Source organism: Megascapheus bottae, chromosome 7 (genome assembly GCF_031878675.1).
Source record: "Megascapheus bottae isolate mThoBot1 chromosome 7, mThoBot2.hap1, whole genome shotgun sequence".
NCBI lineage: Eukaryota > Metazoa > Chordata > Mammalia > Rodentia > Geomyidae > Megascapheus > Megascapheus bottae.
The window spans coordinates 35,758,807-35,999,239 of NC_143515.1; the positions used below are offsets into that span (position 1 = coordinate 35,758,807).

Sequence of the window (240,433 nt, forward strand, 5' to 3'; positions counted from 1 at the left end):
TTATTTGCAACTATGAAAACAGAAAAAAGAAACTTGGGATGGCTTGGAGGAGAGGAGCAGGAAATAAGGTAGCTGTAATGAAATTGTTTAAAATGCAATGTAAGCATGTGTGAAAATAAATTGATGAAATTCCTCATATAACTAATACAAGCCAATATGATAAGTAAGTTTAGCCAGGCGAGGTGGCTCATGTCTGTGATCCTAGGTACTCATGAGGCTGAGATCTGAGGATTAAGGTTCAAAGTCAGCCCTGGCACAAAAGGACCTGAGATTCTTAGCTCCAATTAACCTCCAGAAAAAACAAAAACAGAAAGTGGAGCTTGGCTTGAGCTGAAGAGCTCAGGGACAGTGCCCAGGCCTTGTACAAGCTCCATGACCCCCCCCCACACACAAAAAGTAAGTTTATAAAATATATGATGTTGAAAGAAAAGTCTAGACCCACTATTCTGTTGAATTTCCTGCTATCTTTGGGTAATTTAAGTGATCCAAGAATCATTTTTCTAACTGGGTGCCAGTGGCTCATGCCTGTAAACCTAGCTGCTCAGGAAAGTGAGATCTGAGGACTTCGGTCTAAAGCCAGCCTGGGCAGAAGTCCACGAGACTCTTATTTCCAATAAACTACTCAGAAAAGCCAGAAATGGTGCTGTAGCTCAAGTGGTAGAGCACTAGCTTTGAGCACAAAAAAGGCTCAGGGACAGTGTCCAGGCCCTGAGATCAAGCTCTAGGACTGGCTAAAATAAAATAATTGTTTTTCATCATTGGATGGATCTTATTTTTTGATCCAATATGCTATTCTTCTTCCACTTCTTCCTCTTCCTCTTCTTCTTCTTCTCCAGTCCTAGGGCTTGAACTCAGGACCTGAGCACTGTCCTTGGGATTTTTCCTCAAGTCTAGCACTCTACCACTTAAGCCACAGCACTACTTCTGGCTTTTCTATATATGTAGTAAGTACCGAGGTATCAAACTCTGGTCTTTGTGCCTGCCAGGCAAGCACTCTACCACTAAGCCAAACTCTCAGTTTATTCTTCTTTTGATTGGAGAATTAAGTTCATTAATGTTTAGTGTTATTATGGAGAGCTGTATCATGTTTTCTGACATTTTCTTGATTTCTTATGTTTTGTTTTTTTCCCTCTTCTTGTGTTTACTAAATTGATCTTTTAGTGATTTTTTGTCTGATGTTTCCAAGTTTCCAGGTGGAGGCATAGATTTGAAGAGGAATGATAAAGCAACCTGTGATTTCAGGAGAGAGTAAGGACAGGGCATTTTGGCCCAGCTCAAAGTCAGATCCTTGCAATCACAGTGACACAGGCTGTTGTCCTGTACACCCAGGCCTTTGTTGCATTCATTTATGATGCAGGATCATCGTCAGATGCTGGCTGCTTGTTTCTGTGTGCTAGCCTTGATGGTCACATGGGAGATACGAGTGTGGGTGCCAGCAAAGGTTCTGGAATCACAGGATGAAAGGCAGTGAGACAACAGGAGCCTTCTAGGAGTCTCCAGTCACCAATTACAGTTTTCTGCACTGAAGCCTCCTGTGGCCTCCTGGGCATCTTGAAGGCAGAGCCAGGCAGGAGGGCAAAGAGGCCACCTCTATAGACTGGACAGCTGTTCCTCCGTGATCACACTCATATTCCCAGAGACAGAATATCCATGCTCAGGGCTTTCAGCTACCTAATTAATAGAGCCAGGGCCTTGTGCCTTTGCAGCATATAAGCCTGCTTTATTGTCTCCCAAGCACTTATCTTGGCTTCTTGGTTCAATTGTTTAATATCTGCCTTGTCTTTATTAGAGCACATTCCCACAGCAGCACGGGTTAGATTGTATTCATACTCATGTGATGTGTGGTCAGCAGTGGACATCATGTATTAAATATCTGTGTGTGTGTGTGTGTGTGTGTGTGTGCATGTTTGATTTGTCCCTTAGCTTTTTCACTCAATGCTGGCTCTCCGTCACTTGAGGCATAATTTTACTTCTGGTTATTTCAGGGGTTTGTTGGCAATAAGAGTCTCACAGACTTTCCTGTCTGGGGTAGCTTCATATCCTGATCCTCAGCTCTCAGTCTCCCGAGTAGCTAGGATTCCAGGCATGAGCCACCAGTTCCACATTTATATTCTTTTCTAAACTATGAGCCACTTAGGGCAGGTCCTTTATTTGGGTGAAATTAAATAGTGTTCTTTTTTTTTAAGCTTTCCAAAGCCTATGGGCATCTGTTACTTGATTTCACTGTCATGCTGGAAAGACGATCCTGTAAAAAGTAGGCAGCAGGGGGCGCTGTGGACAGTCCATAAGCAATCCAAGGGGGACAGGAGGGGGGCTAGGAGAAAGGAATCTAGCTACTGTTCTCGTTTAGACTTAGGGAAGGCCTAGCATTCTACTAAATGACTGAGGCACCTCAGGAATTAGGAACCTGGCTGTGGGCTGGGCTCAGGCTGAGGCATGGCCTGCCTCCAGGGCACTTCACCTTAGGCCCCAGTATAAGCATTCTTCATGATAAACAACACTGGAAGCTTCAGGAGAGCCAAGCCAGTCCCTCCATATCTGCCTGGGCCCCAGGAAGTAAAATGCTGGTGTCAGATAAAGCCCGGGTATACAGCGTGGCAGGGATGAGAACACTGCTTAGCAGGCTGGCTGGACTGGGTTTGCATTCTGTTGCTAGCACTGAGGAAGGCCTCTGGCACATCCCTCATGAAATCCTTGCATCTGATCTCATTAGGCTTCCGGGTGCCTTAGTGATCAGGACCACACGCTTGTGTCCTGAAGTCCTGTAGTGGGTCCCTCTGGTCCCACAGCATCCTTCCTGCTTTCTGGAGACAGTACACCCCCATCTTTCGGATATGGTCAGTTCTCTGGTGCATTAGATTCTGGTGGGGATGCCACCCATCATAATCTCACATGGCCACCCTGACCTTAAGCCCAGGCCTAGCTCACCATTGAGGCAGGAAAAAGCCAGGAAGATACATCTCGAGAAAAGCTTCCAAACCTAGGAGACCAAGACTGTACTCAGAATCTGGGCTTAGCAGTCTTCAAATTCTTGTAGAGCTGTCACCCACCAGACACTGTGGTCCTTGGGGACTCATTTGGAGTAAAGCTGGACTGTCCCCAACCCTACTTCGGTGGAGGACACAGCAATGTAATGTAAAGTTCTTTTGGTATGAGCATTTCTCTTTCTCCTGTTCAAATCAGGCAGGCAGGCTTCATCAGGTGCCTTCATCAGGTGTCTCAAAAGGGGACAGAAATCCGGAGTCTATGATGAGCATGGAGCTTGACCCACGCAATCATGCTATGTGGGCGTTGGTGTTGCTGGAGGCAGCACAAAACAGATGGCGAGAGCAGAATGTTAAACTTTCAGGAATTTTGCAAACTGGATGACTCTTTGAGGAGCTTGAAAGCTGGTCTAATGAGAGTGCTTATACCCAGAGGAAGTGGTGCATAGCACCGGACAAGGCTCCTTCCTGGTTCCACAGCAGGTTGCAAAACACTGGCCGGCATACCACTGAACACAGCATGATCTTTTACTTAATTTTGTGTCAGTACTGGGAATTGAATTCAAGGCTGGTGCTTTATTGCTTGAGCCACATCTCCACATCTGACTTTTTTGCTACTTAATTAAAGGTCTGTGGAGGTTTTTGAGAGTAAAGCTTGAGGTAGGGTTCTACCCACTCTGCTACTTTCTAGCAATGAGGTGTGTAACATGGGGCAGAAGCCAGGCCGCTCTGTCCTGTGGCCTGTCCAGGATCTTGATCAGCTTCCAGGAGTCTTTACCTCATCTTTGAGTCTAACAATGAATGTTAATTTGTCTTCCACAAACCAGGTGCACTGAAGGCAAGTGGGATTTAGGGACTATCTTGAATACTCACAGGAACCCAAGCTTCAGTAGTCCAAGAAGCTGTCATACATAATCACATGTTAAAAAACAAAACAGGGCCAGGAGTTTGGCCTCGTGGTAGAGTGCTGGCCTAGCATGCACGAAGACCAGGGTTCGATTCCTTGGTACCACATACATGGAAAAAGCCAGAAGTGGTGCTGTGGCTCAAGTGGTAGAGCTCTAGCCTTAAGAAAGTCCAAGGACAGTGCTCAGGCCCTGAGCTCAAGCCCAAGACTGCTAAAAATAAAACAAACAAACAAAAAAAAAACTACCAAAGTGAAGATCCTATTCCTATCGTTCTGCCTTTGAGTCTTAGGAGACAATGGACAGATCCTGTGGGTTTCCAGTATTTCGGTTTCCTCCTCTGTTGCTGAGAAATGACAATAGCCAAGTTACCTTTTGTGGGTATCTGTTAAAAGGCTTAGAAACTATCTAGGTGCTGATGGTTCACAACTGTAATCCTACCTACTTGGGATAGTGAGATTCTGAGGATCATGGTTCAAAGCCATCTGGAGCAGACAAATAGGAGAGACTTAGTCAGCCATGAGTGATGAGAGAATGCAACCCTGAGTTCAAGTCACAGTACTGGCACACCTGGGTGTGTTCACACACACATACACACAGGCTCAGAGCCAGTGCAAATTTGTTACAGAAAGTTTCCAGAGTTTTCCAGTTAGATCTAACTAGGATCATGATTGGTGTAGTTGCTCCCTTAGACTAAACCATTCACCTTTACCCTTAACAAACCCAGAGGGAAAGGTCTTATCCCAGGCCCTCATAGAGCTCCTGAAGTTATCTTCCTATCTAGCTGTTTAAAGTCAGGGTGAATAACCTGCTGATTTTCTGATGCCTCTCTCCACACACAGTAGGTGCCAAGCGTGTATGTGTGCTCTGAAAAATGTACTTGAGGGCAGGAGCCTCTACCTTCTTTCTTGGTTTGATTTTCACTGGATTTTTTTCTGTTTTGAGGTGTGTGTGAACATGCCTGCACACACATGTGTATGTGTGGTCTGTTTAGTGGAATACTGTGGAAGCCTAGATAGTCGCAAAGTGTTGTGTAAGATCCTCCAGAAAAATATAAAAGAGAAGAGAATGAAAGAATATTTTAAAAATAAAAGAAAATAGAACACACACACACACCTTTTTCTGTTCCCTGTGTCACTGCTTAGAGCTCTTCTGCTTACCTCTATGAGTCTTTTTACTCTGTGTGCCCTCATTATTTGAGCCTCATTAATAATTCCAAAATCAGAAGCCATTTTTTTGACATAGTCCCCCATATTCCTCAGGTTCTTTTTATTTCTCTGGATCCCCCAATTTGTTCTCAAATTCTGCTTTAGTTTAGCTGCTCCAATCAAGGAAGGTAAATAACAACAAACACTCTTGTAATCATTTCCTATTTTTAAAATCAGTTTTATTGACGTATAACATTCACTTATTCATTTTATGTATCCAGTTTCTTTTTCTTCCGTATAGTCATATGATCTCCACCATAATCAGATATAGAACATTTCTTCTAAAAAGCTTCCTCTTGGCTGTGTGTGTGTGTGTGTGTGTGTGTGTGTGTGTGTGTGTATGTACCATTTCTGACATTTTGCTCAAGGCTAAGGCTTGAACCACAGCTTCATTTCTAGATTTTTGGTGGTTAACTGAAAAAGAGTCTTATGGACTTTTCTTCCAGGGCTGGCTTATGATCCTCAGATCTTAGCCTCCTGAATAACTAGGATTATAGTCATGAGCCACCAGCACCTAGTTGAAAAGTTACTCTTGATATAACTTCAAACAGAAAATAAAAATATACATATAATAGCAACAATGCTGGGCCAGGAGTTTGGCCTAGTGGTAAAGTGCTTGCCTAGCATGCACGAAGACCCGGGTTCGATTCCTCGGTACCCCACATACATAGCAAAAAGCCACAACTGGTGCTGAGGCTCAAGTGGTAGAGTGCTAGAGTGCTAGCCTTGAGAAAGTCCAAGGACAATGCTCAAGCCCTGAGCTCAAGCCCAGGACTGGCGGAAAAAAAACAAAAAACCAATACCAACAATGCATTTTAAAAGCCTAAAAGTATAAGCCAAAATGATAAGAAGGATACTCTTGAAGTGGTAAGATTATGATTAGTGTTTAAATAAGCTGTATTTTTTCAAAATTTATACAGGAAACTCATTTTAGTTCAAAAGTGGGAAAAATATTATGAAGAAGTAAAATAGGTGAAGTGATTCTAGGGCACTCTCCTATGAGCTCATCTGGACTATGTCATGATTTTCAACATTATTAAAAATAAAGTGGGGGACAGGAGCATAGCCTAGTGGTAGAGTGCTTACCTAGCATGCATGAAGCCCTGGGTTCGATTCTTTGGTACCACATACATCGAAAAAGCTGAATGTAGTGCTGTGGCTCAAATGGTAGAGTAGTAGCCTTGAGAAAGCCCAGGCCCTGAGTTCAAGCCCCAGGACCAGCAAAAATAAATAAGTAAGTAAATAAATAAATAAATAAAAATAAAGGGTTGGGATGCACCTTAGTGGCAAAGTGCTTGCCCAGCAAGTGCAATGTCCTGGGTTCAATTCTTAGTACCAAAAATGAAAAAAGGAAAGATACAGTTAAAAAGTAAAATAAAATAATTCAGGCACCTGTGGCTCGGGTGCCTAGCTATTCAGGAGGCTGAGATCTGAGTATCACTATTTGCAACCAGCCCAGGGAAGGAAAGTCTGTGAGGCTTTTATCTCTAATAAACAACTCAAAAACCCACAAGTGGTGCTGTGGCACTCATAGTAGAGGGCTTGCCTTGAGCAAAAGAAGCTCAGAGACAGAACCTAGGCCCAGAATTCAAGACCCAGGACTGAAAACAAACAAATTAAATTAAAAGGCTGGGTATTTGTGGTTCATGCCTGTAATCCTAGGTATTCAAGAGGCTGACATTTAAGGACCTCGGTTCTAGGCCACCCAAGGAAGAAAGTCCAGGAGACTCTTATCTCTCTACCAAATAGCTGAAGTAGAGTTATTGCTGAAGAGGTAGAACACTAGCCTTGAGCAAGAAAGCTCAGGGATAAGTGCCCAGGCCCTGATGGTCAAGTTGTATAATACGCGCACACACACACACACACACACACACACACACACACACACACACACACCAAGAAAGTTAATATATTATATAACAGATCACCCACAAACTTCAACCTATAATTCCAGTTCCGCCCTTGTACTCCAGGCAGATTTTCTGAAATGGAACTCCAAGCTGCAAGGCTGCCAGGCAGTTTTCTGGGTATCTGCTTCCAGGTGTGTGCTCTAAAACACCCCATATGCTCTTCAGCTTCTGCGTGAGGATTTGGTAAAACCATCTAACAAGTCCAGCATGCCTTTCTTACTCAGCAGAGGGAGTCTCTGCAGTTTCTGTGGATGGAAAATGGGATCAGAGAGAACACAGATTTGAAGGACTGAGTGAAAGAAGTGAGGGAATAAAAGGAACAGCCTCAGATTGAAGTAAATACTGGAAGAAGAAAAATGGCAATGGAAAGAGGAAATGGAAGAAAGAAAGAATAGATAGTTTAAGAAAACAGACCAGACCAGGTTACAGATGCATTTTGCATATGGGAAATCTTATTCTGCCGGCAATTTGCATATTTTTATTTATTTTCATTTTTTATTCTGAAATAATTTGTAACCCCCTGAAGACTTGCAAGTGAGTGCACTTGCCATGGGGCTCGTTGAGAGGAAAGAACTGCAGACACCTAAGATGTCCATGTAGAGATTCCTCTTGTTAGAAGGTGATTTCCCATCAGGTGTTGGCAGCTCATGTCTATAATTCTAGCTTCTCAGGAGGCTGAGATCTGAAGATCATGGTTCAAAGCCAGCCTGGGCAGGAAAGCCCGTTAACCTCATCACCAAAAAAGCTGGAAGTGGAGCTATGGCTTGAGCAAAAGAAGCTCAGAGTGAATTCTGAGGCCCAGGACTGGTGCATCCTCACGTGTGGCACGCACTCACACACACATGGCAATTCCCCGTACAGTGAGCTTTGTGTGGATCAGTGCACATCAAGGTGTCGGCCTGCTCAGTTCTTTCAATTACTCACTTATGGCAGATAGGCTTTGTATTTTTGCTAGAAACTGCTCATGAAAACAAAAAAATATTCAAAATCTTGTTTAATATCTAGTAAAGTTGTTGTTCAAAATTTCAAAGAAGTTTGAGACAGTCAAAAACCCAACTAAAATTTGTTCTTTGAAACTTGATAAGATGGAAATGCAAAAGGCCAAGAATAACCAGCACAATCTGGAAGAAGAACAAAGTGCGAAGACTTTCTCCACTATATATTTAGATGTATCATAAATAATTCTGGCTCCAGTATAGACAAGCTGATCAATGGTGTAAAATAGAAAGTCTAGAGAGAGCCAGGCTCTCATGGCTCGCACCTGGAATCCTAGCTACTTGAGAGTCTGAATTTGGGAGGATTGCAGTTTGAGGTCAACCTGGGTAGAAAAGCTTGTGAGACTACCCCCCACCCCTTCTCAACAGTTAGCAGCCGTACCTGGTGGTATAGGGCTGCTATCTTAGTTATGGCAAGCAGCTTAACTTACACAGATTGTCCCCAGGCATGTGACTGAGCAGGAAGCAAGACCTGAATTTTAAAAAATAGCCATTAAGGGGGGTGGGAGGGTGGGGGGAGGGTAATGGGTACCAAGACATGTGAAAGGGTATCAATGTATGTGAATTAATGCACCTTCTATCTGGCAAATATCATGTAACCCTTTTATTAATTACAATAAAAAATATATTAAAAAATTAAAAAAAAATAAAAAATAGCCATTAAAACACAGTTGGAAGTGTGGCTCAGCAGTAAGGGTGTCTGCCTAGCAGGGGTAAAATTCAGAGTTGAAACCCAAGTACTGCCAAAACAAAAAGAAGATGGTCTACAGGGAGAGAGATCCAGTTCTTGTAGATATTTTGTTTATCACAAAGGAGGCACTATTATACAAAAATGATTATCATTTCAATAAACAATTTTAAGAAAATTGTATAATTAGTAGGAGATATAATCCTGGCCCTACTTCATACTATACACAAAAATTCCTTTTACTGGGCCTGCAATCCTAGCTACTTAGGAGGGTGAGATCTGAGGATTTTGGTTCAAAGTTTAGATCAGGCAGGTAGTTCATAAGACTCTATCCCCAATTAACCAGCAAAAACCTGGGCTGGAGGCCTGATTCAAATAGCAGAGGCATTCTTCAGACAAGTATGCAGAGTGACAATGACGAGAGTCTGAGTTCAAGACCCAATATTGAAAAAAATAAATAAACACAAACATATAATACCATATACACATACAATGCTAAAAACAATAAAATGTATTTAATGATACATATAAAAATATATAATGGGCCAGGCCCTGAGTTCAAGCCCCAGTACTGGCAAAAATATATATATATATATAATGATATATATAATGTTACGTATAAAACAAATAAAAAAGATAAAAAAACATTATATGTAAATACATATTACACAGTTAAAATCCTACCTGAACAGAAAAGTCTGTGAGACTCTTTTTTTTTTTTTTTTGGTCTGTGAGACTCTTATCTCAAAGTAAAGTCAGAAGTAGAGGCATGGCTTAAGTGGTAGAGTGCCAGCCTTGTAAGGGTGTGAGGCCCTAACTTCAAGCCTTAGTACTAGCCCATACATACTAGAAATAATATAACCCATCTGTGCAAAAGTTGAATATCTGCCCTCAAAGCCCTTCCATCATTTGAGCTCTATGCTGAAGAGGCAACATTATAAAGAAAACAAGGGTAATTTCCATAGAAATTATGATAATAAGTGCCTTTGGAAAGAAGAGGCTGGAGGGAGTCACTTTGGGCTCTCTAGATTATTAGTGAGTTTGTGTTTCCTCACCTAAGTGGTGTTTTATAAAATTTCATCCAAGTATTTCACTCACATTATTACTTCTTGTCTTAGATGGACCCAAGATAAAATAGAAAAAATAGATAAATCAGTAACCACATAAGAAACTAAAATGGTAGCCAGAGTTCTCTTTCCTCAAAGATACAGAGCTTGTGACTCTATCATTAAGTGCCATTAAACTGTTTCAGACAAGAAAATTTTCTTCCTTTGTACAATGTCTCTATGTAAGCATAACTCTTATACCAGAACTAAATGAGAAAAGAAAAAAATACAAAGTTTATTGCTTAAAAGACACACCAGTGTTCTAAACAAAATAGCAAATCAAACCTAGCAATTTACTCAAAGAAAAATAATCATGACCAAGTCAGATTCACTTTAGAATGGAGGAATATTTCCATGCTACAGTATCCAGAATGCAGTCCACAAGATATAAAATATAAAGAAGACAGATTATCTCAGCATCAATTTGATAGATGCCACAAAAGCACTTGTATGTGATATAAGTATACATTGGCATATTCAAGGAATATTCAATATTCATGAAAAGGAATGTTGTACTGGTACATGATAACACATGGAAGAAACTAGAAAACATTATGCAATGCAAAAGAAGCCAGAAAAAGGCCACATATTGTATCATTTGATTTCTAGGTAATTTCCAGAATAGGCGGATTCAGAAATAGAATTGTTCTACACTAGTCATACAACAACAAATAAACAACAACAACAACAAACCAAACCAAAAATAGTCCCAGTCAGCTGAGACTGATTGTACTACAGTCATTTGAGGATCACAGTTTGAAGCTATCCTGGGCAGGTCTTGTACTGGTATGCACTAATCTAATAGATCATATAGTCATCTCAATAGAGGCTAAAAGGCCACTTAGCAAAATCAAACATTCATCACTATATTAACAACTAAGCCAAAATAAAAACAAAACCCAGGAAGTCTTTGTATCTCAGGTCTAGTTAGATTTGTGGGTTTGCCATTATAAAAAAATCCAGTGTTAGGGCCCAGAGTTTGGCCTAGTGGTAGAGTGCTCACCTAAGCATGCACAAAGCCCTGGGTTGAAGTCCTCGGAACCACATACACAGAAAAGGCTGGAAGTGCTGCTATGGCCCAAGGGGTACAATGCTAGCCTTGAAAAAGCCCAAGGACAGTACTCTGGCCCTGTGTTCAAGCTCCAGGACTGGCAAAAAAAATTTTTTTTTAAATTTTTTTTAAAAGGTATTACCTAGCTCCCCCCCCTCCCCTGCCCCCTTTCTCTTCCAGTCCTGGGCTTGAGCTCAGGGCCTGAGCACTGTCCTTGGACTTTCTCCAGGCTAGAGCTCTACCACTTGAGCTTCAGCACCACTTCTGGCTTTTTTCTATGTATGTGGTACTGAGGAATCAAATCCAGGTCTTCGTGCATGCTAGGCAAGCACTCTACCACTAGGCCAAACTCCCAGCCCTTTTTTAAATTGTTTTTTTGTTTGTTTTGTTTTGTTTTTTTGCCAGTTATGGGGAATGAATTCAGGGCCTGAGCACTGTACTTGGGCTTTCTCAAGGCTAGAACTCTACCACTTGAGCCACAGCACCACTTCCAGCTTTTTTTCCATGTATGTGGTACTGAGGAATCAAATCCAGGTCTTCGTGCATGCTAGGCAAGCACTCTACCAAATTCTGGGCCCCTGTCTAGCACCTCTCTATACTTTGTGTGTGTATGTGTGTATGTGTGTGGTTTTGTTTGTTTGGTTTTGTTGTTGTTTTTTGCCAGTCCTGGGGCTTGATCTCAGGGCCTGGGCATTGCCCTTGGACACTTTGTGTTCAAGGCTAGCACTTTGCCACTTGAGCCATAGTGCCACTTCCTTTTTGTGTGTTTTATTTACCCGTTTTCATTTGTTAGATTTTCCATAGTAAAAAGTAAATGTCCTCAAAGAAAAATCCATGTACAAATTAAAATAAGTTGAGATCAAATATATGCAAGAGTACAGTAAAGATAGCATTAAAAGTGTTAATTGTGGGGACAAAGATGAAGCTCAGTGGTAGAGTACTTGCCTAGCCTATACGAGATCATGGGTTTAATCCCAGTAGTGGAAAAGGATATGGAGAGGGTGGGAGGGTGGGGAGGGAGAACTTCATGTAATTTATAGAGTTCATATAAGTCACCAAAATATGTCACCAAAAACAAGACAACCGCAAAACAAAATGATAAGTGAGGATGTTGACATCGGATCATATAAAATAATATTTATCAAAATGAACTCCATGATCACCACCCTCAAACTTTATCTAACACTCGTAGCACTTGGTACACTCAAACATGTACTGAAAGCTCAGTGAGTATCTGAGAAGATAACTTTTTTCTGACTTTGATAGTTGTTCTTCCTTTAAAAACTCAACACTGCATCTTGGGTCCTTATTCTCACCACATTTACCCTTTATCTCTTTCTGCTCAGAGGCTCTCCATTTTAGGAGCATGAAGTCCATCCTCAGTAGATAAGTCTAGATTTGTCAGGATATATGCTCTCTTAATTTTTAAGCATATTTTGGCCAGGCTCCAGTAGCTCATACCTATAATCCTTCCTACTCCTGAGGTTGAGATCTTAAGATCTCAGTTCAGGGCTAGTCCAGGCAGTTCAAAAGGCCAGAAATGGCTCCAGTAGTAAGTAGAGTGCTAACTTTGAGCAAAAAAGCTACCTAAGAGTCAGCATTCAGGCCCTGAGTTCAAACCCTAGCACCAGCACAATAAGTACATAATAAACGAACAAGCAAGCCCGGCACAGTGGCTCATGCCTGTAATCCTAGCTATTCAAGAGCCAGCCCAGGCACTAAAGTCCATGAGACTCTTATCTCCAATTAACCTCTAGAAAATGGGAAGTGGGGCTCTGGCTCCAAGGGTAGGGACGTAGCCTTGAGCTGAAGAGCTCAAGAATGGCCCAGGCCTAGAGTTCAAGTCCCATGACTCACAAAACAAACAAAAGAGCAAGCAAACATATCTTCAATCCTTCCATATCTTGGATTCTTCTCTCTAGGCAGGGCAGAGAAAAGTGCCCTAGGGAACAAAGAGCCTTAACTTGGCCACCTGCTTCCTGAGTGACTGTAACCTCAGTGACCTCTAGAACAGGAAGATGAGCTCACCACCCTGTCCCACTGCTGTTGCTGGCACTTGGCAAGGGCATGACACTTGCATCTCCATTCAGTTTGTATCCATACTGACGTTTGCTGTAGTTTGAGTTTTAACTGTCTCCAAAGACCATGGCCACCCAAAGGATACTGACTCTTCCCACACTCATTTCTTTTCTTAGTTGCTTCCATCCAAACACATTCAAGAAACCCAAGTAGGTGTCATTTTATTTCATACTGTGGTCTGCTATTCCGTGTTATTACAACATTTTCCCCAACTTTCCTTTTTTCTTCATCTCTAAAAATAGCCACTACCATGCTAGCCCAGATTTTCCACCTGAGCTTGTTTTTCATTTTTGAGAGCAATCGGCCCAGCTGCTGAGTGCTGTCTCAGCAGCACAGAAATACGGGTGTTTAACCCCAGGACAAAGTCAAAGGTTCCACTTTCCTACAAAGCAGCTGCAAGTCTGTCTTTGTTCTCAGCATGAGAAGAGTGGAACTGATCTCATGAGAGATCTATAAATGGGAAGAGTTTGAATTTTTGCTAAATATGTTTCTGAAACTCAATGGTTTACCTGAGATTTATCTTATGACAAAGTCAAGCTTACCTAGAATGACTGGTGGCCCAAACTACCATAGCCTGGGTAATTTATAATCCTGGAAATGTATTGCTCACATTCTGGACCAAGATCAAGGGTCTATGTGCTTTGGTATTTGGTGAGGGCTGGCTTTCTGCATCCAGTGGGGTGCCTTTCCATACGGTGAAAAGGGTGGCAAAGCTGTCCGCCCCCCCCCCAAACTGTTATGTTAAAAATGATATACAGAAGGATTACAGTTACATAAGTCAGGTAATGAGTACATTTCTTTTTCTTTTTCCTTGAACTCAGGGCCTGGGCACTGCCCTTGGACACTTTTTGCTCAAGGCTAGTCCTCTGCCACTTTGGCTTTTTCTGAGAATGTAGTATTGAGGAATCGAGCCCAGGGATCCTGGCCTAGTACATTTCTTTTTTGAACAATGTCTGCCCTTCCCTCTCTATCTACCAGTTTCCCTCTCCCATCCCAGCCCACAAGTTGTATAGTTCATTTCAACATAGTGTCTAATATCACCACTGCATTTGTTCTCCCTTTGTCTCACCCTTTCTGTGCCACCTCCCTTAGCCTCCCAAAGGTAGATAAATTGTCAAACAAAAGGAAAAGGAAACAAATACAGCAACAAAATCAAAATAGTCACCCCTTTTTTCATATTTCATGGAGTTCATTTTAAAAAGTATTATTTTATATGATCATATGCACATAATTATTGAGACTTGGTGATCCTTTCCTAAGAACATCTTCCTTAGTAGGGTGGTAGCTTTGAGCTGAAGAATTCAGGGACAACGCCCAGGCCGCAAAAAGAAAAAAAAAGAAAAAAAAGAATATCCTTCTTTTGTTTTACTCTGTGTGAATGCCTGGAGACCTGCATAATTTAGCATGTCCCATTGTTCTTTTTTTTTGTCTTTTACCATCCAGTGTGTTTACCTTATAGTTTATAGGTACATTGCAATTACCACAAAGAGGGAAACCATACAAATCATGTTTTAATGGGTCTGGTTTACTTGGCTTAATATAATTTTTTCCAAGTCCTTCCATTCTCTCTCTCTCTCTCTCTCTCTCTCTCTCTCTCTCTCTCTCTCTCTCTCTCTCTCTCTCTCTCCCTCCCTCCCTTCCTCCCTCCCTCTCTCTTTCTCTCTCTCTCTCTTTCTTTCTTCCTTTCTTTCTTTTTGTCAGTTCTGGGGCCTGAACTCAGAGCCTGGGCACTGTCCTTGGAAAGGCTAGTGCTCTTCCACTTGAGCCACAGCACCACTACTGGATTTTTTTTGTTTATATGGTACCAGGGACTTGAACCCAGGGCCTTTATGTATGCTAGGCAAGCACTCTACCACTAGACCACATTCCTTGTTCCAAGTCTTTCCATTTCTCTACAAATGTTACAATAACATTCCTTCTGAAGGAATAGGATTCCGTTGTTTATATATACCATGTTCTCTTGATCCATTTGTCCACTGAGAGCCATCTGGATTGATATTTTGGCTATGGTAAACAAATGAACAAACAAAATGCTGCAATGAGCATGGCTGTGCCGGTATTTTTAGTGTGGCCTTGTTTGTGGTTTATTAGATTAAGTGCTCAGGAGTGGAATTGCTGAGTCGTAGAGAAGCTCTAAAGTTTGGTCTTTTGAGGAACTTCCATACTGCTTTCCAGAGTGGTTGAACAAGTTTGCATTCCCATCAACAGCATAGCAGAGTTCCCTTTTGGCCCATATCCTTGCTAGTGTTCTATCACTTGACCTACAGCACCACTTCCGGCTTTTCAAAACTTTTTTTTTTTTTTTGGTCAGTCATGGGGCTTGAACTGTGGGCCTGGGTGCTGTCCCTGAGCTCTTCAGCTCAAGGCTACTGCTTTTCCACTTGAGCCACAAGGCCACTTCCTTCTTATCCTTAGTTTTCTTGATAATGGCCATTCTAACTGAGGTGAGGGAGAATCTCAAAACATTGAGATTTTGATTTGCATTTCTTATGTGGCCGGAGATGTTGAACATTTCCTCATGTGTCTATTAGCCATTTCTTTTAAGTCTTTAGCCCATTTAGTAATTTGGTAATTGTTTCTTGAGGGTTTACTTGGAGGAGGGGATTAATTTTTTGAGCTCTAAGTATCTTTTAGATATCAGGCCCTTGTCTGATGCAGAGCTGGTACAAAAAAATCTCCCATTCTGTGGGCTTAAATCTATCTTGGTAGGTATGTCCTTTGCCATGCAGAAAGTCTTCTGTTTGGTGAAATCCCATTTGTCTAGTCTTTGATTTATGATACTGGATCTTTACTTAGGAAGTTTTGACCCATACCTGGTAGTCCTTTTCCCCTACCCCTACCGGTAATACTTTCACAGTTAGGATCTCCTTTTTTAAGGGCATTCAGCTCTTCCCCTCCCCCCCATTTAGTCTAGCACCTAGTCACGTCTGGAAGTGCTCATAACAGCACAACACTGGGATGGAGTTTCAATATGGATATTGCAAGAGACACCAACATTTAGAACCTGCCTACTGGTAAGCCAACTTTGCATGAGGAGTGGGATTTTGGAATAGGGAGAAGTACCTTTCATGTAGCACATGTGTAAACCTGGTTTTTCCGGGCCAGTTTTGCCAGAGGTTAAAATGGGGTTAGAGGATGAGCAATATCTGTGATCCAGCAGCTTTCTGGCCAGCACTTGGTTTAGTGCATTCTATTACAATCATAAAAACTAGTTTTGTAATAGGGGCCCACATTTCCATTTGCACTGGACCCTCCCTGTACATTTTGTTCCCACTGCTGCTGCTGCCTGTCAGATGCAACCGCAATTACCCAGGATCCCCGAAGCAGTTTTCCTAGATGTTGATGAAACCAGTCATCTATTTTGTGCTTGCTTCATTTCCTTCCTTTTCAGCCTCTTCCTCCTAACACTGTGGTCCAGATACATAGCTGCCCTAGGGGAGCTTCAGGGTGGGTGTTGTATTCCATGGAGTTCCCAGAGGGCTGAAGCCAAGAGTCTGTTCCCTCAGCTCTCCTGTCTTCAGAGATGCACTGTATTACTTCCCATGAAACTTTCACTTGTCCTCACATATCTCACAATGCTTAGCATGAAAATTACTTCTGGAACATCTGCATGTGGCCCCTCTCCTTTCTTTCACTTCCTAGACAGTGACTTATTACCTCTCCAATCTTCCCCTTCCCTAATCCCCTCCCAGACACCCTCCTGCAGTGAAAGTTCCTCCCCATGGTGGCTCCTTTTTAAGACTCCACTACACAGAATGAATCATTTTTTGTGGGGGGGGGTCAGGGTAATGTACAGAGGTGTTATAGTTACATTCATTAAGTAGTGGATGCATTACTTCTCACACATTGATATCCTTTCTCATGTTTTTGTCCCCATTTCCTTCCCCCCTCCCCCTCCCAAATGAATGATGAATGCTTTTTTTTTTATTGTCAGAGTAATGTATTACAGGATTACAGTTACATTTGCCAGATAGTAAGTCCATTACTTCTAACACAATGATACCCCTTCTCATGTTTTTGTCCCCATTTCCCTTCCCCTACCCCCTTCTAATCATCTTGTTTTCCCCCTTCCCTTTCCTGTTTCAAATAAACAAATAAACGTTTATACAATATACCAGGTAACAAAGTCAGATACAGTAACAATATGAGATTGACCCAAGGGCAACAAAAGGGAAGAGAAATAACATAGTACATTAAGAACAACAATCACACAAGGTAAAGAAAGCTCTTGTTTCCATATCCTAGAGATCCTTTCATTTAGTCTCATCTTATATGACCTTACTTCCTCTTCAGATAAGTCTCTCTTTAAGTCTTTAGCCCATCTTTTAATGGGATGGTTGTTTCTTTGAAGATTTGTTTTGGAGAGATTCATTTTTTTTTAGCTGTAGATATATTTTAGGTATGAGGCCTTTGTTGTATGGGTAGTAAAGATCTTCTTCCACTCCATGGGCTTTCTATTTAACTTGCTAGCTATGTTCTTTGCCATGCCAAAGCTCTGCAGTTTAGTGCAGTCCCACCAAATGAATGCTTTTTAAAGAACTTCATGAATTCGGCACTGGTGGCTCACACCTGTAATCCTAGCTACACAGGAGGCTGATCTCTGAGGATCATGGTTTGAAGCCAACCCAAGCAGGAAACTTATCTCCAATCAATGACCGGAAGGGAACTATGGCTCAAAGTGTTACAACACTAGCCTTGAGAAAAAAAAAAAAAAAAAAAAAAAAAAAACAACTCAGGGACAGTTTCCAAGCCCTGAGTTCAAGCCCCATGATCAACAAAACAAACAAGCAAAGAAATAAAACTTCATGGAGCAATTCTGTGCTTTTTAGATCTCCATCCCTAGAGAAGATAATTAACAAGAGAACAAAACAGGGAGGTGCTGACTAGTCAAGAGAAGTTAGGAAATACTGCATATGACATATTCTTGAAAATTTAATCATCCTTAAGTATTTAACTTAATGTAACTCAGTATTTCCTAATTTAATTCCTATTCCTACCCTAAACAGAGAGACAGACAGACAGACAGACACACAAATTACTTCAAAGACATTTGAACTAACATAGAGCCAAACACATATTAAACACTCAGTATATAGCTGTTCAATTACTAAATTTGGGGGGTTCAGTTTTGTCCATGTAGGGGGACTAGATTAGTTAGTTTCTGAACTGGAGTAGAGTATCTTGATGCTGAGCACTGGGAAAACACTGAGACAGGATCATTGAACTCTTCTCCTCAACCCACAATGGAGCAATTCTGATATAACATGATGTTGTTACCAGAGATATATACAAGTGTAAGAACAAGAGGGAGGGCCGGGAGTGGTTAAAGTGCTTGCCTAGCATGCACCAAGACCCGGGTTCGATTCCTCGGTACCACATACATAGAAAAAAGCCGGAAGTGGTGCTGAGGCTCAAGTGGTAGAGCTCTAGCCTTGAGAAAGTCCAAGGACAGTGCTCAGGCCCTGAGCTCAAGCCCAGGACTGGCAAAAAAAAAAAAGAACAAGAGGGAGTGACAGTGACTAGGTCTTACACAATGGATAGCCGTTTTCTGGGGATGAGATGGGGAAAGGCCAAAGTGCCCAGTGCATACAAATAAACAGAGGCCTATAGCACTGACATTTTCAGATGCATTTGCTTCTAGGCCTAATCCCTTGACTTCGAAAATGCTGTGGTAAATCACATAATACAAGTCATTAGGCCCACATTTTTATTTCATAATCCAGAGCTTCATATCTTCTTACAGTGGCCCCTTGGGAAGTAGTATTCTAGACTTTGCTTAAGAAAATCAGAGATGATATTGTCCAAAAAGAAATATATTCTACTCTCTACCTGACTGATATAACTGTAACACCTCTGTATATCATCTTTATAATAACAATAAACATTTTTAAGGGCTGGAAGTTTGGCCTAGTAGTAGAGTGCTTGCCTAGCATGCATGAAGATTTGGGTTTGATTCCTTGGTACCACATACATAGAAAAAGCCAGAAGTAGTGCTGTGGCTTGAGTGTTAGAGCTCTAGCCTTGAGGAAAGCCCAAGGACAGTTCAAGGCCTGAGATGGCAAAAAAAAACCCAATACAGGACATTTTCTTATGCTAGAGCTGATGGTCTGGGGTAAGGATACAGAAACTGGCCATGAAGGACACAGCCATTGGACAGGTGAGAGAGAGGAGCCCGAATTTTATGGCTGTAGTTTGATTTTGTTTAAATGTGTCTACCATCTAAATATAATAATATTGTGTTTAATCCACACAATAGAATACTAGACAGATACATAAAAATAAGAACTTTTATTCTTAGAACTCATGCTTAGTAAAACCAAAGTAAATGAGTTAAAGGCATGCAGCTAAAGTAGTAAAGAGCTTTCCAAGCAACCACAAGGCCCTAAGTTCAGAACTCATGGCTATAAACCAACCAACCACCTCCACACCATACCACCATCACCAATATCAATGTCAAAGAAAAAAAAAAGCAAAGTAGGATAGGAAAAAGTATTGTATGATACTGTTTCATCTGAAAAGGTGAAATCCCACATATAAAAATATTTGCTTATTTTTTCATATATTTATTATTGTAATTAATAGAAGGATTACATGATATTTGCCAGATAGATGGTGCATTAATTCCCATACATTGATACCCTTTCACATGTCTTGGTCCCCATTTCCCTCCCCCCACCCCCACCCCTCATCTTGTTTTCCTTTGCTTATTTTTTTTTAATGAAAATAATTAAACCAAAACACTTAGTTTAAAAAAAAAAATGGGCCGGGAGTTTGGCCTAGTGGTAGAGTGCTTTGCGTAGCATGCACTAAGACCTGGGTTTGATTCCTTGGTACCACATTCATAGAAAAAAGCCAGAAGTGGTGCTGAGGCTCAAGTGGTAGAGCTCTAGCCTTGAGACAGTCCAAGGACAGCACTCAGGCCCTGAGCTCAAGCCTAGGACTGGCCAAAAAAAAAAAAGCGAAGTTTTTTTTTAGGGATAATGAACATGGTGGAGGGACTAGAATAGAAACCACGGTCCTCTGAATAGATCTGGTATTGTAGATTTCACTGTAGAATCCTATAAATATTTTGCATAATTATCAATTTAAAAAGTAATAAAAAACAAAAATAAAAATGAAACAGACTACTTTGGGTTGATGGAAGGAACTACTTCAAGTGACTTTGATTTTCATTATTATGGTATGTCATAAAAAAGAACCACATACAAACTTAACTGGATTTCAGTAATCATATTATTGATAGAAGGTATTGTAGATATATTTTCAAAGTGTTCTTTTATAGGTAAATATCAAAGCGTTTCTAAGAAATCTGTTTTAAAGTATTTGGAACAGGCAGAGAAGGCTGTTAGGATATGGTTGGGTTTCCCCAAGTATGTTTCAAAATGTGCACAGAAAATTGGATCTCCACTGTGATGGTGTCCAGAGGAGGGACAATGGTAGGTGTGTAGGTGATAATGGCTCTGCCTCGTGAGTGGGTTAATGCCAAATGTCACAGCAGGGAGCAACAAGTTCCAGTTCTCTTCCCTTGAGCCTTTTACCATGACATGACAAAGTAAGACAGCCCTCACCAACTGCTGGTACTTTGACCTTGGGCTTCTCAGCCTCACAACTGTCTAATATAAATCTCTGTTATAGCTTCACAAAGCAGAGTAAGATACAGGGTAGGATAATTAGATATGAGTGAATAAATGATATAAAATGATATAAAAATTCTTAGAGAAATTCAATGTATACTCATATTATTCTTATTTTTTAATATCTGAATTTTCTTCAATAACAATTTTTTAATTTTTTTTTTTTTTGCCAGTCCTGGGCTTGAGCTCAGGGCCTGAGCACTGCCCTTGGACTTTCTCAAGGCTAGAGCTCTGCCACTTGAGCCTCAGCACCACTTCTGGCTTTTTTCTATGTATGTGGTACCGAGGAATCGAACCCGGGTCTTCATGCATGCTAGGAAAGCACTTTAACCACTAGGCCAAACTCCCGGCCCATAATTTTTTAATTTTTTTGAAATAGAGTTCACTATATAGCCCAAGGTGGCTTCAAACTTTCCATCCTTCTGCCTCCCAAGTGGTGGGATTACAGATGCAATACATATATACACCTGGACTGAGTAGTACAGATATATACCAGCACATCTAATTAAAAGTGTTATTGTTGGGACCGGGAGTTTGGCCTAGTGGTAGAGTGCTTGCCTAGCATGCACGAAGACACGGGTTCGATTCCTTGGTACCACATACTTAGAAAAAGCCGGATGTGGTACTAGGCTCAAGTGGTAAAGCTCTAGACTTGAGAAAAATCCAAGGACAGTGCTCAGCCCCTGAGCTTAAACCCAGGACTGGAAAAAAAAAAAGTGTTAGTTATTGTTGTGTTAATAAGTGCACTACATCAGCTTTCTGAGATGAGCCAAGCAACAGTGGGAGTAACAGTGCCACTTTTTCATGTGCCTTCAAGGACAACAGATCAAAATGATGAAGTACTATAGATTGGGGTAAGGTCTTCCAGATTATCCAACCCACCCCTTCTTCTGATGTTTGAACTGCCATTCCACTGTCCCCAGAGGTGGCAGCCTGTGTTGTGCAGGATGACCTTTAGCCCATTTCAGTTGTCATGGCTCTTCCCCTAAGAAATGTTTTCCTTAAGCAGAGCAAAAATTTGGTTCCAGTATCTTTTTTGAACCATAGACCTACCCTCTTCCACAAATGATCCCTCAAATATGTGAAAACCAGCACTCACCTGATCCTCTCACCCTTACACAAACACACCAGTCTTGAGCTCTAGCCAAATCAGCCCTTATGCCACTGTTTCCTGCTCTCCTGAATCTGGCTCCTCATCCTCCTGGCTGCTCTATTCCAATTTCAGGACAGTTTTTACTTTCAATTCTGTGTCTTGGAATAAAGTGATCTGGCTGAGACCTGACAATTGCAAGGAACCGCAGGGCTATCACTTCCCTTTTATCAGTTACTGCTTTTCTGGTTTCCATTGTGAGAGCCCAAGTACACAAACTTGCAAGAATTTCTTGATCCTGGACTGGATGGCAGGGTGGGGATGGGTGGACATTTACCTAGCATATGTATCACAAAATTAATTAACTCATTCAGAGCCAGCTGTTAAGAACAATGCTAATTGAAAATTAAGTAACCAAAACATGCAATTAAATATATTTAAAATGAAGGTAGTACTTAAAACTTACCCAATAATTTCCCTACATTTTATTCTCATGAGGTTATTTACATGTCTATCTGCATGGTAGAATTACCACAGAATGATATGCTACCACACACCTCTCCAAAATTCATTCAGTTACACCAAGTTGGTAGCATATAATTGGCTACTGGAGGGAGTATTTACACTGCAGAAACTGGCAAGTGCTATAATCAATCTCTGCCCCCTACTCCAAGGTTGCTGCACATGCCAGTTATAAAACATTTGTCACCACAAGTCTTGGGAAGTTAGTTCTGATTCAAAGGATTTTAGCTACTGACTCTAAGGCTTTAGCTACTACCAAAATAAGTACAACTGATTCTGATTCTTATTGAAATACATCAATAAGATATATATATATCTTCTTATATATGATATAAATATCTATTATTGATTTATTTCAATTCCTAGACCTCCAGTGAATCAGATCAATTAAATTTCATACTTCTAGGTTCAACCCACTGATTTTTATTCTTTCTTCCACCTTCCGGTTACCCATAAATTTGATGAGTACACCTTGTATAGATTTATCCATAAAGCATTTATGAGGGGGAACACAAAGAACAAAACCTTGAGCCTCATCCCTATATAATTCTTCATAGTTTATCAGCTTGTTGGACAGCCCTGTATATATAATCTACTGGTTACTGATTCATGCAAGGGGGCAGAATCTAGTTCCTAGTTCTCTATCTGACCTTAAAGAACATCATATAAACTGTATTAAATGTTTAACTAATGACAAAGATGTGTGGACATTCTCTGAGTTTGTAGCCATATTAAAGAGGAGAGGAGTAAATCAGGTTTGTCTGGATTTTAGTGAACTCACCTGGGTCTCAGCCTTATTCACCTAGTGCCTAAAACTATTCCTCTAGTGACCCATTCTGTGGTTCTGCCTCTGACTGAGATTGTAAGCAACTATCTACAATTTTTCTGGCTCTTCCGTTTAATTTTGAAAATAAAAATATCCCACGGTTTCTTATCTTTTGGTAACTTTCCTATTCTCAATAATATCCCAAACATCAATGACCTCAAGACAACATTGGCTCAGGACCGTCAAGTGCTTATTCCTCAAAGTGGGGGTCTTGAACTCATCTTTCTGAGTCTATTATTCCACCTTGGCTGGAAATTTGGCCTAATGGTAGAGTGCTTGCCTAGCATGCATGAAGACCGAGTTTGATTCCTTGGTACCACATACATAGAAAAAAGCTGGAAGTGGTGTTGTGGCTCAGGTGGTAGAGAACTAGCCTTTAGGAAAGCCCAAGGACAGTGTTCAGGCCCTGAGTTCAAGCCCAGGACTGGCAAAAAAAAGGGGGGGGGGCTGAGATGTAGCTCAGTGGTAAATAGCAAGTGCAGCACCCTGGGTTCGATCCCCAGTACCAAAAAAGAAAAGACAAAAAAAAAAAGGAAGGGAGGGAAGGAGGGAGGGAAAAAATTCAAAATAGTATAGAAAATTAGTTTTGAGAGTTTGTTAGCTGAACTTTTGAAGAAGAAAAATAGTACAGACTTTTGAGATCATACAATCACAATTAAGGGGAAACACAGGTATATTAGTTGCTTTTGGCTTTCATTTTACTTTGCTCATCTGTAACAGAAAAACAGCTTCTTCATATTATTCTCTCGTGTCATACAGCATTCTTCTACCTAGAGCTCTGTATATTATCTTTATGCACAGTTTAAAAAATGCTAACAACATTCATGTGTTTTAAAACCCTGAGGCTCTGAAGTAGGTGAGATAAAATCTACATTTTAGGGGGCTGCGAGTTTGGCCTAGTGCCAAAGTCTCAGGTCTCTTTGTGCCCCAGCTAGCTTTGAACCTTGATCCTCAGATCTCAGCCTCCTGAATAACTAGATTACAGACATGAGCCAGGATGCCTGGTTTCCATTACACTCTTATTTCCAATTAACAACCAAAAATAACCCCACCAAAACCTCATGTAACTCATGTTGTAGAATGCCAGACAAGAGAGCAAGGCCTAAAGTTCAAGCCCCAGTACTGACACAAAAGGAAAAGAGAGAGAAAGACTGATAGAGAAACAGACTGAAAGGAAGAGAGGAAGGAGGGAGGGGGGAGAGAAAGAGAAGACAGAGAGAGAGAGAGAGAGAGAGAGAGAGAGAGAGAGAGAGAGAGAGAGAGAGAGAGAGAGAGAGAGAGAGAGAGACAGACAGAGACAGAGACAGAGAGAGACAGAGGGGAGAGGGAGGAAAAGGGTGAGAGAGAAGAAGAGGAAGAGGGAGAGAGAGAGGGAGAGGGAGAGGGAGGGAGAGAGAAATATATCTGGAAAGATCTCACCAAAACTCTATGCTTGTGGTAAGTATGTGCACATTTATTAGAAATATACTTTCTAAGAAACAAGGGCTTGTTAAATACTGGTCAAAAATTCCAAGTAAGAAGAATCCTTAGGTGAGCTATTCTAGTCTGCCAACCTTCCTACTGCATAACTTTCTGGATGATGTCATTCTAACCTCTTCCTGCATCTGGGACTCTTTCCAGTGGCTACATGTGGGAGCTTCCCGCTTTTGTTCTGAGTGAAGTTTACTGGAAATGGAGGCCCTCTAATAAGATCTGTATTCAGATAGCTTTGTGGAGGCAGGAAGAATGATTGTGAAATGGATTTGGCCAAAAAACTTCAGTTTCTTTTTGTCATTATCTTGTTTTGGTAGGTTGACATTGTTTTGTTTTGGAATTGTTCCTATGAGCTGTCTTCTTGTTCCTTCACAGTGCAGCCCCTTGGTCCTTGCCCTGCCTTCCACTTTAATCTGCTCACTCTACCTAAAGAGTGCATGGAGACAGGTGAGAACCTGTGGACAGAGGGAAGGAGGGTATTGTACTCTTCTGCTCTCTTGGATTTGGGAGGAATTTACAACAATATTTGAACGTAAGCAGAATCACAAGGAATTCATCCAAGGTTGGTTATGGCTAAACAAAAGGTAAAATGTAGACTCTTATTTTCCAGTCCTGGGCTTAAGCTCAGGGCCTGAGCACTGTCCTTGTACTTTTTTTTTTCTCAAGGCTAGTTCTCTACCACTTGAGCCATAGCACCAGTTCCAGCTTTTTTCTATGTATGTGATACCAAGGAATCAAACCCGGGTCTTCATGCATGCTAGGCAAGCACTCTACCACTAAGCCAAACTCCCAGACCCCATAAAACCTGACTTTTAAGGACTCCATAATTTGGATCCATGTAGTTAGTTATTCCCATATGGATGGAAATACAGGCTATTGAGAAAGATTTTTTTTTTTTGTCAGTCATGGGACTGAACTCAATGTTTGGGCACTGTCCCTGACCTTTTCTCCTCTAGGCTAGACTTCTACCAATTTAAGCCACAGCACCACTTCTGACGTTCAGGTGGTCAATTGGAGATGAGAGTCTCATGGACTCTCCTGCCCTGGCTGACTTTGAGCCATGATCCCCTGATCTTAGTCTCCTGAGTAGCTAGGATTACAGGCTAAGCTACCAGCACCCAAATGAAAAAAAAGATTTTTGAGCTTCAAAAGAAATATTAGGTAAGGAATATAAACTTATGTAAAGTAACTGATTTGCAAAAGCATCTGGTTTAGTTGTTCTGACAGCAAAAGCTTGAAATACATAAACTACACAAATAGTAAAAATGCAAAGATCAAAGCTTTATACACATTTTATGCAATGTATCTTGGTTATTACTGAGTCATTATATAAACTTAAATGCTTTAAAAAGCAAGAACAGAGGTCAAAAGATTTGACAACCTGTACAAATGATGGACTAAAAGCTAAGGGTAGCACACACGCAGCAGATACTTCATTGATAGTCCTTCTGGCATCCCAGAAAGATAAAGGGTGAGAAAGATACTCACCATGTGAGAGTCCTCAAGAGAAAAGAGAAAAAGTGACATTTCTGGGTTTTATAGCTTCCTTTTGGGAGAGAAATTCTAGCGTGTATTATCCCCCCTTCCTAAAGGGAAGCCTTCTAGTTATTTTGGAGGGAAAAAAGGGAAAAGAGAGAGGAAGACAGAGATCAGAGAGAACTTCTTGCATCTAAGGCTTTTTAGCTTAGTAGTACTCAGCATGCCAGAGCCAGGTGTGGTGGCAAACAACTATCCTGGAGGCTGAGGCAGACCCAGAGTTTGAGACCAGACTAAGCACGTAGCAGTATTCTATGTGAAACAAGAAGAAACAAAATGTGGAGTGGCTATGGAGTTGGGACTGGTGGCCCTGACATGTAAGTTTTATGTGCCAGTGCTATGACTCTTGCTCATGAGTGTTAAGAAAGCCAGATGGCTCAGCTGGTCTATGGTCCTTTAAGGGACGCCTTCATATTCCCATGCTTCCTGAAATTAATACAGATATTTTTCTAGCACTAAATGCATCAAACTATACAGTATGCTTTTATAATATTTTCATTTTTGTATCTCTAGAAAATACTTTTCTATAAAATTCAAAAACAAGTTGTCACCAGATGATGAATGAGGGACATTCCTTAGTTTCCCAGTTTTTACAGAAAATCACAAGTCCTCGCGATAGATCCATGGGAAAAAGCATTCCAAGTGGTCTCAAAATAAAGAGAGTCTTGGGGCCAGGAGTTTGGCCTAGTGGTAGAGTGCTTGCCTAGCATGCATAGACCCGTATTTGATTTCTTGGTACCACATACATAGAAAAATCTGGAAGTGATGCTGAGGCTTAAGTAGTAGAGCTCTAGCCTTTAGAAAGCCCAAGGACAATGCTCAGGCCCTAAGTTCAAGCCAGGACTGGCGAAAATAAATAAATAAATAAGAATTTTACAAGATGGAAGTTTATAATGGGATAAAGTACAGAGTAGGAAAAAAAGAGAGAAAGAGTTCCTGCTCCTGCTTATTTCTCAGGAAATGAGACTCAAAATGGCAGTCTGGCTGGTGCTGATGGCTCACTCCTGTAATCCTAGCTGCTCAGGAGGCTAAAATGTGAGGATCACAGTTTGAAGGCAGCTGGGGCAAGAATGTCCATGAGGCTCTTATCTCCAGTACATTCCTCAGAAAAAGTTGGAAGTGATGCTGTGGTGCAAGCAGTAAGCACTAGCCTTGAGCACAATGAAGCTCAGGGACAGCATCCAGGCCCTGAGCTCAAGCCCCAGGAGTAGAAAAAAAATAATAAAAATATATTTTAATTATTGGTACAAAAGTGAGATCAAAGGAAGATATTCGTAGGACAAGAATACAAAGGTGCAATGCATATGTTCATCTGATCATCTAAACTAATATTTATCAGTGAGGGAGGGGGTGATATTATCAAAAAATATACTCTTTACTTGCCTTATATAACTGTAACTTCCGTACATCACCTTTATAGGAACACTTAAAAAAAAGAAAAAAAGAATATATTACTTACTAAAAGTAGTTACCACAATGAACTTTAGGAAATAGAAATAAGATTTTTTTTGTTGCTTTTTTTTCTCTTCTTTTTGTTTTGTTTATTTATCTTTGGGATGACAAGAGGGAGCATAGAAATAGAAGGACAGGGGCTGGGAGTGTGGCCTAGACTTGCCTAGCATGCACAAAGCCCTAGTTTTGATTCCTTGGTACCACATACATAGAAAAAGCCAGAATTGGTGCTCTGGCTCAAGTGGTGGAGTGCTAGACTTGAGAAAGCTCAAGAACAGTGCCCAGGTCCTGAGTTCAAGCCCCAGGACTGGCAAATAAATAAATAAATGGAGGGACGAAGGGTGAACAAATATAGCAGTGGTACTCAATGAACACTATAATGAAAATGAACTATATAACAGGGAACAGGAGGGAAAAACTGGGAGTGAGTGAGGGAAGGGATGACATTATTCAAAAGAAATGGACTCTGACTTATGCAATTGTAATCCTTCTTTATATCACCTTTATGATAACAATTTTAAAAACAATTTTTAAGAAAAAAATAGTTACTGGGTTGAACGTGGTGATAAACCTCAACCATTAGGGTGAGGGAGATGGAGACAGAGATCAAAGGATTGCAAATGAAGCCAGGTGGGCCAAATCAAAGATTCTGCCTAAAAAACTAAGGCAAAAATGGTGAAAGTGTATTTTCCTAGCAAGTCAGGTCCTGAGTTCTAATCTCTAGTTCCTGCTAACCATTGTTCCACTTTGTCTCTAGGACTTGGACTCTTCAGGTGCCGCAACTTTGTTCAGCCCAACACTCTAAATAGATCTCTACCATGACTGAGACCTCTGCTAGTTTGAAAGATTCAACCTTAAAAAGTTAGAGTGTGCTGAGAGCCGGTGGCTCATGCCTATAATGCTACTTATTCAGAAAGCTGAAGTATGAGGATCATGATCTCAAGCCAACTTGGGTAGACATGACTATGACACTCTTATATCCCATTAACCAGCAAAAGTGTGGAAAGCGTTGAAGAATGGTTTAAGTGGTAGAAACCCTGCCAGAAACCTTGAGTTTAATCCCCAGTACTGGAATAACAAAAAAAAAAAGTTTGAACTAGTTTTTAAAAACTGAGATGAGGCCGGAGGTTTGGCCTAGTGGTAGAGTCCTTGCCTAGCATTCATGAAGACCAGGGTTCAATTCCTTGGTACCACATACACAGAAAAGCTGGAAGTGGTGCTGTGGCTGAAGCGGTAGAGTGCTAGCCTTGAGGAAAGTCCAAAGACATTACTCAGGCCCTGAGTTCAAGCCCTAGGACTGGCAAAACAACAACAATAAAAACAAAACAAAGCAAAAAAGCTGAGATGTCTTGTATAGATAGTAAAATGCACAGACTCTTCAAAACATATGCTAATTTTTTGTTTATGTGATAGTGTTATCAACTTGATTGTGCAATCAAAATACTCATATGCTGTTTTATTTTGAATTTACATATACACTCAGTGAAAAAGAATACAAAAAAATATCTGGAGGAAATCCACTACAAAGAAAGAATATCTTCATTTTGGAATGGAAAAAAACAAGGAAGAACATATAAAATAAAGTTATCTAATTTATTAAATGGTACAATTTTGACATGAGATTTAAAAACTATCAAAAAATGTTTGTTAGGTTAGAGAATGAATTATTACCATCATTTCTAGCATTATAATTGTTTTTAGTTGGGTGTGTGTATGGTGTGGGGGGGGGATCTTGCTGTGTTATCTAGAATAAATACTGGAATTAAATGCTCCTCCTGCCACAGCTTCTCAAGTAGTGGGGACTAGAAGCATACTACTGAAGCTAGTAACAGATTATTTGTGGTTTTAAGAGAATAGTAGAATACAGGTATTAAAATCACAAATTAAAATTTATAGGATAGGAAGTGGTGCTGTGGCTCAAGTGGCAGAGTAGATTTGAGCTGAAGAGCTCAGGGACAGCGCACAGGCCAAGAGAGTTCAAGCTCCATGACCAATACAAACAAACAAAAAAAACAAAAAATTTTACAGGAGAAAGGGCTGATAGGCTGATAGTATCTTATATTTCAATGTTTCTAGAAAATCAGCTGTTATGTAAACTTTCCTCAAACCTAACCAAATTGATTTCTGAAAGCATATTTTTTTCCTCCCCAAACCACAGAAATCAGTATAGAAGTTGACCCATAAAATGACAACTACATCTGTATACATTACGTACATGTTCCTGTGTTTGCACAAGAACAAAAGCACATGTGAATCATTTGCTCTTATCTATTCACAATTCTCCATTTTGGTCACAGTGTGTTCCCATTGATTATACACAGGGCTAAAAATATGAAACTGAGATGGTGCTTTTGCCAGTTCCTCATGTGACTTTCTGAACAAGAAAGTTTTATGTGACTGGATGGGTAGAACACATTTGGTTGGAAATGTTTAAAAGGCAAGAAAAGCAAGCATAATCCATTTTTCATTGGGGTAGAACTATCTGAAATTAGGCCTAAATCCTAAAAATTCTGAACACCTGCTATTAGTCTATTACAAATAGGCCATGTTTGCCAGGGCTGTGAGCTGAAGTGCTGGCAGGGGTAGGGGATGTAATGCACAGTGGCAAACAACCCTCACTGGGCAATTTCATGTCCTTCCAGCAGTCCACTGAAGTGCTGTCAATGGCAAGTCTTGGGCACCTGCTCTTTGCTAGGCACAGTGTTCACTGAGGACACATAGAGGCAAGTAGCAGTGGGAAGCCAGCTGGGGAGTGTGTGAAAAATTCACACTACATTTCCCTAAATCCTTCCATATCCTCCCCTCCCCAGTTTTACTAGGGGACTATGTAGGACAAGGAAGAACGTGATGAGAGAGATCAGTCCAGCCTATGTCTGCCCCATGACTGGTCTGCAAGGAGGCAAATCCCAAAGATGTTTTCCTAGCCTAGGTTTAGGAGCTGGCTGAAGGAGATACAGTGAATTCTTGATGCCTTTGAGTGAGGAGTGTTAGATGTGGTGGCTTCTATGACTGTTGGTATATGAGAAGAGTCATGGGGCCTGGCCTTCCAGAGTCAACAGTGTCAGTGTATAACATGGGAAACTGTAGGCTAGATTATGTTCTCTGCAGGAAATAGACACTAAATCATCTCCAATAGAGTACAAAGAAAGTATACTGGACACTTGCTAGAATTAAACATTATATGGTAGAAAAACTTAACCTTGATGGATTGTTTGGTTATACTTCTATATCGTGTAATAAATTTTCTCTGGGAAAAGAAAAGATAATGTACATTTAATTAGTTACTAGGTGCCTGTGGCTCACACCTGTAATCCTACCCACCCTGAAGACTGAAATCTAAGGATTGCGATTCAAAGCCAGCCTGGGCAGGAAAGTCTATGATACTCGTATTTCCAAGTAAAAGGAAAAAGGCAGAAGTACAGATGTGGTTCAAATGGTAGAATATCAATCTTGAGCAAAAAAACTACAGGACAGGGGCCGGGAGTTTGGCCTAGTGGTAGAGTGCTTGCCTAGCATGCACGAATACCCGGGTTCGATTCCTCGGTACCACATACATAGAAAAAAGCTGGAAGTGGTGCTGAGGCTCAAGTGGTAGAGCTCTAGCCTTGAGAAAACCCAAGGACAGTGCTCAGGCCCTGAGCTCAAGCCCAAGACTGGCCAAAAAAAACAAAACAAAACAAACAAACAAACAAACAAACAAAAAACTACAGGACAGGGGCCGGGAGTTTGGCCTAGTGGTAGAGTGCTTGCCTAGCATGCATGAAGATCCAGGTTCGATTCCTCGGTATCCCACATACATATCAAAAAGCCGGAAGTGGTGCTGAGGCTCAAGTGGTAGAGTGCTAGCCTTGAGAAAGTCCAAGGGCAGTGCTCAAGCCCTGAGCCCAAGCCCAGGACTGGCAAAAAAAAAAAAAAAAAAAAAAAAAAAAACTCCAGGACAGTGCCTAGGCTCTAAGTTCAAGCCCCAGTATGGGTGCATGCGTGCATGCACGCACACATACTAAATATTCAATTCAAATTTCTCAAGACAATTTATGATGTATATTTAACAGTTGTATGTTTTTACCATTCCAATGCCCATGTGGTAATATCATTGGTCAGGTGTAAGCCAGATGACAAGCCATATGCAGAAGCAAAAACATCTCATTTAACAGGTAAATGTTATACATAGTACAAGAAGACTGTCAGGAGTCATTTAGCATGTGCAGAAAGTAAATTTTACATACAACTTGGCAGGATATGACTTGTCATTGAGGTCAAATGATGGCTTTAAATTACTTTTTGCATGACAAAGATATATATATATATATTTATATATATTGGTCAGTTATGGGGCTTGAACTCTGGGCCTGGGTGCTCTTCAGCTCAAGGCTGGTACTCTATCACTATGAGCCACAGCACCACTTCCAGCTTTCATGTGGTTAACTGGAGATGAGAGTCTCATGGACAATACTGCCCTGGCTGGCTCTGAACCATGATCCCCAGATCTCAGTCTCCTGAGTAGCCGAGATTACAGGCATGAGCTACGGGCGCCCAACCATGTGTATATATTTATTACATACATATGTACTAGCAAATGTACATGGATATATCCATACAGGTATATATAGAGATTGCTATTAGAATTTACATTGAATGGTTGTGATCGTCCCTGGATGAGGAACATTATTATATTCCTTATGTTCGTTTTGCTTGTATTTTATGACTCATTTCTTATACTTCTTGCTAGCAAATTTGAAAAGAAAAAAAATCACTTTAAGGGGGGAATGAATGAATCTACAATATGAAATACACTAGAGTTTATTATATAGATAATATGAACTTGTAAACAGATCTACATAGTGTGTTAAAGGTACCAAAGAAAGGATATCTGACTTCACATTCTTTGGATCTTAACTTTGTAGTCCTGTCTCCTCTGACTGTGAGTTCCACCATGAACAATGTTTACGTCAATGGAAGGTTACAGACATGAGACAATGAGGGAACACCTGTGCACTTTTGTCCATACACTCATGTATTGTGCCTCATGGGAGAACTTGCTCCCATGAGTCCACTGGATATGTAAAAGATTAGCAAAGAAAAGCAGAGATCATTGTAGTTGGTCAATATCCAGCCAAACCCTCAACATATGCGCTCAGCCAAGATCAACAGCTGATCACAGATACATGTGCATGTCCAGTAAGATCAGAATAATGGTCCAACTGCTACAGACCTGTGAGCCATAAACATGAGCCTTACTAGGTGCTGGGATCTCATGCCTGTCATTCTAGCTGCTCAGAATGCTGAGGTCCAGAGGATCATTGTTCAAAGTCAATTCAGGCAGAAAAGTCTGCAAGATTCTACCTCTTAAAAAAAAAAGCACACACGTGGGGCCAGGAGTTTAGCCTAGTGGTAGAGTGCTTGCCTAGCATGCGTGACGACTGGGGTTTGATTCCTCAGTACCACATACATAGAAAAAAGCCGGAAGTGGTTCTGAGGTTCAAGTGGTAGAGCTCTAACCTTGAGAAAGCCCAAGGACAATGCCCAGGCCCGGAGCTCAAGCCCAGGACTGGCAAAAAAGCAAAAACAAAAACAACAACCACACAAAAAACAACAAGCAAGGGTTGAAGATGGTAGAGTGCTAGCCAATGAGTAAAAGCATAAGGGCCTAAAAACAAAATGAGAAAAAACAAAAAACCCCACAAAAGAAAAAAGAAAAGAAAAGCACAGGGGTCAAGTGGTAGAATATCAGCCATGAACAAGAAATTTGAGTGATGAGTAAAGATTCAGACAAAACTTGGGGTGTATTCTGTGGATCAGCATCTTCATTATATCAGACATAGTGGTGCTCACCTATAATCCTAGCACTGAGGCTAAGCAGGCTGAAGCAGGAGGATTATAAGCTTCAGAGCAACCTGGGTAACATAAGGAAACATAAATGAAACAAAACTAAAGAAACAGCATTTTTTTTGTGAAGTCAGCATTCTTCTAAAATGAGAGACATAGGCACAAAATTTTAGGGAATTAATTAAAATGTTTCCATTTTCATATGACTTATTTTCCTAAAATGAATTTGCCTTTGTAAAGGTACTTTCTCTGTAGTAGTACTCACAAAAGAACAGTCTACCCATCACCCTTTTACCACACTGGGCAAAACTTCCAGAGAGTCAGACAAATATCAGAAATGTGGATTTGTAGGGAGTATCTTTTATTTGCTACTGAAGTCATCGAAAGGATACTTTTGGGCGTTGTGTCTTATATTTCTTTGTTTAAATTAAATTAATTTTTATGACAAAGGTGAGGTACAGAGGGGTTAAGTCAGGTAAGGAGTACATTTCTTTTTGAACAATGTCTTATATTTCTTTTTTATGGATGAAGATGGAGCATTAAAATGAAATACTTTAGTCGGGCATGATGGCTCATGTCTGTAATCCTAGCTACTCAGGAGGCTGAGATCTGAGTATCACGGTTCAAAGCCAGTCCGGGCACTAAAGAACGTGAGACTCTCATCTTCAATTAATTACTAGAAAATGGGAAGTGGGGCGGTGGCTCAAGGGGGAGGGCACTAGCCTTGAGGTAAAGAGCCCAGGGACAGCACCCAGGCCCAGAGTGCAAGCCTCATGACTCACACACACACAAAAAAATGTTTTGCTCAGGTTGGAATGTACTGGATTCAGATTATAGTGTGAAGCTGGGGGAGTAAAGACCATCTTTATTGAATGACTTGTCTCTTCTACCCTTAACTATGGTCAAAGAATGTATCATTTTGGAAGAAGTCTTATGAGAAAAAGCAAAGATAATATTGAGAAAGTGCTGAAGATCAAAAGCAGCTAAAGCTATTAAGAATTAATTCCTTTCAGTGACTCTTACTGTTGATTCCTAGAGCATAGTAGTTGAAAAGCACCTTTGAGCTTATTAAGCAATACAAGCTCATGACAGTGATTACCTTAAATGTAATTTTCATCATTTTCTGGGACTAATATGTTTTAATGAAAATGTTAATTTCTTTAAAGTTCACTGACTCAATAAACTAAATTTTATCTTATAATATAAGTCATATAATGAAACCTTTATATGACGGAGAGTAAATCTGCATTTATTTTATTCAATTTATTTAGTATTTTCTATTTCCTATGCTAGCTGTTAAGGCAATCAAGTTTTTGTGCTGGTCCTGGGGCTTGAACTCAGAGCCCAGGCACTATCTCTGAGCTTCTTTTGCCCAAGGCTAACCATGCTTCCATGGTGGCTCAAGTGGTGATTAATTGGAGATAAGATTCTCAGAGACTTTCCTGCCTCGGCTGACTTTGAAATGCAATCCTTAGATCTCAGCCAGCTAAGTGGCTAGTTTTTACAGCTGTGAACTGCTGGCACCAGGCCTCAGTGAGTTTTTAACAGTTAATTTTTCTCTTTTATCAAACACACAAGGATGAACACAAAAGGTTGAACACAAAAGGCAAACATAGGGCTGTTTCTAATTTTCACACAATTCTTATTTCACTATTCTGAAAACTCATATACTTGAGTTTGATACATGCCTCACATACTGAACAAAAGCATTGGATGGGTTTTCTCATGCATTCATGACTTCCTTATAAATTTACTGACTCATGTTACGGTACCATTTAAAAGTAATGAATAGAATATTCTTTTCATCTTATGACATGAAAAGAAGCCAATTATGTAAGAGCTATCTTCTTTTAATATTGTCTTTATAATATTACTAGATGCTGTCTATAAATTACTTCTTAAAGGTTTATAATCTAAACATATATAAGTATATATGAGCCACACAATTGTACTAAATATGAAGTCTAACTTACTTTCGCAAACTCAAGATATTGCTGCCTCTACCTCCCAATGGCTAGGACCACAGAAGTGAATCATCATGCTTGATTTAGAACTGAATTATTATTTTTTGCAGTAATTAATATTTTTCATTAAAGAATTTATTAAGATTGATTTTTACATCATATTTCAAATGTCATGTTTAACAAACAAGTGTTCAAGAAGGGAATCTCTTTATACAACCACTGGCACTTAGATTTTAGAACAATTAAAATTAAGCTGAGGGTTTGTATGTCATAAGTACATATTAATGTATGTAATTATTTTTATTTTTATTTTTTCCAGGCCTGGGGCTTGAACTCAGGGCCTAGGCACTGTCCTTGAGCTTTCTCAAGAGTAGCACTCTACCACTTGAGTCACAGCACCACTTCCAGCTTTTTTCTGTGTATGTGGTACCAAGGAATGGAACTCTGGGCTTCCTGCATGCTAATCAAGCACTTTACCACTAGGCCATGCTCCTGGGCCTAGAACTGAATTCTTAAAAGCATCATTCATTTTTATCAATATGCTTTCTTTCTTTCTTTTCTTTCTTTCTTTCTTTCTTTCTTTCTTTCTTTCTTTCTTTCTTTCTTTCTTTCTTTCTTTCTTTGTTTCCCCTCCCTCCCTCCCTCCCTCCCTCCCTCCCTCCCTCCCTCCCTTCTCTCTCTCTCTCTTCTCTCTCTCTCTCTCTCTCTCTCTCTCTCTCTCTCTCTCTCTCTCTCTCTCTCTCTCTCTCTCTTTCTGCCAGTCCTGGAGGTTGAATTCAGGTCCTGAGCCCTTGGACTTTCTCAAGGCTAGCACCCTACCACATGAGCCACACCACCACTTCTGGCCTTTTCTATGTATGTGGTACCAAGGAATCGAACCTGGGTCTTTGTGCATGCTAGGTAAGCACTCTACTGCTAGGCTGAACTCCTGCCCCCTATATTTCAATTTTTGAAAAAATTATATTGTTTTGTTGTAACAAAGGCAATCTTTCTTTGTTTCTTTCTTTTGTTTCTTTGTTTCTTTCTTTGTTTCCCCTCCCTCCCTCCCTCCCTCCCTCCCTCCCTCCCTCCCTCCCTCCCTCCCTCCCTCCCTCCCTCCCTCTCTCTCTCTCTCTCTCTCTCTCTCTCTTTCTTTCTGCCAGTCCTGGAGGTTGAATCAGGTCCTGAGCCCTTGGACTTTCTCAAGGCTAGTACTCTACCATATGAACCACACCACCACTTCTGGCCTTTTCTATGTATGTGGTACCAAGGAATCGAACCTGGGTCTTTGTGCATGCTAGGCAAGCACTCTACCGCTGGGCCAAACTCCCGGCCCCGTGTTGTAAGTTTAATAATGATATATATGTGATATCAGAAGTCATATAGTTTGTAATTATTTAGACAATGATGAAAATTTCTAAATGTAACTTTAATATGTATGGGAGAATGCAGTGATTATGATGACAGTAAGACATTTAATGACTACTGCTAAAACTCACCAGCTACATGATATTCTATAGGACTTTCCAGCAGAGTTCCTGCTGAAAAGACTAGATCTCTATGATGATCAAAGCTTGGCTGAGTTCTACATGTCTACTCATAAAAAGAATGGTTAGAAAAATCTTTGCAGAGAGGCATCAAGTACTGCAGTTTGTAAGAAGTGGGGTCAATACTATATTTACCAAGTCAAAGGTCACAACTTTCATAACCATTTATCATATTTGAAGTCTCCTGAGGGAGCCTAGCATTGGGTCTTCAAAATACTCTCTAGGGGAGAGGGACATACACATATTTCCACTTGGGTGAGAGAGTATTCAACCAGTCATTTTCCAAGGATAGCCTGGGAAATGATAAGCATGAGGGGTGCAATGGAGTTGCTGGACCTGGGGTTGGTGTATGTCACACTCAGGAAAAGAGAGGTGCAGGAGGTCACTTGGTCAGCATGTCCACAGAACCCCTAAACTAATGAGGTAATTGGATGAGTTGGCCATATGTTCCAGTTAGTCTGGATAGTCCAGTTAATGTTGGTTGTCATGGCCTAATCATTAAGTTTCTTTCTCACTCCCAAAAGGTCTCAATTGGGCTGTAAATTAAATATAAAATTTACATACTATAAAAGTTAATTCCCAATTTCTAGATTTACTTAATTGTGGACAAGTACTAAACACTTTAAGAACGACCACTAGTCTATAGTGTACTATGCTGAAGTAGTATGAGCTTCTAGCAGGACATCCCTCTTCGGGTATTTAATGACTGCCTAGGTCCAGCATTATGTAAGCCAGGATCCTGAGTTCGGTACGGGTGTAGAAAGGTGTAGCCTCTTGCTATTTCCTAGACACAGATCACATATCTAGGGTCAAAATGTGTTCTGTGACAATGGGGACATCTAACTAGGATGCATGCACTAACAGAAAAAAATCTCAAGAAAACATGCTTCACTAAGATGGGTTAGGGACATTCATACGACTTAAAATACCTCATAAGCTGGGTTAAAGGAAATATAAATAGGAGGACCAAGGTCCACATGTGCCCATGGGCATAAAACAAGACCCTATCTCAAAACTGATCATAGCTGAGAGTTTGTTTCTTCATTACTTTTTTTATTTCATTTTTGTCTTCTTTGTTCCTTTATATGTCTTTGGTGAGCAAGTGGGGAGGGGCACAGAAATAGAGAGAGACAGGGCAATCAAATGCAGCAGTGGTATTCACTAGACACTATGTTGAAAATAAACTATACAACTTGCAGGTGGGGATGGGATTGAAAAACTGGAAGAGAGCAAGGGAAGGGGTGACACTGTCCAAAAAGAATATACTCTTTACCTAACTTAATGTAACTGTAATACCTCTGTACATCATCTTATGACAATAAAAAATAGCAAAAAAAGATTGGACATGTAGGGCTGGGAGTTTGGCCTAGTGGTTAAAGTGCTTGCCTAGCATGCACAAAGACCTCGGTTCGATTCCTTGGTACCACATATATACAAAAAAGCCAGAAGTGGTGCTGAGGCCAGGTGGTAGAGCTCTAGCCTTGAGAAAGTTCAAGAACAGCTCTCAGGCCCTGAGCTCAAGCCCAAGACTGGCAAAAAAAAAAAAAAAAAAAGATTGGACGTGTAGCTCTGGCAGTAGAGCATTTTCCTAGCAAGCTGGAAACTCTTGAGCTCAAATGCCAGAACTATAAAAGATTAAGATTCCCAGAAGTGGCACTGTGTATTTTTTTTGCCAGTCTTGGGCTTTGAACTCAGGGCACTGTCCTTGGGCTTTCTCAAGGCTAGAGCTCTACCACTTAAGCCACAGCCCCATTTCTGGCTTTTTTTCTATGTATGTGGTACCGAGAAATCGAACCCAGGTCTTCGTGCATGCTAGGGAAGCACTCTACCACCAGGCTAAACTCCTGGCCCCAGAAGTGGCATTGTGGCTCAAAGTGGTAGAGTACTAGCCCTGAGCAGAAAGAGCTCAGGAACAGCATAACACCCAGGTCCTGAGTTCAAGCTCCATGTCTGATCAAAAAAAGAAAAAGATTCCCCATGGATGCAGGTTGAATCTAGAGCCAGGATGAATCAATATTTCATGCTCCCAATCCAGTCAATATGGTAGACTAAAAATGTGAAAGGGTTGTACCAATTTAAAAAGGCAACTGATAGATGTCGTATAGCTTCTCCAGCTACCTATTAAAAATCCCTTACATGACTCAGAAAAAAACAAGACACCTAGCAACAAGGCTCATATAGTGATGAATACACAGAAAATAAAACTAACAACTTTTTGCAAAAAGTCTTCAGCATGCAAAAGAAAAACACAGCATGTAAGATGAAGAAAAAGCTACTCTTTTGAGTAAGATTTACTGAAGGTAATTTCAGAAGATCTATCCTTATATACAAACTGAAATACAAAGAGGGAATAGCAGTATGGTAAATAGAAGCAAAGAAGCCAGATAAGGAAAGGGACATCTTTAATGAAATAAAGAATTTAAAATGACATTAGATAAATGTTTTTTGTATACATTATAGTTTTAAAAATAAATGTTAAAATTTATATTTAAAAGAATAAAATTGAGGCTGTGGTTAAGTGCTTGCCTAGCATGCACAAAGCCCTGGGTTTAATTCATCAGCACCACATACACAGAAAAAACTGGAAATGGTGGCTCAAGTGGTAGAGTGTTAGCTTTGAACGACAGTGCCCAGGCCCTGAGTTCAAGCCCCAGGACTGGGGAAGAAGAAGGAAGAAGAAGGAGGAGGAGGAGGAGGAGGAGGAGGAGGAGGAGGAGGAGGAGGAGGAAGAGGTGGTGAAGGAGGAGGAGGAGGAGGAAGGAGAAGAAGAACAGAAGAAGAAGGAGGAGGAGGAGGAGGAGGAAGAGGATGAAAAAAAGAAAAAGAAAATTGAATTGGAAGAGGTAAAAAAGTATGGAGACTTATTTTTTGTGCAAGAATTTTGGGCAGTATTTGTGCTTGAACTCAGGTCTTTGCAATTGCTAGGAAGGCTCTCTGAAGCTAGAGAGTAAATTTTTTTGAAGTCATCTCAGAAAGTAGAGAAGGGCTTGTGGGTACATAGCTCCATGGCAGAGTTTAGCATGCATGAAGCTTTGGGCTCAGGTATTAGTTTTGACTTACAAAAGGTGTTTTATTTTTTATTTATTTATTTTTTTGCCAGTCCTGGGCTTGAGCTCAGGGCCTGAGCACTGTCCTTGGACTTTCTCAAGGCTTGAGCTCTACCACTTGAGCCTCAGCACCACTTCTGGCTTTTTTCTATGTATGTGGTACCGAGAAATCGAACCCGGGTCTTCGTGCATGCTAGGCAAGCACTTAACCACTAGGCCAAACTCCCGACCCCCAAACGGTGTTTTATAAAACAACTCATGAATAGATAAATGTACATAAGTGTTCAAACTAAAATAATGAGAAGCATCATATCCAACCTAACAAAAATGAGATGCACTTCTTTTAAAACTATATAAATTCAGTGTTGGGTCAGGGTATAGACATTAGGACTTAATGCTTTCTTTTAAGGCCAAAACCTCCTTGAGGATAGAGAATATATTTATTTTGTTGATTATAATATTTTAGTATCTAAATCATGAAAGCTGCTAAATTATTGAGTGAAGAGCAAATGAGGGTCCTTTTCCTGGAGGGCACTTTGGCTTTCTAGCTTTAAAAACCACTTTTGACCCAGTTATTTCAGTTATAAAAACATAGTCTTAGAAAATAAAAAAAGCATAAAGAAGGCTATTGATTTAAATTCTAATCGCGTATATGTATACACATATATAAACAAACACTGGGCAATTAAGGGTTGATTACTAAGGAGTTATTACACACACACACACACACACACACACACACACACACACTGTATGGTTTGTCATGGGGCTTGAATTCAGAGCTTGGGTGCTGTTCCAGAGCTTCTTTTGCTCAAGACTAGTACTTTACTGCTTGAGCCATGGCACCATTTCAGGCTTTTTCTGAGTAAATTGCTAGAGTCATGGCCTTTCCTGCTGGGTCTGGTTTCAAACCATGGTCCTTAGATGTCATCCCCCTGAGAAACTAGGATTACATGTGTGAGCCACCAGTGCTCAGGTTTCATTTGTACTTTCTAAGAAAGTTCAGTGAAGCACTGGGCTCTTGAGTCAAAATATTTGGGTTTGAATCCTTGTATAGCCAGTTATGTGTGAGTTTGGCCAAGTCACTTGGGCCTTAGCCTCAATAACCACTCTACTAAGTATAATAATTATACCCTATTTCATAGGATTGTTGTTGGAATGAAATGACTTAATGTAGGTAAAGCAAACAACAACAGCAACAACAAACAAAATGAAGCTGGGCCAGGTGGCTCATGGCTATTCAGAAATGAGGATCATGTTTTGAAGTCAACCTGGGCAGAAAAGTCTTTGAGGCTCCATATCTGATTTACCAGCAAAACAAACAAAAACAGAAAAAGAAACAAAGAAAAACTGGACTGGAGGTTGATTCAAGTAGGAGAGCACTAGGCATGAGTGAAAAAAACAAGAAACACTATGATATCCTGAGTTCAGGTCCTGGAACCCACATGTGCATGTGCAAGTACACACATATCAAACCAAGGTGGATGTCATAGTTGCTATTAGTTTCTGAGAGGATGACAGGCAAAGAATCTATTTCTAGTTTTTGTTTCTTAAACCTCATTTTGATCAAAGCAAGTGTGTTTGTGTTCAGTACATAAGTTAGCTACCTTAATCCTGTTGGAAGGTGAGACTTGAGGTTTATGATAAACCTAGTCTTGTTCTGGTATCAGGAAAGTTGAGAAAAACCTGACAGAGTGTTGCTACAGGCCTAACAGATTTAGGACCTGACAGAGCTTCTTCTTCTTCTTCTTTTTTTTTTTAAATAGGTGCTGAGAAAGAGGGGGTCAATGAACTCAATTCAAATGATCTTTCTCATCTATTTTAAGATCTATTCCAAGTTTCTCTGGACAAAAACTTAGCCTTTTAAGGAAGGTGCAGAGAACATGCCTCCGAGCACTTGCTCTGAGGGAATGTTTTAGTGGGTGCAGCATTTCACCCCGGAGGTGGCTGCGTGAATTTGTGAACTGAGGTGGCAACTTCGGCTCTCTCCGGAAGAAAAGATGGTATCTTGATACAGCGAGTTTAATTACAATGGCACCACTTGAAACCAGAATCCTCTGCAGCCACAGCCACCTCTAGCACAGGTCAGCTCAATATTTAGATGAAAGAAAGCAAGATCCATCCCCTCCACATTACCCCGTGGACCCTTCTCTGTTCCCAGAGGCCTGCCTAAGAAATCTGGGACTAACTGCAATCCAACAGGGCTATCGCACCATTGGAAGTGGGGAGAGCTGGTTGAAGGTGAGAACTAACCTATATTCAGGGATTGGAAACTCGGGGATTTCTGGGACGGGGGAGGGGGCAGAGGAGGGATTTGGTATCATCTGCAGCATCACCTTCGGGCAATCTGGGAACGGATAAGGATACCAACTACCCTCCGTATGTTTCCCATCTGAGAGATGCAAACCATAGTTCACTCCCACCGTTGGCAATCAGGCGGTATGAGAGAGAGAGGGAGGGGGGGGAGACAGACAGACAGACAGACAGAGATTACTGCAAGAATCTCGAAGTACAAAACACAAGGTCTGTCTGGAGTTACGGCGGTGGGGTGGGGGAGGACCCGGAAAGCGTGTGTGTGTGTGTGTGTGTGTGTGTGTGTGTGTGTGTGTGTGTGTTAGGGGGACCAGGCCCACCCGTGGAGTCCGCAATGGTGGAAGAATTAAGCGTCACGATCAGTGACAAGCCCCAAAGTTTGGGGTGGAGCCAATGGGCTGAGTCTGCAGGTTCCCTAGGATCCGCCCAGCGCACAACCTTCGGCGGTTTGCCGTTTCGAATCTCGCCCGTGGATTTCCGGACGAGACACTCACTGTCTCGGAGGCGTTCTCGAAGCGCCGGGCCCACAGCTGCCCACGGAGCCGGCTCTCCTCGTCCCCACCAGAAGCTGCTTTCGAGGTCGGGGGCGGAAAGGCTCCCGCTCTCTTTCTATCCGAGCGGACGTTCTCGCGTGGCCCGAAGCAACTTCCAGCACCACGTCCGCGTCACCCTCTCACTCCCCACCTCCGGCTCGGTGGAACGTCGGGGTGTCCTGCAGGACCAGCTTGGGGCTCAGTGGTTAAGCCGCGTCCTTCAGGTGTCAGCCTCCTTCTGTTAGAAACTACAACCCCCAGAGTTCCTTGTGCCAGGACTCCAGGCCGCAACTAAGAGGGCCCCAGAAGAGGGAAACATGCAACGCGGGGGGCGCGGGGGAGGGGGTCTGGCGGGGAAGAGCAAGCCTCTGGCAGTTTCTTTACCGGAAGTGTTTAAATAACTGAATCTCCACATATGCACCAACCCACTACCCATCTCGGAGGCCGCGGAGGCCACGGCCGACGCCACGCCCGCTTCTCCAGGGCCATCTTGGGAGTTGTAGTCCGTCTGACAGACTGCGCCGAACTACTTTTCCCAGGATTCCCTGCGGAAAGGCGATAGAAACGTTCTTTTTCTTAAGACTCTGTCTGCACTAAAGATCCTCCCCATCCCGTTTTCCCGGTCTCCTCGCCAACTACTCCTTTTCCATTTGTCGAGAAAGGGAATGGGCCCCAGGAGCTGCCAGAGCTCCGGGCCGCGCCGCCCCGAGAGGCACTTCCGGCGGCAGTTCACTTCCTGGTTGGGTGGATGGAGCCCGGCGGGAGCGCGCGCGGGGGAGGGGCGGCGGGTCAGTCTCCGCCGGGCGCTCGGGGGATCAGCTGGCGGGCGGGCGAGCGAGCGGGCGGGCGGGCGCCGAACGCGGCCCCGGCTCAGGCTGCAGCGCCGCCTCCTCTCCGCGTCGCAGGTCGGCCCGGCGGCCGTGACAATGTTGCGGGGCTGGTGACTGGGCTCCGGCCGCCGAGCCGTCTCAAGTGGGTGCCTCGGGGATGCTCCCTCGCGGGGCGGCTGGGGGGATCGGGTCGTAGGGGGGTCCCGTACGGTCGGCGTTGCCCAGGCCGGCCCTCCTTTCTCCGGGCTCCGGCTGGGTACGGGGATCGGGAGTTCTGGGGCCGGGGATGCACGTTCAGCCTCAGGAGTCTTTTCAGCAGGAAAATGCATGAAGCGTTTCCCTCGGTGGATGGCTTTTGCTCCCCCTAGGACCCGACAGTTGAATTTTTGAGTGTGTTACTGAATCATCCTCTCTCTTCCTCTGTCATCACAGGTTTAAACTTACACGAATCGCTCTCTGGAGGAGGAGGGGACCCGCCGCGCGATTGACACGCATATTCCTATAGGCATCCTCCCTCCACCCCCACCCCCACGACCGGATTCGGGTGGCTCCTCGCGGAGCTGAAATCCGAGAAGAAATCCTTAGATCTCTCTTCTTAAAAAAAAAAGAAAGAAAGAGAAAGAAAAGAAAAATCTAGAAACCCTTGGTATTTAGCTTTGCTGTTTCCTATTTGCAAGATGAAGAAGTTTTTCGACTCTCGACGAGAACAGGGTGGCTCTGGCCTGGGCTCGGGCTCCAGCGGAGGAGGGGGCAGCACCTCGGGCCTGGGCAGTGGCTACATCGGAAGGGTCTTTGGCATCGGGCGACAGCAGGTCACTGTGGACGAGGTGTTGGCCGAAGGTACGGTGGAACTCTGTGCTCTAAATTAAAATATTGTGCTGATGTGGCAAGACTCTGGTTTCTAGTTGTTGAATGTATGAATGGGTTTTTCACCAACTGACCTCCCTCCCCCCCCCCCACTTTCCTTGTGAGTCATTGTCCTTGAGAGATTTAAAACAGAATGGCATGTGACAGGATTTAAAGGGGGTAGGGGGAAGTTGTTTATTTCAGTGGCCTTTTAGGAAAATAAAAAGTGTTAAGTAGCCACTTCTCTTTTCCTCCTGGAATTATCCGGATCAGAGGAGAAAAAATGATAGATGGGGAAGTGTAAAGCTCACCATCAAATGCAGGGTGGTGGGCTTGTCATCCTCCCAAAACTTGAAATACTGATGTGAAGAATATAGAGTGGGGATTGGGGGATCCTTAAGGAGGGAGAAGGTTTTTTTTCCCTACTAACTTTCCCATTTCTTAAGGAGATGTTGAGAGGAACGTTGAATTTTTCTGGGAATGGGAATGTGTTTTTCTCTGTGAGGCTCTTGGTGGATTTGACTAGGTTTGTTTCCAGATCCAACTGTAATCAGGTCCCCAGATGTAGCCAAGATAACAGAAATTATACGAAGTGAATGTGATTGTTTTGAACTCAATCCCCTACACCCCTCTTTCTCCCATTTTTACATTTTTTAAGAACTACTTTTGAGTAGCTCTCATTTTCTCCCCCACTTTCCATTGGACCAGATGTTATTTACATCTGTTGTGTAAATTCTTTTCTCCTCTGTGTGTTCCTTTGTATATCTATCCTAATGTAGACATTTATCTTTATTCCCCATGCTTTTGGTAGATCTTTGCCCAGTCTCTTGGTAACCTTTACCTCGACCTTCATAATCATGCTAGACTCATACTTTTCACAGCTCATTGCCTGCTTAGTGTGCTTTTATTTTTAATAAAAGCAGCAATTTCCTTGGTGTGAAGCAATTCACACTAATTGGATGGGGCCAACCTCCTGTAGGTTGTGTTTTGGACTGCTCGACATTGGAAAGGGGAGGCCTCTATTACTGCAACATGGTGGTATGGAACAGTTTATTAGCTAGGGAAGAGAGAAAGAGCACTCAGAGGCCCCTCTGAAAAGAAGCTTTTTGTAAGCTAAGGTTGAAGCAAGGATCCCTACCTGGGCCTAGGAAATGCCTGTCATCTTTAGTGTTGCAGGCTGGTGGGTGGGTTGGGAAGAGGGAGACACTGTGTTTGGCTCTCCTCTCAGCTTGTGTCAACATTGAATCAACCGGCCCAGTTTCTGGGGATGGGGTTTTAGAGCTTGTACTTGAAAAATCATGTTTTAAAAAAGGTATCTGACAGTGAATATCTTGTGAAATTATTGTTCTTTTTTCATTTTTAGTACTGTTCTAGCTGGACTTAATCCTGGTCCTGAGTCACTGTCCCTAAGGATTCTTCCATGTGGGCTTTGGTGCAGGATGGGAGATGCTTCTGTACCTGCTGCCAGATTGTACCCTTGAGTCTGATCTGTCTCCTTCATCTCTGTGCCAAAGCCTGGACTGCAGTGGGGTGGAGAAATGGAGAAGGATGTTAGAGAGAGCAGAAGAGTGCGGGGGTGCAGGACTCCTTCCTTTCCTTCTGACTGGCCTCTCCTGACCTCATAACTGTGGAGCATTTTGTTCAGCTAGGATAGGATGTTTCTTCATGGATGCTTTCCCCTAAGCAGTGCCTGTTCACCAAATCTTGCGTCTTGAAGAAGGATGGGGAAGTGAAAAGGCAAAATTGGTATTTGTTATTTATGCTACCCTCCACTTCCCCTAACTTTATTCCTGAGAACTGTGCATTATGACATTTGTAAGTGGAACATGGGGCTTTTACCTCTGCATTCAGTCATTCATGCATTCAAAAATAGTTATGGATTGCCTGTGATATGGCAGGCACTGAAGTATGCTCTGGGGACATGATGTTAAACTAGGTTCTAGAACTTAGGAACTGTTTTAAGGGATGGAAAACAGGCAGTTATAACAATAATTTAGTGTTATCATGGACATAAGCTAAGAGTATGACAACTGCCACTTTTATATTTTATTTTGGAGGAGAGGCCTGATTTTAGAGGAGGAAGTAACTGAAGAATGAGTAGGAGTTAGCTAGTATGATTGCATCTTGGGCAAAGAGCGAGCATCATGTAAAATTTGGTCTGGAAATGCGGACTTCTTTGTGTTCCTTAGGTATAATGGTGTTTGATTTTGTCGCCTGAAAAGAATATAGATAAGCAGGAGTTAGTATACAAAATATTTATGGAGCACCTACTAAATCCAAAGACTACTAAATTCTAAAAAGGATGAGACAGGTCTAAAGATTGGTGTCTGCCTTTATTTTTATTTTTAGTGCTGGAAATTGAGTCAAAGGCCTTTAACATAGTAGGCAGGTTCTCTACTACTGTGCTACATCCCTAGTTGTGGAGCCTCCAGGGAATGTAAAAAGACAAGATACACATTTACATATATAGTAGTGTGGCTATCAATATTTATTTATTTATTTTATTTTTGCTGGTCCTGGGGCTTGAACTCAGGGCATGGACACTATCCCCTTAGCTTCTTTTACTCAAAGCTAATGCTCTACCACTAGTCACAGTGCCACTTCAGGCTTTTTCTGTTTTATGTGATACTGGGGAATTGACCCCAGGGCTTCATTGCATGCTTGGCAAGCACTCTACTACTAAGCCACATTCCCAGCCTGGTTATCAATATTGACCGCGGAATCAGATTGATATAGGTTCAAATTTAGGGTTTGCTTTTTTTTTTTTTTTTTTTAAACAAGCTGTGGAACTTGGACAGTATGTCTCACTCAAACATTTTACAATTTCTTTCTTTCGTTCTTTCTTTCGTTTCTTTCATTTTTTGTGGCAGTGTTCTTCAGGAATGGGCCCTGAATCAGAAGTATCTTCATCATCTGAGAGCTTGTTAGAAATGGGACTTCTTGGGCATCACTGGTAATGGGTGTAAAACAAGTTAAGCCTGGTTTTGAGAATTTACTAAGATAGTAAACATTTAACACTTTTCAAGAGTTCAATAAATAGTAGCCTTTATCTAACAGCAACAATATAGTTAAAGGGGAGTGAAAGCTAGTTTGGCTGTAACAATCTAAAGTAATCACCTTTTCCCATTGTGTTTGGGCTGAACCAGATGTTCTCTGCAGAGGCCTTATCAGCTCCTTAAAGGGTAATTACAGGTGTTTTGGGCAAACATGTTTCTTCCTAGTCTGTCTTCTCTTGAGTCTCCAAACATAAAATTGTACTAGTCCTAGTCAGAGCTGTATACCAAATGCCCTAGGAAATTGCTAGCCAATTTTCAGACACAGACCACATCCTGTTGATTATTTCTTTTTCCCTAATGCGAATATTGGTCTGTGCAAGAGAAGTTGCAAGAGCCTCAAGAAACAGTTGCCAGGTAAGCTGGGGAATGTTGGTCTGCAGGCTCTCTATCAGCAACATCTGCCTTGTTGGACAGGTTCACTAAGTAGTCCAGGAGGAACTGGTTATCTAGGGGAAGTAAAGACTCTATTAGAGTAATGGGGCAACCTCTAGGTTGGGTGTTGGAAAGGGTACTTTATAGCTTTCTCAGGGAATATTTCGTTATGAGATGATAAATGATTTCTGAATTACTGGATATGGTATATTAAGGAAAGACTTGGTTTAAGCTTATAGAATGAACTCATTGGGAAAATTGAAGCAACGCTTTTAATGAACTTCATTAGCTATAGAAGGTCTTGTATTATAAGGTGGACCACAGCTCCTCAGAATAGTTTTCCTACTTACACCAAATGAGTCTAATAAATAAAAACTAAGGCTCCATGTTGGAAAACTTCGATAATTCCTCTATCTATAGAATGAGGTTGCGAGGCTTAAAGATGTTTGTAAAACCACCAAGAAAGGAAAAAACAAAAATCTACATGTTTGGGCCTAAAGTATGGCCTGGTGTATAGTGTTTGCCTAGCATGCACAAAGCCCTGGATTCCATTCCTTGGTACCACATATGCAGGAAAAGCCGGAAGTAGTACTGTGGCTCGAGTGGTAGAGCACTAGCCTTGAGACTTGAGAAAGTTCAAAGATAGTGCCTAGGCCCTGAGTTCAGGCCCCAGGACTGACAAAAAAAAAAAATCCACATGTGGCATACAACACAAATATTTTGTAACAATATGATATATTTATTTTTCCATCTGATGAGATAAGCCCTCTATTAGGTTCCAGAGACAGTAAGTTGGATGGGATCTAAACTCATAGGTCAGTAAATAACAACTCTAATATCCAGCACTTAGGATGTGCCTTGGGTAGATGGTAAGAGATGCTCCATGAAGATGAAAGCCCTGAGCATGAGGGTTTCCAGATCAGGAAAGGTTTGGAGAGTCATGGCAAATGTTTCAGCTATAGGTTATTGAAGATCTTCCAGCCCGGTCTGATAGCCTGTACAGAAAAAGAAAGGAATGGCCAGATAGAAGGATGAGTCAGGAATACTAACTAGTCCAGTGTTTATTCTGTTTTTTTGTTTGTTTTGTTTTTTGTCATTGATTCAAGGGCTTGACTCAGGGTATGGTACTATTACTCTGCCTTTTTTTTTTTTTTCCAGTCTTGGGGCTTGAACTTAGGGCTTGAGTGCTGTCCTTGGGCTTTCTCAAGGCTAGAGCTCTACCATTTGAGCCACAGCACCGTTTCCAGCTTTTTCTATGTATAAGGGGTACCTAGGAATCTAACCCAGGTCTTCGTACATGCTAGGCAAGCACTCTACCACTAGGCCAAACTCCTGGCCCTTTTTTTAAAAAAAATATTTTATTAACACTGATTTTTTTTAACATCATATTTCAAATGTCAAGTTTAACAAACATATTCAAGAATGGACTCTATATGCAATCATTGGCACATAAATTTAAGAACAAAATTAAAATTAAGCTGAGAGTTTGTATGTCATAAGTGTATATTGATCTATATAGCAATATGTCAATAGAAGGGCTGGGAGTTTGGCCTAGTGGTAGAGTGCTTGCGTAGCATGCACGAAGACCGAGGTTTGATTCCTTGATACCACATACATAGAAAAAAGCCAGAAGTGGTGCTGTGGCTTAAGTGGTAGGGTTCTAGCCTTGAGAAAGCCCAAGGACAGTGCTTAGGCCCTAAGCTCAAGGCCCAGGACTGGCAAAAAAAAAAAAAAAAAAAAGCATGGCCGGGAGGTTGGCCTAGTGGTTAAAGTGCTTGCCTAGCATGCATGAAGACCCGGGTTCGATTCCTCGGTACCACATACATAGAAAAAAGCTGGAAGTGGTGCTGAGGCTCAAGTGGTAGAGCTCTAGCCTTGAGAAAGTCCAAGGACAGTGCTCAGGCCCTGAGCTCAAGCCCAGGACTGGCAAAAAAAAAAAAAAAAAGCAATATATCTATAGAATATATATCCCATCATAGATTTATATGTCTATATATTTATATTTATATCTCCAAGTTCATGTCAATGACCTTGAGTACTCAAGTTTTGAGTCGTCATTCTTGTACTGTTTGCATATAGTATCCACACATCAAGGAGACCATGTGCCTTTTGTTCCTTTGGTCTTGACTTATTAACTTGCTCAACATGATTTGCTCTAGTTCCATCCACTTCCCTGCGAATGCCATTATTTATCTTGTCTGGTGGCTTTGTAGAAGTCCATTGTATATATGTACCACATTTTTTGTATCCATTCATCTGTAGTGGGATATCTGGGTTGTTTCCATTGCTTGGCTATTGTGAATAGTGCAGCGACAAACATGGCTGTGCAGGTGTCCTTATCTTATCATGGGTTATGATTTTTCTTTTAAATTTCATTTTATTATCATTATTAAGGTATTATACAGAGGAGTTGCCATTTCATAAGTCAGGTAAGGAATGTATTTCTTTCTTTCTTTTTTTCTTTTCTTTTTTTTTTTTTAATTGGCCATGGGGCTTTTGAACTCTGGGCCTTGGCACTGTTCCTGCATTCTTCAGCTCAAGCTAGCTCTCTACCATGCCATGTTGAGCCACAACACCACTTCTGGTTTTCTGGTGGTTAAATGGAGATAAGAATCTCATGGACTTCGGTGCCCAGGCTGACTTTGAACCCCGGTCTTCATTGCTCAGTCTCCTGAGTAGCTAGAATTATAGGTGTGAGACATCAGTACCTGTTTGTTTTCTTTTCTGGTCTTGAGCTTGAACTCAGGGCCTGTGTGCTGTCCCTAAGGCTAACATCTATCACTTGAGTCACAGTATCACTGCTGGTGTTTTCTGAGTACTTGATTGGAGATAAGAGTCTCAAGGACTTTTCTGCCCTGGCTGGTTTTGAGTTGCACTCCTCAGAACTCAGCCTTCTGAGTAGCTAGGATTACAGGAATGAGTCACCAGTGCCTAGCTTTTCACTGAGCTTTTCTTGATGACAGATGGTGCTCTATCATTTGAGCACTATCTATTTTGATATTTTACTGGTTAATTCAAGATGGAGTCTCGAGGACTTTTCTGCCTTGGCTTGCTTTGAATCTTGATCTTCCAATTTCAGTCTCCAGAATGTGTAGAATTGCAGGTGGGAACCAGTAGTGTTGGACTTACTGTTGACTATTTTGGTTAGTGCAAGTTTGTCTTCCACGATCAAGGAAAGGACAAGCGTGGTATGTGCTATACATATATATATATATATATGTGTGTGTGTGTATATATATATGTATATATATATATATATATATATGAAATGAGGTTCTTTTACATTTGCCTTCAAATGTACATTTGCATGTGTTTGCTGGTTATTTTCAGTGGGTCTGAGTTCCTAGGAGTCAGCTAGGTGTCTGTTACTGCTCCTCTGCTGTGATAGGGCACTGTAGATGTGGGGGAAGAGAAAGGGTGTCCCAGAAGGGTCATAGAGACAAGAAGATTGAACCAGAAGCAGGCATGTGTGTGTATATGTGTTTGAAGGCTAAGGATTGGGAGAGGCAGATGACCAATGTTATAGCAAAGAGTGAACAAGGGAAGATAATGAGCATGTTTGACTAGAGCAGAAGGAGGAAAATAAGTTTACAGAGACCCTTAAGTATCAGGCAGAGATTAGTTGTAAGCACCTGAGGCCTTCTTTGACGAAAATAACAATTTTATCCCTCCCACTTCAGATGTCTTTGCCTGCTGGGAAGTCTGGTCTTTTTAATGCAACTGCAGATTTTCAGGGGGTGGTTTGTGAATGGTGTCTTCTTGGTTTCAGGCATGATGACAGTTTAGCTTTGCTAAATATAGCCAAATCCAGAATTTAGAAATGGAGTCCAGAAAAAGCAAGTGCTGTGGTCAGTGGCTTCCTTTGGTCTTTCTAACAAAATCAAGCTCATTTAATAAGAGATGTGACAGGAGAAGACATGGATTTTGAATGGTAGTTGAGATGACATGTAGAATATACAGAAAGGCTTGGTAACTATTAATGAAGCACTTGAACACAATATCTGCATCACAGTCATCCTTTTTTTTTTTGCCAGTCCTGGGCCTTGAACTCAGGGCCTGAGCACTGTCCTTAGGTTTTCTCAAGGCTAGAGTTATATCACTTGAGCCACAGCACCACTTCTGGCTTTTTTATATGTATGTGGTATTGAGGAATCGAACCCAGGTCTTTGTGTACGCTAAGCAAGCACTCCACCATTAGGTCAAACTCCTAGCTTTAACACAGTCATCATTTTAATTAACAATATTTAAAAACTGACACTTCAGAAGGGACTAGTTCTGCTGTTTGCTTCCATTGTACACTCTTACAAGGCTGGGGGCCTTCTGAACCTACTTGAGAGATATCTAGGCCATCTATGTTTCATAGAGATGAAGAAATTTTAGCAATAGGCATGATATTACCTGTTGAAGTGGCATCTAGCCAGTTTGGTAGCAAAGACTGATTTGCAGTTTATTTTTCTGTAGTCATATTTTAGTGTGGTAGAAGAGTACTTCATTATGACCTGGGAGATGGAGGTTTGTTGTTCATTCACTGTCTTATCAGTAAATGCTGTAGAGAAACCCTACGTGGAGATGGTAGATGCAGCTTTGCCTTCAGGAACTCAAAATTAGGGACCCTGAGACATAAAAAGAAGTAGCTTTAAGTATTGTAGTGGAGGAATGTAAAAGGGTGAGGGGCAACATATTTGTGGGGAGATGTTAGGGGAAGCTAAAGAAAGGTAACATTTTAAGTGTCTTAAAAAAAAATGAGAATTTGATGGGCTCTGATAGCTTATGCCTGTAACCCTAGCTAATTAGGAAGCTGAAATCTGAGGATCACAATTGGAAGCCATCATTGACAGGTACCTCCAATTAACCACTCCCCAAAAAAGCCAGTAGAGCTGTGGCTCAAGTGGTATAGCGTTAGCCTTAAGCAAAAAAGCTTAGGAATAGTGTCCAGGTACCAAGCTTCCAGGACCAGCAAAAATATAAACATAAAAATTAAAAAATTAAGAAGTCAGTGTTAGTGTGCTGTCTAAGACCAGTTTCTAACCACAAAAAATTTATATTGGGCAGTATGGCTCAGTCTAGTGTAGTCTAAAGGAATAGCCTTACGAGTTAAAGATCATGCTGTCTCTTCATCCATGTAGGCTTGTATTTGAGTTAAAGTCATGTTCTTCTGTTTTCCCTAGTAGTTGAAGGCACAGTATATACTTAGGATAAAGTTCATCATGAGCAAAGTGGATGAAAATCCCCATTTTAAATGATCTCAAGTTTTGGTAAACTTCTTGCCATGTCTCATTAGACTGTGGTTGTTTTGACAATATAGTGTGCCTGATGAAGTGCATACCAGGAATAGAAATGGCAGTTCTGACATTTTCTTATTCATTTATGCTTGCTTTATCTTGAATCCAAGATTACTTTGCAGAAATCTCTTTCAGCCTCTAGTTTGTTTTATAAGTGTTAATTCATTTCAAACAATGTAATTAGCGAATCCACTTAACCAAGCCTACATGAAGAGTAGAATCTCTCAGTGGATTGAAAGGCTATCACCACCAGCTTCCAAGTATGAGTCATTGAACTGAATGGGAGCACTGATGCTGGGTTGTATTATTATGTATTAATAAAGATAAGTAATATTTTCCCAATGTTTTCATTGTAGTAAAATATATATAACCTAAAATTCCCCATCATAACTTACTAGTCTGGGGCTTGAACTTTGGGCCTAAGTGCTGTCCTTGAGCTTTCTCAAGGCTAACGCTCACCACTTGAGCCATGGCACCATTTCTGGCATTTTTCTATGTATGTGATACTGAGGAATCAAACCCGGGTCTTTGTGCATGCTACACAAGCACTTTACCACTAGGCCAAACTCCAGGCCCCATCATAACTCTTATTGAACCCGGGTCTTCGTGCATGCTAGGCAAGCACTTTAACCACTAGGCCAAACTCTCGGCCCCATCATAATTCTTTTTAAGTGTATAATTTGGTGGTGTTGAATTATGCACATACAACAGTATACAACAATTACCAACATCTATCACCATAACCTTTTCATCTTATAAAATTATTAACCTTTTCATCTTATAAAATTGAAAATTGAGCCATGTGCCAGTGATACCTGCCTGTAATCCTAGCTACTCAGGAGGCTGAGATTGTAGGATTGAAGTTTGGAGCCACCATGGGCAAGAACGTCCATGAGAAACATCTCTATTTAACCACTAAGAAGACAGAAGTGGAGCTATGGTTTAAATGATAGAGCACTAGCCTTAAATGCAAAAGCTCGGTGACAGCACCCAAGTCTCAGGACTGGATCACATACACACAATGGAATTTGATATTAATTAAGCTACTTTACTTTCCCTAACCCCAGTTCTGGTATCCACTACTCATAGTCTTCCTGCCTTAGCCTCTAGAGTCCAAAGTGTAGGGAATATGAATATATGCTACCATACCTGTTTTCTATTTATGATTTTGAGAACTATGTCATATTAAAGGAATAGTATGTAACCTAACTTACTTTTAACCTAGTTTATATAAGTTAGCATAATGTCTCAAAGGTACATTCATGTTGTAACATATCACATTTTTCTTTCCTTTTTAAGGCTATGTATTTACCATATTTTATTTATACATTCATTTGTTGGACATTTGTGTTGCTTCCACCTTTTAGCTCTTATTATGCTATGGACTTGGCCGTTCAGGTATTTTTTTTAAGACCCTATCTGTGTTCAATTATTTTGGGGTATATACTCACATATAAGAATCAACCGGGTGTGATGGTGGCTCATGCCTGTAATTCCAGGTCCTCAGGAGGCAGAGATCTGTGGATTGTGGTTCAAAGCCAGCCCCTGCAATAAAGACTGTGGGACTCTATCTCCATTAATCACTAGAAAGCTGGAAGTAGGGCTGTGGCTCAGGGGTAGCGTGGTAGCCTTGAGCTGAAGAGCTCAGGGACAGCTCCCAGGCCCAGAGTTCAAGTCAAATATTACCATATAATTCAGTGATTCTACTTTTTTTTTTTTTTTTTTTGCCAGTCCTGGGCTTGAGCTCAGGGCCTCAGCACCATCCTTGGACTAAAGTTCTACCACTTGAGCCTCAGCACCATTTCCGGCTTTTTTCTATGTATGTGGTACCGAAGAATTGAACCCAGGTCTTTGTGCATGCTAGGCACTCTACCACTAGGCCAAGCTCCTGGCCCCCCCCCCTTTTTTTTGTAAGTCATGGGGCTTGAACTCTGGGCCTGGGTGCTGTCCCTGAGCTCTTCAGCTTAAGGCTACCGTTCTACCCCTGGAACCACAGGGCCACTTCCAATTTTCTAGTGGTTAATTGGAGTTGAGTCTTGTGGACTTTAGTGCCTGGGCTGGCCTTGAAGCTCGAGCCTCAGATTTTAGCCTCTTGAGTAGCTAGGATTACAGGCATGAGCCACTGCGCCTGGCTATATTTAACTTCTCAAGGAACTTCCCTACTGCCTTTCCATAGAGGTTTGTACCAGGTTTACACTCACAGATATTTATTTATTTATTTTAGGGCTTGCACACTGTCCTTGAGCTTATTTTTGTTGTTCAGGGCTAATGTTTTACAGCTTGCACCATAGCTCCACTTCTTGCTTTTTGGTGATTAATTGAGATAATGGACTTTCCTGCTTGAACTGGCTTCAAACTGTGATTCTCATATCTCAGCCTCCTGAGTAAGATTATAGACATGAGCTACCAGTGCCTGGCTTTATAATTTTCTGTTTTATGATAGTAATTATCCTAGTAGGTGGTAGGTAGTCTCTTATTGCAGTTTTGATTTGTATTTCCCTAATGATTAATGATATCTAGCATTTTGTCTTGTGTTAAGCCATTTGTATATTTTCTTTGGGAAAATATATGTCTAAGTCCTTGGCTTATTTTTGGGTCAAGTTGTTTGTTTGTTATGGAGTTTTAGGATTTCTTGTGTTCTGGATGTTAGTCCTTTTTCAGATACATGGTTTACAAATATTTTCTCCCATTCTGTGAGTTGCCTTTTTACTCTGGAAGCCTTATTTTTCAGAAGTGAAACTAAATATAGAGATGCTACATTTCCTTTCTATATCATAGTGGATTGTCTTGAACATTCTTGTTTGGATAGCACTGGTCTAGAATGGAGGTTATCACATTTTGTTCCTCAAAAATGGGTAAGAGTATTTGCTTTCACTTGATCAAGAAAAGACTCGAGCATATGCAAATATGCTAACCTAGAAATGTTCATTCAAGCAAGGTTCCTCGAAAGAGGCGGTCTAGAGAAAGCACTGTATCATGAGTCTTTTGTAACATTTTGGTCTGCCCTAATCTCTTTCACCTCAACCCCTCTAGAATTCAGAGACTGTATCACATTTCCCAGCATTGCAACAAGTATTTGTTTTGTGAGGTTCCCTAGTTTCTTGTGTGTGGATCATATTATGTCACTCATATTATGTCACCTAGGACAGCAGGAGCCAAGTCTTCCATTGCCTTTCTTTTTGCTATAGCATGTCAGATATAGCTGAGAATGTGTAAGATGTTCAGAATGCCTTGTGGCGTGTATACATGATAATATTAGACCTACAGTACAATCTTTTATTTCTTATTCACTATATCTCTAAGGACTCTATTACTATGCAGTTGAATTAGCAGACAGGTTAACTACTACAATCTGTACTATCACAAATATTGAAAGAACTTGAACCCAAGACCACTAGTTACAAGTGCAGAATTCTTTCTGATAATTCTCTGTTGTACAAATACTTTTTCTTATAATGCCGCTCTGTGTGTGTGTGTGTGTGTGTGTGTGTGTGTGTGTGTCTGTCTGTCTGTCTGTCTGTCTGTCTATCTATATCTTTTGTGCTGAGGATGGATCCCAAGGACTTGCAAATACTAGGCAAATAATCTGTATTATCCATGACCTACATTCTTAGCTCCTCTCATGATACTTTGGCTTTCTTTTTTGGTGCCAGTCCTTGAGCTGGATTCAGGACTTAGGTAATGTCTGAGCTTTTTTGCTTATGGATTGTACTCTATATTTGAGCCACAGCTTCTTTTCTGGTTACCTGGTAATTAATTGGGGATCAGAATCTCATGGACTTTCCTGTCTAGGCTTTAGGACTTTCTTGCCCCAGCTAGCTTTGAACCATGATCTTTAGATCAGGTCTTCTAATAACTGAGATTTCAGATGTGAGCCAATGGCACTTGGCTACACTGACTTTTAATAATTCTTCCCAAATGGATCTCTTTATGAGCTTTCTAAGTCAGGAAAGTCATTATAGTCATAGTCTATGTATTTTGCTCCAGCAACATACTATAAACTGAGTAGTTTATAAACAACAGAAAATTTATTTCCTGCAGTTTGGAGGCAGAAAGGCTGCAGTCAGGGTTCTAGTATGATTACGTTCTAATCAAGGCCCACTGCTTTATTGAAGGTAGCCTGCTTCTGGATGTGCCTTCTTAAGAAGAAAGGGACAAGACACTTTTTATAAAGAAATTAATGCCTTTCATAAGAACTCCTCCCTCACTCAGAACCTAATCACCTCTCAAAGGCCCACTTTCTAAGATCATCATCTTGGTTATTGGAATGCAAAGTATGAATTTTGGAGAAACTAGATTGGAGACCATGAGACTTTTCTAGAGCTCAAAATCCACATTCAGTAAGTGGTGGAGTGCTGTTCTAACTGTCCTGAATGAGGACCCACTGACACATTGCTATCCTGCCTTTTTTTGTTTACTGCTCTGTTGCTCTAACTAGCCATCTTTTGTAGAAAAGCAAGGATTTTTACATTGTAATAGGTTAGGAAAAATAGCCAGTTTATTTGGCTTACGAAAGTGAATATAAGTTTAAACGATCTGCTTAGAGTCATATAGCATATTAGGTCCTTATAAACCATCGTAGTGCCTGTTACTCATCACTAGTGCCGCCTTAGCATGGTTACCATTGGGGCTGGGTAATTCTTGGTTGTGGGGGAATGGTCATGTGCACTGTAGGATGCTTACTGTATCATCAGCTTCTTCTACCTATTAGTGAGGGTCACTGCTGTTTGTTCATCCTTTGTCCTTCCATCTCTGTGCCCCTCTTACCCTCAGCTTATTAGATGACAGAGATGATGTCTCCAGACATTCTTACATGTTATCTGGGGTCAAAAAATCACCTGTTATTGGGAACATCTGTTTTAGTATGTCTACATACATTCTAGTCGTCTTCTTCTTTTTTTTTCTTCCAGTCATGGGCTTAAGCGGGCCTGAGGACTGTCCTTGGATTTTTCTCAAGGCTAGAACTCTACCACTTGAGCCTCAGCACCACTTCTGGCTTTTCTAAGTATGTGGTACCAAGGAATTGAACCCGGGTCTTCGTGCATGCTAGGCAAGCACTCTACCACTAGGCCAAACTCCCAGCCCTCTAGTCTTCTTTTAGTAAAGTTGAAGTAACTATTGTGTTTTTGACAAACAAGATTGCTTGCATAAATAATTCAGATGCTCTGTTTTTATATCCAAACCAAAAAGTCTCATTTCATGTGAATTTTAATCTCAAGTGCCTTCTTTATTATTACTATTAGTTTGTTTTATTATTGACCTATTATGTTTCTTATTATTTAATCTATTGTATATATTTTTAACAGTTTCAGCTTTCTGTTGAGCCAGGTAATTGTTATGAAAGCAAGTTCTTTTGAGTGAGATTTCTCTGGGCAGAGTACAAGCTGCAGAATTGAAGCAAAGTTGAAAGTTTTGTTTTGTTTTGTTTTGTTTTTGCCAGTCCTGGGGCTTGAACTCAGAGCCTGGGCACTGTCCTTGGACACTTTTTGCTCAAGACTAGCACTCTGCGATTTGAGCTACAGTGTCACTTCTGCCTTTTTTCTGTGTATGTGGTTCCAGGGTATCAAACTTAGGGCTTCATGCATGCTGGGTGAGCCTGCTACCTCTAGGCTATGCTCCCAGCCCCCAAAGTTGAGAGTTTTTAAACTAGAAGTTTCATTTTGGGCTATTGTTGAATTAGCTCCAAGTAGTCAGTTTTTGTGTTTGGGCTGAATTAACCTTAGTAAACAATGGATGGCAATGCCAATCACAGCTTTGTTATTTATGATTTCTGAAAAGCAAGAGATTATTGGACCAAAAAGATTATGACATCCCTATATTACTATAGTAGAAAGCTAAGTATAGCCTTCATGCCAGATTATCTTTTGTAATTACAGTGATCTTAACTAATGATGTCTTGGGGCCATGAGTTTGGTCTATTAGTAGAATGCTTGTCTAGCATGCACAAAGACCAGGGTTTGATTCCTTAGTACAACATACATAGAAAAGTTGGAAATGGTGCTGTGGCGCAAGTGCTGTGGCTCAAGTGGTAGAGCACTATCCTTGAGGAAAGCCCAGGAACAGTGCTCAAGCCCTGAGCTCAAGCCTCAAGACTGGCCAAAAAAAAAAAAATAAATAAAATAAATAATAATGTCTTGAGTTTTGTAGAAAACATTCTAATACCATGTAATTTGGTGCTTGCTTTCAAGGCCATTTACAGCTATTGCATTGGGACATTTAGGATGAAGGAATGACTACTGTCTTTTTGGTCTGAGGATAAATTGAGAACAAACTTTGTTGCCTATGTGGACAGTAAAAAGAAATGCGATCAGGTATGTCCCTTGGGCTCCTGGAGGAGGACTGGGACATTTGCAGAGGTGACTGATCTCCTGCTCCTTTGCACTGCTACTCATTGTTTTCCCTGGTCAATGAATCTAGTCTGTTTGGGAATTGCTGGTTTATCTTACAAGTTTGTTAGCCTTATTTAGTTTTCCCTGGGGGTATCCCAACCCTGTTCCTGAGGCCTTTGTCCTCTACTCTTTTTAAAGAGTTCTGAAAATTTTGTTGATGATAGTAGTGGGGCATTACAGTTGACTGCTCTGGAAAAAATGATTTCATTGGCCATTTGGACAGAGGAAAAATCTTGACTTGACCATAAGGTGTATCTCAGTAATGATTAGGGAAAACCTGATATTCAGTACTGTCTTTCTGAGAGGGAAGTGTTTTGAAATTTTCCTTAGGAGACTTTCAAGATTGTGCCATGTGTGATGATTTAAAAGAGGTTAGCAGTCCTTGGACCTATCCTTGTGATATTGGTAAGCTTATTAAGATGGAGTCTTTTTATCTATAAGAATACATGAGAGGATATATGCAAAGCACTTAGCATAAAGCCTGGCATATAATTGGGTAGCAATCTGTAAACCTTAATATTTTAGTGTATGAATTTCTTTTATCTTTTTTTTTCTTTTTTTTTTTCTTTTTTTCTTTTTGTGGGTTATGGGGCTTGAACTCTGGGCCTGAATGCTGTTCCTGAGCTCTTCAGCTCAAGACTACCCAGACTATACCGCCTTTTCCTTTGAGCCACAGCCCCACTTCCCCTTTTCTAGTGATTAATTGGAAATAAGAGTCTCTCAGTCTTTATTACCCTGGCTGGCTTTGAACCTCAATCCTCAGATCTCAGCCTCCTGAGAGCTAGGATTACAGGCATGAGCCACTGTGCCCAGCAGTATATAAATTTCTTTTTCATAAGGGAGTATTTGTTTTGCTGTGTGTATACCCTGGTAGAGCTGACTTTTGTGTACACCCCTCCTCTAATCTATAAACACTTAGATGAAGAACAGAAGAAGAAAGAAATACTATATATATGTACTATAAATAACTATACTACAGAATAGGAAGAGAGAAAAATACTGTACATATTTCTTTCCTCTTATACTGTAGTTTGATATTTTCTCCCTCCTTATCCCCTTTGTACTGTGGCTCTAGTTCTTTCCTTTACTTTAATGTTTCCCATACTTAGGATACCATACACTTCCCTTCCTCACCCATCTTTCTTAATCACATGGAACTTATCACAGCTGGATGCCTTTTATTCTTGCTGGCTCTCTTAACTGATGTGAACCCAAGATCTTTGAGTTTTATTTTGCTATTTCTCTGTTTCATTTGTATCTGCTTTTTAGTGTTAGATAAATGCTTCTTTGAGGACAGTTTATTTGTATCCAACTCAGGGCTCTTTAATCATTTGAATAGTGTAACAGTGGGCAGTACAGAATAAACTAACAATGAATATTACACTAAATCAGTAATACTTTAAACTCATAGACCAGGCAGGAGATACCTCATTGAAACAGGTAGACAACCTTCATTCCTCTTGCTGTAGTATAACAGACCTATGCTGGAGACCTTCACATAGCCTATTACAGTGAATGAGAACTATTGAATCATCTTGAATTTCAGTAAAATTGAGAAATAGCTGTTGGGAATAGCTCAGGATTATGGGGTGTCATATAAGAGTAAGAAAACCAACTTGAAAACAAAGTTTACTTCTGCAGAGGAGATTTTTGCCATCAGACATGCTGTGCAGGGCCAGCGGCTCTCTTTTATCCCTGAGGGGGCAGGCCCTGTCCCTCTGCTGACATTGACTGAGCTCAGTTTCACAATCTGCAAAAGGAAGTGGCTTAAATAACATGATGTAACTAAAATTCAAGGGGCTTCTAACAGAACATATTAAGTAAAGTGCTCTGGAAAAGGATACATAGAACTAAAATGCAATTGACAAGCCACCTAGCCAAATTTTTTTAAGAAAAAAAATGCTCTCAAGATTAACAGAAAAGAAGCACTAGTTAGATAGAAAAGGTACTTTTCTCATAGAACAAATTCAAAGCAAAGTAGAACATCTTCCAGAAAATCATCTTATTACTTCATTATTTGCACTGATTTGTGGCTTACCTACTACTATAGACCTCAGAAGAGCAGAGAGTATTTTGACTCTGCTAATTGTGAAACTATTTAAGTGCTATATTGTAAAGACAGATTTAATCAAATATCTAAACTCATCTTGCTGAGATTTAAGTAAGGCATGCATTCCTTTTCTAGTTTATGATGAATATTGACTTGCCAGTAATTAGAGCAGTGGTTCTCAATCTGTGTTTAATATGATGAACATGGGGACAGAGGGCACATAGTAAGGGACTAATAATTTGAAAATATATAGATTGGCCCTCAATGTAGGTAGGAAGGGAGCTGGGCTCATAGAAGATGAGAAAGTTGGTCAGCTACCTACCTTTTTGAATAGCATTGGAATGTGGAGAGGTGGGTGGGCTTTCATAAGAGCAACTCAGCTATAAAATGAAGCTAGAGAAGTAGTACATAAAGCTGAGCACTGAATGTAGCCTTTAGAACATAGGCAGACACTCATTTCTCCTTATTTGTTCTTGTCTCAGAGAGGAAGAGTGGGATCAACAAGCCTTTCCTGGTGCTTCACTTTGTGAGCTTTATGATGTTGTTGAAAGATCAGCTCTAGGTGGCTCTCTGACAGTAATGAGAATTCACTTGAAAAAAATTTGTTTATAGGACTGGGATGTAGCTCAGTTGCAAAGCCTTTTCCTAGCAAGTACAACATCCTGGATTCTATCACAAGTAGCAAAAAAGAAAAGACAACATTCCCCCCCCCAAAAAAACCCCTAAAACTATATAGTTAAAAAATTTGACAGTAGACACTCTTAAAAAATGAAATATTTCCCCTCCCTGCCTTTCTCTGTATCTCTGTCTGTTTCTGTCTCTCTGTCTTTGTCTCTGTCTCTCTGTTTATTGGAGATAAGAGTTTCACAGACTTTCTTCCTTGGCTGGCTTCAAACTATGATCACTAGATAATAGCCTCCTGAGTAGCAAGGATTATATGCTTGTGCCATTGCTATCCAGCTACTTTTCTTTTTAAAATGAGAAAATTTAAAATTTCAGAATAAAGTTAAAATATATTATTTTAAGTGTTCACTTACTTATAAGGTGGTTTTAGCATGATGGAATGATGTTCGAGTCTGTACACAAGTTCTGCTTCAGGGGAATATGAGCAAGTAACTATGAGGTCAGGTCTGGTCTCATTCTTAATAATCCTGGACACATCATTTCTCCCTCCGAGCTAGTCTGTTTTTGTACAATAAGGTTATCATTGGCTGATTTTGAGGGTTTTTGAATTCTACAGTTTTTGTTGAGATGTTTGGGAAGGAGAAAGAGTGGGTTCAATTGGATTGAAGTGTCAGATCCATGTAGTTAGAACTATGATAAAATCCCTGATGTGTATTGTTAACCTTGGTTTGTCTAGGTTTGAGCCCCGTTGGGAGGTATCATTCTTATCAGACATGGAAAGTTGTGTTCATTTGTTCTACCTACCTTTCTGTATCTTTTTTCCCTTCAGTTTAGAAAAAGTCACTGTTAACCATTAGATATTAAAGTTGGGGTGAATGTTGATTTTTGGGCTTATGTTGGCTAGGTGGTAAAGATGATAGAGGAAGAAAAGACTGCATTTAAAGAAAGACTGAGTTTTGTTTGGGACTTTTTAGTATGAAATGCCAAAATGTGAGCATAATTCAGGATAGTGTTTCATAGGCCTAGCCTACATTTTAGAAGAAAGCTTGGGCATGCAGGAGTTGTTAGACATGATTGGAAGGAAAATTGGAATGAAATGAAACCATGTAAAGTAGCTATAGAACATATTTTGAATACAACTCCAACGTGTAAACTCTCAGAGGAACAAGGTTTCTTCACCTCAGTCAGTGTGCTTGTGTTTTTCTTTACCTTGCCTGCCTTTCGTCTTTCCTTCCCTCTTTCCCTCCCTCCTTCCCTCCCTTTCTCCCTCCCTCCCTCCCTCCCTCGCTCCTATCCCTTTTCTTTCTTCTACCTTATTTTTGCTGTATAGTTCAAGTTACTATCTACATAGCCTGGGCTTGCTTGAAACTGTTCCTCCCTTTGCCTCCCAAGGGCTGTGATTACTGGTGTGTGCTACTCTTGGCTTAAACCAGTGTGCAGTACAGAGGTATTTCTTTATCATTTTTTTTTTAAATGACCAGACTTGGCTGGTCCTCCTGCCTGGAGTGTTCTCCCTGAACTTCCTGGCTTGCTTCTTGTCATGCAGCTGTTATTTTCATCTCAGAGCGGCCTTTCTTGACCACCCAGAGCGAGAAACTAAGCCTGTCTGATTTCTCCACATAGGACGTATCGGCTGATTCTCATGCTCATTATTTATCTCCTCTCACTAGACTTTCAGCTACATGAAGCAGGATAGTGCCTTGGCATGTCTGCAGAGTTTAGGGAAAACCAGCTGAATCAGGTGAACTGAGGAAGGATGCAGCAGAAATAATTCAGAGACATAGAGGTGAAGTCAAGAGATAATGAGAAGGAATGGAGAGTAAAGGAAGAATGGACACTTCCAGGTGTTAGAAGAGCACAAAGGCCTCAATAACGATGGATGATTATTCATCCAATTTAAAAATATGGAGATTATATTAATCTCCAGATTAAAATCTACTTAAATGTATCTGTGGAATAGAGTCCAGTTGTCAGTGAAATAAGGCAGGTCAGGTATTGAGTCAGGATGGAATTAATTACCATTGCCATTTCTTATCAATTTTTATTATTAATGATTATTTGTTAATTTTGTAATGTGAAGGGGGTTTGACTATATTAAACAGAAAGGAAGAAAGAAAACAAGGAAGGAAAGACAGAAACAGGCACTTTATAGCGAGATGGGAGATTTAGTGTTTTTAGAAGCTCTTATTTTTTAGTATAAATACACACTCAAGTATACACACACACACACATTTAAAACATGAAAGTAGCTAGCTAGCTAGCTAGCTAGATACACTTTCCATGCTCATTCTACCTCAGTATCCCAAGTGCTCAGATTACATACATTCACCCCCTTGTCTGTTTAAATATTCATATATTTTGATGGAGCAATTTTGCATTCAGAAATTCTGTGGAAGTCACAGAACAAGTACTCAAAGACTTAAAAAATATTTGTAGTAGTAGAAAGAGATCAGAAAGACATATATAAACAGGATAATTGATGGACTAAGGCTGAGGAGGCAGTGGGCTAACAGCAAAGGTCATGGACCCTCATTGTGCTGATCTTGGACGGGAGAAAGGGACCTCGTTCCCAGACCTGGAAGGAAATGGATAAAGTAAGTATACAGAGGAAGAAAAGTTGATGAGATTTGGGAAATAAAAGGAATTCTTGCTTCCCAATTTTTGTTTTTGTTGAGTGTTGTGCTTAGGAGTTAAATCAGAGTTTTAGGAAGAGTGGAGGGTTTCTTAGGTTTTATGGAGAGAGGAATGACGTGGAAAGGGCCATGTGAGGATATACACCTCTAATCCCACTCTGTAGATTGTTGAAATTGGAGGTGGATCTTGTGTTTGAGGCTAGCCTGGTCTTCAAAGGGATTTTGAGGCCAGTCTGAGCTGTATGGTGAGACTCACTAAAAAAGGGAAAGAAAAGAGATGACTTGTCATTAGGAAACAGATTTTCCTGGCTGAGGGTTTATCAGTTTTAAAATTTTTACTGTTTTGGATAGGACTTGGCCTGCAATACAAACTGGATTTCTGACTTCTAGAGTATCCATGTCTCAGAGGCAGCATTTCATGAGTGGAGAATATTCCTAATCTGAGCCTGTGTAGCAACTACTAGGCCCTGTGAGTGGAAAATTGCATCCTAGCTCTGTCAACAGATTGCTTATGTGTAAAATGAGGGCTAGATGAGTTAGTATCCATTGCTAACAGCTTTACAGTTTTGTTTTGTTTTCTCCCTGGTCCTGGGGCTTGAACTCTGGGTTTGAGCGCTAGCATTCAACCAGAGTGCCACTTCCAGCTTTTTCTATGATTAATTGGAGTCAAGAGTCTCATGGACTTTGCTGCTTTGTTGCCTGAGCTGGCTTTGAACTTTGATTCTCAGACCTCAGCCTCCTAAGTAGTTAGGATTACAGGTGTGAACCTTCAGTGCCTGCTCTACATTTCTTTTAATTCTCAAATGTACTATTACTAAATTAAAATGTTAATTGAAAAAATAGAACTAGACTATAGGATGTTTGTGTGATATAAGTAAGATGCTTTGCTCCTGGAGGCAGTGGTCCTGGGTGCTGTTCTTCTGGATTTTATCTTTGTAGAGTGTTTTCTGATTCCTTTCTTATGAGGCACTCAGTGATGTCTTCTTGCTCTTATCCCTCTGCCTTCCTGAATTAGCACCATACCTCTAATTCTTTGCCTTTAATCTGCTATGGATGTAGACACTGGCTGACTAAGCTTGTTAGAGCTGTGTGCAGCAAGAAAGAGATTCTTAGTGCGAGTTTGAGGGTCTAGACTATGATCCAAAGCACATGGGCTTGGAAAAATTGAGTATTCTTAACCTATTTCCATTTTCCTTTTCTTATTCCTTTGTTCATCCTTTCCTCTCTCCCACCCTGTCTTCATTGTGTAACTGCCTTTCTTCCCACATTTCATGTAAGGTTCACTTACAATATTGTTTTAGTATTTCAGTTCCTCCTTCCTTCTTCCTTTTCCCTCTCTTCTGTTCTCTTCTTCTCTCCTTCCTTTTTCTTTTGGTTGGGTGCTTGGGATTGAACCCAGGATATATGTGAAACTCCCCAGCCCTCTAGTTATTCAGTTTTTGTTTATTGAAACAACAGAGAAGTTTCCAGGGTTATAATTCACTGTTCAGTGCTAGATATATTTTCTTTCGACAGGGGCCCAGCTGGAGTTTTTCAAATGGTGTTTGGTGTTTGGAGCTGGGAAACTTGAAACAATGAATTTTAAAGTGAATGTTAGTTCCATATATAATTTTTGATTGAGTTTGGCATGCCTGAAATACTAGCAGTTGGCTGAATAGAAAGATCCAGAGTTTGAGACCAGTTTGTGAGACCCTCTTGTGGGGTAAGGAAAACCAATCCAAACCTAAAAACCAAAACACTTTGGCTAATATGAAAGAAAGTAACAAAAAAATTAGCTTTCTTTTTGGTATACCTGTACAGATTAATTGTTTGTGATCAAAAGAGATAGGACCGTGCAAAAAGAGAAAATATTACTTATAGTTCCTTGAGTTGCCTATGTTTTTTTTTTATTTTTTTATTTTTTGCATTTTTTATTGTAATTAGTGAAAGGGTTACATGATATTTGCCAGATAGAAGGTGCATTAATTCACATACATTGATACCCTTTCACATGTCTTGGTACCCATTCCCCCCCCCCCACACCCTGCCTATGTTTTTAATTTGCATACTTTAAGACTTTGTATGTTTTTTTTTTTTGAGACAAGGTCTCATTATGTAGCCCAGGCTGGCCTTGAACTTTTGATCTTCCAGCATTTCTAAGTGCTGAAATTATAGGGTGTGCCATCATGCCTGGTTGGAGGATATGTATTTTGATAAATAAAAACATACTTCTACATCTTTCTCTATAATCTTCTTTGATCATTTTTCTCACTCAACATTCTCTACTGATTATTAGTCTGTGTTTAAAGGTCTACATCATCATCTTTGGCCCACTGTTTGGATATAGTACAATTTATTTAACCTCTTGTTTATTTAATCTCTTGTTCTTACATATTTAGGGATTTTTTTTCTTTTTGTACCTGTCTTAGCTACAAGATAGTATTAGACATACTGAACAAGAACTAACTGGATACTGATGGCTCAGGGACAGTGCCCAGGTCACAAGCTGAAGCCTCAGGAGTGGCAACAAAATAACTAAATAAAAAAATAATAGGAAAAAAAACCCCTCTAGGCCTAGATTCTGTCCCTTAGCTTTTTATGCTCAAGACTAGAGTTATACCATTGAGTCATAGCTCCACTTCTGATTGTTTGCTCATTAATTGGATTTAAGATTCTTATCAGCTTTCCTGCCTGGGCTAGCTTCGAACTTCTTTAGGTCTTAGCCTCCTGAGTAGTTAGCATTATAGGGGTGAGCCTTTGGTACCCAGCTTAACATGTAGATGATTTTGTAGCTATTTTAGAAGAGCTTTAGAGTATATCTATATCTGAAATAAATCTTTGAGTACTTTATTACTTCCTTGGTATAAATTTCTGGATGTGGAGTGACTGGCTCTGGCTCAGAAAATATGTTTTAGTTTTCTACAAACTAGCCTGTATATACTTGCATCTGGTTTATAAGGTGAACAGATTTCCTTCCTCCCTCACTTTCTGTCTTCCTCCTTTGTTTTATCATTTACCTTTATGTCGCTTGTTGACATATGTCGCTTCCTTCCATATGTCTTCCTTCCTTCCTTCCCTCCCTCCCTTCCTCCCTCCTTCCCTCCCTCCCTTCCTTCTTTCCTTCCTTCCTTCTCCCTGCCCCTTGTGTTAGTCGTGGGTCTTGAACTCAGGGTTTGGGCACAGGGCATGGTCACTGACATGTTTTGTTCTGCCACTTGAGCCAGAGCTGTACTTTTGGCTTTTGGTGGTTAATTGGACTTTCCTGCTCAGGTTGGCAAACTGTGATTCAAGGCTAGCACTCTACCACTTTGATACATAGCATCACTTCCAGTTTTCTTGTGATTAATTAGAGATAAGAGTCTCACAGACTTTCCTGACTGGGTTGGCTTTGTACTACAATCCTCAGATCCCAATTTCCTGAGTAGCCAGGGTTATTGGTGTGAGCCACCAGCACCAGGCTATATTCTTTATGCTAATGAGCTATAGAAATTCTTTGCACATTTAAGAGACTAAGTGTTTGTTGTATTTATTTCAGGTTCTTTTTTCTGCTTTGTCATTTACCTTTTATTAATGGTGGAATTTTTGCAGGAACTTTAAATTTTTGTGTAATCAAAAGCATATATGTTATTTCCTTAATGATCTTTGTTGGGGAAAGTAACAGTGAAAAAGACCTGGGAAAAGGTTGGGTTGAGATTATAGGCAGCTATGGATCTGGAGGTTATCCCCAGCAACTGGGGCCCCTTCTGAGTTTGTTGGAGGAGTGGCATGGTCTAAAGAAGCAGGATAGTTAGATTAGTGGAGGGTGACCTGAGGGAGCTGTCTGCAGGCAGGATTATAAGGCACTGATGATATGAGTGACAGCATGGTAACAGGTATAGAGATAAGGAATATTTAGGACCATAAAGAATATTTAGGAAGTCATATATTAGGACGTGGTGCTTGATTGGATTTAGAGTGCAGGGGAGATTCTGAGTGATTTTAGGTTCCTAGTTATCTGCCTTGTTGGGGGAGAGGGAGGAGGTCATGTTGAGCTGTGCCATGGCATGGAAAAAGAGAGAGAAGATGGATGAGGTTTACCAACGGAACATGAGCCCCTTGTTGATCATAATCAGTTTGTAATATGCTTGGGGATGTGGTTTGGTTATTTCTTGCTATGTAAAAAACACTCTAGAAGTGTATAGCCTAACCCAATTTATTTCTAAAGATTCTGTATGTTAACTGAAAGCTCAGCTGTTCTTGTGCTAGGATTATTTTATTTGAGGTCTGTCAAAATTGTCTCTATCTAGAGTCCTGGTGTTTTTTTTTTTTTTTTAACACTCTGGCGGATATACTATATAGTTAGAGTTGGGCAAAGTACCTTTAAAGTTTGACTTTATTGAAGTGGGCTAAGAGCTTTGGGCAAATCATTCTTAGGAACAAAATACCTTGGGAAATTGAATGTGTTATAAAATTGATATGTTTGAAGATGTTCATACAGGGATAGTTTGAAAACTGCTAGTCAAGTGTTGGAAGAGATTGGGCAACATTTAGAAGATAGTTTAGTGGAAGAGGCATCACAAGCACCAGAAATGAAAGTCCTCATGTCAGGACTCAGGGAAAGACTCTTCACATCTCCAGAATGCCCCGTGAACGTGGTGGTCTGCTGGGCAGTTTCAATGTCCCACAAAGCACTAGAAATAAAAAAAAATAATATATGTATACAGACACATAATAACTATATCTTTATCCCAGTTACTAGAATTCTCACCCCCAAGATCAGCATTCTTCTTGAAGAAAACTTACCAAGTTGTATCTCCTGAACTTGTAACGATTTGGCTGTCATCTAAAAATTGACAGCAAGACAAGTAGCCTAAAGCATAGAGATTAGCAAATTTTAGATTATCACTGATAAAATAATAGTTACCTTATGAAATAGTAAGGGTCTTAAAAATAAAATATATGGGCAAAAAAAAAAGATAGTTTAGTAAGAAAAACTCTGAAAGAGAAAGAGATCCTATACTCACAGAGTGAGGAGAATCAGGAGACTACAGTGTTTGGGCCAATGGTTCCAAAAGATTAAATAGGATAAATCCTCTGCAGTGGCAATGCTGTGGCATTGGCCTTTACATGAGCAGTTTCAGAAAGAATGATAGAAATGGAGCAGTAAATACCATGAGTTGATGAGAGGAAGCACCAACTCTAGACTCCTCCTTTAAGAATCTTGAGTAGAGCTGGGGCCGGGAGTTTGGCCTAGTGATAGAGTGCTTGCGTAGCATGCACGAAGACCTGGGTTCGATTCCTTGGCACCACATACTTAGAAAAAGCCAGAAGTGGTGCTGAGGCTCAAGTGGTAGAGTTCTAGCCTTGAGAAAAATCCAGGGGCAGTCCTCAGGCCCTGAGCTTAAGCCCAGGACTGGCAAAAAAGAAAAAAATAACAAAAAAAAAAAAAAAGAAGTTTGAGTAGAGAAAAAAGAAAGCTATATAAGAATTGAGATTGGGGGGCCCGGGAGTTTGGCCTAGCGGTTAAAGTGCTTGCCTAGCATGCATAAAGACCCGGGTTCGATTCCTCGGTATCCCACATACACAACCAAGCCGGAAGTGGCAGAGACGAGACTGCAACAAGCAAGTGGAGCCCAACCGAGTGGAGGCCGGAGCGGGGCCGGAGCGGGGCCGGAGCGGGGCCGGAGCGAGCAGGGCCGGAGCGGGGCCAGAGCGAGCAGGGCCGGAGCGTGCGGGAGCGAGCCTGACCGGAGCGAGCGGGGCCGGAGCGAGCTGGGCCAGAAAGAGAAGGGAAAAAAAAAAAAAAGAATTGAGATTGGGAGATGCTTGAACATATAAGTGAACTGATACAGAGAAGTTGGAGAAAGAAAAAAGAGGGAGAGGATGTTGATATTGGTTAAGGCAAGGATTAGGGAAGTTCTAATGGAGTAGTTTCCAGAGTTTTCTTTCTAAATTGTAGGTCTGTTCTTTCAGATACTCAGGTCAAAAACTTCTCTCCACACTTCTGGTTAGTCTCTCTGCATTCTCAGGCCAAAAGCTGCTTACATCTGAAATTCTTGTTCAAGCCCAGGACTGGCAAAAAAAAAACAAACCCCAAAAACAACAACAACAAAGAACCCGAAAACAAAAAACCAGGAGGAGTACCAATGTTCGAGAAGAAATGTACCCACTACCTGACAATTGTAAGTGTAATCCCTCTATACATTACCCTGACAATAAAATGCAATTAAAAAAAAAAGTCAACAGATACTCTAGCAGCAGCCTCTACCTGTGCAGGAGGGAGATGAAGAGTTTTGAAGTACAGTTGGCCTTTTTTTTTTTTTTTCCCCAGTCCTGGGCTTGAGCTCAGGGCCTGAGCACTGTCCTTGGACTTTCTCAAGGCTAGAGCTCTACCACTTGAGCATCAGCACCACTTCCAGCTTTGTTCTGTGTATGTGGTACCGAGGAATCAAACCTGGGTCTTTGTGCATGCTAGGCAAGCACTCTACAACTAGGCCAAACTCCTGGCCCCTCCTTCTCATGTTTTTTTTGTCCCCCTTCTGTTGACTTTTTTGTTTGCCAGTCGTGGGACTTGAACTCAGGGCCTGAGCACTCAAACCTTGGTCTTTGTGCGTGCTGGGCAAGCACTCTATCACTAGGCCAAATTCCCAGCCCCACATACTTTAGTATTTGTTCTGTCTTTCTATAATGACCTCTTTGTCCTTTAAACTGTTCCTTGCCAGCCCTTTGTCCAACTCAGATTCCTTGAGGGTATAGTTCCCATTCAAGTTTTTATACGTTGTTAGCAAGTAGGTACTTAAGAATTAGATATTGAGTTAATGTATTAAACTTAGAATTCAAGCAGCCAAATGTCTTCCAAGGGGGAAAAACTAGGTTCAAATGGGATTAGAATCCATTTTTTCTCTCAAGCTTTTGAGATTTTCTAAGCAGCTAATGTCACCAACAACTAGGCCAGAATTGATTATGTGCCCATAGTTAGAAGTAATTAAAATCCTCAGAAATTCAATGGTATCTCCTAGGGATATGGATTTTCAACTTACTACCTGTTTCTCTGTTTAGGAGTGGGTAATGGTTTGGACTTTTCTGTTCTCTAACTGTTGAAACTGGGGAATGAGGGCTTGGGCTCTAGGAGGCTCTGTTCAGCTTGTAAAACTGGTAGGTTTGCTTTTTCCTTGACCTTTCCCTTAAAGACATATTTCTGTCTTCTGAGTGCTAAATGGAGCCATGGTACCATGCTCTGGATAGAATGAGAGCTACCAGGTTATCTGTGGCCAGCCAGGCAGAGCAAACAGAAAGCAGAATGTTCAAAGTACTGTGGGTAGTTTGGGGAGCTTAGGATTGGAAGAAAAGACATTAAAACCAGGTGCCAGAAGGTCACACAGATAGGTCATTTGTGGCTGGTAGGGTTGGCAGGAAACAGTGAGTCACATTGACAGGTTGGCAAGGGGTTGGAAAAGAACAACTTCTTGGTAATTACTAGGCGTTCTCTTTCTGTTCAGACCAGTGGGTCTCAATAGGGAGTCTTTTGTCTCCTGGGGATATTTGGTGAAGTCTGGAGACACTTATGGTGGTCACAAGTTGGGGAGGAGTGCCACTGGCATAAAAAGTCAGAGATTGGAAATGCTGTCAAAATACTCTGCAATGTACAGACCAGTTAACCCCTCCCCAGAGGGATTCTCCTGCTCAAGATCAAAGGTGGATCCTTTGAGACCCTAATTTACACTGGGCCCTACCAGCAGGCAAGATGTTGGTGATAATATAAGTTATTAAAGAAATGGCTTTGTATGTATCCTTTACTTGCTATGTGTTATCACAAAATTGGGTTTTCTTCACCTTTTTCATTTTTGATCCTAGCACTAGGGAGACTGAGGCAGAAGAACCATAAGGTTGAAGCCAGCTTGAGCTGCAGAGTCTCAATCCTCCTTCTGCCCAGAAAACAAAACAAAACAAAACTAAAACTGAAGCTAATTTCACATAACATAGTTAATCATTTTAAAGCAAATAGTTCAGCATCATTCAGTAAATTTATAATGTTGTACAGTCACTACCCTGATCTAGTTTGAAAACATTTTCATTGTCCCAAAAGGAGACCTATCTGATTAAACAAATGCTCCCCATTTTTCTTTCTCCAGCCCCAGCAACTACTAATTTGTCTTCTTACTTATTGTTTCCCTATTCTGATATTTTACATGCATAGAATCATGCAATATATGATTTAAAAAAATCAGATTTTGCTAGGTGCTGGTGCCCCATACCTGTAAACCCTGGCTACTCAGGAGGCTCAGATGTCAGTATTACAGTTTGAAGTCAGCTTGGCAAGAAAGTCTGTGAGACTCTTATTTCCCATGAACTACCAAAAAAACGTTGGAACTGGAGCTGTAGCTTAAGTGGTAGAATGCTAGCCTTTGAAGAAGCTCAGGTACATTGCCCTGAGTTCAAGCCCCAGGACCAGCACCAAAAAGAAAAAAAAAGCCTAACCTTTTCAATTTAGCAGTGTTTTTGTATTTGAAATCAGGGCCTTGTACTTTGGCTTGACTTTTTGCTTATAGCAGGTATCTACTACCACTTGAACCATGCCTCTACATCCAACTTTTTGTTGTCAAGAAGAGTCTCACAAATTTGTCTATGTGGGTGGATTTCAAATCTTGATTCTCAGGTCTTAGCCTTTCGAGTAGCAAGGATTATGGGTGTGAGTCACAGGGTGCCAGGCTAGTGTTACTGAGGTCTGTCCATGCTGTAGCATGTGTCAGTGCTTCATTCCTTTTTATGGCAAAGTGCTATTTCATTTTGAAGATAAGCTGTATTTTGGTACTTTTTTTTTTTTTTGGTTTGGATACTTGTCTTTAGCCAAGGAATATAATTTCAAGGTCATATAGTAACTAGCTTTTTGAGAAACTATCATACTATTTCTGCCTTGCATCTGAACCATTTTATATTCCCTCATCCAGGTTTGAGGGTTTTGATTTATCCATATTCTCATTAACATTTGTTTTGTAATGGCTGTGAAGTGATATCCTATTATGTTATTTTATAAATATATTTTTCTTATAGTCAAATACACACACATGTGTAGCATAAAAATCACTATAGTATTTCCTCTTTTTGAGACAAAGTCTCACTTTGTAGCTCAGAGTAGCCTCTGAAAGCTGGCATTCATTACAGGCATGCATCCCACACCATGTTTGGATTTCACCTTTGATACAGACAAATCAGTTGCCAGAGGTATCAGGAGTCTGTTGAAAGCACAATGTTTGAAAACACAGGTTCTGCTCTCTCAGGGTTTTCAGTCTTGTGAGGAGGCAGCCACTACTGCATGTCCATTAGTAAATGTTCAGATCCTGTAAGTGAATTTAGCTGAAATTATAGGAGATGTGGCCAGTGTGGTAGCATTGACCCTTACATCTTCTTGATTTTCACTTTATGTGAGAGTAGTTTCTTTCATATAACAAATTCTCAGGAGAAAATACATGAAGGGAAACCAAAGTCCCAGGAGTGACCAGAAAGCATTTATTTTTGCCCTATGCATAGTTCATTGATGAAAACATTAATTTTATTGTCAGGGTGATGTACAGAGGGGTTTCAGTTACCTACCTAAGGTAGTGAGTAATTTCTTGTTACCTCCTCACACGTTTTTCTCTCACTTTCCCTTGTCCCCTACCAAGTTGCAGAGTTCATTTGTAACATTATCTTATGAATATTGCTGCTCATGTATTGGTTCCCTTTTGACCTTTGACTCCCCTTACAGGTGATTCTTAAAACATCTTTAATTGTGGTCTATCTTTCTTCTCTTCTTCCTCCTCCCCCTCCTCCTCCTCCTCCTCCTCCTCTTTTTCTTTAAATTTTGGGCGGTATTAGAATTTGAATTCAGAGCCGCATGCTTGCTAGCAAGCCATTGTATAGCTTAAGCTATGACTTCAGCCATTTTTGTTCCAGTTTTTTTTCTTGGGGGGGGGGCGGTGGTTCATGGGGCTCCTGAGCTCTTCAGCTCAAGGCTACCACCCTACCCCTGGACCTGGGCGTTGTCCCCAAGCTCTTCAGCTCCAGGCTGCAGCCCTACCCCTTGAGCCACAACCCCACTTCCCATTTTCTAGTGATTAATTGGAGATAAGAGTCTCACAGTTCCTTAGTACCTGGACTGGCTTTGAACTGCCATCCTGAGATCTCAGTCTCCTGAGTAGCTAGGATTACAGGTATGAACCACTGTACCTGTCATTTTTGTTTGGCCGGAACTATGGTCTGGTATTTAACTTCCCCTCTGTAGCTGACAAATGTGTGCTACCACACTCAGCTGTTTTGTTTATATTGAGAGGGGGTCTTTGGAGCCTTTTTGGCTTTGATTAGTGGGGAACTTTGGCCTCTTGATCTCTGCCTTCGAGGTAACTAAGATAGCCCAGGTAGCTGAGATAGCCTAGCTGAGATAGCCGGTGTGTACCACCACACCCAAGAACTCTAGCTGAGATAGACTCTCAGGATCTTTTTCTTTTCTTCTTCTTCTTTTTTTTGGGGGGGGCGGGGAGCAGTTATGGGGGTTGAACTCTGTCTGGGCGCTGTCCCTGAACTCTTCAGCTCAAGGCTACCGCCCTACCTCTGGGTGTTGTTCCTGAGCTCTTCAACCCGAGGCGTACCACCCTACCCTGGAGCTAAGCCCCACTTCCCATTTTCTAGAGGTTAATTGGGGATAGAGCTTCAGGTCCTTTTGTGATAGGCTGGCTTTGAACAAAGATCCTCAGATCTCAGCCTCCTAAGTAGCCAAGATTATAGGCATGCCTGGCTTCTCAGGAACTTTTTTGCTAGAGCTGGCCTTCAACTTTGATATTCCCATCTCAGCCAGCCAAGTAGTTAGGATTTAGGCTTCAGATTGGACAATGGTATTTTTTTCCTATTTGGTTTAAGCAAAATTACAACCCTTGCTTTTCATTCTATGTATCTTTTAAAAGGAGCACATGTGAGTTTACCCGTGTTTACATATGTTTATACATGTGTGGGTACTCAGTAGGATTGAGGTGTTCTGGCCCTTGGACTTCTCTGAAGTCCCTGGGGGAGGGCTATGCTGAGGTTGAAGTTCACATGAAAGCATATACCAGCCAACATGACATTTCCATGGGTTATCTATAAGTGAAGAGAATTTTGATGGTGCCTATGAAGGAATACAGCATTTATTTTACCTTGTAGTTGGGGTCACATTAGTTTCCTAGGCCCACACAGAAACAGAAATTTATCTTCTTAGAAATGGAAACCAGATATGTAAAGATTGAGATGTTGATAGTGCTGAGTTCCTTCTAAGGCTCAGGTATGGTTTTGTTTGTTTGTTTCTCTTCTAGCTTCTGGGTGACCTAGGACTTCCTTGGCTTGCAAGGACATCACTCTGATCTCTGCCTCCATCTTCATATTACTTCCTCTCTTTCACTGTGTTTCTTCTGTGTCTCTTTTCAGGATGCTTGCCATTAAAGGATTGCAAAATGGAGAATCTAGGATATTCTCATTTTGAGATCCTTAATTTAATTACATTTATAAAGATTATTTGTCTAGATAAAGTCACAGTTTCAGATTTCTGGGGGCTTGACACAGTCCTTTCATTTGGGGGACTACTATTCAACCCATTGAAAAGATAGAGATCAGGCCCTATGGAGACTGGCATGACTGAATCCCTCCTACGGGCCACTGGGCATTCTGTCACACTCAAGGAGTCCAGCTCCATAGGGAGGGATTGTGGTCTCACCAAGCTGGCTTTATCAGAGATTGTTTACTAAGCCCCACATCACACTACTGAACCACCCCTGTGTCCCTGTATCACTCCACTTCAGTCTTCTCTCCATGAGCTCTTCCTCTTTGTTGTCTCCATCCTATGCTTTCCAGTGCTTTGTCATTTTTCTTTTCTTAGTATGTCCCTGTATCACTCCACTTCAATCTTCTCTCCATGAGCTCTTCCTCTTTGTTGTCTCCATCCTATGCTTTCCAGTGCTTTGTCATTTTTCTTTTCTTAGTATGTCCCTGTATCACTCCACTTCAATCTTCTCTCCATGAGCTCTTCCTCTTTGTTGTCTCCATCCTATGCTTTCCAGTGCTTTGTCATTTTTCTTTTCTTAGTATGGACCAAAAATGAAAAGAAATATGTATTTTAACAATTTTTAGGTAAACACTTGGTTGCTTGTCTTCTGAGATGATCCAGCCAATGATGGTACTTAACAGGAAGTGTTTTCTCTTCTCAAATGAGTGGCATGCTTTTCCATGCCAACAATCAAGTCTCCAACTTTCTGGGCACCATCAGCTGGATATTCTTTTCAGTGTAATTCTGACACTATATGGAGTTAACTTCAGACCCTGTATATAGGCCAATGGCTTAGTCGTAAGACTACATCCCCTTTAGATGCCCTTCGCAAATCCTGGGCCTAATGTAATTCTGACCAATTTGCCTATAAATTTTGACAATTTATTTGAATGGCTTGTAACTCACAAAAAGGGCTTATTGCATTTCCTAGTTTATAATAAAGGACACTGAGGAACAGCCAAATGAATGAGTATGAGGCATAAAGAAGTACTTGAATTTCCTGTGCCCTCTCTGGGATGCCATGTCCCCAGCACCTCCAAGTATTAATCAACCTTGGGAGCACTCTGGATCAGTCATTATTGTCCTGTTCCCCCTCCCTCCTGTTGTGGGGTTTGAACTCTGGGCCTGGTTGCTGTCCCTGAGCTCTTCAGCTCAAGGCTATTGCCTTACCACTTGAGCCACAGTGCCACTTCAGGTTTTCTGGTGGTTAATTGGAGGCAAGAGTCTATGGACGATCCATCCTCAGATCTCAGCCTCCTGAGTAGTTAGGATTACAGGCATGTGACACCACTTCCCGCTTAGTCGTTATTGTTTTAATCATTTTTTAACATTTAAAATGTATTTATTTATTTTACATAAGTATGATTGATGAAATCATTGGCTATTAGTATATGGAACAGGCATTAAGACCAAATATAATGACAAAATATGCTCCTGTCAAGGAAGGAGGAGAGAAAAGAAGAAAGGAAGGAAGGGAGGGAGAAAGAGAGGGGAGAAAGGAAGAAAGGAGGGAGGGAGGAAGTTGCTTTATTATATAAGAATTCTCCAACACTTAATTGGAAACCAGACCTTGTCTCCTAGGCTACAACAAATTTAGCTCACACACACTAGCTAAAATCAAGTTTTCTTTCTTTTTTTTTTTTTGTCAGTCCTTGGGGCTTGAACTTAGGGCCTGGGTACTATCCCTGGGATTTCCTCAAGGCTAATGTTCTACCTCTTGAGTCACAGCACCACTTCCCACTTTTTCTGTGTATGTTGTACCAAGGAATTGAACCCTGGGCTTCATGAATATTAGGCAAGCACTCTACCATTAGGCCATGCTCCTGGCCCTGAGAAGTTTTCTTTAAAAGACTATTTTTCTTTAAAGCATACAGGAAAATTTCATTTACTGGTTAGGGGTCTGTGCTAACGTGTTTTATGTGCATTAACTGTCAATTGCTCCTTTTAGTGTTAACTTCTGAAATAGATTTTCTTGAATGGAGAGACAAATAATTAGAAATAAAAGAATCTCCACTCAAAAAAAATGCTCCTGTCATCCTAATCAGTTAGACAATTGCACAGGTTTTAGATGCTGTCAGAATTAGGGGCATAGACCATATAGGTAATTCTTATGTGTCACAGTGCTGTAGCCTTGACATGACCTTCCCCTTTCTAGGTTCTTCATCCTTCTCACAACACTGGAGCTGTGATTCTGGTGTTGGTACTGTGCCAGGCAAGCATCTGTTTGCATCTCACCTTCTTTGATGAGGACCTTGAGCACCTACCTTACATTGTAACATTGGACTGGCACATGTGATGAGTTTCCTGAAATTACCATGTGTAATTTTTCCTGGTCTCCCCTCGATCTAGAGCTCTAGCTATCAAACTTATTTTGCCAAAATGCGGGTCTCCCTTTAAAGGATAATAAAATTTCTTAATTATTACTCCTCCTCTCCTCCGCCTCTGCCTCCACCTCTGCCTCTGCCTCCGCCTCCTCCTCCTCTTCTGATGATGATGGACAGAGGGGTTACTGTTTCATAAGTCAGGTAATGAGTACATTTCTTTTTAGATAATGTTTCCCCTTCCTTTGTTCCCTCTCAGTATAATAATATTTCTAATGGCTCAGAAATCTGATGACACTTCTTCAAATAGCACTTTGACGTTGATCAAAATATTGAAAATCTGTAAAGCTGAGTTGATAGTAAAGTAGGGAAAGAGCCTTTGAAGTTCATGGCTATCTCAGATCATTATTGAGTCATTTCATATAAACTAGATCATATAGTTCATTTCAGTATGAGTGTGCCAGTTCTTAATTTTTCTAAAATACAGCCTCCCTCCTTAAGCAACATTGAGACTGGGTAGGCAAAAAAAATTATATAGTACTTAGTTCTGGGCTGACTGATACAGGGGCAAGGGCCGTTGAAAGAGACAATTGAAAGGACCTGCATCAATAAAATATCAGTTAAAATGACAGTGCTTTTCTGTAGAAAATGATTCAGAAATGCACTTGTGATTATTTTCTGGCAAAACATCTGGACTGCTCATAGTTGTCATCATTAGAAGATTGATTCTTGGGGCTAATGAGCTACGTGTTCTCACTGGAATTCCCTTATCTATTCCAGCAGCTTTATGAGGTAGGTAGCAGTGTTACATCATTTTGTTCCTGAGAGAGGTTAAGTAACTTGCCCAAGGCCACAAAGTTGTATGGTTTAAAAAAATAGCATTTGAAAGAACTGACTGTTTTTAAGCATATGATTCTGTGCTGTGAACTACCCTTGTGCAGCCATCATGGAGCTTTTCATTTGATGTAGCTGAACCTCAGTACTCACAAAATGATGACTTACCATACTTCTGCCTGTTGGCTGATGTGACTGATGCTGCTGTGAAAATGGATGTACAAAAACAACAACAACAACAACAAACTCCAAAAAAATCCTGCTTTCACTTTTTTTCCCCAGCATAACACTTTGAACTGGGATTCTCAGAAAATGTTTTACTTTTTGAGACCTGGTTCTAATCCTTTTTGATCTCATTATATGTGTGCATGTATATGTATGTATGTGTGTGTGTGCATGCACACATACGTGCCAGTCTTGGGGCTTGAACTAAGGGCCTGGGTACTGTCCCTAAGCTTTTATGCTCAAGGCTAGTGCTCTGTCACTTGAGCCCCAACTCTTACCTTTTTTGGTATTTAATTTGAGTTTCATTAATTCTTTTGCCAGGGTAGCTTCGAACTAAGATTCTCAGATCTCAGCCTCCTGAATAGTTAGGAGTTACAGGTGTGAGTCACTAGCAATGCTAGTGACTTAGGTTTTCACCTTTTTTCCCCCTTGGTTGTGTTGGACTATAATCCTCCTATTTGGGCTGGGAGTTTGGCCTCCTGATAAGAATGCTTGCCAGCATGCATGAAGACTAGGGTTTGATACCTCGGTACATACATAGAAAAAAAAAAAAGCTGGAAGTGGTGCTGTGGCTCAAGGGGTAGCCTTGAGAAAAAAAGCCCAAGGACAGTGCTCAGGCCCTGAGTTCAAGGCCCAAGACTGGGGAAAAATATATATGTAATCTTCCTATTTTACGTTTCCTGCTATAGTAGATATAGATGATAGATGTGAACCACCATTTTATATTAGAGATGGATTTCTTGAGAACTTTTTTTCTCCCACCCATTTTTTTTTTTGTCATTTGTGGGGCTTGAATTCAGGGCCTGAGCACTGTCCCTGGAGACTTTTTGCTCAAGACTGGCGCTTTGCCCTTTGCTACTTCCAGCTTTTTCTATGTGTGTGGTACCGAGGAGTTGAACTCAGGGCATTGTGCATTTGAGGCAAGCAGTCTACCACTAGGCTACACTCCCAGCCTATCTTGAGAACTTTTTGTTGAGGTTGATTTCCAGCCACAATCCTGATCTTAGCATCCTGAGTAGGTAGGTTTATTGATTGGAGCCACTGGTGAAGAGCCTTACTTCTTTTGGTTATATAACAAGAAGTAGAACTACTGGATCATATAGCAATCCTATGTTCATATTTTTAAAAATCAGCATACATTTTCCATAGCAGCAGCATGGATTTATATTCCTTCTTATTAATGCATAAGAAATTTAGTTATTCTGCATTCTTGGCAACATTTGCTATTTTCCTTTTCTTTCTTTCATTTTTTTAAGATAGGGGAAAAAAGGAACTGGGTGTCAGTGGCTCATTGAGTGCCTATAGTCCTAGCTACTCAGGAGGTTGAGAGCTGAGGATTGCAGTCCAAAGCCAGCCAACGAAAGTCTGTGCGACTTTAATCTCCAGTTAGCCACCCTACTCCCCCCAAGAAAAACTGAAAGTAGAGTTGTGGTTCAAGTGGTAGAATTACTAGTCTTGAGCAAAGAAGTTCAGGGACAGTGCCTAAGCCCTGAGTACAAGCCCTAGGACTGGCATTAAAAAAAAAGGTGGGGGGGGGAAATAAAAATAAAAAATAAAAGAGCTATGAAGGCAAGGATTTTTGCCAGTTTTGTTTATAGCTTTATCCTTAATGCTTAGAAAAGTACCTGGTGAGTAGTAGTCACTTGGTTGTTGGTGCTTTTAGCTTTTTGCAGTGCTGGGGACATAGATGATCTATGCTTACTCTAGGCCATTGAGTTTTAACATACTTTCAGGAGACTTAGATTTTTAAGATTTACTCATTCATTCTCCACTATGTTTGCTTAGTGAGCAAGGCACCATTGTACCATACTATAAGTCTCTCCAGGTGGATTTATCTTTACATCTTCATGAAAGTCTGTTGAATCAAACTGCTGTGTCTGTGAAGACAGAGGACACAGACTACAGTAATTCTGTGATTTAAATGCTGTGAGAAGAATTAGAGAGCAGAAAACCCAGCTGGGGATGGTAGAAGTAAAAAAAAAAAACCCAAAAAACAAAAAACAGCACTTTGTAAGTTTGACATTTGAGCTGATCCATAGAGATGTTTTATTTGTTATTGTTTTCCTTTACACCCCCCTCACCCCATGATACTGATGATAGAATCCAGAACCTCACACATACTAGGCCAAGTGCTCTACCCTTTAGTTCTCTACACAATCCAAGCATGAAGCAGGAGACAATGTAATAGGCATAGGAGCAACATGAGTAAAAATAAAATCGGTGAGAAGTGCAGAACAAGCTCCTGGAGCAACGAGTTGTTTTGAGTAGCTGGAATTATGAGTTCATGGGATTGGAGGTGAGGGAACAGGACATCCAGACCATATTCTGAGAGGCACTGAATGCTATTCAACGAGATACGTGAATTCTTAATGTATGTATTAGAGAAGTAGAATACAGATTAGTAGTTGCCAGGCATTGGGGAGTGGGAAAAGGTCAGGAGGGGAAGCAAAAAGTACTCTGGTTACAAAGCATTTCAGGATTTTTATTGGGTGGGGTAGTTAGGTTACATTTATCTATATATGTGATAAATTTGCGTGGAGCTATACCTCACTTCTATGCAATAGCTTGTAAAAGTGAAATCTGAGCAAAGCTCTATATATTCTACCAATGCTACATGCCTGGTTTTAATACTGTACTGTAGTTATATGGGATACTATCATTGGGTAATTGGATGAACGGTATAATAAGACCTTTGCAATTTAAGTGACTATGGCTAATTCAATATAGAAAGTTAGAGAAACCTAAGAAGGAAAAGCTGGAGCAGGGAGAATTGTTTTCATTTGTGAAATGATATTGTAAAATACTGTGTTCATATAAATGTTTCGGAAATGTAAAAATCAAGGTGTCCGTTCTTGAGAAATGTGTTATGTAGTAGAAGAGATTCATATATTTTAAATAATTGTTTTAAAAATAACTGGTATGTCTTAAGTAGTAATATCATTTTGTGTGCTTTTTTTTCCCTTTAACTAGTAGAACAAGTAAAAAGAGATGTGAGAACAAGGCAGGACAAACTCTTGAGGTTGGAGAAAGTTTCTAGATGACATGATGACTGACTCTGCTGACTCTCAGGAAGGAGTGGGTATTCATGTGTAGTCCTTGAGCTTCTGTAAAAATCCAGAGGTGAGATAAAGCTGAAATTAGTGGTGGTGGAAGTTAAGGGAAGGGAGCAGATTCAAGACCATCTTGGCATAGTTGCAGGAAAAAACCCACAAAGCCAGTAAGGTCCAGTGAAGCTTGGCCATAGCATAACTGAGACACCAGAATTAGAACCAGAACAGATAACAAGCCACAATCTAACAACAAAAAAGATATTTATGCTGTGCCCAACCAAGCTACATCTGTAGGTAGAGCTGTCTGACATTGGATGGTGCCTTAATAGACTATTAATTTCTAATATTTGATTCTCTGGTGAAGTAGCAGGGCATTGAAGTGTAGCAAAGGCACCTTTTGTTTTATAAATTGATCAAAATAATACTGAGGAGTCAGGTGACTGTAACCTTGAGCTCTGCTTGTTCTGAATGATGAGATCAGACTCTCTTAATATGTCCTCTGTTTTTGTGGATCATTTGAAACTGGGAGTAGCTCCTATCGGATTCTGTGCCCTTTATTATTGAAAATGTGTTATTTTCCAGTCCCAGTCTCAGTGAGTGAGCCCCCCATTTCTATCCATGATTTGAATGATTTCTATTATCAGAGTTCTGGAACCCACTGTCAATTTCTGAAATGTCCAAGATGTTAAACACAGTCAGATGGTAAATGATGTATTTTTTACACTGTGTAGAATCCCAAAGTAGATGATGATGATAAGGAGGTGGAGGAGGGGAAGGAAGATGATGATGATGAGGAGGAGGAGGAGGAGGAGGAAGAGGAGGAGGAGGAGGAGGGTATTCATGATTATATATAGTCTCTCTAAGTTTTTTTGATTTCTTTATGATTTTTTTAATTTTAGACCTAAATATTCTCTTTTAGTCTTTTATAAAGGCTCCTACTTTTCTTTTTTTGGGGGGGGGGTGTCATAGGCTTGAACTCTGGGCTTGGGTGCTATCCCTTAGCTCTTCAGCTCAAGGCTATCATCCTATCCCTGGGCCTGGGATTGTCCCTGAGCTCTTCGGCTCAAGGCTACCACCCTACTCTTGAGCCAAGCCCCATTTCCCATTTTCTAGAGGTCAATTGGAGATAAGAGTCTCGGGTCCTTTTGGGCCTGGGCTGGCTTTGAACCTTAATCCTCAGATCTCAGCCTCTTGAGATGCTTGGATTACAGGCATGAGCCACCATGCCTGCCCAACAGGCCCTCCTATTTTTCTACCCAGGGCTCTGGATAGCTAAAGACGGGTAGTGTCTCCATGGTGATGAAGATCTGTATGTGATGGAAGTTTTTGTTGTTGTTTACTTTTTTTTAACTAATGAAAAATTTCTGTACATTAGTGGCTTGCTAGGCAGGAAGAGAGACTATACAAGATGGGAAAGCTGTGTTGTAGCCTCCATTTCTATAAGTAGGATGTAGAGTGTGGCACTCTGTGAGAGCACCCAATTCTGAGTAATTGATGAGGAAAGAGTATCTTTTCTTCTTAGATTGGACTCTTCTCTCTCAATTGTGGACTCATTCTCTATCTCTGGTTTAAATTGATTTTACTTTTTGTTGTTGGGGTTTAAACCCAGGCTCCTGTTCTTGCCAAACAAATCTCTATTACGAGTTACCACCCTAGCTTATTTAACTGTAAATATGCATACCCAAGTAGGAAAAATCCTATGTTTTTTAGGAAACTTTGTATTCTATCTAGTTTTGGATTATTTGAGAAATTTCATAACAATCATGATTACTTTAAAGTTTTGTTGTACCAATACTAGGGCGTGAACTCAAGGCCTGTGTACTGTCCCTTAGCTTTTTCACCCAAGGCCGGCCCTACCACTTGAACTACACCTGTACATTGGCTTTTTGGTGGTTAATTGGAGATAAGGATCTTATAGATTTTCCTACCCAAGCTGGTTTCCAATAGGAATCCTCAGATCTCAGCCTCCTGGGTAACTACGATTATTAGCATGAGTCATTGGTACTAAACTATGATTACTTTTACAATTAAAAATTCTAAAGATGTTCTGAATGGAAAAACAAATATTTAAAAATCAAGAATAGATATTCATATATTGAAAATGCTTCTTCATTTATGTCTCTTTTGAACTTCTGTGTTTTAACTCCTTTATTTTAATGACATATTCTCTCTCTCTCTCTCTCTCTCTCTCTCTCTCTCTCTCTCTCTCTCTCTCTCTCTCTCTCTCTCTCTCTCTCTCTCTCTCTGTGTCTGAGGCTTGAACTCAGAAATTTGTGTTCTTGCTTGGCATTTCTGCTCAAAGCTGTTGTTCTACCACTTGAGCTACATACCTCTATATCTAGCTTCTTGATGGCTAGTTGGTGGTAAGGGTCTCAGACTTATCTCTCCTGAACTGGCCTTGAACTGGAATCTTCATCTAATGGTCCTGAGTAGTGAGCTTGACTTTTTAAAAATTATGCATCCAGATGTCTATGTATCATTCATCCTTACCTTCCCAAATCAGCTTGAGTTTTCCATGCATGGTCTGTTATTACTCTTGTCATGTATTACTAGACTCAGTTTCTAATTGAGTATCTCTTAATATTTCTTTACTAGTTTTATTTAATGCCAGATTTTTGGTATTAATGTTGTACCTATTTCCCTAATAAAATAAATGGAGATGCTTTCCATACTCAAAAAAATAATCTTCTTTCTGGCATTTTGTTTGTACATGTCACAGTGGTAGAGTCTAGATCTGTGCAGGTCCAGGGTCCTTGGCTCATTAAGTTCATCATGGTAGCCTACCCCAATAAGGAAGGCCAGCTTTGAAACTTGAATGTCTGTGGTGGAGAGAGCTTCATGACTGATATTCTACTTGTCTTTTTTTTTTAATAACTTTTTTTTGTAGTAATTTCAGAATGGGTCAACATACTAATGTAAAAACAGTTCAACATGACAAATACATGGGGTTTATATGTAAATTAAAAAAACTTGTGAAAAACACAAAATATCCTTGTTTATGCACTCAGATTCACCACAGCTAGTGTTTTGCAACATTTGCCTTAGTATCAATCTATAGTATGTTTTCATTTTGAATCATTAGAAAGTTACCTAATATCTCTTTACTGAATACTGAAGCACACAGATACACACTGTAGAACTGATAAAACCAAGGGAATTAACTTTGATCTAAAACTTACTTATTCTATTTTTTTTTACCAGTTGTCTCATTAAGGCTCTTAATAGAAAACATTTTCCCCTAGTTCGAGATCTAATCTAGGATCAAACATTGATTGTATTTAGTTGTGTTGTCTTTTAAATCTCCTTTAATCTGGAACAGCACCTTAATCTTTGTCTTTCATGACCTTGACATTTTTAAGTAGAGAAGAGTTTTTTTTCTGCCTCCCAGCCTCTCCTTCTCTCTCCCTCCCTCCCTCCTTCCTTTCTTTCCTTATAGGATAGGATGTTCCTTAATTTGACAGAGTGTTGGTGATTTTTGTTTGACTTTAGAGTATATATTTTGGATAGAATACAGCAGTGATACTTTCTTCTCAGTACATCTTATCAAGAAGGGTATGATTCTATTTCTAAAGGGTATGATTACCCTTTAGAAATTACACATAGCCTACAGGTTCCTCTTGAATTCTCTCATGAGTCTTTTGTATGTCTAATTGGTAAAATGCATCGGACATAGTTGGCAGTTGAGTGGTTGTGCTGAAATGTTGCTTTGAATTTAGAAATATAGTAGTGTTGCCTGTCTCCCCAAGCTAACCTGTAGCTTAGAAGGCACAACATGCTTCTGTGATCGTTTCTTAGTCTCCCTTCCCCTTCCCTTCCCTCCCCTCTTCTTCCCTCCCCTCCCCTCCCTGTATTTGTTTTGGCTCCTGGTTTCAGTGGGTTCAGTTCACAGTTGCTTGGCCCTGTGCATTTTGGCCAAACATCATGGTGACAGAAGTATATGGCAAAGGGCCTTCTTTACCTCTTGACAGAGAGAAGGAGACAGGAAGGAATTAAAACAAGACTGAAACACAGGAAGGCAAAAATTAAATACCTTCAAGGACATAACTTCCGTGATTTATTTCCTCTAGGTAGAACCCACTTCTCAAAGTTTCTAGACCATTCCAGAACAGTTGGAGATTAGGGTACCCCAGACTTTTCTGCCCACACTGGCATTGATTCATGATCCTTAGATCTCAGCCTCCTGAGTATCTAGGATTATGGGTGTGAGCCACCAGTGCCTGATCACAAACCAGTTTTAAAGACTTCTGGACATTTAAAAACTTCTGGAAAAAGTCACAACCCCACTTCTCTTGTACCAATTTTCTGTATTTGTTACTTTTATTGTTTCTTTGATCAAGTATGTGACAGAAAATAGTTATGAAAGGAAAACTTATTTCAGCTCATGTTTGAGAGGGTTCCTGGTTTTTTGGCCCCATGTGCTTGGTCAGACATCTTGGTGGTGAGAACATATGGAGAACGTTGTTCAACTCAGATTGGACAGACAGAGTACTAGTGACTTCCGATACTTTAAGTTTACCAGTAAGCAAAAAGTAGTACATTCAATTGGAGAAAGCCAGTAGTGAAAGATAGCAAGAATGACTGAGGTAAAAAGACAGAATTATAAGAGCTGAAATAGGAGTTGAAAGCATTATAGCCTAGAGCTACTGAATGAGTGCAGGAAGTATCTGAGAGTTTCTTGGTGTTGAGTATGACCAGATAATTAATACTTGTACTTATTTTTGCAGTTAATATAAAAGGTAGAATTTGGAGCATCAAGATGTGACTAACAGCTTATCTTGAAAACCACTGTGGCTGATTCATATTAATACTCAGAAAAAAATTCAGCCTATATCTTATTCATAGATTAACTATTTTTAACATATGCTTAGCACCATGTTTAACTCACCTACATTTTATGTATAAGTTTAAATATACTATTGAATATATTTACATTTGAAGCCTTCCTTGCCTTTCTTAGATTGGTCATGGGGCTTGAACTCAGGGGCCGAACGATTGTCCCTGGGCTTGTTTTGCTCAAGGCTAGCACTCTACCACTTGAGCTACAGCACCACTTCCAGATTTATTTTGGAAATAAAGAGTCTCATGGGGACTTACTTTGCCTGGGTTGAATTAGAACTACAATCCTTAAATCTCATCTTCCTGAGTAGCTAGGATTACAGGCATGAACCACTGGCCCCTGGCCTGAAGCCTGCTTTTTTCCTTTAGACAACTTAAAGAAAAATTTCAATTATGATAAAATATATATTATTATGCTGTTTATATATTAATGTAATATGTTATTAATTTATACATTATATTCCCATTCTGAAGGCTGCATTTTTATGTAATACTATGATGATTTCATACTATTGAGTAGATATTCATTTTTAAGACTATGAATACAACAATCTTAGTTATTTTACTGTTATTGGGTATTTAAGTGTCTAACTTTGGTTAGTAATACCATATAAAGTACCTTCAAATGAGAATACTTGTTCTTTTCTCAGGATAAAGGTGCCCAGGAAGGTTGTTTTCAGTAGAGCTATGCTTCCTGAGGGCTTTTGATACGTAATGCCTATTGCACTTTGACTATCATATTTCCCTATTTTTCTCCTTCCCTCCCTCCCTCCCTCCCTCCCTCTTTCCCTCTCTTTGCCAGTCCTGGGGCTTGAACTCAGGGCCTGGGCACTGTCCTTGGGCTTTCTCAAGGCTAGCACTTTACCACTTGAGCTTCACACAAGCACCATTTCCAGCTTTTTGTATGTATATGGTATCAAGAAATTGAACCCCTGTCTTCATGCATGCTAGGCAGGCACTCTACCACTAGACCAAACTCCTGGCCCTATTTAGTATAATTCTTTTTTTTTTTTTTTGCCAGTCCTGGGCTTGAGCTCAGGGCCTGAGCACTGTCCTTGGACTTTCTCAAGGCTAGAGCTCTACCACTTGAGCCTCAGCACCACTTCTGGCTTTTATCTATGTATGTGGTACCGAGGAATCGAACCCGGGTCTTCATGCATGCTAGGCAAGCACTTTAACCACTAGGCCAAACTCCTGGCCCCTTTAGTGTAATTCTTTAGGGCTATATTTGTGTAACTCTTTTAGGTTAAAACTTTTTGTTGTTCCCTTTACCTTTGTAGTTTTTGATTGCTCATTGTATGTGGGTCTTCGTGCATGCTAGGCAAGCACTCTACCAGTAGGCCAAATTTCCAGCCCAGGTAAAGATTTTTTATTGAACAAGTGATACTATTTCTCCTGGAGAAAGGTATCTCCCCTCTTTGTCCCCCCTCCCCGCTTTCCTTGCCCATTAGTGTGTTTAGTGTGTGTGTATGTGTGTGTGTGTGTGTGGTGCTGTGAATTGAGCTCAGGACCTTGCACATGCTAGGCAAATATTCTATCATTGACCTACATCTCTAGTCTTAAAAACTGGCATTTAAAACATGTTCCAAGGGGCTGCACATGAATAAAATAAGGAAAGGTTAACAAATGCAGTCATTATATTCATTGTACATTATGTGAAAATTGAACTATGTAACTTAGGGATGGGAGGGGAAACATGGAAGGGTGACCTTAATCAAAAAGCATTGTCCTCATAACCTGACTTAGAGACCAGTTTGTTCAATTACATCATCATCATAAAAGTTTGCATTTAAATGCCTTATAGCAAAGATATTTGTTCCATGACTTTATATATTCAGACTTAAAAGTGTTTTATTTGACCAACATGATCCTGTTGGGCATTTGAGTTTGTAATCCCTAACTTAAAATGTTGGTAAATCTAGAGTTTTTGTTGTAGTTGTTTTTTGTGGGTCAGGGCTTGACTTCTCGACCTGGGTGCTTTTCCTGAGCTCTTCAGCTCAAGGCTACCACAGCACCACTTCTGGTTTTCTGGTGGTTAATTGGAGATAAGAATCTCACAGATTTTAGTGCTTGGGCTGGCTTTGAACCATGATCCTCATATCTCAGCCTCTTGAGTAGCTAGGATTATAGACCTGATTTAGAGGGTTTTTTTTTAATGTTCTTGGTTGATACAGGAATTTACTTGAATTTTTTCCAACTGATTATTTAATAGTTCTAAGCATTTCTATTGAAGAATTCAATATGTACATATGTATATATAAGCATATGTATTTATGTGTATATGTGTATATATATTATATATATGTATAGCTTTCTTTCTTGTGTTTGAAGTCTTTCCATTTTTCTGTGTTCTGATACCAATAATACTTTGCCATTTATAGTTAGTGTGTGTGTGTGTGTGTGTGTGTGTGTGTGTAAGAGAGAGAACACCAGTGAGCAAGTGAGCATGTGTGCAGGTGTGTATTCTGGTCCTGAGGCTTGAACTCAGGACCTGGCCACTGACCCTGAGCTTATTTGCTCAGGGCTAGCACTCTGTCACTTGAGCCACAGCTCTACTTTGAGCCTTGAAATCTCTATCCTCAGGTCTCAGCTTCCTGAGTAGTTAGGATTATAGATGTGAAACATTAGCACTTGCCATTATTTATAGTTTATTAATGTGTGGTAGGACATAACTCTGCACATAACCCTTATTTTCCCACCTACATTTTCATCTTGACTATTTCAATATTTCAGTGCATCTTTTTCCCCCCCACTGAAAATCTTTTTTTGTATTTTTTTCTTTTTATGATTCTTTAAGTAGTTGTACAAAGGAATTGCCATATTGATTGATTGCCTGTCCTGGGGTTTGAACTCAGGGCCTGGCAGTGTCCTTGAGCTTCTTTTGCTTAAGGCTAGCACTTTACTACTTGCGCCACAGTTCCATTTTCAGCTTTTTCTATTGAGGTGTTACTAAGTAATTAGACCCAGTGCTTGCATGTTAGGCAAGCACTCTACCACGAAGCCACATTCCCAGGCCGGGAATTACTATTTAACAGAGCAGTTTGTGAATACAGAATATCTTGATCAATGTTACCACTTTGAATAGTCTCATCTGTCACTCCCTAACCAACTCCTTCTCTTAATTTTTTAGGATATACATTGAATTCTTGGCTCATAGTCCCCCTCTTCCTCTTCATTTGTCTACCCATTTCCTCTTAAGCTTATCTCACCCCTTTCTAGTACTCATTTCTTAGTGTTTTATTTTGCTGAAGTTTGATTTTACCTTTTCAAGGAATTATACTGTTTGAGGTCTTTTGAAGTTACCATATTTCAGTTACTACATGTGTTCCTACTGAAGTTTAATGGCTTGTTAGAGTTTTATTTAAAGTCAGTTCAAAATACATTTCTTTCTCCAGGAGTGGAATTGCCTCTTTAGAAGGGTGACTTTTTGTAATTTCTACAACTTTATATCTCTGCTAGCCATGGAAATTTACTCTAAACACTTAGTATTTTTCACTTGTATTTTGTTTTCTGGCTAAATTCTAGAATGTGCTTATTAGTACATTTGAAAAAAAAATCACCAAAATAACTGAAATCAAATGTTGGCATTCTTTGAAAGCCGAAAAAACAAGAACATTCTACCTCACTCTTCAGTGTGCACTATGAATAAGCTGTTAGCAAGTTAAGAATTTATGTTCATGATTAATCAGTGTTGCAGTTTTTCTTATTGTTGCAGAGTTCACAATCTCACTCTTAAACATACTACTTTGCTTTTTCAGTAGTCTATGATTAAACACACCCCTCTTTTGATAAGTACAAACTTTTGAAGAATGAGCAGATTCTGTCAACTGTGTCTCCATAAACTGTGTCTTATCATCCATCCTTAACACTTTAAAGCATCTATTTATGTTACATGTTGTAGACAATCTAAATTATGGTTTCTTTTTTTTTTTTTTGCCAGTCCTGGGCTTATGCTCGGGGCATGAGCCCTGTCCTTGGACTTTCTCAAGGCTAGAGCTCTGCCACTTGAGCCTCAGCACCACTTCCGGCTTTTTTCTATGTATGTGGTACTGAGGAATTGAACCCAGGTCTTCGTGCATGCTAGGCAAGCACTCTACCACTAGGCCAGACTCTCAGCCCTGTTTTTTTTTTTTAAGGTTTGTGTTTAGCTTGGCAGCAGTGGCTTACACCTGTAATATTAGCTACTTAAGAGGTAGAGATTTGGTGGATTGTCATTCAGAGTCATTGCAGGCAGAAAAGTCTGTAAGACTATAGTGTGGCTAAGTAGTAGAGTGCCAGCCATGACTAAGAAAGCAAGGCACAAAACAAAAACACAAAAGGTATGTGTTCAGCTTTTGTAAATAAGTTACCACCTGCCTGTCTGAGTCATTGTCAGCAGTTCTGATTTTAGATGATCCTGGGATAAGGATTCAGTAGGTCATTGCCTAGAGCAGGGTTTTCTGCCCTCTGCTATTGACATTTAGGGCTGGATAATTCTTTGTTGTACTGAGTTGTCCTGTGTAGGATGTTACTATCCCTAGCCTCTGCAAACTTGATGCCAGAAGCACTTCTTTTTTCCCCAGTTATGACAACCCAAAATGTATGTGGATGTTACCAGAAATTCTCCCAAGGTCAAAACTGCATTATGGAGTCCCTAGTTCCCTTGGCTCATATATCTCACTTTCCTGTCTTCTCTTACTGACTGATCTGTGAACTAGCAAAATTAGGAGAGGGTAACTGGGAGTTATTAATAAAAACATTAGGAAGTTTGCCAGGACATACATTGGTGACATCTTGCCTCAACTATCTAATGCCAATTCCATTAGACTGCCTGTGGTCTTTGTGGTTTAAAGTATAGAACCAAACATAACTCGTTGATTCCAGAATATAGTCATTTATAAGTCATTTCAGAGACTTTCTCCTGAAACACAGCCTTAATTCTTCTGCCCTCGGTCATTGTGGGCTGGACCTGGGGTATATGGTAAATCTCTTAGATGGCATCAAAGATGCTGTAAAGGATCAGCAGATCTTACTGGTTTTCTATGCTTCCAGTTATTTCAGGCTCCAAATGAGCTGGTAATGTTAGGAAGCTCACCTGTGACCTTTTGCATGGAGTTCTTTATTCTTTTTTGGGGGAGGGGGAATAGGGCTTGAACTTGGCCTGGGTGCTGTCCATGAGCTCTTGAGCTCAAGGCTACTCCCATTTTCTAAAAGTTAATTGGAGATAAGAGAGTCTCAGGTCCTTTTGTGCCTGGGCTGGCTTTGAACTTTGATCCTCACATCTCAGCCTCCTGAGTAGCTAGGATTATAGATATAAGACACTGTGCCTGGCTTTTATCATTTTTTTATTAATCCTTAAATCTATATATTTTTGACAGCATCAGGGATGGCAATTGTATTATTTGTCATGTTAATTAATTCCTTTACTGTAGACATTCTAACAATGCTTCATAAAAGCCAAACATACATTTCAGACTTACTAGTTCTTCAGAATTTTTCTGAAATCTTTTCCAAAAAGGTTTTTGTTTTTCTTTTTTCTTGTTTTCTTTTTCAGGTGACATTCATAGCAGGTGTATGTATGTGTGGTTTCCCCCTCCCCTTTTCATGCTTTATTTCTTCAACAAAGTTGTGTAAGAGGGAAGTGGGAGTGAAGATTATTGGGGTAGATTAAAGTGATTTCTGCTTTGCAGCTGTGAAAATGGAGCCTCAGATGAATGGTGTTTCTAATTGGTATGGCTAAGCCCAGGATGAGTAGTGAGTTTCCAGCCAGAAAGATAGTGCAAACCTAATTTTTTTTTCCTTTTTGTGCTACCTTTGTGTCTACATTGTACAGAATCTGAATGTTGCCAGTTACATACTGAGACATCTAAGCCTGCTCTATTAAGTAGGTCAGGTACAAGTTAGTGTGTATGGCTTCTGCTGAATCATTGTTGTCCAGGGTCTGTCCTCCAGGAAGGACAGGCACTGCAGAATGGCAGTCTGGGGGTGAGAATTCAGATGCCGAACTATACTGTTGCTCTACTTAGCCTTTTTAGAAAATGTGATGTCTTTCGTTCCTAGGCTTTTTTTTTTTTTCTGCCCAAATTGCTAGTGCCCTTTGCATTAGTCCTCGGCAGTTTTGGTACCAATGATATAATAAGTGTTAATGCCAGGTAAAAACTCGGTGTTTTAGGAGCAGGTCTCTTCATTTTATAGTATGCATTGAAATGACCAAGAAGTTAATGTACCTTGTCCAGATTGGAGACTTCAGAGAATGATGAGTGTGCCTGACTGACACGAGAAGACTGTACCTTGTTCTCAGCCAGCTCAGCTCAGTTCAGTTTGTTCTCATGTCTGTCTTCCATTGTTGGTTGTCTTCACACTAAGCAATCTCATAGAGTTCTTTTGATATATTCCATTTGCCTGGAAGAGATGGTTTATTTCATAAAAACCACTATTAGGACTGGGTTTTAGCCATGTGTGTGTCTGTGTGTCTGTGTCCTGGGGTTTAAACTCAGGGTCTGGGTGCTGTCCTTGAGCTTTTGTGATCAAGACTAGCTTGCTACCATTTGCCACGGATTCACTTCCAACTTTTCTTTGGTAGTCAGGCTTTCTTGCTTGGAATCATGGTCCTCAGATCTTAGCCTCTTTAGTAGCTAGGATTATAGGCATGAACCACTGGGGCCCAGGTTGTTAGCATTTTGCTTGGTTTTCTTGTATAGAGATAATATGGAAGCTTCCTTAACAGGAATTCAAAACCCTTAATTTTTTTGTGTCTGAATGGGTCTGACAGGTTTGCCTAGATATTGCTTATTGCTCTCAGGACTTTAATCTCAACCTCTTAGACCCCAGATTTCTTTACCTTCTTTCAATTGCAGTGGTTGTATCAGTTAGGTCTCCTTTTTGTTGGCCTGTCTAGTCTTGATTATTTTTAAAATTTTTAATCAGTGATTGACTAATACCTAATTTTAGAGACCAGGAATTTTATTCTTTATCCTTTGTCCACTGCTTACTCTAGATTTTGTCTAGACTTTACCTGGTTTATTCCCTGACTTTCACACATCTTTGTTTGTTAAAACAAGTTGTTCCAAAGACTGTTGATTTCAGTTCTAATTAAGTACATGTTACCCCTGACTCTGATTAAGGCATTCACTCTTACTTTCTTACCTATATTCTGACAGATAACCCTAGCCAAAAACTAGTAATGGCCTTGTGATCAGCTGTGAAAGAAGATTGACTTCATGTGAATCATATGGACTTATTGTTTCAGAACTGATTCTTTTCTTTAAAACAAACAAACAAACAAACAAGCAATAATAAACCCTGAAACTCAACACCAAAAGGCATCTAAAACAGCAGAATTTGCTTTTGAGAATCAGAGGCCGCCTTCTGGTAGAATTTCTTTGATTTATTCTGTTGAGGGGTCCATAGCACGATTTTTTTTTTAAATAAAAAATTCTCCCTCTTCATGTACTGTGATCATTCTAGCAATATTAAACATAATCCACAGATCTGACATGCCATTTGGTAAAAAGAAATAATATAGAAGAACTCAATAAGGCCAGTTGTTTGATAGATGCATTATAAGAACCTGCATGGAAAAGAAAGCCTGTGCCTCTGGAAGCAAATCCAAAATAAGTTTAAGAACTGAAGAGTAACAACATTATACAGCTCAGCACTCAGGTGCACTCAGGCATGAAGCATCCTCGAGGAAGCCTGCTTTAACGGTTTAGAGGGGAAGATTCTGAATAGCTGGAGCACTTGAAGCCATTGATTTTTGTGGTGATGGTTTATTTTGTTTTGTTTTGGAGACTGAGTCTTTTTACTTAGCCTAGGCTGGCCTCTAACTCAAGATTTTTAAGCCATCTCGCTCCTGATTGCTAGCAATTGTATTTTATACTGTCACCTAATTTTTTGTATGTGCTGGCACCAGGGGGCTGAACTCAGGGCCTTATTCTCTTGCTTGGTCTCTTCATTAACAGCTGGTGCTATACCACTTGAGCCACATTCAGGTTTTTTTTTTTTTTGCTGGTTAATGTAAATAGAATCTCTTGCCTAGGCTGTTTTTGAATCATGACCCTTAGCCTCCTGAGTAACTAGGATTACATGTATGAGCCACTAGCACCTGGCTTACCATAGAGTAGTTTATTAAGGAGAAGATGAGTTTTTAAAAAAATTATTAGCATGCATTAGCTATAAAAGGTGGGGAATTTTGTTGTACTGTTCTGTTTACAAGTAACTATGGGGAACTCAATGCCCATAGAAGACAGTCAAAGTAGAACTTCTATATTATCATTCTCAGCAAAAATTCCTTTAACTATTTTTTGAAGGTACAGTTGACGGATGTTAAATTAGGAAGAAGCAATAGAGGGAGATGAGGTTGAGCATTTGTTGAGAGGTTGAGCATTTGTTGAGTGCTTCTGCATTTGTGTATGTGCCAGGTGCTTTATGATGTTTGCATTCTCATGCAGTCTTCACCATACCACTGTGAAGTAGGTGATGGTTGTTTGCTTCTTAAGGGAATCCACTACTATCCACTATTTGCCCTGGGATTTGAACCCTCATCTAACTACATAACCTTACTGTTGAGAAGCAAGGAAGATTGTTTTAGGAAATGAAGGCTGCTGGTTTTTGCAGAGAGGCAAACAATGGAAGAAGGAATCAGCCTAGCTGCCTTGTTACTGTTGTTTATTGCAGTTGAAAGCATGGCATATTGCTTTTCACCTCCCATTCTCTGTTTATTACACTCACTTCTAGAGAGGTTTTTAAGCTAGTTAGGCCAGGAAAGTCCAAAAAAGTCTTATCTTCAATTAACTAACAAAAAGCTGTAAGTAGAACTGTGTCTCAAAGTGGTAAAATTCTAGCCTTGAGCACAAAAGCTCAGGACAGCTTCTAGGCCTTGAGTTCAAGCCCCAGAAATGGCACAGAACCCCCCACAAACCTACTAATATAAGGATTCTGGATTTCAGGAAGTCCCTGATGGAAACTGGAAGAGTTAGCTATTTAAATTTCTAAGACAATACTGACAGGCTGTCAGGAGTAAGAAACTGTCTACAAGTTAAAAACATTGAGATAAATACAAGCCCTTAAATGGCTGTCGAGGTACAAATTTCTAAAATTTTTGTGGTACAGGAGAGGAAACTGAGGTTCAAAAGCTTAGAAGAAGCCAGGCATTCCTTCATTTAGTGCTCATTCAGAATTGACTGTACTATTCTACAGGATTCAGAAAAGGCAAAGAAAAAATACTTTCCAATTGCCTTTGAAGAGTTTTTAGTCTAAGGTCACATAGTTAAAGCCATAATTGGAACCCGAATCTCCCAATTTCTTTTGTAATGTTAAGGCTTTTGCATGTTATCATTGCCAAACCCTCTTTGAGATTTCCCAAGCTGTGTAAGTCATTCCTGTTAACACTGTGGTAAGTCTCTTCCAAAGCTCATGGCTTCCCTAAGTCAGAAGTCTCCTGCCAGCCTTTCTGCCTCATTACCAGCCTGGTATTCATCTACCCACTTTGCCTTACGTTCACAGGGCCACAGCTTTGCAGTTCACTGCTTTGTTCTCAGTTCATTTTTATTCATCTCACCTGAAAAAAGGCCTAAAAAACAGCACAACAACACAAGGATTCTTTTAGAAATACAGAACATGGACAAAATCTGCCCCTGTGATAGTCCTGGTTCTTCCTGAGGTGTTTTTGTACCCTGTGGTATGGTTTTGTTGTTGTTTTTCTCTTGAGTTTTTCCTGGTGCCTAAGGGCAATGATGGACGGGGGTAGGAGCAATTTCAACCAATCAGGCAAGATGGCTTCTCCAAGATGGTGCTTGGAATAACTTGTTTTCCTAGCCTTTTGCCCTACCCTTTTTCATAATTAATATTTTTCTTTATTGCTTCTCAGTAACATTGTGGAGAAAGTTTCCACAATGGTAAAATATGGATAGTAACTTAGGCTCTGAGAAATTAAGTAACTTTTTGAAGGTTTTGTTTCTAAAAATTAAACCCTAGAACCTTCAGATCTTAAAATCATCTTCTTTTTATTTTACCATCTACCATATCACATATTAAGCTTTTAGTATAATTCAATCATAGGTTGGGGGTAACTCTAAATTTTGGTTTCCAGTAATTTTAGTGGACTTTAGAACTTAAGGTTTGGTGTTAACAATGCAGGAGAGATGTATGATTTCAGCTAGAGAAAGTAGCATTGGATATTGTAAACTTAAGAATTTCAGTAGGGAAGACCTAAACTAGATCAGCCCATTTAAGCAAGGGGCCCACATAGCACCAACCCAGGCTGGTTTTTCCCAGAATTTGGGAAACTCAAGGTGATCAAAGCATGAACGTCAAGTCAAAGATCTTTGAGAACAAGCTGTGGCATAGAGATCTGAACCTCTTTTCCAAGGATATCCTTAATTGCTAATTGTGTAGTACCTCTAGTTGGAAATCTCTTAATACTTCTTTTTTTTTAAGTTCTTTTATTGTTATTGTAAAGGTGATTACAGAGCACTTTAAGTTACATAAGTCAGATAAAGAATACATTTCTTTTTTTTTTTTTTTTTTTTTTGTTATTCCTTCCTGGGGCTTAAACTCAGGGCCTGGGTATTTCCCCTGAGCTTTTTTGCTCAAGGCTAACACTCTACCACTTTGAACCACAGTGCCATTTCTGGTTTTCTGGTGGTTAATTGGAGATAAGCGTCTCATGGACTTTCCTGCCCAGGCTGGATTTGAACTACAATCCTCAGATCATAGCCTCCTGAGTAGCTAGGATTACAGGCATTAGTCACCAATGCCTGGCAAGAGTACATTTCCTTTCTAGACAATGTTGTCCCTTCTCGTGTTTGTTCCCTCTGATACCTTCTTTTTTTTTTTTAATTTTATTTTTGGGGTAATGTATAGAAAGGTAGTTACACTCATCAGGTAGTGTGTGCACTACTTCTTGTGCATTGATACCCTTCTCATATTTTTGTCCCTGTTTCTCCCCCCAACCCCCTTATACCTTCTTTTAATAGAATATTTTTTTAAATACCAGAACTGTTTTAATTCACACTTTACATATAAGAAAATAGAATCTTTTGTCATCCTGAATTATACCTTGACGTTGTATATATAAACATATATATGTACATACATATATATGTATATATATGTATGTATATATACTTTTTTCCCTGTCTTGGGGTTTGAACTCATGGCCTGGGCACTGTACTTGGGCTTTCTCAAGGCTAGTGCTCTACCACTTGAGCCATAGGACCACTTCCTAGTGTTTTCTGTGTATGTGGTACCAAGATATCAAACACAGGGCTTCATGCATGCTAAGCAAGCACTCTACCATGCTCTAGGCCATGCTCCCAGCCTATATCTTGACTTTTTTTTTTTTTTTTTTTTTGTGGGTCATGGGGCTTGATGGTCTGGGTGTTGTCCCTGAGCTCTTCAGATCAAGGCTACATACCTGAGCCAAGCCCCAATTCCCGTTTTCTAGATAGAGGTTAATTGGAGATAAGAGTCTCAGGTTTTGTGCCAAGGCTGTCTTTGAACCTTGATTTTCACGTCTCAGCCTCCCGAGTAGAGTAGCTAGGATTTCAGACTTGAGCCATCGCGCCCGGCTCCTACCTTGACTTTTTAGTGTAGATTTTTGTTGTAACACTGATGAGGTCATAGATTTTGAATCTACAAAATGTTAATTTAGGCTTATTGAAATGAAAAGATGAGCACATACATGTTAGATGACTTTGGTAAACTGCAGACCTATCTATACAGATACCGGAAAATGAAACCCACAGTTTCATGAAAATGAACAGATTGGTAAGAATGACAATTTTGGTATTGGGTGAAAGAACCATTTTTAAAGAGTATGGCTAGCTAGGAGAAGTAAGGTGCATTAGGGGTGGAAAGAGGAGAGCGCTTTAGATTTCTTGGGAGGTAAATGAAGTTTCAGAGTGCCTGCCTGGGGTTGGAGGTTGAGGGGCTCAAAAGACTGGGCCTGAATTGATGGTGATTGGGTCTTACTAAGAGCAGAAACGGCTCATGTGTTTGGGTTACCCCTTTGTGCAGTCTTTAGTTTGCAGTCTTTAGTTCAGTGATGAGTTAATAAGAGCCTGATGTGACACTAAATGTCCCTTAAAAGTCAAATCACATGATGCAAGACTGTTTAAATCTGAATCTTGTGATTGAATCAGAGCTACCTTGAATTGGCTTGAGTCTTTGACAAGCTGGGAAACCAAGGCACTAAAAGAAGTAGTTACTAGTACAAGTCTGATTGCTCAAGACTGATGGTAAGAACAACCTGACCCTTTCTTCTCTTATACTTTGTCAACTGGTTTCTTTCCTTCTTATCAAAACATAGTATTACTGTGTTCCTAAGAGCGAATTATAATTAAAGGAACCACTGTGTATAAAAGCTCATCAACCCTGAGTCTGAGAATGAAGTATAGAGAAGCTGGTTAGAGAAGAGTTATTGTGTAATGACCTAGTTATGAGGCCTGCCATCTGCTTAAGAGTCATGCCTGCCTGGTTAGGAACTCCTGATTGTGGTTTTCTTAAAGGAGGAAGTCAGATTGTTAGAAAGACTTAGAAACACTGGTGCCTTTCTTTTTCTTTTCTTAAAGACAAACATTTTGCTGATATTGGCTCATACCTATAATCCTAGCTATTCAAGAGGCTGATATCTGAAGATCATGGTTCAAAGCTTGCCCAGCCCAGAAAATCTGTGAGACTCATCTCCAGTTATCTACCAAAAAAGCTAGAAGTAAAGCTGTGGCTCAAATGATAGAGGGCTAGACTTGAGCCAGGAAGCTAATGGACATTGACTAGGCCCTAGCATTCAAGTCCCAGGATGAGCACTAAAAAACAAAAACCATTTTAAATAATGTAACTTTATTCCCAACTCATTAGTTCCTTTCATGAGGTTGGTATGATGCAGGGGGAAGGAGGATGAAACAACTTTTGAGGGTTCATGACCAGGCACTCTACATTAGCAATACTGGAAGGTTAGTTACATTGTGGAGGACGCATAAGTGTTACGGAATGATGGATGTGCCAATCTCTGTCATATGTTTGAGACCTCCTAGTTTCTTAGAGAACTGAGACCTTTCTATTCTATTCCTCTTATTTTTTCTCTTCTCCTTCTCTCTCTACCACTTCTTTTTTTTTTTTTAAAGGAACTAGTCCTGGTGATGCATATCTATAATTCCAGTATAACAGAGGCTAAGGCAAGTGGATCACAAATTCAGGGCCAGCTTGGGCTGCATAGTGGTATCCTGTCAGAGAGACAGAAAGAGAGAGACAGAGACAGACATATTCTGTTTTTAAATCAGGTGTTTTCATAAGACCTCCGGAAAAGGTATATCACATAAGTAAGTGAAAAACTCTGTTGCCACTTAAATGAGATTGTTACCAAATACTAGGGATTTTAGGATCCTGAAATTCTTGTGTTTTAAGCTTGGACTAAAATTTGAAAGAATTGTAGTGACGATGTTTTGTACTTGGATGAAAATTCATATTTTGAACAAATATTATGATTTTGGAGAAAAACGAAACTAAGTAAATTCAGAATTGAAATACAAACAGCCATGCGCATGGAATCTGATGAATTGCTTCTGGTTCTTAGGAGTCACAAGGTGAAACCAAAGGACATCAAGAAAGTGGGGACAAGTGTTTTTGGGCCCACTGCTGGGCTGCACTCAGGCTGATAGGGTCTTTGGGAAGGATTTGACTACTGCCTGTACAGTAAACACACACACAATGAATTTCAAATTTTTTCTTTAGACTGTTGTCTGAAAATCCATTTGCCTTTAGGATTTGAAAATGTGCCTCTGTCAGGAAAATTCAGTGATTGGTAGTGGAGTGAATCTTCCAACTCCCTCCCCACCCACCACCCCAGGAAGGAACATTCTGATGTAATGCCTCTATTGCTAGATGTCAGAGGGCTGCTGTAATTTATTTCCTTTTCCTTGCTTCTACTCCCCCCCCACCCCACCCCTGGCATGAAAGCAATATCCTTTAAAGAACTGATCCTTCCGATTTCTAAGTTGAAATTCAGGAGCTTGTGTTGTGTGTTTCATGTCCCTAAAGAATCACCCAAGTATAGCAGTTACCCAACTCCTTCAGCTCCTTTGGTTATAGTCATCCAGCACCACATTTATTTTACAGATAAGGAAATGTGGGCCCAGAAAAATGAGGTGGCTTGCTCACTAGGATAGCTTGTCCTTTGTGGAACTTGGCCCAGAACTAGGCCTCTTGACTTCCTATCCATTGTTTTCTGTCTCTGTTGCCCCTCAGTATCTCTCACATGGAGATGTTTGAAATGATGCCAGAGTTCTGGGAAGTGGCAGTCACATGTGATTAAGGTGGGTGAGTCACTGAACTATCATGACTAGAAGCCTGGAGGCTGCTGTGGGACTCTAAGCTGGTGTCTTACTTCTTCCCAGGCTGCCGGAAGTTTGGAGAGATTCCACATCAGCATTCTTTTCCTTATGTTTGCAAAGTCTTTGGGACAGCAAACTTTGTTTCCACAACTGACATTTCCTCTTCTTTTTCCATCATTTTTGAGCCCTGTTTGTGAAACAGCTTTAGCCTAACATACCTCTTTTTACCTTATCTAACATTCAAATTAGGTGGCATCTGACAAAGAGGTTTCTTTTTTATTTTAATTAATTAATTAATATTTTATTTTATTTTACTTTGGGGTTACAGACACATTCGTCAGGTAGTGGGTACATTATTTCTTAAACCTTGATACTCCTTCTTCTCATTTTCTTTTCTTTTTTTTTCTTTCTTTCTTTTTTTTTTTTTGTGGGTCATAGGGCTTGAACTCAGCCTGGGCATTGTCCTGAGCTCTTCAGCTCAAGGCTACTGCCCTACCCTTGAGCCAGGCCCCATTTCCCGTTTTCTAGGTGTTAATTGGAGATGAAAGTCTCAGGTCCTTTTGTACCTGGACTGGCCTTGAACCTCGATCCTCAGATCTCAGCCTCCTGAGTAGCTAGGATTACAGGCAAGAGCCACCAGCGCCCGGCTCCCTTCTGATGTTTTTGCCCCCGTTTCTCTCCCCCCATACCCTCCCAATCACCTTGTTTCCCCCCCCTTCCCGTCCCTATTACAAATAAACAAATATATGTATATACAATATACCAGGTAACAAAGTGAGATGCATTAACAATATGAGATTAAGGGAAAAAAAGAGAAAAGATAACATAGTACGTTAAGAACAACAATCGCAAAAGATAAACTTCTTGTTTCTGTATCCTAGAGTTCATTTCATTTAGTCTCATTTTATATGACCTTATGTGCATAGCTTTTGAGCTATTGTGATCCTTTGCTAGGAGAACCCTAGAGGTGCACTAATTACAAATGAGGGAAACCATTGAGCCTATGTTCCTTTGGATCTGGCTTACTTCACTTAATATGACTTATTCCAAGTCTTTCCATTTCCTTATGAATGGGGCGATGACATTGTTTTTCATGGCAGCATAGAATTCCATTGTGTATAAGTACCACATCTTCTGGATATCTTCATCTACTGAGGGGCATCTGGGTTGGTTCCATGTCTTAGCTATGGTAAATATGCTGCAGTGACCATTGTGCTAGTAAGTTTAATATGCCCTTGTTTTCTGGATATTTGGGTAAATGCCAAGGAGTTGGATTGCTGGGTCATAGGGGAGCTCTATGTTTAGTCTTTTTTTTTTATTAAAGAATTTATTAACATTGATTTTTACATCATATTTCAAATGACGTGTTTAATGAATAAGTATTCAAGAAGGGAATCTATATACAATCACAGGCTCTTAATTTTTAGAACATAATCAAAATTAGGCTAAGGGTTTGTATATCATAGATACGTATTAATCAATGTAATAAAGCATATCTATAGAGTTGTAAGTTTTTATGTCTATGTAGTTGTGTTTATATTTCCTGTACTATGTCGATATTATGTTTAGTCTTTTGAGGAACTGCCATATTGCTTTCCAGAGTGGTTGAATGAGTTTACACTCCCACCAATAGTGTAGTAGTGATCCCTCTTGGACATATCCCCGCCAGCATCTGTTGTTATTAGATTTCTTTTTTTTTTTTTTTTTTTTTTGCCAGTCCTGGGCTTGGGCTCAGGGCCTGAGCACTGTCCCTGGATTTTCTCAAGGCTAGGGCTCTACCACTTGAACCATAGCACCACTTCCGGCTTTTTGCTACGTATGTGGTACCGAGGAATCGAACCCGGGTCTTCGTGCATGCTAGGCAAGCACTCTACCACTAGGCCAAACTCCCGGCCCCTGTTATTAGGTTTCTTGATCATGGCCATTCTAATTGGAGTGAGGTGGAATCTCAACATTGTTTTGATTTGCATTTCTTTTATGGCCAGAGATGTAGAGCATTTCTTCCTGTATCCATAGGCCATTCTTATTTCCTCTTTAGAGAAGTCTTTAAGTCTTTAGCCCATCTTTTAATGGGATGGTTATTTTCTTGAGGATTTGTTTTTGAGAGATTCAATTTTTTGAGCTGTAGGTATATTTTAGATATGAGACCCTTGTCTGTTGTATGGCTAGTGAAGATCTTCTCCCACATTGTGGGCTTTCTATTTAACTTGCTAGCTGTGTCCTTTGGCAAAGAGGTTTCTGTTCTGTAGGATCTTGATCATTTAGAATATGGATAATATTTTCAGTAACTCCTTTCCCTCCCCACCCCTCTACCCCCAAGTCTTTTCAGGAAAAGAAGAATTTGCAAAATCATTAGTTTCCTTCCCTAGATCAGAGAGCAACAATGACTGTTTCTTACTACTCCCCCACCACACATATTGTATTTTCTCTCTAAACATACTGTTGATTCTCTTTGAAGTATTCTTCATATACTGTTCCTTTTTCTTTTTCTTTTTTTTATACTTTTTCTCTTAAAGAGACCCGACTATCATGGGATAGTGGCTTCAGATGGGCAAATGATCATTGTGTCAGCTGCTTTTTAAAAATATGGATCTCACAGCCCTAGTCAAGCCTGCTAATTATGCCCTTTATCAGCATTTAGCTAATTACCAAGTACTTTATCACAATACCATATATATTTTATAATCACATACTTAATAAATGACTTACAAATTTATGTAGGAACTGTTGAAAGGATGAAAAGTTTTTTTCCTTTTTTTTATTTTGTTGTTATTATTAAGGTATTATACAGAGAGGTTATGTTTTGGACAATGTCATCTCTTTCTATGAATTCCTCCAGTTTCCACCCCATTTTTTTGTGTGTGTGGGGTAGAGGGGGGTCATGGGGCTTGAACTTGGGCCTGGGCAATGTATCTGAGCTCTTCAGCTCAAGGCTACCACCCTACCTCTTGAGCCACAGTGCCACTTCTGGTTTTCTGGTGATTAATTGAAGATAAAAGTTTCACAGCCTTTAGTGCTGGGCTGGTTTTGACCCAAGATTCTCAGGTCTCAGCCTCCTGAGTAGCTACTGCACCTGGAAAAAATTGCTTCTTAACAACAAGAACAAGAACAAAAAAATGAGCTGGGCCCTGGTGGCTCATACCTGTAATCCTAGCTACTCTGGAGGCTGAGATCTGAGGACCACAGTTTGGAAGTTAGCATAGGGAGGAAACGGTGAGACTCTTATCTCTAATAAACTACTCAAAAAAGCCAGAAGTGGCACAGTGGCTCAAGTGGTACAGTGCTTACCTTGAGCAAAAGGCGCTCGTGATCAGACCCCAGGCCCAGAGTTCAAGCCCCAGGACCAGCCCCCACCTTCCCCCACAAAATAATGCAGTGAGCTGGGCGCCAGTGGGCTCACACCTCTAATCCTATCATCTCAGGATGAGATCTGAGGATCCTGGTTTGAAGCCAGCCCAGGGAGAAAAGTTACGACTTTTCTCTCCAATTAATCACTAAGATGCTAGAAGAGAAGCTGTGGCTCAAGTGGTAGAACACTAACCTTGAACCAAAAAAACCTGCGGGACAGTGCCCACGCCCTGAGTTCAAGCCCCAGACCACCCCCCCCCCCCCCCACACACAGTGAACTACATTGAATGTAGTGTTGTAAGGTGCATTTATTTTTATGTAATAGGAATGAGTAATTAAAATATGTCTAAAATGTGATTAAAAAAATGTTGAAAATGGACTGGCCCACCTTCATGGTACCAAATGAGACCTACTAAATTGCAGAGAAATGTTTTGATTCAGTGCTAAATAAAAACAAGTACATAAAAACCTATATTTGTGGTAAATGGTTGAAAATTAATATGAGTAAAACATTTTCTTTGGGTTTAAAGTAGATTCTATTTACTTCTAAGTTGGGTGTCTTAAAAATTGATTATTAAGGAAATGTAGCTTTAAAATATTTGGCTGTTCTTGGGGAAAAATACATTCTATGCCTGAAAAATACAGTGTTGAGACATAAAGCCTCCATACAGTTTTTCTAGTATAGTATTCTAAGTTTACTGATGTTTTTCAGTGAGAAGTGAGTAAGAAGATCCAGTGGATTAATCAAGATTCTTTGTGGGCAGATAACTTATCTATTTAATTAACGAAAGTGAAAAAAATGTGAAAAAGAAAGGGGAAAGTCCTTCATGGAATCTAGAGGGAGAAAGCTAGAGAGCTACTGACTCTTGGGAAGGGCCCCAACTCTTGGGAGATGAGTCTTGCAGCTCAGCTTTTGGTCTGTTCCTGTGTTGGTTTTCTCTTTCTGCGGATAGACTTTCTCTGTTCACCCATTAATGAGGTCAATATGGTTGCTACGCAGCTCTCACTTTCAGTTGCATGGTTCTGAGTTGCCTGTACAGATTCATATCACATTCTATTTTCTAGGAAATGACAATCTTAAATGGCCCAGGTTTAGCTGGTATCCATGATGGTATTATTGAACACAATATGATTGATGGGGGGAGAGACAGATCCAGAGTAAGATGAATCACTGAGTTAGGGAGTGCCCCCACTAAAGGTTTCTGTGCTTAGCATACACTAAGAAATTGCAGTATTCTAGGAAGAAGAATGGGAATCTGAAATAAGATAATGGTAATTTTGAGCAGAAATAAGCAAACTAAAAAGGTGGAGAGGGCAAAAGAGGTGGAGAGGGCCGGGAGTTTGGCCTAGTGGTAGAGTGCTTGTCTAGCATGCATGAGGCCCCAGTTCCATTCCTTGGTACCACACACATAGAAGAAGCTGAAAGTGGTGCTGTGGCTCAAGTGGTAGAGCCTTGAGAAAAGCCCAAGGATAGTGCTCCAGCCCTGAGTTCAAGACCGTCAACCAACAACAACAACAAAAAAAGGTGGAGAAAAGGCATCAAGATTTGGTAATCAATTAGATTCTGGAGGAAAGATGTTAGTAAAGACAGGGGATAAGATAGATGATGGTTGATGAGTTCCAGGGAGATATAAGCAGTTGGTTACCTGCAGTCACAGAAAATACAGGAAATGCAGGGGAGGAGCTAATTGTCTGGGTTTGGGGTCCATATGAAAATTACAAGTAGAAATATTCACTAAGCCAATAAGAAAGTTATGTTTCCATTCTTAAAGGTTGAGTTCACCCAGGAACAGTTAAGGAGTGTACAGAAATAACTCAAGATTGAACCCTGAGGACAGCATTTAGGAAACAGAGAGGATGAAGAGCTCACAAAGAGATGAAAAAGTGGATAGAAATGTAGGGCAAAATTGAGCATGCAGTGTCCTTTGGAAACCTAGAGGGGAGAGGGAAGAATATAGGCAATGAAAACTGCTGTTCAGCTGCCATTTCCAGGGGCATCTGGAAAGAACCACCGGGAGGCTGGAGCCTTGGAGAGGGCAGATGTTTCTGAATGACTGGGAGGTAGAGTATGCTGAGAGAAAAAGAGAGAAAATAGATTATTTTAAATATCTGCTTGAGGAGAGAGGAAAAAGATGGAAAAGTCAGAAACTTGGAATATGCTAAATAAAGACAAGAGCTAGAGGGATAATTTCTCAGGAGAAATCTCTTTAGGGAGTAATAAGCTGTAGAGACTGGACCAAGGATAGATGTGAGAACAGGACACCCAAGGGACAGAAGGTACATTCGGTTTGGGCTGGTAGATGGGAGAATTTAGTCTCTTTTGGTGTTGAGACTTAATTTTTTTTGTTATTACAATGAGGTACAGAGGGATCACAATAACATAAGTCAGGTAAAGAATACATTTCCTTTTGCACCCTTCTCTCCCTCCCCACCAACTTTTCCCTTCCCATCCATACTCATAAGTTGTATGTTTCATTTTCCACATTGTATCTAGTGAGTACCACTGCTGCATGAGACTTTTTAAAATGGCACTTTTGACCCTGAAACTAATTTTAGATCTAAAGGTAGGTGGCTGGGCTGTATAGATCTATGGGGTTGGGGAGAAGGTAGTGTACCTAGGAGCAGGATCTCATTGCATTTGAACTGTAGCCTGAGCCAGGTTGTTGATGTACTCACCTTTGGGCTCAGGTTTCCTTAGGATTGAATCACTAATTGCAATGAAGGAGGCTCCTGCTAATCAACTGCACCTTACTATATTCAGCCATCCGAGGAAAGCCTGAAGGTGTCCTTTTTTTGTTGTTTGTTTCACTGAACATACTTTCCATCCTCCTGTCCCCCATCATATATTCATACTACTATAACCCTGCAGTGTGTATGAGTGAGCATGATGTGATTTTTGTCTAATGCTAACTATTTTTCATTTGTAGCAGTTACTGCTTGAAAGCTGAGAGGTGAGGTGGCTGAGTTCCCTTTTATTGCCCTTGGGAAGGGAGTGAGGAATGTAGGAGGACCCTCCCAACTCAAACCACAGTCTCCTAGGAGTCTTAATTTCTTGAGATGCCTTAGTGAAGATTAATGGGATACTAGAATGAAGAATTTAAGAATAAGAATACCTCCTTTAACCTCTGTTATCCCTTCCCGACCTACAGAGCTGGCTTCCCTTGGAATGAAGTTCCTTCTGTGTCCTATCCTGTAGAGACAAACATTGCAGGGTTTGGGGGTGGTATTGGCAACATCTGGGCTCCTTTTTGGCACTGTGTAGATTGTGCTCTGCCTCCTGCTGTTTAGAGTGAATACAAAGGATAAGAAAATAGAATTTGGTGATGAAGGAATGTAACTCAAGCTTTGCAGCTGCAGTCTGATCTGGGAAATGAACTCCTCTGTGCTGGAAGGTAGAAGATATGCTGAAAACCAATGCACCAGTAGTTACTTAGTACTTTTCAGGCTGTCACTCAGCACTACCACCTGTCCTGGGGCAGAATGAACGTAATAGGAGGAGTTTTAGAAGACCATTTCTTCCTTACAGTGGAGAATATACAGTGGAGTAAGTTCTACCCTACTGCATAGAGTATTTATAGGACTCTATAGTAGCCACTATAAATATGTGGGGACAGAGGTCAGATATCAGAAAATTGAATGAATTCTTTGCTGTGTCTCATTTTGTGGAATTTGTAATGAATTTCGGATAGCTTGATGAGGAAATCATAATCAGGTGTGCTGGAGAATCTTTTGAAAGCATAATTTGTGAGCATGGGCCAGGAACTCTGGCTATACATCCAGATTTGGGGAAGATGATAGGTTCTTGCCACTCATAGTGATCCTGCAGTTGGTCTCCTTTGACAAGATAGATAGAATATTTGCCTCATAGGATTGCCATGAGTATGGAATTAGATAATGCATGTGAAAATGGTTAGCACAGAGCTGTATCTCCACAGGTTATTTCTAGAAACGAACAGATGTGCTATAAAGTAGATGGAAAATGTAAAGGTCTGATGGAGAACAGGAGAACAAGCCGTGTGTGCTTTCCCCTCCTATATTCAGGTAGATCTGTTGTTATTATTGCAGTGTCTAGGTGGTCATGCTTCTGTGATTATTGATTTGATCTTGTGAAAAATGAGATTTTAGATTATTTGTTTATTGCTTGCTTGCTTGTTTGTTTGTTTGTTTGCCAGTCCTGGGGCTTGAGCTCAGCCTGGGTACTGTTCCTGAGCTCCTTTTACTCAAGGCTAGTGATCTACCACTTGAGCCACCATGCCACTTCTGGCTTTTTCTGTGATTAACTGGAGATTAGAATCTCATGGCTTTTCCTGCCCGGGCTGGCTTCAAACATGGCTTCAAACTGTGATCCTCGGATCTTAGCTTCCTGAATAGCTAGGATTACAGGTGTTAGCCTTTAAAAATATTTTAAAGTATATGCATAAATGTCACCTAGGCCTTAATAAAGTTCAGAGTTTGGCTAGTTAAGCTAATCATTACAATTCATTTTTATTGACTTGATCTTTGAATGTTTATATGTATATCATGCTTATGCCTCCATGAACATTTGAACATAATTGTTAACATAACATATTTTAGGATATTGTTCTATTAGACTATTGCTCCTCTGTGGTTGGGGAGGGAGGATAAGTCACTGTATATCTTTTGAATGGAAAGGATTTTTCTATTCTAATCCCAGAAAGTTATTGGGGAGGGAGATGGGGCTAGTGGAGGTGAGGAGGGCTTTGTAGCAGTTGTGGTCTGGCAGAAGCTGAGGGGGTGTATGGGAGGCTTTCTGGACCAGACTGTTCCTATCTCCAGGCTATTCTCCTGCTTTAATTCCTGCTTAGTGCTGCCAGAAGGCAAGGCATGCACTGGTCTACCTTACTGCCTGTCCATGGTGGCTGGGTGGGAATATTTTCCAGGAGTTTAACTAGTTGGGCTTACAGTAAGCATAGAAACAAATTAGTATAAAATCTCCAGGATGAACAAAATACCTTAACATAAAGTGAGGGTCAAAACAATGCTATATCCAGCTATATTAGAGTCTTAGGCCAAAGGAAAAATCAATACCAATTTTATCTTGTTTAAAACCTTGAAATGTGTTTGTCATGGATTTTTTTTGCCTTAATTTTGGTTTAAAAAAAGGTTAAAGTAAAATATCATTTACATTGACTACTGTGTTTTTTAGGGGGACTCTTCAAAATTTTGTGCCCTGGGCAAGTATCTCATTGCTCTAATCCTTGTCCTTAACACTAGTTGACATCAGAAGCAGAGGAAGTTCTCTGGAGTAATTTAGCTCCTTAATAGACATTTTTCTGGGGCTGGGAATGTGACTTAGTAGTAGAGTGCTTGCCTAGCATGGATAAATCCCTGGGTTCAGTTCTTTAGCACCACATAAAAAAGCCAGAGGGGTGTTGTGGCTCAAGTGGTAGAGTGCTAGCCTTGAGCAAAAAGTAGTTCAGGGACAGTGTCCAGGCCCTGAGTTCAAGCCCCAGGATTGGCCAAAACAAAACAAATGACTGGTCCTATTTGGAGTTTTTAAATGTTTCTCCCCAAGATCAGAGGGCAGGTTTTTCTTTAAGAACAAAGAACTAAAATTTAAAAAATAATAGTAAAAAATATATATGGCTGGGAATGTGGCTTTGTGGTATAGTGCTTGCCTAGCATGCATGAATCCCTGGGATTTGATTCCTCAGTACCAAATAACCAACAAACAATAAAGGTAATATAAAGGCTGGGTGCAGTGGCTCAGGCCTTTTACCCCAGCTACTTAGATGGCTAAGATTGGGAGGATAGCAGTTCCAGACCAATGGGGCAAAAAGTTAACAAGACTCCCATCTTAACAAAAATGCTGGGCATGAGGCCCTGAGTTCAATCTCCACTACTGGAAAAAAAAATACTGGGCATGGTGGTAACATGCCTATTACCTCAGCTACATGGGTGATTTAAGTAAAGTAGGAGGATGGCTATTCAGGTTAGGCCTCAGGCAGAAAATAAAAAAAGAGAGACCCTACCTGAAAAATAAAGGGCTGGGGATGTGACTCAAATGGTAGAATACCTGCCTAGCTAATAAGAGGCCATGAGTTCAAATCCTGGTACTACAAAAGGATAGGAAGAGGAGGAAAGAAAAACAGATTCTGTTGAAAAGGTGGATAGTAAGAGAGGGTGTGGGTTAGAGAGCATGGATATTACCTAAAGAGACTGTTGGGCAAGTATGAAAATAGAACAGTGAACCTCCTGAAATTGAAAGGTAGCTATGCTCGCCACTATACCACCAACAATGACAACCTCTTGAAATTGTACTAAGAAAGAGGTAGGGGGTAAGGAAGAGTGATACAGAAACTGGAATACATTGTATATATTCCATTGAATGCATTTGTGGAAATGTCATGATGAAATCCTCCTTTGTATTGTTAATGTATGCCAATAAAAATGAAAATATAGGGCCCGGAGTTTGGCCTAATGGTAGAGTGCTTGCCTAGCATGCACAAACACCCGGGTTCAATTCCTCAGTACCACATACATAGAAAAAAGCTGGAAATGGTGCTGAGGCTCAAGTGGTAGAGCTCTAGCCTTGAGAAATTCCAAGGATAGTGCTCAGGCCCTGAGCTCAAGCCCAGGACTGGCAAAAAAAAAAAAAAAAGAAAATATAAAGATGATATATAGTAGCAATCAAAAGTTTGGAAAAATAGAAAGGATAAGGAAGAAAGAACCTATCCAACATTTACAGGTCAATTGGTATTAGAAATTTTTTATGTAGTCGGGTGTGGTGGCCTGCAAGTCTTGCTACTCAGGAGTCTGAGATCTGAGGATCGAGGCTCAAAGCCAGCCAGGAGACTCTTTTTTTTTTTTTTTTTTTGCCAGTCCTGGGCTTGAGCTCAGGGCCTGAGCCCTGTCCTTGGACTTTCTCAAGGCTAGCACTACACCACTTGAGCCTCAGCACCATTTCCGGCTTTTGTCTATGTATGTGGTACCAAGGAATCGAACCCGGGTCTTCGTGCATGCTAGGCAAGCACTTTAACCACTAGGCCAAACTCCCGGCCCCTCAGCCAGGAGACTCTTATCTCCAATTAACCACCAGAAAACTGGAAGTAGTGCTGTGGTTCAAGGGGTAGGAGGTAACCTTGGGCTGAAGAGCTCAGGGACAACGTTCAGGCCCAGAGTTCAAGTCGTACGACTGACAAAAAAAAAAAAATTGTGTATTTTCATCACAGCATTTTTTGTTGTTTTCTAGTCTTTTGCCTTATGTGTGTTATTATTATTGTTATTATTATTATTATTGTCAATCTTGGGGCAGACTCTAGGCATAGAAGCTGTCCCTGAACTCTTTGGTCAAGGCAACCACCCTACCCCAGGGCCTGGGCATTGTCCCAGAGCTCTTCAGCTCATGGCTACCTCCCTACCCCTTGATTCTCAGTGCCACAATTTCCAATTTTTTAGTGGTTAATTAGAGATAAGAGTCTCATGTTCTTTAGTGCCCGGGCTGGCTTTGAACCTCCATCCTCAGATCTCAGCCTCCTGAGTTGCTAGAATTACAGGTGTGAGTCACAGCGCCCAGCTGTGTGACATTTTTATATTACTTCCATAAGAGATTCTTAGAAGTGAAATTTTTAGGTTAGTAGGTCTATGGAATGTTTTATACACATTGCATGTTGTTTATGGGTACCTGTCAGCTGTTTTTCCTACCAGAAGGCTTGACTGCATAGCTTGGACTGCTTGCTGTTACAGTGTGCATTATACTGAGTACTTACCCCTTTTCCTCTTCAATTTAACAGCAATGTGAGACACTTCGATAGCATTGTCTTCCACTTCTTTCTCGGCCCAGAGGTATCTCCTGGTTTTCAGATGGTTTTCTTCCTTGTTGATCATAAGCTTCTGTAGCATCTTGGTTTCTCTTGCTGCCTGGCTTCTAAGGAGTGAACACTTTTTCACTAAGCTTCAGATTCTTTTCTCTGTAGCTTCTGGCTTTTCTTCACTGACCTTGTGTCTTCCTTCTTCAGTCCTTTGTTGAGGATCCCTGTAACTCTATGGTTATTGAAAGGATTACCTTCCTCTAAATCTATATATCACTTTCATTTTATTTTTGGTACTCATTTATTATTGTATAGTTGATGGCTTATGCCAATTTGGTTTCTAGGCTGTTCATATTGGGTCTTTGTGTCAGTAAAGCTTGGCATCTGTATGTTTAGTTTGAAGCCATAGTCTAGTCTGATCTCAGCTGGGCCCAAGAGAGCCTGGGAATAGGCTTTCTCTGGAGTTTTACTGCATGGCTGGAACTCCACTAAGAGCTAGAAACAAGCTCCACTGGACTGTTCTCTGTCTTTTGCAAGCCTTTGCTTCTTTCAGGGTCTTTCTGTAAGTTTATCTTTTTCCTGAAGGAGTATCTCAACTCCTCAGAGCTGTGGAACAGGTAGGAAAGCCTTCATGGAAGCTGGTACCTGGGCCATGTTCTCTGCTGTGCAGATTGCAGGTTTATATAGGGCCAGAGCTAAGGAGAGATACTCACCTCTAAGTAGAACTGAAGAAGTACCCCAAATGCAGTAATCAGATTTATGTACAATATTTTTTTATTTTATTTTTTATTATTGAGGTAATATAGAGGGGTTACAGTTACATTTGCCAGATAGTGGGTGCATTACTTCTCATACATTGATACCCCTTCTTATGTTTTTGTTCCCATTTCTTAAGTTTTTGTCCCCATTTCCCTTCTCCTCACTCCCCTTATGTACAATATTGTACACATAAAATTCAATGCAATAAACATGATGAACAAAATATCAGAATTTAAAATAATGACAGGATCAATAACAAAGCTGTTGCCAGCTATTTTGTAGGCTGAGATACAAGGAAAAATAAGTAATAGTGACTCTGTATTTTTGTGCCCCAGGTAAGAGACTTACTCCCCTCACCCTAGTTCCAGTCTTGGTTTTACATCAAAGGCAGACATAATTTTGTTCATCAGTTGGAGCTGATGTGCTCTTTGTCCTTTCTTTTTTAGACAACATCTTGACAGGTGTGACCCTTGCTGAGCTTTTATTTCATCTAATATTATAGATTCCAACCAGTGTGTTTCCTTCCATTGAAGGGCTAAATCCTCTTCTCTATGATTGCTTTTTGATAATCCTAGGTAAAAACTACCTTCCAACATCCCCAAGTAATGAATGTTCTCAGTACAGTTTTTTTTCTTTTGCAACTATATTTTTATCTAATTGAAATTATAGTGTACCAGTTTGATATATGTATACAGTATGTAATAATCAGTTCAGGGTAACTGCTATTTCGTCCTTTTTTTCCTTTCTTCCTGCCTGCTTGCCCGCCTTTTCTCTCTTTCTCCTTTCTTCTTTCCTCTTTCTCTCCTTTCCTCTTTCCCTCCTTCCCTCTCCCCCACTTTCTTTCCCTCCCTGTTGCTACTAGGGCTTGAACTCAGGACTTCACATGCTTACGTGGCTTTTTTACTTAATAAGGTGCTCAATTACTTGAGCCATAGCTCTACTCCCAAAATTTCTACAATTTCTAATTCATCACATGAGCAATTTGTCTCCCTTTGCTTCAAAAGTTTCAATTCTGTGTCTTATGCTTGTTAAGATATGCCACTTAAGCCACATGCCCCCAGCCCTCAAAGTAGTTTTCAATGTTCTAGTAGTCTGTTCTAGATGCTTTCTGTTAAACTCGGTAATGCTTGAAACTATCAAAACTCTAGATCATATTAGAGCTTATATATTCTACAAACCTATTGGTATCTTAGAGGCCATTGGGTACAAGTTCAGAAATTTAATTCAAATTAGATAATGAAGAAGAATTTACTAGATTAAGACAAGGAAGCCCCCTAAAATACAGCAGTGGGATGTGAAGCTAGATTGTGTGGATTCTGAAAGTTTTCAGGTGGTTCCCTTGTCTACCTCTCTTCCTTCAAGTCATCCTCATAATATCAGATTGCATCTTCCAAGCACCTACTTTATTTATTTATTTGCTGGTCCTGGGGCTTGAACTCATAGCCTGCGCTCTTTCCTTGAGCCTCTCTCTGCTCAAGGCTAGTGCTCTAACACTTGAGCCACAGGGCCACTTCTGCCTTTTCTTGTTTATGTGGCACCAAGGAATCTAACCCAGTGCTTCATGCATGCTAGGAAAGCAATCTACCACTAAGCCACATTCCCAGCCCCCAAAAGTTAGCCTTTTATAAAGGTGGTTGTATAGCAACCTGATCACAGTTCCTTGGTGTTTACTTCAGATTCTCAAGAGAGATAGATATGAGCCAGCTCTCTTTCCTTTTTTTTTTTTTTTTTTTTTTTTTTTTTTGTGCCAGTCCTGGGCTTGAGTTCAGGGCCTGCGCACTGTCCTTGGACTTTCTCAAAGCTAGAGCTCTATCACTTGAGCCTCAGCACCATTTCCGGCTTTTTTCTATGTATGTGGTACCGAGGAATCGAACCTGGGTTTTTGTTCATGCTAGGCAAGCACTTTACCACTAGACCAAACTCCCCAGCCTGAGCCAGCTCTCTTAAGTGGGCTACTTGATAGAATATATCTCAGCATGAGGCAAAGAGTGTGGTAAGTAAAATCATTGTAGGCAAGTAAAAATATCCTTATCCTATGAGAGACTATAGACCTAGTGAGAGACCTGTATGCAGACTAGTGAGATACGATTATTCTAAGAAAATCAGAGTTCTCCAAAGGAACCAATGGAACATACATTTTTTTGTAGAGGAAACTTACTAGATTGGCCCACAAGGCACAGAGATTGAAAGTTATATATGATTTTTTACAGCAGGCTGGTGAGCTTGACAAAGAACAAGAGTAGCTCAGTCCAAGAAGCTGGGAACCTCAAAACTAGAGAATGAGTGAATGATGATGCAGTTCCTACTAGGCCAGCATCCTAATAGAGTCAGACCTGCGAGAGTCACTGATGCAAGCCTGAGTTCAAAGGCTGAAGAATCTGGGATCTGACATCCAAGGACAACAGCAATAAAAAACATACTTACCGAGGAAGGGAAAGAATAAGTTTATTCCTTTCTACTTCTTTGCTCCTTCTGGTCTCTGAGTGTTTTGGCTGGTGTTGCCCGTATTCAGAATGGATCTTTCCCACTCAGTTTATTGACTACCCCCCCCACCGATATTCTCTGTAAATACTCACAAACCCAGAAATATACTTTACTAAATCTCCAGACATCCCTCAATCTAATCAACTTGATACCCAAGAGTTGGGTATATAGCTGAATGGGGCAGCCTGTACTTAGCATATGTGAGGCCTTGAATTTAATCCCCAGCATCCATGGGTGGAAAATGAAAAGCTGACATTCAGAAATGACCCTGACTACTACAAATTTGTATGCTGAAGTATTTAAGAGGAAAATGCACTATGATTCATCCAAAGGTTTGTCAAAAATAACATGAGTTGATGTTTGGATAGATAATGAAGCAATAGTAAAATGTTAATTGTAGATTACAAGTGTGGTGTGTGTGTGTGGGTGTGTCTGTCTGTCTGTATGTGTCTATGTGGTTGCAGTATGATCTTTTCAATTTTTGAAATCTTTTATGATAAGAAAAAGTATGGATGTTTTTATATACTACTGCATTAAGAAATTTGGGCCTTATCTGACTTGAAGATTCTAATGTATGCTTTGAGGAGTGACTATTAGATATGCATCTTTGAAGGGAAGAGATCTGAGACACCAAAACAGAACTTACCATTTCTTTGGCAAAAAGAAGAGGAATCAGTAACAGGAGTCCCAAGGATAGAGTAGAAGAGATAGTTTCTGGGGTCAGGAGCTCTGCTTGCTGAAATCTGCTTGGTGATAGCATGAATTGGGGTGGGTAGATTGTAAACTGGCACACAGCCCTGGGTTAAGGCGCATGACCAGGGCCTGAAGGAAGAAGGTAGTATGGTCAAGGTAACCTTAGCTTCAAAGGTACTTTAATGCCCGTGTGCATCCAAGACACAGATACTAAAAAGTGCCGATTCTGGAACAGAATTAAGACCTTATTCTAAAAGTAGTAAACAGAAAACCAAGAACGCTTTGAAGCATGGAATTAAACTGGACTACTCTAGACTTAACAGTTGGGAGCTGAGAGAATCTCAAAATTTTATCCTTATCAAGTCCCCTGTCCTTTGGAGAATGTGGACCAGAGGTAATATACATGGTGGAAATGCTTGGAGATGGAGCTTTGGGATCTGTAATATTTAGGCACTGACAGCTCCCTCAGCTCACCTCAGCTGCCTTGTGTGTGTGCCATTTACTGGAAGTTGGTGGGTGCTGCCTCAGGACAAGCTTGGCTCTGGCTTCCTACTCTCAACTTTGATTTCATTTTTCTCTTAGTATAGGAGTATTTTTGAAACAAAGATTCATCTGTAAGACAAGTGTTTGTTATTGTGATAACACAGAAATTTCTCCATAAAGCTGTACCTTGAGCATAATGGAGATGGAGATTTAATCTGAGGTGCTGGAACAAAATAGAATGTTTTGTTATTGTTATTGTTGGTTTGTTGTTTTGTTTTGCTCTCCTATAAAGTACTAGGCAAACAAGTTGGGTAACGAAACATATGAGTGCCATGGCAGAATAACACGAAAGCCACAGTAAATCATCCTGTCATCATCCCTGCCCTCAGTCCATTTACAGTCTACTTGGTCAGAAGGCACCAAACCAGTAATTACCCACACAAGAATTTAATTATACTTATGAAATATTCTGAAGGAAAAGTAGAGGGTACTCACCCTGATTTTTTTTTGGGGGGGGTGTTGGTCGTGGGGCTTGAACACTGGCCTGGACGCTGTCCCTGAGCTCTTCAGCTCAAGGCTGCTGCCCTACCTCTTGAGCCACAGCGCCACTTCTGGTTTTCTAGTGGTTAATTGGAGATAAAAAGTCTCATGGACTTTAGTGCTCAGGCTTGCTTTGAAATGAGATCCTCAGATCAGCCTCCTGAGTAGCCAGGATTATAGGTGTGAGCCACCATGCCTGGCCTCACCTGATTTTTTTTAAAATTTTTACATTTTTTTATTGTAATTAATAGAAGGGTTACATTATATTGACCAGATAGAAGGTGCATTACTTCACAAACGTTGATACCCTTTCTCATGTCTTAGTCCGCATTTCCCTCTCCCCACCCCCGCCCCTTATCTTGTTTTCACCCCTTCCCTATTCTATTTCAAATAACCAAATAAGCATATACAATATATCAGATAACAAGGTGAAATACTGTAACAATATGAGATAACCAAGGGACAGCAAAAGAGATGAGAGATAACATAATACATTAAGGACAATAATTACTCATTATATGGCTTTTGTTTGTATATTCTGGAGGTCCTTTTATTCAGCATCATGGCCTTATGTATCTAGGTTTTGTTCTATTATAAATCTCTACTAGGAGAGCCCAAGGTTTCTACTGATTATGACAAATGAGGGAGACCATTGAGCCTATGTTCCTTTGAGTCTGGCTTACTTCACTTAATATGATTTTTTCTAAGTCTTTCCATTTCCAATGTCATTCTTTCTGACAGCAGCATAGAATTCCATTCTCACCTGATTTTTGAAGCAGGTATGTGTAGGGACAATCAAGGGAGACATAGTCTGGAATGAAGTAATGTTTAGCTTGAAACCTGAAGGATGTTAGTAGAAACTGGTCAAACCAGGGGTGGAATGAAGTGGGCAAAGGGAAATACATAAAGAACTTAGGTAGAAGGCTTTTGTGAAAGTGATCAGTGGAAAGCTATGATATATAAGGATTCTGGGAGATTCCATATTTCAGGCCTTACCGGCCATCAGCAGCACAGCAAGTTTTATTCTAAAACAAATGAACAAACTTTGAGCATTTCTAAACAGGTAAGTGGCATTGATTTCTATTTTGAAAAGATGACACTGGCTGCAGTAAGGACAAAAGAAAATGGCTGAGATGGACCTGGAGAAGCTTCTCTATGGATTTTAGTGAACAAACAATATAACCTTCTGGATGTCTCAACACTCTCCCTATATACCAGATAGCTAACCCAGTGGTGACAGTGAACTATGGGGCCAGGTAGCCCAGGAAGGCTGTGTTTTAGTCAGTCCTAGCTGATGATAGGGCTGGGCTTGCTGTGCTGTGATTCTATGTGTACAGTAATTCACAAGCCTTTAGTATACATAAACCAACTTGATTTCTTAAAAATCTTTCTGTTCCACAAAGGCAATTTTGTGTGTGTGTGTGTGTGTGTGTGTGTGTGTGTGTGTGTGTGTGTGAGAGAGAGAGAGAGAGAGAGAGAGAGAGAGAGAGAGAGAGAGAGAGAGAGAGAGAGACCTTTCCCCCCTTAGTTGTAAATATTCCTCAATCATATTTCTAGAGAGGAAGAACCAGTTGATGTTCTCTGTTCAGCCTGGGCTGTAGTCTTGGTTTTTGTTGATATTTCTGTGCCACTTCCAGTGTGGACCAATCTTTGCCCACAGTTGTACTGGAAAGAAGGAGTTAAATACCTCAAGCTGTCCCCATCTGGGTGTTCTTTTTGCCTGGAGAAAGGACTGCTTTGCCATATTCCCCAGAAGGAGCTGGCACATGGTGGTTTTTAATTTGAGGCAAGTGAGGAGAGATTGACATGAAAAAACAACGCCCAAGCCCCCACTGCAATCAGTGCTGACACATGCTTCAACTTGACCTTTTTTCCTGTACAGGCTTTTCTGTGTTCTCTGCCATCTGTTCTAGAGTTGTGGAAATTGTTTCTTCTTCTGAAACTTCTGGCAAAGTTGTCTTCAGGGTGAATCAATTGAGGGTAGTGTTTCTTGGTCATCATTTTGAGAGCTCAGAAACACAGTGGATAGTACACCCAAGTTCCCACCCAGATGACTGTTACCAGAAGGCAGTACTGGAGAGGTCACTTAGGTTTTTCTCTTCTTTGATTTCCTAGTGGTTAAATGGCAGTTTTAATACATGACCTGCTTATTTTACAGGCTTTTAGAAAACGTGATCAAGACATCTAGTTCAGTCCTAGCCTAGAGTCATGTTTGCTTTAGCTGGAATAGGGAATAAGAGAATTTTTAAAAGTCTGTTGCCTGAATTTAAAAAAATCAAGAAATGTTACCTACAAAATCAAACTTCTCTTGGAAATCATATGAGATGACAATCCCTCATCCCATGTTCTTCCATAGCAACCTGACTTAAGGATGGGTGCCCCAGGAATAGGCATACACTTCCTGTCTTGTTATGGTTGTCACCCTTTGTCATGATCTCCCTGACAGTGATTTTGTCAGTAGCCTCTGTATCTAGTGAGACCTGGGCTATTTTGCTTTCTTTATATGATCTTCCTGGCCTCATTAGGCTTGGAGCCTATGTCATGATCTCAGAAAGACTTAAAACTTTATGATGCTGAGCACTAGTGGCTCACATCTGCAATCCTAGCTACTGACGACACTGAGCTGTGAGGATCAAGGTTTGAGCTAGTCCAAGCAGACAGATTTCTGTTTGTCAGCAAAATGCTAGAATTGGAGACATGTCTCAGGTGATAGAGCACCAGCCTTGAACCAAAAAAAGCCAAGCAAGAGTATAAGGCCCTGAGTTCAAACACCAAAAACAAAAATTTTATGATAGTAAGGTTTTATAAAGATAATTTTTTGGGGGGGGAGGAGGGAGAAATAGGAAACACCATTTTTTTACTTCCTGCGTGCAAGGGACTTTGCCTGTCCTTTAATCCCAAAAGCTGTGAGGAGCCTTAGACAGTTGAGAGGACAGCCTCTGGGAAATAGAGCTGCCTGTGCCATTTGAACCCCACTTTTTGTTTGAAGCTGAGAAGAGAGATGTTTGTAGAGCCCAGTCTTTAAGAGGATAGTTACAACTACTGGTGAATCATCTGTAATCCTAGAACATAGAAGAAGCCAGTTGAAAAATTGATAGCTTAGTCTTAATCTCTGTAGACAGGGAAATAGAGGCCAAGGAGATGCAGTAATGCTTTCATGGTCACCCTTCACCCACATCTCCCAAGTCAGCTCTGCTTTGACTGGATTCTCTGATTCTTTACAAAAGCTTTAGGATTTTTATTTTATGGTTATTTTTCTCTTCTTTGCACCATTTGTACCCCATGAAGTAAGCAGCATATGCTGAATTTAACATGACTTTTTAAAGGATTTGGAGGGCAGGAAAGTGGGAGAAATGGGAGAAGTATCCCGGATGAAGTGTTTCTCATTTTGGTAGCCTATGGCTTCTTTGCCTCGTGTCTTTGAATGTCAGACAAGTGGATCCATTCCCAAATTTCCTTTTACCTGCAAGAAAAATTCAGCCAGATTTTTAGTGCCTAGAATTTTGGCAGGATTTTAAAATATTCAGCAAAACCTCTTTGGTAGCAAATCCAGAAATGCTGTCTCAGCACCATGGCAGTCTTCTTTGTCTCATATTCCTAGTCTAATCATTCTCATTGTCTGCCCAGCTGTTTTCCGTCACCACTCAGATAATCAATTTGGAGTCTTTCTTTTCTGTCCCACTCACCTTACTTTCCCTCACCAAGTGGAAGTTGCTGGTTACCTACTTCATTCAGAACAGCATAAGGGCCCAATACCATCTAGTATGACTCGGTATCTGATATACAGACAGGAGCAGTGCTGTTTTCTTCTTCCAAAGCACCACTGTGGATGTAGAATATCATGATGAGACTCCTGAAGAAATTGGTTTTTTTCTTGGTCTAAAAAAAAAAAAAACAAAAAACTTTCCAGGCAGGGAGTCTTGCCTAGTGGTAGAGTGCTTGCCTATTGTGCATGAAGACCCAGGTTTGATTCACCATACATAGAAAAAAGCCAGAAGTGGTGCTGTGGTTCAAGTGGTAGAGCTCTAGCCTTGAGGAAAGCCCAAGGACAGTGCTCAGGCCCTGAGCTCAAGGCCCAGGACTGGCAAAACAAACAAACAAAACAAAACAACAAAAAAGCTTTCCACTGGTGATTGTGTTCCTTGTAGATGTCAGAACTAAAAGATATTTTAGAGGTTATGTAATTCCCCCAGTTGGTCAGGGAAGGGTTATAATTCATGATAACCCACAGGTCTAACAAAGATTGAAGCCGGGACATCTAATTCAGTTTTAGCCTGTGAAACACTTGATACTTGTATCACAAATTCCCATCTTCTTCCAGTAGAAAACCAGGCACTTCTATCCTATTTGCATATTTGAGAGGTAGAAGCCCATATTATGTCAGTACTTTCATTGGTAACTGTACAATCTTATGCTTATTAAAATACTCTCTTCAGGCAAGTGGTGGGAAACAGCTTATCCTAGGAGTTTGAATGAAGGATCTATAGGAAACTGCAAGTTACAATCACAGTGAAACATTAATACTAAAATAAATGGCTAAGGCGCAGTGTAATACTGAGGAGGTGGAACAACGGAACCTTCATATGTAACTATTGAGAGTGTAAGATGATACACTGGGAGGAACTGTAAGGCAATTTCTTATAAAACTAAATATATACTTGCCATATGGCTCAATAATTCTTCACAATTCTTTACTTATGTAAGACAAATTATTACCGATATTCTTTTTAGATGCTGTACTAGGAGGGCTTGAGGTCAGGGCTTTTTTTTTTTTTTTTTTGGCCAGTCCTAGGCTTGAGCTCAGGGCTTGAGTACTGTCCTTGGACTTTCTCAAGGCTAGAGCTCTACTACTTGAGCCTCAGCACCACTTCCGGCTTTTTTCTATGTATGTGGTACTGAGGAATCGAACCCAGGTCTTCGTGCATGCTAGGCAAGCACTCTACCACAAGTCCAAACTCCCGGCCGAGGTCAGGGCTTTTTACTCTGGCCTCACTTTCTTTCTTATGGTCAGTACTCTACCATTTGAGCTATATTCCTCTAGTCTAGCATTTTGTTGATTAATTGACAGTTGAATCCTGCAAATTTTTTCTGCCCATGATGGATTTGAACCATGATCCTTTGAGTTTCAGCCTCCTGAGTAGGATTATAAGTCTGAGCTACCATTACCCACCAATTGCCTGTTAAAAAGAAACCTTTGTGTAGATGTTTAATTCATATTGCCAGAAGCTAGAAGCAATTCACATGTCTTTCAATGGGCAAATGAGTATACTGTTTATGGAATATATAATAGAGCAGTAGCTGGCAACTCCTCAAAATACTGATAGATTAAAACGATGATGGGAACTAAAATGACGACAATGGTCTAGTGGTAGAATACTTGCTTAGCGTGCACAAAGCCCTGAGTTTGATTCTTCAGAACCACATACACAAGAGCTGGAAGTGGTGTTGTGGTTCAAGTGGTAGAGCACTAGCTTTGAGAAATTTAAGGATAGTGCCTGACTCCCAGTTCAAACCTTAGGACGGGGGTGCGCGGGGGACGATGATAGGATCTCAGGAATATGCTGATTGTAAGAAGTCAGACAAAAAAAGAGTATTTACTTTTGGTTTCATTTAGGGACAATAAAACTAGAGATAGAAATTAGAGCTGAAGCCAGGTGTGGTGGCTCATGCCTGTAATCCTAGCCACTTAGGAGGCTGAGATCTGAGGATCAAGGTTCAAAGCCAGTCCAGACAATAAAGACGGTGAGACTCTTACCTCCAATTAACCACTAGAAAATCAGAAGTGGCGCTGTGGCTCAATGTGATTGCCTTTAGCTGAAGAGCTCAGGGACAGCACCCAGGCCCAGAGTTCAAGCCCTACGACCCACCCCCAAAAAAAAAAAAATTAGAGCTGAAGTTAGAGAGGAAAAAATTTTCTAATAATAACATGAAGAACTCTTTTCAGTGACAGGTGATTGTGTTGATGGGCACAACAAATGTATAAAGTTCATGAAACTATATATAGGTACATTGTGTTGTATGTCGTTGGTTTAAAAATATAGAAAGGAGAAAGATCTTATCTGAATTCTACTCTGTTACTAATTCTGTGTGATTTTATGTAAGAAACAATGTCTCTATGTCGCTTACCTACTAGGAAATGGACAACATAGATTGTTTACTTTATTCAATTGTTGTGAAGATAGAAATACTGGGGAATATTTCATCAACTCCTCTTTGGGCAGGAAAGATGAGAACTCTGCACTCATGTGTGAATTAATGTGGACATTTTGGAATTTATTTGCAAATCATCTTAACTTTGTGAAGCATGAACTGTGTTACTTCTTATACCTGGCAATCAGTAAAATGAAGGAAATACTATCTTTTTTTGTGTGTGTGTGTGTGCCAGTACTGAGGCCTGAACTCAGGACCCTTAGCTAGCTCCCCTAGCTTTCTTGATCACAGGTTTTACCACTTGAGTCAGGCATCCAGTCTATGAATAGTTTACATTAGATCAGAGGTAGAATACTGGAAGGAGTGGCCATGTTAAATTATCCTGCCTACTTATTTACTTGCTTCACTTAATAGATCAAATCCATTTTCTTTTGTGATTAAGTTATTGATGAGATTATTTTAATGTTGCATGATGTGTTCATAGGCAGAGAGATGGGCATGGCCAGATTTTCTTACCTCTGTCCAAAAGTTTCATTGTTTAAATCCTCACCTACAGATAAGCCCTTTTATAGACATAGATGCTTACTAATGTTCTCACAGTTAGCCATGATAGCAAATCATTGCTTTTCTTTTAGATGTATTATGGTTGTAGGCTTTAAGAATCTGGGTTGGCTTCCTAATGAACCAGTTGTACTTGCTGGGTAATGTGGAAGGTGACCCATTTCTTTAGTCCTAACCGGAAAGGTCATCTTGCTGCTGGGCTGCTCCCATCTGCTACTGCACTGCTCCCATCTGGTGGCAGTTATCTCACATTGCAATAGCATCGTCCTGCTTCAAAAAGGACCTACTTGTCCTTTGGTGCTACCAGGCCCCACAAATTGAAATGCCTTTAGACTATGTCAGATGCTGGGCAGAAAAATATTTATTAGGTTTTCTTCAGGCAAGAATTGTGATAAACAGTATATGAACTAATATGCATATTTTGAAGTTTATTTGCAAGCCATCTTTTAAGTTTGTAGAATGTGAGCTCTGTTACTTCCTGTCCTTGGCTGTCAGTAAAATGAAGCAGTTACTCATTTCCAATGAAAGAAATATCCATCTCTAGTATCAGATGTCTCTAAGAGTATGACAGGATGTGTCTCTAGAAGCTTAAGTGGAAAGAACACTTTTTAGACAGAATGATTATGCTCCAGGTTGTGCCTATACCTAAGTCTCTTTTATTTTTTCTAAATATAAAGGAAAATTCTTGGACTTAATGCTCTCTAGGAGAATTATTACTGTTCAAAGTTCTGTAGTCCTTTGTTTTTTTTGGTTCGTCATGGGGCTTGAACTTTGAGCCTGGGCCCTGTCCCTGAACTCTTCAGCTCAAGGCTAGTGCTCTACCACTTGAGCCACATCACCACTTCTAGTTTTCTGGTGGTTTATTGGAGATAAGAGTCTTATGCCCAGGCTGGCTTTGAACTCTGATCCTTAGATCTCAGCCTCCTGAGTAGCTAGGCTTACAGGCGTGAGCCACTAGTGTCCGGCCTCTTATGAATTATTAAAACATCCAGAAAATCCACAAAATGAATACTCACTTGGGCCATATACAAAACAGTTATGAGTATAAATAGGAATTTTGTGTTTTATAATACCATTTTCCTCCATTCTAATTAATTTTAACATGCATTATTATTTTAATAACATTTTGAGGAAAATACCATTACATTCAGTATACTAAAACACTACAAATTTAATAATAGAGTAGTTCAGTGAATTATAAGGAAGTGGAAAATGTTATTGAAATACAGAGATTAGAGACAGTTAAAATTAGTACTGAATGGTTTTCTGCTGATCTGACTATTGAAGAACACAGTGATAGGAAATATACTAACATGTGGTCTGTGGTAAATCATTGGATATACATTTGGAACTTGCAGTCCATTGAAAGGCTTTTTATGACTTTTGTGTGCAACAGTGATTTTTGACCAAGGCTCATTCTAGCTTTATGGAAATGAATCCTAGTCTACTGAACTAGCAAGAAATAAACTAATAAGAAATGCTATGGGTGCCAACAGATAGGTTCTGATATAACAGCCCCAAAGGAGGTAGAATAGGACTGAGTCTCAAGTCTTACTTGTCGAGAAGAGTTAAGGTCTCTACAATAGCTATGAGTTTTGGTGCTCGCCCTCGTGCTATATCTTAACCTCAACTCAAATAGTTACACTAAAGACTTCCTTCTCTGTTCACTTTTACCCAGTTAGTGACCATCTCTGGTCCTAGTGACATTTTGCTTCACAAGGTTAATGCACAGATATTCAGGCTAAATGATGGAGATGTGCAAGGCAGGCTGAGTGTTCAACTCAACTGCTTATTCTAAAGCTTTGCCACACCTTTTTATTTAATCCTCTTAAGGACATTGAATACTTCACACAGTTCTTTGGGAGTGAAATTGAGGTTAGGAGTTCTAAAAATGTGTGGAACTTTAAGCTTTAACGAATTCAGTTATTTGAAAATCCTGTTAGAGTTATATAAATTTCTATTAATGATCTCTGAACTATCTTTTAGGGTAGATGTCAAGAAATCTGTCTGCCATGTAGAACAGCATTCCTGCCTATATTTTGTATCTTTTCAATAGTCTATGGGGTGGGAGAGTCTACTTTTATACTTGAATTGGAAGATGGAGCAAGAAGAAAGAAATAAGAAGAAAAGCATTATTAAAATAATTTTCTTGAAGAGAACATAAAAAATTCAAAAGGAAAATACTTTTCTAGCCTCTCTGATGAGAGAAAGAGTACTGCAGTCATATTAAAAACAGGCTTGTTTGACTGGAATCTCTTTGAGACTTCCTTCAGTTAGTGTTTGTTTTTATAGGAAAATAACACCTAGGATTATGGCAAGGTTTAAATAAGATTATCCTAGACATCAATGTGTCCGACAGTAGGTAGATATAATTGGGTCTTTTTCTTTGATTCATTTATCATCTCATTTGTAGGAAGATGATTACTGCTCATCCTTGACCTTGAGATATGTTTGGGTAGCATTTGTTCCCTTTCCTATAAGTAATACCTCTAAGTTCCAAGAATCTTAATGTCTTGTTGGTCAGGATAGCCCAGGCTAGGTGATACTCTAGCATCAGTACCATTAACAGAGACTGCAGTGCCATAGTTATCTGATGTCTTTTTTGAACATGACTCAAAGAGCTTATTATATCTATGCTCCTCTCACAGGTGGATTCGCTCTCGTGTTTCTGGTGAGGACAAGCAATGGATTAAAATGTGCCTTGAAACGCATGTTTGTCAACAATGAGCATGACCTCCAGGTGTGCAAGAGGGAAATCCAAATCATGGTAAGGCTGCCTCTGGATGTGGGAGTACCTTAAAGCAGGGATAGAGACTGTGCTCTCATAAGAAAGTCATAGAGGACAGACAGTCAGACTATTTCTTTCCCTAAGATGGCAGAGAGTCCTCCTGACTGTTCTGTATATAGGACACTGTCCCTGCCTTGATCTTATCAGCTGGAGGGTGAGAAAAAGAAGCGAATTGAGAGAACCGACCAATTTTTAGATCAGAGAACTATTTGAAGACATTGAAAAAAGCCTGTTTAACACATTATTTTCTAGAGATGAACTGTGGCATTTCATCTTGAACCTCACTTTCTCTGGAGCTTCCTTTTTTAGCCTCCTGTCAGTTATCAGACCCCAATCCTAGATATCTACCATCCTGAACCCCTCAGCATTCTGTGAGCATGTGAGCATATACTTGTACACTTTTTTTTGGGGGGGGGGGTGGTGAGCAGGGCCATGAGGCTTGAACTCAGCCTGGGTGTCGTGCCTGAGCTCTTCAGCCCCAGGCTACCGTCCTGTCCTCAAGCCAAGCCTCACTTCTCATTTTCTAGAGGTTAATTGGAGATAAGAATCCCAGGTCCTTTTGTGCCCAGGCTGGCTTTGAATTCTGATCCTCAGATCTCAGCCTCCTGTGTAGCTAGGATTACAGGCATGAACCACCATGCCTGGCTCCTTGTACAACTTTTTATTTTCTACATGTATGTTTCTTTCTAACTATAGGATGCTTGTACCCTGTTTAGGCCCAAACCTGGATACCTCATACTCTATCATTCCACTTAGAAACAAGTCCATGAACAGTCTGGCTCTGAGATCTGAGGATTACAGTTCAAAGCCAGCCCTGGCTGGCTTTGTGAGATTCTTACCTACAGTTGACCAGCAAAAGTTGGAAGTGAAACTATGACTGAAATGGTAGAATGCTAACCTTGCACACAAAACAAAACTAAACAACTCCCAACACAAAAACCTCAGGGACAGTGCCAGGGCCTTGAGTTTAGGCCCTAGGATTGGCACATGCACACGTAAGTAATTTTTTCCATATATTTTTATTATAATTACATTATATTCACCAGATAGAGGATGCATTACTTCACATACATTGATACCCTTTCTCATGTCTTGGTCCCCATTTCCCTCCCCTTACTCCCACCCCTCATCTTGTTTTCCCCCTTCCCTATTTGATTTCAACCAAATATGCATATATCCAATATATCAGATAACAAGGTGAAATACTGTAACAATATGAGATAACCAAGGGACAGCAAAAAGGATGAGAGATAACATAGTACATTAAGAACAATAATCAATCATTAAAATCTGTGAACAGGAAAAATTGATCTGTGGAAATAAAAGGAAGTTTTGTCTATAAAGGGGCATATTGGAACTTTCTGGGTCATGGAAATGTATTATTTTGGACAGACATGTTTATGTAATTGTTAGAAATCAAGCACATTAAGAACTGAGTGTTTTTCCATTTTTTGCTGAAGGCTAGTGCCCTGTGACTTAAGCTACAGCACCATTTCTAGTCTTTTCTGTATATATGGTACCAAGGAAATGAACCCAGGGCTTTGTGCATGCTGGGCAAACACTCTACCACTAGGCCAATTTAGAAACTTTTTTCTAAGTCTCTGATTTACGATATATTCTTCAAAAAGTCTTTGCATTAGAGATACATGTTGTGTGTGTGTGTGTGTGTGTGTGTGTGTGTGTGTGTGTTGAAAATAATACATCTTGAAAACAATATGTGACTTAAAATTAAAAGCAAGATTGGCCATGTATTGATGATCACAGCAGAATGATGACTATATGAGTTTGTCATTGTATAGAATTAAAATGTGATCTGTTATTTCTTGATGTTTCTATAGTATTTCAATTACCTTAAACTGTTGTTTGATGTAGTTCTACCATCAGAAAATGAGGGGTTTTTTTTGTTTTGTTTTGTTTTTTTGTCAGTCCTGGGCTTGAGCTCAGGGCCTGAGCACTATCCTTGGATTTTCTCAAGGCTAGAGCTCTACCACTTGAGCCTCAGCTCCATTTCCGGCTTTTTTCTATGTATGTGGTACCGAGGAATCGAACCCGGGTCTTCATGCATGGTAGGGAAGCACTCTACCACTACGCCAAACTCCCAGCCAGAAAATGAGTTTTTTTAAGTGAGTTATTTAAAGTAAAAATCTTAATTCTTGTTTACATTGCTTGACAAGATAAATGGTTTATCCACAACTGTACATTCACTGCTGTTTTCTTCTGAGCCATTCTGTTCATTGCATACTTTCTTCAACAATTGTGTTACTTAATTTCTAAGTATTTTTGGCATTTTAAATTGTCTTTCTATTATTGATTTCTATTTTAACCTCTTTGTGATCTGAAAATATTCTAGAATAGAGGATTAAATTTGTTAAGGTATATTCTGTGGTACAGAGTATAATCTGTCTCGGTGAGTTTAGTGTGAGCATGAAAAGAATGGGTATATGCTGTTTATTCAGTTGTTCTATAGATCCATGTTATATGCAGGTTGATTGATGATGCTGTAGAGCTTAGCTATGTCTTCCCTGCTCTTTCTCTTGGATCTTTTTATATCTAACCGGAATGTGAATTCCATCTCTCTTGGAAGCTTCATCAGTTATCCCTCCTATATGTGGCTAGTTTGTTAGACACAGATGCAGTTAAGGAATGATGTCTTCTTAGAAATTGACCTGCTTGAGATTTGCAATAGAGCAAAACCTTGATACATAAGGCCATATAGTATGAAGCTAATTGAATGAACCTCTAGGATATTGAAACAAAAGCCATATAGTGAATGATTGTTGTCCTTAATGTACTATGTTATCTCTCATCTCTTTTGCTGTCCCTTGGTTACCTCATATTGTTACAGTATCTCACTTTGTTATCTGATATATTGGATATATTTGTATTTGGTTTCTTGAAATTGGATAGGGAAGGGGGGAAAACCAAGATGTGGGGGTGGAGGAAGGGTAATGGGGACCAAGATATGTGATAGGGTATCAATGTATGTGAATTAATGCACCTTCTATCTGGCAAATATTATGTAACCCTTTTATTAATTACAATAAAAATATTTTTTTAAAAAAAGATAAATGGTTTAATCAGCTTTGGCTGAAATGGATATATGGATAATGGTAATAGCAAATGCACATGATCAACTATAGATGATACGTTTGTGCCTTGGATTTCAGTGCTTTGGGAAAAGTAGAAAGATATCCAGAAAACTAAGTGGGAGTACAGGCTTGGCCTTGTACATTTATCCTTTCAGTGGCTGCTTAGAGTGCTCATTTGCCCTCTGGTTGGGTTACTAAAAGAGAACTGGTACTACTTTGGATTCCAGAAAGCTGAAACAATTGAGCTTTGAGCCTTCAGGCTTCAGACTATGTGAATCTCTCTGCAGGGACTTCATTGTCTTCACACTTCCTAGCCCCTTCTGTCCCCTCTACACCTGTAAGTTTTCAATGTGTTTCTCTTTACTCTTTCTCCTCCCTAGTCCTTGCTCCAAGCTTATTTACACATTTGCTTCCTACCTTTGCAGCTGCTCTGTGCTTTCTATCTGGATGGTCTTCTCATTGTTTCCTTTCATTTATCTTGATGCCTGTACTAGGGCTTGAACCCAGGACTTGGGCACTACCTCTTTTTTTACGTTTAAGGCTAGTGCTCTATCACTTGATCCACAGCTCCATTTCTGACTGGTTAATTGATGCTTAATTGGAGATAAGAGATTTGTGGACTTTCCTGTCTGGGCTGACTTTGAACTGACTTTCTCAGCCTAATCCTAATAGCCGAGATTATAGGTATGAGCCTCCAGTGCCTGCCTTCACTTATTTACTTTTGTGAGAAAAGCAATCTCATTCTTCTATTTAGTTCCACTCAATGAAATAGGTTTTGAGGTCCTATTTTGTGCTAGGCAGGCATTGTAGTGAAGGAACCAAGAAAAGCTAGCCATGGAGCTCACAAATTAATGGATCTGATTCCGAGTTAAATTACATGGGTCAAGTTCTGACCTAGTTGTATAGCAGCTGTGAGAGATTTCATTTGTTTTCAGTTTATTTTATAGTTTTTCAGAGCTTACAAAGTCAAAAAGATGAATTGAGTTTGCTATAAGAACCACCAATTACTTCCAAAGAGCGGTCCTACTATGCTATTTGATGGTCCTAGAGGCAACCACTTTAGTTGATTCTTCTAATAGATTTCTGAATAATGTGTTAATGTTACTAGCTTTGGGTTTTCCCTCTATTTTATGCATTGTTGCCTATGGGAAGTAAAGAGTTACTTGCATAACTTCTCAAAATACTTGTAGTATTCTGTTCCTCTCTTCCAAAATACTGGTACATTTTGGAAATGTTAGTTACTATTAGATTTATGTAAATATTAGGGTTATGTTAGTATTAGGTTTTTATATTATCATGTAAGAAAATTGTTGCTGTTGAATGTGCTAATGTGCCTTTTCCATACAACTGTGTTCTCACTGGAATTAATATGTATCTTGTTTTTTCTCTTTTCATCTGTTCCCGTGTGCTTTTCAATAATGTAATCCCAAACCTTTCCCAAGTTATGAAACTCACTTTGAATATTTAGATGACCTAGTCTTCCATCTGTCTTGTCATCTTGGAGACTTCGTAGTTTTCTGACTCGATGGGCACTGGGCTGATGGTTCTCTAATAAATGTTGACATTTTCATGATCCTGATGATCACAGAACAACAAAGTCACAACTTTTAGAAGCTTCTCTATAGCACTCTTTTGGGGAGGGTGAGGGTGGAGGCAGGTCCTGGGGCTTGAACTCAGAGCCTGGGTGTTATCTTTGACCTTTTTGCTCAAGGCTAGTACTCTACCACTTGAGCCACAGCCCCACTTCTCTGTTCTCTAGAACTAAGTCTTATCTAGATATTTCCTTTGCCTCATATTTAATTAGCTTTCTAACTCTTTTGCCTTTACATATTCCTTTTGTTACAGAGTCTTGCTTATGTAGTACATCCTGGCCTTTAATTTTCTGTGTAAACCAAGCTGGCCTTGACCTTGGTGATCCTCCTAAGTACTGGAATTGCAGGTGTGCATCACCACATCTGGCTACTTCAGTAGGTGCTTGATATGGATTATACTTTTGGTTTCATGGCTAAGTAATCTTTACCTACCTTTCAATTATGAAGAGTTTCTCTATTGTTTCCTAAAAAGATTTTAGTAGTTTTACATTTAAAAGAGATCCATTTTGAGTTATATGTTTTCTCAGTGCTGGATGTTAAACCCAGCCTGCATTGGGTAGGCAGAATACTCTACTACTTAAGCCACAGCAAGGCTTTCTGGCCTTATTGTACTGGTTAGAAATAACAGTACTATATTAAATAAGAAAGGTAAGTGAACCACTTGTTTTGTTCCTAGTCTTAGCAGGAAAGCATTCCATCTTTTACTACTAAATTCAAAGTTTTAGCTTTAGTATTTTTTTCTTGAAAATAAAAAATCAATTGGAGAATAGATATTTCTCCTGTACTGTATTCTCATTTTCCTAAAATCTTTTCTTACCCTGAATGGGCATTGAACCCTGTCAAATGCTTTTTCTGCTCCAATTGGTATGATCATGTGATCTTTCATCTTTAGCCTATTAAAGAAAGGTGATGTACTTTAAAAAAAAATGAGCTTGTTATTTAGACGGAGATGTTTTTATCTACTTTTCAAAATGTTGAACCAGTTCTGCCTCTTTATAATAACTCATTTGGTCATAATCTGTATTTTTATATGTTGTTAAATTTCATTTGCTTATGTTTTACATTCGTGCTCAAAATCTTTGTTGTTGTGTTCTCCCCTGGTTTTGGTATGAATGTAATAATATTCCCTGCTCTTTCCTTTCCTGGAGAAGACTGAATAGAATTGGTGATTTGGCATTTGGTAGAATTCTTCACCATATGGGTCTACTGACTTCTTTTTTTTCTTAGGTTTTTAATTGTTTTACGGCTATTCAGATTATTTAGTTCATATTGGATGATTTGTGATATTTTATGTTTTGGAGGAATTAGTCTGTTCAGTTAAGTTGTTAAGTTTATGCTTATAGATTGTTCATTTGATTTCATATCCTATCAATTTTAATTTACAGTCTGATGAGTTTTTAATGTTCCCTACATGCTGCTCTGACTTCTTTCAGATGGAAGTTATCCCCAGTCTACCTGTATTTGAGATTTGTAAGGAATTGAAAGGGAATTATATACTTTTTAACATACTAAAGCTTGTATGCTAGTAATCAAAGGAGCAGAGTAGTCCTCTCTAAATTTACACTGGAGGAAGGAGAGGCATGTTATACCCACTGCAAGACCATGAGTAATTACACTTTAAAAAAAATAAATAAATGCTATCACTTACTAGGGACTGATGTGAGTCCATTAATACATGTGGGGTATTTGCTGTTATAGAACAATTCAGTTATTTTTTCTGATGGACAGTGGGAAGATGAGGCTTCTGGTACCTTTACCAGAAGACAAGAAAAGGCTTCAGGTGTTAGAAGAATGGTAAGGTAGATAGAAAGCTCGATAGGTTAAGCCTTCTTCAGGGTTCACAGCTTTTAATCCAGATGGATTAAAATCTTATTGAGCTTTATAATAATGACATTGAATAACTCTCAGTGGTGTTTGAAGAGTCACTTAGAACTGAAGATAGATCAGATAATTCAAGACAGGCAAATATTTCCATATTCTAAAAGGTATGGAAAGCAGGTTTGGTATAATAGGGCTATCAGAATTGATATGAGATAGGAATCTGTAGCAAATTATTCTAAATTATATTTTCATGCTATCTTTAATGTAAAAGAATTGATTTATATATGTGTTTTAAATAATGCATTGTTTAAATTTGTCTTCAAAACACTGAAAATAGGGGCCGGGAGGTTGGCCTAGTGGTAGAGTGCTTTGCCTAGCATGCACGAAGACCCAGGTTCAATTCCTCAGTACCACATACATACATAAAAGCTGGAAGTCGTGCTGAGGCTCAAGTGGTAGGGCCCTAGCCTTGAGAAAGCCCAGGGACAGTGCTCAGGCACTGAGCTCCAGCCCAGGACTGGCAAAAACAAACAAAGAAACAAAAAAAACCAAAACCATTGAAAGTAAAGAGGAAAGGGAAAGAAGGAGAAAATGGAAAGTGGTTCCCTAAGAATGTTAGGGTTAAGGGTACCAAATAATGGTCTATTGTTATATAATATTAGAATGCTTAACAAAGTAAGATGTTATGCAGTTTGTTTGTTACTTGGAGTAACCAGGGGTCCAAACAATAAAAGTATAAGACTTGCCATCCGCATTATATTGTTCTGTTGGTAGTTTTGGAGTAGGGAACTCAGAGGGTACAGTAAATCCAATATTTCTGAATTTTGGCCAGTTGTTGAGAAGCATACTCACCAGAGATCTGCAAGGAAGATGGGGAATTTAGGCTAGCTACTTATACAGTTAGATATAATGGTTAGAGATTGTGAAGAGTTTTGACTAGTGACTTGATATTAAGCTGGCAGAAACTTTGTCAGTAAAAAGGCACCATGACTTACCATTAGCTTTATGTTACTTTACACTTAATGAATGACTCAGTTGCTGACACAGAAGACACCCTGGTTAATTATGTAAGTAATATAAAGTCAGAAGGTACACCAACTACCTTGGGTAGCAAAATGTAATAAAAATTACAATACCAAGTTTGCTCATTTGAGCTTTTCTCAACTTAGTTCTTAATTGACCTCGGATTTCAACATCGTCATTAGAGAGAACTGCCTTTAGAGTTGTTGGAAAGACTACCATATTGGGAAGTCCTGATACATTGGAAGTTCTCAGTAAATATTTATTGGATGAGTATAATCTGTGGGAGATCACATGTTCTTCCATCTGATGCCCCAACATCGCAAATGTCTTGGAAGGGTTAATTATGAGAAAATTCTTAGGTATGGATGCTATTATAGCCCCTTAAAGCTTTGTGAAACTTTGTATTTATTCTTTTTATATATTTTCTAAAGGGATAAAACCATATGACCTCCTTAAAAGTCAAGTTGAAGTCACTTTTGCTTCTACAATTAGGAAAAGCATCAGGTTTATTTTCTTGTATTAAAGTTAATATATCAAAGTAGCACATACCGGGGCCGGGAGTTTGGCTTAGTGATAGAGTGCTTGCCTAGCATGCACGAAGATCCAGGTTCAATTCCTCGGTACCACATATATAGAAAAAAAGCCAGAAATGGTGCTGAGGCTCAAGTGGTAGAGCTCTAACCTTGAGAAAGTCCAAGGACAGTGCTCAGGCCCTGAGTTCAAGCCCACAACTGGCAAAAAAAAAACAAAAAAAAAAACAAAGTAGCACATACCTTTTCTCTTAATTCCTCAGCAGAATTTCTGGAGATGTGAGTCTGCTTCTGGCTTGCATGGGGCACGGAAGCAGCAAATGACAAGTCATTCGGTGTGCACTTGATACTTCAGTTTAGGATCTGGGGTTTGCTGTGATTCAATAGGACAGTGGAGCTGCAGCTGGAGATTTGTTTGTGAATATCAGAGAACATTAGAAATTTACTTTGTAGATTTAACCTCTTGATGCTGTTGGTGTTGTTTATGTGTATTTAAATTACGGTGTTAATAGAATTGACTGATTAATTCTATCCCTTTTGGTGTCTGTAACTGACAACATATTTCCCAATTCTTGTTCACAGAGGGACCTCTCAGGGCACAAGAACATTGTGGGTTACATTGATTCTAGTATCAATAATGTGAGTAGCGGTGATGTATGGGAAGTTCTCATTCTGATGGACTTCTGCAGAGGTATGTATATGAACCATACCCTTCAACTCTCCTTTCTCCTGCACTTTGTCATGGGCATAGGGATCACCTTATCTAATATACATTGAACACTGATTTGATAGGTAGGAAAACTAAGTGATTATAGAGATGGGCGCTAGTGGCTCATGCCTGTAATCCTAGCTACTCAGGAGGCTGAGATCTGAGTATCGCAGTTCAGAGCCAGCCCAGGCAAGAAAGTCTATGAGACCCTTAACCTTCACTTAACCACCTGAAAACCAAAAGTGGAGCTATGGCACAACGTAGTAGAACACTAGCCTTGATAAAAAGGGCTTAGGGACAGTATTCAGGCCCTGAATTCAAGCCCCATGACTACCACTACCACTACCAGCAAAAAGATATATAGAGTCTGTTGTACACTCTTAATTATTCTTTATTTCTTTATTTTTTATCAGTCCTGGGGCTTGAACTAAGGGCTCAGGCAGTGTCCCTGAGTTTCTTTTAATCAAGGCTAGCACAGTACCACTTCCGGCTTTTTTGGTTTATGTGACACTTAGGAATTGAACCTAAGGCTTCATGCATGCTAGGCAAGCACTCTACCACTAAGCTACATTCCTGGCCCTCTTAGGTATTCTCATAATAGCAAGGGCAAGTGACATAAACAATTAAAAATGATGCATAAAACAGAACTCCATTTTATTAGGTTTCAGGAGGTTTAGTTGTATGTATAAAAGAGACAATGAAAATATTCTTTGTGGTGCTGTAAAACAAATAATGAAGGTGCATAATAATAATAGGCATAACTTCAGATGGACTAAAGAAACCGTGTAGGCTCCTTACTCACTTACTTGTGTCTTCTCTTCTCCATTCACTCCACCGCCTTGTGTTATATCATGAAACAATTTTTTTGTCTAATGGAGATGACTCTGTACTCCTTACACTGGAGCTGTAATTCCTAATAAGGCTACATTCATGTGATGCTGCTTTTAGCCATGGAATAAAATTGTTGGAAGCTTGAATTTGCAAACATTTATCTTGAGAAATCTTGTAGCATAAATGTATTCAGAGTTGACTATTGCCTACAACCATTGTTTGGCAGATTGTCTTGTTTGGTCTTAGTAGCTGCCAACTACAAGCATAGGTCATTGTCTTGCTGTTTGACACTATGTTGTATTGCCCTTAGTTTTATTAACATTTTTCTTCCTTTAAAGATACTGTTAGTAAATTATTTGTTTCTTATTCCCAAAATGTGTGTGTGTGTGTGTGTGTGTGTGTGTGTGTGTGTGTTCCAAATCCAGGACCAAAAAAATATAGTAACCAGTAATCTCAGATTTTGTTATATCAACAATCTGATTTTGTAAGATATTACTGAATTTGAATTTGGCAGTTTATTTCTTCCTGATTAGTTCTTTGAAGACAATACAATGTTTAGAGACCAGGTAAGAAGAGGAACTGAATACTTTTAAGAGGTTATCAATCTTTTCATTGTGGAGATGAAATATTGGTATAACAGTTCCACAGCCAAGCATTAAGAAGTGAGGCCTAAAGTACAAACTGACAGTATTCTTCCTGCCTACTGGGTCTATTGTGTTATCTCATTCTTACTCGAAGATATAGCACTCTGAGGCTATGGCCTTATCAAATACACAATAGGGACAGTATAATGAGACAACTATAGCAGGACCATATTCTCAGTTCTGTTACTAATCTTGAAGACATAATGAGGGCAGCTCACATCTGCAGTACTTTTGAAAAATGTAGAAATTGTTTTGATGCATTGGAAGAAACACTGGATTGGAGGAAGGCAAATCTCAAGCTGTGCGTCCAGATCCATGGTTTTAGGCCTGGCTCAGCTGGTGATCCACTCTGTTACTTTAATCTTTGTTCCTCCTCTGACCGTCATTCATTCTCTTGGTCTAAGGTACATGTCTGCTGTTTATAACCTCTCTTGTGCTCTGTACCCTTCTCAGGAGGACAAGTAGTAAACCTGATGAACCAGCGCCTACAAACAGGCTTTACAGAGAATGAAGTGCTCCAGATATTCTGTGATACTTGTGAAGCTGTTGCCCGCTTGCATCAATGCAAAACTCCTATTATTCACCGTGACCTGAAGGTAACAGGCCACACAGATAGCTGAGCATTCTTGGGAATGGGGTGTAGGTATTGCAGGGGTAGGAAACAATTACAAGGGATGCTTCCTTTCTAAGCCTATAGTATGCTTAGAAGAGAAAATGCAAAGGAAAAAGTACAGTACAGGCGATGATTTTGTAACTTAAAATAGCTGCCAGAAATTGTTTAAATTATCAAATGCCTGGACTCATGTTGTTGTATTTTTCTTGGTATATTCCCAAATTCCCTTAGACTTACTTGATGCAGAACAAAGTGAAATACAAAACTCTGTAGAAGAAAGTGATAAATAACGTATGGTTAGATAGTGGGATTTGTGGGGTATGTGTGGTCAGAGAAAAAAATGAAGGAACAGAGTAGCTGTTTCTCCTGGCAGAGAGTAGAGCTAAGGCACTGCCTACAGAAGGGAACATTAAAGTATGTGGAAATTAGGAAAGGCAAGCACATGGTCAGTTGCTGACCAGGCTAGGGTAACTAAACACCAATACTCTCATTGTGGACTGATATTTTACTTCTAACTTTTAACAATAAATGAAATCTTTTGTTAAATCCTATTAGCATGTTTCATTACTATAACAAATAAACAAGATAATCAACTTATGAAGAGGAAAAGTTTATTTTGGCTCAGTTTTAGTGCACTGTCAATTGACCCTGTTGCTTTTGGGTCTATTGCAAGGCAGAACATTATGCCAGAAGTATGGTGGTAGAATAAAGAGAAAGAGGAAAGGACCAGGGTCCCACAGTGCTCTCAAGGGCTGGCCTCCACTAATATAATGACTCCCTGTAGGCCCAACCTTTTAAAGGTTCCGCACCACTTCTCTCCCACTAGCATCAAAATGGTGGCAAACCTGTAAAACATGGGCCATTGGGGGATTTTCCAGATCCAAACTATAATGCATATATTTGTTTCTTTTTTCTTTGATCTTGAAACTGGGACTGAGACAGCACCTGATGTTTTTGCTCATTGGCTAGCTCCCTACCAACTGAGCCATGCCTTTAACCCTACACATGTATTTTTAAGTAGGAGGTAGTTCCTATTTTTAAAGACCTGACTTTTACCTGCTGTATCCCTTGGAGAAGAATTTATGAAGGACACAGAAATGAAGTTTGCTGGGCACTGGTGGCTCACACCTGTAATCCTAGCAACTCAGGAGGCTGAGATCTGAGGATCGCGGTTCAAAGCAAACTTGGGCACAAAAGTCCATGAGACTCTTATCTCCAATTAATTGCTGGAAGTGGCGCTATGGCTCAAGGGATAGGGTGGTAGCCTTGAGCTGAAGAGCTTAGGGACAGCACCTAGGCCCAGAGTTCAAGCCTTATGACTTACCAAAAAAAAAAAAAAAAGAAAAAGAAATGAGGGGCTGGGAGTTTGGCCTAGTGGTAGAGTGCCTGCCTAGCATGCATGAAGCCCAGGGTTCAATTCCTCAGTATCACATACATACAAAAAAAAAACAGAAGTGGTGCTGAAGCTCAAGTGGTAGAGCTCTAGCCTTGAGAAAGTCCAAGGACAGTGCTCAGGCCCTGAGCTCAAGCCCAGGACTGGCAAAAAAAAACAAAGAAATGAATAAGTTGAAGAGCAGCATTTATGACACTTATGCTCCTGTTCCTCTCTGTAGCCCCATCCTCCCCTTCCATATGAAATGGAATTAATTATTTTTTTTTTGCCAGTTCTTAGGATTTCTCAAGGCTAGTGCTCTATCACTTGAGCCACGGCACTCACTTGAGCCACGGCACCACTTCCAGCTTTTTCTGTGTATGTGGTACTGAGGAATCAAACCCAGAAGTTATGTGGCTCCTTTTGTAGAACTCCAGCCAATGAGTGAAAGTATCAGGTACTGACTTCAAGTCCTGATCTTGGACCTAAAAAAAAAAAGAACAACAACAACAACAACAAAAACTAGAAAAATGTTTTAATAAGGAAAATGCCCATTTACCTCCAGGCATTTAAGCACTTTGAGAAGTAATTAAAGCATTTTTAAAAACCCATCAAGGGGCTGGGAGTTTGGCCTAGTGGTTAAAGTGCTTGCCTAGCATGCATGAAGACCCGGGTTCGATTCCTCGGTACCACATATAGAAAAAAAAGCCGGAAGTGGTGCTGAGGCTCAAGTGGTAGAGCTCTAGCCTTAGGAAAGTCCAAGGACAGTGCTCAGGCCCTAAGCTCAAGCCCAGGACTGGCAAAAAAAAAAAAAAAAAAAGAAATGACTTCATTTGGCCGGGAGTTTGGCCTAGTGGTGGAGTGCTTGCCTAGCATGCATGAAGACCCGGGTTCGATTCCTCAGTACCACATACATAGAGAAAAGCTGGAAGTGGTGCCGAGGCTCAAGTGGTAGAGCTCTAGCCTTGAGAAAGCCCGAGGACAGTGCTCAGGCCCTGATCTCAAGCATCAAAGACTGGCAAAATAAATAAAATTATTTAAAAAACAGCAACAACAAAAAAAAAACCACCATCAAGTTTGAACATCCTAGCCTAGTGTAGTAAAGACATTGTCACATGTACTTAAAAAGCCAAAGTGAGGTAACTGATTACCATGGAAGAATGAGATACTGAAGGAAAAGAGAAGCAGTGACATTTATCTGAGTAGGAGCCTGAGGAAAGTTTCTCAAAAGATATAGCCTTTAAACTTGAGTTTAAAAGATGATTATTATATAATAGTTGGGTTGAGAGATTGGGATCATATAAAGTATTTTACGCTGAAAGTAAAAGAATTCTTTCTGCAGAAGTAAGAAGTGTGCGGCCAGGAGTGTGACCTAGTGATAGAGTGCTTACTTAGCATGCACAAAGCTCTGGGTTCAATTCTTCGGTACCGCATACACAGAAAAAGCTGGAAGCAGTGCTGTGGCTCAAGTGGTAGAGCACTAGCTTTGAGAAAGTCCAGGGAGAGTGCCCAGACCCCGAGTTCAGTCCTGGGACTGGCAAAGAAAAAAAAATAGAAATGTGGATGAAAATGTGGAAAATGACATTCTGGATTCCTCCATTGTAGCGCTCCCTCTTGCTGTCCTCTCTGCCCTCATTTTATCCTGTTACTGTGCATCTCCTTTTATTCCACTTGGGCAGGCTCTTGCTGAGATACTTGGCAGGAATCACTTTCTTGCATACACTGAGATTGCCAGAAATAAAATATTTTATTTATGTGCTTATGAAACCAAATTTTTACCCACAGTACACTATTAAGTGATATCTTAGAATGGTGATGTCTTAGAATGGGTGCTTGGGGAATATTTTTCAGGTTGAAAATATCCTCTTGCATGATCGAGGCCACTATGTCCTGTGTGACTTTGGAAGTGCCACCAACAAATTCCAGAATCCACAAACTGAGGGAGTGAATGCTGTGGAAGATGAAATTAAAAAGTAAGCTTTTCCTCTTTTCTTGCAGCTTTGCCTAGTATCAAATGAGCAACTGTAATTTCAGTGTATGGATTAGACAGAGTGGGAAGAAAATGGTACTAGTTAACTTTCCCTCTTCACAGTTGGTTTGTTTGGTTTTTAAATGAATGATGAGAAACAAGGATTTTCATAAGTATTGTGAGTAGAGTTAGCGAAGGGCTTTTGCAATACTTCCTGTATAGTCCTGTGGTCATTTGTATACACATATTATGATCTGTAATATCACATGCCCACAAGAAGTTAATGTTTCCAAATGTGATCACAATGACTGTGATGTTATCAGTCAGACAAATAAGTTTCAACTGAATTATTGCTTGCTTCCTGCTCACTAGGGACTCACCTGAAGTCCAGTGGAATTGATGTATATAAGGCTATTAGTCTATAATCACTAACTTCTACAAAAGGGCTCTTTTTTTTTTTTTGGTGGGGCATGAGGCTCAAACTTGGCCTGGTCGCTGTCCCTGAACTCTTCTGCTCAAGACTACCGCCCTACCCCTGTGCGTTGTCTCTGAGCTCTTCAGCTCAAGGCTATTGCTCTGCCCCTGAGCCAAGCCCCACTTCCCTTTTCTAGAGGTTAATTGGAGATAAGAATCTCAGATCCTTTTGTGCCCAGGCTGGCTTTGAACCTTGATCCTCAGATCTCTGCCTCCTGAGTAGCTAGGATTACAGGCATTAGCCACTGTATCCAGCTTAGAAAAAGCTCCATTAGTTTTGTGACTGACCTATTTTCCCTTCGTGCCCATATTGGATTTTTTACATGCAAAAGCACTCCCTGTTGATACTAGTAAATCAGTGGTCTAGCAGGTACACATAGTTCCTGTTCCTCTCTTCCATTTATGCCTCAATTCAGGCATCTGGTCCAGGGCACTGCTGGACACCTAGGCCAACAAACACATCTGGGGCCTTGAGACAGAGCAGCACTGTTCATGTGATTAGTAATACCACCATACTCCCTCTGAGGAGACGCTTACACGACTCTCTTGAACCCAGGATAAGAATACTGTGGTGTTAGCCTTGTTCTAGGAGCAAAGAACAAGGGTATTGTTCCCATCTAACCCCACTGCATTCAGAGCTGTTCTGCAGAGTATCCTAGCCTGCATTGCAGCACTGTTCTGCTACATTTGAAGGCTTTAGTATTTTTCAAAAACAAGTAGAAGCAGGGTGCAATGGCTTATGCCTATAATCCTAGCTACTCCGGAGGCAGAGATCTGAGGATCAAGGTTCAAAGCCAGACCAGGCACAAAAGGACCCAAGACTCTTATCTCTAGTTAACCTAGGGAAAAAAAAAAAAAAACGGAAGTAGGTCTTGGCTCAAGAGTAGAGCAGTAGTCTTGAGTTGCAGGGTTCAGGGACAATGCCCAGGCCCATGGGGTAAGGCTATAGCCTTGAGCTAAAGAGCTCAGGGATAGCACCCAGGCCTAGTTCAAGCCACATGACCCACAAAAGAAAGAAAGAAAGAAAGGAAAGAAGGAAGGAAGGAAGGAAAGAAAGAAAAAAAAGAAAAGAAAAATATAGTATTAGACAATAAGGATTTAGAGGAAACTTTGTCATTAGAGAACCCCAAAAAAGTTATTTGTAGGGCTTGCTTAGTACATTCATGTCTAGGTGCCCCATGTTCTTAGAGTAGAAAGTCTGTTAGAGGGCTGTGATGTGGTAATCTGGTTATACTAAGGACAGCTTTTTATTTATGCTAATATTTCAAACTCTGTTCTTTAGATTGCTGCCAGGGAATTGAATTATATTAATATAAAAATTATGCCATTTCTGGTTTTTAATTATAGCACTGATATCTTTAACAAAACATGAATCTCTTGATTGTAGATACACAACGCTGTCCTATCGAGCACCAGAAATGGTCAACTTGTACAGTGGCAAAATCATCACTACAAAAGCAGATATTTGGGTAGGTGTCAACTGACCTAGCCACACCCCAGATATCAGCAATTCCTGACGTCAACTCCCAAGATCAATGCAAAAAGTGCTATAGCGGGTCCGGGAGTTTGGCCTAGTGGTTGAGTCCTTGCCTAGCATGCACGAAGACCCAGGTTTAATTCCTCGGTACCACATACATAGAAAAAAAACCAGAAATGGTGCTGAGGCTCAAGTGGTAGAGCTCTGGCCTTGAGAAAGTCCAAGGACAGTGCTCAGGCCCTGAGCTCAAGCCCAGGACTGGCAAAAAAAAAAAAAAAAAAGTGCTATAGCATGTAGCACTGGTACTAAAGAACTGTGTACTTCTTGCTTGATGCTGTTCTTTATGTGAGGGGACCCGCTACTGCCTCTTAGAACATGACAAAGAAGACTACTTCAGAGCTGCCAAAATCATTTAGGTGGTTTTTACTTAAATGCTACTGGTAAACCAGGTAAAGTACTTGTTCTTTACTGGAGCACAATTTGATGATAAGAATATAAAAATATATATCTGGGCCGGGAGTTTGGCCTAGTGGTAGAGTGCTTGCCTAGCACGCACGAAGACCAGGGTTCGATTCCTCGGTACCACATACATAGAAAAAAGCTGGAAATGGTGCTGAGGCTCAAGTGGTAGAGCTCTAGCCTTGAGAAAGTCCGGGGACAGTGCTCAGGCCCTGAGCTCAAACCAAGGACTGGCAAAAAAAAAAAAAAAAAAAATATATATATATATATATATATATATATATTGTCAGGTTCTAAGTCAAGTTTCTTTTTTTTTTTAAATTGTGTTTTATTGTCAGGGTAACATAGAGGGGTTATAGTTACATTCATTAGGTTGTGGGTACATTACTTCCTGAACATTGATACATACCCCTTTTCATGTTTTTCTTCTACTTTCTTCCCTTAAGTTTCTAATAGAGGAATATTGTACACATTTTATGTCTGCTAGTAAATGTGGATGGTGCCAGGATCAGTCAGTAGATCTGCTTGGAGTTATGGTAAATCAATCACTACCAGCAATCTGCTTTTCTTTGTTTTTTTAGGCTCTTGGTTGTTTGTTGTATAAATTATGCTACTTCACTTTGCCATTTGGGGAAAGTCAGGTGGCAATTTGTGACGGGAACTTCACAATTCCTGATAACTCTCGATATTCTCAAGACATGCACTGCCTTATTAGTAAGTATTCTAAGTTTCTAGTTTTATTTTTTAAAATCTCTAGTCACTAGGAATGAGTTGCAAAATAAAGTGGTAGATTTCCAGAGTAATGGATTGGGCACAGACATAAAGAAATCAGTAATAGTTGGGAGCACAAAGATAGTGTAACAGTATCTGGAGTGGTGGGTCTTTTTGCTAGAAATCTAAAATACTGGGCCAGCTACATAAGTACAAATCCTAATTTGGCTTTGAGCAGTACAGTGCTTCTGTGTTCTGTTGCAATCTATGTGAAAGTTGTGGTACCAAGAGAGTCTAGCTGACTCATCAAGTGATAAGAAATTCATCTTTGCAAAATTGGAAGCAACTCAAATGAAAATGATTGCAGTGCCTTGGCTGGAATGAATACATAATTAACACCATATAACTCCATGGAACCAGGTTTTTCTTCTCATTTAGGTTAATCGCTGGATTTTTATAACAAGCATCCAAACCAAATACTTTATAATAGTTGTAAGATTTCCCACTTTTGTGTCACCATAGCAAGCATATGTACTAACATCCATTAGCCAGATGGTAAAATAAGTAATCTTTGTGCAAAGCTCTATACTAAAACCAAAAATTTCAAATCATCTTTCAAAAATACTGTCCAATCAGCATCTAAGTTTTAACCATTATGAATCATGAATCGAGAGAAGCACAGTTCAGCAGGTACTAGTACACTGGGAGGTATAGCGGGGAGAAACCAGCATCAGATGTGAGGTAGAATATCTGATATGTTGAGTGCTTTATTATACCCTCAACTAAGTCTTAAAACTGTATATTGTATGTGTAGTTATTCCTATTATGCTAAGAAAATACAGGTAGCGTTCCATACCTTTAGTGTGTTAACTGAAGTTAACACAGGTGCAGCTCTTAAGTGATCACTTCTTCCATTATGCCACTTTGATCAACCAGCCTTGTCCATTTATTAATTGAGGATCAGAGAGGGCATTCAGAGGAATGGATTGTGGCATTTAATGATTATTAGGATTGTTTTCAGAAGAATCACAGATGTATAAATGATATTGAAAAAAGAGAACAGCCAAATTTGATATTTCTGTTAGCATTTTTATAATTTTAAGATTTGAAATTTTGTAAATTTACATCAGAAAAAAAACAGCTTGATTGTACCTTGAATCTACAGGCCTAAAATTTGATTTGTTATTTATCTTTCTTTTACCTTCAATATGAGATTCCCTTCTCTGCTTTTTTTTAGCATCTCTCAATGATATAACCATTCTAGACTGGATAGATGAAATTTAAAAAAACTTTTTTTTTTTTTATCTGACTAGCAAGGTTTCCTAACCTGATTAGTAATCTCCCTCCTCTTCTTCTTCTTCTGTCTCTCCTCCTCCTCCTCCTCCTCTTCCTCCTCCTTTTCTCCTCTTCCTTCATTTCTACTATTTTTGTTGATTTTTTCGTTTTCACCAATGACACCCAAGTATGTACATACTGTCAGCTCATTCTCTCCAACACACTCTCCCTGCCAGATCATTCTCAGAAAACATTAACCTCTGTGTCTTGTTAAATAAACTTGAATGGCCCACAATAGGGTCCAAATGTTCAGAATGGTGTTTAGGATCCTTCATGTTCTGGTTCTGTCGCACACAGCCAGTCATACGTACTTTGGACTTTGATTTCCATACAGCAGGCATTCATTATTACCATTTCCAAGTTCGTCTTTGCTTATACTGTTCTCTTACCTAACCTGTCTTTTTTCTGTGGGTTTCCCCCAAGTCCTCTGTTTTTGTCCTTTCAAGGCTGCAGCCTCACTATCATTTCTGAGCTTAGTATCCAAAGCATTCAGTTATTATATAAGCAGTAGGTTAATTCGTCTCACTGTGTATTTACATGTATATCTTCTCAGAGATGTTTTCTGAGTTTTCCAGCTTCGGAGAGGACAATTTAAAGCACTTCGAAGTTATACAGGTAGTCTGTGGACCACAATTAAAGTGTTTCTTTATGTATTAATTTATATTTTTCTGTAGAAATAAATTCATGAAGTTTAGCTTTTGGTTACACTTAACAAGAGGAATCATTTGTTCAACAAGAGCATAAACCAAGAAAGCTAGAATCAAGATCCACGTAACTCTCAGAATATAAAGATAGTTCTAGAACTCAGAATATAAAGATAGTTATTTCTGTATTAAGAGCTTGAACCTAGATTGTACATTGCAATGTATAGGCACTTTAAGTAACTTTACTATTTAAGCAACATATGTATACAGTTCATGTATGTTTGTCTTAGGGTATATGTTGGAACCAGACCCTGACAAAAGGCCGGATATTTACCAAGTCTCCTACTTCTCATTTAAACTACTCAAGAAAGAATGCCCAATTCAGAATGTACAGGTATGTGAATGATGACTTCTTAAAGGAAAGTAAACATGATCAGACTGCCATTATGAATGAATGAGATGTTAATCAGCTGCTTTAAATGAATATGGATGTCTCTTACTTTATCTGCTATAGGGCTTCAGGCAAAGATAACTATGAAGCAGTTGCTATAAAGGGAATCCAGGTTTCCCATGGAATTTATAAAATCTAGACAATTACACTAAGCAACAATTTAAAAAATAGGGATTGAGAACTCTGATTGGAGACCCACTATCTTCTTCATGTCTTGTCAACTTGCACAGCTCACCAAGAGCCAAGTTCCTTGTTATACTTTTAGAGTACTTACGTATGGATTGTGGACAGGGCGGAGGCCTACTGCAACTTAGCCTCTTCTCTCTGTCCTTCCTCCTCCTTACAGCAGACTTCGTAATTCTGCCCATCATTGGCCATCTGTGATCTACACTCATTTTATTCTACCTTCCTTACACTCAGCAGAGCCTAAACCTTATACGCAAGAGTTTTCCGAGTAAAATGCTCTGAAAAGTCCCTTTTATAATCTGGAATATTTTGTCATAACACATTATGACCCCAGTTTTCTTGAGTATTTTATTAGTAGACTGCCTAATAGATGCTCATCTAAAATATTCTTACTAGTTTTTTCCAACAGTAAACTTTGAATGTCATTTTTGGGCTCAAGAATACTGGCAAATAGCACTCCTCATTCTCTGCCATATTGAAAATATGAGACTCATACAGATGGCACTGTTACTAATAAGATTGAATCAGAACACATAGATTGATCAATCATGCCCTTTAACATTAGATTCATGTGACTCAGACTTAATTCTTGAGGGTAGGCTTTTCCAAAAAGGAAAGAGGGCAAGAGTGAACCAAATGAGATAATTTTTTCCCCTATATATTCAGTGAGAACTTTGTTTTCTCCTTTGGGAGAGGAATGCTTGATGAGGGGGAAATCAGGAAGTTTTCTAACAGAAATTCTTCCCTCTTGACCACATGAGAAAATAAGAAAAAAATCCATGTTATAGCCAGTATTCTGTTTGTCAGCTTTCCTAGTTTGATATGAGATATCCTGTATAGTAACTATGATTATGTTTTCTTCCTTTCTTTTTTTATTGTCAGGATCATGTATAGAGAGATTACAGTTACATTCATCCGGTAGTAGGTGCATTACTTCTCACACATTGATATCCCTTCTCATGTTTTTGTCCCTGTTTCCCTTCCCCCACCCCTCCTAATCATCTTGTTTTCCCCCTACCCTTCCCTTTTTCAAATAAACAAATAAATATACCAGGTAACAAAGTCAGATACAGTAACAGCATGATATTAGGGGGAAAAAAAGAAGAAAAATAACATGGTACTGATCATATTTTCTTCTATGGGCCACTTCCCCATTCATAAGGATTTGGAAGCATTCAGATCAATAACTAGTAATAAAAGGTAAACTTCACAGGTATGCACTGGTGGTTCAGGCCTGTAATCCTAGCTACTCAGGAAGCTGAGATCTGAGGATCTCAGTTCAAGTCCAGCCTGGTCATGAAAATCCATGAGACTCTTCAGTTAACTACCAGAAAACCAAAAGTGGTGCAGTGGTTCAAATGGTCGAGCACTAGCCTTGAGCTGAAGAGCTCAGGGACAGTACTCAGGCCCACAATTCAAACCCCACAACCGACACACACACAAAAACGGTGAACTTCACAAGGACCGTGTTACTTGACAGTGATACTTGAATGGGGATATCTTATTTACAGGAATGGTGGTGCCCTGAATGTGCAGCTAACAAGTGTTCCTTCAAGAAGCAGTATTGGCCAGGTGCCAGAGATTTGTGCCTATAATATTATCTGCATAGGAGGCTGAGATCCAAGGGTTGTGGTTTGATGCCAACCTGGTCAAGAAAATATATGACTCTTACCTCCAATTAGCCAGGAAAACATCCCCCCTCCCCTCCCAAGCATGCGAGGTCACACAGACCTACACAGCTAGAAGTGGGGCTGTTGCTCCTTGAGCAAAAAGGTAAGGGACAGCATACCTAGGCCCTAAGTTTAAGCTCCAGTACTAGCACAAAGAAAAGGAAAAAGAAGCAATTTTAGATGGTACAGAATCCAAGCTAGAGGAACTCTGCCTGGTTTGTGCGTTGAGTAGTGCCTCTTGTGTTGGGATGCAGTCCTGACTCAACAATATGCACTGGTGGTTGAGGTATTCTCAGCAGCGTTCTCATTGGAAGATAAAGAGCACCCTGGTTTGTACCAGCATCAGCTCGAAGCTCTCTAAGGTAGCTGAGAGTTTGAAAAATAAAATCCCTTTCCCATTCCAAGAACCAAGGGCAAGACTCAGTGAGCTCAGCCTAGGGCAGTGACCACAGACAGTGGTCACTGGGCCTGCTCTCTCTTCTTCTTGGGTATTTGGCTTCCTTGTCTGACTCTGATAATGCATTTGGTTAACTTTCTTTTAACAAGAGGATTGGTACCTGGAAGTTGTACTGAAGACTGTCAGATATGATGTACTTTAATCAGCCCTGTCAGGCCAGGTATTCTTATATGAAGAAATCTATGATGTGCTTTTTCCCCCCTTTATTTAGAACTCTCCCATTCCTACAAAACTTCCTGAACCTGTGAAAGCCAGTGAGGCAGCTGCAAAAAAGACCCAGCCAAAGGCCAGGTAAGAAATGCTTTCATGGGCATGCATTTTGCATGGGGTTCTTGAAGAAGGGAAATGTCTGTGTTTCTTGATTCCTAGGTTAGTGTGACCAGAGGCCACACGGATCAGAAAGGCAAGCTGTCTTCCCTATACAGAAGCTACTCTTTGGAATGAAGCTGTTCTAGGATTATAGGCTGAACCACTATGCCCAGCTTTAGTTTCTTTTAGTAATCCTATCATGCTCTCTTCTTCGAGGCTGATACTTTAAATATAATAAAATGTTGGGGTATATTGGAATGAGAATCAACAAATGTACAGCTGTTTCCCTTGCACGGGAATAAGCACAAGGACATCCAGAGATGAAGCAATGATTTCTTAAAATGTTGCTCCCAGCATGCCCTCATGTGTCCTAGCTTGTGATTAGGCATTTTTCCTACACTACTTCACCACCTTTTTTTCTTCTTTCTTACTCTTAGGGCACCATTAGAATTCAAACAAATGAAAACTAAAAGACTCCAGACATCTTGTACCATCAAGAAAAGATGTTCTGTATCTCTCTCTGCCCAAAAGAGAGAGAATAAGGAGGGAGCCAGGAAAGGCTGGGAGGACTGTTAGATAGTGGAAAAAGAAGGATAGAGTGAAGTGACCCAGATTACAATCAAACTTCAGGAAAGCTAACCACAGGTACTAGGGAATCCTCATACCACAGTCAGCTGGCAGGAACCCTATCCATTCTAGAACAATAGAGCTGGGAGATCTCTGGAACATAGCAGCTAGAATTTGTTCACCCCAATAGATGAAGTCCTGCCAGGTATTTCCACCAAATGGCAAAATCCTAGGGTGACACGGGAGATGTTTGTGGGCTTCCTTTCTTTACCATCCTCTCAGGACCGTGCCAACAAAGGACCCTAGATAGGAATGTGATTTATAATAAAATAGTAAAGTAACTTTCCTATTAAAAAAATTCTTGAGTATTTATGGAACCCTTTCTGTCTAGAGTTATTCCTGATGGGAGTCTAAAATAATGATTCTGTGGTTTGTAATAAACTTATCAAGCAAACAAAACTTACTACTTTCTGATCTCTCAGGTTTTTTTTTCCCTTTGGTAAATCTTGGGGCTTGAACTCTGGGCCTGGGTGCTGTCCTTGAACTCTTCAGCTCAAGGCTATTGCCCTACCCCTTGAGACACAGTGCCACTTCCAGTTTTCTGCTGATTAATTGGAGATAACATTCTCAGGGACTTTAGTGCCCAGGCTGGCTTTGAACCACAATCCTCAGATCTCAGCCTCCTGAGTAGAGTAGCTAGGATTATAGGGTGAGTCATCATGTCCAGCTTTAGTTTCTTACAGTAATCCTATCATGCTCTCTTCTTAAAAGCTGATTTTTATCAGTCCATTCTTTCAGGTTTATAGTCATCTTGTAGAACGCCCAAACATAGTATGTTTGGGCAAGGACATCTTTTCTCACAAAACACACATATTGAAGAAGTCTTTACAAACGTAAGCATTTTAGACACTACAGTTTAATTCACAATTATTAGTGAATATGCATATAAGGTACTCAAGGCTGTTGTTAAATGACGTGTCTGTTACCACACAGCCAGTGGGGAGCTAGAGCTCAAATATCCTGTAATTCTAAATCCCATTTCAAAGAATGTTACTCTCACGGGTGGGGGATGTGGGGGAGGAGGGAAATGGGTACCAAGACATGGAAAGGGTATCAATGTACGTGAATTAATGCACCTTCTATCTGGCAAATATCATGTAACCCTTTTACTAATTACAATAAGAAATGCAAAAAAATGCAAAAAAAATTAAAAAAAAAAACAAAAAAAACAAAGAATGTTACTCTCAAGAGAAGACCAATGTGTGTTTGTAAAGACCATTGTTCACAATAGAATTTCTACAGAAGTCCGTTCCCCTTTTTCTGCCTTGGGCTTTTACTTTCTTATACTTTTCTCCTATTCTCCAGCATCTGTTCCATTTCCTTCTCCTACTTTCCTTTTCTGGATTGCAGCATTCCAAATGTGATTGTTTTTTTTTTGTTAGCAATTCTTTGCTCTTTATAAAAGCATTCTCTAACAAGGATGAGGAACTTTGGGCCATTTAGTACATGACAGAACGGACATGTAATTGGTTTTCCTTGGCTGCCCAAGGACGATTTATATGGCTCACAAATGATGTTATAAATATCTAAATGGCCTTGGCAGAAAAAAGGTTACCAGCCCCTGCCAGAATACCACTGAGAAATTTCAGATTCCAGAAGGGGCATTCCTATAGTTCGTACTAGACATGTTGTAGAAATACTCAGGAACATTATTTATTTTGGCCTTAACCCCAATTATACTCCTAAAGTGCATTTCAAAGAATATTCGGGGGCCGAGAGTTTGGCCTAGTGGTAGAGTGCTTGCCTAGCATTCATGAAGACCGGGGTTCAATTCCTCGGTACCATATACATAGAAAAAAGCCAGAAGTGGTGCTGAGGCTCAAGTGGTAGAGCTCTTAGCCTTGAGAAAGCCCAAGGATAGTGCTCAGGCCCTGAGCTCAAGCCCAGGACTGGCAAAGAAAAAAAAAGAATCAAAGACTATTTGGCTCTGATCTAAGCCTGGACTACTATAAATGAATAGAAATTAGCATCTGGGCTGAACTCTTAGATGAGACTGGAGTTGGCTGGTATAGGAAGTCCTAAATTATCATATGTTATAGAAGATAGATACTTATTTTATCTCGTAAGTAAATGAAGTAGGCCAGAATCAATATGGCAATTCTGTTCCATATAATCTCAGTAACCCTGATTCCTTTAAGCTCATCACTCACCATCTCTGTGTGTATCTATATCCACTGGTCTGGATCAGTGTGGCAGCATCCATATTCAAAGAAGCCAGATGGAGGAATGTCCAAAGGAAAAAGAGAGTCAAAGAACATGGACCAGTTATTTCCTAAGGCTTCTAGAAACTGTCATATAGAATTAATGTATTTACCTCCTGTGTAAGGCTTTGTGTAGTCCCTATAAACACATGACCACATCTGATTGCAGAAGAGTATTACTATTGGGGAAAAAAAGAGTCGTTTTGTTGTTGTGCATTTGTGGAAGTCATGAGGAATGAACTCAGGGCCTGGGTGCTGCCCCTGAGCTTTTGTGCTCGAGGATAGTACTCTACCACTTGAACCATAGCTCCACTTCCAGCTTTTTGGTAGTTAATTGGAGATAAGAGTCTCATGGACTTTCCTGCCCTGGATGGCTTTGAACTTCCATCCTCAGTTCTCAGCCTCCTGCATAGTTAGGATTACAGGCATGAACAACCAGCACTCAGCTGTTATTTATATTATTACCCAAACTATATCTAAGATTTCCTAGAATGTATTTAGTAGAAAGGTGGTTAGAATAAGCATGAGAAGCATTGTATACTATAGAGTTCTCACTGAGATTCACCAAGCTCAATCACACAGAGTAAGTTCTTTTAGAAAGAAATCAAATTGATTTTGGTTAGGGTGTGAAATTCCTATTTGCCCACCAAGCATTTTATTTTATTTTTCCAATATGTGTTGTAACACTGTACCATGTTTTTGGGACACTGATCAAGCAGATATCAGAAAAGTTTGGAGGAGTGTTGAAAGGAAATTATTACATACTCTGGCTCACTCTTCTTCCGTATTCCACAATGTAACAGGATCCTTTTGTCTTTTTTTTTCTTTCTTTCTTTTCTTTTCTAGATTGACAGATCCCATTCCCACCACAGAGACTTCAATTGCACCCCGCCAGAGGCCTAAAGCTGGGCAGACTCAGCCAAACCCAGGAATCCTTCCCATCCAGCCAGCCCTGACACCTCGGAAGAGGGCCACAGTTCAGCCCCTACCTCAGGCTGCAGGTTAGTAAATTAGATTGGCTTCCAGGTCTTTGTTACAGAAGTGTTGAAAAGCCTAGTTTTGCCTTAGGAAGGGAATCCAAAGGCACATAAGAATAATGGGGTGCTGCTATTGAAAATTTATAACAAATGACTAAAAAAGGGGAGACCTCTCATTCTGTACTAAGGTGGATCTGTGTGTGTGTGTGTGTGTGTGTGTGTGTGGTTTTTGGTGTTGGCTCTTATTTTATGTTCTAGTTCATTCATCCCATTCCTACTTATTTCATATATTCCTCCTTCCTTTTAAAGAATATTGCTTCTTTTTGTTTTTTAAATCCATATATTAATTATACAATTCCAGAGGTTTCATTGTGATAACTTCCATATAATAAACTTCAATCATATTCAACTACTCTATTATTCTTAGCCCCCTCCTTTAAATTTTTCTTGAAATTTTTAAAAATAAATTTCATTATAACCTTTTTTTCACTGTTGTTTTCTATGCTGGTCCTAGAGCTTGAATTCAGGGCCTGGGCTTAGTCTTTATTTATTTTTATGTATTTATTTACTTTTTGGGGTGCTTAAGGCTAGCACTCTCCTTGAGCCACAACTCTACTTCTGGCTCTTTGGGGTTAGTTGGAGGTAAGAGTCTCATGGTCTTTTCTGCCTGTGCTGGCTTCGAATAATCCTCAGATATCAGACAGACTCCTGAGTAGCTAGGATTACATGTATGAACCCTCAGTGTCTAACTTTCATCAAAACTTTTTCATACACACATACAGTTGTATCCAAATTGTGTTCTGCCTCCCCATTAACCTCTCTTCTCTTCAACCAACTCCCTAGTGATTCTTCCACAAGTAGTTATTCCTTTACATTCATGACCATTTTTTTTTCTTTAAATCTAATTACCATATATGAAAGAAAACATGCAGTATTTTTTTCTCTCAAGGTTTGGCTTATTTCATTTAGTGTGATAATTTTCAGTTCTATTCATTTTCCCGAAAGTGGCATGTCATTTGTCTTTATGGCCAAATAATACTCCACAGTGTATATAAACAACATTTTCTGTATCCATTATTGGTTGAAGGACATCTGGGATGATAACTTCGTTATTGTGAATGTACTGTAATAAATACAGGTGTACAGGTGTTTTTGTGTACTGACTTGTATTTCTTTGTATATCTGCCTAAGAGTAGTATAGCAGGATCATATGGTAGGTTTTTTTTTTCTGTACCAGAACTTGAACTCAGGACACTTTGCTCTTGCTTGACTGTTGTGCTCATGGTTGATATTCTACCACTGAGCAGTCCTTCCACTTCCAGCTTTTTTTCTGGCTAATTGGAGATAAGGGTCTCTCAGATTTTTCTGCCTTGGCTGGCTCTGAATCACAGTTCTCAGTTCTTAGATTCTGGAGTAGCTAGTTATATGTGTGAGCCACTGATAGTGCCCCATCATATTGTATCTATTCTCCTCCATACTGATTTCCATACTGGCTATGCTAATTAACATGATAACTATTAGCATATAAGTGTTCCTTTTCTTCAATAACCTCATAGAATTTGTTCATTTTTTTGTTATCTTGATTATTGATTACTATTTTAATGGGTAAGATAGAATCTGAAAATCTCTCTCTCTCTCTCTCTCTCTCTCTCTCTCTCTCTCTCTCTCTCTCTCTCTCTCTCTCTCTCCCTTTCCCCCTTCCCCTCTTCCTCTCTCTCTCTCCCTCCTTCCTCTTTCTCTTTTCTCTCTCCTTTCTCTCTCTCCTCTCTTCCCTCTCTACTTCCCTCTCATATAGACATCCACACTTGCTTAATTTGATTGGATGGCCATACCTCCAACCTGGCTTTAGGCTGGTTGTTTTGAAGTTAGAATCTTGTAAAATTTGCAGTCTGGACTGGCTTTGAATCTCCATCCTCTAGGTCTCAGTTTTCTGAGTAGCTAGGTGGGAATAAGAGGCTTCCTGGCTCAGTGTTGTTTGTTTTTTGCCGGCCTGGGGATTGAACTCAGGGCCTAGGCTGTCCTTGGGCTTTCTCAAGGCTAGACTAGCTCTACCACTTGAGCCACAGCACAATTTCTAGCCTTTACTATGTATGTGGTACCAAGGAATCAAACCCAGGTCTTCGTGCATGCTAGGTAAGCACTGTACCACTAGGCCAAACTCCCAGCCCCTCAGTGTTGTTTTGATTTGCATTTACTTTAGGTCTAATTGTATTAGTGTTTCTTCATGTGTTTGTTAGCCATACAGCTGTCTTTCTTTGAGAGCTGCCTGTTCAGTTCTTTGGTCCGTTTATTAATTAGATTATTTGTTCTTTTGGTGTTTAATTTTTTCGGTTTTAATCCCTTGTCCAATGACTAGCAGGAATAATTCTCTCTCATTCTGTGGGCTAGCTGTTCATTTTTTTTTTTTTTTTGCCAGTCCTGAGCTCGAGCTCAGGGCCTGAGCTCTGTCCTTGGACTCTCTCAAGGCCAGAGCTCTACCACTTGAGCCTTAGCACCACTTCTGGCTTTTTTTCTATGTATGTGGTACCGTGGAATCGAACCCGGGTCTTTGTGCATGCTAGGCAAGCACTTTAACCACTAAGCCAAACTCCAGGCCCCTAGCTGTTCATTCTGGGAATTGTTTTCTTTAATGTGCAGAAGCTTTTTAAAATTTTTTTTTTCTTGCCAGTCCTGAGCCCTGAACTCAGGGCCTATGCACAGTCCTTGGGCTTTCTCAAGGCTAGAGCTCTACCACAGCACCATTTCTGGCTTTTTTTTTCTATGTATGTAGTACCGAGGAATCAAACCTGGGTCTTCATGCAAGCTAGGCAACTACTCTACCACTAGGTTAAACTCCCGGTCTAGAAGCTTTTTAATTTGATGTAATCTTATTTGCCAGTTCTTGCTCTTACCTATTGAGAAATTAGAATCCTATTTGAAAAGTTGTTTATACCTATATCTTCAAGTGTTTTCCTTTTTTTTGGCCAGTCCTGGGCTTCAGCTCAGGGCCTAAGCCCTGTCCTTGGACTTTCTCAAGGCTAGAACTCTACCACTTGAGCCTCAGCACCATTTCTGGCTTTTTTCTGTGTATGTGGTACCGAGGAATTAAACCCGGGTTTTCGTGCATGCTAGGCAAGCACTCTACCACTAGGCCAAACTCCTGGCTCAAGTGTTTTCCTTTTTGTTGTCTTTTTTTTTTTTTGTCAGTAATGAGGTTTGATCTCTGGGCCTGGGCACTGTCCCTGAGCTCTTCAGCTCAAGGCTAACACTATGCCACTTGAGCCACAACACCACTTCCTGTTTTCTGGTGGTTAATTGGAGATAAGAGTCTTGTGGACTTTCATGCCTAGGTTGACTTTGAACTGAGATCCTCAGCTCTCAGCCTCCTGAGTAGCCCTTATGTTTTTCAACAGTAGTTTCAAAGTTTCAGGTTTTATATGAAAGTCTGATTCCATTTGAATTGATTTTTTTATATAAAGTGAGAGATAAAAATCTGGTACTGGTCTTCTACATGTGAATATCCAGTTTTCTCAACACTATTTATTTAAAATACTGTTTGTATATTTCTAGGTATTCTATTGAATGTCCTAATTGGTGTTTTTGCACCATATTGTTTTGTCACTGTGACTCTGAAATATAACTTAAAGTTATCTTTTTCACCCAGGATTACTTGAGCTAGATAGGGTCTTCTGCCTTTCTCAAGGCTGGGATTCTACTTGTGGCTACACTTCTACTTCTAGCTTTTGGCTGGTTAGTTAGGGATAAGTCTGTTGGATTTGTTTACCAGAGTGACTTCAATGTTGGTCCTCAGATCTCTACATCCTGAGTAGTTAAGATAGTATGCATGAACCATCAGGGCCCAGCTACTTGGTTTTTCTATTTCTGTAAAATAGAGTTAGAATTTTGATGGGGACTACGTTGTATCTGCAGACTGCTTTTGATAGGATAACCATTTTCACAATACTTTGCCAATTCATGGTCTGGTAAGTCTTTTCACATTCTAACTTTGTTTAATTTGTTTCTTCAATATTTTGAAGTTTTCTGTTTTGTTTCTATCTGTCTCTCTCTCCTTTGACCATATTGGGGTTTGAACTCAGGCCTATGCAAATTTTCTAGCAGTTGAGCCACTCAAGTGTTGGTTATTTAGGAGTTAATGTGAGTTAATGTATCACTTCATACCCAGACTAGCTTGGACCATGATTCCCCTTTTTTTACTTCCTTTCATAGCTAGAATGACAAATGCATACTATCATACATGTTTAATAGTTTTCATGATAGCAATTTTTCACTTCCTTAATTAAGTTTATTCTTAGGTATGTAAATGTTTTGAGATATTATGGATAATGTTGTTTTCATAATTTCTTTTTCAGCCTGTTCATTATTGGCATGTAGAGAATTTCCTGATTTTTTTAAATGTTGGATCTATATCCTGCTATTTGTTGAAAGTGCTTAGGAAGTCTTTAGGGTTGTTTTAGTACGTGATCATATCATCTGCAGATAGAAATAACTTGGCAAGGGGCTGGGAGTTTGGCCTAGTGGTTAAAGTGCTTGCCTAGCATGCACGAAGACCCGGGTTCCATTCCTTGGCACCACATACATACAAAAAAGCCAGAAGTGGTGCTGAGGCTCAAGTAGTAGAGCTCTAGCCTTGAGAAAGTCCAAGGACAGTGCTCAATCCCTGAGCCCAAGCACAGGACTGGCAAAAAAAAAAGAAATAACTTGGCAAGAATATTCTTTCTTTAATCTTTTATCTCTTGAAATATCTCAATATCTCATATTTCTGTTCTGCCATTCTGTTTCTTATAAAGTGGATTTTTTCCAAATATCAAATTGAATACAGCTATAATTTCTATTAGGAATTGGCTTTAGGTGAATTTAGTTACCATCTACTCATAGCTAGACATCTAGATGGGTTTTTTTTAAATTACCATAAAACATTAGTCTAGGTGTTGTGGTTCATGGCTGTAATCTCAGCTACTTGGGAGACAGGTGTTGGAAAGAGCACAATTTGAGGCCAGCCTCGGGAGAAAAGAATTAGACTTCTCATCTTAACTAATAAGTAGAAATGCTTGTATACAACTATCATTCAAGCTATGTGGGAAGCGTAAATAGGAGGAGCACAATCTAGGCTGACCCAGACAAAGACTTTGAGATCTTATTTCCAAAATACAGCCAAAAGGACTAATAATGTGGCTCAAATAGTAGCCCTGAATATAATCCCAAAGACTGCCAAAACCCCAGAAACTGCTGTGTGGTATGTCAACTGGTATAAATATTGTGTTTGTGTACAAAGTAGCATCAAAAATCAGCCAGCTGTGGCTATGCTGATCAAATGGGATGATGGAAAGAGAAGATTTGGGAAAGGAGGCAACACACTGGATGATAAAATACAAAAAATACACTGGGACATGATAAATTATACAAGTCTCTAGATACTCACACAATGATATCAAAGGAGGATATTCCTAAGGGAGGATCGCAAAGGCTCAATAACTATGTATATATGATTATATAAAATAATATCAAAATGAACTCCAAGAAATAGGAACAAGAGGCTTAGTGTTTATTTTTCTTTGTCCTGTTTTTGTTTTCTTTACTTTTTGCCTTTTTTGTAAGTTTATCTGTTTGGGGAAGGCTAAAGGGGGTACAGAAAGGGTGGGTCTAAGAGCAAACAAATGCAGCAGTGATACTCACTAGACACTAGGTTGAAAATGAACTTGTGGGTGGGAATGGGGGAAAACTGGGAGAGAACAAGGGAAGGAGTGACACTGTTCAAAAATAAATGTTTTCATTACCTGACTTATATAATCATAACTCCTCTGTACATCATCTTTACAATAACTATATATAAACTTACTATAGAATTCTATTTTGAAAAATGTGAAGCACGTAATCTGGCAAGAAGATGGAATGATTTACCAAGTAGGACTGGGAGACAGGAGCTCATGGATCTTGGAATAATCTGCCTGGTTATCAAGTCAGAAAGCCATTCTTTCTGCAAGAGTTTCAAGTCCTCATGTGGAGTTTATTCTCATTGCAGGAGCCAGCACTCAGCCTGGCCTTTTGGCTAGTGTTCCCCAACCAAAAGCCCAGCCCCCACCAACTCAGCCTGTGCCACAGTCTCAGCACAAGCAGCCACAGGCTCCTCCCACTGCACAGCAGATGCCTTCCACCCAGCCCCAGGGTCTGCCCTCCCAGGCCCAGGCTACACCCCAACACCAGCAGCCGCTCTTCCTCAAGCAGCAGCCACAACCACAGCAGCCACAATCACAGCCACAACCACAGCAGCCACCACCACAGCAAGCAGCAGGCACATATTACCAGCAGCAGCAGCAACAACAGCATCAGCAGCCACAGCAGCAGGCCCAGACTCAGCAGGTAAGATAATCCAGATTTGACCCTCACTGTGTCTAGTGGAGTCATGACTGTGAAACAGCCCACTAAGTACAAGTATCTTCCTTGGAAAGTGCTGGGTGAACAGTCACTGGCAGTGCTGACTTAACATCATTATTTTTCATGGATGTCAGTACTAAAGCCCTGTGTAATGAATTGATCACACCCCTTTCAGTGTTTTCAGGCCATAGAAAATTCACCATGTTTGAGGAATCTCGGCAAAGGAGCTGATATCTATGGACAAAAAAGGCGGGGAGGGGGGGTTATTGCCATCAAATATCCAATATCATGCCTCTTAATTTAAGTTGACCTGGAGAAATCAGGATCCAAATGAAGTATTGTATTGTGTTTTGTTAGGATATGCTGTTCTCCATTATCTTTTAAAATATTATTTTACATTTTTTACTATAAAACATTCATTTGTAATTATTTTTATGTTTTTTTCATATCCCTTTTAATTCATAGGTTCCCTCTCCTTCCTTTATTCCCTTTTGGGCTAGAAGTGTGGCCTACTGGTAGAGTGTGGCCTACTGGTAGAGTGCTTGCCTAGCAAGGGTTCAATTCCTTGGTACCACATACACAGAAAGGCTGGAAGTGGTGCTGTGGCTCAAGTGGTAGGGCACTAGCCTTGAGAATGCTCAAGGACAGTGTTCAGGCCCTCAGTTCAACACCCAGGACTTGCAAAAAAAAATTCGTAAGTGAAGCTGTGGCTAAAGTTTTAGAGTACCTTAAGCAAAAGAAGCACAGGAACAATGCCCAGGTCCTGATATCAAGTCCCAGGACCAGTATCCCCCAAAACTTATTTTTATTATAAAAGTGATGTATTGAGAGCTTGCAGTTACATAAGTCGAGTAAAGAGTACATTTCAGCTCTTCCCTTACTCTCTCCCAGTTCCTCCCCCCTTTCTTTAACCAATACTTGGCTTGAAATCTGGGCATCACACATTCACTGTGCTTGCTTACTCAGGGCTATCACTCTGCCTCCTGAACTACATCTTCAGTCCAGCATTTTGCTAGTGATTTGATTTGAAATTGGAGTCTTTTTCTGCCTGGGCGGAAACTTATAGATTTCAACCTCCTGAGTAACTTCGATTAAAGATGTGAGCCACCAGTTCCCAGGAGTACTTTGAATAATTAAAGATGTCATGGTTTCATAAAGATAGAGCTATTGTGAAATAATTTCTAAAAGGCTTGAAATGAATCTTAGCACCCAGGTTAATGTTAAGGTTATGCTTTCAGTGTCATCCTTGTTTCGCCCAATCCACACAAGAACATTTTTATCTTGCCTACTTCAAAACTCTTTTGTAAGAACCATTCTGCCAGGTACCAGTGGCTCACACCTATAATCCTAGCTACTCGTAAGGCTGAGATCTGAGGATCAAGGTTCAAAGCCAGCCCGATCATGGAAGCCTGTGAGACTCTTCTCTCCAATTAGCCACCAGAAAATAGGAAATGGCACTGTGGCTCAAGGGGTAGAGCACTAGTCTTTTGCTGAAGAGCTCAGGGACAGGGCCCAGCCCCAGAGTTCAAGCCCCATGACTGATGAACAAAAAAATAAAATAAAAAACAATAGGAATGACTTCACTGGGTGCAGTGGCTCATGCCTGTAATCCTAGCTACTCAGGAGGCTGAGATCTGAGGATCACAATTCAAAGCCAGCCCGGGTACTAAAGTCTGTGAGACTCTTATCTCCAGTCAACCACCAGAAAACTGGAAGTGGCACTGTGGCTTAAGGGGTAGGGTGGTAACCTTGAGCTGAAGATCTCTGGGACAATGCCCAGCGCTAGAGTTCAAGTCCCACAACCAAAAGAGAAAAAAAAAAGAACCATTTCTTCTGTGATTGAGAAATCACTTGTTTGCATCATGGAGTTATGTGTGGTATTTAATCACATAGCATCCCGTAAGCTAGACCTGGAAATGCACTTGGAAAGGCATAATGTGTGTAGTACATACTTGCTCACCCAGCTACTTAGTAGGCTGGGGTGGGAGGACCATGAGTTCAAGTGGAACACACTTGCCTAGTATGTGAAAGACCCTGGATTTAATCCCAGTACATTAAAAAAAAAAAAAAAAGCCAGTCTAGTGCAGTAGGCAAGACTTGGCAACATATGGTACTACGGGGTCCTGTTTTAATGCTCTGGGATTTCCATCGTAAGTATTCCTGCCGCCTTTCCCTTAATGGCTTCAGCACTGGCTTCTGTGAGTGTGGTTCAGTGATAGGCTCTAACTTACTTCTTCATTTCTTGCTTTCTCCTGCCCAGTACCAGGCAGTACATCCAGTAGCTCAGCAACCAGCAATTGCTCAATTCCCTATCTCATCCCAGGGAGGGTCTCAGCAGCAGCTGATACAGAACTTCTACCACCAGCAGCAGCAACAGCAACAGCTAACCACAGCCCTGCATCAGCAGCAGGTGATGACTCAGCAGGCAGCCCTGCAGCAGAAGACTGCTGTGGTGGCACCGCAGCCCCAGACCCAGCCAGCAGCATCTGCACAGCCAGCGTCTGCGCAGGAGTCCACTGTAAGAATCATCCAGAGCTTAGCCCAAAAGCGGAAGAGGAGATTGCAGCAAGGCTAGGGGATGGGGAGGAAGGAGGTGGCAGCTGAATTCGAATGAGATGGCTTTCCTACCCTAATGGCTAAAACAGTGTTTTCTTAATATCTCTAGGAACAGTCTGCTATAGAAGGATTCCCCTCCCCATCCCCCCTTTGCTGGTCCTGGGTTTAAATTCAGGGTCTGGGCTCAAGGTTAGCCTTCCTACTCCTTGAGCCACATTTCTGGCCTTTTGATTATTAGTTGGAGATATGAGTCTCATGGACTTTCTTACCTTGGCTGGTTTTGAACTAGGATTTTTCTGATCTCAGTAGCGTGGATTATAGGCATGAGCTATCAGCACCTGGTAGATTTTATTTTCTTGTTTAATGTTTCTTCTAACTAATCATGAAGAAGAACCTTTATCACTGTGAAATTAAGCTGGTAGAAAGAACTGTCAGGACCCTAGGTCCTAACCAAGGACCTAAGTTTAGAACTAATCCCTTCTCTTGTCCTAGAACAATTTGATTCATTGTGCCCATTCCAGTCTAATTGTCAAAGCCTATATATTTTTTTTCTTTCTGGATGTTATTGATAAATCTAGGTTAGCTCTCATTTAGCATTATCTGTTATGCTTAGTTGCTTGTTTTCTCTTTTCCTTCTCCTATACCTCCTTTTTATTTTCTTTCTAAACTGAAGCACATTTAACCTCTCTCCTGAACAGATTCAAGCCCCAGTAAGGCAACAGCCAAAGGTTCAGACAACCCCACCTCCTACCATCCAGGGCCAGAAAGTTGGATCTCTCACTCCTCCATCATCTCCCAAAACCCAGCGTGCTGGGCACAGACGTATTCTCAGTGATGTAACCCACAGTGCAGTCTTTGGGGTCCCTGCCAGCAAATCAACCCAGCTGCTCCAAGCAGCTGCAGCTGAGGCCAGTCTCAATAAGTCCAAGTATGTAGTGTTGCTTCTTTTTTCTTACCTTGTGGGACATTCTTAGGTGATTATTGGATTATTCTTTGGAAAAGTTTATGGGTGGGTGTGGATGTATATGTCATGGCAGTACATGTCTATATTTGGTAAGGAACTATTAGCTTGTCTATAGTGCTGATACTATACTGATCATAAGAATCAAATCACCAAGCCTGAAGGCATAGCTCAGCAGTAGCACACCTGCCTAGCCAGATGTAGGCTCTGACTTCATGAAACCCCAGTGCCACCCCTCCCTCCAAAAAAGATTAGAACCTGTTTCCATTTTCTCATTCATTTCATATCCCACAGAGTTTTCTAAACTCTTGAACAGCCAGGTCTACCCAATCTGAAAAGCTCATATTGGCCTCCACTATGTACAGGCTACTAGCTGGACCCTACCTCGGCAAGACCTGGTGTATATACATGGAATAAGTCCAGGGCTCACGCCATGCTGCCTCTGGATGTTAATCTTTCAGTAGCCATGTTCAGGGATTCTTTTGACTCTTCCTCTGATAGAACTTTTTGCTTTGGCTTTATGTCAAATATGTATCACCATGTATCACATTGTTTTGTCATTTGTTATTTGGGTGTCTGGCTGCCTGGCCTGTGACTTCTCCAACACAGGGACTTTGTCTACGCCAACTTTGCAAACCCAGTTATAGGTACCATGTCTGACTTTAATGAGTGTTTTTTATTTTTCTGAGTGAATGTAGTTTAAGATCCTCAGCTGTTTTAGAATTATGCACTCTCTAGTTTAAAATCTTTAAAACCAAGAGCAACGAGAAGAAAACTGGCTGATACCTAGACACATAAATACAATAGTAGCAGTCTTTTGTTTATTTTGTTTTTCTATGCTGGGGATCAGATCCAGGGCATTATGCATGCTAGGCAAGTATGCTACTGCTGATCTATATCCCAGCCCATGATGGTGGCTGTTAATGCAAGGTGCAAGGCAGTGTAAGAAGATCTTAGGTCCAGTCCCCTTCAAGAGCTGGTTGTGGATTACCACAGTATAAACAAGTCTAAGGACAAGTTATATTGAGATCCTAAACTGAAAGCTCTCACAGATAAGACTAGAAAACTAGGCAAGAAAAGGGAAGTAGTGAGGCCTGGAGGAAGGGAGATATTCATTTCACAGAGTGAAAAGGGATGTCCATGGAAGTTGTTCAGTTGCTGTGGAAAAAAAAAAATCTTCCAGGAAAACACTAAGAAAAATAATGGCTTAGCTCAGTGAAGGATTTGATCTCATAATGAAGAGAAAATAGTCTGAATTTCCTGTTTTGTTCAACTTTTATATGTCTTTTTATTTCATGGGGGTGGGAACCTATCTAGGTCTGCAACCACCACCCCATCAGGATCTCCTCGGACCTCGCAGCAAAATGTCTATAATCCTTCAGAAGGTTCTACGTGGAATCCCTTTGATGATGACAACTTCTCCAAACTCACAGCTGAAGAACTGCTGAACAAAGACTTTGCCAAGCTCGGAGAAGGTGAAAAACATCTTGCCTTTTTGTAATTCTTTGTTGTAAATTCCCAGTGCTGAGAAATAAGCATGAATTAGAATGAATCCTAGCTCTAGAGGAATGTACTCTGTCACAGTCATAGCACAAGCAACCACATTAAAAAAAAAATTGTTGGGATAATGTATAGAGGGGTTACCAGGTAATAGGTGCATTACTTCTAACATATTGATACCCCTTCTCATGTTTTTGTCCCCATTTACCTCCCCCACCCCCTCCCAATGATCTTATTTTCTCCCCTTTCCTATTTCAAATAAACAAATAAACGTATATACAATATACCAGGTAACAGTCAGATACTGTAACAATATGAGATTAACCAAAGGGCAAAAAAAGAGAAGAGAAATAATAGTACATTAAGAACAACAATCACACAAGGTAAAGAAAGCTCTTGTTTCCATATCCTAGGGAGTTCCTTTCATGTAGTCTCATCCTATATGACCTTATGTACATAGGTTTTGAGCTATTATAATCCTCAAGCAGCCACATTTTGAGTTTCTCCAAATTCTTGATTTCATGCACCCACACCAACTTTTACTTTTACCCTAGTGCTAATCATTTTATCTTCAGGAAGTCCTGATCTATTGTGGGAAGCAGCATGGAGAGAGAACATTAGGGAAGACATTTTTAGAGAAGACTCAGAGGCATAACTTAGGACATTTGGAGGGGAAAGGAGTTCCTCTTAACAGTATCATTAGGTACATTAGTGCTGTTGTGTAAGCCAATCTCTAGAATTATTTCCATCTTCTGTATATAACTAGTACTCTCTTTTGACTCCTAATAATTTTCTTTATTCACTTAGTTATTGCAATATAGACAAGGACCTTTGAATAGCCAAGGTATTGCCATAACCCAGTACGAAGAGTAGTGAGAAGGTGTCCATTGCCTCCCCATGTGTGTATTACGCATCCAATGCTTTGGCTGGAATGAACAAAATGGTGTTTTGTCTCTTTAGGCAAGCATCCTGAAAAGCTAGGTGGCTCAGCTGAGAGTTTGATTCCAGGCTTCCAGTCAACCCAAGGTGATGCTTTTACTACTTCCTCGTTTTCTGCTGGAACTGGTGAGTATGTCACACACATGGGACATGTGGCTACTCTCTCATTATTTTCCCTCCACACCATAGCTGTGAACCATAGCTCTAGCACTAACTGATATCTTCCTGTGTTCAGAGCTGTCCAATCAAACAAAGGTAGAGAAGGATCTAGAATCACCTTGAATTAAAGTAGCAGGATGATCTAGCAGCAGGATGCAGGATTTGTTTCCTTTAGTTTAGGACATAGGTGAAACAAATATTTGTTAGTTGAGGAGCAACACTTCATGATCTTTTGTTATTTCTTAGGATCTTTAAGAGAACTTAAAATAGCTCTCTGATATTTGATTCTCTACTAAGCTGGGATTAGTGAGTGCCTTAATAAGCTTGTTTTAAATTATGGAGTAATAAAGATGTTTTCTTCCCTTATTAATAAAATTATACTTACTATGATATAAAAAATAAGTCATTTATAGAAGAAAGTTAAAATCTCCCATGATCTCACACTGAGAACTAGCATACAAACATCTTGGCATTAAAATTTATCTAGGATTATAGATACCTTTGTGAGTTTCAAAAGAGTTACAAATCTTAATCACTAAAATATATATTTTAAACAACTTTAGGCCTCAGCTTAAGACTTTGATATACATCCTTTTTTTTCTTCTAGTGAGTTGTGGGGCTTGAACTCTGGACCCTGGGTTCTGTCTCCCAAGGTCAGCACTCCACCATTTGAGCTACAGCTCTGCTTCTAACTTTTGGTAGTTATTTGGAGAGAAGAGTCTCATGTACAGGCTGGCTCGGGGCTATGATTCTCAGATCTCAGCCTTCTGAGTAGTTAGTGCAGGCATGAGCCACAATGCCAGCTCTTTTAGTTATCTTTTTCATATAGACTCCCTTGTTTTTGCCTGAGGCTGGCCTTAGACAATAATCCTCATACCCATACCACAAGAGTAACTAGAATTACCAGTATGAACTACCATTCCCAGCCTACAATGCTTTTCTTAGTGTATATTGTAAACATTGCCCACTTTCTCACTTGTCCTTTGCTGAGTGTGATCTTGTTTGGCCTTCTCAGCAACCCTTTGAGTTTGTTATATTCTCTTCAGTTCTCACAACTGAAGTGACTGAGGCACAGAGTCTCTTTTCCAGAGTTTCCTACTAGCAAATAGAAGAGCTGAAACATTGACTCTGGCTCCAGAGTCTCCTCTATCAGGTTTTCTATCTTTTAATGAGACAAATTTAGTCATTGTCTTTTCTTAGGAAATCATTTGCAAGCTTAAGGTTTTAAAATTAAAATAGACTTCACATCTAAAACTTTTATAGTATATTCTCTGTGTACAGGTTTATTTGTATGGATTATGTTTTTCAAAGATTCTGCTTAGATATATAAAAGTCTGCCTTCTTACTTTTTTAGACTTTGCCCTGATCTTTTGATTACTTTCCTGCCTTTCTTGGGCTTGCTTAATAGCATTAATGGGAATATTTAGTAAGGTGTTTTAAGATTTTTTAAATCAAAATATGCATGACTATAAGTATTTTTCTCAATAAAAGTCATTTGTGGTCTAAATGGAGTGGGGAGAGTAGAATCAACTCCAGGAGTGCTTTTTCCATTGTCAGGTAAGATACCAATACTCTCCTTCTGGCATCTCCTTGCGGTTGACCTAGTTCTTTGCCCTAGCCTTTGAGAATTAAGTGCTTCTCCTAGGTATGTATTTTCTTAGTAAGGGAGGAAAAAGTTTTATGTCATATGTAGATGTCACGATGATCTTAGGAAGTCATCTTATAATGCTACCATTTTTTAAGTCCTTTGGGAGTTATACTAAGCAATATTTTTGTGTTATTTTTCACTTTACATTTTGTTGTCTTGTCTTGTGAGTTTTAAAGGCTTATGTTTGATGTACCACATATTTGACTAGGGGTACCAAATGTATAAAGAGCTAGAACATTAGAGACCAACCGTGGTCCTGGGTATGACAGAACTTTATGAAAGGAGGGAGAAACCCTGTGAGAGTCTTTTTTTCCTGCTGCATCTTAGACATTTAGCACCATGTTTGGCTCAGTATGATTAGATGAATGAATGAGAATGGTTGCTTTTGCCAAAGCGTAGAAAGAGCTGGCATTCAGCAGTATTAAAACAAAGTCTCTAGTCATTGTCCCTTTATCTGTTGTAGCTTAGCACTCCCAATTTTAATGCTTTTCAATTTTCTTACATGGTTACGTTTCATTATCTATTTGAATTGTTTTCTTTTTTGTGTGTTTGTAGTACTAGGGTTATAGCTTCAATAGGCTACAAAAGGGCTCAATTCCTTGAGCTATGCACACAACTATTTTTGCTTTATTTTTCAATATCACACTTTTGCTTGAGCTTGGTGTTGGACCTTGATTCTGAGATTACCATGCACCATCATATCCTACTGATGTGAACTATTTTCCTACAGACTTGTTTCTTTTTTTTGTTTTGCCTTTATATTTACTTTGAAAGGCAATAATGGCAGTATATCTTTATAGGTCTTGAAGGCCTAGCTACAAACACATTTGGAGAGAAATTATGGCAGTAATAATATTGAATATCTATTACATGATAGGCCCACTGAGTAAGTTCTTTATTATGTACATTATTTTAAGTGACATGGGCAACACAACAAACTCGCATAGGCAAAGTCATAGCTGGAGAATGACAGAATAGAGCTCTATACCTGGACAGCCCAGCTGAGAGGCTGTTGTTGAAACCATATCTCAGGAATCCGTTCAATCAATGATACTAAGCTTTACAATATGTGTTCAGATTTCCTCAGTTTATTTACCACTTCTCTATGAATATTTCATTTTTTTCTTTTTTGTGTATGTGAACATTTCTTTTCCTGTATCACCTTCATTCTTTCCAAATGAAACTGTATGTAGAGCTCAGAAATTCACTTGACTTCCTTTGTTTGACATTTAAAATGGCACCATTTTCTGAAATTTGATAATGGGATGGGGAGAGTGACACAAGGTTATTTTAAACATGTGTATGGTAAAAAAAAACTATGAAGAATGTTGATCTGCAGAAGGAACAGTAAATTTTTATTTATTTATTTATTTATTTATTTATTTATTTATTTATTTATTTTGTGGGTCATGAGGCTTGAACTTGGCCTGGGCGCTGTCCCTGAGCTCTTCAACTCAAGCCAAGCCCCATTTGCCATTTTCTAGAGGTTAATTAGAGATAAAAGTCTTAGGTCCTTTTGTGCCTGGGCTAGCTTGATCCTCAGTTGTAGGATCACCCCTGATCTTCAGATCTCAACCCCCTGAGTAGCTAGGTTTACAGGCGTGAGCCACTGCACCCAGCAGTCAAAATATTAACACTTTTACATGTGTGTATTTATTTAAATGCTTGAGTTATACATGCTTAGGGGAAATGGATGAAAGCTCGGTGAAGTAAAAAGAATGTATAGCCTCACTCCAAGAGAAAAGCATTTGCTAATATTGTACAGTATTTATATCTACAATTTTATTTCTACATACTTTTTTCAAAAAGACCCGTGTTATATATATATTTATAATTTGCTTTTTTGAAAAATTTGTTTTTATTGTATTATATTTTAAAAATACACCATAGGGGTTAGGCATCTCTGGCTCATGCCTATATTCTTAGCTACTCAGAACACTGGGATTTGAGGATAGTAGGTTGAAGCCAGCCTAGGTAGGAAGGTTCGTGAAACTCTTATCTTCAATTAACCACCAAAAAGCCATAAGTAGAGCCATAGTGGTAGAGCACTAGCTTTGAGCAAAAAGCTCAGGAACACACCCTAAGTTCAAGCCCAAGGACCAATAATAAAGGAAGGAAGATATGCAAAGGCAGGAGAAAGAGAGGAGGAAGGAAAAAAAGAAGTCAGGATTGATGGGAGGGAGGAAGACATTTCCAAGACTTAACCCTTCCTCCTTCTATCTGTACAGAAACCTATTCAAATGCTTACTCTAATAACTCAGTTGTAGATGCTAGCACGATCAGATTAGTGGATTGCAAAGGATGGCAGTAAGTATAGAGTTGAAGGAAGTGATTATCTCTGAGGGAATTAGAGGTATGAGGAGAAAATCAGGAATCAGAAAATCAGGAGAAATCAGGATCCTAGGAGATGGTGAGTGTCTGAGGTAACAATATGGGTCGGAGTTGGATGTTGAAGTGTAAGCAAGGGAGAATGAAATAGGGTTAGTACAGTATTCATGTTTCCTTCTGCTGCCTTCCCTCATTGAGCTGGGTGTGGTGGCAGCTTCTGACACATTGAGGCGGACTGGTGACTGGGTAGGACGTGGCTATGGAAATGAGGATGGTCAGCAGTGGCCTCAGAGTGCCTCATAAGCCCTTTCCTCTGCCATGCTGCCCACTGAGGGATGCCCCTTCCCTCCCTTTCTCACCTGGACATCTTCCCACCTGTCTTTCCCTGTTATCACTGGCTTGGAGTTCTTGGATATGCATTTGGGGGCTTGACTGAGCTAATCAATTGTTGTATCTCATACATGTTCATATATGTTACACAAATCAATTGTATATCTCAGGGATACTTTATTATCATAATGTGTTGTTAGCACTCATTCCCCTTTATTCTACCAGTTTGGATTTGTAATTTAAATGATTGAGTGATTAAATGGTACATTCTGACACTGGGGGCTTACACCTGTAAATCCTAGCTACTCTGGATGCTGAGATCTGAGTATTGTGGTTCAAAGCCAGCCCAGGCAGGAGAAGTCTGTGAGGCTCTTATCTCCAATTAACCAGAAAATAAGAAGTGGTGCTGTGGCTCAAAGTGGTAGAACACTAGCCTTAAGCTGAAAGAGCTTAGGGATAGTGCCCAGGCTCTGAGTTCAAGCCTCATGAGTAACCTCCCTCCCCCCTCAAAAAAAGACAAATTCATCTAGCTTCACTTATATTCTCTGCTTTTCTCTTTTTTTCTCCCCATCCCTTTTTGCCCTTTAACCAACTCTAGCTGAAAAAAGGAAGGGTGGGCAGGCTGTGGATTCTGGTGTCCCACTTCTAAGCGTGTCTGATCCTTTCATTCCACTTCAAGTACCAGATGCACCAGGTGGGTAAATATGATTGATCTGAGGTTAAGCAGCTTGATTCCTGTGTCCAAATGCCTCTGAAGAGTTCTGTTTTAAACACTCCATAAAAAGGATCTGAATCCAAAGTCCCAGTAGGAGGGGCTGTTGTCTGTTTTCATTGTCTTCATAATAGAAAGAAACTTAGGAAAGATAATAAAATCAGTTTAGGTTAAACCAAATTATATTGCATAACAAAACAGTGTTCTACTTTTTGTCCTTGATTGTGTTTATGGTAACTTCCATGTACTGGAAAGAATTAGTTCAATATGAGTCATGTGGGACATAGATGCGTGGGATCAAGAGAGCAAAATATGAACAATGGCCATAATGTGATAATAGTATGGGGGTAACCTGTCCAGTTCCTGTTTTCTGTCATATAATTTGATGCTATAATAGAAAATACATAGTAAAAGTTGATAAGGAATATGAATCGGGAGACCTGGGTTTCCTTACAGGTTCTGCTACTACCTGAAACCCTTCTGGGTTAGGCCATTCAGTCAGTGGAAAACGTCGGACTGAGGGAGTTCAGATAGCCTTTTCTATTAGCCAAGATTTTTAGGGAACAGTATGAAAAGTAAGAAATGGTTAATGGATTCTGATTATTGACACAGCTTTTGAAATAATAATTGTATACTTTCATTTGAAGTGTTTGAATACTGTTCTCTTTATAATTTTTATTTTTGGGCGGGAGTGGGATGATGAATGTAGTATGAGGAACAGATAGCAAGTAAGTCCCCATTTCTTAAAAACATCTGGCAGGGTTTTTGTTTCAATTTTCCTTTTTTCTCCACTCTTAGCCCTTCTAAATCTCTTGACCTTAAATTACTAGGATTAGCTTGGTTTTTCTTCTCTCCCCAAATACTATTTGATTGATTGTCTAAAGAATTGGAAATGACTGTGGATTCATATTCTTTTTTATTTTTATTTTTGTCATGGGGCTTGAACTTAAAGCCTAGGTGTGTGGTTCCTGAGCTCTTCTGCACAAAGCTAGTGCTCTTACCATTTTGAGCCATAGTACCACTTCCAGTTTTCTGGTGGCAATTGATGATAAGAGTCTCACAGACTTTCCTGCCCTGCCTGGCCTTGAACCATAATACTCACATCTCAGCCTTTTGAATTGCTAGGATTCTAGACATGAGCCAACAACATCAGGCTCATTTTAACTTTTTTTTTTTTTGTGGGTCATGGGGCTTCAACTCTGCCTGGGTGATGTCCCTGAGCTCTTCATCTAAAGGCTATTGCCCTACCCTTGAGCCAAGCCCCACTCCCCATTTTCTAGAGGTTAATTGGAGATAAGAGTCTCAGGTCGGGGCCGGGAGTTTGGCCTAGTGGTTAAAGTGCTTGCCTAGCATGCATGAAGACCCGGGTTTGATTCCTTGGTACCACATACGTACAAAAAAGCCGGAAGTGGTGCTGAGGCTCAAGTGGTAGAGCTCTAGCCTTGAGAAAGTCCAAGGACAGTGCTCAGGCCCTGAGCTCAAGCCCAGGACTGGCAAAAAAAAAAAAAAAAAAAAAAAAAAAAGAGTCTCAGGTCCCTTTGTGCCTGTGCTGGCTTTGAATCTTGATCCTCAGATCTTAGCCTCCTGAGTAGCTAGGATTATAGGTGTGAGCCTCCACCCTCAGCTTCATTTTAACTATTTTTAAGTTCAGTGACACTAAGTACATTCATCTGTTTCATAATCATTTTCATCATCTTCTTATGAAACTTCTTTCATCTTGTAAAACTGAAACTCTGTACTCAATAAACTTCCAGTTTCCCTCCTCTCAGTACCTAGCAGCTGCCATTCTACTGCCTCTATGAATTTGACAGCTGTAGATAACTCATAAAGGGAAATCATATATTGTTTGTCCTTTTGTTTGTCTTTTTGTGACTGGCTGATTTCACTTAGTATAATTAAAGTTCATTATATGTCAGAATTTCTTCCCTTTTTAAGGTTGAATAATATTCCTTTGTATGTATATCACATTTAGTTCAGTTGAATTTCCTTTGGTAGACACTTGGTTTACTTTCATCTTCTGACTATTGTCGATAATGTATCTAAGAAGAAGGATGTACAAATATGTGACCTTGTTTTAGCTCTTTTGTATATATACCCAGAAATAGAAATGCTGGATTTACTTTTTGGAAGAAATATCCTGCTATTTATCACAGACACCATTTCACATTCTCACTAGCAATACACAAGGCTTTGACAAACAATTTTGAGAAGCTCTTCTAGTCAATGTTTCATAAGACTAAACCAGAAAGGTTTCATTATCCTATAAGTGCTACTTCCTAGAATTGAGTATTTAACAAAGAAAAATAATTCCTTTTGGTTTTTTTTTATTTATTTTTGATCTGTCATTTTTTGAAATGTTACACAAGAGAAGCTGTTTTTTTGATAGTTTGTTTTTGTTGCATTTTATTTGCACTTCATTTTTTTTTTGTCACCATGGGTATTTGATTTTGTTTTGTTGGGTTTTTTTGTTATTGCGAAGACTTCTTACCTGAAGTCCTCATTTCAATATTGTCCTGTGATACTGAGAAATCCAAAGCCAGTCATAATATGTGACATAGTATGTTCTTTTACTCTAGAAAAGCCTATCTTTGTACTGATTTTGTTCTCTCAAGTGAACTGGGAATGATCCATGGTACTTGACTTTTGCTTCCACCTTGAAGGTTTGGTGTTTGTATTCTTAAGTGATAGGAAGTATTTAGTGACTGGATTTTTGTTTAATATGTGTATTTGTGAGGCATAGTGTGATTTTAACATGTATATTTATTGTGCAACGATCTGATCCACACAGTTGGCATGTTTGTCACGTCATAGAATGACTACATTGTTTTGTTGTTGTTGCTCATGAGACTTGAATTCTGGGCCTGGATGCTGCTACTGCCCTACCCCTTGAGCCACAGTGCCACTTCTGCTTTTCTGGTGGTTAATTGGAGATAAAAGTCTCACAGAGAAAAACATGGGAAGCGATAACAATGTTCAAAAAGTAATGGACCTACTACCTGATGAATGTAACTGTAACCCTTCTGCATATCACCACAACAATAAATTTAAAAAGAAGAGAGTCTCATGGACTTTGGTGGTAGCCCTGGCTGGCTTTGAGCCTTGATCCTCAGATCTCAGCTTCCAGAGTAGCTAGGATTACATGTGTGAGACACCTGTGCCCAGCTGAATGACTAGATACATCTAAATACTAACCAGGCCCAATTCTGCTTAGCTTCCGAGATCAGATGAGATCGGGCATGTGGTATGGCCGTAGACTTAAAAATAGTGTTTCTCATCAGAAGACTTGAGGTACTAACCTCAAGTCAAACCCCATGTCAGATGAGACATGCATTTTCAAAGTCTGCAAGCTATAGTAGCCACATCATATTTTTGACAGGGCTTATCTGAAGCTCTTTCATGTTGGTAGCTTGTTCTACTCTTCATATTTGTATGATAACTAGAGTCAGAATATTCCATGAATTAGTTTGTAGAAGTAGACATTTGTTCCCCTTTTTTTTCTATTTTAAAAGAGAAGAGAATAGCAAATTGGAATACATCCTATCCTCATGGCAGAAAGCAGTTTTGTTTGTTTGTTTGTTTGTTTTTTGCCAATCCTGGGCTTGAGCTCAGGGCCTGGGCACTGTCCTTGGACTTTCTCAAGGTTAGAGGTCTACCACTTGAGCCTCTGCATCATGTCCTGCTTTTTTCTATGTATGTGGTACTGAGAAATCGAACCCGGGTCTTCATGCATGCTAGGCAAGCACTCAACCACTAGGCCAAACTCCTGGTCCCCCTTTTCTTTTAAATAAAGATTTTATTAGCATTGATTTGTTGTTTATTTGTTTGCTTTTTGTGGGTCATGGGATTTGAACTCTAGACCTGGGTGCTGTCCCTGAGCTCTTCAGCTCAAGGCCACCACCCTTTCCCTGAGCCACAGCCCCACTTCCCCTTTTCTAGTGATTAATTAGAGATAGAGTCTCTCGGTCTTTAGTGCTCTGAGCTGTCTTTGAACCGCCATCCTCAGATCTCAACCTCCCGAGTAGCTAGGATAACAGGTGTGAGCCACTGCGCCTGGCTTAACATTGACTTTTTTTACATCATATTTCAAATGTCAACTTGTAACAGATAAGTATTTAAAAACGGGATCTCTATATTGCAATCACTGGCACATAAATTTATGAACAAAATTAAAATTAAGCTGAGAGTTTGTGTCATCTGTATAATATAGAATTATGTCTATAGAGTATCCCATCATGGATTTTTATGTCTATGTAGTTATATTTATGTCTCCAAGATCATGTCAATGACCTTGAGTACCTAAATATTGAGTCATCACTCTTGTACTGTTTGGATCTAATATCCACATATCAAGGAGATCATGTGCCTTTTGTTCCTTTGGTCCTGGCTTATCTCTCTCAAGATGATTTGCTCTAGCTTCATCCACTTCCCAGAGAATGTCATTATTTTATCTTGTCTTTTGGCTATGTTGAAGTCCATTGTATCCATGTACCACATTTTTTTTTTTTTGCCAGTCCTGGGCTTGAGCTCAGGGCCTGAGCACTGTCCTTGGACTTTCTCAAGGCTAGAGCTCTACCACTTGTGCCTCAGCACTACTTCTGGCTTTTATCTATGTATGTGGTACCGAGGAATCGAACCCGGGTCTTCATGCATGCTAGGCAAGCACTTTAACCACTAGGCCAAACTCCCGACCCATGTACCACATTTTTTCTATCCAGTCATCTGTAATGGGGCATCTGGGTTGTTTTCATTGCTTGGCTATTGTGAACAGTGCAGCGATGAACATGGCTATGTAGGTGTCCTTATCCTGGGTTATGATGCTCAGGGTAGATGCTCAGGAGTGGTATGACTGGGTCGTAGGGAAGGTCTATTTTTAGTTTTTTGAGGAACTTCCAAACAGCCTTCCAGAATGGTTGTACTAGTTTACATTCCCACCAGCAGTGCAATAGGGTTCCTCTTTCTCCACATTTGTCATTGTCTAGGTTCAGAATATTGGCCATTCTGATTGGGGTAAGGTGGTATCTTAGGGTTGCTTTTATTTGTATTTCCTTTATGACCATGGATGGTGAACATTTTCCCATATGTTTCTTTGCCATTTTAACCTCTTCTTTTGATAAGTCTCTGTTTAGTTCCATTGCCCATTTAGTGAATTGTTTGTTGGGTTTGGGGAGGGATTAGTTTCTTGAGTTCTCTGTAGATACTGGATATTATGCATTTATCTGATATATTATTGGTAAATATCTTTTACTAGTTAGTTGACTGTCTTTCTACTTTAGTAGCTATGTCTTTGTGCAGAAACTCTTTATTTTTAGGTAGTCCCATTTGTCGAGTCTTTCTCCAATCCGTTGTCACCCTGGGACTCTGTTCAAGAAGTTTTTGCCTGTGCCTATGAGATCCAGTGTCTTTCCTACTTTGTTGTGTAGCCGTTTCAGGGTTTCAGGTCTGATATTGAGGTCTTTGATTTATTTTGAGTTAATGTTTGTGCATGGTGACAGGCTGGGATCAATTTTTAGTTTCTGCATGTGACTGCCCAGTTTTCCCAGCACCAATAATTGAAGAGTCTTTGTTTATTCCACTGTATATCTCTGGCTCCTTTGTTGAATATAAGTTGACTGTAGGTATGTGGTTTTATTTCTGGATCTTCTATTCTGTTCCATTGATCTTCTGGTCTATTTTTATGCCAGTACCAAGCTGTTTTTGTTATTATGGCTCTATAGTAGAGTTTGAAGTCTGATATTATAATACCACCTGCATTTCTCTTTTTGCCTAGAATTGCTTTGGATATTCTAGGTCTTTTGTTGTTCCATACAGGGCAGTTTCCTGTGGGAATTGTGGCAATCATGGTACTAAAAGATAAGGACACTGTCCTTGTCATATGTATTGAGTGAGGGATTTGTTTTGTTGTATAAACATCTTGAATATCAGAATGTGGTGCTATTTAGGCTAATTGCAGGAATTTCATCAGAATCTTTTGGTAGTCTTAGGGCAATCCTTAGACAGGGGCAGATTTATAATTGGGCCAGTAGTCCAGTCTAGTGTCCCTAGCAGCCATTGTGGACCTATTTAATCTGCCTGGTTAACCCACAGTTATGGTCCCAGTGGTTATGAGTGTGGTCCAGGTACTCATTATCTCTGAGTCCCTTAGGTTAGGCCTTGTTACCCTAAGGTCATTGTTCCCTAACAGTAACAAAGGAGTTCATCCATTTGTCCTGTCCTTTCTGTATTCTAAGGTAAATTCTAGATGGCTGAATGTCCTTTGCTATACAGGAGAGAATGGCTCAGAGCAAAGAACACAGACATAAAACAGAGACAAAAATTTTAAGCTTTCATCCTGCTTTTAAGTACCCTTTGGACATTTGCAGGTCCAAGTGAGGCATTGGTGATTTTTTTTTTTTTTAGCAGAAGCAGTTTCTAATTACGTTATACACCAAGAACTTAGAAGCTTACAAATCTATTAAATTGTTATATGCAGATACTTCAACTTTAAGCTACTGCTTTTCCAAACAAATACTTTAATTTTGTTTAACTGGGCAAGTCATAGAATTGATATAAAACCTCAGTCTCCTTGAAATGGAAATATAAGCTCTAAATTTCCTCCTGTGAAATTCAATGATTCATTATTTTGTTATAAGTTAATGTTCTACATTTAGTAGGTTAACGGTGAATAGAGCATAGTTGATGAGATCAGAGGTAAAGATCAGAACTCTCTATCTATCTCTATCTATCTATCTATCTATCTATCTATCTATCTATCTATCTATCTATCTATCTAGTTTGTTTTTGTTTTTTTGCCAGTCCTGGGGCTTGAACCTAGGGCCTGGGCACTGTCCTTGGACACTTTTTGCTTAAGGCTAGTATTCTGCCACTTGAGCTACAGCACCACTTCCGGCTTTTTCTGTGTATGTGGTACTAGGAAATCGAAACCAAGGCTTCTTGCATGCTAGGCAAGCACTGTACCATTAGGCTACACTCCTGGCCCCCAAAATATGTCTGTATTGTCTGGTATAAGTCTGGTATCATCTGACATCCTTTTTTATTCCCAGAAAACATCAATAGTAATCCATCCTTAGGTTTAAGTGAATTTTGTAAAATGAAACTGTAGGTGAAATCCTAGGCCACGTTCCTTTGAGAGAGTTAGGACCTTGTAAAAAGTGACAGTAAAAAGTACCTCAATAGAGATTCCCTTCTTGAATACTTGTTTGTTAAACATGACATTTGAAATATGATGTAAAAATCAGTGTTAATAAAATCTCCCCCCACACCGGGCTGGGAGTTTGGCCTAGTGGTAGAGTGCCTGCCTAGCATGCACAAAGACCCGGGTTCGATTCCTCGGTACCACATACATAGAAAAAAACCAGAAGTGGTGCTGAGGCTCAAGTGGTAGAGCTCTAGCCTTGAGAAAGTCCAAGGACAGTGCTCAGGCCCTGAGCTCAAACCCAGGACTGGAAAAAAAAAAAGCCCCCCCCCAAAAAAAATGTACCTCAGAGCCCGTCATGCTGGCTCATGCCTGTTATCCTAGCTACTCAGGAGGCTGAAATCTGAATATCGAGGCTCAAAGCCAGCCCACTGAAAAGTGGGAAGTGGGGCTATGGCTCCAGAGGTAGGGCAGGAGCCTTTGAGCTAAAGAGCTCAAGGACAGTGCCCAGGCCCAGAGTTCAAGCCCCAATGACCCACCAAAAAAAAAAAAAATACCGCAGTCACATTTACCTTTATGCCATCAGATAAGAACCGGAAAGTAAGACTAGGTATATTTGTGACTAATCAACCTTATATCACCAGTTTTTAGATAGATGTCCTTTAAGTGATTAACATTTCTACCTGCACAGATAAACAGGAATCTGACCCAAAGTACAGGAGACAGATATAACAATGAAGGCTTTTACCCTGTGTTCAGTTACTTTGTGGGCCCACATGAGGAATCAGAGTAGTTTCTAAATACCTGTCATATTGCCACAGAATAATTATGAATACCAGCATGTCACCGGAGCACAGTTGGCAGATAGAAAATGATATTTAGGTTGATTTAGGTGTATTATTTTCTTGGGAGTGCTTAGTGCAAATTTTAAAAGTAAATTGAAAAGCAAATCTAGGAAAGTAGATGAATATATAAAAACAGGTTGCAAATGTGTATGGCAAGCATTATTTTTTATAGCTGAAAACTAGAAACAACCAAGTGTCTGTCAACTGTTAAACAAATCGAAATGTGGTATATCTATACCATGGAACACTATTGAGGAATAGGGAAACAGAACAATTGATTTATGCTTCAGCATGATTAACTCTCAGAAACATTATGCTAAATAGGAGAAGTCAAACACAAAAGACTGTGTATTGTTGGTGTTTGTTTCCATTTTGTTTGTTTCCATTTAAAATGGAAACTCTAGAAAAGGTAAAAAGTATAAGGACAGAAAGCAGGTCTGTTGCTACCAAGATCTAGGGTAAGAAGAAAGATTTTTGTTGCTGTTATTTGTTTGTCCATCATGGGGCTTGAATTCTGGGCCTGGGCACCATCCCTTGAGCTCTTTAGTCTGTAGTTTTTGGGTGGATAATTGGAAATAAAGAGTCTCACAGACTTTTAGTGTCTGGGTTGGCATTAAGCCTTGACCCTCAGATCTCAGCCTCCTGAGTAGCAAGGATTACAGGCATGGGCCACTGGTGCCCTGAGAGAAGGAAGAACTTTTTGTATGTGTATACCAGTTCTAGAGCTTAAACTCAGGACCTTGGTGCTATCCCTGAGATTTTTTGGTCAAGGCTATTGCACTACCACTTGAGCCACAGCTCTATTTCCAACTTTTTGGGTGCTTAATTGGAGTTAAAAGTCTCATAGGCATTCCTTCTCAGGCTGGTTTGGAATGATGATCCCCAGATCTCAGCTTCCTGAGTAGCTAGGATTATAGGTGTGAGCTAACACCATCCAACAAGAGGGAAGAATTTACTCTAAAGGGGCCCACCAAAGATTATGGAGAGTATTTGAAATGTTTTTGTCATCATTTCAGTATGATTATATGAATGTAAACACTTGTCAGAATTTACATGGCACATCTAAAATTGGGGATATCTATCATACATCAAACACAAGCAAATAAACATAAGGCAGCATCTTGAATCTCCCCCCAATCCCCACTCCTGGGGCTTGAACTCTGGGTCTGGGTGTTGTCCCTGGGTTCCTTTTGCCCAAAGGCTAGTATTCTATCATTTGAGCCATAGCACCACTCCTGGCTTTTTCTAGGATAAATTGGAGATAAGAGTCTCAAGGACTTTCCTGCCTGAACGTCATTTCTCAGCCTTGTAGTAGCTAGGATTATAGGCCTGTGCCACTGATGCCTAGCTCAGCATCTTGAATTCTTAATGGCTTCCAGAGTGATAACTTCACTTGGGAAAATAGTCATTTAAAATTTGTGAATTTGGGAAGCCTACTGTTAACAAGGTCCTAAAAGTAGCCATTTTTATGATGAATCTGTACCGTTGATGAATCTGTTAGCCCCTAAAATGTATTTGCCTAGAAAAGAGTGATGGTTCTACTTGCTTTAATATCTCATTTCTTTTTTACTTTTTCTTTACTTCCCTGCCCGACCTAGAAAAACTAATTGAGGGGCTCAAGTCTCCTGACACTTCTCTTCTGCTCCCTGACCTCTTGCCTATGACAGATCCTTTTGGTAGCACTTCTGATCCTGTAATTGGTAAAGTCATCATCTGTTTTTCAGTCCTGCATGGTGTGCATGTGTAGTTCATACTGTTAAATTCCTGCCTGTGAGGTCCTTAGCATCTAGTCCCTGGGAGGGAGTGGAAGTACCCTGAAGTCTCCTGATTTTGGAGCTATACCTTGTGCTGACTGGAATTCAAGGTTGTTCAATCCTACTATCACTTAAGTGACGTGTCTCTGTTTTTTGTGAGTACAGCACTGTAATGTTTGCCTTTTTTTTTGGTAATTGTGTTTTCTCAAGTGAATTTTTTTCTGGATAAAGAATGTGGAGAAAATTTGCTGGTTGGTTTTCATGTAGGACTCACCTTCACTAAACTTAATGGAATTTAGTAGATTCTTTTTTAGAAGTCCCCTGTGTGTACCAAGGATCTATAACAGAAAATATTTTACCCAGTGGTCAGGTCCCAGGAATAGAATCTAAATGAGGCCTGGTTTGCTTATTTATGTTTTCCTGTGTTTTACTAGCAAGGCAGACACAACCTACAGAATGTCCAAGGCCTTTGTATTCCAGAAGAGTCTTCATTATACATAATAAAGCGTAGGACACAAGTCTCAGAACTCTGAAATGTCATGACTCTACCAAAAGATAGGTTTTCAACTGTGAGATACCATGTGATAGAGAACACTTCCCACCTACATAATGGGTGGAATTTGAGATGGATTACAAGCTTTTACATTAGATTAGAGGATGGATTTGAGGATACCAAGCTTGTTCCTTAAGAAAAGTGAAGTTATAAGAAGAAATTATGGTGCCTTTTAGAAAACAATTTCTTCTGCCATGCTGCTTTGAGTAGCTTGCTTGCCCTATTTATCTGTAAGAGCTGGTAATCACTAAACTGGCCAAAGTGATTAATCTTGCACATACATGTTCAATTTATGAAGCCCAGCCTCACAAAGCAGCAGAAATGAGGTCAGCCATTCTTGTTTTACTTTTTACCTGAAACTGGCATTTTAGAGATCTGTAGAGGAGAGTCTTCACAGAATGTTCTGAAGAGCCTTCTGACTTTCTTTCCTGTACCCTTTCCTCGCCTTTCTTAATGCCATTTTACCAAAGAAAAAGCTGACGTTGCCGTTGAGAGTCTCATACCAGGACTGGAGCCTCCAGTTGCCCAGCGCCTCCCATCTCAGACAGAGTCTGTAACTTCAAACCGCACAGGTCAGTCAGACAGTTCTGCAGCTCAGGGCTGAGTGAGCCTTCAGAGCTAGACTCCACCTATGTAAAATAAACCTGGCTAGTTCCTCCTAGAGTGGATGTTCTAAGTTGTTCTTACAGCCCTAGCCTCTGCATATTGGGTGTCTGATCACTTACTAAGGAACTTTGCACTTTTTCTTTTTGCCAGTCCTGGGGCTTGAACCTAGGGCCTGGGCACTGTCCTTGGACACTTTTTGCTCAAAGCTAGCACTCTGCCACTCACTTCAGCCACAGCCCCACTTCTGGCTTTTTTGAGTATGTGGTTCCAGGGAATTGAACCCAGGGCTTTGTGCATGCTAAGCAAGCATGCTACCACTAGGCCATACTCTGGCCCAATTTCACACTTTTTTTTTTTTTTTGCCAGTCCTGGGCTTGAGCTCAGGACTTGAGCTCTATCCTTGGACTTTCTCAAGGCTAGAGCTCTACCACTTGAGCCTCAGCACCATTTCCGGCTTTTTGCTATGTATGTAGTACCCAGGAATCAAACCTGGGTCTTCATGCATGCTAGGCAAGCACTCTACCACTAGGCCAAATTCCTGGCCCCCAATTTCACACTTTTTGAAACCATATTCTTCTTAGAGGAATCTCTGGGTCTGCCTTGGCAATAGGATTTTTTTCCAGTATTCCATCTACCCTAATGTCAAAAGTTTGTCTTAGTTGAGTTTTATGAAAAGTTGAGAATTCCTCAACTTTCCATAAAAACAGATCTAGTAATGGTTATTTGCCTTGAGTCTATAATTACTTTGATAACAGTGTCTAATTATCTAACTTGGAATAGAAATAGACATCTAGGAAATGTGGCAATAAACTGATCTAGGTGAAAAACAAGTTACTCCCTAAAGCAATATTGGTTTTTTTCCTTATCCTCACTTGGGTGTTTCTTCCAGAAAACCAACTGTGTTTAAACTTTGGGTTATTTCTTCTCTCTCTTTTTACTTTTTTGTGTGCCAGTCCTGGGGCTTGAACTCAAGGCCAGGGCATTGTCTCTGAATTTATGCCCAAGGCTAGTGTTGTACCCTTGAGTCATAGCGCCACTTCCCACTTTTTAGTGGCTAATTGGAGATAAGAGTCTTACAGAGTTTAATGCCTGGGCAAGCTTCAAACAGCTATGATCAGGTCTCAAGCCTCCTGAGTACCCAAGATTACAGCTGTGAGCCACCTGTGCCCAGAATTTTCCCTTTGTTCTTTAACTTGAAGGGAAATTATGTGTTCACAGAAGCAATTCAAATTTTAGGAATACTTAAGTAGCATTTTGAATGTTGAGTGGGAAACTGGTAGTTTTCCAAGATACTGTTTAATTTCATCACAGTCTACTTATAACAAATAGTTCCAAAATCTCACTGTATAATAACTAAACTCTAATTACAAAGTTCTTTTTCCTTAGTGATGTTTGCTGAGAATTGAGTCGTTCAAGTCTTACTGGTGTTTAAATTACAAACCTGTTTAACAAGCAACTTCTAAACTAAAAATTCTTCTATGCATGCAAATGTTAGAGTAATCAAGAAGTAGGTGCTTATATGCATTAAAATCTAGAAAGCTTTACATGTTTCTTTTGGTTTTCTTTGTCTTGTATTCACTTGTATGTATAACCATGCAGAAACTTAAAAGCTATGACCTAATCTCATGGTATTGTTGTGTGTGCCATTTAATGCTATCACTGACCTGGAATGCTGTTAACTGGACTCAGATTCTCTCACTGGGGAAGATTCTCTGCTTGACTGCTCTCTGCTTTCTAACCCTACTGCTGACCTTCTGGAAGAGTTTGCCCCCATAGCAATCTCTGCTCCTGCTCACAAAGGTAAAATCTTTCTTCTTCTAAGGCCTACCATGCACCCCTGGGAGAAAAATTGAGGAACTTCTGAGGATTTCTCTGATCATAAGTGCTAGTACATTTTTGAAATTCCTATTTATATAAAAGCATTAATTTGTACTCCTAGCCATTGTGTTATGCCTCTCAGGATATATACTAAGCCTTAGGCAATAGATTGATAAAGGTATTTTCTGATAAGAACTGGAGTACAGTATCCTATGTACCTTCCCCCCGTCCCATGTACCTTTTGTAGCCAGGTCCCTTAACAACCAAGCACTGACTGTCGTTATTTATATGATAAATCTAATTGAAGGTTTTTGAGGACTGATGGTCACAATAAAGAAACTTAACAAGTCCTCAAATATCAGTTTCCAAAGATGGAACTTGTGAAAGTTCAATTTTCGTTCACCTTTAGGTCATGATTGATTATTAAGTTTCTCTTTCTAATCTACAATTTTTACTTCTTAGTCTTAGATTGGTATTAGTTGGGAATTCTGCTGCCAAAGGAAGCTTGAATCAAGTTCTGTGCAGTCAGAAGTATGTGATGGTGACAGGTGCGATGCCTGGCTTACTGTGCATAGGCATTTCCTGAACCTATTTCTTCCTTTCTCTCTCTGTCTCTCTCTCTCTCTCTCTCTTTTTTATTTTTGGTTGGTCATGGGACTTGAACTCTGGGTGGACGTTGTCCCCTGAACTCTTCAGTTCAAGGCTACTGCCCTACCCTGGAGCCACAGCGCCACTTCCAGTTTTCTGGTGCTTAATTGTAGATAAGAATCTCAGAGTCTTTAGTGCCCAGGCTGGCTTTGAACCACAATCCTCAGATCTCAGCCTCCTGAGTAGCTAGGATTATAGGCGTGAGCCACTGTGCCCGGCTTATTGAACTAATTTCTGTACTTGGGTAGTGAAGAAGTTTTACAGAAGATTTATAGAAAAGAAATAGTGAAAGCCTTTTCTGAAGGACACTCAAGAAGTAAGCCTCTAGTAATGACTAAAAATAATTAACCTTATGCTTTGTAGTTGTATAATAGCTAAGTTTTCCTGCTTACTCCTGAGAGCACTAAAATGAAGTTTGTTACCTATTTAGATAATTATGTCTTAGCAAGTCCTTTTTTTCCCACTCATAGAACAGAAGTATTTTGTATATAGTGGCTATTTTTCTTCTGTTGTTGCTGATTTGAGGGGGCACATAAGAGATGAGTGCTAGGGATTGTATTCTGAGCCTCATACATGCTAGGATCCTCTGTAACTCTTTCAGGAACTACTTGTTTTCTTCTCTTCCCCTGTACTTTAGCATTGAATTTTTGAACTTGGTTAGCCAGCCACTGTTCATTCAATAAAGAAGGTAAATGACCAATGATGTTGAAAAGTTACTTTACAATTATAGTTAATGATTTTATATTTAGTAGAGAGAATTCTTCCAAAATCTGTCTCCTAGTCATTTATGAAAGTCAACATGGCCATTTCTTTTCTGGTGCTTATTTTCTAGTTTCCCTACTTTTACTTCAACTCTAGAATAATAAACATGTTCACCTTTAAGAACATTTATTGGTGGGAACTTTGTGCCTCTTTCCTGTTCTCTCATTTGTTAATCTCTGCCTTTATTGTTTCTGCTTCTGTGCTTGCATTCTGTATTAAGCTGCAGAAGATAGTAATCTCATCTCAGGTTTTGATGTCCCTGAGGGCTCGGAAAAGGTGGCAGAAGATGAGTTTGACCCTATTCCTGTACTGATAACCAAAAACCCACAAGGTAAGAAGGAGGTGGGGAAAAAGAGAAGAGCTTGACATCAGCTTTCATGGAAATAGTGATGTACCTAATCTGCAAGGAACTAAAGAAGGACACTGAGGCAATGACATGCATTGCAGACCAGACCAGTATAGATTGAGCTAGAAATCCTATACTGATAAAGGTATTTTAATGCCTGAGTGAAGCTAGTATTTGTTTAGAAAGATGTATCAATAGATTGATCAAAACTTTTAATACAAAGTATCAAGCCAAACAAAAGTGATCTTTAGTCAGTAGAAACATGAAGGTATATATCAAAAACACTTAACATTTTTATCTTGATTATAACACTCTGTAATAACTATTCTTCCCAAACAGATTAACAGTGGTATCAGCCACATCTTTTTGGACATTTATGGAGCATTGTTATTCCTGTTTGATGGATTAAACATTTTTGAACATGGCATAAAACACTGAATTGCCATAGGATCATCAACTTACTTTCAAAAAGCATGTTCTTTTTGTAGAGTCTTAATAACTAAAAGCAAAAATTGATTTTTACTTTATCAGGGAGATAGCTTGATGTTAACAGAAATTCTCAGGCAAAATATGTATGAGTTTGAAAGCTTGTAGTAACTTTGTGAAGTGTCCTGCTTCTACTACAGTGTGAAAAGTGCCTGAACTTCTGGTGGGAGGTGGTGGTAGATAGCCTCTATTTATGTTTAAAAACCAACATGCAAGAGTTTGCAAATATAAAATGTTGCTTCTGTAGTTTTCCTTATTTCTTTTCTTTTCTTTTTTTTTCTGTTTCTCCTCTGCTTGCTCTGCACATCTAAACCTTAACCCTCTGTGTTTTGTACTGAATTCCTATCTCTCCACTTCCAGGTGGGCACTCTAGAAACAGCAGTGGGAGCTCTGAGTCCAGTCTTCCCAACCTAGCCAGGTCTTTGCTGCTGGTGGATCAGCTCATAGACCTGTAGCGGTGACCCAATAGCAGATGTAATTCTGTAACGTTCATACCGTAATATAACAATTTCATTATGGAGATATGAGAAAATGATTTTTTTAATTCTGCAAATAAGGGGCCCACTAGCCCTTTCTCCTACCTTTGCCTTCTCCTATAGAAATGATAAGGAAAGAAAATCACTTTGGCTCTCCAGATATGTTCCTTGGCCAGTTCCTCCCTGTTAGTTTGTTGTGCTTTCTCATTACCCTTCTTCAATAGCATTATCTTAAAATCAAGCACTAGATACCATAAGCTTCACCTCTGCTGGAATTGGACGCCACCAATTATAATTGAACTGACACCTTTGTCTCATTCTTGCTAGGAATGGCCTCCCAAATCAAAACCTCCCTGCCTCTGTCCCCTTGGCCAGATGTTAATGAATGTGTTTCTCTGCTTTTACTTTTTATCTTGATGAATTATAAGGATATGGCTTCTTCAGCTAGTTTTAACCCCAGGCAGTAGCCTGAAGACTAGTGTATGGTTTAAGAGAGGGGAAAATTGACTTGTTGTATGTATTTGAGAAGAGAAATTGAGGCCAGCCCTAGCCAACCAACTTTGACCATAGACTTAGCCAAGGGATTTTTACACCCCACGCAACCTGCTCAGCATTCGTCCAACTTTCTGGCTTCCATTGAATCGTGATTTCCCAGATCTGGAGACTGACTGCAAGTACTTGACATCCTTGGATACAATGTGTATGTTGTACAATCTGAAATATTACCATCCCTCTTCATGTTACCTGGCCCAAGCTGGGATTTCAGAATTAGACCAAAACAAAGACAGTGGTGGTAATCTGATACCTTTTATTAGAAGACTTTTCACTGGGTGGGGGGGGGGATGGGAAAGGGAAGGAATTGTAGCAGAAACAGATGTATTTTTCTTGTGATTTTTATTTTGATTCAAATATTGTAAATTGTGTATAAATGAAGACACTGAATAGTTCTGTTCCCACTTGGCGTTTCAAGTCCAATATCAGGTGTCTGTACAGGGTTTCGATCTCTTTCCCTTGTGTAACCAACCACACAGCAATCCTACAGTGTAACATAGGGAAATATTTTGAGTAGAGTATGTGTCATGCTATAAGCTTTCAGCAAGCCCTCTGTCTCTGTAGAATAAGCATGTTGTTTATTTTCCAATAATCAGAATTAAGTGTACTGACCAGCTGGGCACAATTTGACTGTGGCTACTTATTTTTCGTTCTCTCTGGTGTTTAAATTGATGGCTGCAGAATATAATATGCTCAATTGGTTTCCTTGGCTTCGTAGAATAAAAAAAAACATAGTTCTTCAGTAACCTTAGACTATTGTTCACATGATAAGTAAAGGCCCTCTGCACTGACAATGACGACATGCCCCATGGTCACCCTGTGTATATGTTTAAAGTGTATTTTATTTCCTTACATGGAAAGCACTTTTATAAAATCACCCTTTTGAAAAGAAGTGGGCACAGAGAACTCTCTTGTTCTCTTCAAGTGCCATTGTTTATGGTCAAAAGGGAAATCTTTAGTTGATCAGATTTGTACAAATAAAATCCCAAGTCCTTTTGCTTGTTGGCTATCTAGTACTTTTGTTTCTTCTCACATTTGCACTTTAAGGAGAGAAGGGGGGAGAAAATTTAGCAGCAACAAACGCCTGCAACCACTGTAGTCTGGAGAGCCAGCTTTGCAGTATGAGAGCAGCTTATGAAAAGCATTGGAGGAATGTCTGACTCCCCATCTTTCTCTGACTTTACCTGTTTCCTGTGCTGGCTGCAGCTAATGAGCTAGGAACACATCATTTCCAAAAGTGAGAGCAGCACAAGCTTCCTGCTCATGAAGAGTTTTCTGTGGCTAGGTAGCGGTGGACAAAGGACTTGGTTTACCCATGTATGGACAGGAAATCTGCTGCAGATTAGAATTGTGTTCTTTTCCTGGCTATAGAAAGAATGTATAAAGTAATGAAAGAAATGTTTATTTTTAAATAATGATAATGTTTAGTTCTATGGTTTCATATTTGATTTTTTCATACATCCATGTTATAAATATGAGATATCTAGTTTCTTGATTTAATTGAAACTTTAAAGAGTACAGTTTAGAAATTAGCTAAGTGTCTCTCAATAGTTCCTTTAATGCATCACTGATAATTACACTGAGATAGATTAGCTAGTCTTTTGGCTCAGTAAAACTTAATGGAGACAGTTAATGAACAGACTTGAAGGCAGAGATGATGGTGATAGAAGCCTGAGGAAGATAATGACTTAAGAAGGCTAAGACTTCTAAGGGCAGAGCTATTTGTTTAGTAAATACTCAGGTATTTACCAAATTATTCAGGTGGTTTAGTATACTGGGCCTTCCTTAGTTTGTAGCATCATCTCAGCTAAAAGAGTTCATGTGCGATTCTTATATCATAGTAATTTATAGACCTCCTGTGGGGCAATAGACTGAGCTGAGCTAAGAGAGACCTTAAAGACCATCGGCTAGTCCACAAACTTCATTACAGGCTAGGACCTGAGTTGATTAAGTAAAGGTGGTGGGCTTCAAGAGGCCTGGGAAGGTCAGAACACCTCAGATCGCATCCTGACCCTGGCCAGACATTGGCTGAGTGATCCTCAGCAGACTGTTTGCCCTCAAACAAAGCTGCTGTTACAAGATGGGTTTGGACTACATGGTCTTTTAGATTATAGAAGCATAGGGTTCTAAATTTGTATTGCTATGTTTACAAGGACTATGAGGGATTTATATAATCCTGATGTTCTTTAATTATCTTCTGGATTCCTGCTATTACTATAGAATTCTTCAACATTGACATGTCAGAATTATAATGTACTTCTTGAACCTACTTGCTCTTTCTTAGTTATCTGAATAAAAGCCTAAATCATCACAAAGTTTTGGAAATAGATTTCCCCTTTTTTAAATAACATATACACATACATATCTATTCCAGTAGATCCCGTATTCCTCTCAGATATATGATCAGGGATCTGACTTTAAATTATAGACATATACTATCTGCATGGTTATTTTGTTTGTTTGCTTTGCTTTATATAAAGCGTTCGAATGAGATAACTGAATTCAATTTTCTGTGTTTCTAAAAATACATTTTCTCAGAGGAGATAAGATTTTAAATGGACACAAATAAATGTGATTATAACCATTGTAATTAATTATTTCTTTCACATACCTAAACAGATTTTTTCTTCTAGTTGGTTGTTTTTTTTCTTCAAAGATATCTGATTTTCCTTGGGAAGTTAATGGTTATCCTAAGCTATCCCAGCATCATCTAAGTTATTTTTAAAATTTTATCCTTATATAGAGTATCAAGAAAGGTAATATGGTACAAGAAAGTCAGTTTTATTGTCTAATTTGTATGTCTTTCATTATCTGAAAATATATTCTCCTTCTTGATCTGCTTTTTTTCTACCACTTGCTGCTTCTGAGTAACACTGTGGTATTTCAAAAAGCAAAAACACCCCAATAAAATACTTTCCAAAGAGGATCTTATAACAGAAAGTGAATGTGATCAAGCATAATTTTCATAATACTTTAAGTAAAGGAACTTGTATATGTCCTCAGTCTTTATGGTGTTGAAAATACAAAGACATGGGCTTAAAAATACTTCTGAAGGGCTGACACTATGTTTCATATCATTTGATACTGGACTTGGCTTTTCCTGATTAGAATTATAGAACTTAGATTGCTATAATCGGATAAAAACTCAAGAAAAGAACCTGTTTTTCTTAAGAAAAATTTTTGTTTTGCTTTATTACTGATTTCCTACTCTCCTGAGAGGTAATTGGTCATTTTAATTCATACTAACATAAAGTCGCCCCCCAGGTCAGGAATAGTTGTCTTCAGCACTGCTGGGGGAATGAGGGCTCCTGTTTAGCTGAACAATAAATAGAAATCCTGAGCCAGAATAAAATCTCTTGCAGTGAGATTTTTCTGTGATTTCTAAGAGTCTTTAACTTCAGTCTGTAAGATTATCAAGGTCCAATAGGCGCTGAGCTAGAATGTGGGGTTGTAAATGATGGCATTATATAATATGTCATTTGCTGATTAAACAAATTAGAGGCTACCTGGAAAAATAGAAAAATTACATTTAGAAGCTATCTTGTATTTCTTTCTAGAGACTAATTTTACCAATACAAATTTACATCCTCCTCCCACCCACCCCCACACACACTGTGGAAATGTTCCTCTCGTTGTATGTGCTTGGGTTTCTTGGACTGCAGTGAAGCCCAGATATTTATGTCAAATAATCTGTAACAAAATCATGTTTAATTTCTCCTGTGTTTCCTTTTAGTAAGCTTGGGGAGAGAGGCTCCTTGGGGAATGCTAACCTATGCAAACAAAGTTACCAAAAGGTGATAATTTCTAGAATGGGAGACACTCACTTGGTTCCCACTTTCATGTAATATCCTGAATTTACTTTTGTGTTTTCTGTGAGCATTCTACCCCACCTGATTACTCTTGCCTTTGTCACTTGGATGTATGTTTACCATAGGTCTTTAATCTGTCCTCCCCAATAAGCTGGACAGATGTATATAAAGTGTCTTATGCAGTAAAAATGTGAAATTGGAGCTTTGCTTCTCAAGTATTGTATAAATGACAAGTGTGTAAACAAATTTCTTCTGTGAACATACAGGGAAATAAAGACTTATATCTGTTCAAATGACAACATGATGTTTAGAGAAGTAAGTAACAAAATAGTTGCTTGTTTTCCTGAACTGAAAACCTACTTTTGAAGAAAGAATTTAAACACATTGTTGAGTGGCAGTAAGTATAGTGGACATGTGAGAAACATACTGATGATATTATAATGAGTCCTGGACAAAAGGTCTTGTAGTCAAATAGAATGACATGTCTATAAGCAAACTTTGGGCCAGACTGGAGTTTATAAAATGTGGGTACAGATTTGAAATTACCCTCTGATTCATTCTTTAATATACTCAAGCCAGTTTAATTAAAGATTATAAGTTGGTAAGATTAATATTGTGCCTAGCACAATGACTGAAGCCAAAAGTGCGTAGAAATAACTAGTTTGAGCCGAGCATGATGGCTCACGCCTGTAATCCTAGCTACTCAGGAGGCTGAGAGCTGAGGATCAAGGTTCAAAGCCAGCCCCGGCACTAAAGACACTTGAGATGCTTATCTCCAATTAACTACCAGAAAACCAAAAGTGACACTGTGGCTCAAGGGGTAGGGTGGTAGCCTTGAGCTAAAGAGGTCAGGGATAGCACCCAGACCTAGAGTTCAAGCCCCACAACCGACCCCCCCCCAAAAAAAAGAAAAAAAAGAAATAACTAGTTTGGTGTACATTATTTAATTCATTGATTTGTTTCTCAAACTAAATTTTAGGCTAGGCATGGTGGCTTATGCCTGTCATCCTAGCTACTCAGGAAGCTACCTTATGGTTCAAGGCCAGCTCACATAAAGAACAAGACACTAACTATCTCCAAAAAAAAAAAAAAAAAAAATCAGAAGTAAATGTGTTGGAGATGGGGCTCAAACAGTAGAGTATCTGCCCAACAACATGAAACTCCTGTGTTCAAATGCCAATTTTGGAGGGAAAAAAAAAAAGCAATCAAGCAAAAACCCTGTGAATTTCAATTAGTACAAAAACCGTGGTTTTCCATTCAATAACTACTGTAAAAGTCTGCCCAATAATCCCAAATCATTATTTTGATTTTTGTCAAGTTATGGCTTTAATACTCCTTGTAACTTCATAAAAATTTCCTGCCTTGGAGAAAAGTAATACTCTGACATATTTCCTTAAGGAATTTGCAGCCTGAAATTTAAGTGTTCAGATTTCAATTCTTTGGAGAGTACTACGTGTCATGCAGATGAAATTGTCAGGGTCATTCCATCCCAAATTAGCATTTTCAATTACTTTAGAAGTTAATAGGAGCCAGGTGCTGGTGACTTGTCAATCCTCACTACCTAGGAGGCTGAGATCTGAGGACTGGTTTGAAGCCAGCCTGGATAGGAAAGTCTGTGGTACTCTTAGCTCAAAGGCCAGAAGTGGTGTTTTGGATCAAGTGGTATAGTGCTAGCCTTGAGCAAAAGGATCTTAGGGATAGAGCCCAAGCACAACAGTTCAAGTCGTAGGACCAGCACCCCCTGCCCCTCGCAAAAAAAAGTCAATAGGGGATAGTAAGGATAGTTGCCAACCCATCAGGTACTTTGGAGACTCCTGTTTCATCTTGAGGAACATGAGTTCTTAATGAAGTCTACATAGCTTGGTACCTTGAATATATCAATACAGAGTTAACTCTAGCAGTTTTGAAAAGTATCCTTTAGCCTGGCACACATTATTGCATAAAAGCACATTTTTTTTTAAACTGGTGAAATTGATGTGATAGAGCAAAATCAAAAGACCCATTAGGGAGAGTGACAACAAAATGCCAACCTTACGCTCCATGAGAAATAAGAACCTTGTGCAGACTACATAACTATGTCCTGGGCTTAATTCCTTGAGCTCTGTGGTCCTGATACCTGCTATATGTTTCATTGGTTAACAGAGAAATGAGACTAAATCATGAAGTTAAGATCTTTTATTACTAGTAAGCGGACTGCTATAAGCATGTTTTGTTATTCTGTTTACGTGACAAATAGAGCTTTTCTATAAGAACACCTTCACATATTTCCCAAAGGTCTTTAACTGTCAGCAAGATTTCTTATATGCCTTCCATTTAGTTGTTTGGAATCTCCTCTTAACTACCTTGTTTGTCTGTGGGCATGTAGAAATAGGGGCTTTACCATATTTTCCACCATTTCTTTGGCCTTCAGAGGAATAAGCCTGGAGAGTTACAAAAGCTGATTACTTTCTGACTCAGTTACTCTGGATCTCCAAAAAGAATGTGAAGGTTCAGGCTTGGCTTTCTCAGGAAAATTTACTGAATGTACTTTTCCAGCCTTTGAAGGTATGCTGATGCTGAAAGAGAAGTAGGGAGTAGCATTATGATGTTTTTATGACTACAGGTTTTTGTTTGGTCTTTTTTTTTTTTAACTATTTTTTGTCTTTTTTTGTGGGGAGGGGGTACTGGGGATTGAACCCAGGATGTTGTACTTGCTAGCTAGGCAAGCACTTTGCCACTGAGCTACATCTCAGCCCATGACTAAAATTTTAAGCATTGTTACTAATTAGAGATATGGCTTATCTCATTACTCACCATGAAGTTCACAGAATATATTGTGAGTTTGAAGAATTTTGTAGTTGACCAAAAGCCTGCTTTTTGACGGATGTGATTATGTGGGTTAGGCATTTTCTTTTGACCTAATTCTAATTCTGTATGTGGGACGCACACACACACACACACATACACACACACACACACACACACACACACACACACACACACACACACACACACAATCTATTTCCCTGGTTCTTCATAGCTCTCAGAATGTAATGTAGCACTGCAGTGGAGGCATAGGCCTCACTCCTATAATCTCAGCTATTCAGGAGCCTGAGATCTGAGGATTTAGTTCAAAGCCAATCTGCACAGACCAACCAAAGATACTCAGACTCCAGCAAAACACCTTAACTAAAGGCATAGCTCAAGTGGTAGGGCACCAACCATGATGGGGGAAAGCTGAGGCCCTGAGTTCAAGCCTCAGTTATGGGCACTCTCTCACACAAAAAAAAATGTAATGTAACATTGCAAACATCTGAAGAACTTCTGGGTCAATAGATAGCTGCTGTTTTCTGACAGTCCCTGTATGTACTCAAGTGGGTTTGGCTAAGTTTAACTTAAATTCTCAAGAGCACTGACTCCATTCAAAGTAGTGTTCACTTTTGTTCCTGATCCAAATAATGCCAGAATTAGTTCTCGTTTTGGCTAAAGTTTCCAAATTTATTTTCTTCTAAAAGACATTTTGCTTTTCTTCAAAACTATAACATCAACATTCAAAACAGTTTAAAAAGATGAGAAATTGTGCCCTAATGTTGGCAACTGAAAACTGTATCCTACTATTGCTGTCCTCTTATACCTTTCTAGCACTTGGTGACTCTTACTTTGGAAAACTTTAGCTCGCATTTCAATTGATTTGCTCCCCCCTTCCTCCAATTACCGTGTGAGTCTTATTGAGACTTAGTGTAGCATAGTATAATAATTAGTATAGTGTCAGTATTTTACCCTGAGAAATTGGGATTGTGTCCATACATATTGAAAGGGAGAAGGTGTTCCATTTATTTCCTATCAGTTGACAAATGTTTTCCTTATTTCTTAAATGCACAGTTTTGTTAAAGCTGTAATGCAAGATAAGATTTATTAGCTTCAAAATCACGTTCTTCCAAATTCTATGCAGAAAACTATTTGGCATTATTACAGAATACAGCTTAAAATCTGAATTTGGAATCCACTTGATTGCAAACCATTAGAAAGGAAAATTAAAAATGAGTTAAAAAGCCCACTTGTTCTTTTTGAAAACAATTTAAAAAAGTCAGAACTGTTAAAAATGCAAAAAAAAGAGGATTCAGAAAAAATATTTTTGTATAAGATGTTTAGACCCCATTACATTCTCTTTATGATGTAATGTCTCTCTAAATGACTGGTTTCTCAATAAATTGATTTTGATGCCTCTTGTCCAGTGTTCTGTGTGTTTAATTGAAGAGCAGGGAATCCTATATTTAGCAGAATTTTCTACAAGCTAATGGTTTACCCAGAACAGAAGAGGGGGCTCATGTGGGGAGGGGATGCTTAAATTCCATCTCTGCAGAGGTCCAAATCCTTGTACCTAATATTTTTCTCCTGGTGGGTTGGGAAACTCCAGTGGTATTTCTTTATTGAGCCCATGATTAAATGATACCTTTTCCCCTCAACTACCCTTTCTTGGATTCTTCTTGCTTAGTTACATATGCCTTTTTCCTACCCTCTTGCTAACATGTGCCCAATGACATACTTCTAACCTGCTAATATTTCTTGGAAGGTAAGCTCTCTTGTATTCTGATAATTGTCTATTTGATTTTAATGCCAGAGTACCCTGAGGCATCTCTACCTAGAAACCTATAGAAGGACATATATTGGTGTTTGCTAATAATTTTCCTAATTACCCATGCATTTTACTCCTGGTTAAAGAACGTAATGATGGATTCATTTAAGCAAAGGAGATTTTTGCTGAGAAGACTGAAAACAAAATTCCAGGCTAACTCCAGCTGAAGGTGATTTTTATTTACTATGACTTAATTCTGTATGCTCCCCTTCAAAAAGTACCTTCAGTATTTGCATTTGGGCACTCTGTGCTGTGAATAGTGCTTGTAAATCATCAAATAAATATACATTTATTCAGCAGCCATGCTCTGCTTCTTTTCAGAGGGTCTGATCCTTAGCTGTGGAGTAAATGGCCACTTGCCAAGATACTGAGTTCATCCTCAGACATTGTTTCTCCATAATCCAAAATTGTCATGGTATATGTGGAGATGAGTGACTGAGTTTGTTTTCATTCCACTGTGAGCCAGTGCCAGGTAGAGCAGGTGTCCCAGGCTGACCCCCACCAGTAGGAGCATTGCATAGTTATGCTGAATGTCTGTGTGCCTAACATCTTCACCTCCTTTCCTGCACATGTGCCTATCATGTTCTAAAATTGTGAGGTAGTGATTGGTTGTGTTCCAGTCTGTGTGCAGTTTCCTTGCTTGACTTTTTTTTCCCTTTTCCATTTTCAACATTTATTATTTGGTCCCTCAATGTTTCTGCCACGGGTTGACTATTTAATGTTCCCAGAGAGTTGAACTGACCTACACATTAATTCTGCATTTTGTACTTTTCCAGGTCTCCAGAGAGAGCCCAATCCCTGCCCTGTAATTACTGTAGAGCACTTTAAAGAATCAACGGGCATTAAAGGCCTTCCCCTGTATGCAGACCCCTCCAGAATACCTGGTGCAAAAACTCAGAACAACTTAGAATCTGACTACTTGGCCCGAGATGGCCCTTCAAGCAACAGCTCTTTCCACAGCAGTGAAGAGGAAGGGACTGACCTGGAGGGAGACATGCTGGACTGCAGTGGGTCTCGACCTCTCCTCCTGGAGGAGTCTGAAGAGGAAGATGAAAGCTGTAGGCCTCCACTGGGGAAGCTAGGAGGAGCCATTCCCTTTACTCCATCCGAAGTCTCTGCTGAGCAAACAGATGTGTCACAAGGCGGAAGAAAAAGTCAGTTCCAGCACCTCACACAGTCAGCCACTGATGGTCACAGTGAGCCAGATGTCTTTGCCATAGCTCCCTTCAGGAGCTCAAGGATTGCAATGGATGACACGGACATTTTCTCCAAAGCCCCATTTATCTCCAAAGGTAATGTGACTTCTTCCCAGCCAGAGGAGGTGGATGTGTTCTTAAGAGCTCCTTTTACCAAGAAGAAAAGCATGGAGGAGTTACCAGTTGTCCAGGCCTCCTCCCAGGAGCTGCCTGTGCCGGCAGGTCTCCTCAGTCAGTCAGGTGATGTTCCTCTTCTCTCAGCATACACCACGGTCCAAACTCAGTATTCCATAGCTGGTTTTGTGCAACAATCTAGCATCCCCTCCCATCCTGTGCAAACAGCAGACCATCTTGACAGCATTTCTCCCAGAGGATCCTCCATGGAATCTGGGAGCCATCCAAATGACAGAAACAAAGGACCTCAACCCCAGAAAGAAGCTGTCTCCAGCTCTGTGGCTGGCAAACCATTCCGACCCCAATCTTTATCCAAATATTCTCGTCACTATAGCCCAGACGACGAGCCAAGTCCAGACGCCCAGCCCATTGCTGCCTACAAAATTGTTTCACAAACCAACACGCAGTCCATAGCTGGCTCTGTTTCCATCACATCACTTTCCTCCAGGACTACAGAGCTGCCTGCTGCTGATCCTTTTGCTTTAGCACCCTTTCCTTCTAAAGCAAGCAAGCAGAAACCTTAGGAGCAGTATGGAGCCTGAGGCCTGACGCCATCTCACCTCACCCCATCAATACCCATCACATCACTCCTAGCTGAGCCTTCTCAAGAAGTAATACTATCAGTTACTCTGTTTCAGTCTCCTGCAACCAAGCAATCTCTTCAAGTCAGAAAACTCAGTTTCATTGACTCACTTACATGAAGTCCCTTTAATTTATGCTTGTTTCTTTTGTTCATACTGATTTCTGGACCACCTTCCACCTCTCCCAGAATTCTTCATTGGCGATTTTGATTTTGTTTTGTTTCTTCCTTCCAGAAAATTTTAATCCAGGAATATTTTACCATATGATTGCTAGTTTTAATCCTTGAAACTCCTGTTTTGAGTCATAGCTAGGTAAAGAGTTAGTTAATCTTTCCAGGATCCAATTATATACTCTGGGAATGGGAAGATGTCTAAAAAGAAGAGCAATATAAAAATCCTGCACATGAAGAAATACAATCCTGCAGCTACTACTCATTCCTATAGAACCAGCATCTATTGAAGGAGGCTGTAGATCTGTTTCTGGGTCTGTGCAAGCCAGTTAGTTGGTCATTGTGCAAGAGTGACTGTGGTGTGTAGTGTGTCAGATGCTCTTTTATGTAGACATTCACACAGTCATTTGAATAGGGCCTTCTCCACATCTATACTATTTAAAATTAGTACGGATATTCAGTTATGTGTGGTGCATGGGCATGCGTGTATGTGTGTGTGTGTGTGTGTGTGTGTGTGTGTGTGTGTGTGTGTATACATGTGTGCAGGATACATTTTTCCTTTAGGTAAATCTTACCCCTCATACCTACCTCCTTTATCAAATCACTCATTTACTGGCATTTGCCTGCTGATTTAACTAACTTGAACCCTACTTTTATTAATGTTGGGTTTGTTCTTTTTTTTTCCCCCTCAAGGCAAGATTGAATTCATTCAAATATATATGGAAAATCCTGCTGAAAGAAATTTTATAATGGATTTATTTTCCTCAAAATTTGTTCTTTGCTATTAACAAATTCTATTTATAAAATGTCCTTATCTGTTTTCCTCTTAAAACAAGAGAAAACAAGCTGGGTGCCATTGGTTCATGCCTGTAATCCTAACTGTTCAGGAGGCTGAGTTGAGGATTGCAGTTTGAAGACAGCCTGGGCAGAAAAATTGTGAGACTTGTATCTCCACTAAAAGTACCAAAAAAGTCAGAAGTAGAGAGCTGTAGCTCAAGTGGTAGAGGATTACCCCTGAGCACAAAAGTTCAGTGACAATGCCCAGGCCATGAGTTCATGAGTTCAAGCCACAGGACCCCGTGTGGAGGGTGGGGGTTGAGGTTAATGGGGGAGAGATGGTAGAGAAGCACTTTGTTACTGTTCCCTGGGTACATGAACTCAGTGCCATTCTTATGAATTCATTAATCATGACACTAGGCTTCCTGCTACATTTGCTTATTTGTTTTCTCAAAGCCTTTTCATATTTAAGAAAACATGAATCTGAGACACATAAATTTGTAAGGATGAAAAAGAGCTGAGTCAGTTAGCCATTAAAGAAAAGGAAAAAAAAACTTAAGCTCTTTATGTTAAAGCAGATAGTTTGTGTTATTTCTAGAGAGGTCTGATTTATTTCTAATTTTTTCATATCCTTTATTTTTAGTGCCTTAGAATAAATGCTACATCTCCATGGGAAAATTTCTGTGGAGAAAATTCTATGGAATGAATGGTTGCTGCATCAGTTTCAAACTGACAGCTGCCTGCCTCTTGTACATGTCAGGAATATCCCTTTCTAGCTGGAGAAGCTGAGCGAGTGTGTACCAAACCAGACTAGTGATTTCAGAATAATTAGAAAACCAGATGCCAGTAGTTTGTACCTGTAATCCTAGCTATTCGGGGAGGCTGAAATCTGAGGATCACAGTTCAAAGCCAGCCTGTGTGGAAAAGCTGAGACTCCTACTCCAAGCAACAAAAAGCTAAATATAAAGTTACAGGTCAGGTGGTAGAGCACCACTCTTAAAATAGGTAAGGGACAACTTGTACTCAGGACCTGAGTTTGAGTCCCCCCATGCCCCTTCCCCCAGCCACATACACTTAGAATGATTGAAAATTCACTGAGAATTTACCCTTAAGCACTAAGCTCTAGTGCAAGAGAAGAGTAACTCAGTGGTAGAGAGGATGCATAAGGTCCTGGGTTCAAGTCTCAGCACTGAAAATAAATGTGCGAATCTACACAGTGAAATAAGAACAGTTATTTAATCACTTATTTTTGCTTAGCGTTCACTTCAAATGTCTAGGCTAAAAGATGAACTTAAAATTGATAGTCTGTCAGAGATATCAACAGTGTTTTTTTCAACTGAGGTCTGGACCATACCAGAAACTTGACTTTTACTATCCACCAAGTGGATATTAAAATTTCATTCAGACGATTTTTCTTCACTGGGCATGATAGTGCATACCTGTCATTCCAGCTATAGTAGGAAATTCAAGATGAATGATGATCCAGCCTGAAGTTGAAGGGAGAGACCCTATCACAAACAAAGAAAAAAGGCTGGTGCATATGGCTTAAGTGAAGAGTGCCTCCCTAGTAAGCACAAAGCCCTGAGTTCAAACTCCAGAACTGGCTTTCTCTCAATTACTGTTTTAATCTTTCTGTGTAGCAGTATAAGCAATTACCTTTCCATTGAGTAAATAGTTCATGGCTAATGCACATGGAAACTTATAATTCAGACTCTTCCCAAACTTAACAAGCAAAATTATCAAAGGTAAGATTCCCCCTAAGAGAAGGTGTATTTAGGGACAGTTCTAGTCTCAAATCACTAATTCTTGTCAGGCCACCAGTACGCACCTATAGTCTCAGTTACTTGGAAGGATAAGGCAGAAGGATAGCTTGAGCCCAGGAGTTCAGGGTCAATGTAGGCTACACAGAGAAACTCATCTCTTTAAGAGAAACTCTTAGAAGGTCATCTCATGGTGGTACATACCTGTAATCTAGCACTTTTGAGGCTGAAGCAAAAGGACTGCAAATTTGAGGGCTGGGAGTTTGGCCAAGTGATAGAGTGCTTGCCTAGCATACATGAAGACTTGGGTTCGGTTCTTCTGTACCACATACATGGAAAAGCTGGAAGTGGTGCTGTGGCTCAAGTGGTATAACACTGGCCTTGAGGAAAGCCCAAGGACAGTGCTCAGGTCCTGAGCTCAAGCCACAGGACTGGCAAAAAAAAAAAAAAAAAAAAAGGACTGAATTTGAGGCCAGCCTGGGCAACATGGCCAGTTATAGGCCATCTACCTGGGATACCTAGTAAGTCCTTGTCTTACTAGGAAAATGAGAGGTGATTCTAAGCCATTTTTGTTCAGTTACTTTAGCAATGGACCTACCAAATGTTCTCCCTTTGATTATTTAATATCCTAATCAAATGTCCACTTTACTTCTTACGGTACAGGTTAGAATGAATTTGTAATTTCATTTTGTGGGTCATGTATAAAGCATGGGGTTATTATACTCTTTACTCAAGGCTAGTACTCTGCCACTTGAGTCACACAGCACCATTTATGGCTTTTTCTGTGTATGTGGTTCCAGGGAATCGAACCCAGGGCTTCATGCATGCTAGGCAAGCATGCTACGCCCCCTCCACCCCTTAAATCTTTATTGGAGACCTACCATGGGTAGGTCTTTAAATAGGAAAATGAATGTAATCAATGCAATTTCCTCTTTCAGTGCTATATGAAGACATTTTGATTTGTGGATTACATTATTAGCTAATGGTTGGCAGATTTTGAAGACCAGTGCCATAGTAAAGTTTTTGTCTTGTTAGTATTTGTCTTCAGGTCATGTAGAGTATGTGTGTCATTACAGATTAAGTGTCCTTGTGAGAAAGCATCCTGAGTCTGGAAATCTGGAAACCATTATTTTAAGGGAATTAGAAGTACTGAGATGCTATGGAATTGGTAGCAAAAACTATACTATAAAATTAAAGAGGAAGGAAAGGTAAAATACATGGCCAATAAGACACTGTCTTGTTTTAGTTTGTGTTATGTGTTAATTTGTTTTACACATTTGATAGGAAATAAAGGATTTTTTTTTCCTTCCACTGCAAAGCAATGAGCTAGAATATATTTAGACAAAGCCTTATGTCACAACATGTATTGATGAACTCAAAGAATGTGCTGGGCTGGAAGTGGAACTCAGTAATAGAATGAAGACCTATCATGTGTGAACCTCTGGGACTGATCCCAAACACAAAAAAGAAAAGAATAGTGCCTGTTAGCTGACATATAATCTTTTGGCTCTAAATGTTTAGTTAGAAAAGGAGTCAAGTGTGGGGGCACAAATATATTCCCAGCATGAGTTTGAGTCCATCCTGGGCAATTTATGAGACCCTATCCTCAAAAGTTTGAGTCATGATGTAGCGTATACATGGCATGTGCAAACTGGTTTCAAGGCCCACTACTGAAGAGAGATAAAAGAAGGACAGAAAATGAGATGAACAAAATTAGATTCTGGACAGGACCTAATGGCATCTCTGAGCTCACTTATTGTTGACTTATTGTTGGTCTGTATATGTTTACTAGCCCATGTTGTGTGTGCATTTCATCTGGCAACAAAAATCTCTAAACGTATGGAAAAATACTGATCTCTTAGGGACTATAGTAAGTTTTAGAATATATGCACATCAGTGTTTTCAACTACTTTGTGGACATTTCACTGATTTTATAGAAAATAATAGGTTTGAGTATAATCACCAAAATAATGAGACAGATACTGTATTTTTCTTTCATAAAGAAATAATGAAATATGTAATATGTGTGCATTTGTCAAATAGGAAACATCATTATAGGCAATTAGAGAGGGATGAGATCCAGTGCTCTCCTAAACAGGAGATATACAACTTCAAATGCAATAATTTGGGTCCCTTTAAAGGAGAAAAGAAGAAAAACAAATAGACATTAGTTTCTACTATCTTTAACATAAAGATTGAAGAATACATCTGGAGTCACCAATCAGCTTGGATTTCCAGTGATTTCTATGGAGCATGGGACCCTGGAAAGGTGGAGAAGGGACTGCAGAAGGCAAAATTGCCTAGTTGATGTCCACAGTCCTGCATTGTAGCTCTAGTCCTGGCCTGCAGGAGGAAATTCTGAAGATTTTCAAGTGGAATTATGTGATTTGAATTCTTACTTTGTCCATTACCTTTGTCAATTAATACTAGTGTTTTATGTTTTAACCACTAGAACACTTAAAAAAACTTGTTAATGAGAAGTTCATTGAAGGAGGACTTTCAAAATGTCAAAAAATAAAATAGTAGTATCTGGTTAGAAATTGTTTTTGTTCTGTCCCTGAAAGTCGTCCTAGCTCCCTCTCAATCTTGTTCCTCGTTTCCTCACTCAGCAGTCTTCTGCAGTAAATGGATGGTGAGAAGTGTGGTTGAACCATCATGCTGATCTCTTGTTGCCTCCTCTGTTACTATAAAGTTTCTTCTGGAGTTTAACTGAGCCTTGACAATCTCCCTAGTAACAATAAAATGCTTCACCTTCCCTATTTGTTTTGGAATGGAAGAAGAAACATTAAAGAAGGTTGGTAGGACCTGGCTTTATTCTGGAGGCACAACCTAAAGGCAGCTGTCAACCTTGATCTAGGCCTAAGTGCTCTAGAATGCAGGGCCAGGATAATGTGTGTAGGAAATCTAGAATAACACTAAAAATAGCCCTTAACTACACATGACTTAGTGAAATATTCCCATAATTTGTAATTCCATAAATTGTGTCTGAGCTTGATCTCAGCAGTTTCTGAAGTATGTGTGATGGTTTTAAGCTGATAATATTCTTGAAATCATCAGTGTTGCCTATGCCACATTGTAGTAGAACCATATGCACATGTTAAAAGGATCATTTAGATTCCTTTTGTCAAGGAATTATAGAAATACTTTATACCAACATCATTAAAGTAACATGCATTAAGGCTGGAGGTGGAGCTCCATGGTAGAGATGTGCTTAGCATGTATGAAACCTTTGATTGAATCCCCAGCACCTTGACTTTGAGGATAAAGGGAGCTGATACTGCATTTTCACTCAGAAATGAAAGTCAGTTATAGTCTCTGAGTCTACCAAAGATTCCTGTTCAAGGAGTGTGAATGGAGTGTGTGTGGCCATGTGTGTTTTTGTCTATGTATGCACACATATGCACTCTTACGTGTTTTCTTGTTATTAACCTTCCTAATAAAGGCATCCACTGAATATTTAGAACTGACCATAGGTGTATGGCATGAGTAAATGTAGTTCCTTTTGTCAAAAACTCCTGAGTTAGAACTGGAGTTGCTCTCAAGCTTGGGAAGATTAGATCTTCACTGCTTGAGCATCCTTCCCAAGGAAGTGATTCCAAGGTAAGGCTAAGTGGGGCTGGTCATAAGGACTCGTGTGTGGCATCAAGAGAGCAGCAGTGACTGGATGCCACAAAGCCCACAAGATGCTCCTAAGAATGAGGGAATGTTGCGTATCTTTCCTTTTTTAGGGGCTAGAAACGGCAGTGCAGTCCAAGGACTTTACTCATTCCATGAAGAAAAGGTGAACTCTCCACTCATTGTACGTGGAGTTGACTGAAGAAGGAAGTCTGCACCACTCCCTGGATTGTGGAGGTCATCTGGCCTCAGGAAAAGAATGCGCAAACAATCTCAAGAGCTGTTAACAAGGGAAAGGAAAGGAAAGACCATAAAGTCTGAACAGTTTTTGCAATACCTCTTGTTTGCAAACTATTGGATTTATGTTATTGAACTCTTGGTGTGCTGTATGTATCTGATAGTTTTTATGAATAATTGAGTTGTAAACTCCTATATACTTTTATTAAAATGGACGAAATTAAATGGCATATATTGTGTTTTATCTTTGTCCTAAGATCCATGGGAAACAAATACCTTTGTACAAAGCCTTGTGATGTATTTTTAGTGTTCATTAAGAGACCAAAATGGGGCTTGGATAGTGGCTTAGTGGTAGAATGCTTGCCTAGCATGCTTGAAGCCCAGGATTTGATTCCTCAGTATCACATAAACAGAAAAAGCTGAAAGTGGTGCTGTGGCTCAGTTGGTAGAGTGCTAGCCTTGATCAACAGAAGCTCATGGATAGTGTTTAGACCCTGAGTTCAAGCCCCAGGACTGGAAAGAAAAAAAAAAAGAAGACTAACATAGGATTCTTAGAGGAAGAAAAAAAATTAAGAATTTTAGAACTATGACAGGGAGAACTTCCCACAAAATAATATTTGACTGAACTTCAATAAGCCTGACCTTAAAATAAGATTCATGGTTAGCTAGCAATGTACTGAATACACAGAGCCATAGTTCAAAGATGCAGGGAAGCAAGCAGTGTCTGATAACTGTAATCCTGGCTACTCAGGAGGCTGAGATCTGAGGTTTGAGATTTGAATCCATCTTGGGGCAGAAAACCTGAGACTCATCTGTAATTTATCAACAAAAACCTAGAAAGCTGGAAGTGGAACTGTGGCTCAAGTGGTAGAGCACCAGTGTTGAGCAAAATGCAAAGAGGCTGTCTAGGCTATCAAGGCAAGATTTAGAAATCCAAGAGTTCTGGTGTAATGTAATTTGCACAGTTAAAACCAAATTGCGTGCTTTTCTAAGAATTTAAGATCTAAATATAGACCCCACTTTTTCTACAATATAGTGTTCATACATTTTCTATTTTGAGATGCTGTTAGCCGGAAGTGCAAGTTTCCTTTTCTACGGCTGTAACTGCTGTGTGGGAGGCCCTTGCAGATTCCACGAAACCTGTCAAGGAGTGGAACAGAACTCACTTTTACACACGCGGGAGTCACGTTTTCCCTCAGAGACTGGTTGGTAAAACACCAGCCAGGAAGAAAATCCCTTTATATTGCTCCAAATCAAGAGCCAAATCAAAGAAACTAGGAAAAGCCAGGAGCTTACAGCTGCTCCATCAAATTTAAGAGACAAAGCCCTTTTCACCTTTCCTTTTCCGTATTTTGAGTGCATCTTAGGAAGGGATAGTAAGATTTGGGCTCAGGTTTGCATCTTAGCTTTTGTGGAAGGAGGCCTAGCAGACTTGCTGTTAGAGATTAGTCCACAGGCAACAAAAGGAGGCCACACACTTCCCTCTCTATCCAGTGACCGGAGATGGTGAAATTGGAAATTCTAACAGATCTAAGTTTCTTCCTGTCTGAGGGCAGAAAATTTTGATTCCCAAGCACATACTTTGTTTTCACTCTTTAGAGAAATTGAGACGATATAAGGGGGATGTTAGAGAAGGCATTGCTGCTGTGATGAAAGAAGCAAATACTATATGGTGCGATATGGATTTTGTTTCAAGACTGGGCCTTGCTATGTAACTCCAGGCTGTCCCTGAACATCTAAACTCAAGGGATCTTCCAACCTCAGCTTTTCCAGTAGCTGGAACTACAGGTCTGTGTCACTGTACTAGGCATGCAAGATATAGAGGAAGGAATGAGGGAAGAAATATACACAGTCACCTAAAAGCTAAAAGATAAGGAAGCATCCTCTCCGGTCCTATAGAAAGAACTAGACTTCTCTCTTTCTAAGAAATTACACTATTACTCAAAGACCAACAATAAACACCAGGAAACAAGTACTTGCAAGAGAGGAAGTGAACCAAAGGGAGAAGAGAATGCAGTCAATAATTCATATTTAACAGCCATAGTGATATTGTGTTCCACCAATTAACTGAAATTGGGTGTTCCTTGAGTAGTTTTTAATATTTCATTTATTTTACATTGTATATGGTGAGACTATCAAGTTCTCTAAACTTTGAAGTTTATAGAAAATGCAGCTGTGTTGGAGTTTGGACAGGAAAGACTTAGGAAGCTTGCCAGTGGGGAACATGGAGGAAGAAGTAAATCTTCAAAGAGGCAATTATTTGAGTGTCTTTTATGGGTTTACCACTGAAAGAGAACACATATAAAGGGAACAGGGGAAGGTAAAGAAATAAGAGACTGAAAAACAAATGGACAAGATCACTCTAACACCCAGTTTTTGGTTTCTGAATACCATTCTCCAAAGGTTCCAGGTCTCTAAGGACCAAAGGCTGATTCTAGAACTAAGGACGGAACACCAGGGGAACATTTTTAGTGCAGTGCCAAAGAGTTAAAAAAAAAAAAACAAACCCTAAAACCCACGGTTAATTGTGAATACTAGACAAAAATGCTACATCCCTAGCCCTCAGAAATTTCTTTAAGAAGCTGGAATGTAGCTCAGGGGCAATGTGCTTGCCTAGCAAGTGCAACATCCTGGGTTCGATCTCCCCCCAAAAATGTCATAGGGACACAAAAGTCAACCTAAAAGGAACGCCAAAGTCAGTATCAGAGTGATCCTAAAGATCAAATGTCATAGTATTTTAAGAAACCAAATATAATATTGGTTTAGGCACCATTGGTTTAATTTGGAAGTCAGCTAGGGCTGAAAGGTTTGAGAGACTCAATATTCAATTAAGCAAAATGTTCTACTAAAGGTGTGGCTCAAGTGGTAGAATGCCAACAGAGCAAGCAAACCAAGCAAGCAAGCAGGAGGACTCGCGTTCAATCCCATACTGCCATCCAAAAAAGAAGAGCCAGGTGCTGGTGCCTCATGCTTTGATACTTAATTTTTATTTTTAGTGGCTAATTGGAGATGAGACTCTCCAGTTATAAGTATATATATATATATATATACACATATGTATGCTCACTGGGGGGCATCGGCGTTGATTCCACGTCTTAACTATAGCATAGATTTCTCCACCCCTCCCCGCCCTGCCCCGCCTTGTTCCTCCTCTGCAGCGCCGCCCGCCGCCTATAGGGCGCGCCTAGTCCCGCCCTCTCCGCGCATGCGCACGCCTGTGGCGACGCGGGGGCAACCAGTCTGTGTCTGCGACTGCGCACCCAGATTAACATGATGGCGGCGGTGGCCGCTTGCCGGGGCTGGAGAGCCGCGGCTTCTGCCGCGGGGCTACACTGGCGGTAGGTGACGGCCCGTTTCGGGGACCCCGAATAGGGTTGCCGCTGGTCGCCGTCTTGCCGCCCTTTCCCAAGAGGAGTTGGGTCGTGCATTTGATGGAGCTCCAGGTCCGCCCCTCCCCCCGCGGCTTCCCCCCCGGAGGTGGGCAGCCTTAGGCGGCCGTGGCTCGGCCGTGGCGTGTGTGTGTGTCAGTCCTGGGGCTTAACTCAGGGCCTGAGCACTGTCCTTGGACACTTTTGGTCAAGTGCCAGCGCTCTACCCCTTGAGCCTCAGCACCACTTCCGGCCTTTTTTGTGCATGTGGTTCGGAGGAATGGAACCCCGGTCTTCGTGCGTGCTAGGCCAGCACTCTACCACGAGGCCACGCCCCCTGCCCCGGGCTGGCTTTAAAGGCGGCATCCTTGTCAGCACGTGCAGTGGTGCCTTTAAACAAAAATCAGTGTCGTATTGGGGCCTAGGAACGAGACCAGACAAGTCCAAGGTCACACAGCTCCGAGTGGTGGAACCACGGGGAAAATCCACACCCCCGATTTGGCCACCACCGAGTGGTGGTGCAGCCCCCTCTGGCCCACCTCTGCTCCATGCCTCCTTCGCTTTCCCATATGGGTCTGTCGACATTACAGTATCAGACCCTCGTTTTTTTTCTTCAGGAAAACGCCTAACAGGGAGTTTGAGTATTAGAAAACTTAATGTTAATGGTGTTCCTTGAAGTGCATTTCCTATTGGGCACATCGGCCATAGCAATGCTTAAGTAAGCCCTTCCTGTGGAGATTTATAGACAGGCCCCCCAGTGTATATTATGCTTTATGCTTCAGTAGCTGTGGGTATAATCTTCAATGTAGAAATGAGAAACCGAGGCCCCAGTGCTAGTATCTCGGTACTGAGGAATGAAGACAGTCTAAGTTTGCTGTCCTGTTAGAAGACAAGTCCTGGATGCTGTGGTAGTCAGATAATTTCAAGTGATTTCACAGATTCCTTAATTCTGCATTTAGAGTTTCCCCACAATGTTGTTCTGAATCCTCAGTGCCAGTTCACTTACTACTATCCAGGAACAGAAATTCAGTAAGTTACAAGCGTACAACATCTCACTAAAGTAGTCTTTAGTCACAAATGGTACTGAAAGATCACCCAAAGTGGGAGAACGTGTTAGGTCATTTGTATCCCATTTACTTGGTGCCTACTTTTTCCTTTATGACTAGCAGAATTTGTTTTTGTAAGAAATGTGACACAGCTTGGTTGTTACTTTTTAGTTGAAAAGCAGAGGAAAATAAATTTTGAAGTAATGGTATGTGATCACAAAAATGACTCCTGTGCTTAAAATTCTCCTATGAAATATTAGTTGTAATGGATAGCAGTATTTTAAGCAGGGTATTACAGTATCTTATATTGTAGTTCTTAGTCTCACATTTTATTTATGTCACTTTTATCTCGAATCCTACAGTAGTATTTTGTGTTTTCCTCCCTTGCTTTTAATGAACAACAGCCAATTAGCTGGGCAGTAGTGGTTCATCCAGTAATCATAGCTGCTCAGGAGGTTGGGGATCATGGTTCAAATCAGCTTAGGCAGGAAAGTTCATGACACTCTTAACTCCAATTAACCACCAGAAAACTGGAAGTAGAGCTATAGCTCAAAGTGATAGAGGGCTAGACTTGAGCATAAGAACTCAAGGACAATACCCAAGCTCTGAGTTCAAACCCCATGACTGACAAAAACAAAGCAAAACAAAAGCTGATTAATTCAGGAAATCCCACTGCAGTAGTGTTGCTAAAAAGTAAATATAAATTGATTACTTTGCAGTTTGGAGGAGGTTAGTAAACTTTCTGTCAGAAATTTTGAAATACTGAAATTCAAGGTAACTATCCCTTGTTTGTATCATTTGGACCAGAGGTATCCTGGTTTTGGTTTTTGGAACATTTATATATTCCTAAGGATCTTTGGGACAGGACCCAAATCTTAAACATAAATTTCATTTATGTTTTATATATATTTATAACAAAGCTAATATTGTCATATGTTTAGTGTAGATAAAATTTTCCACTTATGACATTGTATCAGTGATTAGAAAGTTACAGCCTTTAAAGTATCTAAGATTTTTCTGGGTAATAGTGTTTATCCTTCACTTTTTTTTTTTTTTTGACTCTCTGGAGCCAGGAATCTAATCCAAGGTTTTGTACATGCTAAGTAAGCGCTCTATTACTCAGCTACACCCCCAACCTATAAAATGAATAACACTTTTCATTGTATATACTTTTTTCCCTGTCTTTTTTTTTTTTTCCCAGTCCTGAGCCCAAGCTCAGGACCTGAACACTGTCTTTCTGCTTTCTCAAGACTAGAGCTCTGCCACTTGAGCCACAGCACCATGTCTGGCTTTTTTCTGTGTATGTGGTACAGAAGAATCAAACTCAGGGCTTAGTGCATACCAGGCAAGCACTCTACCACTAGGCCAAATTCCAAGCCCTGTCAATTTTCAACTATATTATTCTATTACTTTTTGTTGTTGTTGTTCTTAAAGAAGTAAAAGTCTGGTGTTCTGTTCTGGAGTTACTTCTATTATGTGTGGTTAAGATTCTGAATTGGGGGACAGGGAGCTTGGCCTAGTGGTAGAATGCTTGCTGGGCATGCACTAAGCCCTGGGTTCCATTCCTGGGTACCACATGCACAGAGAAAGCTAAAGTGGCACTGTGGCTCAAGTGGCAGAGCGCTAGCCTTGAGCAAAAAGTGTTTAAGGACAGTTGCCCAAGCCTTGAGTTTAGACCCCAGAACTGCCCCCCCCAAAAATCTGAAGCTACAGATTTTAGCCACTTAATATAAAAGCATTTCTGTTTCTTCACCTGGATGTTATGTTATATCTCTTGTTAGTTGAGAGTATGACTCTCCTTTTGATATTTATCTGTTTTTTGAAATTTTGGTATTGTTAAAGTACTAATTTTATTGAAAACAAAGTCTCTATCCCTCCCCCTCTCCCTCTCTTCTCCCCCCATCCCTCTCTTTCCTTCTCTCTCCTTCTCTCCCTCTTTCTGCCAGCACTAGGGCATGAACTAGAGCCTGGGTGCTGTTTTTAGCTTTTTCCACTTCTGGCACTCTAGTATCTGAGCCATACCACCACTTCCAGTTTTTCCTGTAATTAATTGGAGAAAAGAGTCTCCCATGGGGCTGGGAGTTTGGCCTAGTGGTTAAAGTGCTTGCCTAGCATGCATGAGGACCCGGGTTCGATTCCTCAGTACCACATACATAGAAAAAAAAAAAGCCAGAGGTGGTGCTAAGGCTCAAGTGGAAGAGCTCTAGCCTTGAGAAAGTCCAAGGACAGTGCTCAGGCCCTGAGTTCAAGCCCAGGACTGGCAAAAAAAAAAAAAAGAGTCTCCCAGACTTTCTTCCTGGGCTGGCTTTAAACCATGATCTTCAGATCTCAGCCTCCTGAATAGCTAGGATTACAGACATGAGCCACCAGTGCCTTGCTATATTCGTTTTTACTGTATTGCTAATTGTCTTTAAAATTTGCATGGCTTTTTTAATGAATGAAAAGTAGAAACTGAATTTAAATGATTAGATCTCCTAAGATGTCATTATCTGTTTTCAAATGTAGAATATGTCATATGATGAATCCATATGCTATCAAGAAACAATCTCTGCATCAGTTTGTACGAAGATCCCCTTTCCCACCACATCCAGCCTTGTATCGTACAGGTAAAGTTTCACCTCTTAGAGCAAAATATAGTGTTTTTGTTTTATTTTTCAATTATAACAGCACATTTTATCGTAACTATTTGCACAGGCTATATCCAATAAACCTGTGAAATCTTAGAACTTCTCTCTCTCTCTCTCTCTCTCTCTCTCTCTCTCTCATTTTTGGTTGGTTGTGGGGCTTGAACTCTGGGCCTAGTAGCTGTCTGAACTCTTCAGCTCAAGGCTAGAGCTCTACCACTTGAGCCACAGCACCACTTCCAATTTTCTGGTGGTTTCTTGGAGATAAGAGTCTCATGGACTTTTGTGCCCGAGCTGGCTTTGAACTGCAGTCCTCAGATCTCAGCCCCCTGAATAGCTAGGACTGCAGGCGTGAATCACTGGTACCTGGCTGATAGGAATAATTCTATAATTAATGAATTTATGGTATTTGTCTAGATCCTCAGATTTATTTATTTTATTTTTTATTGTCAGGGTAATGTATAGAAGGGTTACAGCTACATTTGCAGGTAGTAGATGTATTACTTCTCACACATTGATACCCCTTCTCATGTTTTTGTCCCCACTTCCCTCCCGGCATCCCCTCCCAATCATCTTGTTTTCCCCCCTTCCTTTTCCTATCTCAAATAAACTAGTAAACATGTATATAATATACCAGCAGCCCGGGCACTGTCCTTAAGCTTTCTCAAGGGTAATGCTGTACCACTTGAGCCACAGATTTTAAATATCCTTTTCTTTGTCAGAATTACTGTAGATTTGTTGACAGATTTGTGGATATTCTTCAATTTTCTTTAATACTAGATATAGGTATGAAAATAGCAGATTAAAATAATGTAATAATAACTACTGTAACATGGTTGTGGAAGAGGTTGTCTTTAAATGCCTCCCTATATGTGGTATGGGCCATAAACATACGGATTCACTTTGTCTCCCTTTTTATTGCTGCTAAGATCACCTTCCCTTGGTCATAGTGTGGTTGTAGTTGCAGTGGCTAAGGGTAGCATAGTTCTTCTGATGTATACTGCAGGAGAATGCTTGTCTGCATGCTTGCCTGTCTCCTTGCACAAAAGTTTAGATGTGTATATTGAGGAACTCAGCAAGTCAGACCACTTCAATTGGACTTAAATTTTGCAAGGTTGAAATTTGTGGTAGTATACACAGGCTTTATATTGGATACCTGCTGATTTTAGTATTGATACCGACTTTCAGCACCACCAGTCACTTGTGGATGTTCCACAAGACTAGTCCTAAGTCTATTTTCCTTTGGTGCTTGGCACTAACTGATCAGCACTGACAAGTGTGCACACTGGTTAAGATTCAAGACCAGGAAATTGTCCAGACTTGACTTCTGGCCATTTAACTTACTCTAAATAATTTGAGCTTTAATTTCCTCACTAGTAATATAGGATAGGAGCTGGGCCCTGGTGGCTCGGGAATGTGTAATTCCAGTTACTCAGAAGGCTAAAATCTGAGCATCAAGTTTCAAAGCCAGCCTGGGCAAGAAAGTCTGTGAGACTCTAATCTCCAGTTAACCACCCAAAAGCCAGAAGTGGAGCTGTGGCTGAAGTGGTAGGGCACTTTTATTTGAGCAAATAGCTCAAAAAAAGCTGGGGACAGTGCCTAGGCCTTGAGTTCAGGCCCTAAAACTGACACACACACACACACACACACACACACACACGCCCCCCCCCATGCATAAAGCCTTGGATTTGATTCCTAGCACTAGTAATAAAATAAAAACAAAAATAGGCACAGTGTCTCTGAGGCTTATTTAATAACTAATAAAGATTTGTTTAACCACAGTGTTAATTTGTCGTAAAACTATTAATACTCCACTACTATTCTTTTGTCCTGCAAGTTTTCATAATAGCAGAGTGGTAAATTAAAGATACTGTTTTCTGTTGCATTAATGAATTCATTCCAAATATAATAATCATAGTCTTAGGGAAAAACATGAAATAAGTCTATACAGATACTTTTTAAATTTCAGAATATAATTTACCTATATATTCACTTATATATTTTATGTGATTATGAAGTGTAATATTGGACAAGTTCCTTAACATCTCTGAAGCTCATTTACTTTATTTGCAATAAGGCAATAATAGTTCTCCCCTGACTCCTGCCCAGGTTTCAGTATGTAGACCAGGCTGTACTTGAGCTCATAATTTTTCTGCCTCAGTTTCCTTAATACTGCTATTACAGGTATGTGTTGCCGTACCTGGGTCAATAATAACCATTTTTAATCGGTTGTGGAGCTTGAACTCAGGGCCCAGGCATTCTACCACTTTGAGCTACATTGGCACTTTTGGTTTTGTGGTGATTATTTGAAGAAAGAACGTAAAAAATAGGAATTATGAAATTACAGGAAAAAATATATATGTGAAAAGCAATAAATATTTTGTTCACTTTGCTATCAAGATGTTCACTATCAGATATTTATTATACAGCAGCAATTTATATTTTAATCATTGCTCATTAATAGATGCAGTAAAATATTTTTGAATCAGACATTTGAGGTTTGTATGTGCATTAAAATTGTCTTGTACTGTAAGTTACTGTTTAATTTGAATATTTTATTAGAACTGTCTCCCTGTGCCTTTATAATATAAAGTTGTTTCTACAACTTTTAATCATCTTAACAAAGAATACTTTAAGAACCAAAAAAAAAAAAAAAATCTTTTTGTCGTTGTTTGTTTTGGGGCTTGAACTCTGGGCCTGGGTGCTGTCTCTGAGCTCTTTCGAGTCTAGTGATTTATCCCTTGAGCCACAGTGCCACTTTTGGTTTTCTGGTAGTTAATTGGAGATAAGAATCTCATGGACTTTTGTGCTTGGGCTGGCTTTGAATTGTAATCCTCAGATCTCAACCTCTTAAGTAGCTAGGATTACAGGTGTGAGCCATTGGCACCGGACAATAACTTTTTTTTTTTTTTAAATAGGGTTGTTAAAGGCATACATTCATTCTTTTTTTTTTTGAGTTGAACAACTTTATTTTTCAAAATAATGGTGGAAAGAAATAGTTGGTTTTAAGTGTAATTGATTACATAGGGAAATATTCCAAATGAAGCAAGCATACATTTTAAACACTTGACTTTCTATTTGGCATATCATAAACAAATGTTTTTTACTGTTATTATAAATTGTTGAGCTTATTGTCTTTAAAAATAGCACTTTGGAAAGAAGAGAATATCACATTGTATTAGTATCGTAGTGAAGGTAATCTATAATTACTACTATAATATCCATTATTCTTAGCTGAAAAACAGACTTCTGAATTGTGATAAGCTTATTTAAAAGTAATATCCTATTTAAGAGTAAAGCATTGCTGAAATCTGATGAATAATATAACTTTCTAAGTAAGCATTATATTAATATAAAATTTTGTGCAGCTATCTTAAATTTAGATTTATCTCCTTGTTTTAACAACTGCTTATTATGTCAGTATAGCTTGATGGGGTTCTTTTTTTTTTTAGTGCTCTGAAAAAATGAGTACTTTGTAGTCTATAAACTTAACTCCTTTTTTTCTTCATTTTCTTTTTCAGTGCGAAACATGTTTATTCAAACACAAGATACCCCAAATCCCAACAGCTTAAAGTTTATACCAGGAAAACCAGTTCTTGAGACAAGGACCATGGATTTTCCCTCACCAGCTGCAGCATTTTGCTCCCCTCTGGCTAGGTATATTACTGTTTCTTTTGACTTTTACTGTGAAACATAGGCAATTGATACTGATGTTCAGACAGCCTTATTTACCTTTGCACTTTTATGGTTACTGTATTGATTTCAGTATATAACATACTTTTATTTTCTCTGTTTAAAGATAAAAGAACTATAAGGCTAAATCTTGGTGCCGATGGCTCATGCCTATAATCCTAGCTACTCAGAAGGCTGAGATCCTATGGAAGTTCAAAGCCAGCTGGGGCACAAAAGTCCATGAGACTCTTATCTTCAATTAACTACCAGAAAACAGGAAGTGGAACCGTGGCTGAAGTGGTAGAGTGCTAGCCTAGAGGTGAAGAGCTCAGGGACAACACCCAAGCCCAGAGTTCAGGCCCAAAAAGAAAAGAACAATAAGATTTGATGTTAGAAAACTTTCTCCTGGGCTGGGGATAAAATTCAGTGGTTAAGCTCTTGCTTTTCATGTGTTTATTGTAAATTTTATGTTGTCTTTAAAAATCTGTTAAGAACAAGGAAATTTTGCTCATTTTACTTTATAGGATTGCCAAGTAAAATAATAAAGTACAAATGATAAAATTGTTAAAATCAAACTCTGTTGAGCCAGTAGCCACAGGAATTATCAAAAGTAATATTAGAGTCAAGCAACATCAACCATATGTTTTTCTTTTTGGTGCTAGAAATTGAACTTTGTACCTGTTGTATGCTAAACATACACACTCTCCTACTGAATTACAGCCTCAACCCCAGTTGAAATATTTTGAAACTGCATCCCAATACTGATTGCTAAAAATATTGAGAAAATAAAATTGAGATAGCTTTTTTTTTTCCCTTTTGGAAAACTCTTGGTCTTGAACTCAGTTGCCTGGGTACTGTCCCTGAGCTTCTTTTGCTCAAGACTAGCACTCTACAACTTGAGTCATAGCACCACTTCTGGTGTTTTTCTGTTTTTGTGGTACTGAGGAATCGAGCCCAAGGCTTTGTGTATACTAGGCAAGCACTCTACACCCACTAATCCACATTCCTAGCTGGAGGTAACTGTTTTTGTTGTTTTTGCCAGTCCTGGGGCTTGCACTCAGGGCCTGGGCAATGTCCTTAGACATGTTTTGCTCAAGGTTACTGCTTTGCCACTTGAGCCCCACACCACTTCTAGCTTTTTCTGTCTTTGTGGTATGGAGGAATTGAACCCAGGGCTTCATGCATGCTAGGCAAGCACTCTAGCATGAGGCAATGCTCCTGGCCCTGAGATAACTATTTTTTAATCCATATTTCTATATAGCAATTTTGTATGTCTCATTTAGAGAAACTAGAGACAAAGCTCAAAAATAGGTATTAAAAATTCAAGTTATTAAATATATTTCCTTGACTTAAACATAAACTTCTTAGAATATATCTTAGTGCATTTATTTTGATACTAACTGTATTGATACCAACTATAGTAAAAAATGTTTTATGTGGGGGCTGGAAATTTGGCCTAGTGGTAGAGTGCTTGCCTAGAATGCACAAAGACCCAGGTTCGATTCCTCGGTACCACATACATAGAAAAAAGCCGGAAGTGGTGCTGAGGCTCAAGAGGTAGAGCTCTAGCCTTGAGAAAGACCAAGGATAGTGCTCAGGCCCTGAGCTCAAGCCCAGGACTGGCAAAAAAAAAAAAAAAAGTTTTATGTGGTAATGAAATATGTATATGTGGAACACATGTTTGATGGGATCATTTTTACCCTTTCTTAGAAGAGAAAATGCATTTATTTTCTTCTTTTTATTTTTATTTTTTTGTCAGTCATATGGCTTGTACTCAGTGCCTTGGCTGCTATCTTTGAGCTCTTTTGCTCAGGGCTAGTGCTCTACCACTTTGAGTCACAGCACCACCCCCAGCTTTCTGGTGGTTATTTGGAGATAAAAGACTCCTGGACTTTCCTGCCCAGGCTGGCTTTGAACCATGATCCTCAAGTCTCAGCCTTCTGAGTTGCTAGGATTTTAGGCATAAGCCACTGATGCCTGGTCAAATAAATTTTTATATTTTCTGTTTTTGTTATAATGTTAATCTTATTTTTATTAGTTATTATTTTAAATAAAATAAATATTTCAGTGACTGCGTTATTGATTTCACAATTGTATGCTGGAGTTTAGAAACACTGTCTTACAAAATAGTCACACATGTACACATGGTATATGCAGGGAAGTTTATTGTAACATAGTTGGTAATGGTAACCAGTTGGAAACAACCTGAGTATTTATCAATAGGAGAATTCAGGTAGACTTTGTTCATAGTGCAAAAAAAGATAAAAGATCCATATGTGCTGTCAAAAATGACCCTTAAGACACACATATTGGTGAGGCAAAAAAGTGAGTTGCAGCCGAGCGCAGTGGGTCACACTTGTAATCCTAGCTACTTAGGAGGCTAAGATCTGAGGATCAAGGTTCAAATCCAGTCCTGGCACAAAAGGACCTGAGACTCTTATCTCCAATTAACCTCTAGAAAATGGGGAGTGGGACTTGGCTCTAGGGTAGTATGGTAGCTTTGGATTGAAGAGCTCAGGGACAGCATCCAGGCTGAGTTCAAGCCACATGACCCACAATAAACAAACAAACAAACAAATAAATAAATAAAAAATAGTGAGTTGCAGAAGAGTATACAGTGAAAAAAAAACTATCTATATATCTGTCTATCTAATGTCCCATAAAACCAGCACAAATAAAAGATGCCTTGAAGAAAATATCACTGGAGAAGTATACACCAAACTGATTAACAGAATTGGTGCTATGGCTTAAGGGGTGGAGCACTAGCCTTGAGAAAGCCCAAAGGACAGTGCCCAGGCCCTGAGTTCAATCCCCAGTACTGGCAAAAAAAAAAAAAAAAAAAAAAGCAAAGCACTGGGCATATAACTCAGAACCCTTGTCTAACATGTACTGAGCTCTGGGTTCAATCCTAGCATCACAAAAAAAAAGAAAATAAAAAAATTCTGTTTCTTGGATTCACAAAATTTATTATGTTTCATCAAACAAACCTACTCGTGTTAACTTTGTATTAGCAAATGATCTGTAAGCTGAATGTAAGCTCCTGAAAAGAGGGCTATCTGTCTCCCTATTATTGTCTTGCTAGTGCTTCAGACACAGCTTGGTATTCAGAAATGTCCAAATATTTGCTGGATGAATGAATAATTGATTAAGTGAATAAATACATAGTTTTTTTGTCTTATTTCAGAAAGGCTTTTGACAGTCATCCTTGTGTTTGCATCTAAGCAATTCATCCCTCTTTATTATCAAGTCCTACTGCATTGTTTTTTGTGTGTACCATAGTCGTTTGAGTCATTCACTAGTGATGGACATTTTCAGAGTTTGGGGGAGCTATTAAAAGGAAAACTGGAGCATATATTTTCATTTCTCTTGAGTAAATACCTAGAAGTGGAATTGATGAATTGATGGATAAGAACATGAAACTACGGTCATGAGTGGATAATTCTTTTAGCTGGTGATGGGTCCATGAGGAGGGTTTTTTGTTTTTTTTTACTTTTATTGCTACTTTTCTGTACATTTGACTTTTTTCATAATAAAAGATTTTTATTGTATTATTATTTTCCTCATTCACAGGCAATTGTTTAGAATTGAAGGAGTAAAAAGTGTCTTCTTTGGACCAGATTTCATCACTGTCACAAAGGTATATAGAGAATTACAGAAAATAAGGCTTGAAGTCTTTGTATTCCAGTGCTCCTTCTAAGAATCTTCGTTCTTTGTTTTTCACCACTGTGCCTAGTATGGAATTTCCATTCCTAGTATCTTTAACACATACTAATTTTTAAAATTTCAGATTGTTTATCAAAGTCTTACTTTTCTCAAGCTAATCATTTAAGAAAAATTTTAAGCTGAAATTAGAGTACAGATCTAACTACAGTCTGAATGCTTCATTTTTTCAGAAAAAAAAAATCCTTGAGCCATAGGAAGTCACATACTGTGTTCAAGATTATATGACTAGCCAACAGTGAGACAACACTCAACCTTGGCAGGACTGGACTTTAGCTTCCAAGTGTTATTTCAAGTGCCTTTGCTTATTGTTTAACACTATCATTGTTCTGAATTCTCAGAGAGCCCTTTCTCTGCCATCACAAAACAATACTTCTTAGAGTGAATTTGTTTTCATCACACTTAACCACTTAATATTCTTTATTTTATTACCTGTCTTTTCTTTCCTTCACTAGAATGAAAACTCCATGAAGATAAAGGTTGTCTCCTAAAGTAATGACTGTTACATAGTAGTCAGTTTTTGAAGAAGGAGACAATGATATAGAATCTCCTAAATTAAATTGTAGGCTTCTGGTGCTTCTCCCCAAATGAAGGACTATGATGAGCAGATGTGGGTTGACTGGCACTATCAGGTGGTTAGAGTTCTACCTAATCTCTGTCTCTGTCTCTGTCTCTGTCTCTGTCTCTCTCTGTCTCTCTGTCTCTCTCTCTTTTTCTCTCTCTCTCTCTCTCTGTCTCCTCCTTCCTTCCCCCCTCTCTTTATTCAGACAAATTCTATTTGTTGAGATAGAATTCTATTCCAGTTTCCAAAGAATTCATTAAACTATTACCTGTGCTGGGCATGATGTTGCAGGCTTGTAGTACCAGCGCATGGAAAGGTGAAAGCAGTAGCATCACAAGTTTGAGGCTAGCCTAGGCTATGTAGCAAACCCTTTCTCAAAAGAAAACAAGTCTGAGATCTGAGGATCTTAATTCTAGTCCAGCCTGGGCAGAAAATATGATGTTCTCTATCTCAATGGAGGGTAGCTGGACACCGTGGCATATGCCTGTGATCCTGGTGACAATAAGAAGTCTAAGCTGGGTGAGGTGATTCACGCTGGTAATCCTAGCTACTCTGGGGGCTGAGATCTGAGGCTCAAGGTTCAAAGCCAGCCTGAGCACTGTTATCTCCAATTAACCTCTAGAAAAGGGGAAGTGGGGCTTGGCTCAAGGATAGGGTGGTAGCCTTGGGCCAAATAGCTCAGTGACAGTACCCAGGCCCAGGGGTAGGGTGGTAGCCTTGAGCTGAAGACCTCAGAGACAGCTCCCAGACCAAGTTCAAGCCCCATGACCTGCAAAAAAAAAAAAAAAAGCTAAAGATCAGCACATTATGGCTCAGGCCTGTGCTTGGGCAGAAACTAAGATTCTATCCTAAAAATAACCAGTGAAAAATCAAGCTGGGGCATGGTAAGTGCTAACATGTTAGCCTAGCAAGCATGAGGCCCTGAGTTTGATATACGTTTCTTTTGTTAAACACTAGACATATTACTGGTTTCAAGCTGTGTGCATAGCAGTGCTCACTTCTTAAATTTTTTGTTTATGGCTTGGTTCTAAATTCATGAAAAAATAATCCCTTTATCCATATTGAGTCAATTTGGAATATTATTCTAAGTATAGATTCTAGCTCATAGCATCCTAAATCTTGACTATATTTGTATTTTTTTTTTCCAATCGTGGGGCTTGACCTCAGGGCCTGAGCACTGTCCTTGGGCTTTCTCAAGGCTAGCACTCTACCCTTGAACCACAACACCACTTACAGCTTTTTTCTTGTATGTGGTACCAAGGAACTGAACCCAGGTCTTCCTGCCTGCTAGGCAAGCACTCAACCACTAGGCCAAACTCCCGGCCCTATATTTGTATTTTCTCATAAAGAAGTTTCCTTAAAAAGTAAAATAAAGAAATAATACACGTGCTGGGGCTCACACTTGTAATCCTGGCTACACAGAAGGCTTCTGAGGCAGAAAAGTCCATGAGGCATCAAAGTAACCAGTGAGAACCTGAGCTTGGAGGTGAAGATAGTGTGGCAGAGCTAGCTGAGCAAGTAGGAGGCCCTGGATTCAATCCTTGGCTAGTAAGCTGCAAAAAGGACAAAATGTTGTTTTGTCATTTTTAAGATATTGGTACTGTTTAGGTATTTACTAATGACCTTTTTTTTTTTTTTTTTTGTGGTCAGTCCTGGGGCTTGAACTCATGGTCTGGGTGCTGTCCCTGAGCATTTCAGCTCAAGGGAAGTGCTCTACCACTTGAGCTATAGCACCACTTCCATGATCTTTTTCTTTATGGAAAAAAAAACAGTTGTCTAAAGATACAGATCACACAGTTTTATAGAATCTGTTCTCTAGCAGGGTGACCATTATGCCACAGCATCTTTGAATTTTTTCAACATTTTTGTGAAATATATTATAAATTGAACTTTTGAATATCTGTGGCCTATGTATTTGCTTAAGTAGTTCTAACCTATTTTTGGTAAGAGAATGAGAATCTCTTTATCTCTGTCTTATAGACAGGGAAACTGTTCAATATTTTAATTCTCTGCATCATAAGATATCTTTTAATATCTTAATAATTCTTGCCATATAGAGCATGGTATATACAACACACTTAATAAGTTTGATGAGTGAATAAATAGCAGAATGTTTCATTGTGTCTTCTGAACTCTAAATGTGACTCTTAAAGAGAAAGTGAGATATCCTTTGTAGAAATGGATACCATTGTAAAGTCTCTATAGCAAATGTGCTTGGAAAGTTCATAGTAGTAGTCCGAATTTGTCTTTGCCCTGGACTTGAAATACAACACTTTCCTTTGCATGTTTGTAGGAAAATGAAGAAATAGATTGGAATTTATTGAAACCAGATATTTATGCAACAATTATGGACTTCTTTGCATCTGGCTTACCCCTGGTTACTGAGGAAACACCTGCAGGAGAAGCAGGTAACATGTTGTGCTGTGCAATTAATATATATCTTTTTTGAGACTTTTCTACTTTGTTCACATTTGTCTTGATTGCAGAAGTGATAGGAATACATGTTTTTTGTTGTTGTTGTTTTGTTCTGTTTTTTTTTTTTTTTTTTGACAGTCCTGAGCTTGAACTCAGGGCCTGAGCACTGTCCTTGGACTTTCTCAAGGCTGGAGCTCTGCTACTTCAGCCTCAGAACCACTTCTGGCTTTTTTTCTATGTATGTGGTACTGAGGAATTGAACCCAGGTCTTCATGCATGCTAGGTAAGCACTCTACCATTAGGCCAAACTCCTGGCCCCAGGAATACATGTTTTTATCATTTGGATGTGTTTGGCTATGGTGCTAACTCCAGAAGGGACAAATGTGTGTGTGTTTTCCCATGTGTCCTAGGGCGGACTTCAATTTCAGGCCTGGACATTGTCCCTGAGGTATTTTTTATACTAAACACTATTACTGTACCACTTGAGCAACAGCTGCATTTCCACCTTTTTGGTGTTCATGGACTTTCCTGTCTGGGCTGGCTTTGAACCTTATCCTCAAATCTCAGTCTCTTGAGTGGCTAGGATTACAGGTGGGAGACACCAGCACTATGCTAAGTTTCAGTTTTCTTTGTCGTTACTTAGTGTCTCTTTTCTTCTGCTGTTATGCTTCCTGCTTCCCTTCCCTTCTCTTCTCTCTCTCTTTGGGTCCTGGTAACCAGGGATCATGCAAGCTCAGTTTGTACTTTACTACTGAGTCACACCCCTAACTCCTTTTGTTCTTTTTGTTTTTGAGACAGGGTTTCACTGTACGGCTCAGGTTGTCCTCAGACTTGCTGTGTAACTAAGATTTGTCTGTCAAGATTAGCTTGGAATCATGAGCAAAGTTTACAGACGTGCTAGCATTCTCAAGTTCTGACATGATAATTAAAGTATTAAAGGGGGTAGGGGTAGGAAAAGTGGGAGAAAAACATGGGAAGGGTAACAATGTCCAACAAGTAATGTACTCTCCACCTTACCTACATAACTGAAACTCCTCTGTACATCACCCTGACAGTAAAATTAAATAAAAGATGAAAGTATTTAAATATGCTCAACTTCATTACTGAATGTTCAGTGGATTAGTATTTCTTCAGTTTTCTTTAGGAAATCAACTATGTCACATTTCCAACTTCCATGTTTGATTTTTTATGTTTTTTTTTTCTTTTTTTTTGCCAGTACTGGGGCTTTAACTCAGGGTCTGGGCACTGTCCTTGGGCTTTCTCAGGGCTAACACTCTATTACTTGAGCAATAGCACTACTTCTGGCTTTTTTCTGTGTATGCAGTACCAAGGAATTGAACCCAGAGCTTTGTGCATGCTAGGCAAGTACTATACCACTAGGCCAATCTCTTGGCCCCATGATTTTTTTTTTTTGCCAGTCCTGGCCTTGAGCTCAGGGCCTGAGCACTGTCCTTGGACTTTCTCAAGGTTAGAGCTCTACCACTTGAGCCTCAGCACCACTTCCAGCTTTTTTTCTATGTTTGTGGTACCAAGGAATCGAACCCGGGTCTTTGTGCATGCTAGGCAAGCACTCTACCACTAGGCCAAACTCCCGGCCCCGATTTTATGTTTTTAACTAGTCATAAAGTTAATCATCCTGTTTTAGTACTTGCATGAATACAACATCTCTACTATTGTTTTATTAATTTATGATTATTTCTAGGTTCTGAAGAAGATGATGAAGTTGTGGCAATGATTAAGGAATTGTTAGATACTAGAATACGGTATGTATTCTCTCACTCTCAAATCAGATGCTGCATAGGCAGTTTTCATTATAGCAATGTGTTCTCACTTGATCATGAATAGTAGAGCGCCGAAATAAGCCCAAATTAATATAAGCTACAATAACTATAAAAACTGAACTTAAAGTATATATCTTTTCTGTATTCATCCAAAAATATAATACACCTACTAGAGGTATGGCCTGAGTGATAGAATACCTGCCTAGCAAGCCAAAGCTTGGGTTCAAACCCCTGAAATCATTCACAAAGATGGGGCTGGGATCTAGTCCTATGGTAGAGTACGTGCCTAAGGCCCAGAATTCATTGCCACCACCACAGAGGGGGGAAAAAAGGCTAATAGGTCTGTGGTAAAGCTCAGTGATAGAACACTGATGTTCAGTTCCTAGCTCTGAACAAGACAAAACAAAACAATTAAAATACCTTATTAATTTAAGCATAGTCAGGAATCATTTCCATCACGGTATTGATTTGGCATTGCTATATTGGCAGTATTAGGGAAGCTAGCACTTCCTCAGCTAACATCCTATCACTTGAACTGTGCTTCCATCCCTACTTTTTGCTGGTTGTTTGGTATCTAGAAAACTTCTATTTGGGCCAGCTTCTAATTTTTTTTTTTTTTTTTGCCAGTCCTGGGCTTGAGCTCAGGGCCTGAGCACTGTCCTTGGACTTTCTCAAGGCTAGAGCTCTACCACTTGAGCCTCAGCACCACTTCTGGCTTTTATCTATGTATGTGGTACCGAGGAATCGAACCCGGGTCTTCATGCATGCTAGGCAAGCACTTAAACCACTAGGCCAAACTCCCGGTCCCCAGCTTCTAATTTTGATCCTATAGTTCTCAACCTTCCGAATAGCTAGGCATGAGTCACTGGTGCCTGGCAGTACTAAATTTTTTAGACAGTGAAAAAGGCTTTAATTTTTTCTTAGAAAATAAAATGTTTTAGTTTGGAGAAAATTGTGAAGAGTACCTTCATTTCAGGGAATTGCCTATATAAAGAGTTAAATTTCAGCAAGTAAAGAATATTAGGTTTACATTTTTGCTCACAGTAGACCAGTAGTCCATACTTTCTCAGAAAAATTGTTTAAAGGCTTCAGATAAACTGTCAAAGCCACGTAGGGTTGACTTACAAAGATGTGATGAGAAGGGAAGTCCAATACAATTTTCCTTCAGCATTTGCTGATTGTTGGCATAATGCTAGCATATAAAGAGTTGGATAGAGGATAGCAGCTAAGAATCAAATAAACTATTAAGCTTTCTGAAAATTTGTTTAGATGGGAAAAAAATTAGATTCTGGGTTACTAGTGCAGTCTTGGTTAATAAGACTAAGATCCCAGAGAGCAGGGAAATTAAGAAGGTAAACTTATATAGTTACTAAAAATGTATTATATTCTTGTAAATTCACCAAGAGTATGTTTTTTTGTTTTCATCACAAAACATGGTAATAGGAGAGAGGGAGATAAGAGAGAATGATATAGAGGTTGAATCTAATGAAGACACATTGTAGGCTCTTGATTCATGTAGCCGTTCCAGAGTGTATTTATTGTAAAATATCATGTTGTGTATGATAAATATGCATTTAATTTTATGAATAAAAAGAATTAAAAGAAAGGAACGTAAACCTACCCCTCAGATTTTTACTTAAGGGAAGATATTTACTTATTCTTAGCTACTTGGGGAAGAGATTAAGTCAAACAAGCAACAACTGGAAAGCTAAGCGCAGTTTTGATAGTTCTATTATGCTAGAGACAAAAATTGGAGTTTTAGCTGTGTTAAGGACGTTGGACCTCAAGAAACATGTAGAGTCTTGGTTGTACCCTTGAAATGGAATAGACTAGAAATAATTTATAAAGCAACTTAATTCAAGAGTAGATTGTGTTGGGTGCCAGTGGCTTATGCCTATAATCTTAGCTGCTTAGAAGGCTAAAAACAAGAGGTTCAAAGTTCAAAACCAGCTCAAACAGTACTCTTCCCAACTCAGAGCTGCATGGTGTGTACTTATCTTTTTACCTTTGTAGGAAATTGAGACTGTGAGGATTGGTGGGCCTGGGTAGCTTAAACAAAGTTCACCAGACTTTATCTCAGTGGAAGAAGCTAGGTAAAGGTCATTTGTGGCTGTCATTGCAGCTATTATGAGAATCCTAAAATAGGTGGATCATGGACTAGGCAGGTACCTGGAATGAAGTGAGACCCTTTCTCAAATTTAATCAATCCAAAACCAGCAACAACAAAAAGAACAGAGAAGTGGCTTAGTGGTAAAATACCTGCCTAGTAAATGGGAACCTGAATTCATACTCCAGTACTGCAAAAAATAAATAAAATAAAATAAAATAGGACAGGTTAATCTGTTGCTAGAAGATAGGAAAAATCCTATCTGATATAATACTGATCACTTTCATTTTGCATAAAATGTTCATTATTTAGTCAAAGAGTATGTCATATCTTGAAATTAGAATAAAAGAAAATAAAATCAATCCATAGATAACCTGTGTACTATAACTATCACACAGATCTTTAAGGTAACTGACTAAAATATTCAAGAAAATAGATGAAAAGATGAAGGATTTCATCGGAGAACTGGAATCTATAAGAAAAGAAGTAATACTTTTTGAGCTAGAAATATAGTAACTGAATTTAAGGACTCATTTAATTGTTTTCACATCAAATTAGACAGAGCTGAGGAGTGGATTTGTATACCAGAGTATAGCTTAATATATGTTGAAGCTCACACCTGTAACCCTAGCTGAGGATCTCGCTTCAAAGCTAGCTCGGGCGATACGGGCAATACTGAGCCTGGGAGACTCTTATCTCCAATTAATCACTAGAAAAATAGGACGTGGGGCTGTGGCTCAAGGGTAGGGTGAGCTGAAGAGCTCAGAGAGTCCCATGACCCCTCTCCCCCCAAGAAAAAGAAAATATATAGGTTGAAATACACAGAGAAGAATAGGAAATTCAGGGAAAAAACACGAGAGACATAATATATGACAGAAAAGATCTAATAGTGTCCTTTAGGGTTTGAAATATGCCTAGAATTTTAGCTACTCAGGAGGCTGAGATCTGAAGATTAAGGTTCAAAGCCAGCCCAGGCACAAAAGGACTTGAGACTCTTATCTCCAATTAACCTCCAAAGGGGAAATGGGGTTTGGTTCAAGGGTAGGGTGGTAGCCTTGGGCTGTAGAGCTCTGGGACTATACCCAGGCCCAGGGGTAGGGTGGTAGCCTTGAGCTGAAGAGATCAGGGACAGCGCCCAGGCTGAGTTCAAGCCCTATGACCCACAAAAAAAAAAAAGAAAGAAAGAAAGACAGAAAGAAAGAAAGAAAGATGCCTAGAATTAAAATCATGTAGAGGGGATAAATTAAATACTAAAAAATACTTGATTGATCCAAAATAATAAAGACAAAATAGATGACAAGATGGTAATATAACCCCAGATATCTTGATAGTTGCATTTAACTGTATATTGGTTGTCAACAAAAAATAAGATTGTAAGACTAAATGTAAAAAAACGTGAGTTGCTATTTATGAGAATGCACTTTAAATCACCTTACATGGGTGGGAGTAAAAAGATGGGGAAATGTATAATGGTGAGACACAGCATAAGCCCTATGAGGAGGTGTAGGATCAAGGTGTAAAAAAGTAGAACCCACCTGCTGCTGGTGGCTCATCAGTAATCCTATTTACTCAGCTAAAGCTGAGGATCTTGGTTCAAAGCCTGTCTAGGCAGGAAAGTCCATGAGACTCTTATCTCTAATAAACTACTCAGAAAAAAGCCGGAAGTGGTGCTGTGGTTCTAGTGGTAGAGTGGTAGCCTTGAGTACAAAGAGGCTCAGGGACAGCAATGAGGCCCTGAGTTCAAGCTCCAGGACTGGCCAAATAAAAGTCCTTACCTAAAAACTAAGTGAAGAGTTGAGGGTGTGACCCAGTTGGTACAGTACTTCCCTGATAAGCTAGAGGCCACAATAGCATTGACAAAGGAAAAAGAAAAACCCCAAACTCTGTACTGCATTAAAGTTTCTTCAGTGAAAACTTCTGTCATTTTAAATGTGTGACAAATACTCTGTGGCCCTAGACCGACGGTGCAGGAAGATGGAGGAGATGTAATTTATAAAGGCTTTGAAGATGGCATCGTACAGCTGAAACTTCAAGGTTCTTGTACCAGCTGCCCTAGTTCAATCATTACTTTGAAAAATGGGATTCAGAACATGCTACAGTTTTATATTCCAGAAGTAGAAGGTGTAGAACAGGTATGCCAATATTATAAAAGCTTGTGTAAATATGAAAAAAAAATCTGACCTGACTTTTTCACCAAGAGCTTTGTGTTGCAGGGTTTTTTTTTTTTTTTATCACACTTGGTGCCTCCTTACTTTTTAACTAACTTTAGTTTTTAGAGGCCACACTATATATGTGCCAGGCATTTTTACACATACTACTGCATTTAATTTCCTAGTAACATGATATATTAACTAAGTCATCCTTGCTTTTTACATACCGTAACTGAGATTCAGAGACACTGCGGTTTCAATTGCAGCAGAAAAGTTATGAAAGGGTATTCAAAACATCCCGTTTTAGAGATAGATTTTAGAAATCTTTAAAAGTGAATGAGCTCATTTCTCCACATTATTCTCTCTGTGGTCTATCTCTGTCTCTCTTTTTCAAGCTCTTACATTGGGCCTCATAGATGCTATATATGCCATATCCCCAGCCTTTCTTGTTTTAACTAACTAGAGCTGAGGACCTCAACCCTATAACAGCACTTTCTTAGTCTGTCGTGGCAGTGATTCTCAGCCAACAAGCTTGGCCTTCTGGAGAGAAGTTGTCAAGGAAGGGAAGATTATGTAGAGATTAGAAACCCAAGAAAACACTTCAATAATCTGTGTCCTTAGAAGAGGCCATCTCTTCCCACCTCCTCTGAGAACCAATTCTCTCTGACTTAATAGTATTAAAATCTGTCCTTTTGGCCCCATTTACACTAACCTGTCTCTGAAATTATCAGTCTTCCATTTAAGATGAATCTCTAATCCAAAATTTCATTTTGTGTGTCTATGTCAGTGGTGCTCAGGTCTAACCCTTTGAAAAACAAGAAATCATATCTAGATCTTTGTATTTCTCTGCAAAATTTGTCTTGTCTTACAAATATCCTTTACATATTTGTATGAAATGAGTATCTGAAGCTGGTGCTTTTGGCTCCCACCTGTATATGTAACTACTAAGGAAGCTTGAGATCTGAAGGTCACAGTTTGAAGTAACCTATGGCAGAAAAGTCTGTGTGACACTTGTCTTCTTCAATTAACCAGCAAAAACTAGAAGTGGAGATGTGGCTCAACTTGCAGAGTATCAGCTTTGAGCAAAAAAACCCAAGTGAGCACAAGGAATTCAAACCCCAGTATAAGTACAAAAAAAAGAAAAGAATATCAGAATCTTATTCCAAATTTAGGAATAATTTTGCTTAAAACAGGAGTTGATTTATAATTTCTTTAGTCAGATATTGATTAGATTGGCTATAAAATATTCCTTGAAAGTAAAATGTTCACTTATATTCAATCTAGAAGAAAAACTATAAGAGAATTCTTTTTTTTTCATTGATTATCTCAGCAGAAACAAATTCATGTAGAATTTGGTTAATATTCATTGGCTTGTTGTTGTTGTTGTTGCTGATCCAGAACTCCTGGGCTCAAAATGATTCCCTGTCTCAGCCTCCAAGTGGCTGGGACTTCTGTGCTCTCTTGTGTGACTTATCTAGACAGCTGTTTTTTTTTTTTTAACATATTTTTTGTTTCATTCATTATAGGGATCTTTTAAAGAACTATTCTCAGGCCAGGAGTTTGGCCTAGTAGTTGAGTGCTTGCCTAGCATGCATGAAGACCTTGGTTCGATTCCTTGGTACCATATACATAGAAAAAAGCCTGAAGTGGTGCTGTGGCTTAAGTAGTAGAGCTCTAACCTTGAGAAAGCCCAAGGACAGTGCTCAGGCCCTGAGTTCAAAGCCCAGGAATGGCAAATAAAAATAAAAAACAAATGTTCTCATTGATAGGTCCATAGATTAACAAAAATGAAACATTTTTATTCACTTGTTCAGAGGGAATGATACATCTTGATTTTAACTTGTTAACTGATTATAAACATAAATTGCCACTTAAATGTAATAAATATGGTAAGGAGAAAACGCATTCAAATGATTTATATAATTTTTTAAATTGAGTTATATCACTTACATGGGGGTGGAGGGATTTCATTGTTATATCTCCATACATGTTAACTCTGTATTTCAATCCGTTTCCCTTCCTCCATCACAGTTGCTGGATCCTTATATAACTTTTCTTATTTCCCGAGGTATTGCTCTTTCTTCTCTGGATAATACTCTCACTTATGGAAAAATTAACCTTTTCATTTTTTTCTTTAGGTATTCATTAGTATTTTTTTTCCTCGAATCTTCACACATTTAAGAGTCAGTTATTTTTTACTTAATACCAAAGTAAGTAGTTGATAGTGTAGTATTCTGGGTTTTTCTTTTCTTTTTTTTTTGTGGGTCATGGTGTTTGAACTCTGCCTGGGCACTGCCCCTGGGCTCTTCAGCTCAAGGCTACCCTTGAGCCAAGCCCCACTTCCTGTTTTCTAGAGGTTAATTGGAGATAAAAGTCTCAGATTCTTTTGTGCCAGGGCTGGCTTTGAACCTTGATCCTCAAATCTCAGCCTCCTGAGTAGCTAGGATTACAGGTGTGAGACACTGGGCCCAACTTCCTTTTTTTTTTTTTTTTTTTTTTTTGCCAGTCCTGGGGCTTGAACTCAGGGCCTGAGCACTGTCTTTGGGTTTTTTTCCTCAAGGCTAGCACTCTGCCACTTGAGCCATAGCATCATTTCTGACTTTTTCTATGTATGTGGTACTGAGGAATTGAACCCAGGGTCTTCGTGTATGCTAGGCAAGCACTCTACCACTAGGCCAAACTCCCGGCCCCCCAACTTCCTTTTTTTTAAGAGACTTTTTTTGTAGTAGGTAATTTTACAGCAATAGTTTAGCTTAGCTGTACAGAAGATACTCAAGTAGTATATACTAGAATATAATGAATTGCTTTAGGAACAAAAATATACAAAGTTACACACTTCTGTTTTATGACTATACACTTCTGTTTTATGACTTTACCCAGCTGAGACTTGGGACTCTGCTACTGGAAGCCTCTTTTGAGGCACAGAAAAGAGACCAGTCCTCTATACATTTGATTTGCTTTTAGTTTCTTAGGATACCAGGTTATGATCGCAAATTACAAGATAACTTGGGAACTCTTGATAGAGGATTTTTATTGGACTGCTCTGCATTGTTGTAACTTCTTCAGGTAAGTAACTAATATTAAGGCTTTCCAATATTTGTCTTAATTCTTAAATTCTCTTTATTACTTTAGGTAATGGATGATGAGTCCAATGAAAAAGAAGCAAACTCGTCTTAATCTGGATTTTTTGGCGACACAGCAGTTGAATTTATTGATAGTAAATAACAGGCTTTTATTAATAATATGTTAAGGTTAATAAAAACAAAAAGACATGCTAAGGAACTTGAGGATTAATAAAATATGTCCTATCCTCAGAGAATGTTATATAAATATTACATTTTGCTTTATCACATGAGTTATTTATAACCTCCTGAGTCATCTGTACATGTGGATTTTTTCCAGGGACATTTTTATTTTTGTTCATCATTTCTCATGATGCCTTCTTTGCATAGTATGGGGAGCAGTTTAAAAATACATTTCCTCCCACCGAATTTATTTGCTGTTTTTATACAGAAATAAATAGGGAGAATTCTTTTTTTGTGAGCTGTCTGCCACAAGTTTATTTATTCTAAAACAACACCACCAAAAAAAAGAGGTAGAGCCAGATGCTAGTGGCTCACACCTTTAATCTTAGCTACTCTGGAGGCTGAGATCTGAGGATGACCGTTTGAAGCCTGGGCAGGAAAATCCATGAGATTCTTATCTCCAATTAACCACCATGATGCTGTGGATCAAGTGATAGAGTATCCAGATATTGGGTTCAAGGCATAGGACTGGTACCTCCACCCTCACCCCCAGCAAAAAAAAAAAAAAAAAAGGTAGGCCAGACAGCTCATATCTACAGTCCTAGCTACTCGGGAATCCGGGATCTAAAGATCATGGTTCAAAGCCTGCCAAACCAGAAAAATCATATTCCATCCCCAAAAATAACAAGCAAAAAGCCAGTTGGGGGTATAGCTTAGATGGTTGAGACCCAGCCAGACAAGCAAGCAATCTGAGCAAGTATGAGGTCCTAAGTTCAAACCCTGGTATTGTTGAATAAAAAAAAAAAAGTGAAAAAAATAAGTGATTCTGGTTTTGAAATGGTCTCTGACTAAGTAGCCTTCATTATAAATGCACATAACTTCTCATTGAAAAACAGGTTCTTCTTTTGCAGTCCAAATTGATCCCTAACTCATGAATTTCCTGCTTCATCCTCCTGAGTGCTGGGATTGAAGGTATGTACCATTGGATCTGGCCCATAAAACAATCAGAAAGCCAAAACTGGAAGTTTGGCTCAAGTGACAGCCATAATCAAAAAAACCAAGCAAGAGCAAGAGGTCTGGAGTTCAACCCCAGAACCAGCACACACACACACATACAGAGACACACACGTTCAACATAAACAAATAAGTAAATAAGCTAGCACCAGAGGCTCATGCCTATAATCCTAGCTACTCAGGCTGAGATCTGAAAGAAGCAGTTTGAAGTTAGCTTGGACAGGAAAGTCCATGTGAGTCTTAATCTCCAGTTAACCACCAGAAAACAGAAGTAATGCTATAGCTCAGAGTGGTAGAGCAGTAGTCTTAATTGAAAAAAAGCTTAAGGACAGAGCTCAGCCCCTGAATTCAAGCCCAATACTGACAAAAAAAAAAAAGTAAAATAAAAAAATGGAAATCTATTCTGTGTAAAAACAAAATTCTTTTTCCAGCAGAGAATGCAGAGTTCTTGGGTGATACTCTTCTTTTATATTCTGTAACCTAAGTACCATGATTTAAAGTTAACAAAATTTCAGTACTAATGTAAAGACAGTATATTTTAAGTTATTTGTAAGAGTTGGGAAGGAACAGAACAGATACTTGACTATTTATGTATTTCTACACATACATATATATATACAAACATTTAAAACAGGGAATATAGATGACAGTGTATAGTCTTCATTTCTATAAGTGGCCACATACTTTTGGCTGTTATTTACAATGTCTCCTTCCACTCCACATCCTATATTTGCTTTGCCTTCAGTAAGTAACTCAGCTGTCATTATTATTATCTTTTTTGGGGGGGGCTTGGGCTCAGGTGCTGAGCCCTGTCCTTGGACTTTCTCAAGGCTAGAGCTCTACCACTTGAGCCTCAGCACCACTCTGACTTTTTTCTATGTATGTGGTATCAAGGAATCGAACCCGGGCCTTTATGCATGCTAGGCAAGCACTCTACCACTAGGACAAACTCCCAGCCCCTGTCATTATTTTTTTATTTAATTTTTAGGTGTTTTTTTTTTTTTTTTGCCAGTCCTGGGAAGTCAGGGCCTGGGCATTGTCCTTGGGCTTTCTCGAGGCTAGGGCCCCTACAACTTGAGCTACAGCATCATTTGCAGCTTTTTTTCTATGTATGTGGTACCGAGGAATCAAACCTGGGTCTTCATGCATGTTAGTCAAGCACTCTACAACTAGTCTAAACTCTTGGCCCTCTGCTGTCATTCTTATGTGATGGGGTACTCTGGCTTCAGGGTTCATTCTTGGAGGGTCTGAACTATCTCTGATCCTTCCTGGATTGGACTGTTTCCCATTGGTTCTAATTATAGAGGTATAAAGAAACATCTAGTAATCCAGACACACTGTTTCCTATCTTCATTATGAAGTAGAAACCCAATTTATCCATTTTAATCAGGATCATTCATACCATCCAACACTATAAGTCCCTTCTTTGCCTTTTTTGATCTTGATTGAGAGACATAAGAAACTCAAAATAGAAAGCAGTCTGGCCTAGTTCACTGAAGTCATTGTTGTGTTTACTTTTCCTCCCCTTTGGAACTCAGGACTGTAGGCCAGAAGAGCATGAGATCACAGGAAGCAACAATTTTGCTACTGGGTCACTAGGAAAATAGTATTACCACTCCTTTTTTTTTTGTGGGTCATGGAGTTTGAACTTGGCCTGTGGCCTATGCATTGTCCCTGAGCTCTTCAGCTCAAGGCTACCACCTTACCCTGAAGCCAGGCCCCACTTCCCATTTTCTAGAGGTTAATTGGAGAGAAGTCTCTGGTCCTTTTGTGCCAGGGCTGGCTTTGAACCTTGATCCTCAGATCCCAGCCTCCTAAGTATCTAGGATTATAGGCATGAGCCACTGGGCAGGCGGCCTAGTATTGGCACTCCTTAAAAGAACCACCATCCCTCCCCAGGCCTGTGAGAGAAAGCATCATATATTGGGCACTGATTCAGAGCACATATAGCCTTCAGAAGAACCTTGCCCTGGCCTTGAAAGACACTGTGCCTCTCCTATACTGCAGCCAAGTTTTCAAAATATATGAAACCAGCAGCTTCAGGAGAGAGGGAGCCATAGCTCTGTGAATGCAGTGAGCACAGGCCCACCACTGCACTTCATTTGCTGGGAGGTGAGTTACATAATCAGAAGCAGGGCTGTGTGTGGAATACTGCGATGGTGAATTGAACACTCTTTAAGTGTTCACTAGGTATTGGATGATTATTCCTGGGGAATGGTGCCATAGTAAGAATTCAGTGTTGCTGGCACATTGGACACTCAGCAGTGGCTGAGCCCATATGCTGCATATCCTGTATCTTCATCACCATGGTAACTTTGTATGTGAACTCATCAGGCAATGATAGGAATGTGTGGCAAAGAGGCTGTCTGGTATACATAGAACATGTCGTCCTATCTGCTGGATTATAAAAATCCTATGCTGAAGTCGCTCTCGAGTGAGAGTCACATGAGACACAAATATCTCCACATGTTTTTGCCCTGCTGGAGTAACCTACCTCAAATCCTAAGAGGCTTTCTAGTGCAGTGGTAGCCAAATGTAAAGATTTATCCTTTTCCTCAGAAAGGATAGCTTGCTGCATCCTGTGTCCTGTATCATTGAACCCCTAGAAATGCCACAGAGGTAGAAGACTTCTGAATTTTTTTCAGGTTTTCTTCCCATCCTCTTACATTCAAATTTCCCACTAAGAATTCTAGTGAGTTCTTGCATCACACTTTCAAGGTCCATTAAGATAATGGACCAGTGTGCTATCTTGTGAGAGAAAGGGCAATCAGAATCCCTGTAAACTTAGTTATGACATAAGGTTGGAGATTAGATTTACTCCTAAGAGAAGATAATGACTTTGCCAACTGAAAGTATGCTTTCTTGGGAGGCTAAATCCAAATTAATGTTCAATGTCAACCCAGGAAAGAAAAGCCTATGAGATTCCATCTCCAAAATAACCAGCAAAGAAAGATAGGTTGGACATGTGGCTCAAGTGGTGGAGTGTGCCCACTTTGAGACCATGAATAACCAATAATAATAAAAATAATAATAAACACATTTCTCATGGTCCAACTTCTTACTTTGCATGTAGGTGGCAGCAGTTCCTACTTTGAGTTTACAGAGATTGCTCACAGAGCTCTTCAAGAATGCTGAGGCTCCTCTCTCACATAATGATTTCCCACAATCATGGCAAGAGGTATATCTTCTGAATTCTTTAAGACAAGTGAATAGATCTTTAATTCATGGGGTTGGTGATTTAGATCAATGGAAATACCAAATACAAGGCTCTGAGTTTGGTTGTCAGAGAGAAATAGGGACAGAGGAGGATAGAGAGAGAAATTCACTCTAACCTAATTTCCTTATGTCTTTGAATCTTTTGAAACTGTCCCTCTACAGTAATTCAAAGCAAGTCCAGGATTTCAGCTCTCTGACTGTGGGCCTGTGGCTTCAGGTCAGCAACCATTTTAAACAAATGTTTATCTCCCCAACTTGCATCATTAGAGTCCATATCCATAAACTTAGTCACCCATATCTTATACCCTTAATATTTTCACACATCAGGGTCTTCTTACATCCCCTTTTCTAATTTTCAGAATTCTTTCTGGTTAGTGTTCTTAGTTTAACAGACATCTGTAAAAATGGATACTCACTAACTTTGAAGGACATGAGAGCTAGCCACCTATGGCCCATGTCTGTAATTTTAGCTACTAAGGAAGCTGATGTCAAAGGATTGATGCCAGCCCAGGTAGGAAAGTCTGTGAGACTTTTCTCTCCAGTTAACAAGCAAAAAGCCAGAAGTAGAACTGACTCAAGCGATAAGAATGCTGCTTGGAGTAAAAAAAAAAACCCTCAGTATAAGCCCTAGTCTGGGCACAAAACAAAGATAATTATGAATATGGATAAAGTTTGCTTTCCTCACTAACTTCCAACTTCTTCCACATCTCAACTGCCTTTGTATCACCATACTAAATTTGACACTTGCACATTTCTTTCTTGTTAACATATCAACCAGTGTGGTCTTCCAGGTCTTCCTCCTGATTTCCCGATTATCTTTATCTCATCCCAATCAAAACTCCAGTTTACCAGTAAGGTTTTCTCAATTATTAATCAAATAGAAAATTGCCATATAATCAAGTCTCTACTATTAAACTATATACAATATTAATAGCAGGTAAAGTGATGAGCAGAGTGTGGAAGTCATTTTTTCTTTCATTCCTGGGGCAGGGCCTTAGTGCTGTCCCTGAGCTTTTTCATTCAAGGTTAGTGCTCTACTACTTTGAGGCATAGCATCCATCACTTCTAATTTTTCTGGTGGTTAATTGGAGATAAGAGTCAGTCATAGACTTTCCTGCCCAGGCTGCTTTTGAACCATGATCCTCAAATCTCAGCCTCCTGAGTAGCTAGGATGGGATTACAGGCATGAGTCACTGGCACCCTGTTGGAAGTCATTTTTGACATAGGAATTTTGTAGGTACTTATCTACGTGTGTGTGTGTGTGTGTGTGTGTGTGTGTGTGTGTGTGTGTGTGTGGTGTGCATGTGTGCATGCATGTATGTGCTGGTACTGGGGCTTGAACTCATAGCTTGGGTGCTGTCCTTTAGCTTTTTCACTTGAGGCTGGCTTTTTTTTACCACTCAAGCCACACTTTTTGGTGGTTAATTGGAAATGAGTCTCCACCATCTTCAGACTATGCTAGGATTACAGATGTGAACCACCAGTACCCAGCAGTCTTCCTCTCTTTCTCTCTATCTCGGTCTGTCTGTCTCTGTCTCTCTGTATCTGTCTGTCAAGCTTCAACCATTTATCATCTGTCCCTACTCTCACCCTCTCTTTATTCCCTCAGAGCTCAGGTTTTTTTTTTAATTTAATTTATTACAAAAGAGATTTAATCAACAAAGACCAAAGTCCATGTCATCATTAGACCCCTCAATCTTCTTTGCTCTTACTTTTGTCTCCTTAGCTGGGCCAGCAGAAGAGGAAAAGACAGAACCTCCTACTAGTGCCATAAGACTGCTGGAGCAGGCCTGCCAACACCTACATTGTATGTGAGGCTTTGGATGTTGACCTTGGCCAGGACAAATAAGTCAGGCCGAAGAAATACATTTCTGGGCTGACACTTTATAACAGTGCTAGACACCTGATGAAGTGAAGGCTTCACTTTGTTGCAGCCTTAGCTTTCTTAGAAACCCCAAATCATTGGTGACAACTGAAGAAAAACCCTGGCTCCTTTTTCACTGCTTCATTCTAATGGAGCACTGTGCATAGAGTTGAAGTTAGGGATGCACCTATAATCCTAGCACTCTACAGGATGAGGCAGGAGATTGTGAGTTTGGGACCAACATGGACTACATAGTAAGACTTTATCTCTATAACAAAATGAACCACAATAAACCTAAAATGTAAAGATGTCAAAGACTGAGATGGTATTATTTTTCAGATGGCACTGATAAAATTGGTGTGAGTGAGGTCATGAAGAGTTGTGTGCATTCATAGGAGTGTGGGGCTTTACCTTTGCAGGTGAAGGGTATGCCAAGAGCAGGGAGACAATGATGAGATTTGTATTTCATTCACCTCCTGTAAAGATGTTTAGAATGAACTGTCATAGTGGTGGGACCAAAGGACTTTAATGGAAGGGAGAGCCCTGATGGGTACCTTTTGTTCTTATCTTCATGATTCCTACTTGTAGATCTCAGGAGCTCAACTTAATTATTTTCCTTTGATACTTGCTGCTATCATTTCTGTCCCTTGGGTAAATTTTCTATAAAATTCCTTAAAAATTGGCACATATTTTCATTATACACAGGCCTTTCATATTTTAATAATTCTACTGCTAATTGTTGGAACTCAGATAAGGGTTAACCAAAATGACAAACATGGGAATATTTTTTTTAATCTTAAAAAGAGAGTATGTGTAGTTCATATCTTGTAGTACATGTAGTGCATCCTAGTTTTATGGGAGGCAAAGTTAGGAGGATCATTGTTTGAGTCTGACTAGGGCAGAATGTAAGACCCTATCCCCAAAGAAACTAAAGCAAGAAGGGCAAAGGGTGTGGCTAAAGCAGTAGAGCACTTGCCTAGCAAATGTGAGGACCTGAGTTCAAACCCTAGTACTGCAAAACAAATCTATGATGATTTTGAAATGACAACTAGAAGCCCTGATGGCCTTCAGCAGGTGATACTGTACATCCAGGAGGACAGAACCATCAGAGTTCATGGGCCTAAATATGTGAATATAGAAGTGGACTTACGGGGTAGAGGGGAGGGTAATGGGGACCAAGACATGTGAAAGGGTATCAATATATGTGAATTAATGCACCTCCTATCTGGCAAATATCATGTAACCCTTTTATTAATTACAATAAAAAAAAGAAGTGGACTTACATAAAGAGATGGTGAACAAGGCTCTCTTACAATTATTCTTACCTGTCTAGGTGCCTGTGGCTTATACCTGTGATCCTAGCTACTCAGGGGGCTAAGATCTGAGAAATTGAGGTTCAAAGCCAGTCCAGGCAAGAAAGTCTAGTGAGACTCTTATCTACAATTAGCACCAAAAAAGGCAGAAGTGGAGCTGTGGCTCAAGTAGTAGAGTGCTAGCCTTGAGCACAAAAAGTCAGGGACAGCACCCAGGTCTTCATTTCAAGCCTCAGGACTGGCAGAAAACACACACACACACACACACACACACACACACACACACACACACACACACACTTTTCTCCCTCTTTCTCTCTTGGTCTGCTCACTTTCATCCCTCTCTTCTTTCCCTCGTTCACTCCTTCCTTTCCTTCTGTTTATGATATTTGTTCAGAACTTTTTGATTAAGAGAAGTTTTCTATTTCCTCAGTTGTCCAAATTAGTCTCAGATGTTGCCTTTCCTTCACAGATGATTTATTTTCTCTTCCAGGCTTTAATCTTAAAGGCCCAGCTAAGACAGAATTGTGTACAAATGAGGCCCAGGCAAAGTGCTACCCTATCAGTATCTTTATTGGCACATAGTTACAAAGGGTTCTTTGTTGTAGTGGATTAATGAGGTTGTTCAAAGCTGGGATGGGAAAATATTGGTCTTTAAAATTTCTTTCAATATGAGTGCAGGTGGTTCATGACTATAATCCTAGCTTCTCAAGAAATCAAAACCAGAAGACCATGGTTTGAAGCTATATGTAGTCTTTAAGACAATCACTGAACTGGAGTGCTAGAGCACCAGCTGTGAGCAAGGAAGTATATCAAAAGTATTACATTCTGAGTTCAAGCCATGGTAGTAGCACCCCAAAAAAAGTTTCTTTCTTTCAAGTAGTGCTTAAGTATCTTTCAAAACAGTGGTAGAGAGGTTTTAGACAAGTAGATAAGCCATTGTGAAAGGATGGCAGACAGAAGAAGAAAGCAAAGGGCTCCAACAGGTTACTGTAGTTGGAGCAGAGGGCTTTGGTAGTATTGCTGGCATTTTCTTGTAGGTCTTCCTAGGTTTGTTGCCAGTGAACAAAGGTATTGCATAAGCATTCAAACCATACCTTAAAACCCTTCTGCATTATCACCCAAGTCTGACCAGAACTTGTCTCTTAGGACCTGTTTTAAGGCATGGTATATAACAAAGGGCTTTTTAATTGGTTGTGTGACATTTCCCAATCTCTTTGAAATGAATGGTGAAAGAACTCCCTCCCCCCACAAGCAAAACAAAACAAAATACTGAGAGTCATTTGCTCTTATAAACAACCTTGGAAGGTCAATTCTGCCAAAATATAACTGGCTTTTTCCACTCTCTCAAAAATTGTTATGATCCTTTTTGTGTGTGTGGCTGGTGTCTATGAAGTGTTATCTATAGATTCATTCTTTCCTCAAGACACATACAGCTTTGTGGGAACTTATTTTTATAAAAAATGATAAACCATAAAGACATATTATATTAAGAGGGCCAGCTTCTATGGAAGAAATGACTTTTCTGAAAAGGTAGCATAAACAGAGATGGGGACTCTAGGCAGAGAAACCAAAATGTATTTTGATTTAGCTTCTTGGCTTAGAGAACGTCTGATTAGCCTGTGGGAGTGTGTCCAGCAGTTGGATAGGAAGGAACCCTAAGGTGTAGGATGAGGTTAGAACACGTGTCTCAATGAGGGTGTAACCCCAGGATTTCTGTGTGCCCTTGATAGAGGTCCCACAACTACATTTAATTGAAGATGCAAGTTACATCTTCCTGGAGGCAGATGCGCAGATAATAAGTTCACAGAACCATCTTTCCTCTTTAACCAAGTCTCGCTTGGCAGAAATGATGAATTAATTCACAGAACTGTGATTCGTGAGTCAAACATATGGATAGGCAATTTCAGCCTTCCAGAAGGGCCATCAGAGGCTGACTGGCCAGCTGAAGTCCGGTGCAGTATTGAGACAGTTTATCCTCATTCCTTTGCTCCTTCACCGCAGCTGGGGGGGGGGGGAGGGGAGAGGCAATGGATGGAGTGAGGAAGGCTATTAGAGGCCGAATACACTGTGTGGAGCTTCATTAAGTAGACTGTTGAGTGGCCGGTCACCAGAAGGCTGAGCTGAGCGCGAATGGCGCTTGGCTGTCAAGAATTCTGGTCCCTGTCTCCCTGACCTTGCCTAATCCTGTGCTGTTTTTCCTCAGCCTTAAGTTCCTTTTGCGTCCTGCCTTGAATGTTCAGGTTCGCTGGTGAAAGCCTCTTTCTTTGGGCAAGCTATTTGCCGTGCTAACATTTCCATCCTCCCGTAGTTTCCCCACGCCCCCCTTCCTTCATGTC

The 240,433-nt window shown here is 39.9% G+C and overlaps 2 protein-coding genes and 1 long non-coding RNA gene across 10 annotated transcripts; all 3 read left to right on the plus strand.

Annotated features, from left to right (window-relative positions):
- The first annotated feature begins 41,817 nt into the window (after window positions 1-41,817).
- Aak1 (AP2 associated kinase 1) lies at window positions 41,818-200,616 on the plus strand. 8 transcript variants are annotated; one of them, XM_090336757.1, is made up of 22 exons: window positions 41,818-42,063; window positions 43,931-44,338; window positions 127,270-127,388; window positions 136,047-136,155; window positions 138,102-138,244; window positions 141,485-141,606; window positions 143,464-143,545; window positions 144,594-144,726; window positions 146,993-147,096; window positions 149,678-149,757; window positions 153,450-153,604; window positions 159,600-159,937; window positions 162,213-162,470; window positions 163,207-163,436; window positions 164,787-164,944; window positions 165,930-166,034; window positions 170,972-171,067; window positions 180,661-180,762; window positions 181,840-181,941; window positions 183,665-183,775; window positions 185,424-185,534; window positions 196,264-200,616. In XM_090336757.1, the coding sequence occupies exons 2-22, from the start codon at window positions 44,176-44,178 to the stop codon at window positions 197,379-197,381; spliced, it is 3,939 nt and encodes a 1,312-aa protein (XP_090192883.1). In that variant the 5' UTR covers window positions 41,818-42,063; window positions 43,931-44,175; the 3' UTR covers window positions 197,382-200,616. The 8 variants fall into 8 exon arrangements, with proteins under 8 accessions (XP_090192883.1, XP_090192884.1, XP_090192882.1 ...); XM_090336758.1 differs by lacking the exon at window positions 41,818-42,063 and adding an exon at window positions 42,642-42,892; XM_090336756.1 differs by lacking the exon at window positions 41,818-42,063 and adding an exon at window positions 43,276-43,456.
- A 6,615-nt stretch (window positions 200,617-207,231) lies between these two features.
- Nfu1 (NFU1 iron-sulfur cluster scaffold) lies at window positions 207,232-230,761 on the plus strand. Its single transcript, XM_090336763.1, has 8 exons — window positions 207,232-207,335; window positions 210,917-211,017; window positions 214,557-214,692; window positions 218,278-218,344; window positions 221,283-221,397; window positions 223,107-223,167; window positions 227,250-227,424; window positions 230,575-230,761. The coding sequence occupies exons 1-8, from the start codon at window positions 207,268-207,270 to the stop codon at window positions 230,617-230,619; spliced, it is 768 nt and encodes a 255-aa protein (XP_090192889.1). The 5' UTR covers window positions 207,232-207,267; the 3' UTR covers window positions 230,620-230,761.
- Window positions 230,762-231,165: 404 nt separating this feature from the next.
- LOC150060629 (uncharacterized) lies at window positions 231,166-237,926 on the plus strand. Its single transcript, XR_016536240.1, has 3 exons — window positions 231,166-231,659; window positions 233,601-233,813; window positions 236,644-237,926. It is a non-coding gene; the product is annotated as an uncharacterized LOC150060629 (long non-coding RNA).
- Window positions 237,927-240,433: the final 2,507 nt, after the last annotated feature.

What these genes read in the sequence shown, in the direction of transcription:
- Aak1 (XM_090336757.1), top strand. Translation starts at nt 44,176, where the DNA reads ATGAAGAAGTTTTTCGACTCTCGACGAGAACAGGGTGGCTCTGGCCTG. An exon ending in GCCCCTACCTCAGGCTGCAG is followed by an intron (nt 153,605 to 159,599) that starts GTTAGTAAATTA and finishes TTCTCATTGCAG; the next exon opens with GAGCCAGCACTCAGCCTGGC. An exon ending in AGCAGGCCCAGACTCAGCAG is followed by an intron (nt 159,938 to 162,212) that starts GTAAGATAATCC and finishes TCTCCTGCCCAG; the next exon opens with TACCAGGCAGTACATCCAGT.
- Nfu1 (XM_090336763.1), top strand. Translation starts at nt 207,268, where the DNA reads ATGATGGCGGCGGTGGCCGCTTGCCGGGGCTGGAGAGCCGCGGCTTCT. An exon ending in TTGTTAGATACTAGAATACG is followed by an intron (nt 223,168 to 227,249) that starts GTATGTATTCTC and finishes CTGTGGCCCTAG; the next exon opens with ACCGACGGTGCAGGAAGATG. An exon ending in AAGTAGAAGGTGTAGAACAG is followed by an intron (nt 227,425 to 230,574) that starts GTATGCCAATAT and finishes TTATTACTTTAG; the next exon opens with GTAATGGATGATGAGTCCAA.